The sequence below is a fragment of the Cyclopterus lumpus genome, chromosome 18 (assembly GCF_009769545.1).
Source record: "Cyclopterus lumpus isolate fCycLum1 chromosome 18, fCycLum1.pri, whole genome shotgun sequence".
Lineage (NCBI taxonomy): Eukaryota > Metazoa > Chordata > Actinopteri > Perciformes > Cyclopteridae > Cyclopterus > Cyclopterus lumpus.
In genome coordinates, this window is record NC_046983.1 from 12,165,096 (window position 1) to 12,375,472 (window position 210,377).

Below are 210,377 nucleotides of genomic sequence, written 5' to 3' on the forward strand. Positions count from 1 at the left end.
TGTCACAAACACAAGGAGTGCGCAGGAGTCGGTGCAGAGCTTTCCATTTATTAATTTCCAATTCAGTTCACCTGACGGACTTTATGCCAGTCGCAACAATTTTGTGGATTGAAATTCTCAGTAACAGAGTCAACATGTTCAGAGTTATTTTTTCTCTAAAACAAAATCTTAAAAAGTTATGATGCATAAAACAAAATGGTCAAAGAATAAAAATGGAATGTCTTTCACATATTTGGACAATATACAGATGGTCAACAATAAAAAAGAGCCAATAAACATCTTAATCTAGCACACCAAAACAAAAACTGAATTTATACTGGCCAATTCAGCATGCATTTGTACGGCAGGTTTAATGCGACCCAATTTAGTTATATTATTACTAAATAATCTGAAAAGTCCTTTATTAAAAACAAAAAAATACCAGAATCTTTTGAATATGCCACCTTATCAGGACAAAATTTCAGTTTCTTTTTTTAAAACGAGTCTAATCTGTAGGTAGCTTCTCCTGCACTTTGGCTCCACCTTTAGCCCATATAGGGGAACTGCAGTAGGACGGCTTGTCCGGGTTTTAGGGTGAGTGCGTCCAGGCTGACGCTGGAGTCCACCTCCAGGTCTGCGTCAGTCGACAGCTTCACCATGGCCATCTCTGGCAGCACCACTCCTTCTGCAGGAACAAACAGATCAGTGTGAAAAAACTAAAACACAACCAGCGACCGTTAAAGAGCGCTACTGGGCGGGGACACGCCTCATCGAGAGCCGTCTGTTCAACTTGCCTGTGGGCGCCAGTTTGAGTGCGAGCAACTCGTCCGCCGACCCCCAGTTGACAGCTGTTATGTATCTCTCGCTCTGGTCCCACACGCGGACGAACGAGAGGGACGAGGTGGAGGAGAAGAGCGGGTAGTAGTCTCCGTGGAGGAGGGAGCGCTCCTTTCCTCGCAGGTCGCTAAGAGATTTGAACCACTTCCTTACGGCGATGCGCTCTGTCCGCTCGGCCTGTAAATGAGAGAGGAGTAAATATTTAAAAAAATTCCCAGAATGATTATTTTTATTTGAGTTCTTTATTTCCGCCGTGAATGCACGCTTACCTCTGCAGTGTCATTGACAGCAGCTCCTTCAACAGATTCTTTCTCTATGTCCCAAACCATCTTCGGAGATTCGGCACCCTGACGAGGAACCAAAAGGAGGGGTGAGACAAAAAAGGACACTCACTCTCACACTCAGTGGGGAAACCAGCTGTGTAGCTTACCACTGCCCGAAGGCCGATCTCGTCTCCGTAGGTAAACACTGGGGTTCCAGGCATAGTGAACAGCAGGAGCTGGTAGAGGCGGATCAGGCCCGGAGCCATTGCCTGTTTAGACAGCTGGTCGCGTTGGGCGGCGCCCAGACCCCAGCCGATGTTTCTCTGCTGAGAGTTAAGGGTGTCCATGGCCATGATGCGTTCCACACCTGCACATAGAGAAGTAAAATCATCTCATGCAATGCACCGCTTTGGACCAACCGGTTGCTTTTCACACAACGGACAATTGTTGGCACAGATGTAGACCGAGAGAATAATAATGAAAAACACAGAATGAAGTAGAAATTAAACATAATGGGTGTATTCTGTCCAAACTATGATGCTACCGTGTTCAAAGTAATAGAAGCCAGCCAAAAACGCAAACGCAAGTATGGTTAAATAATGACACTTCAGCCTACCTCCTTTTTTGCTGACGAGAAGGTCAGACAGGACCAGATCGACGCCTGTGGTGTTGACGAGCTGAGAAACATCCTCAGCCGAAATACCTTTAACCACACCCATCAGAAGCCTGAGGAAAAAAAGAAAAAAAGAAACGGTGGTATTATTACAAGTCAATTGAGTAATTTCTTAAACCCTCCACAAGGTGTCGCTTCACCAGGAGACCATTGATGTGGGAGCCTGTCTTGTTGATCTCCCGACCCCACCCACAGTCCCCTGCAGATCTGGAATGCTTTTCATCTTTCTTAAAATGTTGTTGGCCGATTCTACTCATGCAGAACAAAAGCAAGTGAGAAACCGTCCGCCATAGTTACCTCTTTTTGGCGTCGTCAGTGCCGTTGCTCTGGAGAGCGGCCTGCAGCTTGGACCAATCAACAGAGTTGGTGGCAACAGTGAGGTCAGACACCTTGATGCCATCAACGTTTAAATTCAGCCAATACTCCGCCGCAGCCTGGAAAGAAGAGAAGCAAGAATGGTTCGATGACGTGGATCTAACCATTTAACACATTTAAAAGTGAGTGAATGAATCAAGAACATAAGCACGCTTGTGTGTGTCCTACCATGACTTTCTCCATCAAAACACCAACATCAGCAGCATTGAACCAAGGAACAGCTCCATTGTAGTTTGGAGTCAGGTCAAGCACAACAGAAATGCCTAAGAGGAGAAGTAAACGAAAAAAAAAGTGTAAGAAAACATCTGGGCTTTAGCAGTCCAAAATACCACCATCAAACATTACATCCTACTCTCTTACTACTAATTGAGAATCTCTCCCAACATTGGGGATTCCTTAAAAACACTGGTTTTAGCCTTTACACACCAAAACAAAAACAGGCATCAGTTGTGTGGTGGCCTACCCTTCTTGTGGGCCTTTTCCAGCACAGCGGTCAGGGCCTTCTCGGTTCCCTTGGTCGGGTCAATTGCTTGAAGATTCAGGGTGTTGGGTTGGTCGGCCTGGACGGTGTGAAGGGGGCCGAGGACCAGGCCTTTCACCTTCAACTTGTTGATTTCGTCCAGCTTTGCCTCGACGCCTAGAGACAAACAGAGGGTTGATTTGTGAAAGGCAGCAGGGTCTCGGGGGGGGGGGGGGGCAAATGGCTGGGGAAATCTTGTAATAGTTTAAAGACAGTTTAGTTAAAAATGCTATTCTTTAAGCTTGGCATTGACTGGAGGCAGGAGCACATGAGTGACTCCCCACTCCCCCTCTGCTTGCCATGTCGAGTCTGAGCACAAGGAGGTCCTTTATGTGAACACACCACCGAGTCACGTGTGGTTGTTGGAATTCTGCCTAAGGCCTGTTGGAAACCAGAGCGCTCCCAAGTAATTCACTTTAACAACCCGTCCTTCCTGTCTGCCTTTTTTCTTTTCTTTTAAAACTAAGTTGGAAAATTAAGGCTTACAATTGAAAAAAATGTTTACGTGATTGCGCAAACCACTGGGAAAGAAATGTACCGGGTTGCTCAATCTTGACCTCAAACCGCAGCAGGAGAGATATGAAAGAAATGACTCGTAGACTTTTTAGGTCCTTTAGACCTTGAGTCACTGGTTGTCAGCCTAGTCAGCAGTTTGGCATCTGGCCAGCCGAAAAAGGCAACGCAGAACTAAAGAATCCTAAGGCCTTTGTCACAAGACGTCTCCCATGGAAATAAGCGTGGGTCACAGACCACGTAGTGAAGATATTCTCAGATCCTTATTTTGGGAGTAATGACATCACGAGCAGAAAGAACCGCAGCCAGAAAGGGGCGTCACCATTTACATTAAAAGTCCAAGATTAACCCTGGAAATGCATTTACTCAGAAGGTATTCTACCTTCAAGTCCTTCAGAGAAAGCGTCAAGATCAGAGATCTGGTAGAGAGGTCCTTCGTTCCACCAGTTCATCTTAGGGATGGGTTTGCAGCGAGGGGCCTGGACTATGATCGCTATGGCTCCAGCCAGCATGCCCAACCAGCCCAGCCAGAACAGGACCAGAAGCGCCCAGCGGGTTCGCACCCATCTACACACAAAAGGGAAAAGGTGGAGAGTTAAGATGACCCCAATGGATTTATTGTTTTAATATTAAAAAAGGGTGTTTACAGCAACTCTTCTCTCGTGGCTCTTACCCCGGAGTGCCAGCCACCTTCATCAGCTCCTCCTTGGACAGGCCGGTGAATTTAACCTCCTCCTCTGGGACCTTCAGCTTGATGGTGCCATTTTTCTCCCCCCCTGCGGCCTGGACATCGCCCGTCATGGGCTGCTTCTCCGGGTCCATCTCGTTGAGCTCCACATCCTTCATGTCGATCTCCGCTTCTTTGCTCATGGTCAAATCAAGATGATTTCTGTGAGGTGCAGCAGGGTAGATAACATAAGGGCGGGGTGAGGCACATTAATAGATTGACCTCTTGTCTTTCTGTCATTATGGGTTATACGTTTGGACACACAGTATGTTCTGCACTGGGGGAGAGACGCATTCACTTGAATGTTAGTGGAACACCTGTTACGTACACCCCAGTTAAATTGTACAAAACTAACTAACGCTACATTGTTGCAATGTTTGACGAAAATGTTTCATTTACACTTTTTAAAAGTGCAAAACAGGCTCCAAAGACGACTATGTGTATTTAATATTGTCATTATAAAACTAACACAAAAGAGGAACTTCCTGTTTCAACACAAACAACAAGCGACGTATGAAAGGAGAGTGGACTTGTTTACTTTAAACAAAACATCAAAAAAAGAGCGTTCAGGGTCGAAACCGGTATGTTTTTGGCTGGAACGACAAGACGCAGCTAACCGGGTCGCTTGATAAACCGAAACACCGGACAGGCCGCCGGTTTTTTTTCCGGGACGTGAACGTATACGCTGGTTGCACAAAAAAAACAAAAAACTCTTCCAACTAAAATGTCTGCTTAATTTGTGTGTCGAAGTTATTAACGAGTCCAAAATGGACCTCCCCATACAAAAAAAACCGCTTAGCTCTCGGGCCATTAGTCTTCTCCAGATATGATGAAATCGAGCCCCATCGCGACGTCATCCGCTGCTGCACGCGGCTCTTCGCTTTTAACTCAGTTACACCGCGTTTGAGTTTGTTCTGCGGCCGCGAGACACGAGGAAGTTACGAAAGATTCAACATTACCTGTTTTAAAGAAAAGACAGGAGCAACGTAGAGTCCGTGTTCTTCTGTTCCCCCTTTTCTCGGTCGGTAATCCTCTGGTCTGTGATAATCTTGTCTCAGCAGGCAGTCGGTCTGTATTTGTAGCTGCTCGGGTTTCCCCGCCTACCGAGGGACGACCCAATAATCTGTCTCTCTCTCTCTCTCTCTCTCTCTCTCTCTCTCTCTCTCTCTCTCGTTCTCTCTCTCTCTCTCTCTCTCTCTCTCTCTCTCTATCTCTCTCTCTCTCTCTCTCGCGCGCGCTCTCTCTCATTTGACCACTTATTTGGACCGCGTTTCTGTCAAATGTGCCTGCGTTATTCTATAAACCCACTTACATGTCTTGGGTCCTAATAATAATAATAATAATAATAATGCATTTAATTTGTAAAGCGCTTTTCATTCAAAAATAATCTCACATGTCCTAATCTACACAATTTGAAACCTAAACAAAAGCATCGTAATGATTGAGTGTGGTTATGCAAACGTGTCCTGCAGGGTAATATAATCAGTTGCATAAGCCATGCTGATGACCAGCTGATTAATGGTTCACTCTGAGGTCTTTCATCTTGTGATGAGTGGAGATTGCCCTTCTGTTCTTCCATCTCCTGCAACCCCTCCCTTCCCTCCCCCATTCCCCCCTCACAGACTTCATCCGCTCACTCACTGAGTAATCTCCGATATGATCGTGCTCTCACTATAGTGCAATACAACAATAAAGTAATAATCGTCTACATTGGATATTTGCATATTGTTACATGTGCGTTAGGTCTTCATAAGTAGACATGAGCAAGCCTTATCTGTGTCCTAACCCAGGTCCGGATACAACCATCTCCCTTACAATAAATGAATAAAAGTAGATCCGCAACAACATTATTTTCTGTGAGTGGCTCTAAAAATAGCTCATTTCAAACTGTCATGTTGTTGTTGTTGTTGACATTGCTGATGCCTTCAATTTGTGTTTGTGCTCTGAGGGTCTTTCCCAGCTGCTGCTGCTGCTGACCTTCTAGGAAATGTTGTGGACATGAAGCACGATGATATGTTCCATACCATATTTGTCCAGGTGACAGTCTGCAACCTGAGAGCCAACCGAATGCCAACGTCCACAATTAATTAATTATATTATGAGAAAGCTCACATGCACCACACAGGAAAGCTCACATTCCTGTGTGTTCCATCTGCTGTGAAGGTTCAGAGGGTCATGTTTTCAAACTCTTGTGAGTAAACATCTTTATGTGACGTGTTACTTCAGGAGCACTCTCCACCACTTTGCTCTGGTGTAACTGTATACGCTTGCATGTGTGTGCTTGTTTCGTGCACCCCTATGTCTGTGTTCTGTCCCCATCCCATTTGCCCTGAAGGGTTTCATATGAAAATGTTGTGTACGACAAAAATACTTGCAATCAAAATCCACAGAAATCCACAATTTCCCTTTTCTTTTTTTTCTTTTTTCTTATTTGAGAAATGTATCAGACTGTTTTGTAAGAATATGCCATTCTTTGCAAATAAGTAAATAAGTATTGTATAAAGTTGTCCCTGCAGATACTTCCTCCTGCAAATCAAAGGATATTCTAATGACCTATTATTAGTTTCACATGGAATAATGCAGGTTTATTCTCAAACATCTTGCAGACAGTTCAATACAAACACATTCACAACCTTTCTAAATGCAGGCCTTTCTAGATTTGGGCCTGGGAGAAAATCTCATTCAGTGGGTGTTTATGGGCTGCTGTGTGTCTCTTTGTAGACCTGTGACAATATAATCGTCCGTAACCCATCATTTGACCTCTGTTATTGCATCAAGTTTTGAAAAATTGCATAACAACATGATGCGACCGGCAGTTCTTCAAAAATGGAAACTTATGACAAAACTTTATGTTATGACCATTTGAACATAGAAGCTCCTCCGTCTTATGGTTTTGTACCCAACTGATCCTCTCGTTTCCCCAATCCGAAACAAAGGTAGCAGCACGAATCTCTGCCTGTTTGACCGACATCTCTCAGTGGATGTCCGCTCACCACCTGAAAATTAACCCGGACAAGACTGAACTTCTCCTCCTTCCAGGAAAAGGCTCTCCCACCCACGACCTGACTATTAACTTCAACAACTCAGTGCTAGCTCCGACTCTGACTGCCAGGAACCTCGGAGTGACGCTCGACAGTCAACTCTCCCTGACTGCCAACATTACCACAATAACACGCTCCTGTAGGTACACGCTGTACAACATCAGGAGAATACGACCCCTTCTCACTCAGAAGGCGGCACATGTTCTGGTCCAGGCTCTGGTCATCTCACGGCTAGACTATTGCAACTCCCTCCTGGCAGGTCTACCTGCTAATGCCGTACTTGCTTGATTCTTGTTGTTCTGAGTTTGGACTCATGGTTTAATGCACTTATTGTAAGTCGCTTTGGATAAAAGCGTCAGCTAAATGACATGTAATGTAAATGTAATGTACAGCAGCCCTCTCCTCAAAACAAACTCAAACACACACCACCTGTGTCCGTTTTTAGCTCGGCCTGTAGAGCAGGTATGTTTGGCAGCGTCGGGTCGTAACACAGCTGTTGACTGCCGGCCGATGTGAACACACTGCTGTTGATCCGGAAGCTGGTGGACAGACATGAGGGTAAATACAGTGAAGGGACACGCTCCGTTTCTATGGCCTTCGTCATCCCTTCTATTTTCCCCTAACTTTTCATAGACTAAAGAAGATCAAGGGAGCAATGTTTAGGGAGACATCTGTGTAAGATAGTTGGAGATTTTTTGGGGGGGGGGATAACAAAGGAAAGAGGAAGATACAGAGCAGTGACTACATGGCTCAGCAAACAAGAGTAAGGAGGTGTGGCCAGGAGAGGAGGATGAGCCAGAAGAAAATGGAAGAAATGGCAGACAGAGAGAGAGAGAGAGAGGACTAGGAGGTGAAAACATTTTTATGAGTTGGGGGCAGGAACAAAATTTGGAACAGAACATGCGGCCACGTTTATTTAAGGAAACATCGCCAACAACCAGAACTAACAGGATAGCACTTCAGTCACATGTTTCTATGGCAGCCACCAACGATGGAAATAAGTTCACGGAGGACACTGACAATAAGTCACTCCGAGACTTGTTCCATTGCAACGCTTTTGTGCCTTTGGCGGTAGAGGAGGGGACAGTATCCCTAAATCCACAGAGAGAGAGAGAGAGGATGGGGGAGGGGGTAAAGGAGGGCATAGTTTCTGCATAGTTTTGGAGGCAGAAGGGGATTACTGTGCATTACATTACACCACACTGGTAGTTCAGGGTTCGCAGTTTCAGAAAGACAGTTTATTGCAGATATCAGTGAAGCTATTTTCTTTTGTTATATTGTTAGATTAGAAGAAGTAAGATTATTTGTAAGTATTAAATGTGGAATTTGACCAAATTTGGGGCTTAACACACGGTTTTGGATTTCACTTTAAATATAGGCCTATAGATTGTCAACCGAGACAAATACAACAATGTTTTGGGATGATTAACATAATGGAAAATATGAATAAACTACTCGTCTTTTTGTGTTCTAGAACCCCTAAAAGTTTTACTTTTATAGCAGCCTGCTCCCTGTATTTGTTCTGCAACAAATGTACAGTCTGCAGTGCTGGAGGGACACACACACACATACACGCACACACACACACACACACACACACACACACACACACACACACACACACACACACACATTCACATGGATACACACACAGGGCCTCACTATAAATCCCTGTCTGATCCCTCTGAGAGAGTTTATTTTGCTAGACAGCGTGAGCTTGAGAAAGAAAGAAAAAAGCAGACCTGGACCAGTTTAGACCAGTTGGGCTGAAGTCCTGTACTTTCATCTCATTGTCTCCGGCTCACAGCAACGCTCGGCCCTAAACCGTTCAAGAGAGAAATCTATAGATCATTGTTGCATTAATATTCAGTGAATCGTGTACGGAGAAAGTTGCGGGTTGAAACGCACACACATTCAGTCATGTTGGATTCTATTGATATCATAATACAGTCGGTGTACATTGTAACAATCATACACACACAATCCTTGCTTGTACATTTAAATAACTTTCCTGCCTCCAGCCTCAAGTCTCTCTGTCGGTCTTCCTCTCTGTGATATGTTGTTCTTTTCTTTGTGTGGCCTAGTTTTCTCTCACAGACAAAGGGGAGACTGTTTACGGTGGAAAGCCTTTACTGGCATGAATTTAGAGATAATATGAACCAAGCAGACACTAATTGGTTCATCACATGTTTACATTCCCCGGAGACATGTGTCTAAAAGTATATAAAAGAAGGAATCAGCATGCTACGATAAATAACACTATTCTCTATCTCTACTATTTCTCCCAGTCCACATCTTCTCATTCACAAACTCCCCCCTTTCCCTTGTCCTTTACACCGGCCTGCTTTGTCACAGCGTTTCCTCTCAGCCCCGCCCCCCCACCCCCCCCAGCTCTTTCAGTCAGCAGGAAACAATGGTTGCACGTTATGTAAGAATACACCTCGATGTGAGGAGAATGCTGAGCAGTTCAACTCAGTGATCGACTCTTTCTGCTCCGTTCTCCGTGACAGCAGAGTGGCGCAGCGGAAGCGTGCTGGGCCCATAACCCAGAGGTCGATGGATCGAAACCATTCTCTGCTATTTTAATAATAATTTACTTTCATTGTTGCACCCAAAGCAGTCTTCACATATACATATGTATATATATACACCCCGATATCACCTTTTATCAGGGGATGGCACACTTTTTCGGCTCGGGGGCTACAAAGAGTTTTTTAATTCGACTGATCAGACAGACGGAGAGTGTTTGTGTGAACTAATATAAATGACAAGTAGAAGCATTAACTACAAAGTTAAGAACATCTACACGTATCATTTCAGGGTGAACGATGTTGTTGGTGAGCCTTTTGTTGCCAGCGCATCAACGTTTGGTGTCAGTTTGGTTGTTGTCGCAATTCTCAGGTGTTCCTCATGGGATCTGTGGCGTGTTGACGTTCATCACGCCGCAACGGAGGTCGAGCCACACAACGACAGCATCCCCCTGATGCTCAGCGAAGCGTAAAACTCATCCACTTTGAGAGAGATACACTTCTCCTTTAAGACATTGAAGATCGACCAGTTCCAAGCGCAGCTCCTGCGGCGCTGTTTAATAGTCTTGTGGCACCAGCTGAAGTGACGTGTCCATATTTTTCGAAATCATAGAGCCGACGGCATAATTCTCCGAGCAGGTCGCTGTATTTGTTCAACATGTCGAGGGGTCGCAGCATGATCGCCTATTCACCGCGGTCTTGTTACGTTGGAAGTCCTGCATGCACAATGTTACTTGCTGAAAATACAAAGTACAACATTATTAAGTTATTATTAATAATTAATGAAGTTATCTAAAATTATCCAAACGTGTAGTGTAAAAAGAACAATATTTCCCCTCTGAAATATAGTGGATTGAAGGCACACATTAATGTACTCACTGAGTACTTCAGTATTGTACTTTAATACACCACTTGAGTAAACATGATAAATAAACAATAAACTTAGCCTAAACACAACCGGTTTTGAATCTGCAAATGAGCCTGTCAGTTTTTTTTTGCCTGTCAGGCCAAACCAGCCCTTTAGGTTATCTCAGATTAAACATTTACATCATTTGTGTGTGTGTTACACGTGTTCCGTTCAATTTAACAGGCAATCACTGGAAAAGGAAAGCAGCTGCCAGTGACCTTTGAGCTCCAGCTGTTGGGTATATAAACTTACTATATATCTTGCTCAAGGCCTCAAGGAGGATTGGACAACATAATATAAAACACGGATAAGAGGATCTTCTGAATAATTTAATCATTTCCTGTGCCCTTATTGCGCTTGGGAAAAAAGTTAATGAATTAAAGTACAAAATAAATAGTAGAATGTCCTCTGATCTCAAAACGATTGTGTAATAGGAGGAAAGGGCTGGGACATATATAACAGCGTGGGAAAGGTTTGTTGAATGCACAGCTGGAAGTTCCTCAGCGTTACAGTGATGCCCTGGTTGCTCTCTTTGTTGCATTGTCTCAAACAGGGGAAGGCCTAGACCTTTTTTATGTTTCTTAATTTTGCATATTTGACACAGAGACGATATGAATGCAGACTTACATCAGAAAGTATATCATCAAACAAAAGTCATACCAAATATGTTTGAATGACTTTTGTTTGATATGACCCCTTTATGACTATTTTAATTTACCCAGTAAAATCCAGACTTTACTGGGTAAATTATATGACCCTTTAGTGCCCCCTGCAGTATAGAAATGGTTCTTACATTGATAATAAAAGTGGGGCAAAGACAACACTGATGATGGCACATTGGGGTGCATTTGACACATTTTTATTACTTAGATTTTTTATTCTAATCAACCATCGTTTTTATTCCACATACATTCAGGAGGTAATTCGTGGTTTTACATTAATTCTTTGTACTTGAGAAAATAGACCTCCAATTTCATTTGGCATTTTACAACTATTTTGAAGTTATATCCGTCTACTTCTGAGATATTTAAATATGGTTCTCACAACTCTTATTTGATTACCACAGCAAATGCAATATGGCAGGCTCCAATTCTTTGTCTCGATGTGCCACTATTAGTACATACAATGTAAATAATGGCTATTGTTTGCAAAGAGATTATCCTAATTTCAGAATTGAATTGAATTGCAGACACACCGACTGTATTGCAAGTTACAATACAACAGAACAATGTACAAGTCTTAAGCTACTTAAAAGAAAACTGCATTAATTTAAAACAATAAAATAGTGTTCTGAAATAACATTGCAACATCAGACAACAGAGATAATATTAAAAAAAAAATATTTTTTAAATAAATGAAATAAAATAATAATGAAATAGTACACATATGTATATATATATATATATATATATATATATACACAAACAATTTACTGATACATATAATGTGAATGATACTATGAGAAATAAAGGGAGAAAATATTTTTTTAATTGGACAAAAATGTAATGTAAGAACACCACAAAACGTAATGACGCATTCGTAAACGTCAGCAACCCGGAAGTGAGCGGAGAGGAGGGACCGAAGAATCACAACAGAGCGGCTCACTTGTGTTTTTGTGCCGCCGAAACACGCTGTTTGGTTTTTTTATATTTCTTTCCCCCTCGAAAAGCGAGACCGGACATGTCACGAAAACCCAAAGATGAATACTACCGTTTCTTTACCGTCACCGACCCACGCGCACACGAGAAGGGACACACCGAGTACAAAGTGACAGCGAGGGTTGGTGTCCACTCTTTACCTCTCTTTAGCTAACGTCACAGTGCCAGGCAGCGGCCCGTGTTGTCACCATACTCCATAACTAGCTTATTAAGCTACTCTTCTTTGTTGTCCACGCGAGTTGTTTCGTCTGTTGTGCTCTTTGAACAGAAGCCGTTGTGTTGTTATTCTTTTATAACTCAATGAAGTCCAGTCGGTAACGTTACTACTCGTGAAGGAACAAAGGCTCCATCGCAGGCAGACATACACAACGAGCCTTTTCTTTGGGTACAATGGCGCACACTGAGCTCTCCAGTGGAGCGAACTTGTGATTTGCTTCATGTGTTCCCCTCATGACCACTAATGCCCTGTGGTCTGCACAGGCATGCACACACAATCAATATAAAGGTCACATCTTCATAGACCTTAGCCGTGATCACCCTCCCCCTTATATCTATACACACACCTACTGACACGGAACAACCGAACCGATCCACGACTTGTTGAAAATGTGTGAGATCAAATATTGTGCTTTTGACATCCTATTTAAAAACACGTTATCGCCCATAAGTTCAACAGACTATTAAAAAGCGTGTGCCTTGTCTCCCCCTCTGTGCTTTTTTTTTTTTTTTTTCAGTTTGTGTCCAAGCGTCATCCGGAAGACGTGAAGGAGGTGGTCGTGTGGAGGAGGTTCTCGGAGCTGAAGAAGCTCCACGGGGAGTTGGCCTACACTCACAGGAACCTGTTTCGCAGACAGGAGGAGTTTCCGTCTTTTCCCCGCGCACAACTGTTTGGTAAGGGGCAGAGGATGGTGACACACTGTGTGATGCACCCAATTCCAGCATGGTGGCCAAGTTCTACGACTAACTGGGTGGTTTGGTTTGCTGCGGGGGCTACTAGATACAGTACATCGCAGAAATAACTCAGTCTACACTACACATGGTTTCACACTGTCATAAGTCAACTCCATCCATCCATTTTCATCTGCTATCCTATCCATGAAAATCACAAACAGCACCGCTGATGAAAGGGCAGCACTGGTAGGAATACGAACACAGCTCCTACTGCAGTTGTACAGATACCAGTTGGCCCGTTGCAACATGTCCGGCACCCCATACTCCCACAGCACCCCCCACAAAATAATTCAACTCGACTGTCTTATTTCTTCTTCTTTTTATTGGGCTGCATTTGTAGCTTTTCTAAGCAATGCCTTTGTTTAGTGTTCTTCAGTCATTTCTGGTGAGGACTTACTTTGGCAGTTTTTTTTTTTAGCTCTTGTGACATTTCCCCTCGACATATTACCTCACTTTTCGTCGGTTACCGATTCACAACTGCAAAGGCAGCAAGACAGTGGAGTTAAATGCCGAGGGGTAGTCGCCATTTATTGTGACTTTCAAGCTGCTGTGCTGCATTGGATGAAAGCGCGAGGGCAAACTGGTTCAAAACCCTTGTAAATTCTCCCTTGATGGCGTATTTCCTCAACAACTACAGCCTGACTAATGGCAAATAATTTGAATAAACGCATCTAACGGTCTCCCCAAAAAACCTACAGTTTATCTTCCATCTGTTGTGTTTGTTTCTGTTGTGTTTTCCACGTGACTTAAAGTCCCGGCATTCTCATCCACATTGTCGTTTTCTACATTTTTCTACATTTTCCAGGCAGGTTTGATGAGACCGTGATTGAAGAGAGGAGGAATGCCACCGAAGCCATGCTTCTGTTTACTACCAGCATACCTGCACTCTACAATAGTCCACAGCTCAAGGACTTCTTCAGAGTAAGACACACGCGCATACACGCATGGTGAAAGTAAAACAGATATAAAGTAGCACACAAAACATATGCCACGCCAAGATCCCCAGTGATTTCCTCCTGGTTCTTCATCCCCTTTCTTAGGGTGGCGAAGTCACAAGGCCTCTGGATGCCACTCCTCTGTCCTCTGCCGGGCCTCTGCCTTCCCCTCTCATCCCCCTCCCAAGGCGGAGGGACTCGGACTGTGAACCAGCAGAGGAGGAGGAGGGAAGGGAGGCTCCCACCTTACCTCAGGACCTGGGCACCAACCTGGGCATAGAAGTGGGAGAACCGGAGGTGGCGGCTGAAGCTTACAGCGAGATGGGAGGCTCTCCAAGAGAAGAGCCAGAAGAAGAAGAAGAAGAGATTAGCGATACAGAGCTGGATGACAGAGGTACGGAGGAGACACATAAATAAACAACGGTGTGTACGTTTCTTTCCTTATTAATCATGTTATTAACTTTTGGTCCATGTTTCCAACTCCAGTTCCAACTCCTGACCAATGCCCAGCCAGAAACCACCAATCACAGGAGTCCCAGGAAGAATTTGATTCGCTGTTTGACTCAATGGCAGAAGAGCAAGTCCCATCCCCAAAAGAGGAAGGTCCGCCTCCTCTGACTGATAATGACTTGGCTGTCTTTGATCCCTGCTATAAACAAGGTGAAAACACATGTAAATGGATACACATAAAACAATACCACTGCTCTAATTACCTTATATTTCAGTCTTTGGTGGTTTTGTCTCGACAGATTTTACTACTTCTAATTTCTTTTTAATTAGTTGATACTGTCCCACTATTTATTTACCGGACGTCCTGCCAGAGTACCTGGAAGAGTCTAAATGGGATAAGAAAATGTAAAATTGATCATGTTAAGGCTTCCTGATACGACCTCCTCTTGTACTGATCTGGTTCCAGTTGGTGAAAATAGGTCGATATGGGCTCTGTGGTATAAATATTATTACTACAAGCCTAAAAACTGTCTGGTAGGTCAGCAGTTGTGGCTCTGCCGTTGTAATTGTTCTCACTTCTGTACTAGTGAATAACTTCTTCTGCTCTCTTTCTCTCCATTTCAGATAAATCCAATTCCTCCAGTGACCACTCAGAGTTGTTCTCACTGCCGCCGACCAGTCTGGACGGAGTGGACGTGGGTTACTTAAACCAGGCGGCCACTGAGCTAACAGCTGCAATGGCGAGGGAGAAGGAGGGAGAGATTAGTTCTGCCATTCGTGGATACAGGACAGCGGTGGATATCCTGATCACTGGAGTACAGGGTGAGGAGAGAGGTTCAGTTCAACTATAGTCCAGTATGTTTCCATGTATTGAGCGAAGACACACTTGCTAACGGAAAGGAAAAAGGTAAACGTGTGCTTTGGTGATACGACGGTGTCGCACGATCAGTGTATTTCTTCAATCTTGCACAGGATTCCAACTCTCCCATTTCAATATGGTTCTTTACCCAGAAAGCACTCAGTCATGCCCATTCCTAAAAGTTACGTGACAACTCTCCATGTGCAAATAAGTTAATTACATAGTGCATTTAACTGTTAAATCTTGGATACAATATTTATTCTGCGCTACGTACTCTGATGTGCGGCTGACACGCTACCGCACTGACAAATGCAATGTACACAGCTGAGACACACGCACACACACACGCACACACACACACACACACACACACACACACACACACACACACGCGTGCGCGCACACACAAAGGCACGCAGGCAAATGGACACTGCTCAGCAGAGCATGTGTAGCAGATGACCTCATCGTAAAATCAACACTGCTATTTTGTCTGAGTATTTACTGTCCTGTTTAAGCAAAGTTCGTTGCTCTGCCATAAATATATATATGGCTATAATTTGTCACTAATAGATAACTTATTCTTCATTAGCGGAGCTGTGAGTCCAGGGGTAGCGTGGCCGAGCGGTCTAAGGCGCTGGATTAAGGCTCCAGTCTCTTTGGAGGCGTGGGTTCAAATCCCACCGCTGCCAGCAATGTTTTTCTGAGGAGCTGTCTAAACTAAAGCTGAAAGGTTAATCCTGATTATGCTAAAGTGTAACATTTAATGTTCAAACTTCTTATTAAAAGCTCCAGGGCATGTAGGTCATGGTGTGTCAAAGGCTGTAGATTCTTGCTGCTCTTTCAAACAAAGTGCATCTGTCCTGCACATGATGAGAGACACAGTAGAGGTTATGATTTGAGGTTATGGGGACGAGGGATCAAATTTCACCGCTGCACAGCATTGACCTTATTCTATTCTGTCTCTGAAGACACAAAAGCAAAACATCATGTGCAGTTAAATAATCTAGAACTGTATCGCCAGCCCCAGATTCTCAGGTTATTTGCCTTTCTACTTTTATCAAATACAAGATAGATATACTATTTATTAAATAGTTGAAGATCCATTTTAGGCTTTCCAGTTTTGTTTAGTTTTTTACCAAGACCCAAAGATGAGAACGACATTGGACATCAGCGCTAATAACATGTGACACCTAACTACCTTGATAATGCACAGTGAGGGGGGAGAGAGGTCCGGAGGGACGCAGTGCAATTAAAAAGTAAAGCCAAAAATAATATTATATTTCATTATGATATTTGATACTAATGATAATTAAATACAAAGGGACTTTGTATTTAAAGTTCTTTGCACTTTATTTCTTTTCTAAATGACGTATTTGAAAAATAAGCACAATATTAAAAGGGCCATCGCTATATTATATTATGCTGAACTAACTTCTGTTGATTTCTCAGTTTGTGAGTAAAAAGAAGCACTTGATGGACGTATCAAGTGAACCAAAAGATAACTCTGGACCTTCTGGTGTGCTGTCGACAACCGAGTCCGTCATGCACAGATCTATATTAGCTTCACGGCTAACATAAGTATGTGTGTACTGTGCTAACATGTGACAACCCTCTAATGGGTCATCTATGGCTACTTTGGGCCTTCCCAGTGTCCCAGATCTATTTTCAGCCGGTGGAAACATTGACCCACCTTCCCCCATTAGTTGTATGACAGCAAATGTGTCAATGCAATGAGGTAGCGTGACCAAGGCGCTGGATTAAGGCTCCAGTCCCTTCGGGAGCGTGGGTTTGAATCCCACTGCTCCCAACGAACCTTTTCAGTGCAAATATCTTTGATGGGTTTGGTTGCTTTGTTTATTTTAGCACTGCCGTTTAAATTGTTAGATAACCAAGTTTTTCAAGATTTTGACATACCCTTTGCTTTTTCCTTCCTTCTCTACTTTGCCCTCTTTTGTCGGTCTTCTTTACCTTTCAGCAGCACCGGCCGTGACTCTAATGCCATTACCGGACAATAATAATGAAAATAACCACCTTCGTCTTCCTGTCTATGTGTCTGTCTGTCCAGGAGACCAAGATCCGATGCGCAGGGAATCCGTGATGAGAAGGACGGCCCAGTATTTAAAGCACACGGAGATGCTGGTCGACAGGCACTCCTCACCCACACACACTCACACACCTACACACACACAGGACCTATAGATGCACCCGCACGTTTTTATATCCACTGTCCACACAGACAGCTCAAAGACAACGAAGCTCAGGGTTGTGACACACAAACACACACACACACACACTCTCTTTCACGTTCTCTCTCTATAGAACACTCTAGAACACTTACTGATTCAGAAATACATTCAGGTGCAAAACTACCAACACACACACACACACACACACACACACACACACAAACACACAAACACACTCCTGAGGTACACACTACACAGCAGACTGCTACTTTAGCAGTCTTTGCGTAGTGAAAAAAATGTGTCTAAATATACTAAAATATCTAAATATACAGCAATTGTAGACTTAAATGGATAAATAATCCTTGATCTCTTTCTCTTACCCTCCTTTTTATAAGGTGTTCTTGTTAAATACAGTTTGCATTTTGCACAAACAATGTTATGATTAATAAATGTGATTTTAATTTAACTCTGTAAGATATCCATTTTCTTCGGGGGGGGGGGGGGGGGGGGGGGGGGGGGGGGTCAAAGTCCAGATCACTCAATCAACGACTGATTTGTTTTATGACCGACGGTGCTTCATAACACGGGAATTGCAGATACATTTCTGTACATATTCCACACACTTCATAGCAGTGTGTCCTATACTATTACTGTAGGTCACAGTGGCTGCTCAACAGTGTCACAGAGTTGCAGGTTTGAAGGCTTGCAGTAGCAAGGCAGCACCTCCGAGAGGCGCCGTTGGATATTTCATCCGGTCAATTGCACTCCGGTGCACGGACTCCCGGTGTTCTCCACCCATGGAGCAGCTAAATCTCACATTTGATTTTCTCATCTGAGCAATTTTTCGACAGCAAAGCAGCTGTTAAGCTTAAGCACTCACTAAAAATAAGCTGTTGCACTGGTGAGCAAGCTAGAACTCTGTAATCAGCGACAGATATCAGCTTCAACTAATTGTGTTTTTTAATTTGTTTTCATGATGTTGCACAACACCGAATGTGCTGTAGCAAAGAGCTGAAAGAAAGCCCTGCAGTGCTGTTAAGTGGACGTGTTGAAGAGGTGATGACTCTCTTTGTCAGGAAGAGAGCATCACAAACATCTGCAGCTGTATATCGTGCCATTACTGATGTTAGTTGTGTTGTTTATTGTTGCACTTTGTGCTTTATTTCCCTCAAATCCCTGTCACTATACACATGTCCTCCCTCCATGCCCAATGCTGTACCTCTTTAATGAATAGTTACAAGATACATTTATATTTTCATATGTTTGGTATACTTTGGACTATCGAAGCAAAAGAGCAGAAGGGGGGCGATTAAGAGAGGGGAGGAAGTGGGAAGCAAAAGAGAGGGAAAAGCAGAAAGAGATCAGTGCCATGCAGCAGAATCCCTTCTCTGGAGAGGAGAGAGGGATGGAGGGAGGACAGGAAGGACAAACAGATGGAGAGGCGGCGAAAAAAAAAAAGAAAAAAAGGGAGGCCGCGTGTGAGGAAAAGGCTACCCTTTCTCTCACCAGATGAGAAAAAGAGGGGTTGCGGCGAGCGAGAGATAACAGAGAGGATGGAGGAGAGGAAAAAAAGAAGGGACGTGATTAGAGGATAAGCAGGAGATCATCCCTCCATTGTTAAAGGGGATGGAAAAACTGACCCTCCCTCTTCCTCTATTTTCATCCTGCCGTACCTCTTTTTGTTGCATGCTTTGTTTTGAGCATTGTGGGGAGCTTGAAGAGGATGGAGGGATGGCAGAGAAAAGAGAGCGATAACATTGCTCCATCCTGTTATATATCCCTCTTTTTCCTCTCATCTCTCCCCCTCTCTACCTTTCTGTCCATCTCTCCCGCTTTCTAGTGCTGCACCTGTGAAATGCAGAGGATGTGAGATAGAGAGGAAGATGGAGAGACAAAGAGATGGAGGGAGGGATGAAATCAGGGGGCGGGGGGGGGGGGGGGGTAGTGCCTCGCAACATTAGCATGCTGAGAGTGTCAGCACTCTCTTCTTTTTTCTCTCCCTCCATCCCCATCCCTCTTTCCATCCCTCCCTCTGTCTCTTTCTCCTCACTGGTCACTGCAATTATACCATCAAAACACTCCAGCCTGAGAGCATAATAGCTTCCCCCTGTGTGTGTGTGTGTGTGTGTGTGTGTGTGTGTGTGTGTGTGTGTGTGTGTGTGTGTGTGTGTGTGTGTGTGTGTGTGTGTGTGTGTGTGTGTGTGTGTGTGTGTGTGTGTGAGTGTGAGTGTGTGAGAGCGAGCGAGCGAGCGAGCGAATGTGTGTGTTGTCATCAGAGATCAAAAGAAAGAGATGTGTGTGAGTGTGTGTGTGTGTGTGTGTATTTGTGCATAATTTAGTGCCATACATGGTGCATTACATGTGCATGTATGACATGAAGGGCAGCTGTTGGTGTGTGTATGCCAAAAACGGGCTTGTGTGTGTGTGTGTGGTAAGTATCTATTGAGTCCTATCGGCTAGAAAAACTGCTTCTCCAACCTCTGACCAAACACACTCTTAAAACGCATGCTAAGAGACCCACTTTACATGCGTGTGTTTCTATTTGCACACGGACAAAAAACACACGCACACAAACGTACACACATTCACACACTAATGGATGCACACAGGCATACAGTCATGGCTTTGAGACACAAACCGTTATGACCTACATGCCCAGTGGGTCATCATTAAGCCAAACAGCACACTCTGACACCTTCGGCTGTCCACACACACGCACGCACACACACACACACACACACACACACACACACACACACACACACACACACATTTCCACTCTCGCCCTGTTTTTGTTTTTGTTCCCTCAACTTCCTCTATTCCTCTACCGTTCCGCCCCCTCTGTCTCTTCCTTTTTCTCTCATTCTCTAACTATAACACACACACACACGCACACACACACACACACACACACACAATCCCCCCCTCTATGAGCTTGTTATCCCTCTCTGTCTGTTCGTTTCTCTGTGTCACCTTGCCCTGAGCTATTTGAGTACACTTCTGTCTATCTCTCTCGCACTCCCATCTCCCTCACACACACACACACACACGCACGCACACACACACACTCTCGTTTTGCCCGTCTGTCAGTCTGTCTCACCCCCGTGCTCTGTTCCATCCTGTCTCTCTCTCTGTTACCGTCAGTCTTGACACATGTCGTCTGTCTCTCGTGTCGTTCACTTAACGCTCGGCCTTATTCTTCGGTGGACAGCATCACCGAAATCATCCTAATTTAAATGAATACAAGGGAGTCGTCGCCCAGTGCGGTTTAATAAATAAAGGGAGATCCACCTGTTTTACAAAATTACACATTTGAATTACTTGTCCCACATTACTACACAGCCTATAAAGAGTTATATAGTGTATGTCATCTGTGGCTCAGGAGGGAGCTTTCCAACGTGATGTCATCAGGTTATTTTGACTGACTTACTTACAGAAAACATGTATTGCAAACTTTGGCTGAGATGTTTGAAATACGAAGGCTTTTGTGGGGTAAGAAGTGTGTGTGTCGAGTTGCATTGTGGGAAATGTAGGCTCCAATGGGTTTGTCGCTGCTGCATGGGCGTTTTGAGGGCCCCGTATGAGCTTCAACCCAGGACACTAAACTGCTGTTTGTGTATCGTGTGGATACATTTTAAGTAGTTTTGCAGTGTGTGTGTGTGTGTGTATGTTTTTGTTTTTTTAACATGTGTGTTGTTGTTTCAGTTTCAGAAAATGATTTTCCTTGAAATACACGCGAGAACGTCATTCTGTAGGAGACAGTTGAGAGCTGGGGGGAACTGCATGGTGGTAACTGTGTGTGTGTGTGTGTCACAACAACAAGTGACCCATTTCACACTACACGCTGACCCAGTGTTCATATGAATATATTGATTGATGCGGCTTTAATTAGGCCTCTATACCTCACGTAGTCCCCCGCTTTATGGTATTGCTCTGACTTGTTTGCTGCTTCCTCTTTATCGTGGCTTACGCTCTCTCCCTTCCTCCCACTCTCTTCCCGTTTCTCTCTGCTCCCCGCTCTTTCTATCCTCTCACTCCCCCTCCCTCTCATTCCCCCCCTCTCTCTCTCTCTCACCCCATCCCTCTCTCCCTGTACGTAAATCAATGAACATACACTTTATGCCGTCTATTGATCCTTTCATATCTATCTGTCCTCGCCCCCTCCTGTTCTTGCCCTCTCTATTTCTCTCAGTTTTTCACTCTGCTCTTCCCCCATCCCTTTTCTCACCCCTTGCTGTCTCCCCTTTGAATGTCTAATCCCCCCCCCCCCCCCCCCCCCCCCCCCCCCCCCCTCCCCTTCTCTCTGTCAGTCCCTTTCTCTTTATATTTCTCGCTCTGGGACGTCCTATTTATATGGCTGGCACCTTCATGCTTGCACTGAAGTGTGTGTGTGTGTGAGTTAGAGAGTGTTTGATGTTGGTCTAAGTGGTTAACATAATATGAGCCCTCAGAGAGATGACGTTACCGCACACGCACTCTCACGCACAATTTCAGGCTTTTTGGGAGGCTTTTCTCTGAACAATTTGTGCTTTTTAGTATTCTCTATGTGCAGCAGATCCATGTATTATCTATCAATTGCATTGTCCCAGTCTGCCACTCTGTCCAACACACACACACACACACACACATACACACACACACACACACACACACCTCTGCTTCCCAGAATGACAAAAACCTGGTAATATCTTTTGTTATTTATTATTGCAGGTGGAGCCATCATTCCATGAACCCCCCTCCCCCCTTTCCCTCTGCATATGTTTTTATTTATTCAGTCCGTATACTCACTTTCCTACCCTCTCCTCTTCTCTGAATGTTTATTCAGACACATCTCCCTCTATTTCTCTCCGTACCTACCTAGCCCACACCCCCCTCCCTCTGTACCCGTGGGTCCAGCTTTTGTTACCAGCCTCGTTTCCATAACAACTGCGACCTTTCAGTCAGCGCCTAACCAAATTTATAATCAGAAGTAGGAAAAGACAGAAATTAGACGAGACAGAGAGCGCGAGAGGGAGCAAATAGGGGATGAAGAAATCAATCATTCTCAGAAAGAGATAATAAGGTAAAGCTGAGCAACACAAAGTTAGAAACTGGACCTGGTCTGCCTTAGACGGGGAACATTCCCAGCAACAGGTAACAGATTGCTGCCCAAGGCCGGGCATCATCATCATCTACTTTAATGTTTTTTTTGGAAACTGAATATCTCTGCAAGATCAAAGCAACAAGGCTGAGGTAAATCATTGCAGGTATTTCAGATGAAACTTCAATAAAACATTTTTTAAATGTGTGGTGCACCTGACCGGCTGTGACAAACAGGTTATTTCCCCGTTACCTCTCTGGCCCATTTACTCTCACAATGTAATAGGCCATATTGCTGTTTACTGTCAGTGATCAAGAGCTCAACGAAATGACATTATCCAATTTGATGGAACATCATACACAACATCATCTTTGGCACTTCTGAATTAACCAAATGTTAATTTTCCATCAGTTCAAAAAAAAAAAAAAAAAAAGTCAATACAATTAGATATTTTTGTTTACATATAGCTTTTTTTTGTATCAGAAGTTGTCTACCGTGTAGGCAACATCTGATTTCCTCTCTTCCAGAACTGAGGTGACAGGTCACCTCAGTTCTGGAAAAAAAACTGATACCGTTCTGTGTCGTTTTCAAAGAAAATTCCTGTGATGAGATAAAACTGTTAATGAATGACCTGACTGTAGCATGAGAATATGTTGAAAAAACAAAGAAATCAGTGACTCCTCTGTGGTACCTGGTTTCAGCATTCCAGACTCTGTTCGGCCTTCAGAAATGCTCTTCAGCTCTCTGTGGATGTTTCATCTGCAACAAGCTGTTGCTGTCATATATATATATATATATATATATATATATATATATATATATATATATATATATATATATATATATATATATATATATATATATGTAAAGTTAATGCAATTTATTTGAAATCAGTTAGCGTTACTTGTGACCATTTAAACCAGCCTCGTGAGTGCGTGCGTGTGCGTATATGTGTGTGTGCGTGCACGTACTGGGGGTCATGCCAACATGGGAGGGACCGGACCGTCAAGTGGCCAGCTCTCGAGCCCGGCCGCCCGCCCACCGCGCGCCACTCCACACCGGGAGCGGCGCGTGAGGATGATGCCAGCCAGAGATAGATGGATCGGCGAGGGAGGACACACACACACACACACACACACACACACACACACACACACACACACACACACACTAAAACCTGCACAGTGACACAACTGTAGAGTAAAGAGGAGGCGGCTGGTGAGTGAGAGTAGAGCTGAGAGAGTTGCGGAACAAAGGACAAATAAAGAGCAGAGGGGAAACAGGAAAAAGACGGAAACTCGCTGGTTAATTTCTGCCCGCACCGATGTCCGAGGCCCGCCGGGTGCCAGCGGGAGACAGTCGACCGAGGCAGAGCGCTTAGGACCGGCCGCTGGAGTGGAAAGCTTCGGGGGAGGGGGGTGTGTGTTGGGGAACGGACACCGCTGGAGCTCTTCTCCGTGACTGCAAAAGTGAGTCCATTTTTAAAAAATTTTGTTTAACTTCAAACGCAACACATTGTTTGACATTTTACACGCTGAATGTAAGCGACGAGGGTTCTGCTCTGCTGGTCCCTCTGCGTGTTTATTGTTTAGTTTTTTTTCCCTTTCATACTGCGACATTAGTCCATCGCTGCCAATTAGTCACAGGACGCAATACGGGCGCGCGCGAGCGCACGTACACGCGGATGAACTGACAGCTCGTGCGTCCGAATGGTCAAAGCGGATTCCTCTCGCGTGGCAGAACCGGCAGATGTTGCCACGCGGAGGCTTCAAACAGTATATTAATTATTCAAAGTAACGTTATTTCCCCCAGCTTATATGATATATATATATATATATATATATATATATATATATATATATATATATATATATATATATATATATATATATATATATATGATTAAGACCTGGCAACATATGTGGGGAAAATAATTATAATTTAGAACAAAGTCATATAACCTGTGTAAGCCCAGACAAATAAAAACAAAAACAACTGACACAAATAATGTTAATGCTACTATTTAAATTGATTGAACACTGTACATATTTCAACACAAAGACCCTACTTACTGACGGTGTGCTATATAAAGTGATAGTTTCACCACGGAATTATAATTTATAATTAATGTCAACCGCTTGAATGCAGTAGACCGGTTAGGCTAATATTTGAGACACAGGCGGATAACCTGTTGGACTATGTGATATTTTCCTATGTGCTATCAACATATACACCCATATTTGAATGTACAAATGTACACTATTTACAGTAATGGACTACTGTGAGATGTGTGCGCTTTATTCAGCGTGAGTTCCCTCTCTTGTCCGTTTTCCCAGTGCTACAGCAGTCCAACAGAACCATTCCTAAGTCTAATCTAGTGGTTAATAGCTTTCATTTTCATTGCTCAGTGTTCATATTTTATGCAGCTTTCCGCTGGCTTTGAAAAGCTAATCTGTCCCTGATATAAGCGCATTGGCTGGTTTGCCATCTGGGCTGTATTATAGTAGGGAGGACAGGGCATTTGAATAATTGATATTTAGCTATTTATAGTAGGATTATTCTCTTCATGTAGCACCAGGACCTATGCCCCTATCTATCTATCTATCTATCTATCTATCTATCTATCTATCTATCTATCTATCTATCTATCTATCGATCTATCTATCTATCTATCTATCTATCTATCTATCTATCTATCTATCTATCTATCTATCTATCTATCTATCTATCTATATATATATTACCTATCTGTCTATATGTCTATCCATCTATCTATCCATTTATCCATCCACTCATCCATCCATCCTCTCATCCATCCATCCATCCATCCATCCATCCATCCATCCATCCATCCATCCATCCATGGTGTAATCAGCTTTAATTCTAACCATTGACAATCAAGTAAAGCCTAAAACGCTAAATACGGTCTGTGTTCACATTTTGTCTGCCTACTCTACCTCTTTTAGTCTGTCCTTACATCTGTCCATTTATCATCCATCCATCTTTCTGTTCAGTGAGCAGTAGTGTATCCATCTGAAGTGGATTAGCGGTGTTATCAATGCTAAGTAGGACTGCTGTTCACACACACTCTTGCGTGTGCACACACACACACACACACACACACACACACACACACACACACACACACACACACACATATATACATGCTACTCTCACTCTATTTCACTCCCCAAGGACCATTGACCATTGTCAGCCCGCTCTCAAGCCTCTTTTGTGTGCGTGTGTGTGTGTGTGTGTGTGTGTGTGTGTGTGTGTGTGAGTGTTTGACGGTAAACACTCTGATCAAACAGTACTTAACAAGCTGCCTGCACTGATAACAGAGAGGAGAGGAAGAGCGGACGAGAGAGGAATAGAGAGGAAGGAAAAAGGGGAAAGGGGCTTTGGGACAGAGAGGAGGTTACGTACTGGGAAAAAAAGGAATGTAGATGTGTGTTTTTGATCTGGATGAAATAGTGAGATGTACTGTTATTCATAAGCCCCGCGTTCTTTATTCTGTGTTGCAAGCGTTTTAGGGAGGCCATGCAGAAGTACCTACTCAGGTCATTGTTTTCCAGCTATTTGAAAAAATACATTTTCCGAGCAAAAACGATCAGTAATATTTTCGCTTCATTTTGTTATTGTGCTCCTCTGCAAGGTCCTTATCTCACACCGCCGTGCCCCTCCATTTTGTCATTTTTTTTATGAGGTTTGCGCTCTCACACATTTGAGAAAAACGGGATAGATAGTTAGAAGAGAGGTGGGTGATATGTAACAAAGATCGTGATCCGGACGTTAACCTATACTGCGGCACCAGCACGTAGCCCGGCCCACAGTCGGTTGAGTTGCATTGCACCCTTTTCCTCTCTGTCTTCCGCGGTCAATTCTGGAGTGCATTGTTTCCTCCTCTGACATGTTAGGACGTCACAGAGGGGGAATATCAACCCTTTGAATAACTGTTTGGACCATTTGGAAAGCTAAACTCACTTAAAACGGCCCCAATGTTTATATCTCGCAGCTCTATGGAAGGACGTCGCAGCTCATTGCTATGACAAGTGGAGGTGGCTGTGGCCTGCGAAAGGCCGCTGACCTGTTTTGCAGTCCAGATTAGCGGAAGTCATGTGCCAGACGCCTCGTGATTGGCATCCATTTATTTGTCAAGATGGTGTCATCACAAGTGCCAAACAGAAACAGGATTTGGCATTATTTCTAAGTGACAGATAACATAGCCCTTAAGTGCACTTAGGTGTTAAATCCCAGTTCAATGGACCATTCACTGACATTACAAAAGTGGTGAAAAAGGTATTCAGCATCTTTACAAATTCCCCCCTGGCGATGAATAAAGTATCTATCTATCTATCTATATATCTATCTATCTATCTATCTATCTTACTGAACTGAAAGTAAGAATACTATAATAGTCCTGTATTTAATTGTACTCAGGAAACTGCACCTAAAGTATTCAAAACAAAACAACTTAATACAGAAACAATGGCCCCTGTGATCGTCATATTATTATATTATATCATTAGGTTATCATGCACTAATATAGAGGCAGGATATTACTGTTGTTTAGGTGGAGCTCATGTTCAAGACTGCAGATACTGATACATTTGATTCTAGATTAATGATGTAGATTAACAATGATGATTTTTTCTTTTAGGATTCATAGATGGATTTTTTAATTTTAATATTAACCCAAAAGGAGCCCCAACTAAATCAATGTATTGGTATTTTGCAGCTAAAATCTACTTATGCAAAATCTGTAATTCTGTCCGTCTCTGTCCTTCTCCGTCTCTCCAGTGATGGATTCCCCCACGGATCTTTTCGATGACTCTGCTCCCCAGATGCACGCATTTGCTCCGACTCACAGCTCCACAGATCTCCCTGGAGTTCATCCTCAGCCCAGTGCCGGGCGCCCTCCTCCAGCCTTCAGACCGCCCGGATTCCCCCTCATCCACCACCTCCTCCAGCCCAGTGGAGCCCCCAGGAGGATTGGAGGGCAGCTCAACACACACCTGAGCACACACAGACACCTGGAAGATAGAGATTCGGAGGAAGAGAGAGGAGAGAGGGACGGACAGGTGGAGCATAGGATGGAGGGAGGAGAGGACGGAGTGATGAAGGGAGAGGACAGCATGCTGGGGGTGAAGAAAAGGCTCAGCGATGCCGCCCTCGCGGCCGAGTGGAGCCAGGACGTCTTGAAAGTGAAAAGGATGAAGCTGGAGAGCCGACCCAGAGATGGAGAGACCGAGGTGGGAGGCAGGAGGCGCGAGGGAGGGAGGGAGGGGAAGAGAAGAGAGAGGGAGGAGTTGAAAGAACAACTGGAGGAGGCCAGAGAGAGACTGCAGGCCCTGCAGGAGAAGGTGTGGAGGGCTTTTGGGGAAAAGCACATGGCAGTGGAGGAGAAGGAGATGAGGTGCAGAAACGGAGGAGGGGGAGAAGATGAAGGAGAAGGAGACGCTGGAATGATGATGGAGGAGGAGGACATCACAGAAGGGTTGTATGATGAAGAGGACATAGATGGTGGAGAGATAGAAAAGGAAACATTCTCCCTTCTTTCTGTTTCCCCTTTTGACAACTTCCACAAACAGAGGGAGGAGAGGCAAAAAGACGGGGGAGGGAGGATAGAGAGAGGAAGAGGAGGAGGAGGGTTGCACTTGGAGGGCTTGATGGAAGGAGCGGGGTTGTGGTTGGATTGTGGCGGGCTGGTAAGGGGTGATTGGCATGGGGGGATAGAAGACGAGGGCGAGGAGGGAGGGCAGAAGTTTGCTCAGGCGCTGAAGGTGGAGCTGGGCAGCGCCGTGGCTCGAGTCATAGACCGAGTTCTCCGCCTCTACACCGAGGTTGCCGATGTCACGCCCTCCTCTCCTCCCGCCGCCATCGCCTTCCTGCCGCCTGACGCGGGGAACGATGGCGGGAGGGAGAGGGGAGTGTGGATGGGACTATTGACGAGAGGAAGAGGGGAGGATAAACCGCGAGGTAAGGAAGAAAAGACGGGACGGCAGGATGGAGAGAGGGAGAAGCCGATGCAAAAAAGGAGCAACGGGAGCGTCCCGCCTCTGGGGCAGCCCCATCTCACCGAACCGTCGGACCTGGCAATGCCATTGGCCGTCCCAAGGTCACCTGACATCCGAAAAGCCCACCCACTCCTCGGCCCACCTCTCTCTGCTCACCTAAATCCCTCTCACCCGAACCTCTCCCTTCATCAACCGACCCTCCCTCGCCCTCCTCCTCTTTCTCACCCCAACCTCCTGGCTCCAGCGTCGCAACCCAAGGACCTCTCCTCCTCCTCCTTCCACCTGTCCTCCTCCTCCTCCTCCTCTTCCTCCTCGTCCTTCCCCGCGCCTCCCCCTCCACCCCCTCCGCCCCCTCCCCCGCTCCCTCTCCCCCTTCTCCACTACTCCATGCAGCAGCTCTTCTCTCGCTCTCTTCACCACCCTCAGCTGCCCCACCTTCATCCGTCCCGCAAGGACTATTTGAACTCGGACCCCTTCCTGGAGTTCTCGACTCACCCCTCGTCTCACCCCTCTTTCCCACCGCTCCCCTTGCTCGGCCACCTCGACCCCTCCCTTGCGCGCCACGCTCACGGAGGCAGAGAGAGAGGGATGAGGGGAGACGGGGGGATGAGAGGAGGAGGAGGGATGGACGGAGGAGAGCTCTACCTGAGTGCCGGGGGAATATCCTTTTGTCACCAAGGGGGAAGGGGGGGGGGGGAGGGAGGGATGCGTGTTTGTTTACGGGTGTGTGTGGGGAAGGACATATGTATCTCCTTAACTGGCCTCATGTATACACCCAGGAGGGCTTGTCTCCCTGCCACCTGAAGAAAGCCAAGCTCATGTTCTTCTACGCACGCTATCCCAGCTCCAATACGCTCAAGACGTACTTCCCTGATGTCAAGGTGTGTGTTTCCATCACCGGCTGCATGCAGAACCTTTCATACTGACATATCAAGTGATATTCACGTTTTAACACAAGTGACATTAACTTTGAAATTCAATTATTTACTGGCAAGTATCACTTAAGTTTAACAAAAATATACTGAGGGAGAATATTTTATATTGAACCTACATTGGTGAGTGGTTTAAAAAAAAAAGTTTTTTTATAAGATATTGTTTTTATAATCATCGTCTGCAAAGTAACAAATAACTACAGCGAAATAAGTGAAGTAAAAATACTATTTAAAAAAATAGTATTTCCACCCAGAAATGTAGTGAAGTAAAAGTATAAAGTACGATTTGGAAACAGGTTGTGTATGCAACCTACACAGGTCTATATATTTATATTTGCTTTGAAGGACAATAACCTCCATAACCAGTATTGATACTCTCAATAAGCAATGGATCAAAGTGAAGGCAGTTTTTTAGTCAGAAAAAATTCACCTTGAAGTGAAAAGCGTTTGGATGAAATTATTTCACGGAAAAGGATCACTCACATTTCATGAAAGAAGTACACTGATTAATTTGCAGTGTAGCAGTGACCTTTATTATTATTAATATATAATATTAATAACAGCGGGTGTAGACATGTTTTAACAGAACTTTACTCTAAATGTAATCAGTATAAATATTAAAAGACAATTGACAACAACAATACTTTAAATTTGGAAAAGAAAAGTTAAAGGTCAAACGTACACACAATAAATTAAAAAAACTTTGCTTTAAATAATATATATTTACCGTATTTTCTGTTTTAATGTCTGCTGAGATATAGATATTTCTATATAATAAGTCAATTATTGGTAAAAAAAAACAAAAGTGGTATTGTTGTGAAAGAACAATGCTAACTGTGTTTTTATTCCTGAATACAGTGCAATCCAAAGAAAGAAAAGTTGTTCTCATATATTAACACGCTCCTTTTATGAAGCACCAAAACAATTGTCTCTCTCTTTCTTTGAGCGACCGACTAAAGCTGTCTTTGAACTCCATTTGCAATACGATTATTAGTGTTACATGCACTCATCTAATAAGCACCCCTTGCCTGCTGTCCACACTTGCTCACATCCTGTCCTGCTGTCTTCCTGTCCGCTGTCTAGTTTAACCGCTGCGTGACCTCCCAGATGATTAAATGGTTCAGTAACTTCAGAGAGTTCTTCTACATCCAGATGGAGCGCTTCGCACGTCAGGCTGTCCGCGAGGCTCTCACCCGGTTGGTTGGACTTGGCACCGCTTCACGTTTGAACTCCTTTGTGCTGCAGAGCTTTGGTTTCACTGGGGGGTTTATAGGAGCTCGCATGTGGCCACTGCATTTTTGACATCACCTGACACTGATTCGTGCACTGCACAACCTCAGGACTGTTAGGAAATAGGAAACAGCACTTTGGATTGTCAAAAATATTACTATTAATACTAATAAGAGTTGAATATAGATAGCACAAGTACATGTCTCATAGCGTTTGTCTGTCTGTGTGATCCAGGGAGGGTGCACCTCGTCTGGGCAGAGAGAATCAACTGCGAGTGGGCCGTGATACAGAGCTGTACCGCATACTGAACATGCACTACAATAAAAGTAACGTCTACCAGGTAAGGAGAGTGTGTCAGTATGCAGCATGTTTATGTCCTTTGGTGGATGCTTTAATACCTCATAGTGCTGTCGGTGTAGTGAAAGCATGGTGCTTTTTTTTTTCTTCTATCTAATTATTTTTTATACCTTGAGTCTGATTGCCTCTGAGTTTTCTTCAACTGCAATACGTTTGAGTATTTTTTTTTGTAAACATAAGAGCGCCCCAAGGTTACACTTGTGTTATGTCATCACTGTTGCCAAATGTATAATGTAATATACAAATTGGATGCACATCTCAAACTCTTACTGCTGTCTATGATGGCATAGCCTTGGATTGTCCAATGCAGGGGATGACTTGTGCTCTTCTCTGTCAGATAAGAGCTGTGTGAAATAGTTGGTGACAGGGAATGCCTTGCTAAAGATTGTAATACCAACAAGATGAAAATAGTGGGAATCAGATTATTGCACTTGAATTATTATTTTTGTTTTTATTAACTAACTACTGTGAACTACATTGAATGAAAAGGAAACGGAAGTTGTGTTTTAATCATTCTCCCACGCCTTGGTTGTCATTAGTCTTAAATAATCACAACAATAAGAGCTTAACTTTGTTTAAATCGGTTGAAATATGTATGTCTTTCAACTACCGGCAATTCTTGGTAAACTGTGTGCATGCATGTGTTAGAATGGAGTTGCTGTTGCATGCGCCTGTTAATGTTAGGGTGTACCCTATGTGCAAAAGGAGAAGCAGGAATGGCATGTTCTTCTTATTTCTGTTCCCCAGTCTTCTCAGATGTTTCATACAGTATGCATGATTTTTTTACATGGTGAATACACACTGGCATGTTTGCTCGCTACCATGTGACACATTTCTGGGAAATTCTGGATGATGAAGTACTGCATTAGCAGCTCTTATCAACTGAGCTATTTGGCCATATTGTGATGTAAGATTGCGATTCAGTGGGGAATCATTATGGTACGGGAATAAATACAATGTAGGAATGCAATAATAATAATAGTAAAATAATTATAATATCATTAATAACATTTCCACAATAGTTAGAAATATTCCTTTGAGGATATTCTCTTAACCTCAGTTTGTCAAAAATAGTATTTTCCAAAATAGACTTATTATCATTAGAGAATTAAGAGGCTAACGACAAGTCTGCTTTTCTGTAATTATTGACTTTAACTTTAATCTTATTTAAGGATTTTAAAAAATCATTGGCCAGTACGGGTATCGAACCCGCGACCTTCGCGTTATTAGCACGACGCTCTAACCAACTGAGCTAACCGGCCATGTTGCTCAAGCAGTTGGATGACGTCTCATTACCTTATGATTGATGACAGATTACATAATAGAGGAATAGATACCATTAATGCGCACTCTATGTCTCTGTCTTAGAAGTCTTAGGTTTTCTTTTTTTTATTAATGATAATAAATGAAACACTTGTGAAAAAATAAATAAATGGGTGTACCACATCTTGATGTCGAGGCTATGCCAAAACTGAAACCCTAAACCCCCTTGGTATTGCTAGCAACCGAGTTTAATCAGCTCATTATGAATCTGAAAAGGTGCAGCTGTGACATCCCCCGCTCACTTCACTACACAGGTGTTTTGAGTTGACTGGCTGATTAGTCTTCTGGTCGCGCACAAACCGGGCGCCACGCCGCAGACACGTTGGCGGCTCGTACAGCAGGACGAGCACAGGCGTAATTAATAACCCTAATTATGCCCGCGCGCCATCAACACTAGAGCCCAGGTATTGTGCATGCTTTTCGCACAGGCATGGCTGACTGTGACGCTTCGTGGAACAGAGGCATCGTACACGCTAGTCTGCACACGGTGTGAATGAATGTCATGTTTAAAAGAATACCACGAGGTAACGTCCCCAAACTCCATGTACTGATAAGAAGCGAAAGGGGTGTCTCTAACAGGAGAATCCGGGAAATATCGAGGCATATTCTGTAGTGTTATTATCCCTTGACATTCACACTTCTGTCTGCAGGTACCAGAGAGATTCATCGAGGTATCAGACATGGCCCTGAGGGAGTTTTACTCAGCCATTTGGACTGGGAGAGACAGCGACCCCTGCTGGAAGAAAGGGATATATAAGATCATCTGTAAACTCGACAGTCCTGTTCCAGATGCCTTCAGGCTGCCCGGTTGTCCCGTTGGCTGAGAGACGAAGTCCCTTTTCCATCTGGTACATGTACACACATGCATGCATGACACACAACGAGGGGATTACACTGTGCAAATCCACACCGTGAGAACTGGTGTGAGGAAATCTGCTCGATTCTACTATTTGGTTTATTCATAATTCATTAATTTCTTTTTTTCTTTTTTAAAGAAGAGAATTTTAAATGTGTTTAGTTTTGCACACACCGTGTGCAGGGGAAGACATGCATGCTCTAATGGACGCATAGCAGTGCAGTGGTAAGAGTCTTGTGACTGCACTTATCGAGGAACGTGACCGTGCTATTGAATTAAAACAGGACGGAGCAGGAATCCCCTCTCCAAACATTCTTCACCGGCCGACTGTGCTGCCACACGGGTTTGATGAAGCGGCCGGAAGGTCGCTGCAGCCACAGAATGGACTGGTGTTTAGTCACGATGTCGTGGAAATATGCTTGCTGTGCATGGTGTGTATGCATCCGCTCAGTAATCAAATGTACTGCTGACCACTGTTTACCAAGCATGGGCACTGCACACGTACATCAATTACATTATAATACGATGTATAACATGTTTTCAGATACTATCAGATAAAGAGCCCATCACCTGATCACATAAATATATATATATACACGTTTCTCAGATTAGTCGCCTCATTTTCCTCATCATCCCTTTTCACATGTGAGCAGAGAGCAGTGTTGCTTACACAGCTTCCTGGTTCTTTTATTTATTTTTTTCAGAGAAAGCTGTAATATTGCAGTCTAATTAATCATGAGTCATTTTTGCACAAATAGCTCCCAGCTACCGCACCCCAAAAACATTTCAAGGCCGCTCTCCCCCGGGGTGTGTTCACGGTTTTACATCAGAGACTTTTTAAAACATTAAATGCGATTGTTTGCTAGGAATGGTTGTTTTCGTGTGTGTGTGTTTGGGCTTTTTCTTCTCTGGAGTGTCAGAAGTATCTTTTTTTGGTTAGCTTTTACATTTTAAATATGTTTTCCCCGGCTCTGAGGAGGCTTCTCTTCTTCTTTTTTTTTCTTCCACCAACAGAAAGCTTGTCATGTTTGAATTCATTCAAAGGTTGCAAAAAAATAATAAAATATATATCCACTTAATAAATCAGGCTTGGACATCTTTAAAGAAAACGTGAGGACCAATCACAGTTAATGTTAAAAAGCAGATATTGTAACTCTTTGGTTAATTGTAAGGTTTGAAAACATGAAGTTTCCCTTGTTTTAAACTACCAGGGCAATGGTTTCAGTCAGTGGATTATGTTTGCTTGTATATCCATCTCTTTGTTCAATATTTAATTATATGACTTTTTGTACATGATGGCACAATGTAATCAAAGTGTAATTAAAATTATGCCAAGAGGGACAATATATTGAATTCAAACTAGTAAAATGAATGTTTTGTCATTTCCTTGCCGTACTGTTATCGTTGAAATATTCACTTCTGTTTTTGTATTCCTTTAATGTGATGCTAAACTAAATAAGCCGGTTGTACAGTTAGTAAATATCGACATTAGTTTCCAAAAGGTATTGCAGTAACTTTGACTCCATCTTCTGTATATCAAGGCTCTTATATCGGGAGGAAACTTGGGTTTCTGTCCCTAAAAAATGTTGATCGACGGCTCCAGAGAAAGTCCTCCTCTGGCTGTGAGACCGAGGCCGTGTATGTAAACTCTTCGTGGCGTGTTTTCAACTGCATGTTTCCTATATTTGCATTACATTTTGTATCGTAATCCCTTTTTTCTCTCGTTGCTTTCATTGGTTTCTCTTTTATATTGTACATATTTAGGTCTGTGCCTCAGACAGACTTTGGTGAATTTGGTGTGTTTAAACTTATCAGTGAAATTAAAGTGATACCAGGCTTGTGTTGTGATGTCTGCATACACACACACACACACACACACACACACACACACACACACACACACACACACACACACACACACACACACACACACAAGCTCTCTCTCTCTCCCTCTCTTTGGTGTTCAGGGCCTGTTAGCCAACACTAATACCATCATACTTTAATCCTTTAATCTAACAACACTACCACACTAAAACGCACACATACACACATTCTCGCTGACACTAATATTTGGATGATGGCTTTGTAAGAGGCTCAGCCCTGAACTAAGTCTAGCCACCTGAGACCACACACACACACACACACACACACTTTCACTGGTATGCAATGCATCCAAACCACAGACATCTTGCAGAAAAAGCTCCTGTGTTTTGACGAACCAGCTGGACACAATGGGTCTTGTCCCGGTGGACCTGGTTGAGCCTACAGATGCTCCACATACTGTTTCAGTTTGGCAGAGAGGTTGCATTTGGTCACAATAGACACGGAACACATGAATGCAAATGTTCCCTAACTAAGTTAATTTGTGGATTTTTTTAAACTATCAACTTGCTTTTGTTCGCTGGTATATAATTATGAGCTATATTCAGATCTGTAGTGGATTTGTGACGCCAGTCAGCATGCTGTGTGCTGATGCTGTCAAATAAAATGGCCTTTGTGGATATTAGTGTGGCTTTCAAACGTAGACAAATCGATCATGGCCGTGGAATTGGGAATGCACCACAACGAGAATGCTCGTCACACTTTTATTAGAAAGCCCAACAACCTCTGCATGTGGGCCTGACACAGAACTGACATGCAACTTAAAGCATGTAACGACAGGAGATTTGTGTAAATCACATTAGCTCTGAAGGGAAAACTCCATCTAGCTCCATTCGACTTGGAGAACCTTTTCTTCTCTCCATTGTATGACGAGTCTCTCTTGACTATAAGAAGAAAAACCCACGTCAAAATGTCTTGTTTTATTTGAGCAGTCTAAGGTTTCACATATTACTTGGGAAAAGCTGGACTATTGGGACACGTTCCCTGCGGGTTTGGATGTGTGTCAGGGATTAGTATTTCTACTGCAGAAGGGAATTGAACAGAAACGGTTCAATAGATCAGAAGTGCATAGCCACATGACACAAGTCACAAGGTTTGATTAAGCAATTGGGGATGAAGTGCTACTTGCAGCCCCACCTAAATCCTGAAGTATAGCTCCAACTTTGACTAAGTCCAGCCATCTGATACAATGAAACACAAAGTACATGTACATCTGCCACTATTATCATCATATAGGATTTACAGTGGGAGCCTTTCTTTTTTCTTTTCTTTTTTACATTGACATCCATTCACCAGCCCTTGTTTCTGCTTCCCACGGCCATACGTGTATGGTTCTGGGGTTTGACGGTTGAAAGCTGCACCCTGACCCGGAGAAAATTGATCTGTATGACAACCAGTGTTGAAGTCCCACAACCCATCAGTGTGACGAATACACGATTCGTACGCGTTCGTGAGCGGACACGTCTCTCAGGTGGAGCTCAAGAGCAGCGGCAGCGGATGGAGAGAAACACCAGAAGCGGAGCAACGAGGGATCGGTCGCTTCTGCACCGGAGAACGGAGAGAGGAGAAGTGAGTGGAGCCGAATGAAAAGAGACGAAATAACGCCGGAAATCAAACAGTCTTGGGCTTCACGATTTGAGCGTGGCATTTTGTTACGTTGCACGGAGACCAGACGGGTGAGTTGTCTGTTTGCGTCTTTTTTTTCCTTCTTTTTTTATCTCACATTTGCCAATTTCATTTGATCTGGGATTTTATTTTGAAACTCTCTCTACCGGAAGTTCGCTGTATTTCAACCGCGGCTGCCTCAATGCTGGTATCTTCCCAGACAGGAACCGGGCCCGCAGGACGATGGCGTTACCGGGGCTGCTGCTGCTGGAGTTGGCGCTGTACATCAGCTGTTTCGTCTGTGGGATCGTTACCGCCGCGGCCATCACCATCGTCCAGGTGACTTCACCCAGAAACATAATCCATGTGCTTCTTTGATCTCAATCCTTTTCCGGATGCGCTCACTTTTTCTTTCTTTTTTTCAGTGCGTGTTGGTGCTAGAAAGTTTTTCAGTTCACCAAAAACGAAACATCTCTTAAGGGGTGCTATTTTTTTAAAATTAGTATTTATTTTTCTGGCACGTTCTGTCTATTTCATTCTATACTTAAAAACATTTGCGATTCATTTGCGTTATCTGTATCTTAAATGAAAAAAAAAAAGCCTCGCTGGCCACTTTTTTTCTTTTGACTTTTTTTTTTTAATCCAAACTATTTTTTACAGCTTTTTTTCCTTTTCTTTTACACGGCATAATGATGTTTCACTTTTCACAATTACGTATCCGTAATAATTCGACTGCGAGCAAGTAAAAAAAACAAAAAAAACGCGCACTTTCATTTCCTCCTGATTTCCTGCGTATGGTGGGTGTTGTTGTTTATCGGGCTAAACATCCCAAAGTGTTGTCCCGTGTATTAAACCCACTGTGTAGCCCCCTCCCCCCGGGAACTGACGGTACATCCTCAGCGCACACAGTCACTCATTCCGTTCCGCTTCGTTTCATCAGCTAAATGTGAAAAAAAACTACGCATCACGTTGACCCTTAAAGGCAACACTTTCTCTTGTCGAATAACCAGGTGACGCGTGCGCGTCACCGTCGATGTGCACTGCTCTCATCATGTGATCTGTGTGTGTGTGTGTGTTGCAAATCCACTAGTGACAATATGAAGTTTTTGAAACAATGTAATAGAAAAGAGCCCATCAGCCTACATGTAAGTGGAGCTACATTCAAATATAAAGCCAACCTCTTGTCTGTCAGGGTAACTTCGGAGGCCGCTGCATGCTGTACGGAGTCGTCAACTACAACTCTACGGCCGGCCTGATCGGGATCCAGTCGTCCAGCTCCTCGTCCCTGTGCTACTTCGTGTCGGCCATATCGGTCACGGTGGCCGTGGTGTGTTTCTCCCTGTCTCTGTACGGCGTCTACATGTTCTGCGTCGACGGGGAAATCGCAAGGTATGAGCGACTCTGTGATCAAGTTGTAGAGGTGTGATGACGCGGGAATATCTGAGCTGATACGACCTTTACAATGTGATCACAAACATGTATCTAGAAAAGACCTGCAGCCGCACTAAAACCCTCTGTAGATTGATAACAAACGAAAACAGGAAATGATGACGCTGGACTTATCGTAGTGTCGCTCGTTAAAATCTCATCATGGCCGGTGCATTGTGGGTCACAGGTGCGTGACATGAGGTCATTTCCTCGTCTGTTCAGAGGTTGAAATGACCCTTTGGTTCAACCTCACGCTCCTCCTGCCCCTTCTGGTGCCCACAGGGAGCGCACGTGGATGAGCCTCATCATCGCGCTGAGCGCCGTCTTCCTGTTCTTCCTGCTCATCACGGGGTGCGTGGCGAAGATCGGACGGGACTCGCTCTGCAACTCGGTCATCCAGAACGTTCCCAACGTCACCAGGTGGCACACTCACACACACACACACACACACACACACACACACACACACACACACACACACACACACACACACACTCTCTCTCTTCGCTATGGCATATAAAAGAATATACCAATGGCTAAATATCTCTTCTCGGCTGCTGTTGACAGTGATTAAACAGGAAACTAAAGATCTGTGACTATCTGTAACTTTTCTAACATGTAATCTATTTCTGTCTCTCAAGCTGTGAAGAGGCCCAGACCAGAAACTGGGTCAGTCCACTTAAAGGGGGAAGATTCTACAACAGTCTGTACAAAGCCGAGGTCAGTAGGCCTCATTCAGTCTGCATTATATTGACAAAGGGACCAACTAAATATATATATATATATATATATATATATATATATATATATATATATATAAGAAAGAATAAGCTTGCTGGCATCATGGCTGCTATAAAGAGCTTCACGTGTGTGTCTCCTCCCCGGCTCCCTCTCAGACGGCGGTGTGGGTCAACTTCTTCCTTTGGCTCATCATCGGGGTGCTGGTGGTCCTCCAGAGGTGTCAGGCTTCAGGGTCAACGATTATTGCCGGAGGGCTTGGCGGGCCGGCCGGAGCGCTTTTCGGCGATGCCGGGGTGACAGCTGCAGAGACGGAGCCATTTTTTAACCATTCCTAAAGGCCGAGGAGGAGGAGGAGGAGGAGGAGGAGGAGGAGGAGCTTAGTTTGCTTTTAGGATGTTGCGGCCCTTAAGTTCAATAGAACCGCTGCGCCTCGATGAGGACGGGATTGGAAACCCCCGCCTGCAGGGTTAACCACCAACGCTGTTCCAAGCTTGCTGAGATGTACATTGACCTCTGGGTCACATTCAAACAGTGTTTCTGTTCACGCCACAGGAAACAGGAGTGTTTTTTGCAAGCTTTAAAATGTTTTAATTTTCAAATTTTATTTGATAAATGTGCTCAGATTTTTTTATTTTTGATGCGACTGGCAGATGTGTCCTTTGTAAACAGACAAAGTATATAAAAGCTTATTTTTATTTGGTACTTTTGTGTTTCTCCGATGTGCCCAGCCGTTTTACTTCTGTATCTTTATTTTATATTTATAATGAATGGTTTCATTGGACATTGAGTCATTTCTCTTCCTTTCGTCTCAAAGTGTTTGTCATGTGATCTCGGATGGTTCAGTCCAACTATGTGAACAAAAGAAACGCTATCTTATTATAATAATGCTAAACTTTTGAGTATGACTTACGCTCCCGGCCTAACTCTTACATCCGATGCCTAGTTTGAGTTCTTCTCTTCAAATACTTCTCCCAGTTTCCGTGTTCAGGGTTCAAATGCTGATTGAACCACTTGGCGTGCAGTGATGCTGCTAGACGCTCGGCGCTCTACTTTTTAAACCAAATAAACCAAAGAGTTCAAACACGATGACCCGAATGTGCTTTCTGTTGCTGCATTAGTGTTGAACTGTGTCTCCCTCTGCTGGTCAGTCACAGGTACCTCACTTGTACCTTTTGTAATGTCCTGTTTCGAGTTTCATGATAGCAAAGGCAATCCTTCCTGAGAATCTGGATACCGTTGTGTGCTGAGATTCAACTTTATTATTGTGGCATTGAAGGACTATATAGAACCATTATTTGGCCACCAGACTCAAAATATTATAAATAAAACAACAGAATTTCCTATTTTGAAACGGGTAAGAAACACCAGTGTTACCAGCAGTTAGTTAGTTACCAGTCAGGTCAAAATAAACCGCTTACTCCTGCTATGACAACATGACTCCTCTTTCCTGAACCGTCTAATCTCTGTGGATTAACTGACCTGTCTTGAGCCCTGGAGGTAGAAGACAAAGTTCACTAGAGAGAGAGACGAGGAAGAGGGAAAGAACTTCACCGGTTCTGTGAGTCAATTTCCAGCCGACAGTTCCAGCTGGAGTTCCTGTTGGAGTCTGGGGAGGACGACCGAGAGAGAGAGAGAAAGAGAGCTCTGGAGGACGGCGAGGACTTTCTCACACTCTAGTCTCAGAAGAAAACCCCAAAGCTCGTGATCACGTTGACTTTGGAGTTTGTTTGGTAAGACCTCCCCCCCCCCCCCCCCCCCCCCCCCCCCCCCCCCCCCTCCTATTTGGCTGTTATTGGGTTACCGATTTTGGAGTCAAATAAGCTGTGTGGATACTAAAGTGTCAGAGCCTGATGGTAGCAGAGGGATAAAAGAGCAGCAGACTAGAGCAGTGGCCACTGTAGACCGAGCTAAGCCGTGATAAGCCTCTTTAAGCTACTTCACTCTACAGATGAAATGTTCTGTTTAAAACCTGGTGATCTGTGCTGGACTTCTGACCAGCTGACGGCTACCGATTCACGTCATCAGATTTGAGTTGTTTTTGGTTCAAATCAGAGAACAGAAATCATAGAGAAGCCTGTTTGTTTATCACCATCTGACTAGTTAAAAGTCCTTGAGCTAATCCTTGTGCAATGTCCAGCTCCCCGCGTTGACCCCCCCCCGACCTCTGCCCTCCCCCCCTGACCTCTGCCCTCTCTGTCCAGAACATGTCCCGCAATCAGTGCGAATCGGTGGCGGTGAGCGTGGAGTCCCTCCTGAACGACGCCAAGAGGATGCAGACGCAGTGCCGCGACCGCAGCGAGCAGCTCTCCATGGCCGCCACGCAGCTGAGGGTGGAGTCGTCCGCCCTGAGGGAGCAGTGCGAGTCCGCACAGCTCGACATGGCGCAAATCCGCCGGCAGCTGGACGACCTGATGGATACCAAGTCGGCCTTCGAAGCCAGGGAGAGGCAGGCGCGTAAACTCAGCAGGCACCTGTGAGGACAAGAAGGGGGGGGGGGGGGGTAGTGACACTATGCGGGCTCCCATTGAAACCACTGGATGATGGGAGAAAGAGAGAGTCAAGGGAGAACGGAATAAGATGCAATTTGCACCCGGCGGCAACTTAAAATGTGTCCGTCGAAACTAAATAGTTCCCAGAATGCAGTTCGAGGCAGAATATTGTTTAGGGTAAGCTCTCTGACTGTTTCCTCTGGCTTTGTCCCCGAGCAATGGAAGGAACGAGCACGTTGTCGATGACAGTCCTTCTTAGCGTTTTGCTGCACGTGAAACAGATACACTATGCATAATGTAACCCCTCCCCCCATTCATGTCAAATAAACCACGTCCAAATACACGCTCGTCTCTTGCTATTCTGCAGCATGAATTCTCTTCATTGGGCTTGTATCCCCCCCCCCCCCCCTCACACACACACACACACACACACACACACACACACACACACACACACACACACACACACACACACACATAATGTTAACTCAACCACATCCCAGTGCACGTGAGGTGAGCGACCAACGTCTAGCAGAGAGAATGTATCCATGTGTACTTAAAAGAACAAAACAACTTGCATTATGCATTGTGTGGGATGAAAGGAGGCCTCGGCACATTCTGTAAGGAGGTGATGTATCCTAACGGCACCCTAGGGTGAAGGAAAGGAATGGTAATAGGACCCAGTCACTTTGCACATCTTTTGACTGTTTGTGAGCCAGTGCAGCCTGGAACCGTCCTGCAGTTTGTTAGTATTTTGTGTTGACATGGTATGAATAAAGGTTAGTCTGATTTTGTAAAAATATGTATTTCCTCCCTACATGTGTCATTTTGATGAGGTAAGTATACTACAGAAATATAAAAACCTTGCTAGTCATCATTGCAGCTTTATTATATAACAGACCAGTATATGTAAAGCTCATTTCACTTCACCAATTTGGCTATTTTGCGTAGGTCCATTCCATAAAAATCCATATTGAAATCTATTTTAATTCAGACTGTGCCAGCTCTATAATTCATTACATTGCTTTGTCCGTGGAGCACTTGCTATATGTTGATGCGTCAGATAGGCGACATAATTCCAACCCTTCAAGATATACACCATACTATTGATGTTGGGCTTAAACTGGTAGTTGAATGTGAGATGAATGTACAAAGCTTCCAATGTGACCAATGGGGGAACAGTCTTAGCAGAGTACTGCAGCAGAGGACACGCCAGCATCCACCAGGGGGAGAAACCCTACGACTGCAGCGTCTGGAAGAAGAGCTCCAGCCAGTTCTCTCAGAAAGGAGAGAAACCGTACCAATGCAACCGGCGCGAGGAAGGCCTTCCGGTCTTGGCACCTGGTTCAACAACAGCACACTCACTATTAAGAAGGAGGATCATTACTTTATTAATCACCTCAGGGGAAATGAAGACATACCTCACCTGTATGGCCAGCGTGGGAGGTGCTGCTGTAGTAGAGCTGACTGTCTCGCAAGCGACCGGACCAACGGAAGTCATTTCACAGGAGTCACAGCGGGGGAGAACCGCCGCTGAAGCGTCCCTTTGCAGGCAGAGTCAAAATCCCACTGATGTGTCGGTGTGCGGCAGAGAAACCGTACAGATGTGATCGCGCTGGCTACAAAAACTGTAACACTGCGAGCTCCGCTGGAAGAGCTTTACCACGGATGTCTCAGGACGCATCAACTAATTCACACGGGAGAGAAACCATACCGCTGAGAACACATGTGGGAGATGCTTCAGCCAGCCCGGGGGAGGGATGAAGAACCATCTCTACACACTCACTGGAGAGAAAACCCTGCAGCAACTCGATGGGCCTGAAGAGCTTCAAGTGTTCAGGAGTGAAAAGACATGAATGTTCTGCTCAGAGAAAAGATCAATGATGTATTTTTTTCCCATATATACTATTCGACTGCATGATGTATAAGTTAAATTCTCAAGGGACTTTGGCTCATTTGTATTTTTCCAACTTCATGTCAGGAGTTGAGATTCTGGGCTGCCTGTCACTTCACAGCAAGAGGGGCCGGAGTTCGATTCCCCGGTGGTCCTTCGGTGTGTTTGCATGTTATTGTTGAAGGTGAGCGAGAACGGTTGTCTGTGTCTATATAATAATAATAAACCCTGTTCAGGGTGTACCCTGTCTTGGATAATGGAAAAGAATGGTGCTGAGGCATAGTGTGCCTGTTAAAAACCTACAATACAACAATTGTGGCAAGCAGAAATAAGTTGTGAACACACTTCTCTATTGTCTTGTTACACATCTGACAGACATGGAGCAACAGTGGAAATTTTACTTAGGTACTTGTATGATACTTAAGAACATTACAAGTTGCAGAGTAAAAACAGAAGTCGAAGGAAATAGTCGCGTACTGCAGGAGAGAAAAAGCTGCTGGTGAGTGTGCAGCCGCGAGAGGGCGGAGCTTCCATGAAGGTGAAACTATGCACTCGGCTGACGCAGCGGAAATGATCCACGTTCTAATGTTCTGTGGATGTTCCCTGTTGCCGTGTCAGGGGGTGAAGGAGAGTTTATTTACATCAACACACAACATCCGCCAGTCTAGAGGTACAACACATGAGCGGTGAGATCTGGTCTGATTCATAGGACGGGGGCTACACGCTACAACCAAATAACACAAGGATCTGAATTCCCCCCTTGACTCTTGGGATCATCACTTTACAACTATTTATACCTCCAGTGTGTGTGTTTGTGTGTGTGTGTTGCAGGTGTTTTTTGTGCCCGGCGAGTGATGACGTCAGTAATTGTAAAATCCTGGCATTGTGCGGTCATAAAACACGGAGCAGGAATCGATGGCAAGAACACGCAAAACCTTGTGTCACAAAAGATTACAATTTTAATTACTGTTATATAAATCATTCTATAAATACATGGTTGTCGCATCATTAGGAACTTATTTTAAATAGCAAGAGAACAAACAAGCAGCCGGGTGGTTGGTTGGTTGCCGAGGGTCAAAAGTGCGGAAAATGACATCACAACAATCTTCTGGGTCTCGAGACAAAACAGTTAGTGGAAGTAGCTGGGAATGTGGTGTGTGTGTGTGTGTAGTTTGGTTTTTGCCATTAGTCTTCAGTCAGCTCCTCCTATTATCACCGTTCTGAAAGACACAATGAGGATGGATTACAGGAAGTAAAATCTCCCAACAGCATGGGGTTTGAATATTTATGGTTTAATAGTAGACAGACACTCACTTTCAACTCTCTTCTTTGATGGTGGCAGTGCTGCTTTGGCCTGAAAAGCAAACGGAGACCAATTTACCAACATACATCTGTAACTTTGACGACCACTTGTTGTGTATGAGTGTATTTCGCGTTGGCATTGTGGAATTTGGTCACCTTAATTTAGCGTAATGACTGAAATGACATTTTAAAATGTGGCAGCTGAAATAGCTACTCAGTTTGTTTGACCTTCTTGATAGCAGTCCAGTCTTCAAGGATGTCGATGTCTCTCAACATGTAGACGATGAAAGGCCCTGTGAGACAGAGAGGGAAATACACGTCAACACGCTGCTCGTGTCACAATTTAAAGCTTAATAGGAGAACGATGAGGTCCACAGGTGACAAATAAATGAAGTTTTACCTGAAACCAGAGCTACTTTCTTTCTCCTCTCCGACCCACCCAGCAGGTTCTTTCGTTTACACTTCTTGCCCCTCATCTCATCGCTCCACTCTGGAATGAGAAAATATTACATCTTTCATTGCACAACTCGTCCGCCGCTTTTTATTTATTAATTTATTTCTGCTGAGAAGACGAGTCTTAGAGCGTGGCGATTGTTGCCTCGTAACTTCGCAGAATTGTATGAAACCACAGTTCTAATTTTTTCGAAAGATATTAACAGTGTTTTGGTCCAAACATTGATAGTAGCAGTTAAAGTACAGTCGATTTTGTTACCGATGGTCATTTCTGCTGTACCTGAGGTGAGGTCTGTACTCTGTCTGTCCTCCTCCAGTCTTCTCATCTTCTCCAGCAGTTCAGTCTTCATGGCGTCAACCAGCAACGTCCGCTCACTCTGTCACCCACAGACAGGAACCCACACAGTTTGGGGTTTGCAGGGATTCTCTCCAACAGCATTGTGCGAGTATACAATGCATCAGTGTTTGTTTGTGTGTGTGTGTGTGTGTGTGTGTTACCTCCAGGTGCTGCTTTGCTCCTTGTTGTTCACACTCGTACTTGTGTTGAATCACCTGTAGACACAGCTCTCTGTACACTCCTGGAGGTAAAGACAGTGTGTGTCGACTATGAGATTATTTGGTGTCGTAGCAGCGACGCCATACATCTTATTATTCTACGGCAACGCGTTTCACCTTTTCAAGGCCATTCTCTGAAAACAAACTTTATATTACTGGCTGTAATTGTCCGATTGAAAGCAGCTAAAGGAACTGTAAATGGGCAGAATAGGAAACATAACAGGAAGACGTTTTAGGTGTAGAAGTAAGACATAAGAGAGCTAAATTAATCAATTCATAGTGTATGCCACAATCACACCCGAAAGAGAGTGGGTCATCCAAACTCTCTTCACTCTGCTAGAGATTAATGTTTGATGAACAGCACCACCCAGTGGTCAGATGTTGTATCATGCTATTTTTCTTTTCTTTTCTTTTTACCAGTCATACAAATACTAGTGTGTTCTTTTGTATAGTTATGCTTTGGCAACATGGTTTTATTACATTTTAAAAATGTAAATTGAAGCCACATTGAATTAAAAGTGAGAAAACGCATATCGAGCTTGAGCGTCATTCCTCTAGCACAAGCCGATTCAAATCCAAAGCGCCTCATATTCCGTTTTCCTCGTGCGTTTTACTCACCAGCCACTTGTGTTTGTATCTGCATGCTTTCCTGTAGTGAAACCAGTGGTTCTCTGTATTCTCCAGCCTTCCCCGTCAGCACCTCGTCCAGCTTCACTTTCACCTGGTTCTGCCGCTCCCGAAACAACCTGCAAAGCACAGTGAAGTCAGTCCTCCCTTCTTCTTCTTCCATTCTTATGAAAAAGAGGATTCCAAAATCACACCAGGGGGACACGATGTACACTTTGTTCACCCCTTCGGTTTCCACTTACTTCTCTTTTAGTTCCTGAAATTGTTTTTCCAGATCCAGCATCTCGTCTAGACATTCCCCTCTCCTCCGCTCACAGTCTTCATCGTCCATTTCTTCAGAGGACAGGAAGAGACAGAAACGATGAAATATATATATATATATATATATATATATATATATTTTTTTTTTTTAAACAACATTGAAGTCAATCAGACTACAACATAGCCGAGCACTTCACTTCACCTGAACTCTCCTCCTCATCTTCACTATCGTCCAGGTCGCTATCCCGCTCCTCTGCGCTGTCCTCCATGGCCTCCTCTCCCCTCTCATCCCCTCGCAGCTGCGCCACCTCTCCGTTGGCCTCAGGGAGTTGTGACTCTCCTTCTGCCTCCATCTCCTCCTCCGGCTCCCTCACATGGGGTTGGGCGGGCATGGCTGGCTGGCTCACACACAGCGTCTGGGTAAAGGTTTAAAAGTCAACCGAATCGTGGCTCTCCTTCTCTTGTTGAGCAGTTTTATTGATTATCATTTGGTACACTTTATTCATTTTTACACATTGTTGATTTTTTTGAATGATGGTGTGGTCCCACCAATATTGGGTATAAATAAAACATATTATACATCCACTACTAAAGTAAATGTACTCATATTTAAAAATCGGAAGATCTAAATTTGAAAATATTGCGGGCAATAGGTGTAAAACAGCCATTATAGCTTCTCTTCTACTGATATTATTCACTTTTGTTATTCTGCTCAATATTGTGGACGACTGACGACACTGCAGATCGGTTGAGAGTATAGTAAACCAAAAAGAGGAAAACAGAAAGGAGACAAAGGGGATCAATCATACAACTCTGTTGGCAACACACACTCGTCCGTGGTTTAATTGTGGCTCGTAGCTCACCCGGTGGCTTTTGGACGTCTGTCAAGCACGCGACAGAAACACCGCACACGACGGGAAACTGCACGATTATGTTCGAGGAAGGCAAAGAAAAGACACAATTCAAATAATTTGCCTCACACTGTAGTCAGAGTAGCGTTATGGAAAAATAACTTCGAATGGAGCCTAAACTGTTTATATCCTCCAAACTTTTTCTACGTTCGTCAACGAGACTTTTATTGTGTAGCCTGGCCGGAAGTGCCGTTCCCGTTGAACCCAACTTGACCACTGGTAGCTTCCGTGACGTCATACAGTAAAACAGTAAACGTTATGAACTCGACGGCGGTGTTTCGACTCAAATAACGAGCCGAACTGAGCCTCAAGCTGTTGAACTTCCGGTGTTCTTTTCACCCACAAAACCCACAATTTAATTTAACGACACTCGTTGTTGCATATTCACGTCACATTACCGGCATACACACGCGCAGACAAGTCAAGTGCATCACTAGCTAACAATTGAACCCGCACAGGGAGGAAATGACTGCCCGCTGCTCACAGTGTCAACACCGTGCAACTTGATTCATTCACGGACACGCGCTCGAGGCTGTTTGATAGTTAACGACGTAACGCGCGTTTGAACGCCATGAAGTCCGCGGAAGCACCGGTCTCTTTCATTCTGACCGTATCCTCCAACTGTACACGGATTAACAAGTAACGTTATCCGTCCCGGGGTCCCGCGAGGCTGTCTGTAAACATCCCCTTCGCTGCACCGGGACCAGACGGCGACGAGACTGCTCACCTTCTCCCTCCGCTCGGCAGTAGAAAGTTAAAGTAGCATTTTCTATATTTCCATTTAAAAAAAAGTACTTCCTCTTCACTTCGGTCTTCAGTTCGACACTTTGCCGGACTCAACAAGCCGGGAATATAAACCAATCAGCGCCGAGCAGTAACACAGGAGCGACGACCTCGAACCAATCAAAATGCTAAAACTGGTTTAGTGAACCAATCAAAATCCAGTTAGTGCTGCTAACTATCAGAATGAGCCAATAGGCTCGACCGATACAAAATACCGCGCAGCTCCTTTTATTTCAATCTCAACATTCTTAATGTTTTATAATACAGCAAATTATAATCTAGTTTTATCATATAATCTAGTATAATATATTATAACACAATATAATGATGCTGCCCAGACTTCTCAGGTGATATTACAATAAATACAATGATTACAGGCTTAAATAAAAACATAAATGAATACAAAATATTTATATAAAAATTAAAACAATACACCTTTTTAATGTGTATTCAAAACACAATACTGCATATATATCTATATATGTATATATATAGATATATCTATATATATATATATATATATACACATATATATATACATATATATGAATATACTGTATATTCATGTATATGTATATATGTTTACCTATATAAGGACAAATATCAACACAAGGATCAGAATTTTCCCCTTTTTGGGAGCATCATTAGCTCATGGGACTCAGCCACCATGCTACTGGTGTGAAGCATCATTCTTAGGTTTACATTAACCATCCAGCAATTAGAAGAGAATATACAGACCCACTCTTACTTGAGGCTATACACACATAGCAGCGAAACACAAGGAAACACAATCAACCACAAGATGGCACCAACGTAATACAAAATATCCAGAGACGTTCAAATGATAATGGTGGAACTATATTTGGACTAAAGGAAGACATTTTGGCATGTCAAAGCAGTACAACTGCAGGTGGACCTAATAACATTAATTATGTCTGCACTCCATTTCTTCATAGTGTGTATGCTAGAGTTTCAGATACATTTAATGGAACACAGACAATGTTAAAGTTATTAATTGCATCTATGATTGAACTGTTATGCTAAAATGTCTTCCAACAACAATGGAAGACATTGTATGTGGCTGGGTTGAAAAAATGTCTCCCATGAAAAAGGTCTGGAAATGGTTCAATTCAAAATAAATCTTTACATAAGAATACATCACACACTCAGAAACATCCTATTTAGATGCTTGATCGAACAAAATACAAGCCATCATAAATAATGTGCCGTTTTATAATCATATACCGTATAAGGCTCTTCTGAGGCAGATAATTGACAAACACAATAAACAAAGACAAGCAATTCCATTTTACATGTTTTTATTAAAGTTGCATAAAAGTGTAACAAAATTGGGCAAAAACAAGACCTGTTGTTGATATTGCTACATTTGTTTGTTGGTTTAATCGAATCATTGTCCAAAAAACATCTCCGTTCCTTCAATGCGCATGGCTCTTGTATTTAGCCTTGATTATGATAAATCAGTATATATATATGTTTTGCAATTTTTTCGCCAACAGTAAAAAAACAGACTTCTCAATAACAGTCTAAGAAGATATAATCCAAACCCGGATTTAGGAATTAAAATCCACTCAAATTCACCTATTGATTGAGCTTGCCTGGTACAATCCGATGCCTCCAAAAAAGCAGACATGATCCACCAGGAAGGCAAAAGCAATCGCACCACAGTGATTCTGAATGGATTTATGGTTCTACTACGTGGTAATCCAAGGCCGAGCATCAAGAAGTGTCAAGAGCACAATAAAAACAGACCGGTATTCAAATAGTAAATGTAAAGAACATTATTTCATCTAATTAAAATCACTGTATCAAGTATTAAACACTCACTTCTAAAAAAAACAACAAAAAAACTACAGAATCTCATTTTGTTTTTCCAAAAAAAAAGAAAGAAAAGGAGCGACAGAAGATCCAAGGTTCTCCACACAATGCAGTTCTGCTCCGTAACACGCGTGCGTGTTCAGCAGTTTGCGTAACCTTTTAAAAAAAATGAATGTCTCCCGTTTATTTGGTTTGTGTAACATAAATAATACCTAAGGCAACATCTGTTTTTAAAAAAAAAGAAGAAGGAAACTGAAGAAAGGAGGGAGGGAGGGAGGAGGAGAGAGGGGATGCCGGGTTGAAAAGACAGAGCAGCAAGATAGAAATGGGCCAGTGTGTGTGTGTGTGCGTGTGTGTGTGTGTGTGTGTGTGTTGGCAGTGACAGAGCAAGAGACAGACAGGTCTGCTTTCACAATTGGTCACAGGAATCACAGCAAACGCTGCTGCTCCTCCAATAGGCCTGTTGGCTTCAGTCTCCGATCCGATTGGCTCAGAATGAGACACAGCTGTCTTATTCTCAGAGATGATTGGCAGCTGCAGCGGGGGAAACACAGATCTCGTGACACCTGTCTGTCTCTCTCTCTCTGTCCCCTTTTCTCTCTAAGCACTTGGTGTGTGTGTGTGTGTGTGTGTGTGTGTGTGCGCACATCTGCGTGAGAGGCAGCTGTGTTTGCTAATACGTTTCCGTTTTCTCCGCCCCAGGGCTGGCCTGCCTGTGTGTGTGTGTGTGTGTGTGTGTGTGTGTGTGTGTGTGTGTGTGTGTGTGTGTGTGTGTGTGTGTGTGTGTGTGATTGAGAGAGAGAGAGAGAAAGAAGAAAAGGAGCTTTTTTGACAGCTTCAGTGTAAAACAGTGGCCTCCATCCCTCCCATTCAGACGTCTCATTGGTGGGTCTATCGACAGGCAGAGGACGTTACAAAGTCTCGCCACCAACACGGAGCTCCAGTTCCCATGTGTGACTGCTCTGAGCTGACGTCTCACTAAACTATGTGGTGGACCGAATCATTCCTAACATAAAAGGAGAGAAGTGTGAAAAGGACACAAAAGGGGCTATGAAACAAAAAAAAATAATTAAAAAAAACAAGGCAGCTTTGTTCTGGGTCCCCTTGTCGACCTGTCAGCGCGCATGTGTGTGTGTGTGTGTGTGTGTGTGTGTGTGTGTGTGTGTGTGTGTGACAAAATGCATTCAGAAAAACCAAACAGGAACCAGTCCTATACTAAAAAATCGAATTTGTCCACCAGAACAGCAGAATATACAGGCCAGGAAAACCCCTCCTATCATGAATGTTGCTGTACATTATGTAGCAACACGCACACGTAGCATTTAGCAACACGCACACGTACACATGCGTGTGCAGGCTGGACAGCACAGGCTTCTAAAGAACCACTCTTACGACTGCACTATGCATTTGAGGAAAGAAAAAACACACAAGTTTCCCCCAATAATTGGATTTCTATACAAGCACACCCGACCTAACATGACCTACTTCTACTCTAGCCTCACGGGGAGAATGTTAGTCTATTGGTTGGACCGTACGACCACAACAGGCAGCCAGCGACCTTTTTTTAAGGTTCAACCACTATTTCCAGGGATCAAATGTTCCCTTTTTGTTGGACTAAAGATATAGCGCACAAGATTCTCCGTGGTCAGGGGTTAAGATTTTCTTCCCAAAATGACATAGTGCAGATTTGTCCACAGATCCACACACACACACACACACACAAAAAAGAAGAAAGACAGTCTTTAACTGCACCACTGTAGCAAATGTCTAACTCTACTGACTAAAAAAGTTACAAAGAAAACTAAAGTCAAGTGAATGTCCCCATGCCCTCAAACTGAACTAGAAAGTATCCAAAAAAGGTTGGCTGCTGGATCGTTTTACAGGTTTAAACCCCTCGCAAATAACTAAATAAGGTATCTCATCGGGAGGGACAAAAAAAACGCAATGATTAGGCCCTGCTTCAAGCTGATTGGCTGTTCCGTCTTCGTCGTTCGCCCTCCCACTCTTCTCTTGGCGGTTGCGGACTCTCGTTGCTCTTCGCAGCCGCCCCGCTCTCGAGTAATTATGGGCCTCGTCTCGTCTCTGCTCCTCTTCCTCTTCCTCACAAGACAGATGGAGGGTGGGATGAGGGAGGGATGAGGAAGAGGAGTGAAGCCAAACAAAGGGCGAAGGAGGAGCAGGAGTGAAAGAGAGACGGAAGGAGATTGCCTGGATAAAGACCAATGAATCCCTTGTTGTTGTTTCCCCCCCCCCTGCTCACTATTATGCGTCGTTTACTTTCTCTTCTTCGCGGAAGGTCGAGAGCAAATTATGGAGACTGGATCCAGGAGGATAACAGGAAGAGGGTTCGGAGGCGGAGGGTGTGATGAAAAGAGGAAACGCGGTTTAGTCAAAGTATTTCAAGAAAATACTCAACGGAAGAAGACCGACATCAAAATGGAAAGATGGAAAGCACGGCAGGAAGACGAGAGGTGAGGGCTGAGGTGGGAGGACGTAGGGATGAGGTTGGCGGGGGGGGAGGGTGGAGGAGGAAGAGGAAGGACGCCATCATTTCTTCTGAGGCGTAGAGAGCTTCTGCATGCCTCGGATCTTGTCGAGTAGCTCTGAGACGAAGACCTACGGGGAGACAGGAGGGACAAAACACACATATAGGGAATTCAGAAGGAAAAAAAAAGTGATCTGGGGCTAACGTGTCAGGGGGTAGGAGGATGGGAGAGAGATTACAACTACATGTAAATACTTCTTACCTCAGTCGGTTTAAAACAGTCAACCACTAAGTCCTGTAAAACAATAAAAGACAGTCTGAATATCTGAATATATATCGTGTCTTGTGCACTGTGTGTGTGTGTGTGTGTGTGTCCCTGCTGGATCCGTTTCCTACCTTGACCCTCGCTCCTCGCTCAACGTCACTGGGCATATCCAGCAGCTCGTCCACATCTATCTCAAGCTCTGGGATGGCCTCCTCCTGTAGCACGTGGCATAAAGTGAAAAAGAAAAGGTTAACACACACACACACACACACACACACACACAGACACGTCAACCTCTTTTCATTGGACACATGGACTAAGGATAGCAGGGTGGGTGAGGGTTTCTTCCCCCTGTGTTTATGTTCTGTGGCTTGTCTGCAAATAGGCCGGCGCTGCTGGCCCGTCTGTGACTGACGTGGTGCTAAGTGGCCGATGAGTGTCCACGTCTGAACACTAGAGGGCGACGTCCCTCCATGACCATCGCCGCGTTGCACACGACAGAGAGGAGAGACAAAGAAACGGAGATAGTCCAATACTGACACACATTCGACTCATTTACACACCCGTACGAGGAACATAAATCAAAGTAGAAAAAAAAAATCAATGGCAAATGTCAGCCGGCGATTGGAATCTATTGAAAACTATGAAACTATTGCGTGGACACCATATCCGCAGCACGTGTGTGACAGAGCTGGCCCGTGAGCTGCCACGTCCTGGAAGCCAAAATGGGCTCTTTTGAGTCATCGTTGATGTTTAGAAACTTTAGAGAATAACTTTATCCGCTCCGAATTTGGCTTGTAAACCACCTTGAAACAGAAATATAGCTGCAATAAGAAAATGAGCGCCTGACACCGATAAGCTGACCTCCAATGTGGAGGCCGAGAGCACCTTGGCCTCTTGCTTAGAGATGTTTGGCTCAGTAAATGAGTCAAAGTAGAAGCTGAGTTCGCTGTGAGTTCATCTTTGTTCCTTTCTCTCTCCATTTCTCGCGCCTCCTCCCTGAAGCCAATCAATACTTTTTCTTCGGATTCATCATGTCGCTCTGTGGAAAGTGCTTCGCTAGTCTGCCTCTCTTTCTCTCTTTCTCCATCTGTCTCACTCAAGCACACTAGCTCAGTGTGTGCTATCAAAGCGGTTCAACCACTGGCAGCAACGCACACACACACACACACACACACTCTGAAACAAACACTCGTTTCCCCCTCTTTTGCTTCTCAATTGCCACCCTACATTCATGTCATTCTCTAGGAGTCTCTCCCTCACTCTCGTCCTCCCCCTCGGTTAGAGTTGCCCACACCAGCTGTCTCTGCACCTGCCCAACTGTCCCCTACTCCAACACACACACACACACACACACACACACACACACACACACACACACACACACACACACACACACACACCAAATGCTGTGTGTGCACATTTGTGTGTCATATTATTAACCGAATGGCACTTTTTTTTTCCAAGTGACAAGTCCTCAACATCACACACATCCTTTCTGTTACACACCACACACTCTCTCTCTCTCTCTCTCTCTCTCTCTCTCTCTCTCTCTCTCTCTCTCTCTCTCTCTCTCTCTCTCTCTCTCTCTCTCTCTCTCTCTCTCTCTCTCTCTCTCTCTCTCTCTCTCTCTCTCTCTCTCTCTCTCTCTCTCTCTCTCTCTCTCTCTCTCTCTCTCTCTCTCTCTCTCTCTCTCTCTCTCTCTCTCTCTCTCTCTCTCTCTCTCTCTCTCTCTCTCTCTCTCTCTCTCTCTCTCTCTCTCTCTCTCTCTCTCTCTCTCTCTCTCTCTCTCTCTCTCTCTCTCTCTCTCTCTCTCTCTCTCTCTCTCTCTCTCTCTCTCTCTCTCTCTCTCTCTCTCTCACACACACACACACACACACTTTATCCAGCGTATTAATGCTCATTTTATAATTCTTTAATCCATGTGTGTGTGTGTGTGTGTGTGAGAAAGGCGGGGTACTAGGATTTAGTTCTGAGCAGGACAGCCTGTGTGTCTGAGATAGAGACTGGAGGTGACAGCCAGACTTACTGTCAGCAGGGTAAAAAACACACACACACACACACACACACACGCACACATAGACTCACAAGCAAGTTGCCACAACACACATGTGAAAAAGTGCAAAAACACCGACATACACACACATTACACTATTAACGCACTTCTTCACACACAGACACATAAGCTGGTCTCTTAAAGAATTTCCAAATTTAAGCTCTGAAAGACGGACACAAAGGTGCACACATGCTTACACTGCAGACATATTGACACTGTCTGTTACACACACACACACAGACACACACAGGGAGTGAAGTCTGACACAAAGACTGATCTGCACAACATGTGGGCTCCATGTGCTGCTACTCCAGGCAGTAAAGAAAGCTAGGACAGAAAACCTGAGCGAGGCGAGGACACAAAGGAGACAAAGGAGACGAAGGAGACGACGAGATAAGGAACCGCTCGCTCAAGATTAAAAGAGAAAATCATTTCTTAACTTCCTAACCATTCTTTATTTTCTAATTACGAACAGCATTTCATTTCTTTTCCGTGTCTCGTACGTGGCGTATACTCACACGGTGACTGTAACGCACCGATTGATCCTGAAAGGCGTGAGCGACACATTTAATACAGCTCACTTGAAAAATGATTTGAGAGACAGACTTTGTTAAATCTGAAAGAGGGGGGAGGGGAACGGGAAAGAGGAAGGAAGGTAAGAGGTTAGGGAGCAGATCGAGAAGAGGGAGCAGCTGAGGAGTGTGTGGGGGGGGAGAGCAGGGAGGGAGGGATGTTGAAAAAGGCCCGGAAGACAGGCTTCAGAGAGGAGACACAAAGAAAGCAGGGAATCACGAGGGAGGATTTCCACAACAATCCTCCAGACGGACTTACTGAACTAGTCTGGAGGCCCGAGGGGGTTTTTACTGTTGGCTGCAGATGTGATCTGGACTGAAAGGTGCCTACAAGGTATTGGCACACGCCTCGGGCGGGGGGCCGGTAAAATACAGCGGTGCATCAACCAGGAACCAGTTGGTGAAACTGGAGGAATGAGCAACACTCATTTAAAAAAGAAAGAGATGTCTCCAAATCTTCCACAGGAAACGACGAAGTGCGAAGGCTCGAGGTCGCTAACCACCAAAGACGTAGCGAGTTAGCGAGTGGGGTCGAGGACATCAGCGAGTGGCCCAGTATGTAGTGGCCATATATGCACATGGATTTGGTGGGGGGGGGGGGGGGGGTTACGCTAGCGATAACTCACGAGCAAACAAGTCGCTCGATGCTTCAAATTACGCCACGCATTCAATGTTTAACGCTCGCCGTCTCGTCTGGACGGACGCTACGTCCGTTGGCCAGCGTGCGTTTTGGTGAGGTCGGCTGTAAAAGGGTTTATTCATAACGGAGCCATCATATGAGCAGCAAAGGGATGGATAATCCATTTATGTTATTGATATACTTACTCTAGACTACCAAACAAAAGGCCAACAGTATTGGAAGAACCAAAAAAAGGTCCATGCAATAATTCCCACACTTATTTAAAATCTTGACTGTCATTTCTGTGCATCATTCCTGATATTTCAACAACTTCTGATTCTATCACGGACGTGAATGTGACTGTACCGTGTGTGTATTTCCCCTCGCTGTAAATACCTTTTCACAGTTTCATCTTGTCGTATTGAACACCAGCGTCCTCTGGGAAACAAACTGCTACTATAAACTGGCATGTAGACCCATTTGTATTTGTGCTCTTTGAATTTAATTTGACTCTTTCCCCGACAAGCTTTGCGAATATGATTCACGTGCCAACACGTGTCTGTCTGGAGGCTGCCTGCAGGACGGAGCAGGATGAGATGTGACAGTATGAGAGCGTATATGTGGGCATAGAACTACTCCTCTCACATGGGGGGGGGGGCAACATCCAGATACAGCTTCCTCACAGGACAAAACTTAAGCTACACACACACACAAGTAGGTCAGCGCCCTCGTATCACAGCAAAAAGGCCCATCGTGGCTTCTGTAAAATATCTCTGGAAAGGAGAAATGAAGATAGAGAACAATGACTTGATTTCACAGCACTCCGACTTCCAATCAGATGTTTTAAAAACTGCGATTTAAATGCGAGACACACATAATGCGGTTACAGGCTACACACAGTGAAAGATGAACTATGCTGATATAAAAAAAAAAAAATGGGATGTGAGCTGAGAAACAGCCACTAGAGAAATAGCAGATAGGACGGTGTGAATATCAGAGCAATGAGCGCAATAGACACACGGCTAATAAAAAGAAGATACAGGGACGTATTAAGTGTATTAGGGCGGATATAAGCCAATGGCGTTAAAGTGTAAGAAGCATCGTGTGTAAGTAGGTCACACAGGCCACCTGCAAGGATTACACTGCAGGTCTTCCAGTGATAACGCACTACATAGCTGTTTCCTGTGATGGGATCTGTGGAGACGGTGTAAGATTCAGAGAGCCAGAGGGAGACCACGTAGAAGAAAGGGATTCAAATGTGAGGAGGCTCATCTTTACCAAAAGCTGGATGACGAGTGATAAACGGACACTTTTGCTTTTCCTGCTGCAGGAGCAGACCAGGTTAAAAATAGTCAGACTTCAGGATGGCCAAAACAACAATGTTTGTTTTGGCTTGATACAATGCAGGGATGAAGGGGGGGGGGCTCCAGCCAGCCATCACAGACTAAAGTGATGGCTGGCTGGAGCAAGCAGGATGGAGGAAGGAGTAGCAAAAGTAGGGCGCGTGGCGCTGAACAATGTCGCCACTCACTCCAAGTTCCTTGTTTTGACTGAATCAACCAGACTCCTTTTATGCAACATTTCACTGCCTATCTTGTATGTTCTTTGCCTGTAAACACGTTTCATCGAATCGCTGTGGAGAAACAAAACACGGATTGGAGACGCGAGCGGTCGACGTGTGATCTACATGGAACCAATTTGCGCTAATAAACTGCATGCTGCACCAACACGACTGTGCCTTTTCCTTTACAATTCCATCTGCACTGTCTGAACCGCATTGAGGTCAGTCCAAGCGCGGAAAGTGCTTTTGCAGAGTGTTTAGACGTGTTTGCATAACCGAGTGGGGGAGTATGTGTGAGTGTGAGTGTGTGTGTGTGTGTGTGTGTGTGTGTGTGTGTGTGCGTGTGCGTGTGTGTGCTCCATTAAAACGATTACCCCCGTGCCGGTCGACTTGGCACCCTGACACAGGTAGAAAATAAGTGTGAAAGCCGACAACGACAAGTTGCAGACAACACAACCGCCCTCAAAAAGGCAGCATGCCGATGGACAAAACGGAAAAAAAAGCCAGAGCTATAAATCTATCGAGGTCTTTCTCGACACTTACAAATCTTAGCTATGGTAATTAGTAGTAGCGATTGTGAAAAGGGGGAATTATCGGTGAGAGGCGTCACAAGTGGCGCGCTGAAGGACGGACAAAGACGAGGAGGGCGAGAGAAGAGGTGCAGAGGACGGAAAACATGTCCGTGCATTGCTCAAGTTCAACACCATTGGCTTACGGATGAAACGTGCGCCTGCAAAGATTCACATCATTATATTTGACTAAGGGGTTGCAGGGGCACTTTAAAAAAATTTAAAAAAAGGCAACTGTAGCTCACAAAGGCTCGCAGATGAGCACACCTTCAAATTCCCACGCCTTATGCATGCGCAGGCCTGTTTGTTAAATAAACAGACGGATTGAGACATCAATTATTAGACTAAACCATTAAAACTATACAGGAACCTAAAACTATGGAGAAGTTGAGGATGTGCGGAACGATGATGTAAAAATACCTGCAGGCAACACCTGTGCACGGTCATGGGCGTGCTATTGTCGGAGGTATGTTACCTAATAATATGACTAAGTGGCCGAAGCCCTTTATTGTCAAAATAACTGATATTCAAAGTCGAAACTGAGCTGCAAATTTGCCCGCAAGCCATCTCAAGGCGCACACACACACACACACACTCACACAATAAATGCATGTCATGAACCCACTTCCTGCCATGCTCCCGCCCCCTGTCTTTATCTTTAGGTCTCTTTTGATGCCCTTCCTGTCTGGTTGGCATTACCCCTCACCGCTGCTCTCCCATAAATCACAGAGCAGTTCATAGCGTTTGGGCCACCGCTGTGGGGGACTTGGGGGTGGGGTGGGGGGGGGGACACAAGGGGATCGACGAGGGTGCATCGTGTCAGTCATCGCCTGCTGCTGCTTTCCGTCTTCTTTCTGTCCCCCTCACCCGATAGCTTATCAGGGATCTGCAGCTCTTTGAATAACAGACATTGTTGTCCTCCCCTTTCCTTCCTCCCAGAACCAGGCGGGCTCACGAAGCGTCGTGACCCCAGAGAATAAAGATATAGGATCGGTTCTTCTCTTATTGCGAAGAAGGGGTTAAAACACCAGAGCACCCAGCTACTTCCTGTCAGGCCGCGCGAACATGGTGAGATAGCGAGGGGGAGGGGAGGTCGAGCGATATCTGTGGGAAACTGTTGAGGAGGACAGAGTTGACGGGAAGTGTGTGTGTGTGTGTGTGTACACAATTAATGTAAGTGGTGCTTAAATGAATATGTGGCCTTACACACAGCCATAAACTATAAACCGCTGCAAAACAATCCATAATCAATACAATGCAATGTACTTAATCCAGTCTGCAGTGGGCATGTAACATCACATGGGTGTGTTATTGTGTGTGTGTGTGTGTGTGTGTGTGTGTGTGTGTGTGTGTGTGTGTGGCTGATTATCATCTCTATTGCACGTCTAATCAGTTGAATGTACTTCCTCCCAGGAAGAATTTCATGTCCTGTTTTGAATCTTGTGAAAAACAGAGAGACAGAGCCGCAGGCAAAACAGTTGAACTGAACCGACCTCTTTTCAGCCTGCCTGCAGCCAGGAAGGAGACGGGACTAAACCGTTTCATCATCAGTCATACATGCACCTACATGCACCTCTGTGGAAGGAGAGCCAAGCACACGCAGCTCCTACGTGTTTTTTGTTCTATTAAAAACCCCATCTGAACCACACGTTGAGCACACCCTACCAGAGCCTCCGTGTGTTTGGACTCTGCAGCCTTCATGCTGTCTAAAACAGCTCTGTCACGTAAAGTAAAAGGAACCAGAGCCTCCAGAGGCACACTGGGACGTGAGCATGCCATCGTGTCCCAGTGTGTGTGTGTGTGTGTGTGTGTGTATGTGTGTGGGTGGGTTGCTTCAGATAGTAGAGAGCCAAACCAAACAGGCTCCCAGAACACAGAACGCAAATTTATATGATGCCAGGAAACATTAATCACTATAATTAAGACGAAAGCACAGTAGTTTTAGTAGTTCTTACACAAGAAACACTGTATACAGCACTCGTAGAGTTGAAATATATATATATATATATTGTAAAGAAGGAAAATGGTAAGGTGAGCACCCAGAACACACACACATGCGCACACACGTATTTGCTAGAAATCTATTCGGAGAGGCTAAGTGCTGATGGTCACCCGACCTCGGGCCCTCCAAAAGATGCCCAAAGTCCTCTCTGCTCGCAGTGCGGCTGAATGCATCTCACACGGGCTCGTCTGGCTCGACTGAGCGGTTCAGTGGTTCCTGCGTGTTGACCGGACCCGTCTGTGCTGCAGCCTCTCGGGGGGGGGAAACACTCCGGCTGGTCCCTCGGGGTCACGACCAGCCTCGGGGAGACTTGTACTGGCAACCGAGCGGTGACGGCTAACGACGACACGAGGGCAACAGATTGTCACTGGGGGGGGGGCATCTTTCACCAAGCGGACAAAAGTCCAATTTAAAGCAACATATTGTTGTCCATTTGCTACAGCGGCACGTTTTGGACAACCTTTGGCTGCTAACTTTTCATCTTTTAATTTAAAATTCCATGCCGCTTTTAATTATTTGTAGAAACAAATGCAGCTTCTCTCTCTCTCTCTCTCTCTCTCTCTCTCTCTCTCTCTCTCTCTCTCCCTCTATCCCTCTCTCTCTCCCTCTTCAGCCCACTCAAATTACAAAATGCCTCGTGCATTCATCTGAGATACGCGACGCAGGCCGCATCTCGAGTGCCCACTTTCACCCTCCACCTCCACTCTGCGTCCAGATCGTGGCGCTCCACAGATTCACACGCAGGCCGATATCGACGCGTGTGCGTCTCGGGAATGCCGGGAAAAAGTAGGCCCGAGGTGCACTAAATTGATTTTTTTCCCGTTCTACCACCGATCGCTAAATGGGAACAAACAAAAAGAGTAAGAGGAAGGCCACACACACACACACACTAACCCTAACCTCCTCTACATTACCACTACAATTGGATTGAAACATGAGATTACGTGCAGATTAAATTAAGAATGCATGCAAAGGATTACAGCCGATTATCATTAAGTCACTATTGGCATCCATTTGTTCTTTTCCCACGAATGACTTACGCTGTCGTTCTGGCAGTTTCAGGCAGGAGTGTTTAGGCGGTCCTACACACTGGTTTGAGTTCTAGCAAAATATTCATTTTTACCCACTTTGCTGACATTTTTATTTGCGGAAGCTTTTAATTCATTCTGCCACTATTGAGACGTAATCCCTGTGGATTTCTAAAGGGATTAGAGAACATTATAGTTTTTTTAATAAAGATCAATCGTCAACACAACCGCCGACTTCTTGAACACTGGCGACACTTTAGGAGGTAAAGGCTTCGGTTCAATTCCATATTGGGTCAGTTACAGATTATCGCCTCGAAACCAAAAGCAGACAACGAAACAAGACAAACAACAACAACGCTGATGAGAAAGTGGACGTCCCAACATCATAATTCATCATTCACTAACTGGTTTATTCTTTTAGCAGCCGGTTAATTCATTTACTCTCCTCTGAAGTGTGTGCAGTCGCAGGATTAAATGTTGTTTTAGGGGTTTTAATCGCATTTACAGAATCCGACTGTCAATGGATTGCAGTGATAATCCACACAAAATATTATAAAGATTTTATAATCAGAAAGAAAAGAGACGAATGACTCAGTAAAAGCCAGAGTCCCTTCCTGAGGAGTCAGTCATTTCTTAAATCAGACTATTTGCCCAAATATGGTTGTTCCTTCCTTAAAAATAAACTTGTGTCTCAAAACTAACTTTGAGACACAAGTTTATTACTTGTTGTTGTTACTACAATTAGTATGAAAAGCTGAAACAATCGTATTGATACTAAACAATATCAAACTACATAAATCATTATTTTGATATATTATAGTAAACAACAGAAGGGACTGTTAACATTATTCCTCTGCCTCATTTATCACTTTGACTATCATCTCTACGGCCCATCTATTAAAAAGATTATTCAAATTGAATTATTTGTCTATGTGCCGACCAGCTGTCTGCCCATCTGTCCACACATCTTTCATCCATCTTCCCGAAGCCATTTTCGACCAGAGCGGTTTCATCAGTCGTACCAGAATCCGCGCTGCGATACCGAGTTCGGTTCCACACAGCGGCGACGTCACGGGAGGACATGCGGGGGGGCCAACATGGCACCGGGGCTCGAACCCAATAATCGGTGTCTGAGTGCCGTAAACCCCTCCGTCTGCCCACCGCACAGCTACGAGAGCGACAATAACATCAAAAAGTCCCTCTCAACTTCTCTAAAATACACAGCATCAAAACGGGACACGCGTCTCGCACAGCTCCGGTACAGTCGTACAAAAAGCTGCAATAAATAAAATACATATGCACAATTAGAGAAAGTGAATGAAGCCATATGATGGGACTAAAATACCCTCCTGAGTGGCTCTGTGCTACCTCACTCAACCTGCAGGCGGTTGGCTTTACTTACAAAGAGACCTCATGATGAAAGTGGAACTACTCCCCACCGAGGCTGCTGCCAACTCTTGTTGCTTACATATTGGGACAACGGCTTGTTTCATTATTTCGACATGGAAGCCAATCAAAAGAAAAATCACAAAAATCTCATATTCCTATCATTTAAAAAGTATCATTACAGCTACGACACCCTGGAGCCACGTATAGGTCATAACACTGGCCTGCGTACCAAAACGATGTCACTATTATACCCGTTATCACTTTTAAAAGAAACGTCCTCAGGCTGCTGGAGCTTTCAGCTGTCTTAAAATGCATCAAAGGACAGTGAATAGGACTTTGAAGAGTGCTCGTCTTTTGAAAAGAAGAAGCAGGACGGCGACGGGGCATACATAATACATCACAGTCGTCATATTTATGGAAGCGAAGATCTAGACGGCACACACAATATACACAGCTGTTCGGCTGGGAAGATGCGTACGAACAACTGGCTCTCGAGTCTGTAAACTGTCCCACAACATTAAACAAGTAACGGCCTGCAATTAGATCTGGGTTTCCTAATGGTCTCCAAATGCGGCCCTCTTGCCATGTGATCATTACAGGGGGGGGGGTTGGAATGACAGGCTCATCAGAAACATGACAGTGAAGGGTTGTACATGGTGGAGAGGTTTGAGACAGTCAGGCCACGGGGCCCGGCTGACATGTGACCGCAGCGCGGGCCCAAGGGTGGTGACAAACAACAGGGAGGCTGACGCCAACAGGAAAGGAATCCGCACTACGATGTGCTACTGGGTGCTGTGGATTACTGTTTACAGTCCCGCGTGCTTACGCATTAGAATAAATCACGATATGGCGACTCGCGCGGTCTGATGCATTCTTGAAATTGAAGCAGACTACTTTGTTTAAAAGGATGCTTCAACACAAATGACCCACAAGGGGGCATTTTGATTAACTGGAGTTCGTGTCAGCTCAAACCGATCAATTGTCTGACCGGCCACAAATGTGTTGATTACATTCCTTTATCTCTTATACTAACATTAAGCAAACCGTACTTTAAAAAAAAAAAATGGTGCGGCCAAATTTGGTGAAATTCGAGTGTGTGTGTGTGTGAGAATCAACAGGTGTCTGCATCGATTGTACTTTTTGGGGAAAGTTGAGTGCTGATGTAGTCTTTTATTGTCCTCTGAACCGTATTGTGTGTGACTCCTTTGATAACACGCATTAAACATTCCCCTGGATGACTCACGCCCCTTGTTCTCTCCCCCTCGTTCTCTTTCTTCACCCCGGCCTCCGCTCGCCTCCCGTTTCTTTACTTCCTTCCGGTCTTACTCGCACTCTCACAAAAAAAGACTAAAACACACACGCCTGCTCTCCCCCACCCGCAATATCCTCTCCAGCTTGGTCGGCTTTCTTTCCACTCTGCATCTTAGAAAAAGGCTCACATGGTCAGTCAGTGGGTCAGGCTACAGTGCATGCTGACTCACCCCCCAATCAAACAGGAAAAGGACTGTTCCACATAGAACCGTAGAACCACATGTGAGCTATTGACACAATGTGTGCATGCCCATGTCTGTGTGCGAGCGTGTGTGCTGTTGTGTGTGTGTGTGTGTGGGGTGTTTACAAAGACACACTGGAGTCTTTCACTCCCGCTGTGTAACAACCACTCTTTGTAGTCATCCTCTTACACACCGAGTGAAATATACTGATTGGTATGCAGACCTTGAAGTGTGAGGTTTAAGCAAATGTCCTGTGTGTGTGTGTGTGTGTGCACGTGTGTGTCCGTCGACCGGAATGACTCACTTGAACAGACATCCCAGGATGCGTGTTGTGTTTTTTGGGGAGTTTCTTTGCCCCGAATGACCTTTTTAACTGGCTGTTGTTGCAGACTGAAAATAATCTGTTCACACACACACACACACACACACTCCCTTTACTGTACGGCCGTCTATGAGTGCTCCTATCATATCATAGCAAAAGCAGAGGGCGCATGTTAGAAGAGCACGTTCTCCCCCTCTGACATCCCTGCCTCCTCCTCCTCCTACTGTTTCCTTCTTCTCTTGCCATCCCCTCCAGTTGTTTTCCCTTCTCTTCCCCCGTTCATTGCATTCCTGCTCGCCAATCCTGCCTCTGTTCTCACTCGTATCCCTGTCTGTGTTTATGTGTGTGTGTGTGTGTGTGTGGCCACATAGGGCCCTGGAGTTTGGGGATTGGACCGCCCATTCGGCCCACTGTTAACTGTGTAGCTACTGGTCAGCTCTGGCATAGTAGCGGGAGAAAACATAAGCATAGTGTGGCAGAACAAGCCTTTTTTGACAAATGTGCATGTTTAACAGCACAGTTGCCATGGAAATGATACGGAGGCTGGTGTGAAATTGAGTTGAGTCTAACCTCCAATTTCTCTTTCCCCAGAGTGTGCCCGAACTCACTTAGCACTTTATATACACAGCCAGTAATAGAGTGGCGGCGCAATGACAACAAAGACAAAGGCATCTAAACAGCCAGTAACCCCCTGAAATAATCGAAACGCTCCCGTGTTTATGTTTTCAACCTAATGCCCGCTTACAGTTTATTACATAAACTGTGAGGTGAGAGGGAATTGGAGGATTTGGAGGTTGTGTTGCAGTGCGGTTCTCGCCCTTTGTCTTCTAATGTACCCCCAGAGCCCTATCAGATGAACTCAAGCAACCCCTTCACGAGCCCTGGGAATCACCGCTCTATTGGGCACCCTGGCACAACCAAGGAGCGTTCCTCCGACAAAGCGAATGCCACATTAACACGCGACTGCATGGGTATAAGAAAGCCCGGCTCAGATCATTATTACAATCCTGCATTGAAAGCAAAAAACAGTAACAAAACAATAGCTCATTATGAATTCCCTGTTGCACAAACTCCATGCCGGTTTTATATTGAGCAGAAATATGCCACCAAGACAGGAGCGAAATAAAAAAGGGAGATGGGAATTAATAAAGGGGGGAGGGAGGGAAAATGTGGATCACGGCATGAATCAGAACAAAAAACCACGACCCGGCAGGAAAAGGAGTGAAAGATTAGGAGGGACACAGGGAGGTGGAGGAGTAGCGTGCTCTGTGTCTTTTGTCAGGGAACAGGGTTCTCCCACTCTGCTCCCTGACCGGCTGAAGCTGCCTCTCCAGTTACACGGTGGAGCAGCACGTGCTCCTCCATCTCCCCGTCTAAACGAGCCCAATGTGTCTCCATCAGTGAAGCGGCTGTAAATTAATCTCTTTGTTGTCTAACAGCCGAGGCAGAGACGGGATCAGCACAGTGAAAAGCAAGGGGGGGGGGGGGGGGTGCACTGTGGATGGAGAGCAAAAAAAAATGGGCATCGTCATTAAAGACGAACGAGGGACGTGAAATAAATCAATGCATCCCGTCTCGTGGGTATCTGCTGTATCGGTGATCTGACAATAGTAAATCATTGCATTGATTCTCGCTGTCACTGCGACAACCATTTGTGAGGCTTTTTTTTTCTCTTCTCTTTCTTGGACTCTTTGTGACCCCCGTCTGCGCAAAGTGGAGTGGAGTGGTCAACGAGAGATGGATGCGAGACGGCTGAACGAATAAATGAATCTACTCCGAGGAAGAGAAATACGCGTCTCTCTCTCTTTTTTTTTTGTATTACTAGGTTTTAATCCATAGCGTATACGAATCCATCATTGGCACACAATCACAGCACATTGATTTTAAAATCCTCTCCAGGCCATTTAATCGCCTCTGCTGGCATGTGAGCCTCCGTAGTATCCCTGCTATACTTTATTATTATGATCCTCGTGTCACGGGATATCCCTGTAACCGCCGGTAAAATCTCAATGAAAGTACAATGCAATCTGGTTTTCCCATAAGGGAGGTATCCGTTTCCAAACCCTCCTCGGCTCTCGAGCAGGGGGTTTGGAAACTTTACACTCATGTTTAACGTCGGTTTGGAATAACATAGTTACGATTAGGTATAGTTTGTCAGTGGATTGGATTGTTGGACTTCCAGGCGTAAAATGTGGAGACCGCCAGACCTCCCGAAGAGGCTGTTTACCAACCGGTCTGCCACAAGTTGACTTGTTGTATCCCCCAAAGACCGGCCTGACCTTGGGCTAACACGTGTGAGTGGTTTCACAGCCTCTTTGCCATTTTGTCTCAGCTGCAGCCAACTAGGAAGTGTCCAATCCTGTTAAGTCGTTCTATTCCTCGCGCTCCTCGTAATAGAATGTGGGTTAAGACCAGCTCAGTGGAGTTGACATGAGCTTACCAACTACTGACGCCAGCAGCCGCCCATCAGGTTACATTAGAGCCGCGTGTCACCACCACCAACGGTCTGATGTGTGATGGTGTGATTGTGCTCGGTCATGACTGCAGCTCCCCCCCGTGACAGGACGCATGACTGTACCCCTCCACCCAGACGCACCCGTATTGCCTCATGCCTTCCTGAAGAAGGTATCCCCCCCCTCCCTGTCGCTTTACAAGACATGAGGGAGGGGGCATGCACACCAGTGGGTCACACAAAGAGTTATTTTCTTAATTTCCATGTTGACACATCCCCAGTCAATGTATTTAACGACTCAGGTATGATTTCCAGTGAGCTATTAAGACTTTATTAAATGAACTCATAGGTGTGCTTCAAAAACAGCTCCAGCCAATCAGAGGAGAGAACTATTCCACGGTAAGGTAATAAAGCGGTGTCAGCTACATTTAGCCTACCTGTGGATCTGACATTTACAAAACAGCTGAAATGCATTCTTTGTTTCTTGCAGCTCATGATCAGCTTCCTCACACTCATCTTCATTACCTCATCCTCCCACTTGCATATGGCCCAGATACTATAGGTTATTGAACACGCGAGGCTAGGCCAAAAGCAGCGACAAAGGGCCCCATTAAGTGTCTTGATCAACAGTTCGCTCTCGGACAGACAATCCCCGGAGCCCTGTCACTCAGCAGAGCCGCCTGATCGATACGTTCGATCGGTTTGTTGAGATCGGGTTTATAGGGTTCGGGTCTTTACCTCACAGTCGTATAGGTCCGTTAGCTGGTTGATAATCCACTCCTCCAGGTTCAGCCTCTTCCTCAGCTCCTTGCGATCGTATTTAACGGTCACGCGCCCCTGCTTCCGAACGGGTGTCTCCGGCTCCTCCGTGGTGCCGCCCGGCGTCTGGAAATATACCCGGGGTTGAGGGCTCGTCTCCGGGCTTGTTACAGCAGCCATGGTCGATGAATTTTTTTTTTTTTTTTTTTTTTTTAAATAAAAAAAATTAAAAAACCGTAAATCTGGAAGTGTGAAAGGGGCGACGGCAAAAAGGAGTCGAAGCGGCTCGACTGGTAAACGTGTGACTTGGAATCCCCCGGAGAAGAAGCAGCGTTGGACCTGAAGCTTTTGTTGTCCACAGATCGCTTAAAGGGACATCGGCTGAGTCCACACAACAAACAGGAGCGACGGCGAAGAGGAACCGGCTTAATGGGCTATTTACAGCATGCAAACTCTGCTTATATAAAAAAAAGAGAGAGGTGAGCAGAAGCAGAGCCGGTCTCAACTCTTACTTCAGTACAAAGAGAAATCACACGCCTCTCTCTCTCTCTCTCTCTCTCTCTCTCTCTCTCTCTCTCTCTCTCTCTCTCTCTCTCTCTCTCTCTCTCTCTCTCTCTCTCTCTCTCTCTCCACGAGAGGTGCGTGCGCGCTCTCCGACTGGACTCAGGCGCATCCGAGGTAGCGCTACTGGGGGGAAAAAAATGAAAAAGAAGGAGGAAACAAAAAAAGGCAAATGTTGTCTTCTTTTCCCCCAACTTTGAAAACCAGTTCACTCCCCCCCTTTTTTTCTCGTTTCCTTTCTCACATACCCCTCCCCCTTATCTGTCCCATGTGACCCCCCCTTGGAGCCCACTTCCCTCATTTGAACACAGTTCAATTCACTTGGCAGGAGAGGAGGAATATGCTCCGCTGTTATGATCATATATGCACGTCAAAGACAGACTTTAAAAAAAAGAATATTCACCGTTAGAGGCAAACCAGCATAAAGAAGACACATTGAGCTGCAGTGCATTGTGCAGTATTTGCGCTAATTGCTAGTTTCCTTTTAGGAACCTTGACGTCTTCAAACACTGTGCTTGTCTCCTCTGGAATGTGTGAAATGTATACAGACAAAATTACACAGCTACATTTCACAGTGTATGCAAAAAGATAAGCCTACAATTCAGTGTACAATAAATTGTCATTGTATGTATTCCATGTTTGATAAATGTTTGTTTTTCTTCTTCCAAGGTCACACCCTGGATGTGGAAAGCAGCTGGATTTTCTAGTTGGGGGTTCAGTTTTGGGACTTCATTTTTACATTTCATCCTAAAGCTTCAACAGATACATATACATATATATATATATATATATATATATATATATATATATATATATATATATATCCTTTTTTTTAGACGACTGGAAGTGTTCCATTAACAGGAAAGAAGTCCCAGTTTTTCACAGTCTGTCCATTGTGTTGTCACAGCAGGGAACCCCACACCCCGGCTAGGCTGGATAATAATACGAGTTTTAATAATAATAATATAGGAGATTGAAGTGTAGGGGGAGATAAAGAGAATTCACAATGTCTGTCTGTCTCTCTCGCTCCTTTGTCGTGTGTATGGGTGTTCACATCTGTCAACATGCTCATATTGGTGTGTGTGTGTGAGAGTGTGTGTGTGTGTGTGTGTGTGTGTGTGTGTGTGTGTGTGTGTGTCCTAACCGTTTCAGACAACCATGGTAACTAGACTTTAAAAAAAACAACTGAATTATTCAGTGAGCATGTCTGAAACTTACAGTTGAGTAAGCACAGACAGGCCAACACACACTCGTACACACACGGTAACTCCAACGTGCACTTCACGCACATACACAGCAAAATCAAAAGTGTTGGATTTTCAGTGTTAGGGTTGAGTGTTACAATATAGAGTTATTTCAACTCAGCTTTAGTGTTAATCAACCCCAAGAGAGTTATTCTTCAAAAAGAGTTGGTGTTAATACAGGGAGTCAAATGTCATATTCTGCAAACAACTCTACAGTGTTGATTTTACACTACAGCTAGTGTTACCCATTCCCCCAGAAGTCTGCATGTTTGAAAGAGGCGGGATCAAGGAGAGGGATGATTCATTTTCTGTTATTTCTATTGATGAGTTGGTTTATTATAAACCCTATGATAAACAGTTATCTAATGAGATGGATGACAAAAATATATATTGTGCCACATTGCCATGTTGTGTGACCCGTGCTATTGTTTTGTGTGACCTGTGCTATTGAGGCGGCCACTTAAGAAATGTTATTGTAATGCAAATGCTATGTTTGTGGTGGGCTTGAAAATAACTTTTGTATTGATGATTTTCTTCTTTGTAATTAAGTACTAGGAATATACTGAATTCAAAAGTAAAATTGTATCATGTATATAGCATTAGGGATTATAAATCCCTACAGTGTTTACAAAAATATATAAATCAACTCTACAAGAGTAAAATACAGAGTTTCATTTTAAATCCTCTATAGTGTTACATAGCTCAGCAACTCTAGTCGGTGTTAAAACAGAATATACAGATAGTCAACTATTGAGAGAGTTGCTTCAACTCTATCACAGTGTTGAACATTTAACACTTTTAAAAGTGTAGTTTTAACTCAAAATAGGGTGGACCAATATAGACACTTTCAAAGTGTTGAATTTAACTCTATTGGTGTTGAATTAACACTGCTGATTTTGCTGTGTATGCATGCAGTGCACTATTGTGGAAAAAAACCACACAATGGGTCACCAGGTAAACGAAGAAAAGGCATACGCAAAATAGTTGTGGTGACCTAAGCGGTTTATGATATTTGTGTCTTTCCACTTCCTGTAAAACATACACAGACCTCCAGAGAGGAAGTCAGTATAATGTTTGCATGCCACATTGAAACTGCTGCGGCCTTGGGGGGAGAGTGACAAGGTACAAGGCTCGTACCCGATATTATAAGATAAGATATTACTTTATTTATCCCCAGGGAGAAATTTCGTGGAGCAGCAGCAAACATGTTTACAATTATAAACAAAATAAAATAAAATAAAATATAATGCACAGGTGGGAGAAAATGCCAAATAAAGCTCAAATAAATTTAAAAAAGTTTTTTATTATTAAACTGCAATCTGATGAGTACATTTACAATGGTGAATTTAAAACTTTTGTTCTTTTTAATCTTTTTATTTATTATTTACTTTTATTTACTTTTTACTTAAATTACTTTATTAAATTCTTGAATGTAATATGCCCTGCTATTTTATCTTATTGTATTGCATATATTGTAAACATGTTTGCTGCTGCTTCCAACAAATTACCCCCTGGGGATGAATAAAGTATCTATCTATCTATCTATCTATCTATCTATCTATCTATCTATCTATCTATCTATCTATCTATCTATCTATCTATCTATCTATCTATCTATCTATCTATATATCTATCTATCTATCTATCTATCTATCTATCTATATCTATCTATCTATCTATCTATCTATCTATCTATCTATCTATCTATCTATCTATCTATCTATCTATCTATCTATCTATCTATCTATCTATCTATCTATCTATCTATCTATCTATCTATCTATCTATCTATCTATCTATCTATCTATCTATCTATCTATCAGCCCATACAGCCCATGGCATGTCACTGCAAACCAGACGTTCCCCTGCTATTGATTGATTTTATTTATATGGACTCCTGGGGCTTCAATTGGAGGACTGCTCTCAGGAAGGCAGGAGCCAGGAGTCTAGGAAGTCATCCACCCACAGGGGGGGACTGTTGAGCCGTCTCCTCCCAGTACATTCATGGGAGGATCATGTGACAAAGGGCCCCTGGGCACAGACATGCGTCTCCTGTCGTTTTATGATTCTCTGTAGTCAATTTGAGATCTCTTCCTGATTGTTAATGTGTGTCATTGAGTGACATTTTGTAGCTGAAGGTCGGGGGGGGGGGGGGGGGGGGGGGGGGGCTTACACTTTTAGCCCCTGGGCCTGGGAGGCCCATTCAGTAATCCATACGTGAGTTAATTTGTATTCACTGTGTTTCTGGCCATTCATTGCAGCTACTCAGGAATAACAAGGCTACACTTGGTTTATTCTAAACACATTATATTATTTTAAGCCTTCTTCCACAAGGAGGTCAGGGGTCAACTACTCCCCAGGAGACCTATACCAAGTCACATCAACTCACCTAGAGTTGGGAGGAATTTTCGACATCAAGTGGAATTTTCTTTTCAATAATTGATTGACATATATCACATGATGATGATAACACCAATACACAAGCATACGACGACACTGTGGAATTGTACTGCGAAATAATTTTAATCCAACAATCCAACATGGTATATTGACTTTCATGCACCGATTCTCCTTTTTTGGAATCCCAATCAGTGTTCTTGCTGCAGCATATTTTCTTTATAAAGTGCTATTGTAAACACAATGGTTTTAGGCGGATTGAGCAAAACTTCACACGCATCGCTGTGATTGTCAGCTGTGCATACACACAGACAGGTAGGCTACACCCCCTGTGATTCTCACAGCTCAGGAGATCAGAGCTGAGACTTGTGCGTCCACATTCTTAACTGTTGCACAATGCAGCCAGCGCTGCACAGACGGTAGTGTTGCCACGCAGCCACTGGATGGTAGCACAGGATTATATTGCAGACAGTGACAGCGGCGAAGGAGTAGGAGTTCAGGGTGCAATGAGTAATGGAACCATCATGAAAGATAGTTTGGTTCCCCAGCTGTCATATCCATCTGCATTGTCTCTGAACGCCTCCTCGGGGGGGGGGGGGGGGGGGGGGGGGAACTGTAATCAGCACTTTGCCCACAAGCCCACATGATGGCTTCTCGAGACAATAACCGTGCAGCGTTATGGAGACGGATGGGTCCGGCCTCGAGTGAACTGTCAGTGACTTCAGGCCAACAATCTCAGCTGCGCAGTGGACAGTAATCTGATCAAGTTTTTCTTGCTACTGTTGACTGAGTCAGGCCTTTTTTATTAAAGCTAGTGTGTGTACTGTACATGCTTGTGTGTGTGTGTGTGTGTGTGTGTGTGTGTGTGTGGGGGGGGGGGGGGGTTTAAGGAGCGCAAGACAGTGAATATGCCTGTGTGTCTTAATACAATGTGTCTTTGTGAGCAGCTTTGCGTTGGAGAGAAAGATCTGTCTGTTCCTCAAAAAGGAGAGAGAGAGAGAGAGAGAGAGAGAGAGAGAGAGAGAAGAGTGGTTGTGACTCTTCCTTTTCTCTGTAAACTCTTTTCCACGTGTCTCTGGCCCTCACTTTGTTCCATTTTTAACCTCTGATGTACCCCTGTTATTCTCTTTTCATAACCCTCTTTATTAACAGGCCATTAGGACGTTCCTGACAGCCTACCCTTATTCCGAACTCAACCCTGTTCTTCCTTCCCTCCTTTCATGCTTTCCATCTTTCTTGCTGACATTCTTCCTTTCTAATACTTGTGATTTCCTTAATGTGACACAGAAAATAGGACAGACCTTGTTAAACTGACACAAAACAGCAAACACAGTAAATACCGAAACATGATTAGATCTTAGTGATGGGGATCTAGTATTTCATCAAATAAAACAGGAATATTCTCATGCCTTTCATCATCTTGTGCGGTGTTGCCAATATGTGGATGTATTCTGTTACAATAAACACCGATTTATATTATTTAGACTTGTGTGGCACTCGATACACTTGAGTTGTATATGTCTACTGCTGAAGATCTTGAGTTTGTTCAACCTGCTGGTGGTGCTAGAGGATCAGAGAATTGTCAAAGTCACAAGGGTTCATCCTCTGGGGATCTCGAGTAAACCAAATGTCACGCCGCTAAACCTTAACAAATCTGGGTGGCGCGACAGCAGTCGATACCATCATCTTGAGATGGGTCTAGAGAGCAGGACCGAAGCACCCTCATCAGAAGTTGGTCACCCTAATCAATAAGTAGAAAGATGAAGTAGAGCCCCGTGTGCACCGTGTCCTGTTGATGTCCACCTGTTGGAATGAGTGAGCAGGAGGCAGAGGAAATGGAGGGAGGATGCTGTCTATTGACACCACAGGTGCCTGCACTTCAAATGCAGCGTTCAGCATAACATCGTCTGGCTAAGAAGGATAGAGAGGAACGATAGCGTGCATTTTTGTTATGCGCCAGAGAAACACAATATCCCTGCTTATGCATGTCTGCTGCCCTGTTGGAAGAACGCATATCCATGTGTCCATGATTTATTTGTTGTCATATGAGAGGTCATGTGTGAATGTGGCTATCCCTTTATTGTCGGTGCTGTAATGACTAGGACAGTTGAGCAATGACGTTTGGTGAGACGTTTAATAGGTACAATTAGCGCAGGAACACACACACACACACACACACACACACACACACACACACACACACACACATACACACACACCACCTCAATGCTATTCAGTCCAGCTCCTGAATTGTTAAACAATGTATGTCCTACTGGATGTGTCCAACACTGACACCAGGCGTTTTTAATTTTTTGTTCATGACAGATTATTTCTGATCGATTCCTTTGGATTTCCTCTTTCTCGCGATGGTTTTGTTCAGGAAACAACACACCACCAGGTTTTCACCAAGTCAGTCAGTCAGCGGTCTGCAGCATAGCACACATTCCTGCCGGTGTAGTTAGGGAGTTGAAGAATGGCAACAATTGCCAAAAAATCAGTTGCTCTGTAGGGTGTTTGAAAAAAATAATAATTATGAAAAGTCCAATGTTGCTTGGCAGCGGGATTTGGAACGGGATTGAACTGCGCAGCCTGCTTTGCTCTCACGCTTCTTAAAACATGACACCAAGACGAGGCAGGGGAAAGTCATCCAATGGCTTCAATTACCTTTCCTCCAAAGCCTCTAAATTATTTGCTGTTTATAGGTTGCAGATTTAACATCATTTACAAAATGTATCCCTAATCTCACAACCTGACTGCATGAGTAGCGCCCCTGTTGCTCCGGAATGACCTCTAAACTGATTACTGTGCATTTCCAAGAGCTGCCACTATGTTTTTAATAACATTACTGGCACACGTAGTCGTCGCTGTCAACACAAAGGAAAATAATTGGAAGTAATTAAAGGCAAAAGCAGCCTTTAATTATGCCTTTGCTTCCTGCAGACTGCAGTTAAATGCCATGTGTGCCTGTGATATTAAATAGAGATGGACCTTGAACATGTTCATTATTCATGCTATGTCAGTGAGGTCGCCAACATTTTTTGGGTGTGTGGCCCGTCTAAATAAGAGTTTGACATTTGGGGAAATCCACTTATTTGCTTTCTTGCCAAGAGATGGCATATAGATGGCTAAATCCAAAAAGTAATACTGAAAGTACTTGACTATTTTCATGTTATGCTTCCTTATAGTTGTACTCCACTACGTTTCAGAGAGAAATGGCTACTTTTTACTCCACTACATCTACAGATTAAGACATGCAAAACATATGAGGAGCTATGGAGCGCTTTACCTTTAAACAAGCCTAGGCCAGCTGGTTTACTGTCCCCTAGCCCCAGTCTTGTTGCAATGCTAAGCTAACCAGCTGCTGTTTTCAGCTTCACATTTAGCACACAGACATAAGAGTGCTATTCAATCCATCGTCTATCGTCATAGAAGCGACTGCATTTTCCCCCAAAATGTTCTCCGATCCCTTTGAATGGACCTCAGCTCAGAGAAACCAACGAGTTGCTCACAGTTTCTTTTAAATGATGGGTGTTTAGATGCCTGAAGAGGTGAAGGGATCTAGCATTTCATCAAATAAAGCAGGAATATTGAACTCCCCCACCCCATATTTATTAAGCCTTTTATCATCTTGTGCCTCCTTAGATTAGTCCTGGCTGCCGTGTGGTCTTGCCAATATTTGGATGTATAAACCTAGGTTTATATTATTTAGCACGGTGGTAGACTTGGGTGGTACTCATACACTTGAGCTGTATATGTGTACTGCTGAACTAAAGGGATCATTAAGAGGGACAGCTCACACATCAAGGTCAACTAGTCAGAATGAAAGAAATGTATTGTCTGTGAAAACTGTCGTATTTGTCCTCTTTGGCTCCAGAAAAGAAAAGAAGAAGAAAACAAGTAGTGATGTCATCAGGGTTATCTGCGCCATGGTTTGGAAGACTACACGTGTCCAACTAAACCCGTATTACAAATGAAATGCACGTTATCGTTGCATCATGGGAAGTGTGTGACGTTTGGAGCTTGATTTGAGAGGTTCAAAAAGTCCGGATATCTCAGCCTCGGCGGCCTCTTTCAAGTCACCAAACTTTTATTAACAATGCGCATACTAAATCACTGCGCACCTTTAAGTTCCGGCCGACAGTTTTTACAACATTCGGAGCAGCGGTGAAGTAAACATATAAAGTGCGGGTAGAGTTTTGAGCAAATATTATGTCAGATAAAGAAAACACACAGACGGAGATCGTGTTCACGACAATATATGCACACTGCATATTTAATGAGGACCCATGCGAGAGGGATTGAATTAAAACACCCCCCCTTTTTTACACAATATGTGACTCCTCTCGGAATCTTCTCTCCCCCCTTCACAGAAAAAAAACATGCAGGGAGGAGAGGAGTAGAAAAGAAGAAACGCGACAGGAGAGAGAGAGAGAGAGAGAGAGAGAGAGAGAGAGAGAGAGAGAGAGAGAGAGAGAGAGAGAGAGAGAGAGAGAGAGAGAGAGAGAGAGAGTTTGTAAGGGGAGAGGAGAGGGGTCGACCAGATGGAAGGAAGGAAGGAAAGGATCTCTCTGCGGGCTCGAGTGCGCGATTAAAGGATTGGGCACAAATAAACAAATATATGAATCAAAGCTCATAATAAAAAGAGGGGGTTGAAGGCGCGCCGCCGCGTTGCGTGGACGCGGACACGGACAAGACACAGCGGCGGTGCGCGCTCAGACAGCCTCGGCTCGTGTCTCTCCCTCTCTGGATTTGAGTCCTCATGTTCTTCAAACTCTCGGTGACGGTTTTTACCAACTTTTTGAGGTCAGGGTCTGAACAAGCTCCCCTCCCCTCGGAGTTGTAATTCACTCTCTCCCCCGGAAAAGAAGAAGAAGCTCCGGGGTGGAAGAGGAGGAAGGAAAAGGCGTTTAAAATTTATTTATTTTTGGTATTGTTGTTCCTTCCGAGGAGTCCAGCTCGCCGTAGCTGGGGTTTAGGCGTTGGCACCCGGGCGGGGAGTCCCTCGCCATGGCCGGGGCCAAGCCGGGAGTCCACGCGCTGCAGCTCAAACCCGTGTCCGTCCACGAAGCGCTGAAGAAGGGGGGCAAGTTCATCAAATGGGACGAGGTGAGCACCAAACTTGTCCCGGGCTCGGAGGGCTCATACACGCATGTGTCGCTGTTACAGCCTCGAAGTGAAACGGAATCTTCTCATTTCTTGTCTCTCTCTCCCCCCCCCCCCCCCCCCCCCCCCCTCCCCTCCTCCCGGTACCCCCGGTAATATAATGTGATCCGCTTTGGACTGAAAGAGACGGGCGACGTGAGACGTGACAGCCTGTTTATGACAGTAGGCCTACTTGTTGTGAAGTGACACACGAGACGTGTGCGTGTGCGTGTGCGTGTGTGTGTGTGTGTGTGTGTGTGTGTGTGTGTGTGTGTGATCCGGATCAATGTGTGCAGGTGTGTGCACAGCCTCACATAACTGCTCTGGACCCAGCAGACCCACTATGTCTGTGAGTGAACGTTAATCAGATACCTCCCAGTAGAAAACTCCCCTGTAGAGAGAGTGTGTGTGCGTGTTGAACTCTTGTCGAGCCGGTTTTCTTCGGGCTCAGGTTCAGTTCAGACCTGAACCCTCCCGTTTCTCTCTCTTCCTGTACTTCTCCCCCCGCCGGTGGAGAAAGCACCTGTCTGAGTGGGGATCCTACAGAAGCTGCCTCCGTTTGAGGGGGTTTGAGAGCACTTTGAGCTGAAAGAACAACACATTTTACTTTGTATGCGTTTGTTCAAAGTTGCCAAAAGTTTATATTGTTTTTGTTTTGTTTAATTATTTCCCCTGTTCTATTTGTCCTTCTCTGTGTGTGTGTGTGTGTGTGTTTTCTGAGGCAGAGTGCAGGGCTGTTCTGCAATCTTCTCTCTAGAGAAAGTAGGTGTGTGTGTCCATGTGTCTGAGCAGCCATATCAATGATTAACCGAGTTGCTGACTGATCTGGCACTGACTGGAGGCCTGTGTCTTCCAACAATTGCATGCATGCGTTTGTGTGTTTGTGTGTCTGTGTGGATCATCAAAATATTGCAGGTAAAAAAGGTCCATAGTTCCAATACGGCTTTCATCATCAGCGTACTTGGCAGATATGTGGTCGGGCTTAGTGTTACTTGCACATGCGCAAACAAAAAAGGAAACCACACGTTTTTAATGTAAAACCACTTATCAGCAACAGAGCTTCACATTGCAATGGTGACGTGATCCATGTTTGTGTGTGTGTGTGTGTGCGTGTGGCCTCGGAAGAAGGGTCTTGTCACGCAAACAGTGCATACCATGTCCTTTTTGATTCTTTCTCTCCCTGTCTCACACACACTGTCTCCCCCTCTCAAAGGGAATTCCCAGGAAATGGTAATGCTGGCGATGAAGTGTGTGAACACTCAAAAACATATGCTTTCTCCTTGTGTATATTTCATCCCCCTCTATTTGCTTTTGCCCACTCAAGTCAACGATGTGAATTATGGAGGGTGACTGGAGAGAGAGAGAGAGAACACATCTGGGAGAGGAAGGGATGTGGAAGAGGAATTATTGTAGCAATGCTTTTTTTGTATTTGGGGACAAGATGTCAAAGATGCTGAACATCATTATAATAAAACGAGTCCATGGTTGCGATTGCACAAATTCCATCTTCAATCAGTTAGTGTTTATATTCCCGTAAGGCGATCTTGGGGATCCAAATCCATCATGTTAGTGATTCCTCGTTTACTCCCTTTTACCGTCAACAGATCCCAAATGTCTCTCAATAATGAGTTGTGACTAAAACAAAGTCATACTATTTAAAAAAATAAAAGCTACGCATTAGTATGTGGTTATCTGAGTTATTTGGGCTCAGGCTTCTTCTTCAAGGTAGTGCTGACTCATGAATCAGTCATTTGATTGCAGATCCACAGAAAATTAGCTGGACGTTTTTTAGTTGAGGTAAAATGTTAAATGGTTCCAACTTGCTGCGTTTCTCTGTGTGCCATCATTGCAAATGGAATATCTTGACGAGGACACCGTGACCTTTGGGAAATAGCTTGCATTGCATCTTTCACTGTTGTCTTAGGTCGTGTGGACTAAATGAATTAATGGATTAATCAGTGCTAATAGACAATTATTAATTGTAGCCCCCCACGGTGCAGTTATCCCACCGGCACCGCTCTGTGAGACAGGCTTCACATCTTCTATTGTTATGAGCCCTCCACTTATCCCCAGCTGGTCAGAAAGTCAGTGAAGAGACGGCATATCTTCCTGTTTTCTTCCAATAAAGCAAAGCAAGGTCTGCAAGTCTTCCTGATCACCTTATTTATTGACTTGTGTCACATTGACAATTGATAACTTGCATAGCCGAATAACTTGGTACTTTAATGCAGACCATCACTAACGTAACACTTTTGCACGCCGATGTCTCGAACACGGGAAAATAGGAAGTTGTTGCAGCTGTTCAGATACATTTGGTTAAACCCTTTGTTCACCAGATTGTCTCTTGATATGCACGTTCTCTTTTACAAGGGATCAACCTGGCCAAAATAGATTTACATAAAAAATACATTTACAACTGTCTCACAAAGCTTATATGGCATAATTGCGTCGGGGCCAGAGAGACGTATAGGAGAGAGGTTGAATTACTCACGCAACCTTTTTCTTAATAGGGCCTTTGAATGCCTGGTTTGAAGGCAGCGCTTCCAAATCTTGTAAATTACTCTTACGTGAGAACAGACTCTGGGGACTCCTGAAGGTAATCCATATCAAATAAGCAGGAATTCAATTTGGCTCAGTTGCATGGGAAATATGTATTGGTTAGCTGGACATATGATGAATCCAAAAGAGCTGCTCATCTCAAAGTCGTGGTATTAAAGTAAAAAAAAAAAGTGAAGTCATAGTTGACCAGGGACACATGGATTATCTAAGAGTCAGTCCGTATTTGTGGTGTACTGCTTTAAGGATTTGGCAAAGTAGGAAAAGTATAAGGACACACACACACACACACACACACACACACACACAAAGTGCCCGAGGGCAGTGTGGTTTGTTTACATGAAAACCCCACTTTTGACCTCACCCCCTTCCTCATCACCATGCCCTCCCTCCACATGGCTGCTCTTCATCTCCCGTCTCCTCTCCTCACATCCCTTCATCCTTTAGCCTCTCTTTTTCTTTCTTTTTCTCTCCTTTTACTTTTTAACCCGATACTTATCTGTCGCTGAGATGGCGCTGCAGAAGGCCCATCAAATGACACACACACACACACACACACACACACACACACACACTCTGACTCATGCAGGGGGAGGAGGAGTGCATTCCAAATTGTCCGTCTCTCTTTTGTGTTTTGGCTTGTATACACACACGTGTGCTCCTCAATGTGTGTGTGTGTGTGTGTGTGGTTGTTTTGTTCTGGGTGTGCGTTCTCCCGTTGAATGACTTCCTGTTGGAGCTTGTTGTAAGGCTCCAGAGCCAAACCATTCCCCCCCCCCCCCCCCCCCCCCCCCTCTCTCCTTCCCACCCTCCCCCTCCCTCTCCCTCTGCTGCTGCTGCCCCGCCCTCTGAAGCCCGGCCACAATTCAATTGAGATGAATCCCAACTGGAATTCAGTTAAAATTCCTACCAATTAAACACAGAGACAGACAGCGCGTCTGCAGAGCAGCTCGGCTCTCGTCGGAGTGCACACAAGTAGAACTCCTAAATCATCTTCACACCTAATGTTTACATCTGCAGACCGTTGCATTCGTCCGTTATTAAAGTGCTGTTCCCCTGTGCCACTTTCCTGTAAATGATGTGCCTTGGCATGAATATACTTTTGAAACGGTTTCATCTCGGGGGTAAAAACTCTCTGGCATGTTTTCTTTTGCTCCGAACCATACGGGGTGGAAAGTGCAATTTCTTGGGTTTGGTTATGTTTATGTTCACGTTGCACAATTACGAGCAGAACAGGGCTTATAAACAAAGTCACGTGGAATCGCGATCGGACCATTAATTGGACGTTTTTTGGGAATGCGACGGTTTCGGCTCCAGCTCACAGATGTCTGTAACTTGAGTGAAGCATAATGTACCATTTAAAAATGTGGTATTTTGAGGTTGTCTTCTTGCATTTCGGTCAGGATTTTATAGCCAGACCGTACAAAACTGAGGAGCTCCAAACTATAATCTTGGCAAAAGTTGAGGACACTAAACACACTTTATTGCAGCTGTTGTCCTCTGTGTTTATCAGTACTTTGTTGCCAAACCAAACAAGACACTTTTGAGATGCTTAGTTTTCACCACTCTTATCTAATTTGAAGAGACTCTTAAGTACCAACATGCTGCATTTTGAGTGATCCATGCGCGAACCGTCATATCATTCATATGGTTTGTTGGACTCGGCATAATATCAGTTTCTCAACCACCTTGGAATATGGTTTGGCTGACTGTCAGTGCATCACGATGGTCCATCAGGCTCTCCTGCACATCTTGTTGAAAAGGAACGGCACTGATGACTAAATCCACCGTCGCAGCCTTTGGAACGATTGTTGCTCACTTTTGAAATATGATATTTGAACAACTGCCAACGCAGTTTGTGTTACGGACACAAAGTGCATTAAAATGGATACACGCTGTTGAAAGTCTGAGGTTGCTTCGTTACTGCTCGGACTTTATACCTGAGCTTTTTGCAGCCGATGTACCGAAATCAAAACGTTTCCATCTTTTAGAAGTGGATCTTTTCCATAATCGGCGGTGCTGTGTCATTGTGACCGTTTGGGAGGGGGGGGGGGACAACATAATGGGTCCGCTGTCTTTTTTGCCAACTATTCCTGTGTGCCTGCATCATGAAAGTGGAGGCCTCGGTTTAGCACTAGATGGACGCGAGGAAGCAACGAGAGCCACAAGTTGTCATTATCGGTCAGGGAAAGGGTAAATGTTTAGGAGGAGGAGGAGGAGGAAACGCAGGCTTGTGCGAAGGTCTGACGCCATGCCGAGGAACACTGCTGACATCCTGACAGAGCGGTGAGAAACGAGGGATGGATGGCTGGATAGAGGGAGGGGGGAGGTGGAAGGTCAACCACAGCCACATGTGAAGTGTGGGGCTGACATCTGGACTCTACTCCATCTCGCTTCCATCCGCTACACATGTGTCCTTGTTGTGTGTCTGTATCTCACATGTGTGATCTCTTCCCCATTCTTTCTGCGGCCATATCGCTATCACTCTCTCTTCCTCCTTCTTCCAGTCTCTCTCTGCTTCCTGTCTTTTTAGTTTTGTTTCCCCTCTTTCTGTCCCGTCTTCAGTTTGGATCTCTGTCTGGTCTTTTTCTACTACTAGGTTTAAGGGTCCTCCACTCTTCACAGCCCATAATATTGGGTTATATATATATATATATATTTCAAGGCCTTTTAAAAAGTGTCACACACTGACCTGCTCTTCATGAGAAAACTAACCTAATTTTCATCTTTGTGATAATGCTTCTTTAAATGTTTATTATTACAATTATTTACACGTCTATTTCTCTCACTTGTTGTACTTATAGCTGAGTACGACACTAAATACTTCCTGAAGACTTCCAGGAGAGGCGGTCTGAACATGTCTGTCCATTTCCTGAGTGGATGTCGGCTTGGATGAAGGTTGAATGACCCCTACGGAGAAATTAGTCCCAGAGTGCCCTCTAATTCCGGATATGGGTACACCTACAGTATGCAATGGCGTTCTGATAAACACATCTACCACACGTCATTCACCACTTCACTAAATAAGAACTGCGCTGACCTTCTTTTCTGTTTTATATTCTATAGCTTATTTTCCCTCTCTGGCCTCCTCTCTCTCTCTTTCTCTTTCTCTCTCTCTCACTCCCTTTCTCTCTCTATCGAGTCCAAAGGTTACCTACTGTCATCAACTTTTACCATGTTGCCAAAGCAGCAGCTCAAACACACTCACTCTAAGTGCACACTGGCCCTCCTATTCACACCACTCCCACAAGCTGCCCCTGAACATGTACACGTTATGGCAGACCAAAGGTGCCGTCGCTTTTTCTTTTCTTTTTTATCAGTTGCTCTCTACTCGCGCTCATTAACACTCATTAATTTGTGGCGGAGGCAGTATCTAGGAAGAGAGGCCGAAGCCACGTGCGTCTCTCTGCACGTGCACGCCCTTATGGATTGTGGGTTTTCAAGAGGGACTCATTAGCTGGTGTCAGTCCATGTAAGGCCTCGGCCTCAGAGGGTGGTCCATCCCACTTTGTGTGCGTGTTTGACATTACGTCCAGGTAATGAAGGGGTTTGTCAGAGGGTCACGGCATCTGGAGGGGGTCTGGAGAAGGAGACCTGGTCTTTAATCAATTAAAGAGGGGAACGCAGGACTCAAAGTGGTGGGGGTGGAAAGTGAATTGAAGGGATGATTGACAGGGAGAGAAAGACATTAAAAGAAAGGAGGGAAGGAAGCGAGGCGAGACTTCAGAAGGCCTCTACATATGGCAGTTACTTATGGAGTGGGGTGAGGTCCAATTATTGACGTACCACCCACTCTCACACCGAAAACGCACCATATGGTATATGTTTATGGCAAACAAGTTGTCTGTGGGGAGGGCATGAGGTAATGATTTCATGGTTAGTTTTCTAACCATGAGCCTTAATTTCAGCTGGAAACTATATAGACCTTTGTGGGATAAAGCTTTCTTTCACAGAGCAGTTACAGTGTCGCTTAGCAAGAAAAAGTGTGTAATAAAAAAATGAATGACTACATTCATTATTATTAGCCTGTTGACTATTTATTCATTGATCTGTAAGATGTTGGAACGAAGTGGAAAAGTGTCCATGACTATTTTAGTGACGTCTTCAGATTGTCCAGCCAACCGTCTAAACCCCAACACATTAAAGTTTTTGATGCTGGAATTGGAGAATATTTGACATTTTGCCTGATTTTTAAACGACTAGTTGATCGTAAAAAAAAACCCCATAAAATAATTGAAGTGAGTACACATGGAAAGATTAATTATGGAAAGATGCAAGAGGGAAAGACGGACAGACGGGAGTGTAACAGACGTGTGCGTCATGGTGAAGGGCGGCACGAGAAAGCAACTGTTGGGTATGTAAAACTCAGCGGTCACGACATGCAAATATATATCCGACCCAAATGTTGTGTGAGTGTGTGTGTGTGTGTGTGCTCAGCTTCCTGTCTGCGTGGCTTGAAGACGACGTGGGCGATGCTGTATCACCGGTCACATGAGCCTATAGATCACATTCCTCTGGGAAAATGTACATGTGTATCCGATCCCAGTGCAATTCCTCAACTGGTTACATAAACCGAGCCCCGTTGTGAATCGGTTTAGATGCACCGTTTATGGTTTCAACCAATAAATACACTTGAGAGAGGGAGATATTAAAGGGTGAAGACGGGTTTCTGTTCCACCGGCAGCAGCATCACTCCAGCTCTTGAGCTATCAAAGTAATACCATCACACTATGACACGAGAGGTACGAGAAGACTTCTATCACTCTTTTGTCTCAATCAAATAAACAAGTCTTAAATATTGATTTGTAATCCGGTTCTGAGATTTGTTTTCGAAACACATTATACGTGTTTTTCAAGTTCTTTTCTTTTGTGTTGTGTCAAAGCTGGATGACGCATGAGAGCCATCCTTAGCCTAACCCCTCCCATAACAATATACAATAACTAGAGCACGAAGCATCAGGGTTTCAGCTGCTCAGTCTGAATACAGTTTGCTAGTCTGGCAAACCGGGACAGATCCTGGTGGGCCGCCATATCGTTGTGACTGTAGAGCATGAACTCAGTTTTTACCGACCGCCGGGCCCTCTCCTCTCCGTCATTCAGGATGCGCATAAGAGCATGCTTGTTCCTGTCAAACCTGTGTTTGCGTCACATGCTCCGCCGTAGCCTACTCCGTTGCAGGCGTCCCCTGGCAAAATGACTCGTCTCAGTGTATGGTTAAACCGGCCCGATAATATTTGGAAATTCTGGAGCCGCACGATTTATTTCTTCTGTTTTTTTTCCCCCCCCCCACATCAAGTTAGCATCGGGCTAAAACCGTGTGCGCATGCTCGGCCTATAGAGCGCGAGTAGTGTGCAGCAGTGAGAAGGCCGACATGTAGTATATACTGTAACTGTACATATGTCATCAATTCACCCAAGAGTGGGCGTGGTTTTCAGAGCCTTCTGTAGACACGCCCCCAGAGCAGAGAATATCGCTTATTTTCTTTAACGATCTGAAAACCATATTTTATGATTTTTCTTTTGTCTTTTTTTTTTATTTAGCTGGGTTGACGACACATTTGTATGTGGTGTGACTAACGGAACATATACATTTTTGCTTTATCCAGAGGGTATTAACATAGCAGCTTTAACCCCACAGCTTAACAGCGGAAGTGATATTTCTGTCTCCTGTTTACTTCTGCTGAACATGACCTCATGACCTTGATGGATTCTCTACTCCATCGCAGTACATAGTAAGGAAACCATACACTTAAAGGTCCAGTGTGTAGGACAGAAATTGAATATAATGTAATAATGTATAATGTTCATAACTATATATAATCACCTGAAACTAAGAGTCGTTGTTCCTTCAGTGCCTTAGAATGAACCCTTCACACCTACATTGGGAGCGGGTCCTCTTCACAGAGTCCACCATGTTGCACTGCCGTGTTTCTGGACCAGGGGAGGGAGAGAGAGAGAGAGAGAGAGAGAGAGACTATTTTTTTTGCATGTTGACCAACTGCAGCAAAGAATTCCTGGAATATGTAACGACTGTATCATTTGCCTTTTACCGACCAAGACGGGGCCTTCTGATTTGCAAACGATTTGCATTTCATGCATGTCATAGAACGCACAGCGGCCCCTGCTGATAACGACGGACGTTGCTCTGTTCTCAGCACATCGGGAACATCTGGGCCTTCCAACGTTTCCACTTTGTATTGTGGTCATTGTCCGTCGACTCTGGGAGTCGAACCCAGCAAGACAAAAAGATGAACGAGCTTGAGCCGCTATGGCTGCAGATATTCAAGCTCAGGCTTCGACTCGAAGTCGGATGCCCACTTTAAAACCACTGAATTCACAGTTAAGGTCTCATGATGTGGTTTGGCTTTTGATCTCGTGTTCTCTTCATTCTCCTCCTGACCTGATTTTGTTTCTTCCTCCCTTTTCAACCTTCACTCTTTCCTTCCAATCCTTCTCCACCTCCATCCCATCGTTCTCTTTCTGCCCGTGTATTCCTTCTGTCCTTCTCCCGATCCACCACTCCTGCTATCTCCTTCTCCGTTAGCCGACTGTGGAGCCTAAACTCAAGGTACGTTCAGCTTGAAATGCACTCAAAACGTGCATTTCCTTGGGAATGGGCCTCAAGTTAAACCTGAGGAGACTCCTTTAAGGAATAGTTCAACGTTTATTCACTTCCTTGTGTAGCGATGGATGAGAAGCATGATTAGATTAATGTGAGCCTGGAAGACGGGTAAACAGATAGCCGGGCTCTGCCTGAAGGTAACGAAATCTGCTCGTAAGATTATATGAAAATAATTTGCATCGTCTCTCCAAAATGCATGTTTTTAATTGAGGGATGCAGTTTTGTTTTTTTCAATCCGTTTTACAATGTGTATCCATTTAAGGCGATTATTGAATTATAATCGCTTTTGATTATTAAAACCAAAATAAAATCACAATTAGTATCACGCTTCGTTAAGGCAATTGATTCGTAGATTGTGTTTGTTATGCAGAACGTTGAAGTCATTCAGTCTGAAATGATTATTCAAATGGTCCACATTTGCACATTTCTGTGTTAAACATGAAACGGTGATAATGTCTGTCCTCGTGCCGGTTCGACCCCACTTCACGACGCACCGTTTGTTTGTGGCGACTTGTTTGTGTGCTGCGTGTTTGTAAAACTTATCGCACGTCGGTGGGAAAAGTTTTGCCTGGCAAACGTTTCTCTGTCTTCCCATCTGATGATGATGATGATGATGATAATGGTGGCGATGATGCTGACATTGATGCTCATGATGACGTGAACGTGAGTCATCTGTCACTGTAATAACCACCAATCTGGATTCCCCAGGATATCTGGACGGTACGTTTGTCTGCTGGACTGACGTATGACCGCTTACCACTGTAATTACAGAGTCTGTGTGTCTGTGCGTGTGCGTGTGCGTGTGCGTGTGTGTGTGTGTGTGTGTGTGTGTGTGTGTGTGTCATGGGATCTTGCGTATGACCCCATAATGACGATGCTAATGACATGTTGATGCAGGCTCCTGCCGTCATTATGCCGCACATGAATGACAAGCTGCGGCTTCCAGCATCAAAACAGCTGTTGCGCGACAGATGCACAGAAACGCACGATATCCCCGTCTGTCCTCTATCCCATAATGTCGAGGCCATGGTAGAGCCCGCTGCTTATGTCATGTCACTCTGTGAAGCTGCCATAATGTTGTCTTTCACCCCAGAAGTTTGTTTCTTTGGCTGCGTAATGGATTTCACGCCTGTGCGTTTTTATGGCCCCTCAAGGAGCCTGCTGCACGCACCAAGAAGACTCCACTTCATGGGGAGTGTCCTGGTATTCAAGGCGACCAGGCAGACACTGCCACTCGTTTAGGAGTCCAATCTGTAGTTTTCATACAACCTGGGTCTCATTTTCAAAACGTTGGCCATATCGGAATTAAAAAAAAAAAAAGAATAAAAGTTCATTTTATTTCAACCAGCTCAAAGTGACACGTCATTTTTTTTAAATTAGTTTAAATGCATCCCACGTAGCCCTATTTAATATTATACTGTAAGATTTTTCTCTCAATTTAACAAAAGAACAAAAATGGCCTATTTTACTTTATTTCAACAGGTTTGAGCCCAACTTGAAGCATGAAAATGAAATAGTGTTTATTTGTACTCCAACACGCGCTCGTAAACACCCCTCACAACGTACACGGCGACTTCCTGTTTAGATTTTGCCGTTGCGCAACGTGATGAGGATTGTAGTGACATGTCAGGTGGGCTCACTTATTCCTCTAAATAAGGTGGTTTAGGCTGAACGAGTACGAATCAACGTGCACAGCGGCTGATGGAAATGAATGTTCGTCCCTCTAACGTCTCTATTTCTGTTGTCGTCTAGGAGCCTAACAGCGGGCCCCCCACCCTGGTAACCCTGAAAGTCGACCCTGATGGATTCTTCCTCTACTGGACTGGAGGATCCAACCTGGTGAGACACACACACACACACACACACACTCAAGTCTCAAAGTATGCCAATGTGGACTCACAAAACATCATGAAATACAAAGGGGCCACTCCATAGCAGACCACAATGTTTTTTTTGTTTTAATGCACCAACGGGAGTGCCAACATGGCTCTTACAATTATTATTTGTTTACTTGAGCTCATCCTTACTTTACGGCTGTCTTTCCAAATGTTCCTCTCTTGTTGTCGCTTATCGTGGTTTGATCCAGTCCATTAGTTCACCCAGAACAAGTTCCATCAATTTGTTCCGGCCATGTTTGCCCCCTCTTTCCCCTGTTCCCCCGTCTCGCTGATGTTTTTGTGGTCTCCATCCTTTTAGTCCTCCATCTATCTGTGCTTTCCAACAACCCCCTCCCCCCTCCCCTCCATGTCTTTGGTGGCTGCGCTAAAGCCATTAGTTTAGTAATATTGCATTTGAGGCATTTAGCTGACATGATTAGGCGGACGCAGTCGGCAGTGAGTCTGCAGGATGCCGGGTTTTGAGGTTCTGATGAGTGCCGATGTATTAAATCTGTTTGATTTGAATCCCGTATTCACAGCAGCCTCGCTGTGTTTTTGTCTTCCTTCGTCTACCTCTACCTTTTGATCTACATCTATCACCTCCCATTCATCTCTCTATATATATATATGTGTGTGTGTGTGTGTGTGTGTGTCAGACATTTTTGGGAGACCTCCTGGATCAAACGAAATTTCAAGGCAGCTCAATTAACTTATCCCACCTGCACCATCCTAATCGGTCTCCGTTTTTCTCCTGCTCACACACACACACACACACACACACACTGGCTGTCTATTTATCCAAAAGGCATATATGGAATGACCTGTTGATAGCCAATAGTATCGCTGTGTTGTGTCTGCATCCCTTAGACTGTGTGTGTGCGTGTGTTTGTGCGTGTGCAAATCTATCTGGGCCAGAGCACTAGTCCTGTTGTCTGTGTGCACATGTGTCGCCATGTGTTCGCGCATTCACATAACAGACAGAAGCTTTAAATACTCTTTTTATCCTGATCCTGATGTGTGTGTGTGTGCGTGCGTGCGTGCGTGCGCGGCTTTGCGATATTAGGCCATTTGTCGCCCGAGGTGCAGCTGTGACACTGTTTAGTGACGAGCCAGTCCGTCAGTCATTGGATCTCTAACAATGAAGTCGCATTACAAACGGCTCAATAAAGACACACAACTTGAAATTCCAGGTTGTTTAGACGTCACATCATTAGACAAATAAAAGACAACAGCAGCTCGAGAGAGTGAACCTGGTGGACTAGAAGGCCGATCTGCCTTTCCTGAACTCCTGTGAGCCTGATCACAGAACCTTCGGTTATGTATCTCTAACATACTGCCACGTCCGGTTTTATCTTAAAACTACAACAATTCCAAAGCCAAGTCCCAGGAAATGCTAAATTGATGCTAGTATTGCCTCATTGGGTGTATGTGCTCGCGCATTTGGCTTTTCCTCCTTTACTTATTGGGTGCTTTTCATCTTTGTTAATGTTGCCGTGACTGAGCTGGATCGTGGCCTTCTTACTTCAGAAGCTGCAGTGCAGCTCGCTGTTGGCCGCCGAATATGAAATAAGCCACAAAATATTCACACTACCAAGGCTAATGGCCAATAAATGTGGGCATGTAGACATGAAGTCTCGTTAGGCCGTGACTAATAATGGTGGTTATTTCTTTGTTTGTGTTTTGACAACAACTCAATGTCTAAGAAGCTGTATTTTGCAGCTTTTAAAGGATTTTTCATATAGATTTTTTTGCTGTGTTTTTTCGGCCCTTCCCAGAGATCACTCGTCAGTTAAACTGTGTGTCCGGTGCCGACACGTCCATTTTTACATCTTATTTCATGCATTAAGTTTCTAAGATTGACGCAGGTTTCAATCTGGCTCATTAAATCCGGACAGTAGAAAGGACAAAACTCTCCTCCACCGTCCACAAAACCTCCATCTAACGCACAGCTTCTCTGCAATATTCTACGGTGAGAATAAACGCTCTTGAATCTATAGATATGGACTCTCTGAAGTCCTGTTTCAGTGATCCCAGAGTGAAGCTTTAAAATCAGCGCCGTTGCTCCCCAGGCGATTTTGAACCAGAGCTGGAAAGAAAAAGAGGACACACGGCAACACAGATATCCAGCTATTATTAATGAGATCATTTAATACGCATTTACACCGATGACAAGGGCGTTCTGGATGGAACCCATTTCTCTGAATAGAGCACCCAAAATATTTGATCTCCGGTGCAGTTTTTAACATTGTTGCTGCTCTGCTCTCCTCTTCTTGCTTTTGGTGTCAAACGATTCAGTGTTCAACGAAAGATGCCCTGCTGTTAACTCAGGACTCGGATGATAAAGACGGTACTGTGTCTTTTTATGTGAAATTCAGGGTACTTGTGGCCGGTGAGGGGAACTGGATCACACACTAGAGTCATTTTTGGATCCTCAGCAAAGGCATGCGAGGACGTCCAAAAGTCCATAACCCCAACAAATGGAAGACTTTCTTTATCAAGGTGACATTTTATTTAGGACGGGCACAAAACTGCATAAAAGCTCGGCCTGATTAAAGAACAGACGCTCTCCCAGTATCATTTTGACTATAGTGGAAACCAGTCCACGCTCCACAAATGGAATTAAATATCGTTTTAGAAATCCCACTTGCGCCCGGGAGAGGCACTTCTGCCTCCTTCTTCTCGCCTTTTTCTTCCAGACGTGGTTTGTAAAATGTCCAATTTAACTCTGGTTTACCTCAGTCCATTTCTTCCTCCTTTTGTATATCCATCTAGTCCTTCCACCTTTTCTCCAGGTGTTCCTCCTCTTCCCATCCTCCATCCATCCTCCTTTCTGTTTACTTATGTCCATCTGTTTCGTGTCACCTTCTTCTCAGGACTCACTTTGTTTAACACTTTCCTTTTAAATAACTATCTATATATCTCTCTCTCTTTTTTCCAATTCATCACTTGTTTCCGTCTCTTTCGTCACAACTTTTCTTTGGAACAGCGTTCACACCTCTTTTCTCGAGAATAATGTTCTTCCTGCTCCGTGGTTCAGTCCGCTGTGCCTAGTGTACATCATTTGTTCCATCCTTTTCTAATAATCTTTGACATCTCTTCCCCTCCCCCCCTTCCTCCCACATTTTCTCTCGGTTATCTCCCTCTCTCCATCTTCTCGTGCTGTTCGGCTTACAAGACCTCTGACGTCTGCATGTACTCGGGGCCCAGAATGTCCCATAATGTTTGAGTCAGTGGCGATAACACACGACCACGCAGTGGCTGGGCCGTGAACCGATGGCGACACACCCCACTCACGGCCCTCTGTCTCCTCCGCTTCTGACTCTTTAAATCTGTCTTTGAGATGAAGTTGTTACTAACGTGATCAGTGAAGGATGAGTAATGCATTTGTAGTTGACAGAGTTCAGCTGCTTCACTCTTGATGATTCATATGACTTATTATCCGGGAAGGCATAAATTGAGTAGGCTACGCAGGGGTTGAAATTTATGAGAAAGTTACAAACGAATTACAGCAGGGCTCCGTAAAAATTATCATCCAGGCCGCAACATTCCACGCCGCTAATTTACGCCGTCCAAAGGCCGCTTCAATTCTACATATTTCATCAGTTTCTCAAACTTTGAAACGGTTCCAGGGAAAAAACTCATGAACATTCTCCTTTTTAACTTCAAAAACGGTAAGAATGTGTTCCTCCATCTGGTTGTCACCCGTCCAACGAGTGGTGTCCGGTCTGGAAACCAATATTCCCCAATCCTGAACGCAGAGTGCATGCCGGTGGCATGAGTGGTTACACAAAATCCACACATCTGTTCCAGCGTATGCTCGCACCCTCCTGCTGACCCCTCTGTGCGTGTCCTTTTTCTGTCCTCTCGGCGAAACCCCTGCCACCGCCTCTTTACATTCGCTACCTAAATAGATGCTTCAAGTATTTTGGCCGACGAACAGACTGTTGGAGGTGAAATAACAGCAGGGCAGATGGAGGAGAGGGGACACAGGGTGCTCTGAAGATGTGTGAGATGGATCTTAATCTAGATTGCATGTTGTAAAAGGTCAAAAATATAAAATCTTGAAGAATTAGGCCCGTACCCTTTTTTTTTTGCTTTTTGGAGAAAGATCTTCCCATTTTCTGCCCATTTTTAACAGTCCCTCTATTGTAACTTACAATGCTTTTTAACATCCTTGCACTGGATATGTTTCTTGTTAACTAGATATGAATCTTACCCTCCCAAATATACTGTTTACAGAGAATAGCCCCAGGGTGGTGACATTTTTTGATCACCCGCGTGCGTGGCTTTAAAGAACAACACCATGTAAAGCCCGTTCTCCACTCCAGGGCTGACCAGGTGAGATATTATTTATGGCAGCATTGCTGCAATCAGTTTCCACACCGCCGTTGCCAGCGCAGGTGATTTTGTCACCTAAACTGACGTTTCCAATAAACAGACGGGGACCTTTTTGATGTAGTGTCGTCCTGGCGGAGGGCAGCCTCACCTGCCACGGCGGGATGAGGTGAATTGCACCCGGCACCGCGGCTAATCCTCCCCGTCGCTCAATTCTACTTTGGCCGTCCGTTATTCCCTTTTGCGGTTGGCTCTGGCCCTGTTTCTACACGGCTAATCCACCTTCGATTTGTCCCCCTTTACTTCCCTCTGTGTATCTGTCCTGGGGGGCAGCTGTTAGCCATCAGAGAGAGAGAGAGAAGGCAAAAGTTGTTCCTCTAATATAAACTGAAGGATGACATTTCCTCCCCGCTGCTCTCCATCTTTCTAGCTCTTTGTCTCACTATCTCAATTTTCTTGTTCTTGCTCTTCCTCTTGTTCTTGTACTTTCTTCTTCTTGTTCTTCTTCCTTGTTGTTGTTGTTGTTGTTCTTCTTCTTCTTCTTTCCGTTCTTGTTCTTCTTCTTGTTCATGTCATCAATGCATTTTCTCACGTGGTCCCTTCCCACCAGAGTATATTGCTCTTTAATTTCTTGGAACAACACTTCTAATCTCCCGTCATTCTCTCTCTTGGCGTGGGAAAGTGTGCAGGAAGTTACTCAGACAGGGACAAGGGGGTTCTGGGGAATTGCGTTGCCCCTCATCGACCCTCCTCCCACTTCTTAACATGTCCCCTTTTCTCTGAATTCTCTCTGAATTCCCTCTCTCCTTCTTTACTTCCTACCATCTTTCATTCATTTCCTCCCTCCTTCTTTAAGGTGTACAGGTCATGTCAATAGCACCTATAGGCTTTAAGACATTTGCCCCCAGGGATGTAAGTGAGTTACCACAGAAGTCCAATTTAGCCTCCTTATGGCGTGGAGTTGATTTTACATACCGTGACCAGATTGAGGGGCCACACACACACACACACACACACACACACACACACACACACACACACACACACACACACACACACACACACACACACACACACCTGGGATGTGACTGAAACAAACACCCAAGGGGACTGCTCCACATGCTGTCCCCACACACTTACTGGAAGGAGTTGCTGGTGGTATTAAAGTTATTTGAACCGTGTCACTGTGAGAATAAGCGGTGCGTTTGGGTTTAAAATTGTACGTATATCTGGTGTTTTTAATCCGTACAAAAACCGAGGTTTAAAAGTGTGGTTTTATGGGGGGTTATATGCCGGACAGTTACTGGGCACAATGTCATTCCTGGGCTGATTTTATTACCGCTGTTTCCCGTTTACAGTCTTCAAGAAGTACTTTATTAACTCCTCATTGGGGATAATCAATTTCCCCAATGAGGAGTTAATAAAATGAGCGAAGCTAAGCTAATCGTCTGCTTGCTGTAGCTTCATATCTAGTGTATGGACATGAGAGTTGCATCAAACTTTACAAACGTCACAAATCAATCTTTCCCAAATGCCAGCGATTCCTTCAATGGATGAAACTGTCAGCTGACATCCTCAAAATTGCTTATTTTGTCCAACCAACTCAAACTAATTAAATATGTAATGATGTAAAACAGAGAAGCAGCACAGCATTTTGAGCTTTTTCCCTGAATGACTGCCTCAAACGTCTTTAAAAATCGATTGATCATGAAAAGGGATTGATTCATTTGCCACACACACACACACACACACACACACACACACACACGGCATTATGAGCCAGCCGAATTGTAAGTAGAACGAAAGTTGGCAGATATAAGTAGAGATTATATCCCTGGCTCAAATCAAACATCCTCAAGGAATTAACTTGGAACAAGGGGTTTATCACGCACACGCACACACACGCACACACACACACACACACACACACCCAGTGAGCGGTTCGTAGGGGAAGTTGAGTGTGTCCGTAGATAATATGACAGCTTCCTCCCTCTCTCTCCTTTCTTCTGGTTACTTTCGCCCGGTCACACGTTTCATTTTCTGTTGACGTTATCTGTTCGTGCACATGGCACAGCAGTTGTCACTTTCTCTCCCTGTCTCACACACACACACTCACACACACACGCACACACGCACACACCCAGTAGACAGTCAGTTAGTTCTTCGCTGTATGAAGAACTGAGACACCGCACGGTATCAAATCTATTGTCTAAGCAGATGCTTCCTCCAAAATGAGTGTGTGTGTGTGTCTGTGTGTCTGTGTGAGTGTGTGTTCACTACACAGTGCTCCGACACTCTCTCTGCTTAGCGGGCAAAACTTTGTGTGGAGGAGCAGCTAAGAGATAATACCATTTTAAAAAGATAATTCTGGGTCATCAAAACTTTAATCCTATTTAATAAAAAAATAGTTTTAGACATCATTTCTACCGTTAATAACATTTTAAATTCATAAAAGTGTCTCTTTAAACACACCCATTGCAGATCACAGAGGACATGGAGGGATTATGTACAACATTCATGTTCACTCTCTAAACGCTTTCCTGTTCTCGCTCCATGTTTCGTGGACAGATATGGATATCCCTAATTCCTTTAAACTAACACACTCGCATACTGTGTGTGTGGCGTGTATGTGTGTGTGTGTGTGTGTGTGTGGCGTGCTGCAAATGCTAGCTTGTGTTTCAAGTTCGCCCTCGCTGATCTATGTGTGTTTGTGTTTTGTGGGAGATTTATGATTACTGCAATTATTTTTGTTTTGTATGTCTTTTGGCCCAGCTTTGCCTTTTTTATTTATTTGCGCTTTGAGACACTTGGGTGTTTTTTCATTTTATTGATGTTCTTCTTCGTTTTTGCATTCCCGTTCATAAAATGTTTTTCTTTTCTGGTACATTTCAATGGGACATTTCTCCTTCATGCTTTATTGTTTGTTTTTCTGTTCTCCTTCTTTCTTTTTTCTTCTTTCTTCTTTCTTCCTTTTCCTCCTCCTTCACTCTGCTCTTCACCCTGCTCTTCTTCTTCTTGTAGATTCTAATATTTCACCGATTACAAATCCCTCAGGATCAGTCTGTCGGCAAAGTGGCTAAAACGTTTCACTCTTCATTTTTGCCCTCCCCATACCTCTGAAATATGAAACAACTAAGTGACGAGGAAAGACAAAGAACGAGAGAGAGAGAGAAACGGATACAGGATGGAGTGATAGTGGAGGAGAGGTAGAAAAGGAAGAGTGTTATCTCATTGATTTACGCAGACGAAATATTACAAGTCGACATAGACAGGGTTATAGGGCTGTCCCATGTTTCACAGGGGTATTAAGTGTCCCCCTCTTTCTCTTTCTCTAAACACATTGCCAACTCTCACATCGCGGCCATAAAACACTTTGAAGGTCTCTTTGTTCTACTTCTCCGATGTTTCTGTGTCCTTTAAAGTCTTCTTCTCCCCTGCTCGCCTGCCCTCCACACCGATTGGCCGGTTGCGTCACAGCCAAGCGGCAGAGGGGCGGGGATTAGTATGCTGTCACTCGCACCGGTGCGTGTGAATGTGTGCACGTTGGTGTGGGTTCAGGAGGATCGGTTTCCCATACGCCGTCTTCATGTGCCATTGGATTGGCCGCGTTGAGCCGGGCTGATCTTTCCAACGCACGGCCACAGGAAAGGAGTGGCGCTCTCGTGATTGTTCAGTTGCCCTTTCATATTTTTATAATCTTAAGAAAACGAATGGAGGCGAGTGGCAGGGGAGGAGGAGAGTGAATCAAAAAAATGAAGGAAGGAAATGAGGAAGTGAACAAGGGCCCAATCGAAGTACATTAACCTTTTATTGTACTTGTCTTTAGTGTCTAACTATAGACTGGCCCAATAGCCATTGTTGGGTAAAATAAGCACCTATGTACGTGACTGCATATTACGCATAGGATAATGTGGAAGACAATAATTTTTTTTTGGGAGATGCAGAGTTGGATGGCCAGATTAATACTGCTGTCACATCTCTCTGGTGCGAGCTCCAGCAGAAGAAAATGTTGTACATTTGAAAGATAAATGCATCAATCGGGTGCCCTTTGAGAGCAAAATGAAGCGGCTCGATCTATAAAGAACGTTGTGCTCTTGCTCCAGCAGTGTACATTTAGGCTACTCGAGGACTTTAATTGAGTATTTCCATTTTCTGTAACTTCCAGTCCACTACATCTCAGACGGAAAGTAGCTACTAGTTAGGCCTAATCACTAAGTGTGTGTATATATAGAGTAGTTCAAATAAACCCTACCTTTTACCGGTTGCAACACTGAAGTGGTTCCACATCAACTGACCAGAAATGATTATCCAAAGAGACACAAACTGGTTGCTGTGAGGAACAAGGCCGGCCAGCCACGAGAGAAGTGAAGAGCATCTTTGTTTCATTATGAGGCTGTGGCGGGCCACCACAGCCTTGGCTGTATTAATGGGAAACAACTGCTATATGATGCACTGCATTTGACAGCAATAGCTTAGTTCAGTGCTTCTGTGGTCGGCAGGAAACAGAAACATCCACCGTAATGTTGGTATCGCTTCCTGAGCACCCGAGAGGGGCGGACGCACTCCTTCTGGACTCAACGGGACCCACTGCATCGCATGCAGCACGGGCATTGTTTTGAACACGGGGGTGCAATACACACTCCTCTCCCCATGTCATCAACAGCTTAGTGCCACTAAGTTTACAACATTCTTTCAAACTGGTAAGGAAGTGCATTCTGCAAGATGTCAGAAATCACTATCGGAGGCAGCAGTACATGAGGCGGGTGGAGGGGTGGGGTGTGGGGTGTGTGTGTGTGTGGGGGGGGCAGCTCAGCTCTTCGGTCCACCAGAAAGGGCAAATTAAAGTAAATGATTGCACTTCATCACAACACGACTCCTGGAAAACTCTCACCTGGACTCATTTGGAGCAATAATGGGCCTGCAGCCGAGTCGATGAATGGAGTGAGCCGTGTTTTGAGCTTAGCGGCACGGGGAGATGAATGGAGCGCTCCAGCTGCCCTGACTGGCTAAATATTACACACACACACACACACATACACACACACACACACACACACACAGTGCACTGAGCAGAAGGCAGGAATAACTCAGGAATGTGCTCTCGGAGATGACCGACCTTCACGCGGACACACGCACCACGTCGAGTGCTCGCGTGGACACACACCGACGTGCCCAAAGCGCACACATTTGACTTTTCTGATCGCACGCTCACACATTTGAACCGAAGTGAAGATTGCCCCGGTGAAGAATTGCTCACGCTTTCTGTGTCGCATGCTGTGTCACATGCATTTTAATGTGCGCTTACTTGTGCGCCTTCTCCACACTCACACGCCTACACACTTCTCACACACATACACACACACACACACACACACACACACACACACACACACACACACACACACACACACACACACACACACACACACACACACACACACTCACTCACAGACACCCACCCTGTCTTGCTCAACAGGTCAGGATGTTTCACAAGTCGGGACCTGCGTGTCGAGGATATGCCTGCCTGTATAGTGCTGCATCTGTGGCATAGTGTGTTTTACATTACTAGCCAGTGAGACAATGTGAACTGTTAAAGACACACACACACACACACACACATGGCAGACACAGTTGTAGTCTCATTACCGCGGTCTCCAAGGAGTCGCATTGGCAGAATGAAACCAAGGCCTGTGGGAGAGGAGGTGTGTGTGTGTGTGTGTGTGTGTGTGTGTGTGTGTGTGTGTGTGTGTGTGTGTGTGTGTGTGTGTGTGTGTGTGTGTGTGCGCGCGCGTGTGTGCGTGCGTAGGTCTATGCATGCGTGTTCTACAGATCCAGAAGTGGTTTATTCCCCCAGGAAGTAAGTTACTCTCCACAGGCCAATCAGAGGACAAAGTTTGACACAGAGTTTAATCCGATTGGTCTAACACGTCTGACCTTTTCTTACTCGTGGCCGGTCCCAGGGGGTGTGGACAGCCAACAGGGGGATGACCTCACAGCCCGACTGAACTAACAAAAGAAGGAATGGAGAAGACGCGAGTTTCAAGACTTGAGTCTCAGGATGGTGACTTCATGAGTTTGTCTTTGCTGTTGTTTTTGGAAAGGAAGTATGGGGGCGAGTGTGGATGAAATGAGGCCGAGGAGAAGAGAGACCTAAACATTTGTTGTTTATTTTGTCACTAGTGAAACATCTTGAGACGGAGGAAAAATGCAAATAGTGTCCTAAATGCACTCAAAGCCTCGATGGGGACAAAGATGAGTAGAAAACACCAGAGGAGTGACATGGATGCAGTAAGAACGCTCGGGGAACGAGTGCAGGGCTAAACAAATATTTACAGTGCGTCCTCTGTGTTTATGGCTGGGTTTACGACCACACTACCCCTCTTTTTCGTCTCTCGCCTCGTCTCCCCTCGCAGACCACGCTATCCTATAGGCCGAGAGCACCGTGAGGTCATTCCTGGCTTTCATGCAGTACGACTATTGTCCTGTCCGCTCTGTGCAGTGCATCCACACAGATGTTTTTTGTGTTGCAGCATCAGTCATGCGAGTCTATTCCAAAGATTGGTCTCGGATATGTGTGTGTTTGTGTGCGTGTGCGTGTGTGTGTGTGTGTGTAGAGTTCTCCAAAAGTTTTGTCTCTCTGTTTTCCACAGTCTCAAACACACACACACACACACACACAGTTTATATGTTACCGGTCGTGTTTCATGAATAGAGAAGCAGGGGAATCTGATAAAAGGGGATTCGTTGGACTGAGCGTAAACACACGTTTTAATCCATCAGCGTTTCTGCCTGCTGCTTCTCCCATTAATTGCCAAACTTGTTTAGATATGTTGATCTAAACGTGGCCCGTCACGCCATCACGGTGCATAAACACACTCGCAGCACATTTATCGTTGACTTTCTTTTGTGAGCGTGAAAAAATTGATTGTTTGAAGTTTGAGCTGTCGGAAACCGCCGGCAACTCGATCCATCTCTCAACACGATAGAGACGGAGTCTCCGACGACGCCGGGGGCTCCGCATGACGACGCCGTGGCGATTTTGAGCTAAATGCTGACGACATGTCTTTCCATGTTCACCATCTTCATTAATGGGATGGCATGCTAATATTTTCTACTTAGTAGATTAGTAAAGTAAAGCTCGGCCAGACGGGATTGTCTATACGCCGCCGTTTTGTTAGCGTCGTTCAGAATCGTCTGCATGGGAAGAGCCTTTTTGGAAGAATTCAGCCAACAACTTCTCTCGTTCTGGTAGATTTATTTCTCTTATCACAAGCGAAGTAAAGCGCTGATATTGCAATACCAGGGGAGTCGCAACAACTCTGCCCTAGAACCGGAAAACCCTGCCTTTACATACACCGATTTCGTCACACAGGTTTGTATGCAACTTCTAATTAGTGCTGAACTATCGAGGAGGGGGATAATTCCATCTCCTCCTCTCTCTCTCTCTCTCTCCACAGAACTGAGCCCTGCAAGGCCAGTCCACGTCTTGGATAGACTATTCGATGACATATGGGTGTGTTGCGATAAGGCGCTATGTATTCTCAAGAAGCCATTCCCAGAGACAAATCTCATCTTCTATTTGTTATTCTGAACTGGAGTAGCCTGACAAAAGCATAACATTTATAACAATATATAAGAATTTATATCATCAGTTTACTTGAAGGTTTGACCAAAGGGACCGAACGTCATCGCCATTCAGTCAATTGTTCACTTAAAACCTCCTAAAAGGATCACCGATGCACATTGTCTAGGAACAGTTACCGTCTGAGAGAGTTTGTGGCTAATCATCCTATGTATGGTTAGTGAGATATATTTCAGTCCGGCCCAAAGTGATGGACAGACCGAACAATCAACACGGCCATTCGTAGAACAACACAAAATACGATGGTGTGAATGTATAAAAGGAGAAGAGCCCCTAATCTCCATTAATCTCACAGTGTGTCCCCTTCTCCCTCATTCGCTAACGTTGACGCTCTGCGACTCCTCAAGTGATTGACTGACACCTGTCTGTCATTTAGGAGGTGGAGATTCTGGACGTCAACACCATCCGGGACACCAGAACAGGGAAATACGCCAAACAACCAAAGGTCAGTTATGTGTTTACGCGTTTGTCTGTGTGTGTGTGTGTGTGTGTGTGTGAGAGAAAAAGAAGCTGTCACCTCCTGCTGTTGCTAACTTTGTTCTCTGACTAGAAGTGTGTGTGTGTTGTGTTGTGTTGTGTTGTGTGTGTGCGCGTGCTTCCGCAAAGGTGAGAGCGAGCTAATGAGCCTGCTGACAGATGGGCCGTCAGACAGGAAGTGATATAAGCAGTGACTGTTGGTGAGGAAGTCGTTGTGTAAGATGGTAGATCTGGCCGAGCGATGAAGCTGCGTGTTAGTGGTGTAATCCTATGGACTTCTTGAAATAGTGCAGGCCTGTGGGTCAAAATGTAATAAATATAGATATATAGTAAATGAATTTAAAAAAGCAGCATTATACATGATTACCCGACCTACAATCTGTAATCACAGCCAAAGTCCTACTTTTAATCTGTATGGAGTAGATACCCATTCTGCTCTAATTGAAATAAAACCGTTGCCATTATGTAAGAAAAACTGCATTATCAGCAATATTTAAAGGGTGGTATTTAGTTTTGTGTTGTGTAAAAAGTGAATTTGATGTATTTTATGGTTATTTGGTCATGAAATGTGGTGTTCGGGGGAAAAAAGGAATGGCGAAAAACCAAATCATGCCAGTGCTTTAAATGCTTAAAGGGCCAGTGCACCCACATTACAAAAATACTCATCTTCTCCCTTTTCACGAATGGCATCTGGCTGTGCAGGTTTGGCTCGGTTGGCCCGGGTCACGTCACGATGGAGGTTACCGTAAACTAACTGTACACTTTCTGCACAGCAGCAAACGGCAGACACACAATGCAAGCGCATCTGAAGAGTGAGACACTTCCCTCCGGAGTTGATGCATATTAGTTCATATATGTATCAGGTGGCCAGAATTGATTACATTAATGCTTCTGTAGCTCCATATGAGCTGAATATGTAAATAAGCAAACTGTTTGTTATGGAGATTGCCATATCAACTTGATGAGATGATAATATTTAGATGTTCTATTGTTGGCCAAAACATCTGTTAACGCTTTAAAACATTTAAACATGTTCACAATATTTGCATCCAGAAGTAATGTTCCTATTGATGGTCTGGAAGATCCACAGAACACACTGTCAACAGTTTTACGAGGACCATTTCTTTGGTCCATCTGGGGTTCCAAAGAAAATCCTTTTATCGTGAGGTCTGCGTATCATCTTTAGTCACAATTTTAGTGTACTGATCCGTCAAAGTCTCGCTCGCTGCTTCATGGCAATGCACATTTTGTTCTCTGTATTTTTCTAGATAAACAGTCTTCTAAGTTAATTAATTTAATTGAAATGAAAGAGAGAGGGAGGGAGGGAGTGATTGAGAGAATGCTTAATTGATGGAGAGACATTGAGCGTTCGAGAGAGTTGGTGGGGGAGAACGAGTGGTCTAAAAAGGAGGAAAGAGTCGATTGGTTAATTAGATCAGAGCGCTCCGCCACATGCATCACATTTACTGTTCTCCAGGAGGCAGAGAGCCGGGGAGGATGGAAAGATCTTCTGCACCAGTCAAAGCTGTGTGTGTGTGTGTGTGTGTGTGTGTGTGATGTTCACTTTCAATGTCTTAAAGAATATGACGGTATTAACGTGTGTGTGTGTGTGTGTGTGTCAGGACCCAAAGCTGCGGGACGTGCTGGGCTTCGGTAAAGGGGACAACGTTGAAGGGAAGCTGGTAACCGTTGTCCATGGCAACGATCTTGTCAACATCTCCTTCCTCAACTTCCAGGCCATGCAGAAAGATACAGCGAAGGTAACCGTGGAAACCGGCGCCACTACCATCGTCCCATCGCCTCCTCACTTACTTTTTTACTTGCCCTTTTGAATATTTCTTCCATCCTTCTTTCCCCTTCTGTCATGTCTGCGTCCTTCCTCCTTACCCCCCCCCCCCCTGCTTGTTCCAGGCCATATGCTGATTGCTCCCTTTACGATGTTGACATACAGGCATGTGCGTTTGTTTAGGAGTCGTAAAGAGGGATTATGTTCCCTCTCTGTGCGTTAGTCTGTGTGTTGTATATGGAAACGATTTCCCTTAGTTTTGACATCCGACGAACCGTCAAACAACCCCGTTTTGTTTTATCATCTCGTGCCTGTGTGTTTCCAGATTTGGACAGATGAGCTGTTCACTTTGGCCACAAACATACTTTCCCAGAATGCATCACGGCACACTTTCCTCCTCAAAGCGTAAGAAGCCGCCTGCGTCTTATCTTAACATTAGCGAACTGATTTTAGATCATTGTTGTTGTTTTTTTTTTTAAAGCCTCTCTCTCTCTCTGTTTCAGGTACACTAAGTTAAAGCTGCAGGTGAATCAGGATGGAAAAATTCCTGTGAAGAAGTGAGAAAGCACTTTTTACACTCTATACATAACTGTGCAGTCCACTTCTTCTTTCCTTTCCTCTTCTCTGTCTCTCTTCCACTTTCTCTCCCGTCGAGTTAAACTCTTCTCTCATTGTTTTTTTTTTGGTCAGCCCTGTCATTCATATCAATGTAATCCTTTTCAAAACTGCTGTTTTTCTGTTTCACGTGAAAGGTTTGACTCACAAAGCACCGCAAAAAGAAAACATTGAGCAGTGACTGTTATCTCTCCAAACTCTCTTGTGTTTCTTTTAGCATTCTCAAGATGTTTTCAGATAAAAAGCGAGTGGAGACGGCTCTGGAGCAGTGCGGCCTCGTCAATAACCGGGTAATCCTCCACAGCGATCGCTGACCACAGGGCTGTTCGCATATCTGCGAGTGTTTTGTGTGTCGGTTCCAATCGCTGCAGCTCAGTCGCTCACCCTGTGGTGCTGCACAGCATTCTTTGGATGCCTTTGCAATGCAAAGAAGGCTGCATGCTTTGAATGAACTGTCAACAGAGTTGTACGTTTTTTTTAAGATAGTTTTTAAGATACAGCACGTTGATTTGTGAGCTCTAATAATGCCGGTAGGTGGAAAGATAAGCTAACCAGCTGCTGGCAGGTACCCTCATATTTACCACAGTCATGAGAGTGGTGTCAGTCAGTCTTGTCGTCTCACTTTCGACAAGAAAGCAAATAAGCCGACCCCCGACATGTTAAACCATTCATTTTAAATCTGCCTGTTTCATAACAACTAGATGTCATATAGTTGGAGCAACGGTAGAGCGGTTTAAATATTAAACATCCTGTCTTCCAAACCCGAGAGTCCGATGTTGTCGAATGCTTTTGTAAAATCAGTGTGAAGGTAAAAGTAGGATTCTTGTGTGTTATTAGTCTGGGCAATCTATCCCAAAAATCAGTATGGAGTCACAAGACATTTCTTTCTTTGAATAAGGGGCCGCTGCACTGTCAGGGTCTCTCTCTCTCTGTATTGTTGTACTCTGGTGCCTCCTGCTGGTTGAATAGGGGATCACACAAAGTGGGTGAAGCCGGAGGAGAACCTGATACACAGCTGACAGTGTCATCAGTGTTATATGGTGCTTTTAAAGAAAAAGCATATTTATCTTTCGGCCTACAGAATTCACAATACTTCATAGTTTTGAATAAGTGTGTTGGAAATTCAACAATAAAGCAAGGGCTTCAATATTTTGGATATCAGTCGTGGAGACCAGGATGCATTTGACTGAAACAGTGGCATGTGTTGATCCTGCATTGTCAAACTTTGCATTTCATGCAAATTCCATTATCTCCCTTTCCCTTCCATATCTTTCCACACAATCCTCTCTGTTCTCGTCCAGTCTGAGGGAATAAAGCCAGATGATTTCACGTGGGACGCCTTCCAGAAGTTTTTCGACAGCCTCTGTCTCCGGCCCGAGATACAAAGCATCTTTGAGGAGAGGTTTGTGACGCCTGAGAACACAAACTGTGATTTTCTACGACGTTAATTAACCTTTTTGCCAGACCAACATTACACCCCCACCCTAAAACCTTCAAGAATTATGCTCAAGTTATTTCTTTGGGGCTCCCAGTAATGCTCACAGCCTGCACCTTTTCAGTAAATGTGTCTCTTTTACTCCAGTGGCTCCAAGAGGAAGCCATTCATCTCTTTGGACCAGTTGATAGACTTCATTAACCACAGACAGCGAGACTCCAGACTGAACGAGGTGCTGTACCCCCCGCTGAAAAGAGAACAGGTCCGTCAGATCATGGAGAAATATGAGACCAACGTCAGCCAGCTGGAGAGAGGTTAGTAACTTTGAGTGTGCTTTTTTCCCCTTCTTTTTTTCCCCCTTCTCTTCACATTCCCGACATTTAGACGTTTGTATCCTAAGCGGCTTAAAATCTCATATTGTGCATCATCGCTGCTGATATAAATCAGTTTGTGGCTCCTTTGCCTGTTGATGTGCTCCCTAATGATCACCCAAGGAAGTGACCACGATACACTGATGTGTTTGAGCTGCTGAATCAAAAAAAGTGAGTCGCATAAAATATATACCATACTTGGCTCGATAACAAAAGAGGTCAGTGCACTTGCAGCTGCATCCTCTTGTAGATCCGTTTGTCCCATCAGCTGCAGCAGTACTGTGACAATTATAGTTTTATAGGTATGATGGATTGGATCTGGTGTTTTATTGCAGCTGGATGTCCATTTCCAAACGGCCCATATCTCTTTCCATTCAGTGAAACACCCCCGAGAGTGGGAATTATTTCTGAATTTGATGCAATGTCCTGTTTTGTTGTGGAAAAACCTGGAAAACCGCGAGCTGCTCTGCTAGGACATCGTTAAGCCAAAATATGTAAGATGATCCACCATCCAGCCCACGGTGTTCGGACGGTTGACGTTCGAAAAACAGCCTTTTGCTCTTTTGGCCGGTTTACTGCTGGAGCACATGACGTAAATGTAGAGTAGTATCTTCCAGGCCTCGCCGTGAGCAGATGGAGGCTGGTCTCACTGTCAAAAACAAGTTTGACCTTTTTTACGGTCTGTAAACACGTTGCATCTCTCTCTCTCTCTCTCTCTGTCGCTCTCTCTCTCTCTCTCCTCTCTCCTGTCTCTGTATCTCCTCTCTCTCTCTCTCTCCTCTCTCCCCTCTCCTTTCTCCTCTCTCTCGCTGTCTCTCTCTCCTCTCTCTCCTCTCTCCTCTCTCTCTCTCTCTCTCTCTCTTTCTCATGCAGACCAGATCAGTTTGCAGGCTTTCAGTCGGTACCTGGAAGGAGAGGAGAACAGCATCGTGCCTCCAGAGAGGCTGGATATCATCGACGACATGAACCAACCACTGTCTCACTACTTTATCAATTCCTCGCACAACACGTACCTCACAGGTGAAAGTGCACTCTTCAGATAGAACACGTACAGCTTGAGCGTTAATCTGTTGGATCTAAAACCATCTGTCCCTCCCTCAGTGGGTCAGCTGACTGGTCTGTCATCAGTGGAGATATACCGGCAGGTGCTGCTGACTGGCTGCCGCTGTGTGGAGCTGGACTGCTGGAAGGGCCGGCCTCAAGACGAGGAGCCCTACATCACCCACGGGTTCACCATGACCACTGAGATCCCCTTTAAGGTGGCATTCAAATTACCCAACATTATTTTCAGATAAAGATTTTGTGTAGTTTATTTGCGTCACCTTGCTTCGGTTATTGCTCATATCACATTTACCGTGCCGCATTTTCACAGAGTTTGTCCCTTTTTTACATAAATGACTTTTTTTTTTTTTCTCCCCCCCATGACTTTTTTCAGATTTTTATATGACGCCTATAAAAGTGATCCAATACACTGTGCAGTATTTTCAGGTTTATGGAAGCATTAAGATTAAGAGGTCCACTGTGTAAATTTACTTTTATGTACACGTTAGGCTATAAAGCTGTGACAAGCTGAGACGCTGTTCCTCCTCTTTCTGCTGTTAAAAATATAGAAAAATCATCGGGCTCTTGGTGTGTGGACCTCTCAACCTCGGTGCATGTGTGCGGTTTCATCAGCAACTTCTTTGTGCAGTGGATTCAGAAATGCTGAATATAGCAGAAATAGCAGAAATATAAGTCTAGACAGTGCCATAAACGCAATAATATTCAAGCCTCTATCAGAAGCTCATCTTTGCTTCATAACTGTATGATGAAGGCAACGTTGTGCTTTTAGAAAGAACAACTGTGCATATTGTACTCGTAAGCCATCATTACAACCAGAGGAAATGTTCATTCTACCGTGAGAGATTTTATTCAATACATCGTTTAATCGTTCTCGTTCCTTCCCTGACTGTAGGAGGTGATTGAGGCGATAGCAGAAAGTGCCTTCAAGACCTCGCCGTACCCCCTCATCCTGTCCTTTGAAAACCACGTAGATTCGTAAGTGTTATCAGTCTGTATGTGTTTGTCAGCACATGGTCAGATCATCCGCTTTGTCTCGGCTCTATGTATTTTGGTATTTATTACCAACCCGAACTAAATGTTTTAACTTAAAGGTCCAGTGTGATTTAGTAGCGCTGAGGTTGCAGATTGCAACCAACGGACTAATCCCCGAGTGCACAACCAGGGTTACGCCTCGTTATCTTTTAGGACCTTTGCCACGCCTTCTTAAGGAGCAGCGGAATACATTCAGATGGCGGCTGGCAGAGCCACGGTTTTGCACTGTTTTGCACTTTACTTCAGGTTCACAAGCGTGTCGTAGAACTACGGTGGCCTTCGGGTAACACAAGTGGTTAGGTTTGTCCTTTCTGGGCTGCTGTGGAAACAATGGTGGTGCGACACGGCCGACGTGGCTGCTGTATGTAGATATTAAGGGTTCATTCTAAAAATCCTACACAATGGACCTTGAGGGCCCCAGTGTGGTGGACCAAAGTTGAGCAGGAACTAACCTGTGTCTCTTGATCTGTCAGAGCCAAGCAGCAGGCCAAAATGGCCGAGTACTGCAGGACCATCTTTGGAGACGCCCTGCTCATTGAGCCACTAGAGAAATATCCGGTAAGACTGATCTTCAGACGCACACCTTTTTGATACTCATTTATATTATTATTTTTTTACGGTCTGTTTCAGTCTGAAATCTATTGCGAGTGATGTCTCACGGGGAAAAAATGACCAATATCCTATGGTCTTAATCAACTTGTAAACCATCAAAAAGGATCAAACGGCTTGTGATACACAGATCAGCCCATGATCTTGACCATTCTGTACTAAAACATACCTTCTGATGCACTGCTTGTGACCTCATGAACCTCTCTGTGTTCACAACTTTCAGTGCATTCACGCGATTCTTAAAAAAATAGTTGATCACATTTTGTGTGATTACTCATCATATTTCTGCTTATGAACGAGGCACACAATGTTTTTTGCAAAACCATAACATTTTAACTGAATTTACTAGCATGTCTGTCATATGTCTTCAGCTGGTCCCCGGTCAGGCCCTCCCTTCGCCGCAGGAGATGCTGGGTAAGATTCTCATCAAAAACAAGAAGAAGCACCAACACCACCGGCCCTCGAGTAGCGGCAGCATAAGACGCAGAGAGCTGGAGGAGCAGCTTTCGCCCACCAATGGTGAGTTCAGGCGTCTAGTGAGAATCTGTAGGTTTACATCTAAGCACTATGAGGAATGGAACCTGGACTATCTTGGGACTATAACGTGGTTAATATATGCCACTAACGTAGATGTTAACACTATGATTTTGTGTAGACTGCCCTCTGACGGACGGCGAGGGAAGCCAGCTCCTTTCTAACGGGGAGGAAAAGCTGGCTGAGAGGATGGTCAAGGACTTTGAGCCTCGCAAATCCCTCGGTGAGTTGAAGAAGAAAAGATCTGACGGACATGTGGATTATAAAGTCGGCCGTCGTGGCGCATAATGTATATTTCAAACATCGCTCAGGAGGCGATGGGGAAAGCGAGGACGACGAGGACGACGAACCGGCGACTGAGCTGAAAAAGCCAAACTCTGACGAGGTAAGAGCCACCGGGAACAGGGCTGGCGGGCGTGTCTGACCGTCTGATAGGCTGATTGATGGAGTAGTGTCATCTGCCTCCTGCAGGGAACAGCCAGCAGTGAGGTGAACGCCACAGAGGAGATGTCGACCCTCGTCAACTACATCGAGCCTGTCAAATTCAAGAGCTTCGAGGTGGCGAACAGTAAGTAGAGGACGAGACAGGAAGATGTCCTGACTCTGTGTCCTGGGGAAGATGCGAAGTGAAAGGAAGAGTGTGTGTGTGTGTGTGTGTGTGTGTGAGGGGGGTGGTTAGCAAGCCTCGTTAGTTCTAAGCACCTCTCCCATGTAGCTCATTAAGCAGGCAAGTCCGATGTGTGTACTCTCTTGTGGTTAATGACCAGTCTTATCGTACGGACATGCCGCGCGTAGTTTATCTAAATCAATGTCTTTCTCTCATTTTGCTCTCCATCTGTCCACCAGAGAGGAGGAAGTTCTTTGAAATGTCGTCGCTGGTGGAAACAAAAGGCATGGACACCCTGAAGAGCTCCCCCATCGAGTTTGTCGAGTATCCCTGGAATTTGTCAATGTGTACACGCATCATCTTTGTGTGTGTGTGTGTGTGTGTGTGTGTGTGTGTGTGTGTGTTCAAATGCGTCTTTTGTGCTGATGGTCAGCGCACACAGTGGCCACATATCCAGTGTTTGACTCTTAACAGCACTCCTCCAGGTACAATAAGAACCAGCTGAGCAGAATCTACCCTAAAGGAACAAGGGTGGACAGCTCTAACTACATGCCTCAGCTCTTCTGGAACGTCGGCTGCCAGATGGTGGCGCTAAACTTCCAGACCCTCGGTGAGTGCGGTCATTTCAGATGGCCTAAAGTGGCCTATTCCAATGTCCGGGGCATCACGTTAAAGCATCGCAACCGTTATCCCTGCAAATACCAATCTTCCTCTTTATCATCCCTCTATCCCCCTTCCTCATCTCTTCATTCCTCTCTACCAGACCTCCCCATGCAGCTGAACATGGGGGTGTTTGAGTACAACGGCCACAGCGGCTACCTGCTGAAACCCGAGTTCATGAGGAGAACGGACAAGCACTTTGACCCTTTCACAGAAAACATAGTGGACGGTATCGTCGCCAATACGGTCAAAATTAGGGTAAGGGCAAATAAAAAGTGTCACCTTTCAGATGTCAAAGTTCTTTGGTACGAGTTGTTGTTGTTGTTGTTGTTGTTATTATTATTATTATTATTATTATTATTATTATAAACATGTCTAATTTACCATCCGCCAGGTGATCTCAGGCCAGTTTTTGTCCGATAAAAAGGTGGGCGTGTACGTGGAAGTGGACATATTTGGACTTCCTGCTGATACAAAGAGGAAGTACAGGACCAAAACATCCAATGGGAACTCGCTTGACCCCGTGTGGGACGATGAGATGTTTGTGTTTAATAAGGTGCACATCCCAGGATTTTAAATGCCTTTCAAATGTTTCTCTCACTCTTCATTGTAAATGCTCTCTAAACTCCTCCCCCCCCCCCCCCCCCCCCCCCCCCTCTCTCTCTCTCTCTCCAGGTGGTCCTCCCCACACTGGCGTCTCTGAGGATAGCGGTGTTTGAAGAAAACGGCAAGTTTATTGGACACCGGATCCTCCCTGTGTCGGCCATTAGACCTGGTCAGTACACATGCACAAACCCCCATAAACACACTCTGGCACTGTCAAGTGTCTGGTTGTAACCAAACATCTGCATCCAGTGGATACGTCATTCCTTAAGTCTGCTGTGCCTTTTACTGCCCAACACCAATGCAAAGTCGTCATTTATGTATCTGTGTGTCTCTCTTCCCTTCTAGGGTACCACTACATCAACCTCAAGAATGAGCTGAACCAGCCCCTCCTGTTGCCCTCTCTGCTGGTTTACGCTGAAGCCCAGGACTACATCCCAAATGAACACCAGGGTGAGAACACACTGGAAATCAAATTCAATTAGCGATCTCAAGGATTGTCGAGCACCTTGACTTTGAATTTGCTCCAAGACTTGTGACTTGACTTGGACTTACACAAAAGACCATCATACAACTTTGCCACTGGTCCAGAATATGTGATCTTACGGCTCTCTAAGGCATGTCAAATCTTGTTTGTGTGTGTGTGTGTGTGTGTGTGTGTGTGTGTGTGTGTGTGTGTGTGTGTGTGTGTGTGTGTGTGTGTGTGTGTGTGTGTGTGTGTGTGTGTGTGTTCGTGTTCTCAGAGTACGCAGAGGCTCTGACCAACCCCATCAAGCACATCAGTCAGTTACATAAGAGAGAGACGCAGCTGGCTGCTCTCATAGAGGACAACAGTGAGGTAAGACACATCTGTGTGTTGAACAGTAACAACCCCCCCCCCCCCCCCCCCCCACTGTGTGATAGGCCCTCAACTCATCATCCTGTTACTTTCCCCCAGCATGTCCCCAACCAGCTCAAAGAGGGAGAGACCAAGAGGGAGAGTGATGTCATTCCAGGAGGTCGACTCCCCTCCCCCTTCGACACTCTCCCCTCGTGGTCATTGGAGGAAGCCCCTGACATCATCAAATTACCTGCACCGGGTAGAGACCTCTCTCTAAATCCTCACAAACATGCCGTCTCAATGTCTACGTGTAACACATGCAAAATACACTCGCCTGTCGCGTGTCGTGTGCACACGTCGACGTCACGGCCAATGACGGATGCCTTAAATTCACCGCCGTGATTTTCTTTTCCTGTTATTTTTTGCATAAGATTCTCTGTATGTAATCCGTTATGCCAGTCCATTTACTCCGAGGGTCCCCTGCACCTGCATTAGGTTGCCAGTGACGTGGGGGTTGTCAGTTTGGTTATGGAGCAAGTTTATCAGTCTATAGGTTGATGCGGTCTCAGTCTGCCTACCTCCCATGTGTATTTGCATCGGCCTGCTGGAAGGAGCTGTATTAGTGCGTATTGTAACGTTAATATGTCCACGTGTCTTCGCTGCACAAATATTCATTGTTGTCTATTTACAAGATCTTATTACTCGACCGGGGAAACTTCAACAAGTGAAACATTGTTTTCCACCGCGTCGTGAAAACCATGCATCTCTCACGAGATATCTCAACTCAACTTGCCATGAATTCAAATGTGAAGCATTTTTAGAACTAAACAATTTCTTCCATTTATGAGAACTATCGTTCTTTTCAACGTAGGATTCATTTAAATACCGAGGCCATGCACACTGTTTTTTTTTGTTTTTGTGCCCATCATCCCATTTCACACATTGTGTCTGTGTGCTTCTCCTCCTTTTGTGTTTTGGGATGGCGTAACGTGCGTTTGTGTGTGTGTGTGTGTAGCTCAAAGTCCAAAGGAAGACCTCATTGCCACTGTTCTGGCAGGTAAGGTCACTCCAGCACATTCATTCTCACACAGGAACTAGTGAAGTCATGTGTCAGGCTAGGAGCTGGCTAGTGGCTGGCAAGATTTACACTGACTGATGTCTCGATGTCATGATGGCCATTATTCCGTTTGCTTCTCAGACGTTCAGGCCCAGTCCATCGAGGAGTTGAGGGAGCAGAAGAGCTTTCTGAAGCTGCTAAAGAAACAGAGCAAAGAAGTCAAAGAGCTGCGTAAGAAACACCTGAAGAAGGTACGCTCACAGACTGACGTTTTCACCCATAAATATTTAATTCTTCACGCCAACGTGTGGGAGTTTTTCAGCTCCGCATAGAAACTGGAGGTCCACTATGTTGGTAACCATCACTTCTTTTCAGCTCATCTCTATTGTGTGTGTGTGCGTGTGTGTGTGTGTGTGTGTGTGTGTGTTCTGTAGGTGTGGAATCTGAGCAAGGAGCAGAAGAGTCGGAGTTGCCAGCTTCAATCTGACACCCAGAGGAGACGCAGCCAGATGGAGAAGCACCTCAAACGGAGCATCAAGAGAAAGTAAGGATGGGTTCATGGGGCGTACAAAGGGAGAACAGTGGGAGAGGGGAGGGGAGCATACGATGACATTTCTCCACTGATTGATGATGTAAAGATAGATGGAAGTTCACTGGGAGCGACTTGACCTGAGCTCCTTGTGTATGTTCAGCGAGCCCCAAGAGCCGGTGCAGCGCGAGCTGACGGCCCTGGATCAGGAGCTCGAGCAGCAGACGGTCCAGCTGAGGGAGTGGCAGATGAAAGAGCTGCTGAAGCTCCGACAACAGCTCCACGCACTGGAGAGAGAGACGCAACACACACACCTGCCCGAGGTAGGATTGTGCACGGTCTGCTTTTTTTCTTTTTTAAAGTTTCGAAAGAATGGAAGAAGCTCCCCCCGTCCATCTTAAAACCTGCGCGGGGATCCGTGTTTTTTTTTAACTTTGTTTCACGCTTATTCACATGAAGGTTGTGTGTGCCTCAATAAGTTGTTGGTACATTTGTTGTGGAGATGCCAGGGACTCCAGACGGACATTAGCTTGTAGCTAAATCTCGTAAAAAGCATCTCATTTCTTTCTGAAGATTAACGTATTTTTGTATATGGTCCCCGATGTAAATATATTTGATAAACTAAAACTTAACTTGACTTAAACGTACTAAGCGGCACATGCACACACCTGTGTATGAAAAGTGTCAATTCACTCCTCCAAACTTCGCACACTTCTGCATAGCCAAGGTGACACTCGTGGAATAACACCGTGTCTCCCCCCCATCCCCCTGAGTTCTTAAACATGGCGTTCATCATCGGCTGACCTGGATGAAACGTGGCGCTTCAGTACGTCTGCACAGTTCCTCGCTGACAGGTCGGCGTCTGGTGCCGTGTCTTTTCAGGCCTTGCAGAAGTTAAAGGAGACGAGCCAGGAATGCCAAGCAGCTCAGCTGAAGAAGCTCAAGGAGGCGTGCGAAAGGTTTGAAACCAATGCTAGAGTGACTTTCTTCTGTCCGTTATCATTATGGTCTTTTTAGGTCTTTATTTTATTTTTTACACTACGTGATTCGGACTTCTGGATGTTGAACTTACCACAATCGTCTAGTTTTTTTTTTTAATAACATTCACAATAATGTAAAAAAAAAAAAAAAAAAGTTCTGTTTTAATTGTGCTTGCAGGGAGAAGAAAGAGCTCCAGAAGATCCTGGACAGGAAGCGACAAAACAGCATCTGCGAAGCCAAGATTCGCGACAAAGACAAGGCTGAAACGTAATCGGCCCGTCTGAAATTCAAGATGTTTGTGGGGATATTTTGGCAGTTGGACCTCATTTGGGTTCACACTCCCCACGTCTTTAATCCCTTTTTTTTTTTAAATCTTTAATATTCCTCGCTATTTCCTCTTCATCTTCCTATCTCTCGCTGTAGGGAACTGAATGAGATCAACAGAAAGCACATTCAAGATTCAGTCTCCCTCATCCGCGGGGTAAGTACCCACACGAACACACTCGCACACACATTGTTATCACGACAGTCCTTAAGGGCGGTCGTTTATAGTTTATAGTACAAGAGTGGAGTAAAGTTGATGACAACGCCAGAAAAAAAACATTGTCATCAACTTTACTCCGACTCTTTCCACACATTATCTTCTTTTGCCTTCCTCCCTCACGCCTCTATCTTTTTTGTCGTCCTTCCTTCCCTCATATTTTTTTTTTTTGGTACTGGTTTCTCCTAAAAATCCCCTCTAACACGCTACTTTTCCTTTGTCCTACTTCCCCCTGCTTTTCTCCTCTTGCTCTTTTTTTCCTCACACCCCAGCTGGAGGAGGCTCAGACCAGGAGACAGGACAAGCTGATGCTGAAGCAGCGGGAGGTACTGCAACAAATAGATGATGAACTTCCACAGGTGAGCAGGAGCACGCGGACTCGCGCGCGTACATCGGAGTTGCTTGAATATGGGTTGTTTCATATTTGCCTGGCGTTTCTCCTGCAGCTCCAGTCTAAGTTGGAAAGGGAACTCGAGCTGGAGTATCAGCGACTACCGGAGGAAATCTGCCAGCACCTTCATTTGGAGCTCAAGAGCAAAGGCCTGCGAAAAGACGCCCTGTTCTCGCCTCTGTCCAATCACAGCAGCCCGAGCCCCAGCTCCGGCTCTGGCCCGCCCTCCAACTGCTCCACGCCCTCTTACCCGTCAACGCCCAATCAGAGCACCTGGAACAGGAGCATGGACAATAGCACTGCGTCATTGGCCGATTCCACTTCCTCGTCCACCACTCCCGTCCTGTCGGAGGCGGAGATGTCCTTCAGTTAAAATGATTACTTGTAAAAAGGAAAACACAATATGTTCAATCGGGGTCTATGAGGATTATAATGTGGGATAGTAATGATCATAATTATTGACTAATTTTATTCTTTCTTTTTTTATTATTCGACAGAGCTATATTATTTTTTATTTTGCTGTTTTTGTCGGATGCACATAATGACTTTTGTTTGACGATTTCATAAGAATCATAACCAAATTTTGAATTTTTTACATTTTCTTGTCTGTCTTGCTTTTAACGTCATATCCTTTTTGATACTTTTTTCTTAGCGTCATGGATTTTTGTCTGGTCAGTAAGCGATCGCCACGCAATACGCTTCATGCTCACATGTTTCAGCTTTCAGTTGGTAGCGACTTGAACCCTCTTCAGTGACACTTTTTGAAAGCGTTTAACTCTAGAGCCAGGTTAGAAAACCATTGTTCAGGAAAACATTGTAACATGCATACAGTTGGCCAACGCGATTTATTATTCATCTTTTGAGATTTTGTTTGTCGCAACATTAGATCAATGTGCTTCGTAATGCCTCATGTCCAACAAATGCATGAAGCACTATTGAGAATGCAGCCTCTGGAGTGCCTCAAAACACATACACATCTTTTCCAAGTAAAATAATTAATGGTTAGAGCAGTAATTTCCAGAATTGAGTATCAATAGAGAACACGAGAGAACAATATTTCAAAAAGGTTTTAGATGCAATGGCAGAAGCGACCAGCATGCGGTGCTGAAGCTTCAGCTGTTTATTTTAAACTGGGGGTTTAAGCCTTTTATTAATTTAAGCTGATTATCTGATCATACTGTATGACACACACTCACCTGCCTCAGCAGGAGCTGCAGCGTCATTGTGTGAATATGGTCTCTGGCCTTTAACCCCAAATCAAAGTCCAGCCAAGGTTGCATGGGGGAGGGGGGCTCCAGCTGGCTAGAAACGTGTGTGTGTGTCTGTGTGTGTGTGTTAGTGATGTAACACCCTCTTTCTCACACACACACACACACACCTGCCTGACACTGTATTTTACTGAGGCATTTTAACCATGCATAATGATATGTGTGTGCATGCAAGCACACACACACACACACACACACACACACACACACACACACACGCACAGTGTAATGGTTCAGTGGCTAAAAGACTTAAAAATCCTCATCCCATGTAATCCATCCTGTTTTAAAAACAAGACGCGCACACACACGCACACACATACATTTTATGACTATCTGATTACTAAACTCAACAAGGGTATTTGTGTGTGTGTGTGTGGAGAAGTTAATCTCTTGGTGAGACATCTGATTATTCCTGCTAAATGGAAATAGTGTGTGTGTGTGTGTCTTTCCATGTTTGCTGGTGGAATTACTTTGACACTTTTGCAGCCTAGATATGGACATTATGCTTAAATAGCAACGCCACTGTAGGAGACGGTCCTCAGATGATGGTTTAAGGCTGCACTATGACATTTTAATATAAAAATGCAATCTTATTTGGAGTCTGAATCCCCATGTGAGGCAAACGCATGAGGGTATTCCTTTGCATTCTAGTTGCTACACTGTAGATCTGCTCAATTTGGCAAATTCTTTTTGTTTTAATGTTTAGATTATGTGGAAAGAATTCCTGTCACAACTCATTTGACAGCTTGATGCTTAATTTCACTGAAGCCTCAAAATTCAATTCAAATTCAAACTTCTTATTGCTGTTAGGTGCGACCACGTGTAGTTCAGTTCTCAGTGGACATAGGAACATTTTTATTTTAGGGGGAATATTCCACTCAGTTTGTAAGATACTCCATTGAAGCCAAACATTGAATGTGGCATTGTAGTGCACAAACGGTACTTTGTTTAAAAAAAATCTGTGTTTTCTTTTTTTTGTCCCTATCAAAGTTTCCTCACTTTTTAATTTCATCCATTACTGGAGACCTTGTTTTTTTTTTTTTCTTTCTTTCTTTTTTTATAAGACAAAACAATGTTTTTGTCTTTCTTGTGGTTTCCACTTTGAGTGGTAAAATGATGGCACTCTGTGTATATGAATTCTGTGTACATGTTTAGCTTTATGTGAATTTTACTACTGACTACAAGTGCTAAAGAGGGATGGAGGTCAGCAGAGGACAATGAAGGTTGATGAACGAAAAGAGTTAGTATAAAATCTACTTTTTTTCAAAAGAAAAGATTATTAGTGAAGACATTTCTGCCTTGTCCTCTTCCACCTCCCTCCTTCAATGAGCACTGGCTGCCTGACTGTCTGATTACCCCCCTCACACAAACTCTTTGTAAACTAATCTATTTAAATGGAATTTTAACAACTTTTTCTTTTGTGGTTATTTAAGTTTTTTTATAGGTGGAAGAAATAAGCCACTAGTTCATTTGAACAATTTGCAGAGTGTATCAATCATGTATCAAGCCCCCCCCCCATTCCAGACACAATATGTGCATCTCTTCAAAGCGTTTTAAAATCTGCTTTTTCAGGTTTGACACCGTGAAGAAAGCAACTCGAAGCCAGAAGCCAGCGGTTGGTTTGTCCTACAGGTCATTAGTGGGACTGCAACCACACCTTCTGGGGTCAGGACTGTCTGAAATGAGGATGCTGAGCTTTAGTTTAAGAAGACAGCCAGCCTGTTCCTGCACTCGGCGTGCTGCACGTACATGTCAATGTTTTTTAATCAGCAATTTCGCTTTAGACACGACCGTATGCTGTGTGTGTGTTTTTTTTTTTAATGTGTTATAATTGTTTTACTTTATGCAGTGAAGACGGTGGTAAAACAGTTACCCATCTTCTCAAATCAAATGGTTTATTTAAAAAAAAAAAAACGTTTCGAGGTGGTCCAAGCCATTCCAAATCCAGTGGCAAGTATTCAGATATATTTGTACATTATTACTAAAATACACAGAAGATTGTTATTAATTCTTATGTTTGATATTTTACTCCAACCCCATTTCAGCTGAAATTGTTCTCATGTTTAGATGCACTTTTAACATTCTGTGCTTTTGTTGCTAGTAAAAAAAAAAAAAAAAGTCTTCAATCAATACAACAATTTTCCAGTGGTTTTCACTTTTTGTGCTAGAGTCGTTTATTATTATTTTTACGAGGTTTTGCGGACATTGGCAAAAAAGAGCCGTAAAGTACATTTTGAAAGCTACAAAGGTTTCTTTGTTTGTTTTTGAGCTGTTTTGTTATTTGGTACTATTCCCTCAAATCTCAAATGCCATATGTGTGAGGAAAAGAGTGGAAAAAAAGACAAATATGAGAATAAAATGTCTAAAAGATTGCAAGAAAAATACCACAGAAGTACTTCAGTAATCTTAAGCTTTTTGACCTGTAGACTTACTCTACTTTACAAATACATGTTGGTTTTTAGATAGCAACCAGATCATAAGCCAGTTTACAGGGACGATGGATTAATTGACGTGAAGTGTATGGACTGTATACTTTGTGCTGAGAGCAAATGATGGAATCTTTCTAGTTAGTAATCAGTCCAATGCAGGTTTACGGAGTACAAACAAGAACGTCCATGAATTACCTGTTGGCTCCGAGACTGGAAGCTAATACGATTTGAGTGAGATGCTTTAATACTGTATTGTTAGTAAAATACCCCAAAACACCTTGAAATGATGATTGATATCAGACTTAAAGCTGCACTAATTAATATTTTTATTTTGACCTTTTACCAAATGATTATGTAATGAGTGAAAGGGGTCATGCATAGCGAGGAACCCAAAGAGAACTACTGAGCATTTCAGTGTCTTCAGCGTTCAACGGCAGGTGTTTTCTTATTCCTGATTGGCCCATAGCGTTGCTTCACATGCTACATGCTAAATCATTAGCATGTGCACAGTACACATCGTCACAAAGATAATCCTGCAGTCGGTACACTTTGTCAGTGGGCAAAAGGGGTCAAAGAAGCCAGTGTAATCCCTTCAGGCATACGATGCAGGATGCAAGATATTTGGATATCGGCGTCTTTGATGACTTCCAGTGTAAACCGTGACACTAAAAAGGCCAACTGAAGTATTCAGTAGATTCAGTATTTGACACACACAGAGAGAGAGAGATGTCTATGGTGCCGTTGGCCCGCTTTCCTTCTCAACAGAATGGTGTTGTTTCTTGCAGCCATGATTGTTAACCTCTGTTATTTCTGTCCTGTTTATGTTAAAAAACATAGACATGGATATAGTCACGATGCTCGCTTCAGCATCACAAACACTCCTTGACATTTCTCTTATTGGACATATGGTGTGACTGGTCTCCCTCAGGCCCACCCCGAGGCCTCTGGCTGTCAGGTCTCCTCTCCATCTCTTTTTCTTCTCTACGCCTCTGTTCCCTTTGCTTCTCTGTTCCCTTTCCCTCTCTTCAGTTTCACTCCATCATGAGACCGTCTTCTGCTCGACAATTGATTAAACGGCAGCCATGTTTCTACTCTTCAGATAGTGACGAGAGCATTTACATTAGACGAGATATGTAGTCAGCTTTGTTTACACTGTATATGTAGGATATAAGGGAATACTATACAATGATCCACATGTAATATTTCATTCAATAATGTAAAGTATATGAGTAATAAACGTACAACTTCCTGTCACGGAGCTGAACCGCCTGTGTTTTTTTGTGTGATTTTCCCCCTCAAGTTTTTCTGGCACGTCCTACCCAATTTTAATGACAAATTTAAAGAATGTCCATGTAATGTGCAATATGTGTAATATGTTGCATCAAGTCGTATCTGTTCCTTAGCATATCATAAACAAATGCCATGGTATAGTGCGTCATTGAAAACAATCATGTTGATGATTTTATGGAATGCAATAAACAATAACAAGGTATTGTTAAGTATGCCATCAACATTTCACAGTGTACTATGTCATAAAAATGTCATATTTCATGAAAAATATCTCTAAAGAAATCATATTAATATATATATATTACATCGCAAGGAGCTGCTCGGTAAGCACAGAGCCAGACTGACAACATGAAGAACATTTTATGGCTATGTATAAATCACTTTTTATGACATACTGCACTGTGTCATTTTAATGCATAGTTCTTGTGAAATGTCGCTGACTTTTTAATGCCGGTAACGTACACATATAAAACAATACATCTTTTTCATCTGGCGTCCACGTTAAACTGCTAAGTTGTGACTTTCGCACTAAGGACCCAACACGAGGTGCCGGTTGTGACGCCTGCAAGCTGCATGTTGGCCTTCCTAACCCGACACACTCGTTACGGGGCTTGATGCAGGCGTGTATTAGTAGTGTATTAAATCTAAGCTATTTAAAGTGAACGCATTTCCCAGTCGTGGGATTTACACACGCACACACACACGCACGCACACACGCACACACGCTCACGCGCTGGAGAAGTGACTCTTTGTGTGATGGTGTACACGGCTCACGTAAACACACCCTTACTCAGCAAAGACATGAATTGACACATTAGCTTCCAAACTGGCATCTTATAGACCAGACGGCAGCTTTATCCCCCCCCCCCCCCAACAAACACAATCTTCTCCCTCTTATTTTCTCCCTCACTTCCTCTCATCCCTCTCTCATGCCTTGCTGTGTCGCAGAGTTTGAGATTATAATCCCTCACGGATCACTCATTACCTTCTGCATAATCCCCAGTCATCAGCGACACAATAGGACCTCGGAGGAGGCAATTGGTTTGGGATATTATGGACATTTTATTCAGGCTCAGTATTACATTCAGATAATCGCCGGTGTCATTTAAACTGGCCGATAACGCCAGTAAACAAATTGCTGTGTCACCTCTGAAATCTGTTCCGACCTAAATCCCCTTTTCTATTTCACCAAATCATTGTTCTGGCTTTAAAATCATGTAACTGCTTCACTTTAAATCCCAGCGAGAAAAACTTAATTTCACTCTCATCGTCTCTTTTTTTTAACCCTGTCCATCACATTTTCTCCCTCGCCCGCCCCTTCATCCCTTATGTTGTTTTTTGTCCCCCTCTTCCTCTTCCTCTTCCTCCAGTCGGTCTGTTTCTCTTTCCTCTTCCTCCGTCCTCGCCGTTGGTCTTTTCCTTTCACAATTCTCTGAACTGTTCTGTACGTCCCCTTTCCCTCTCTAAACACAAGTGCCTCCTCCCATTGCATTTATTGGATTGTATATACAGGATTTATTGGATTGTATATATACATTTACACAAATTAACCAACTGTGTCAAAATCAGTCTATGCGTGGAGGCAACCATTTGGACCAGGGAGACGATCAATGTGGCTTCCTGTCTGCTTCCTCGTCCCACAGGACACATCTGTGTCAGCACCGACTTCAATTTGTTTATCGCTTTCTCTTCTGTGTCTGTTTGCCTCAAATTCTGGTCACATTCACACTGCGACCGGTCTGCCTGCCTTTCTTTCTCACACACTTTGTAGCTTTCCATCTTTTTTTTTTTTTTTTTTATCCTCCTGTCTCCGTCTGCCATCTTGTCGTTTCCTCCTCCGCTTCTCCATCTCTCCCTCAGGACTGTTGTGTTTACTCTTTGTCTCTCCGTCCTGTTCTCCTCCAGCGGAGGATGGAGACTTGACTCGCTGCCGTGGTTACCGCGGGGTCGCTTTGGGAATAACAGCTGCCACTTTGTTGTTTGGAAACTGGCAGAGAAGAACGAGGAAAAAGGAAGGGGAAAAAAAATCAAAAAAAAAATATCTAGCAACAGAGTGAAAACATGCAAAACATGTCGAGTCAAGTTTTGGACTTTTTACTTAATTAGGTCAGAAAGTGAGTGAAATGGCCACACACACACACACACACACACCTGGAATGTAATGCAGAGCAAGTGAACACACTCACCCTCCCGACTGTGTGCGCTGTTCTCTCAGAACATATGAAGGAACCACAGTGGAGCTGCATGTTGGCCCTGGGGTTGTGCTGGTCAGGTCATCCCAGGTGTGTGTGTGTGTGTGTGTGTGTGTGTGTGTGTGTGTGTGTGTGTGTGTGTGTGTGTGTGTGCGCGTGTGTTTAATCTCCAACAACCACTCCCCTCTGGCCAGTGCTATATGAATATGATTGTGTACTTTTTCATGTTGCCAGGATAGATAACAGCTAAACAGCGTAGGTGAATACTGATGAGATGACTGACTGTGAGGCTGTTTGGTGGACTGTTTCACCATTAAACAGCGTAGGTGAATACTGATGAGATGACTAACTGTGAGGCTGTTTGGTGGACTGTTTCACCATTAAACAGCGTAGGTGAATACTGATGAGATGACTAACTGTGAGGCTGTTTGGTGGACTGTTTCACCATTAAACAACATAGGTGAATGCTGATGAGATGACTAACTGAGGCTGTTTGGTGGACTGAATGCAGAAAGTAATGCACAAACAAGGAGAGTTTGCGCAGGTTGACCTCCAACAAGCAGTTCATTGAGGCTAAGCCCTCGGAGTTGAATGTTAACCTCAATGAACATAATACTGCATTTAAGAGGGATATGATGTGACATTTTATATAAACCAGTATGTCCTCAAGCATTTAGCAAATAGCAGTTCTGAATCACAACAGACACAGCCAGATTCTGTCATCATTTCAACATAGTTCCTGGAAATGGGCAAAGAAGCATCTTGCTTTTAAAAAACAAATACTTTGCACTTTCCGAACAGCGCTGCTGTGAAACCATCATCTAGTATATGTCCACTTCTATACACGATATGTAGACATGTATGTCAGTCCTTTGCAGATGTGTTGAAAATACACCTTCTGTATAAGACCCTATTTTTACTATAGCAGACCAGAATATAGATTTAGTGTTTTTTATATTTGTTTCTTCAAACCTGCATTAATTCATCTTCTTTTTTTTGTTGCCACTTGGGGCAAGCTGGAACCACAACAGTGGCACACCTCCTTAAACAGGTGTTTTGGCAATAACATGTGAGCATAAACTTATGCTAACCTATTTACAAGGTTGATGCGAGTGGTAAGAGCCAATCAAAAGAGTAATGTTACGGGCTGGAAAACCAAAGCAATGAGCTCAAGAGGCTCCACGGAGAGTGACGGTGGAGTTGGGAGGTCATCCTCTGTGGGTGTGTCCCTACTAGACGCCCATTTCACATCACATAGTCATTTTCACCCGTTGTTCATTGAGAAATGGATGTGGATGAATTGCTGTATTGGACTATGAAATACTTCACATGCTTCTATGAGGATCTAGAAGCCATTCAAATCGAGAGTTGTCCGTGGCGTCTTGCTCAAAGACTGATCGCCACCATGTAGGCTTAAACCTGCGATCTTGTGATTGGTCGGTCAGGTCAGAACCACTCCCACCACAATCGGCGACCAGCTTATTGAATTGCACTTTTGTTTGTTTGATTCCGACAAATGTGAGTACCTTTCAAACATTGCAAATGCAAATATAAAGCGGGGCCATGGCTAATTTAGTAAGCAGCTAATCAGTTCAATCCAAATATGATTACATGCTGCAGTCCTTTTGTTGATTGCTAAGCATTAAGTGAGATTAGCATCTTCATTTTGAGAACGTCAAAACCTCAGTTAGTTATCCAGTTAGGACTTCTTCTCCATCCGTAGAAAAAGATACAGACGCTCTTCTGAGCATTTGCCAGTCAAGTTTTATTTCATCTTTGAAAAAGAAAAAAGAAAAAGAGAGAAAAGAAAAGTGTGGTCTTTGTAAACATCTATATCGTATTTCATGTCATGTCATTGTCAGCGTTTAAAAATACTTTACTCTTTACTACGACATTTCCAACATCAACACTGTATTCAGAATGAGTTTAATTCATGCATCGACACACTCATGGGCGGAGTCATATGAAGAAATGCACACATGCACACACCCTCTCTCTCTCGCACACACACACACACACACACACACACAGACACACATAAAAAAGGGATTAGAGCACTCATTGTAAATTGTTACTATGCTAATTTGCTGTTCTACTCTCTGAGGGCATTTCTACAACAAATCACCAAAACAACACAAAAAAATGGAGACAAATTGAACGTTGTACATTAATAAAGCAATTCCAAAATATAAGAAGACATTTAAACACATACATAATTATATCTAAAGCACTTTGTGACCTCATAAATAGGATGCATGGTATATTAAGTGGCTAGTAATAAAGAGAAAGGGAGAAAAGACATATAAAATACAAATAAAATACTGATAAATAATGCCTGATAAATAAACTATTTCTACACACACACACACCCACACACACACACACACACACACACACACACACACACACACACACACACACAAACTCATACTGACTAGGGATGTTTCCATATGTGAAATGTGGCAAAGCACAAATAGTGTTGATGGAAATATCAGTTATTTACAAGCGCGGGCATTACAAAAAAACGAAATCCTTCACATTATATCTTAATCTCAATTTAAGGTTTCACAAAGCTTACAACAGCATTGAAGAAGTCAGCTCATCATCGTGTGGCACTGCAGCTGAAGGTTCAGACACTGAGGTCATGCTCTTGGTGTCGTTTCTCGAAATTTGGGGTTCAAGCTAATTGAGAGGGCTGACATTCAACAATTAAATTTATACACATGGCACGTACTATTTGATATATTTAAATGTGAGGACTTGAGCTGAGAGTAGATATTAGTGTCAATAAGATACCTTTGGGGTAATTATAAAGTGAATCTGACATAACAGTTTGATCAGAACACAGGTATATATATATTTTGTACAAATAATGTTCATATCTCAAACTTAGATACGTGTAGTGATGTCTGTTAATATACACACATGCACAGCAAATCAACCACATTTCAGTTCTCATCGCAGGCCACCACTTCAGTCCTTTTCCAACCAAGTTTGTGGAGTTTAACATTAATAGGAATATTTGAATAGACTAGAGATTAAAAAAGGACGAAGCAAGTACTGCCAGCAGTGTGTCTGTGTGTGTGTGTGTGTGTGTGTGTGTGTCTGTGCATTGCTTGATATATTCCCATATTGATCGTCTGTGTTTTTGCATGTACATTTATGTGTGTATAAAATATAATGAGTGAAAATTACTCTGTGAGTGAGTTACTCACATACTGTATACAACACATACACACACACACACACTTATTCAAGCAACTACTATCTGCCACTATTTATTTGTCTATTTGCAGTCTTGATTGACAGCAAGATCGATTATATATCTAATGTGAGTCGACAGATAAACACACACACACACACACCTGGCGAGGGACACTACCAGGTACAATCTCCCTGCCTCTCTCTTACCGTCACACACACACACACACGCACACACACACACACACACACACATCTGAGGGAATCCAATTGCCAGGTATTTTTTCCTGTGGGTCAGGCTGGCGTCTAACTCATTAATCTAGCATATGGGACTCAACCGGGGACACACAGGGCAAGCCTTTATAAGGAGATTACAACACCAACAACACAAACAAACACACTCACACAAAGGCACAAATACACATGTAGATCGAAGGACAACGGATACACGTGCAAACAAGGGGAGGCACGAGGAACCCAAAGTGAAAGAAGCACGTGAGAAAAGGATAAACATATACATAATATATCATGTTGGAATTTGCCCGCAGAGAGAGAGAGAGAGAGAAAAGAAATGAATGAGAATTGTCACATTCACTCAAAGAAGGGCAAGCAGATAAAATGAGAAACATCAAAAGAGAATGACACACACACACACACACACACACACACACACACACACACACACGTCTCACACACACCCGCAACAGTCAAGAAGACAACGGCTTGCAGATAGATGGTCGCTAAGCAACAGGCAAGAGACTAAAAATATGGTTGCATTTCTTCACTCACCTAAAAAGCATGTGCAGACAAACACACACACACACACACACACTCCAGCGAGGCTTATCAACCTTTAAAAAGCCGTCATTTCTAAATCCGTCCCAGTACTCTTGTGTTCCTGTGGCGTCGGCAGCTCTAATAACCGGCCCACTCGTTCTGAAACTGGAGAGTGTTACGGAAGCTGAAGTCATTGAGAAACATGGTTTTGGCACCGCAGACGTCCCGGCTCATCAGAGGCCAGGAGCCATGTCGACACGCCAGTCATGTCGGAGCAGGCGACTGACTGGTGACCTTTTACTCCTACATGCGCACGCCTGGTCGACGACGACAGGACCTGGTTAGTCAGACAGTTTCAGCCGGTTGGCGTACCGGGCGGTTCAAACGCCACGTCAACAAGCTCCCCGGGGGGACTGTACGCTAACGACGATCGAGGACACGGCGCTCACGTCTTTTGTGTGTCTGAACTTTTGTATTCCACGGTCGACACTCACGAGAGGGATGACAACGTAGTCTGGTTGTGACATCGTACAACAGTCATGTTGCCAGGAGGAGGACTTTGTTGATGTCCAACCACGAGGTTCACATTAGAGGTTCTGAGTGAAATGTCTGGAGTTATTTTTGAATGGATTTGAATGAAATTTGGTTCAGGCATTCGTGTTGCACTTGAACTGTCATCGTCAAGTGAACATGTTAATGTGTCCAACACTTTGGTTTACGACCAAAATACCTGATGACATTCCCATCAGCCTCAGATGTAGTGCTAATAACTAGGATAATGACCGTGGTTCATAACGGCCTGAAGATTATACCTTCTGGACAATAAAGAGGAAACGAATGATTCAGCAGTTTGACACAATGTGTCTTTGAAGCAACATTTAGATCTGCATGTGGGGAAATAAAATTGCCTGGAAATATAATTGAACGGCTAACCAAATAATAAATAAAATAATTCAACAAAATACTTACAACAATTTAGTAATTTTCCTTTGGGGGGGGGGTGCATTAGGGCAGCTCCTCTGTGAGCAGGAAACTTGAGTCAGATCTTCATACAGCAATGTTAAAAAGCTAAGTAATATTCCTTTAAAGTAAAGAAAGAGCATCAGAGCAGGTGGCCGGCTCATACAGTAACTCCAAGCTGGAAAACAGTTCATACAGTTCAACAGGAATCAGTCATTTTTACGACTGCTTTTGCAGATTTTCTGCAATTAAAGATTATAATATTTCTTATGTATCTGACAGAAAGCACTGGCTTCAACTGGGCTGCGGACAAGCTTGTGTTGTGTTTAGGCCGGTTTGAGCTGGTTTTCTAAAGCCTGCATTGTCCATATTTAACAAGGCGGGTGGTGGGCAGGTAAATTGTTGTTTTCAGTCCCATTTTTGTCTTAGTAATTAAGGGTATAACAAATAGCTAAATTATTGTTTTCTCTCAGGTTTTTCCTTGAAGTTTACAACGGGCTTTGTGGGCAGTTGAGGCGAAAATGGTTTCATTTTTCTTCTTCTATTATTGTTGTTTAATAATGATCTGCACTGTCAAGCCATATGCCATCCCTTCTGTCCCGCTTCAGTCCAGCCCCCTGGACCAGGGAGGGGTATCCAACATAGACATAATATGAATCTGGATTCGACACAAACAATAACCAATTCTGGTATCTTACTTTCACATTCACACACCCAAATGCAAAAACAAAACAATTTGCACAGCTTTTAACACAGGCTCATACCCATAACAAATACCAATGCTTCAGCACAATTATCCATAGAGTGAACACCTTGATGAATTTAGATTTGCCAGTTTCATATATATATATTTTTTTACTACAATAAGCAGCTTATGGGACTTGTAAAAACGCCTGCGAGGTAAAACTGCACACTGGAAAAGGAATGGTGGTCTGTGACAGTGTTCTTCTGATAGATCTTTGGATAACAGAGGACTTGTGACACAAAGAAACGTCCCAACATTACAGCTGCTGCAGAACAGTCATGCGATATTTCAGAGCATTCGATTCTCCTCTGTGTCTGTGAAACTCTGGTTTCATGTTCACCATCTTACAGCCTTTTCCCTCGTGATGGATCTTCTTTAAATGTCTTCTTGAACAGTTTTCTACAAGAAAAAGCGCCCATGGATTTCTCCTTTTCATCCTCTGGGGTTTTCCTTACAAAGAGTGTCTGGGGGGGGGGGGGGGACTTCACATAAATTAAATATCAGTGTTTTCTCACACACATCAATAGAAGTTTCTTATATTATCATGAACAACTAGAAACACTGGACATGGTCATAGTTTGTCATCAACACTGCGGTCGCCTTCGTCTTCTTTGTCGTCGTCAAGGTCACAACCAGTGAGATCCTTCGTTCCGATTGGTCCAGATTGTGTCGTGTTCGTTGACGTCTCTTGACGTTACATCGTTTCTTGACTTTGTTTCCTCGCCATTTAATGCAACGTTAGACTGTAAACAGGGTACCTCACAAAGTGTAGTGCACAACGCTTCTTCATTGCAAGAAAGACAACTATTACTCGGTGGACTGCTCGCTCCTTGGTTCTCCCGACTTTGTACTCTACGCCGAGAGTTCTTTATCTCCGGCTCTCCATACTACAGTATAGTTATGTCTTTTTATATTTTTACAATTGCACGGTAACAACATCAACACTTGACGCCACTGAAGTTTAGGAAAAGAAAAAAGGAGGGGGGGCTCAGGGGGTGGGGGGGGGGGGGGGCTCGGGTTCTTTGTAGGATAAATGAGGCTGTTAATTGGCATAAAAGGAGAGGGACTTGGGATTGGCTCAATTAAAAAGAGGGTTGGTTGGTGGTGACTACAGCATTTCATAATCACAACTTTAAGACAATTCCTACAGGGGAGATAAGAGTAAGGCAAGAGGGAGGGACGGAGGAGTGTTTACGGTCTGTAGAGTTTGTGGGAAAAGGAGAGTACAGTATGCAAGTGTGTGTGTGTGTGCGTGTGTGTGCGTGTTGCCAGGTGGAAGGACTACTTCGCACAGTGTATTCAAGAAGAGAAGGAAAAAAGACCAATTGTCAGTTTTTATCTTCAAGGTAGTGAGTGGTCCTCCACAGCACCTGAGGGCCCCAAAGTGTGTGTGTCTTAGTGTGTGTGTGTGTGTGTGTGTGTGTGTGTGTGTGTGTGTGTGTGTGTGTGTGTGTGTGGACAGTTGGGGGGAAGAGGGCTTAAAAGTAATAAGTCATTGGTCGTATAAGATAGAGGAGTTCACTGGGTGTAATGGGAGGATCCACCAATCCCGTGACGACGAGACAGTAAAGATGGAAAGAGAGAGTGAGAGAGAGAGTGAGGAGGGGGTGTAGAATCGTTTGCCATCTGTTCTTTTTATTGTATTATTTCTCTGGTCCCTTCATGGACTTCATCCAGACCTCTCTCTAGTGTTGTTGCCTCCAGCCGGCTCTCTCACCTTTACACTTTTATATCTTCCACCTTTATCCTTCTTCCTCTTCGTTGTTCCCTTCAGAGGCCGGCTAACAGCTCTGCTTGCTGTCTATCTCATCTGCTGGAACTATATCAGCCTTTTTTATAATATTAACCAGCGTTGTCCACCAACGATCACGGATGATTGAGGTGACAGCATTAAAGAGCTCTTTAAAACCTGCGTTGCCATTTTGCTCATGAATTCTTTCTGTTCAATAATCTCAATTTTTTGGGTTCATGCATTCTCAAAGTTTTTCCATCACTGGACATATGATCCAGAGCTGCTAATGCAAAACATGATTGGAAATAGTTTGAGAGCTTTAGTGTTTCGTGTTACCTTTTCACAAAATAAATAAAGGGAAAGAACAAATCTAATCTGAAACACTGAAAAATTGTTTCGGACCAAATCTGCCCATATTGATCCACCTCTACTACTCATCTGTTTTTTATAGACTCCTCCATCCCGCACTCTCTCTCTCTCTCTCTTCGTATTGACAGCGGGTCTCTCTCCCTCCCCTCTCCTCTCCATTTAAATTGGTAAATGGCAGTAGGCACCCAGGGAAGCCAGCATGATGTAAATCAGCCACATGGAGACGAACAGCAGCGACGTTATCATCTTGCATGTCCGCGGTCCGCCCAGCTCGCCGCCGGCCACCGACGCCCGCCGCCGGTACAGAAGTATGAACACACACAACACCGCCATGATGGTGAAGAGGGTGACGGAGAAGGCCAGGTTTCCCGGGTCCACCTTGAACACCTTGCCCTTGGAGCGCCAGAAGACAGCGGCGATGGTCCACGCCACGCCTATCCCGAGGAAGACGTTGACGGCGTTGGAGCCGGTGACATTGCCAATGGAGGCGTCGGCGTACTGGTCCTGGATGGCGGCGACCTTGCTGGCGAATGTGTCTGGATGAGAAGGACAACCCGTGTACAGTTTAGGGTTTCGTCATCTTAGAAACAGTTGTTGTTTATGCAATATGCAAACAAAAGTCAGCTAATGCAAAGCAACACTATTGAAATAAGTCTCTTTTTACTAATTGTAAATGTCTTTCTCACGAGCCACTGAGGAAGCGACCTCAAAGGTAACATTGAATATGAAACAATGCACATATAAGCAGCTCAATCGACGTGGCACACATGCACTGTTTGCCAAGAGAAACACAAAAGACAAGCAAAAGGGTGCACATGGATGTCAGTATTTATAGAACTAATTACACATTTAATGGATGAAAAGACAAGGAAAGAGGCAGGGATAAATAATACATACAGAGAATTGAGAAAAGCTGCTTGTCAGTATGAATCAGTCAAACTGCAGAGGTGCTTTATCTTCTGCATTTATCACACGGGACATTTCATTGTTTTACTGTTTGCCTTATAAGTATTAAGGAGACAGATGTAGGCCTAATTAATGGCGTAAATTGCTGTGGTTGCATATTTGTGGAGCTCTGTGGTGCTGAACATTTGAGCAGATATTGGGAACAAACACCAGGGAACCAGCTGCCAGTTATTCTATGCCGTTCTCAGCTTATTTCTATTCATAGACGGGCCTGTGAGATGAGTCTCAATTATTTTTGAATGTCACTGAAATGAGTTGAAATGCATATCCCAACATTAAAATATATCTTCTTGGGGAGTATGAATTATAATATCGCTGGTAGCAGGCCGCAAAAAAAGAACGGAAAAGTGTGTGTGTGTGTGTGCGTGTGTGTGTGTATGTGTGTGTGAGTGTTGACACACAGGCACAGGAGATTGTGGGTTTGAATCTGAGACCTGAAACTGCACATTATTGCTCCACAAACAAATAGACACAATTTACTACTGCTGGCAACACAGAAGAAGATTATACCCCATTTAGAAAGCCATTGTACCGTGAACTGTATATTCACCAGGGCGTCGTGAATTACCTTCCCCGAAGACCCAAATCAAAAAAACAATACGTGGTCATTTCAGAAACAGTATTACCTGATTCCAGACCTCTGTTGGTAACTGTAGTGTAAATTCTGAATTCCCCATTCTAATCCCTCATCGCTGACTGAACAATTTGCTCACATAATGTGTAACCCTCTAGGTGGCGTAGGACAGTGATGCATTACTTTGAATGTGTTTTGGATTTAGGGGGGGGGGGCCCTGACCCTTTACTAATCATGCCCGAGTACAAAGTAGCACTGTGCCAATATGAAGACAATCTGTCATATCTCTACAGGATTTATTCACCACCAACGCAAACTCTCCTCAACAGCCAGAAACACGAGGCAGTTCACGGCGTTCAAGCCTCTGATCAGCACTCGTCCACTAATTGCCTGAATCTGCAAATCTGGTGTAAATTGTCTGGATAATCCCTGAGTGTCTCCTTTGCAATAATGCAGAAAAGCATTTATGACTCAAAGGGGGGAGGAAACAAGGAGAGGAGAGGAATGCTCCTGACTTTAAGGAGATCACAATGACACACATATACTGTACACGCATACACACATGGGAGCACACACTCCCGCTGGAAGTTACAATGACCTAGGGGACCTGCCACACACAAACTTGCATCACGTCGACAGAGCAGACACATTTTCACCCTGGGACACCTGGGTACCACAACACACAAGTCAGGATGGACACATAACTGTGAAAGCACAACATCCAATCAGAGGAGGGGAGCGAGGGAGGGGCGAGAGAGATGAAGTGAGGAGACTCTCGCAGTGAACTTGTGTGGGAAAAGACAAAACAAAGTGAAAGAGATTCAGAGGCAGGTAAAGCAACAAAAAGCCCCACCTCCACAAAAAAAATGTTTACATCGACATGTGACATCTGACAAACACCATTAATAAACACCGTTAATAAATGATGTCAAAGCTGTCTTTACAGCCTTAGAAATCCGACACGCAACATAATATGGCTGCTGAAGGAATTGATTCAGACCTCGCCTCAAGCCTTCAAGGAGCATGGAGGAGTAGCAAAGGAGGTGGGGGGGGGGGGAATAAAACGGCTGACGAGAGGAATGAGGAAGGGAATTGAATTAAAGCCCTGAGACAACGCGTCCCCTCCGGCTGAAGGATCGGTGATGGAGCCGGCGTTTCACAATTCAATTTCCAGCGAGCTTACTGAGGGAGGCCGCTATTGAAATCTATCTATCATGGAGGAAGAGTCGTCATCTATTATGGCTTTGTTTGTTTGTTTGTTTGTTTGTCTGTCACATTTGGACATTTGTGAAAAACATGCATCACATTTCACTACTGCCTTTGTGTGTGTGTGGGGGGGCATTCTTATGCTTGAATGTTACGTCAGTCAGGAAGTCTGTCCCGTGAACAAAATGTGAACTGATTGGCCTCCATCGCTCCGCACCCTTATGAAGCCACACCCACGACTCACCTGGCACCGATGTTCCGAGCGCCACGAACACCACGGCGGTCACCGAGTCCTTCAGTCCTATCGTGCAGCCGAAGTGTGACGCCAGGTCGCCGGTGACCGCCGTCAGGACGCCGATGAGCGATATGGAGACGATGAAGCAGGCCCAGCCGTTCCAGTACTCCGTGGGCGGGACGAAGGCGAACAGAACCTTCCAGAAGACGGTGAGGAAGTGCATGATGTAGTCGAAGCAGGACGGCAGCCGCTCTTCGCCGCTCTCCTCGTCGTCGTCGTCTCCTTTGGGTGGTTCGAAGCGTTGAGGGGCGAGAGATCATCGAAAGAGAGACGTGAATGGACACAAACTAATGCGAGGTTTAAAGTCAAAGGCAGGAGACAGATGGAGCTTCAGCGAGAACGTATGCTAACGCAATAGCATGGAAAGCTATCAGATTAAATAAAAGGTTACACGGAGCTAGTATTCTTCTTTGGGACTGTGTGTCAGATGGTTGCATTTAGCTTTGACAATCCACACACACTGTTCCAAGGAGGAATAGGACCGTGTCCAACCGTTTCAGTTACTTTCATACGCACGGTGTGCAGTGGGCTGAAGAAAGTAACCTCCGACATTTATATCTGATTTAAATACATCTGACGTGCTTTCTTGGCGGACTGCGGTCAACTTCGTGGAGCTAGTAATAACCTGCACATCTAAAACCAGCAGGACTAAAGAGTACTACTCTGTCTAGTCTTAACAACGAAGAAAATAGCCTATATTGGGTATTTAGGATCAGCAAGGAGTCTAGTAGACCATACATAGATTGATATAAATGCAGGAAAAGGCAGGTTTAAAAGGAAATGCTGCTGTAAACCTTAAAGAAATGAACTATTTTTATCACTCATCATCTTTTCAAAATGAAAAGACAGGCTAGTGTGTGTGTGTGTGTGTGTGTGTGTTACCTGCACTGACTGTTACAGCATTGACAAACTGCTCCCTCCAGCTGCTGCTTCCCACCACCAAGGCCAGGTTTGTCTTCTTGATCAACTTATCTACTGTATTCTACACACACACACACACACACACACACACAAACACACACACACACACGCACACACACACACACACACGCACACACACACACACACACAAAGCAAATATGCAAGTGCATACATACCAGGCAGAACAGGAAAGACACAACCCTCAAGTTGTTACTTCACTCGCAGCCACACAGAACAGGGAAAGCTTTTAATCTGCATTATTATCATAACTGACAGGGCTTTGTGAGGAGGAAACCCTGCATGGTTTATTATCTAATAATTGAGAGACTACGTTTACTGTGTATTAGTAATCTCAACAAGAGATTTAAAATTAATTCCAGTGTGTGGTCACAATTAAGGATTTATATATTGGAACGTGATACTGCACCCAGACACCATGAGAACATTCACTATTGCATCGTAGCAGATGGAAGAACGAGCATTGCATGCACAAGCAAACTAAAGAGGGACAAAGATAGATAGATAACCTTTTCAGCCCGCCAAAGAAGCGTATTTACTGCTCTCTGCACACGCACACACACACATACACAAATGACACAAATGGACAAATAAGCAAATGAAATGTGCAACAGAAATATGATTGGTTACATTTTCAAGACAAAGACTGAACCACAGATTAGAGACAAACTCATGTGGAAATGAACAGAATGGAAATAAACCAAGACACATGGCATGACCATGTACAGTGGAATGAATGCTGACGCCTTTATGTCAAGTTGTCTGTGATGATCCATGGCTGAATTACAAACTGAACACATTTGAAAATGCATTCCGTCTAATATACAATATTTATGACACGACAGAGCCCATGTATTTTTCTAATTTTCTGGACGATTGGTCTACCAACAACTTTCCTTCTTCTGCGGCCTAACTGATGGTTATTGTTATTTAAATGTGACTGGTGAAGTATTCTGCAGAGTTTTTAAAATACAAAATGGAAGGGAACACTTACATGGACATCGAGTGTGCACACCTCTTTTAATATAAATGTTAATATAGAATGTGCAGGAACAAACACACTTACCTTAAACTCGTAGGACTCTTCTATGATCACTTCTACTTGGGTGTGTTCGCCCAGGCTGGGACAGCCCATCTTGGCCACTTCCTCCTCCTCTGCTCCCACCAACGGCTTGTTCTCATTGGAGTCACCTAGGCGACCACAGAGATGAACGGGTCAGTGTTGCCAGTAGGGTCGGTGTAACTACGCAGTACATTGAGTACCCAATTATAAGTCTTCTTTTTTTTTTAAACACCGTTTTTGTAATCATTATTGTCGAGGATACTGTGGTCATGAATACATTCACTTTTATTTAAATGTAGGCTTCACCGTCAGTATGTCATTTCCTGGGATGAATAAGGCGTTATGCAACTAACTTTAAGTAATGTGTCCAGAACAGTGAATTCTCTGCATGCTGGAAGATGTCAAATAATTTAGCAAATTACTCGCAACGCATCAAGAAAATGTATGCAAAAATATGGAAAGAAAGTTGAATCACATCTCTTAAATCCTCCCGAGACAACACTGCCTGTTTAATGGACTGAGAAGTCATCAGATGGTTGATGCTTCAAAGTGAGGAAGAGCAACAGAATTCAAACTAACATCCGTCATGTCACCCGCTAAGACTTTCACACTTGAAGACATCGAGATCTTTTCTGCATCGAACAAGATTGGGAGCATTTTTTCGATTGCATCTCAAAGGCTCTCAACATGGCGACGCCAGAAATAGTTTTCATGTGTCATGGGGTTATCATTTGTAGACATCCCATGTCATTACAAATATGAATAACCTCGTGGAGCTTAGATTTTCACCCATGAAACACACTTTCTATCTCCCCATTAGCACATGTTCCCCCATCCATCCGTACATCTCCTCCCCTCCCGCGTCACACTCAGTGACAGTCATTGGATGTGTGTGTGTGTGTGTGTGTGTGTGTGTGTGTGTGTGTGTGGCTCGGCGTGTTTACTATGCGTCAGTCCACTTGCTACGGGACGGTCGTTATTAATCCAATTACATATTTCCTCTGTAATGAAACCTGCCACAGGCTGTTGGCTCTCCATGACTGACTTTGAGAGTGGAGACCTTTGGTCCACGAGGTCTACAGCACGTTAGCAGAGCAGCAGCGTCTCGGTCTGCAAAAAGGAGCGTTCAGGCACATGTATTGAGTGTTGGTCATCTGTGTTTTGGCAGAACCTAAGGCGTGAGTGAAGCTAGGTTTATTGCATTCTCACCATGATTTTTATCCCTGGAAAACACATTAAGTTATGCATGAAATGTTCAGAATACAACGTGCTGTGCCACGTGCTTCAGTGAACCCAAACTCTTACACAATCCTACAGTATCTTGCATAATGTCTGCACAGAGGATGAACACTTTTCACAATCTAATTCAGAAACTACAATATTGTCATGAGAAATACTCATTTAAAAGTAAGAATATATTGATATACTGTATATGTTTCTCTTGTATGGGCCAATGAACCAGTCCATTAAAGGTTATGTATGCGAATGATTTCGTTAATGACACAAATTGTTTAATAAATAATAAAAGAAAGAAAGAAAAGGGCTGAAATGAGACAATGTCTTCGTAAAGTGAAAGCACTCAACCAAAGTTACTCCAGATACCTTTTTGTCTTTTCTGTCATCATGTACATTTTTAATCTTGTGGAAATTCAAAGCAGAACAAGCTGCGGAAATTACTTATTGACTCTCAGCGCTGGTTCTCTTTAGCCTTAAGTCACCTGCTAAAGATTAGCTGTCTGCCTTGAAGTAATGAGCCGTTTAAAACTTCAACTAAAGCTTCCTATGGTCTTAAAAAGTTGAAGGGATGAGATGTGAAGGGCTCTGAAAGTGAGGAGGAGGAACCTAATCAAAACAGTTCATTAGGCAGGAATGACCTGCACATTGTATATTCAATTTAGTCTCTTACTTTACTGAATTATGACCAGAGGGCAATAGTGCAGTGGTTTAGAGGATTCCTGGCTAATAGATAAACAAATGTATTTATGTATATGGTAATTAATTGGCCCAAACACTGATTGTGATTACTATTCTTGTTTTCCTGCTATGTGGGGTCCGACATGATGTGACAAGGAAGCTGTTATTTTAAAGACACCACCCAGCTTAAGCCCCCCAGGGTTCTTTAAATCTGTTCACATCCAAAGTGACATGTTTCCCAAGTGAATCTAACTCCACACACACACACACACACACACACACACACACACAGAGACACCCACCGTGTTTCTGCCCTATGTCCAACAGAACAGGCTCTCCCAGCTCGACGATGAAGTTCTTGTTCTTCTCATACTCCTCATCATCAATTATCTTCACCTCGATGATCTTCCTGTTAACAAGCGAAGAGAAGGATGAGACTCGGCGGGTGTATCCCAGATAATTAACCTTTCAGTTTCACGCTCTTCCTCATAATAAGTAACAATAATGTGTTCAAAAGGGGTCCATTAAAACTGGGAAAGTCTCATCCGTCACAATATAATCAGACAGGAGGTTAGCTAACCATAACAACTGGGATACAGCACAATTAGATCCGTCCACGTATTTACAGACAGAAAATCCTTTCATGTGAACTTTTATTGGAAGGTTTTAAACAACGCTTCATGGGACAGAAAAGTCAAGGATATTTAACGTGCTGTTGCAAAAAGTGGAGAGATGGATGTCTGTGAGTCCCATGCTTTAAGGACACAAGAGTTGGCAGCATTTACGAATTAGTAATATATAAACGTAGTAAAGGAGGCTGACAGTTAAGAAAGTATTTCGCTGCTTTCTAATTGGTGCTGGTATGCAACTATTAGCTGATAATGGCTTCAGTATAAATGGAAAGAGCCCTCATATAACCTTCCAAACATCCCTCCTAATTCCAAAACGTTGCCGCCATGTGTTAGTTTTGGTCCTTTTATGTGGAAATCCCATCTGTTTGGCCTCCTTCTGCTCTGTTTCACCCAGAGTATACAATCTTCATCTCAAAAATCAGACAGACAAAGAGGGGGAGCGCGTTCATCTCCACCTGGTTGTGTCATCACATGCTTCACCGTCCGCCATGTTGGCTCCGACAACCACAAATACTCTTCGGGGTCACCAGAGAAAGGAGGGGAATGTGGCGGTGGTGTGGAGAGAGTGGAAGCGCATTGTTGTCATAGGTGAGCGTAACTGGCTGGACTTGCTAATTCCAGCCTTGCATCGGGTCAACTCTCAGCAATGGAAGAGATGTGAACGTTGTTTTTTTCATCAGATGTGAAACAAGAGAGGGGGAAAAAAAAGAAAATACATCCAGAACTATTTAGTGGAGGGCACGTGGGGAAGGACGATGTATTTTCTCTAATCATTCCCAGTCATCTGTCTGCAGTAACGTGTTCACTGGAAGGGAAAGATTGACAGGTGTAGCAACGGTAACTACGGCGCGCCGGGCCTAACGGGCTGTCAGCTGACAGGGAGCTGCAAGAGGAGGAGACGGGAGCAAGAGAATAGGGACTGAGAGAGGAGTATGAGTAATGCATGGACTCCACTGAGATGTGGCGGGTTACGACTCAATACACATTGAGTTCTCTCAGGGGAACAAGAGCACGCACGCACACACACACACACACACACACACACACACACACACACACAACTCATAATACCTCCAACGGAATATCAGGAATATGCACACAGTAGATATGTACACTTGTGTTTTTCATGCCGCACATCATACACATTACGCAGTCTGCGGTTTGTATGAACAAACCCCCCCCCCCGCCCCCCGTATGCCCACGCTTCACTAGTAACACACAAACTCACTCACACACGCACAAACAATACAGTACAAAAACATGATACCTGTGAAAACATGTTCCTGTTAAACGCTTGGGGGATTCATAAACATATGTATTCATTAATTCAGCCAATTTACACATGCAGACGACACACACGCACACACACGCACACACACACACACACTCACTGCAGTGCTTTCATTATTCATAGTTGGGGCTGGCTGTTGTAGCGCTTCCTTCTGTGCCCTCCTCTCTCCATCTCAGCCCTCTTCCCTTCTCCCTTAGCCCCCTCAACTTCCTATTATCACATAAACACGGTGTTTTCTTTTATTTCCATGCGTCATGTTTTTTTCTTTTATTTCCATGCGTTTTCTTATTTTATAAACAACTCGTTGTGCTAATGGTCACTGGAGGCCAGAGTCTATATCCGGCTTGAGATACCAAGCATTTTAGTTTGGTTACTTTTACAGTTTATTTCACACTGGGGAAAAAGGACCGTTAATCCAGTCGAGAGCACTGGGTGACATCAACACAGTGTATACTTCCACAGTAGAAACAATACTCCGACTTGACCTTCTTTTCTGTGAGAGCAGTGTGGCTCTAGAGATGGCAATGTAATAACTCTTGGATGGATTGCCATTAAATTCGGCTCAGCTAGTCATGGCTCCCAAAGGCTGAATCCTAAAGACTCGGGTGATCTCCTGGCTCTTTCCTATTATGAGGCATTAAAAAAAAAATGTTTTGAGTGAAATGTTTTAAAAACTGTTGGAAATTGAAAATTGTGACATACGTTCACAATCCCCCTCCCCCCTTACCTGCAACACTAAGGACACCCCCCTTGATGTCTTCCAACACGAGTGTGCAAAGCCCTGACTAACTTCTACATGCACTCCTGCCTCCATGAAAAACACCATTCATTATTTATCTCATTACATTTCTCCCTCCGTCTCACGGTGTCGCCTTCTCTCTCTATTTCTACCTTGTTACTTTTCGACACCTGCTCCCCAGAAGGTTCCTCTGTCAGACAGCCTCAATGCCTGTCAACAGACGTACACAAACCCAGACACACACATGCCAAGTTCACCCCGCACACAACTTGCTCGGCCCGGGAAAAGGAGACGGGGGGGGGGGGGGGGGGGGGGGGGGGCAGCGTGTCAGAGTGAGAAAAGAGTCAACAAAAGGTATTGTTGATTAAAAAGCCCGAACCAGAATCAAGTCGGCTATAAATCAATTTAATGGCTTTGTTTCATATTGCTGCAGAGTGTGTGTGCGCGTGTGTGTGTTTGTTTGCATGTGGTCCTGAAGTTCTTACGGAAGTGAATGATTGAGCGACAGTTTGATTTGATTAGCTGAGACCTCATCGCATTACTTAATGGACACATGGCTCTCTTCATATCTCTGTCTCCATCTCTCACATTTTCTTCTGGCTCCAGTTCTACTTTTGATTTACAACCACTGGAAGCTGCGTGCGTGCGTGCGTGCGTGCGTGCGTGCGTGCGTGCGTGCGTGCGTGCGTGCGTGCGTGCGTGCGTGCGTGTGTGTGTGAGTGTGTGAGTGTGTGTGTGAGTAGCAAACAACTCATTTTATTTAGTGAGGTTGATTTATAAACACACTCCAGTTTTACCGTTTCTGTTTCTGACGGAACCTTTTAAATCTCTCTCTCACACACACACACACACACAGTGAGAGAATTCCCGCTACATAGGAAAATGGAGATCATAAAAATGTTATTGATGAAAGTGTCAAATTTGAAAAGCCAGGCAGGCCACTCGTTGTTTTCCTTCAGCAAAGCCCCTCTGAGTGGCTCTTTAGAAGGTGATGAAGATGAAGAGGACCTGCATCTTCTTCTTCAGCTGAACACAAGGATTGTGATGGTCAACAAAATGATAACATTTGCTTCGGTGATACCTGACGATACTGGATGGATATGGCGTTAATGCACAGTGAACTGCTCCCCCCCCCCCCCCCCTACATTCACTTGTTTGGTAAAAGCTGCACTAACCACAGAGTGTGATGTCACTCGTTTGTTCGTGAGCCGCGGTTCTGAAGCCTTGCGTCTGGCGTTTGACTTTTTTTTGGAACCAAAAGAGGTGACCACAAGTACAATGGAAAACCGAATAGGACATTTTTAGGCGCACCAAAAAAGTTACAATGAACGTCAGTTAAGTTAAAGTTGCAAGGCGAATAACATCGACCAGACCTGAGAACGCTGTGTCCATTATAAGGTTCTTTATCCTCTATTAAACTCTAAGTGAAACATGAATTTGCCAAATGAAGACCATTGAATTATTATTGAATTCTACTGAGGTAATAAATGCGTCCAATGCGTTATTCCCACATCTAACACTACCGAATATGACAGCTCGTTTGACTTCTCCCTGCAGAAGGACCTGCAGTTCACGACCATTGAAGTTTGGGTTTCGTTTGGCCATTCTCGACTTGATATTCTCAACTTTTCTTTTTAACTTATATGTGTGTGGATCGGGGGGGAGGGGGGGGGTTAGCAACGCCAACAAAACAATTTGAGGGAGTCCAACTGAGAGAGTAGGAGAGAGGAGAAGAAGCTCTAAGGGGAACGCTATTATCCCACTTAATGATATTATGGAACGCTTAATGAGAAACAACACAAAACACACACAAACTGTATCCCACATAAACACTCATGCTAAGTGGTCTCCAGCTGTGGTGAGTAATAACGTTGCTTCTCTGGTGTGTGTGTGTGTGTGTGTGTGTGTGTGTGTGTGGGAGGACAGAGATAGATAGGTGCATGAGATGACTTGAGGTTTGAAGAGAGGGACAGAGGAAGGAAGCCAGAGTAGGCTGTGATAGAGAGACGGTAAGAGGAGAAGGACACTAAGGTAGAAGGGTGTGAGAGGTTCCCCTTGAGTCAGGGCACACGTGACCCTCAGACGGTCAAACTCATGGTTGACAGGGATTCATAAGAGGGGGATTTATTTCCAGGGCATTGTGAGCTCTCCATTCTCATGCTGCATTCAGGGTATTTTAGGAACTAATAATTCATAGTTGTTGGCACAGCTGTTGCTACAGATGCTACTTTTGGGTACACTTACATTAGAAACCTTTAAGAAATATACACAGACAATCAAAATTCAGGAGGTAAGATTCTTTTGAGAAATAACTGAAACATTTTTTTTTTCAGAATTGACAAGAAGATGCAGATTACAATATTGTCGTTGTTTCATAAGCCATATAATGTTTAACTCAAAATACAAAATGTCCTGATTTTTCAGAGGAGTTTTATTACATTTTACCTGCATAATAAAGGGACATACTGTAAACAGGGTCACTCTTTTATTGTAAATTAGCTTTCAAAAGACCGATGACAAAATATCGTTCGGGGTCTGTTTTTAGATTTCTGTTTTGCGATCTCTTTGGCAAAGCCCCTGAATGCACCTTCGAATGCCCAACATGGCCCGATTACGGATGACACATCATGCCGTTGATGCGTGAAGCCCTAAACTTAACGACAATCCAATTGCTGCAGAAGGGGCATTGTGGAACATATATATATATATATATATATATATATATATATATATATATATATATATATATATATATATTAAAATTCCACCCCGGTAGTGGATATCAGCCCTTAAACCCAGGAGGCTAGAGAGACCTTCCATTTCACCAGCTACCAGGAGGCAGAGGAAGAAGAGTTAGAAGAGAGGGATGGGATGAAGAAATGTGGGCGGTATGGAGGATGTATGGTTGGCGTGGAAACCATGTAGTGGAATTACACACAAATCACAGTCGCTTATACACCATATATATTACACATGCCTGAGTCTGTCCTCTGATCCGAGATAGCACGCATGCACGCTAATGCCTTCCCATCTGCATTACGTTGTGTAGGATTAAGTTATGACACAAATCGCATCATGCATATAACCACACACACAAACACACACACACATGCATGCATGCATGCATTTGATGTATTGTAATCTACTGTACTGCTATCCACTGGGAGCAGAAGAGAGAGAGAGAGAGAGAGAGAAAAGTGTAAAAGAAGGAAGAGAGAACAAATAAGAGACGCATTGAAATGTAGGGCAGAGGATGAGGGGATGATATATACAAAAAGAAAGAGAAGGGAGAAGAGAAGGGGGGAGCATGCACCATGACAGAAGAATGAGGGGGGAAAGGAAAGAGTAAGGAAGTAGAGAGAAGAAGAAGAAGGAGGACGTAGAGGGAGGTGTGGAAAGATAAGACGGGGAAGGAACAGGAGAATAAGGACAAAAGAGGAAAGGAAGATAAGAAAGGGGAAGCTGAGGAGGTTTGATCTCGTCGCACACTGAACGTTAGCTGAGAAAGCACGAAAGCGCCACTGCTCCTCCACTTCCTGTTTGAGAAGAACGACATGTTGGACAGAGGGGATACGCAGCTTTAATGGCGGCAGAAAGGATGAGGGACGAGGTTTCTGAACTGAATGATCCAGTAGCCGACACTGCACGGACCCGTCTTTGAAAATGAGTCCTAATTGGTCAAAATACTCCTTTGTTGCCTGAGGCGAAAAACTCGCTTAAAATATAATTTGGTTTCATTCGGAGAAACTTTATATATACAAGAGACAAATTATTTTACCTACATCACTTCGTTCATCTCTTTAAGCACACGTCAGGGGGAATTCCACAAAGGCCCCCTAGTGGTTGAGCCCACAACAACTCTCTGTTAATTAAAATGCAAATGAACCCAAGCGCCCCCTGTTGGAACCCCAGAGATGACGCGGCATGGCTGTTACTCATCCTGGGGCACAGTGGCGAAAAGGCAACTTTAATCTGCAGATATGTGTATTATTTCAAGTGTCATATTTGGAGAATATATATATATATATATATATATATATATATATATATATATATATATATATATAACTCTGGTATGTTTATGCCAAGTGCTTCTTGTCTCTGCTGATTTATGTGATGCGCTCTCTCATTCTCAGCCCTGTGCGTGCGTTACTCAGAGAGGATCTCAAGAGGACAACAACGCACATAACAATTTTCAAGAGGGAGCAACAGAAGAAGAAGAAAAAGAGAGAGAAAAAAGAAAACCGAGGGAGGAAAGAAGCGGGGAGTGTGTGGGCAATAAAAACTAAAGGAAACATGCAAATTGGTATTTTTTTGAACAGTGTGAATCAACTGTGTATCTAACCTAAACACATTCACAGCGATGCACACATCGTTAACAACTTTTCCTCTTTTGCATATTAAATACTTTGAATGTGGTTCACGCTGGCCAGTATGGAGGGTTTGGATTGAAGGCTTAGCTGAAGATTTGAGGCTTATGACTTAACAATAATATGAGACAGACTGACAGCCATGGCATCAACCCAGACACCCTCAGCTAATTTTACACAGCACTTTTCCCTCCCTGTGTAATTTCTCTCCATTTAAAAAAGTAACGAGTAGAGTGGGATTCGGATCCAACAGCATGAAAGGGGTTTCGGGTAAAGAAGAATCAAGTTTTGCCTCCGAAGGGAATAGCCCGACCTCACGGAGGCGCATGAATCTGTGAGTCAGCTGACAGTTTTTTGATGTGGCTCGTTCATCATGGGTCAGGGGTCTGAGCAAACACTATGACTTTATGTAATGGTTTATGTAACAGCTTGTTTTAGATTGTATTGTATAGATGTCACTGCCGTGCTCTGAAGGAAACAGTGTTAAACTTGTTAGGATAATATAATAATAATTATTCCTCCACAAGGCAGCGATTCATTGTGTGCTTTCGGCACGAGACACAGGCTGTTACTCTGTGAGAAGGCGAGCTAAAAATGAAGGCACTTCTTCACAGGTACTGTATCACCTCACCTGCGCTTGTCAAATCGGATGTTAATTGGCTTCGTCAGCTGCCGTGCATTTTATTTCCCCCCATTTTGTTGGGAAAAAAAGAGTGCACGGTACATTTACAACAGACACATTTGACTTTTCCACGCAATATTAATCCCCTTTCGACCAACCTCTTGGCCTTCTTTTTTTTTTTAAACGTGAAATGCGTGCACGCGGCAGCACGCAGAACGTAACATTAATCTCAGACTCTTTCAGCCTGACAGCGTTAAAAAGCCGTGGTTTCGGCGGTTGCAGAGGAATGACCAAAGTACGTAATGGCCACTCTGCTTTCCCGATGTTGTTGTTGTGTTTCACAAGAAGTTGTTTAAATGTTACGGGTGCCAGTTCAACCCCCTCCCCCCTCTATCCGCAAACCCTTTTAGCAGCTTTTAATTATACATCCAAAAAAGCTTATGCAGTTTTTTACACCGGAGAGACGCACAGAGAGATGGCGAGATGGTAATGAGGAATTATGAGAAGAGGATGGTCTGCGAGAGAAGGAGAAAAAGAGATATTGAAAATGAAGAACAGGGGAATACTATATCAAGAAACAAGCTAATATAATTGCACGGATGATGGATGAATTGGTCTAGAGGGACGAACAGATGGAGAGATTAAAGCCAAAGATGCAGGGAGTAAAATGAAAAGGGAGACTTTTGGAGAAAAAGAGGGGTGAAGAGAGTTGAAATAGAGGGAGAACAAGTAAAAACACACAGATAAAATAGCCAGAAAGAGAGACATCACTTAATTTTAACTAATGCTTGTCCATTCTCCATCTTTATCTCGGGTGAAATGATTAAAAAGCAGCAGTGTTGAAGACAAACACACAAAGAGAGATGAATGAGCAATGGGCAATCGTCCTTCCCCCTCTTTTGTTGTCATCCCCTGTTCTTTCATCCCCCTCACCTCTCTCTTTCCCTCTCATCTCGTCTGTTCTCATGTATGTTTGAACACTTCCCATCATATATTTATGATCTGGTCAAATGGGGAGCTGCCATGGAGAACCAAGCTGTTTGAGGAATGTCACATATAGAGAGCATCTGTTTCACTTACTTGTTTCAACGGACATTAGGGGCAGTTTAACTAGTTAAAAGGTTCAATTAATTTCACTCAATAAATACATTCTTCATCAGCGTGTCACAAATCCTCATTGAAACTATGTAATGTTTGCGTGAAATATGCGAAACCCATTTTTATGTCTGCATGCAAACACAAAACGAGTCTCGGTGTCGCTTCCTTAAACCACGGAGAATCTGATGCATCACAAGTAGCTTAGAAGGCCAATATCCGTGGTGCATATTCATTGAGCAATGTTTCAAATAGATGATCGCACACCACTTGACACACAGTAAGCCTGAAGCATTTAATGGCCCCTGCAGTGTGAGGGGCCACTGGGCACTCTGCCCAGTTGGTAATCCGGCCTTGATCTCCACAAGAAGTTCCAATAAAGTGCAGTGTGAGTGTGTAATGGCCACTGTGTGATGAAGGGTTAAAGGTTAGTAGTGCAGAAAATGAATGTAGTCAGCGGTGCACCTCACAAAGACAATCTGTTGTGTGTGTGTGTGTGTGTACTGACATCTCGGTTTGATTGACTGCCGTTAGCGGCTCAAGGTGAGGGCGGTGGGATGGATATATCGCCATGCCAACCGCTGCCAAGTTCGCATGTGGCGGCTTGCCAAAGGCTTTCACTCACTCCACCCAATTCTAATTCTCTCCCTGCCCCGAGCACAGGATAAATGACCACTCCTCTCTTTTCCTCCTTCACCCTGTTTCCCTCCTTCTCCGGCCAGGGTACCAACAGTTGGCCGTTCTCTTCATCCATCGCTCCTTCCTTCTCTTCCTTCTGTCCTATGTGTTCTGCTTTCCGCCCTCTAGCCATCATTTGCTCTCATTCTCTCTGTTCCCACCTCCACCTGCACTTTCTCCTCCCTTTTGTTTTTTTTCTCCAAGCAATTCATCTGTCTCTCCCCCCACCCACACACACACAAATCTGTCCGTCTTTATGTCTGGCTAACCCGCCTCCTTTGGTCCATTTAACTTTCTCTCTCTCTCTCTCTCTCTCTCTCTCTCTCTCTCTCTTCGATATCACTCACCATACACACACAACTGTATTTAATCCGAGAGAGGCTTTTGTCATCGACCATCAGGGGAAATTAGTGTAATGTGGATGAGCCACAAAAAAATATTACTGTGCAACAAGTGGTACTGTAATAGAGCAGAATCATAAAAAAAAGTTAATATACCTGAGAATATGATTTCCCAGCTGCATTCTGTACCTTTATTAATTACGATTAAAGATGAGTTTTGTTTGTTTAACAGAAAGGAAAAACGTTTTGTGATTTTAAGAGGAGTAACAGAGGCTATGTCTTGATAAACAACAACAGGACTTTAAGAATAAGCAAAGTGACACAATAGTACAGGCCTGGGTCTTCTCTCAGGCCACAATCGGTTCGATGAGACCAGCAATTTCCATCCAAATTCAGAACAAATTTAGTGCAGATTTATCACAAATAGTTGGTAAATAAAGCTTTATTGGCAATGCATATATGGCATGCTGAAGAAATCCATAATAGCCATGGAGTATACACTGATTACTCCGTACGCTCCATAAGAGCAGAGAGGTGTGTGTGTGTGTACAGTATGTGTAAGTGTGTGTGTGTGTGTTTGTTTAAAGTCTGGCCTGTGCTGACCTTTTAAAAGTGTGGACCAGACTTTCTTAAGCCCTATTTTTCTCCTGCAAATACATATTGTTCAAACTTCACCTGCTATTAATGTTAAACATACACACACACAACAGGGTAAAAAAACAGAGTTTATAGGAAAGGATGAGGATAATGATAAAGTGAACAGTGATAAAGATAGAGGGCAAACGATGAAGTGGTAAGAAGAAGCGATGCAGGTGAGAGAGCGGATGAGTGAACGACAAGACGGCGAGGGATGATATATCATCCTCTAAAATGAAGAGGAAGATGGAGAAGATATCTGCAAAGGGAAGAATAAAATTGAGGCGACGAGGAAAGATAGATGGAGCTGAGAGAGATTAATAAAGGAGAGGAAGGATACGCGAGAGAGACAGATGGATGTTGAGGAAAGAGAGGCAGATCAGGGCAGAATATGACGGTGGAGATGAGGAGGGTTAAAGGAAGATAGAAAGATGATTGAGGGGACGGATGAGGCGAAAGGGGGGACAGCGAGATGAAAGAGACAAAGAGCTAAATGAAGTCAGATGGAGAGAAGAAGAACTGTATTGGAAAGAGTACTGAGAGGGAGGGTGAGGGATGGGAGTTGCGATGGAGAGCTTGTGTGAGTCACATAGTCTCCTCCGCAAGCTATTAGTGATTTAATCACTCTGACAACACTGAGTGTGTGTGTGTGTGTGTGTGTGAGTGTGTGTGTGTGTGTGTGTGTGTGTGTGTGTGTGTGTGTGTGTGTGTGTGTGTGTGTGTAGATTACCCTGAGCTAGTGCAGTCAGGAACTGGCTCATCACTCGTCTGCTGCAGGGTGCATTCATTATGTCGGAGTCGAGTTTCTCAATCTATGGGCTGAGACCCAAAGCCGGTCGCGGTTTATCACTGGTGGGACTCTAGTGGACTGATTTATTTCACGTCTCATAGGGTCCATTGGACCTGGAGGTGTCTGATGCCTGGTGAGCCGGCCTCCCGCGTTGGCCCTGCTGATGCTCCCCGCCCCCCCCCTCCTCTCTACCTCCTTCTGTTTCATGGATTGGAGTTCCATTCATACATTGTCATATTCATGTAATGTGTTTATGTAACTCTGTAATGCTGTTCATTCTGTACACATGACATCTATTGCTTCTGTCCATCGAGGGAGAGGGATCCTCCTCTGTTGCTCTCCTGAAGGTTTCTTCCCTTTTTTCCCTGTCAAAGGTTATTTTTGGGGAGTTTTTCCTGATCCGATGTGAGGTCAAAAGTCAGGGATGTCGTATGTGTACAGATTGTAAAGCCCTCCGAGGCAAATTTGTAATTTGTGATATTGGGTTATATAAAATAAACTGAATTGAATTGAATGTCTGCCGTAAGTCTGGGAAACTAAATAACCGACCTAATATGACAGAAGGTAGGTGATATTGTGTTGACAGAGTAACACGCCACATTTGAGACTTGAAGACTGAGAAGAAAGAATGCAGTGTCTCAAGGCCTGGTCTTGTGGCAAACTCTGTTCATTTAAAGAGAATAGTTGCTTATCCTGAATATCGCTTAAAGTCAATTTAATCGTATGAAGTGAATTTTAAATTAAACGTTGGTGAACTTTGACCTTTCAGGGAACAGAGAGTTATTGTGGATGTCATGGCTAAATAGCATGTTAGAAGTAAGATACATAATTCCCCAACTAGTCAGCCCTGCAAGTACTTTGTCTCTAAACCTTTAGGCACAAACATTGATGTTTCTAGTCCTTAAGTGTGAATTATAGAATCATAACCAGATGTTAAAGGTTGCTTTCAGTTATTTTAGAGCCAAAGTATAGCTATGGAATAAGCTATACTGTAAATTACATGATTGAATACTGTTATTATCATCACCTACAAGCATGAAAAATGCCTTTAGAGACAAAGAAAGAAGAAAGAAATGTTAAACGAGCACTTATCATTTGATTGCACCTGATTGCTACACCTACTGCCAGTTTTAACAATCAGAATACTTCTCTTTTTTATGTGCAAAATATGAGTATAAATATATAAGTGTGTATACTGGACCAGAGTTTGATGAACCCGGCCAACTCCAGGCAGTCTGAGGATGCGTTCTCATATTTCACTTCATTAGTATGATACTGCCATCCGAACAGTATCCAATCATGCACTGGTCACTGCTCTAATTTAATGCAACTAAGCCCTCAAACCAATCTAAGGATATGTGGTTATAATTGTTGTGCCCTGCATACAGTACATCAGCAAAAAGAGGAAAAGAGAGGGTAGAAAAACACTTTTAACTCTCCAAGAATTATCCACGTTGTGAATGGACAGAAGAACAAAAGTCAATAACTTGTTGTTGGTCGACACAGAAGACGTCACCTTCAAAGCTGTGATGGGGATTTTTACAATTTACTGACCTTTTATACACCAATTAATGAGGCGCAGAGAAGAAAGGGGGCACTATTCTCCCAGAACAAATATAACTTAACCTTCCAGCCTCTTTCAATGGCACATGGTGGAAAGAGTGAAGCACTAATTCAGAAGGAATTGTTTATAGGAGTAATCTCTCTCTACGCTTTGTATAATTAATTTGATGGATTATATAGTGAGGCATGCCATGCACCAAGGCCATCCCATAACATACAGGCAGGCAGAATGTGCAGTCAAACTAAATAAATGGAAAAGTGGCATCCCACCACCCTGCATCGTCTAGCCCACAGTTGTTGGTCAGTGAACCCAGCACTGAGGCCTTTAATGTGGTCACGGCGAGGCAGGGTGGAGGCCATCGGCAGATGGGGAGCAGGGAGAGGAAGGGTGTGTAGTTGGATGTCTCATTCCCCCTTTTGAGGCTCTAATCATGGGCATGGAAGGGCAGCCTGTTGCCAAAGCTCACGGTAGGTCTCTGAGCCGTGATTGCAGGGTGGGTGCAGGGCACAGGGGGTTGATCACAGGGATGTGCTGGCAAGAGTCCATGTGTGCATCTCTGTGTGTGTGTGTGTGTGTGTGTGGGGGGGGGGGGGGGGGGGGGGGGGGGGGGGCGGCGCTGGACTCTGACCATAGGGTGTGTGTAGGCTCGCCAGAGAAAATTGTTTGAACTGCAATGCTTAAAAAATCAAACCCCAGGGGAAGATGCAGGCCGGAGAAGGGCCAAAAGAGAGACACCGAGAGGAACAGAAACAGGGACTGACAGGGATGCTAAATGGCAGAATTGTATAACAAAGAGACAGAGGCATGGAAGGGGGAAAAAGAAAGAACAACAACAGAGGAGACAGCCAGACACAGACAAAGGCTGCAGGTTAAGCATTTTAATGTCAGAGCTGCCTCAACTGAAAGCTGCTTTGTATTTCAGCATCGCAGCATCCTTTCCTTCTATGTAAATACCTGTCTCCACCACGACTGTAAAATCCTTAACTGCAATTTTAACTGTCAGGTTTGTTGGCTTTTGTCTTAGACCCACAAATCTATAGACTCATATGGCAGCGCCGTAAGACAGAAACACAGAGAGAGGAGCCAGGGGCGCGTTTAAAAAAACATGTTTGAGGAAGCTGAAGGTGCTCTACGGTTGTGAGTTAGAGGCACTGTCAGCCCAAATGCTGTCATACAGCGGAAAAAACATCAACGGGCAAACAACAGACGGCCGTTGCCACATCGATTGCAACACACAGCTGGAACACAATACACACATGTCTCGCACACGTGAAGAGAAACGCATGCACACACGCACGCACGCACACACACACACACACACACACACACACACACACACACACACACACGGAGAAAAGCTTCTGAGGTTGTTAAAGATGTTGACTTAAGCTACTTATGTTTGACTGCTCTGACATTAGAGAGGATGGGGAGAAAGAGAGGGGTAGAGGAGGGAGGGCACAGGGAGAAAATAGGTTAAGAAGCGTGGAGAAGGAGGAGAAACAGGAAAGAGAAGAGGGAAAGGGAGGATCAAAGCATGTGCGCTCTCTATCTCGCCTCTATTCTTCTTTTTCCCTTCTTCTCGTCTTTATTTTTTGCTCTCAGACCTTTTTTATCTCTTCAGTTTTTCTCCCCGTCAGGCAGACCATGACTATGCCACAAATGGGATTTAACTCTCCAGTCTTTATTTTCCATCTGGCCAAAGGATGTTTCTTTAAATTAAAGAATAAACAATGGATATGTATCTCACACATGAACGCGCACACACTTACAGTGGCCGTTGCTTTGGAACCTGACGACGAATGTTAGAGATGGACACTGACAAGGAAAATGGAAAAGAAAATATTGGGGAGAGTAATCACACAGTGCTTCGTATTTAAACGCTCGGAGCAGAAAAACAAATTCAAAAGCTCCCTATTCTACTCCCATAATTTCTGCCTTTCGATGTTTCTGTCATTTTCCGTCGTCTCCTCTTTGTTGCGCTGACAATGGAAGGGATCATAAGTTGCTACGGCAACAAATAGAGGAGAAAAAAAAAAGAAAAACTGTCAACTGAGGAATTCTGAGGGGAAAAGTGGAAATGGAGGGAGTCATAGAAAAGGAGGGCGGGGGGGGGGGGGGGGGGGGGGTGGGGGGCGTGTTTATCTGCCCATTAGCAGATGTTCTTTGAACCTGGAGGGATGTTGGGTGTGTAGAAGAGAAGAGAAGACGTAAGATGCAAATGCAACTGTTGGGAAGTGAAAGCTGTCCTGGGATGCACAACAACCAGGATACGTGCCTCGTATGAAATAAATAAATAGTCCTTTTTGTTCTGCACCGTAGTGATAGGTTTAATAGTAGGTGGAATAGATGGAATTTTCCATGTGATTGATAAAAAGGATTAATTGATGTCTACGATAGTTAAAGAAATTGAACCTAAGCTACAAATTAGATGGATCAGTAATAATAATAATAATACCGTATGTCGTTTAGTGTCATTCAAACAAAAACAGCACGAGACGCTCAATTGAAACTAAACTAAATGGATAATGTATTATTTATATAACGTATGACGGGTCTGGGTTTTCAAAAGGATTACAAACATGCTCACTAAAGTCTCAAATGTTAACACATTGAAGATAATTCAATCAACCATATAAATATCTACATAATTGAGGAAATGTCCACTGTCGTTAGGATTCATCCTCTGGGGAACATTAATGTCAGAACAACGCTTTATGACAATCCATCCAATAGTGGTTGGCCGACCCGCCGACATTGCTGCTAGCGTTGCTAACTATGCTGCAATCATATCTGTTCCAGTTATCTTTGCGAAATAAAAACGCAGGCACAACAAACAACAACAGATTTGCCGGATTTCTTACCAGAGGCGTTTTTAAACCGTGTTAAAGGGGTTTAGGCTGGATACTTTCTAGCATCAGCTCTGCTGCATAAATAGTGCGAGCAAGAAGCCGTCAGACCAGACGGCACGCTGTGTTCGACCGTTTGAACGTGTGATGTGGGAGTCACGCAAAAACAATATGATTGGTTTAAATTGTTTTTGTTCTGATGTCTGCTCAGTTATGTCTGTCAGACAAAACATGCTTTGACTTTGTGAGGCGATGACATTGAAAAAAGAAAATCCAAACGGCCGTCTGAAACCAGTGTAATCCCAATGTGGTGATAACGAGTTTATTTAGTACTGAGATGATAAGCAGGAAGGGCACAATGTGCAGACAGGCTGATCGTCTGAAGAATGCTAAAGTGTGTGTGTGTGTGTGTGTGTGTGTGTGTGTGTGTGTGTGTGTGTGTATGCCCGTGTGTGAGGGTTTGAGAAGGGGATAATATGAGACTCACTAGATGAGCAACAAACATGACTGTGAGGAAATACAGGGAACTGCTCACACACACACACACACACACACACACACACACACAGACAGACACACACACACACGCAGCTGCAGCAGCAAGCGTAAACACTCAACACAAGTGCATCTGTATGGATTTGGGCAGAAATGACACACACTTAGATGCGCACACACACACACACACACACACACACACACACACACTTTACACACACACTGGGCGCACGTTTAAAGCGTGCAGCTCTTGGGGATTTGGAGTTCAAAGGATGTTTTATTTTGGGAACAGCTTTAGGTTAGTCACCCTGCTTTGGTGACAGACGGAGAAACAGGTTGCAAAAATCAAACACGTTACAAGTGCTGTAACACAAGCAAATATCCACCCGCCCACCCACACACACGCACACACACACACTCTCACTTCCCTTCTATTTCTCTTAATTCCAAGAAGCATCTCGCCAAAGGGAGAATGTGTTGTTTGAAACTTACAAGCTGACTTCTCCTTCACCAGCAGCTAAATACATGATCACAGCTCTTCTGACAGCTTTGTGGAAACACTAAGAAGTGGTATTCTGGATTCATTAACACATAACGCAGCATGGCAGGATGCGGGGGTAACTGTAAAACTCAATATTGTTAAGTGGTAATTCGGCTGGTGCACTTCAGGGGGTTCTATGATCCCATTGGAAACAACAACAACAACAGATTCGGTCACCTTTAAGTGATGAGTGGAGTTGAATCGTGTTGTTGTGACATTTCTCCAAATCACCCCCCAAAAAAAAAAAAAAAAAATCACAATTGTCCAATCGTACCTCGGATGGGCAGGTCTGTCGAGCATTGGGTTCCTCCACGTTGTACATGGGTCTCTAAAAGAGCAACGCCACTACTGTCACACAACGAGCGACAGTCCTTTTCAATGGAAGCCGGTGACGTGAAGATACAAACTGACGGCCAACGTTTTTTTCTCACATATTTTTCTCACATATTTTTGTTTCACCCTGTTCCGTTCCATGAAAAAAGCCGGTTCACAGTGCTCTTTAACGACAGAACTACGTCATCGAGTGCTTAAATGGACATGGCTTGTATTAATAATAATAGGTGTCGCAGCGGTAACTAAAGAGGGTTTGGAGCTCAGGGAACGTTCAATTGCTGACATTGCAGTTTCCCGAAGGGCAATTTTTAGGAACATAGTCACGTTTTAATACAGCTTTGTTTGCAAGGTGACACAGTTTCAGAGCTCAAAAATGTTGGAGGTGGTTTGCCTTGTCAAGTGAGGCCACGCGAGCTCGCACACAAAACGCACACACACACACACACACACACACAAAAGGGCAAAGCAGTAATTGAACAGGCGTCGGCACAGTGTGGTGGCGACACCTGTTTGAAATTTATAATGAGCAGCCAGAGGAGACGACCCCACACAGTCAAACACACACACAGTTGTCTGGGTCTTGGCTGTGACTCTGTGCTCAGTTGCAGCTCAGAGGAAGGCTAAGAATAAACTGGCCCTGCTGAGCATGTATCTCTCTATCTCACACACACACACACACACACACACACACACACAGACACACACACACGCACAGTTAACTTTGCCTTTGACTTCTCACACACATGCCCTCTTAACAAAAAGAACAAGACAGAGAGAAAGAAGGCAGAGAGAGCCACAGACAACCAGGGGAGATTATTGGAGGAACAAGACGGGGATAAATAAAAGAAGCATCGGCGGATAACAGAGGGAGAATTCATTCATTCTTGCGTGTGCATATTCATTTAGATTTACTGTGCCGTATATATCTGGGTTTGTGTGAGCGACACTGAACAAATTCCACTCAAGTAAGAGAATATTCTGACATATTACATATTCACGTCATTCTTTCAGTCCCTTTCCCCATCACTTCTGTCCTTGGTTCATTATTAAGTCATGAAACGAAGACATCCCTCTTCCTTTTCTCCTCCTTCCATCTTTTACTCTACGTCCCTTTCCTTTTCCCCTGCATGACAGCATATGAAAACACATTTCCACAGCTATTCATGCCTTATCCATCAATGCTATTTCCTCCATGATTTGGATGGCAGGGTGGCCTCTTGATTGGCAAGAAGGCGGAAATTTACCCTTTGAAACCCAAAAGAGTCTTCTTCTTCAAAGATGCAAAGTCAATGCAGCAACGAAGGAAATATCCTGACTTTCAGTCACAAGTCAAGCTCCAAAAAACGCTGGTTCCTGCATTTTTTATAATTCAAGAGGATGGCCTCTTTAGTAACGTCTTCCCAGGCAAATGGCCGCATCTTTCAAATGGCATGAAAGCTGGCTTTCTGCATTTGTAGTCTCTAAGCGGACATGACCCCCGATGACATCATTATGACATCATCGGGGGTCATGCACTCGTTTTCACTCGAGATGTCCCATTACCATTTGTTGGTTTTGTTATTCCTGACACTGATTTTGATAGTTGAACTTGCGTATCGGCTGACCCACGAGAACAGATGGGATTCCAGAGTCGGAATTCTCTCTCCTAAATCTATTTCATATTCGCGTTCAGTTTCTCACCAAAAACAAAATGTTACAAGATTATATTTCAACACACCGTGTTAATGTGATTATCCACCTTCGCCCAGTACTCAGGAGGGAAACATACTTAGCTCAGATGAACGCATACTGCTAGAGACTTTGACCTATTTAAACTTACAGTATGATTCTCAGATGCTTTGTGAATATAAAGCTGGCACTATTAATCCACACTCATGGACGATGGACATGGACAGGTGTGTAGTACTAGTTTGACAATGTGCGGTACCGACCAGGCAGGATATAGGGATGTGGGAGAAAAGGTCATTTTCTTTGTGGAATCACATTAGTTTGCATAAATTAGAGCTCATTAAATTGAGCTGAAGCCCCCTTCTCCTTCTCTTCCGTCTTGGTGTTCTTTTCCCATCTTCTCCTCTTGTCAGTTCAGCTCCAATGCCTTTTGGATTTACCCTGAGAATGTTAAGCAGCACCTGGCTCCCCCCATCCCCCCCCCCCCCCTCATATGACCCAACTACCGACTTTTATCACTTTACTCTTTTCTCAAACTTTTCAGAAAGCTCCTTCCAACAGACGGTAAAAAACATGAAAAGTGACAGATTAATGTCTGGTTGCTTGAATGCAGAAAACAAAAATGGGTAAACAAAACTATTACGTAGCTTGAAAGGAGACACAGTGTAAGAGGGACACGAGAGACTGGAGGGATGGACGGAGAGGATGAGGAGAAGGAGGTGGAGAGAAGAGAAGAGCTGAGAAAGAGTCAGCGGAGCAAGATAAGGGTGTCAGGTCACGTAAAACAAGGAGTAAGGTCACGCAGGGAGAAGAATTGTGGAAGGACAGTGTAAATAAAAACGGTGAGAGGCGGAGGGGTGGAAGATGCAAATGAAGAGGAATCGAGGGTGAACAGGAGTGGGTGAAAGGGGATGTAGGAGAAACATGAGATGACAGGGAGGTGTGGGTAGAGGAGAAGGTGAAGAAGGGAGGAAACGAGGGAGCAGGAGAGGAGGGGGGGGGGGATGACAAAATTCATGCAGCGTGGAAGAAAATCTAATAATATAGCAGACAGAATATGGGGGCTGGAGGGAGAAACCTTAAAGAAGGTCTCACTGACACGGGAAGAAGAAAAGAAAAGAAGAAATAATGATACGGAGCAAATCCAAGGTCAATCATGAGTAGACATTTAGGCAAAGACAGAAAGGAGAGAGAAAGGGCAGATGGAGGGAAGGAAGACACGAACGAGTGCAGCGGATAAAAGCAGGTTTACTTTAGTGGGACGTTTTTGACAAGGGGCTCAAAGGCACAGTGTTGAAAAGAGGAGAGAAAACCCACAGAGAGTGGGATAGCGAGAGAAGACATGACACAATAAAGACGGGGAGGAATATGATGGGGGGGGGGGGGGGGGAGGGGCAACCTGTTTGCACGAGTGCTTTCTCTTTTTTTTGGGTTCTGTTTGTATATGTTCTCTAAAAGCCTTTTAAAAAGAGCAAGACACATAACCATAATGCCAAATTAATCTCTGACAAGGCGCAATGTGCCACTGGAGTTACTATTCAAAAGAGCATTACATTGTGTATTGGTCATCGTGGTATTGTTTTACATGAAGAATTGAATTATGTTATAACAAGATAAATGGATTCTTTTGGGAAACATACTTAGCTCAGATGAACGCATACTGCTAGAGACTTTGACCTATTTAAACTTACAGTATGATTCTCAGATGCTTTGTGAATATAAAGCTGGCCCTGTTAATCCACACTCATGGACGATGCTTGTTGCTTATTGTTTACTCTTGACCCACAAAGTTACAATCTCTTAGGGGTGGACAAAAAAAATACAATAATACTTCTCTAAATAGATCTCTCTAATCCTCTTGTAGCATACACACCAACAGTATCTTAACTCCATTGAGATCAGCCTTCTCTCTAGTTTCTGTACTGACACAGCAGCAACAGAGGACATGAAGTCTATCTCTCTTATCCCTCCATCTCTCCCCTGGCCCTCTTTATCGCTCCCTAACTCCTCTCTCACCCTTTCCTAACCTCACAGCTCACTTGCTACAGAGCTTTATAAGTAGTGATTGCGTCATTGATGGTACATCATCTCACAGAAGCACACGCGCGCGCACACACACACAGACGCACATACACACACACACACACACACACACACACACACACACACACATTCTGCCCTTATGCAAAGGCCGGCTAGTGTCAGCTGGCAAGCCTCTTGTTAATTTTTAAATCTGTTTTGATACACACACGCGCGCGCGCGTTTGTACTCCTATACTTGTGAGGACCCCCGTTGACACCGTGCACTCCCTAGCACTAAAGCCCTGATCACAACGACAGTACATGTCTAACCCCAGCCCTTAACCCGGACCCACATGTAATTGTAATCCTGACCTTGAAAGCCAAACGTATTAAAGCTCAAACAGCTCTTTGAAGACTAACATGTCCTCACTCATGGGACAACTTTGGGCTCATCCAGTAGAGTGTGTGCCCTGTGTAGGCCTCGGCGGTGGCCCGGGTTCAATTCTGACCTGTGTCCCTTTGTCATCCCCTCGATGTCCCCATCTTCTGTCATTCTCTAGCTGCAGTAATAAAGGCAATACAAACCCTACAAAATGATATCAAAATAAATAAATGCCCGTAAAAACCTAAAATTGTCCAAGAGCACAAACACACACACACACACGCACACATAGGTAGACACACTCCATCTTCTCAGTCTTTCTCTGAGGGCAGGCCACGGATGAACAGCTTTTGAGCGGCCCTTGTCAAAATGTTTGCCCTCTCGACGGACCACACACATTTGCATCATTACACTTGAGTGAGTGAGGATACTAATTGACATAACAACGTAGACCATGTTCTAACACTTAGGCACTCAAAGCCTAACCCTGACCTATGTTCAACCCTGTCACTCAAACAGCACCTTGAGGAAGTGGCAACCAGTGGAAATGTCCTTGTTCTTTAAAATGGTCCTCGTACAGGTACAAGAACAAAACCACACACACACACACACACACACACAGAGTACTTGCTTCATAGGCCCCAGGAGGCGCTGAGGAAACTGCATTCCCAACTGCTTTATGTATTGGTCAATTTAACACAGCTCACGTCAGCATATTAAAAATGTATGTGCCCAAGGACACAAGAGCAATTTTGTGTGTGTGTGTATGTGCGTGCATGTGTGAGGAAGCATTTTAATGCAGAGTTGCCTACCTTGAAGAGTGGCATTATAACGCTGTTATCTGCCTTCGAGAGCTATTTATACTACGAATGCATATTTAACACTCAATTAACCTAAACAGCTATTTCTGAACGGGAGTCAATCTCACAGAAAGGAAGCAGGGAAAGAGCAATGGGTCGTCCTTTTAATGCAACAAAACACATTTAATGGTGAATAAAAAGAGTATTCTGTGTTTTTCTTTTAGATATTGGGCCATTTGTCAAGTCCCCCTAGTAAGTGGAGAGAACTTGTGACTGGGTTAAATAACTAATATTAACAAAATGTCTCTACTTACATGGTTTCGTCATTCTGAAACTCCAGCTTGCCAGCGGCCAGCTCGTAGTCCTCCCCTGCTCTAGCGCTGGCATCCACGGTTCGGTAGGGGACGGCCACCAGGCCTCGGGCCCCCGAAGTCCTGAGTACTTTCAACTCCATCACACCCACGCTCTCGCTCACCTTCTGACTGGCGGTCTCAAAAGTAAAGATGCCTGCGAAAGAAAAAGAAAGTACGTTGTTTCGCAGGGGAGAAACAGCAGGAAGGCATGAACGATGAGGTTAATGAACACCTACGCTCTCACTCGCTAGCTTGCTCTCCAATGTGCACCATATATATGGTGTAATGGGGAATAGAGTGCCACCCACTCCCACTTTAATTCTCTTTGGATGTTAACAAACTCCAGTGCCTGACAAAGTGTTGACTGAGGGGCTGGAACTCTTTGTGAGACCTTCTTGAAGATATCCTGGGACTATGTAGCAAAGCAATATATACTTCTTTGTCCATTTTTCATCTTTAATCTTGCCCAGAATTTTAATTACGAACAGAAATCACCATGAATTCTTCCTTAGAAAGAAAGTGAGTATAATTCGAAAATGTTATGTTTGGCTTTAATAGAGACAGAGCATTTAGTGTTCGTAGTTACATCCAGATAGTCAACTTCTGTTCGATTATTTAGGGGTCGCTGTCACCTGCGTGATCGTCATCGTAGATGGTCACTGTTGCTGTGTGGTTGTCACCCAGCACGGCTTTGGGGGTGGCACTGTTATCCAGCGGGGCGGTGCCAATCTCGGGATAACCAACCAGTCGAGGGTTGCTGAGGTGGACGTAGAAATACTCATCCTCCTCGAAGATGTCGTCGTCAATCACTCCGACTGTAATCTCTGGTAAAAGAATTCTCTTTTTAGGATGTTGATTTGAGTAATTATTCCAATAATACACTTTAAAATCATATTCTTTCCAAAGCCAGTGGAAAAGGTTGCCTAAGGTGCTGCAGATGACCTCTGCTACTTGAGCCTAAGTCTCAGGGAAGTCTCTTTTTTAAATATGCCATAAAGTATTGCTGTATTTTTTACCTTTCAAGGTCTCTCCTGGTTTAAAAAGCAGCGTTCCCTCGGCAAACTCATAATCTGAACCTGCGTTTGCTGTACCGTCCTCCGTGCGATAATCCACCTGGGGAGATAAGAACACAGAGAGATGGGAAGCGGGTTGACACGAGGGTGAGCGGAAAGAGACGTCGAAACATGAAACAGAAGGGAAATGATATACGAAAAGGGCAGATAAACACAAAGGGAGAGGGAGGACACAGAGAACAGAGAAGAAGAGAGAGAGAGAGAAAGAGAGAGAGAGAGAGGGGAGGACGGCAAAGAAAGTGTGAGGGAAAACAAGATGAACTGCTTCATTAAACTGGGCCCTCTGGTCAGATACAGCATGGTAATAAAGACTTTGAAGATGGTACAACAAAACTTTCCCTGTATCCTCTCCATTCTCTCCATCTGGCCTGTTTATTAACCCTCTTCATACCATACACAGCCTTAGACATTTGCCCTCATTGTCTATTGTCATTATATGAATATAGTAAAGATTCAGACTACTTTAAATTGTCTAAGAAGGTCTGTAGGAAAGGCCGAATCAGTCACTTTCTCTCGGCACTGCTCTATTTCACACAATTTGTCTTTATTTTTCTCTTTATGAATTGTGTATGAATTGGGTGACTCAGTGCTAAACCTTTTTTCGATGTACCCATTACACAAGCTGTGAATGCTGGAACTGCTGTATACTGAGGATTCATATTTTTCAGAAATTATGTTGATGTGTTTGTAAAAACAGGAAAGTCAGGCAATGATATAAGAATATGTTTTCTTATGGTATGGATGGGATATAATGTTTTGGTGGCCCTGTCTTGCCATCTACTAACTATTCTAGCAAACCTAAAGCTCACTAAACCTTTTAAGAGGATAAAGGACATTGTAGATGTCTTTGAACTTTTCTTGTATATTCAACGAGACTTAGATTGCAGCCTGTGAAGTGTGTGTGAAGAATAGACTCTTGGAACTGTTGACCGTTTCAACAAGTGCGCCATCAACCACAAGTAGCCTCACTGAGAAAGCCTGTGTGGGCTCAAGAGGCTACTTCACTTAACAACATCAGGCCTCGGTAGACGGCAGACTGAGGCCATGCCATAAGACTCCCCGTAGAGACAGCACTGATATTGCATCATAGTTTCATTTGTATACAGGAAGAAGATCAGAAGAGACACAGTCAAGCAAAGCCCCTGAAGTAATAGGAAGCAGATCAGGTGCCATTTCACTGACACAGACACCCTGTGAGAGACTTTAAAGGAAATCTCTTAATCAGAGTATGAGGCCAGCATTAAGCCCAGAATCCATGAGCCTTTGCCAGAGGATATGTTTTGAACTGAAGTCTGAAAATCTGGAGAATGAAGTGTTTTGTATTTTTGTCTCTCAGCTCTCCTGTATCACCCACTTCTAAAGCTGTACCAGCATGTGACCAAAGAAAAGAACAAGGAAGCTCTCTAGAGGTGACAACATGCTCCGATTGAGATCAGATCAAGACCAGGAAAACTGCCAAAGATGTGAGTGAAATCAGTTCAGAGTGGATGTTTGTGTTTTCCATGCTGTTTGCTTTTCTCTGGAGTTGTTTGGCTCCTCTCCCTCCCTCACACACATACACAAACATGTGTATATACACAGTTTGATTCCTAACTCCACCGTCTTGCCTGAATGCCACACATACCTTGACAGTAACTCCAGAGTCTCCTCCGCGTCTGGCAACCGTCAGTTTCAGGGAGCCACAGTTTTCAAAGCACTGGTACAAAGCGGGTTCAAACTCCATCCGGATGGTGTGCGGGTCGTCCTCCTGTGCCTGGGTCTCATTGCTGCTCACCACCTGGGAAGAAGAAAAAGAAGTCAGGTCGGAGTTTCCTAATTTTGAATAACGGATGATGAGTGGAGATTAAGTGTGAGTCACCTTGCGAGCCTGGTCGGCAGCATGCTTCTTGAGGATGTTGCCGGCTCCGATCATCATCCTGGTTGCCTGGATACGGTAGAACGCTCTGCTCTTCTGCTGCTGCATCAGGACCTGATCAACAAAACCAATCCATTGACAAATTGATCTATCGTATCTCTCTTGGGGAACTTTTCTAAGGCCAAAGGTCAGCTACAGAGTTACTTGAGAACACTTAAATAGACTGGATGCGTGAGGTTTCTCTGTGGTTTTTGACACAGATATCACTTAAAATAAATGGAATGAAGGAAAGATTTGACATCATGCAGTTCCCTGAAGTATTAACCTTTGAACCTCTGAAATGAACAACCTGCACAAACTTAAAAAAAAATAAGCAGCTGATCCCAATGAGAATGAATGTCCGAATAGCAATTTAGGATCCCAACGATCCAACAAATAGGACATTCACAAATGTGAAGCAGCAGTTTTACTCCAGAATCCTTATAAAATCAGAATCTCTTTGCAGGAATTGAAGCCGTAGTTGTTAGTTTAGTTAAAAGTTGATCTGGTTTTGCCGAGCAAACTGGCCTCACTCGATGGAAGTTCCATTCCGCCACGGGGAACTCCCATCTTATTTAATTTAATTCTTCATAATGACCACTAAAAGCGTTGATCTATTTGGCTGAGATACATTTCCAAGGCAGCTGCCATTTCTATTTACAGCACAAGGCTGAGGGAGTAGCTGCAGGGGGCGGGAGGCTTGGATGCGATCAAACATCTGGAAGTTGCCCAGTGCACCTTGGGGTGCCTGCCAAACTTCCTTCTCTCACCACCAAAAAAACAACGGCCAAAACCAAGAAATGACTTAGAGAGGAGGCAAGGGAAGGAAGAGGAGAAAGCAGAGAAAGGGAGACCAGCAGAAACCTGGACAGCTTCTACAGTCCAGCATTAAAGGAGGGAACAGGAATCCTTAATGTGCTAGTTTGATGATTAGTATTCATAAACATGAATACATACAAATTATTCATGTGAGTATAACTTGCTACTTGCTAAAGAGGTGTGTGTGTGTGAGTCATCTATTAGAACCCAGGGATGAGAACAAATTAACCTGGTGGTTGATTATTAAGACATTAACAACAACAACATTAACAACTAATGCCAAATTTAACCAAAAGTTAAATTTAAGACCAAGCAATACGTTTTAATAACTAATAAATTTAAATTCACAAATTGTAAATCTAAATCAAGGTCCCCTTGGTGGCTTATCTTTTCAAGTTTTTGACTCACAGTCTTCCTCATGAGCTCAGTGTGTGCGATGTGGCTGTAAACTCAGAAAGAAAGCTAACAAGTGGACCTTGTGTTACAAGTCCAAGGATGAACCTTCACACTAACAAACCTAATGTTCATACAACTTACCGGGCAAAAAATCACCTGGATGTCAGAGGGGCTGCACGTTACAGTGCTGTCAATCAAACCAACCGGCACCTTCCTTTCTGCCCACTAGTGGTTTCATCAGCACATAACACAAAATGTTTATGTTTTATGTTTATGAGACTGTGTAGGTACCTGATGCTCAGACGACTATTTCACTTCCTTATAACTTTGTTTATATTTGGTGTGTACACATAATTATGTCTCCATGGTCTATAATAAATAAACTAAGGCAGTTATGTAATTTGTGAAACAGAGCATAAGTTGCCCTGGAATTTTTTTTTTAATGTTCTCTGTATAATAGCCGTGTGCTGTCGCCTAATCACCATGTTCACAACCGAATGTGTCACAGCGTCATCTCCAGCACAAAGTCACCTTCAGAGGAGTCACATATGAAATGTGATGCATGACTTTATGTTTCAATTTATTGCTAGATGTAAAAAGATCTTGAGCTCAGAAACTGAATAAAGACGGAACAGATTTGAGATGGAGAGAAGATAGAGCAATCAAGTCAGAAGGGCCTTAATAATTATTAGCAGCTGACTAGTAACATCCAATCATATTTCTACAGGTGGACACAACATTCATGTCTAGCTTGACATTGTGTCCAATAAGAAGATTGACAGAAGTATAGAGATAGAGCCAGAAAGCATTTAGCTTAGCTTTGCATAAAAACTGGACGCACTGAGGAAACAGTTCGCTCGGATGCCTACAAATGCCACAAAATATACCTGCCGGCACCTCTGAAGCTCAGTTATGAACACATATCCTGCTCCATTTGAATCAACATCAATAACCCTTGCACCGCTTCACTTTATATACTTTATACTAACTTATATACACTGTATATACTTTTTATTTTTTATTTTCTTTATTATTTAATTATTTAATTTTCTTAAATTTAATATGTCCTACTCTGCTATTTTATTTTATTTTAGTGTATTGAATATATTGTAACCTTGATTGCTGCTGCTACAAAGTTAATTTTCCCCTGGGGATGAATAAAGTATATCTATCTATCTATCTATCTATCTATCTATCTATCTATCTATCTATCTATCTATCTATCTATATTGCATTTGAATAATCCATAGAAACAGACCAAGAGATATTTTGTGGCTTTAGAGTGATTTTTTTCGCGGGAAATGGCAACTACAGGAAGTCACTGTGCCTGTTTGTTAGCATGCAATCCACACATTTTCATAAACGTTGTATAAAAAACCACAAGGTTTCTGTTTGCACACAGTCATGTTAATTATTCAGCGTTGAATGTTGGACAGAGCCAGGCTAGCTGCTTCCAGTCTTTATGCTAAGCTAAGCTAAACGACGCCCAGTTCTAACGTCATACTTGATCCACAAACATGAGAGTGGTATCGATAAGTTCAACAACTCTTGACAAAAAACAAACAATAAACATATTTCCCAAAATGCCTACTTATGCCTTTAAAATATATACCCCTTATCAAGCGATTGACGTGCACATACAAGCACACTCCTCCTGACCTGATAATTTGCCATCTCAATCAGCTGCTCCATGTCTTTATCCGGGTGCCTTTGCTTCAGATCCTTCAGTGTCCTCGCCATGTCCCGTCTGGCCTCGTCGTCCTCGTCTTTCGCTCCTCCCTCCTCCGTCATCCCTCCATCGCTGTGACAGTTCAACGCCATCTGTCCGTCCAGCTCCAGCATGTCCATCTTGGTGAACCCCCCCGGGCCCAGTGCTCCTCCTCCAGCCATACCCACTCCTCCGTCCGCGACTCCCTCGGTCTCAATGATGATGCCGTGGCGCTTGTCAGCGCGGTAACGCTTGCGGACGTACTTGTAGAAGAGGAGGCGGCGGTCGGCCACCCAGGCCTGGACCACGCAGAGCGGGAAGAAGAGGAAGGTCAGCACAGCCTCCCATACCTAGAGGAGGGAAGACACCGAGTTAACAACGTTCTCTTTTTTATCCCTGAACCTTCCTCTCTAAACAGCTTTCATTTCTGTCTATTCTCACCTCCACCTCTCCAGGGGAGAAGACACTCAGAATCAGGTAAAGCCAGATGTAGGCGAAGATACTCCAGGCCGCCGTGACGAAGAACACCCGGAGGTGCTTGATTTTGCGCGTCTCTCCATCAGGAACCACGTACACACACAGGGCGATGATTACAAACATGTTGAAGGCAGCGCTGCCCACGATGGTGCTGGGACCCAGAGAGCCAGCCTCAAAACCGTGACCGCACACCTATAGGTGGGGAGAAAATCAGATTACTGTGTTCCCAATACATTCTGTATCTGCTAATCTAATGTGTAGCCCAACCATCTGGCTCATATTGTGCTCACCTCAATGACCGACAGCAGTATCTCTGGAGCACTAGAACCCAAGGCCATTAAAGTGAGATTAGAAACGGTCTCGTTCCAGATCCTGACCGTGGCGGTAGTGGTCTCACCATTTGGCCTCTTTATAGTGATTTCCTTCTCCTGAGAGGTAATGACCTTGAGAGGAGACGAGAGGAGAGGAGACAATAGGAGAGGAGAGGAGGAGTATATGGAACAAAAGAAGAGGGTGCATCAAATGGAATAGAGAGTTAAGGCAAAAAGAAAAGCAACAAAAAACAAGGAAAGGGAAGAAGAGTAGAAGAGCGAAATTAAAGGAAAGAGGAAAAGCAGAGAAACAAGGAAAGAAAAGTTGGGGATGCAACAAAAGGAAAGGAGCAAAAAGTGATGAGGAAAAGCAAGGAAAGGAATAATAAGCAATTTAAGTATTTAACCAAGATGCCACAGAGCATATTAAATGATATCCATTGTTTTTCTCCAAACTAACAGTGACAGGTGATAACTGACATGATATAGAACTGCATTAATCCACTATGAAATCACGAGGAGAAATAATGGGACCTGTCAACTGTAAAATAAGTGTGTGGTTATTCATCTCTTGCCTACCTCTATAGAAGACATGAATCGGTCCGCTACTATGCTCATGCCCAGGAACATATAGATCAGTGCTACGAAGTAAACAATGGCCCGTGCCACTTTGTCGCCGACAGAGGGGTTCTGAGGGTTCCATATGGGCAGTACCACTCCTGAAATGTAAAAGAAAAAAAAAATAAATAAGTCAAACTGAGTTTTTAATCAATTTTGCAGCAAAGGATCGCAGAAGATATTTGGCTCACCTAAATGATCTCTCCCCCTCTAATATATTACAGCCTGTCGTTGTGAGAATTTTGTAAAAGGATCAGTGGCAGCACAACCTGATTACGGATTAGAATAAGTGGGAGATTTTCCATCTGGTCTCATTTGTCTTCATTAAAAGTATCGAAATGAATCAATGCGCTCTAGTTTCCAGGCAGTAAATTGGCCGAATCAGCTGCTCGGGAGGCAATGAAACACTGTCACTTTTGTATGGTGAAGAGTTCCTTGTGTGGGTGCGTTATGAATATTCTGTTGACATTGTTCACCTTTGAATATGCATTAGCACCTGGCAAATACACCTCTTTCCTGTTAGTTGCAGAGCCTGTTGACAGGTCGCACAGAATGAACTGGCAAAATGCTTGGAGGTTATTTATACGCTATTTTAGAAATGAAGGATTCCTTCAACCAATAAACTGGTACCACATGAGAAATATATACACTATGAAGTAAATACACTATGAAGTAAAGCTGCACTGTAGATTCAAAACTATATATGATAAAGAACAAAATGTATATTTCAAATTGTTATAGTAATAGGGGATTTAGTGCTCTTTGGCTGGATATGGAGTAAGCATGGTCTATTTTTAACTGTAAAATCTGTTATATACATTCTGTAAGGAAGACAAATTGGCTTTGAAATCTGTACTAAAACCTAATTATAAATGCATTAATGCAGACAAGCCATATAATGTAATGCATCCACTGCCCCCATTAAAACATAGGCATACAATTGGTCATGGATTTCATGCTTTACTGTTGTTTTGTGCAAATGAAGGAATTTAATTAATTGAAAAAGCCACCTTATGAACAAAATACTATAAATGAGCCAATTTAAAAGGAAGAAAGATGGTACTGGATGCAGTGTTTCCCTCAAGTAGGCCATGTGGTGTTGTGTTTTGTTGACTTTACTGATCCATCATTATGTTCATCTCTAACAAAGGCTGGCGACTCGTCTTTCCCCCGTTTAACCCTTTCAATAAACTGCACTTGCTGTAAGAGTTAAGGTAAGACACCTTTCATCATGTGAATCTCTCCTCACATTAGACTGCAGCTTTCTCACGGATGAGACCAACTCACCTTCCTGACAGGGGTCTCCACTAGCCGAGCAGTTCTTCTCAGATGAACCTGCGTGGACCGATCCAGGACATGACAGGAGGAGGAAGGCGGAGAGGAGGAAGAGGAGGAGGGGCGAGGAGAGGCGGGAGGGGAGAGAGGATGGATGCACAGACACGGCTGCCGGAGCCATTTTCTGCTGAAGCAGTCGGGCCTTCACTGGACTCTACTGACTTCTACTGACGGGGCAGAGCCGAGTGATGTCCAAATCCTTGAGATGGACAGAGAAAAGAGAGAGTCGGTATTCAACCTTTCAACCGCGCTGCCGAGTGAACTCGCGCATGAATTTTTTCTTGTTGGTTTCGTTGAATTCACAATAAAAACACCTTCTGCAGCTTTTAAATCAACTCAAGTGCCTTTAATTAATGCCTATAGAACGTGGTTAAAGTGAGGTTAATAGCACAGGGGGAGGAAAAGTGTCTGCATCTTAGCTGGGCCTTTCAGCAAGACCCTGTATTTAATGTGATTTAAAATTTTAAAAAAGCATTTTCATTTTTAATAGAATTCAATAAGAGGTGTTTGCAAAGTGCTTTAAGGTGGATTACGAACAGATAGGATGAAACGAAGAAGCAATAAAAGCAATGATGAAAGGTCATTACAGGGCATAAAAACAAGGCTGGGAAGAAGCTGTAAATGACAATACATTTGTAGCTAGCATCTGTAATAAAGTTACAATAATAAAGTAAAGCCTGAGCTCTTCATCCATCACGTCTTGTTTTTAATCTGGACTGCATGGACACCTCTTTTAGCTGCACCAGAGCACACGGTACTATATTAGAAATGTGGACTTTAGAACTATAAACTTGTTTTTAGTCTTAAATGGGAACACTGAACTCTAAAAATCAATTGTGATTGCAGATAACCAAGGTAAAGATGTAAGTGGGCTGATATCATCGAGGCAAAGCCAAAGGTTTGGTTTCATAATTCAGTGGAGAGGCTCCCACCACGACACCATTCTCTATAATAGTCCACTATATAGTACGTTTGCGAATGCATACAATTATTATACTCTATAAAGTGGATTAAAAGTATCCCACAATGCACGGTGAAAAGTAGTTTACATATATGGTCACTAACCAAGCACAATATCTGCTGGACACTGATGCCGACAGCTTTGTTGTAACAACTTTATGAAGTCATAATGTGTCATTGTGGTGTTTACTGCATACAGAAAAAAATGTGTGAATGCTTTCAATCTTAAAGCAATGAAGGGAGTGCAGCCTGAAAGGTTGAACTCAGGGCAAACAGTACCCCACTCCCTGTGCTACTGCTTATAAATCTTTTGGTGTGAGTGCACGGTGAAGGGCAACATGTTGAAACTTTGATGACTTTTACCCCAAGGCATTCTCTCATGTGAACATTACGAACATGTTATTTTGCATAGTAACGTGGTCGGGCAAATCAAATTTCCCTGGCGGAACTAGTGGCCTCGAATCAATTTTTCAATTCAATTCAGTTTATTTTGTATAGCCCAATATCACAAATTACAAATTTGCCTCGGAGGGCTTTACAATCTGTACACATACGACATCCCTGTCCCAGGACCTCACAACGAATCAGGAAAAACTCCCCAAAAATAACCTTTGACAAGGAAAAAAGGGAAGAAACCTTCAGGAGAGCAACAGAGGAGGATCCCTCTCCCCGGATGGACAGATGCAATAGATGTCATGTGTACAGAATGAACAGCATTTACAAAGTTACATAAACACATTACATGAATATGACAATGTATGAATGGAACTCCAATCCATGAAACAGAAGGAGGTAGAGAGGAGGGGGCGGGGCATCAGCAGGGCCAAGGTGGGAGGCCGGCTCACCAGGCATCAGACACCTCCAGGTCCAATGGACCCTGGAAAGTCTGTCATGTGCGAATCTTTACACAACAAGACACCATACGACGAGCTGTCCGGTGTTTGTGAACATTAGCCGAGCTGAGAACAAGCAGTCGGCGGCAGAGAGGCGACAGCAGCACGCTCTGCCGTGACGAGAGGAAGCCGGGTGGCTTGTCAAGCCGGGCCGGAGTTCATATGCTGTGAGTGTAAACAGACCACCAGACATGAGAGCAACCGTTTGAACTGCTGGGTCACATCAGGGAGAACCGATACAGAGAGAGGACTGAAACATGCAAACACAAACCGCGTCACACATAAAGTGAAGTTGCTGACCTTGTACTCGTATACGCTCTCTCTCTCACACACACACACAGACACACACACACACACACACACACATGTATATACTCCACACTCACGGTTAGTCAGCCTCGGGGAAAGAATTGCTGACCCCGTCTTCACACACACACACACACACACACACACACACGGCCACAGTTAGTCATCTGTGGTGACATTAGTGGGGAGTTGCTGACCCTGTCTTCATCCATCTTCCAGGGTCTCGCTGCTCTGACAACAACCCGTCACTTTAATACTCGACTCCCTTCTCTCCTCCGCCGTCTAACCCCCGCTACAGCAGCCCCCCCTCCCTCCCCCCATTTCATTTCCATGCATTATTCTTCGTAAGCTGACATTACGCACAATATAACTCGTCTGCCATAAGTTGAGGTGCATCATCACTCCACTGTACAAACTCAACTTGATGGTGCTCACAACGCCCCCAAACTGACTGCGCTCTCTCTCTCTCTTTTTCCTCCAGACTTAATTCCCCAGCATCACTCAGCCTTCTTTCTCTCCCGTCTTTGCCTTTTACCTGCTTCACTGAATATCCTATTCTCTTCCCCCTCACTCTTTCCCATCTTGTCCATCTCCACCTCCCTCTCAGCCTCCCTCAACTCCTTTCTGTGTATCTGTAAGTTAATGTCCTGCCGTCCTCCATCTCTCTCTCCGCCTACACGCACACACACACACACATACACACACACACACGCACACACCACTTCACGTCTCAAGCACCTCTCCATATCTCATGCTGCTGCTCGCTCTCTCCTTCACACCTCCTCTCCTTCCAACCTCATCATGTCTGTCCTGTCGTCCCCATCCATAAACAAATCGGTTACATTTTTTGTCCACAATATGTACATTTGACTTTTTTTAATAGAATTTAACTTAAACACACAAGTGATTAGATGAGAGGATGACTGTTAATATGCATGATGCAAAGAGGCTTCATACAGAATGTAAATGTTCTGGTTCAACGTGCAGCCGTGGCTTCATTTCAGATTTAAAAAGCTCTGTTTTGTATCATTTTCATAGATGCATTTGTGCTAAAAAAAAAAAAAAAGGCTGTTCTCTTTTCTTGAGTCAGTTCAGTCTTTCATTTCTAGTGCCGCCCTATAATATAAATGTGCAAGGCTACATGACTAAAAGAGCAAATCAATACGAGTTGCAGAATATTACCTGAAAAAGTGCCAGCTTTACTGGAAAGAAATGTGATTAAAAGGAGCTATGCAGAAGCTACAATGATTCATTGTCATCAAGTTAAGTGGGACCTTTTTAACACTTGAACAAATGGATTTTATTAATCTATACAATCTTAGGAAGTTGCACACTTTGATGTTTTGGTTTCAGGGACTTCAGGATTTTCTGTCACACGTATCAACGGTTTGAATTTGTGCCAAAAAAATATGCACAGACGATTAAATCTCGTCTCGCTTTGAATAAACCCAAACGATGACACAGCGTACACTGTGAACATGTTCTGCTTTCGATCGAGCCAACGGGGTGTTCAGATCATTTGATGATTTGATGATGCATGTTTACAACGTCTTCGTATCGGCGAAAGGCTGGAATACGTTGACGTAACAAGATGAAGAGAAGAGACTGGCATAATGTCTGAAGATGAAAAATGTATATCATTTATGGCCAGCGTTTTTTTCAGCAATAGCATACAATGTATTATCATTCTGTAAATGACCTCTCTACGTAGTAGTTTTCATCGTTAGTGGCAGAGTCAACCGTTGCTGCACTGGATTCCAATTACTGTGACACTCTCATAACGCCATGTGGGCTGCTAATGTTAGTTACTGCTAATGCGGACCCGACAATATCTGATGTTTCACATTAAAGCCATCCAACTAATCACAAGAAAACAAGAAAACAGTCATTCTGGGCATTTTTGAAAGGAGCATATTGGAAGGAGTTTTTTTCTTATCCTCCCCTCCCCTCATTTTGGAGAGCAAAAACACGTAAAATGACGTACCGAAATTAAAAAGGCTGTAGTTTCTGAACCACTCTGACTATATGCATCAATGAGGTCTTTCCAGAAAGAAAACCCCCTAGATGACTTGTGAAAGTGTCAGAAATCCTTCAGGTCATACAGAAACAGAGCAGTGGGCCTTTGAAGTCAGTAAAAATAAAAAAGTATCTTTCAGTATAAATACCTGCCTGTGTCTGTATCTGTACATGTATAGGTGTGTAACTAAATTTGAAGAAGACAGGACAAAGTATGACCCTCCTACATTGTTTTTCATGAAAAGATCCAGGCGGATATGGTTCAATTAAGCTACATTTAGTTTTTGGTATTATCACAAACATATACCAGTGTGTATAACTGTGTAATAACCACTAAAAACACTGCCAAATATAACTTTGACTCCAAGTGGAGCAGATTTATTGAGAAATAATATATACATATATATATACCTCCATGCTAACATCCGCTAGTACATCCGGTAGTACATCCACTTGCAAAGTGTATTCTGTATGTTTTCGCCGTCAAAATGCTGCAAGACACGACTTGCAGCATTTATCGCGACTTTAGACATTGTGTGTTTGGGCTCCTCTTGTGAAAAAATCATGAGAAATAAAAGAAAATCAATACTTTCTTTGCAAAGATGAGGATTTCTTGAATGCTGGGATACCAAACATGGCCATGTTTATTGACGTGGCTGCGTGAGCAAGCCGTACAAATGGAAACGGAGTGTATTATGGATGCAGGCATCCTAGCGGAGTAGAAGAGGTTTCAAACAAAGTTGCTGTTACCTCCAGTAACCACAGGTGTCGCCAAATCAACCAGGGATGAGATCTTAAGGATTAGAACTCTACAGCCCTGGGCATTAGGCAGCAATAATGAGAGAGAATGAAAATGTCTTATCATAAAGCAATATAAAAGAAAGGATACCACAACAATAAACAGTACTGACTTAGAGAAATGATCTGCCTGGAGAAGCAGCAGCTGAATAAACCGGAACAACAATGTTCGTATCAAAAGCAAATTTGGAAAATGTTAAGTATACCGTGGGCCAAAGGGCCTGGAGGATGAAATGAAGGCAGACAACGCACATATTCACACCCACTGTAAAGCACATTGCTCACACACACGCACACACACGCACACACGCCGATTCGTTTATTGAAAGCAGTAAGAGCATTGACCATGTTGATTCATATCACATCAGCTGTGTTTTGCTGCTCTGCCTTTCTTTCGCACCATGAATCACCTATGTCTCTCTCTCTCTCTCTTTTTCTCTCTCTTTCTCGTTCTCTCTCTCTCAAACACACACACACACACAGTGCAGAAGAAGGCTAATTTGTGAGCGTTAAATGACATTTGATTCATCGCATCTTCACAGGCTCTGCTAACATTCCTCCTTGCATTAGCCCACCCCGCTTTTTTCTCTCCATCTAGCCACCCCTTCCCACTGCTAGCACAGCCATAACAAGTCATATGACCTCATATTGAGAATAACTGAATTGAAATCCTATCACTGTTTTTAGTGTGAATCACCTGTGGCTCGATGAGTAGTGTGAGCTACAAAGGCGGGTAGTGTTTTGTTTGTTTGTGTAATATCTCTCCAGCTGAAGACATATTTATGTAACTACGATATATATATATATATATATATATATATATATATATATATATATATATATATACTCTCTGAAGACAACACGTATATTTTTTAATTGCCTTGGTTTTAGAGCACTGTCACTTTCCTTCTACTCTTTTGTAGGTACTAATCTCTCAGTTGCATTCCCAACTATTGGGAGTTATAGGGAAAGCAAAAAAAACGATAAGATAAGATAGAACTTTATCCCGACGGAAGTTGTTGGTTCTGTGTTTCAGACCAAAATGAGTGCTACCTGAGAACCTGGTCGATGTTTGTCAGTGAGACCAGGACTTTGCGATCAGGGCCCTTCAACGCTGAAGTGAGGAGGAGATCAAGGGAGCAGTCTCTTTATCGCCATCACAATCTCCCCTCCATCTTCCCTGTCCCCATTCGTCCCTCTATCTTCTAACCCCTCCGTCTCCTTATCCCTAACTTCTATGACTCCTCCTATTCCTCGCTTCACTATCCATCTCTCCGTCCCTCTTTCCCTCCATCTCGAACAAACTTATTATCTCTCCTCCAGAGAGTGAAGGGGAACAAGATGAAGCCAGCGTGACTGATCTTGGTCATATCTCCAGTGTGTGTGTGCGCGCATGTGTGTGTTTGTGTGTGTGTGTGTGTGTGTGTGTTTGTGTGTGTGTGTGTGTTTGTGTGCAGACTGTTCCCTGCAACTTTACTGATGTTGAGCTGTGTGTGACAATTTGCTGGATGTGAGCGTGTACATGGTGTGTGTGTGTGTGTGTGTGTGTGTGTGTGTGTGTGTGTGTGTGTGTGTGTGTGTGTGTGCGTGTACTTGTGTGTGCATGCGTGACTGATCTTTGGCTGTAGCCGTGGGGGCTCCAGGCTGGGAGGGAGAGGGGGGGTTTGGTGGTGGAAGTGGAAGTGGAAGTGGAGGGGGGGCAATGGCAATGAGGCGGTGAGGCAAACCCGGGGGGTAGCAGTTATAGCGGGGGGAGGGGGGGGGGGGGGGGGAGAGGGAGCAGTGGCATTGGCTGCAGAGAACTTGGTTACTTGGTATAGGACAAGATTAGAGGAGAGAGGAAGAGAGAAGGATGACGCCACAGAGAGAGGGGCGGGGTGGGGGGGGGGGAGTTAGTGAGAAAAATAAATGAAAGGCTGAGACAGGCTGAGATAAAACCCAAGAAAGGCAGGGAGTAGATGCACAGAGATAAAGAAAGAGGTGGAGAAAGAGAGGCAGAGCGTGAGTGTGTGTGGCTCTGGGATTACAGCTATCGAGCGGCTGAAGAGCTGATGAGATTCGTAATTAGGCAGATTTAAGGGCGATAGCAAACGCGCCCCACTGGGCCGTGGATACAGCTGTCCAAGCACGTTAGAGAGTGCTGAGAAGTGCTGCCCATATACTTCGGAGCACAATGCAGATTATTTAAGGCGATGGCAAACGAAACCCAGGGGAACGGAAAAGAAAGACATCCGGGATGCAGCCTGCCTGACTGCCTGACTGCCTGACTGCCTGACTGCCTGACTGCCTGACTGCCTGTCTGCGCTTCACACACGTCTGGAAGCGTTCAGTTGTTGACGGGTCTGAAGAGGATCGGGGGGATGCAATCTGCAGACTGACTGGCAGCTGTCGACCAGCTTCGCAGCATCTTTACTCTGAGATGTTATACAGAAATCCGATTGCCTCTTCAGACAGGTCTAAATATGTATAGGTATCAGTAAATGCACCCTGCTGAGTCTAGACTTTTCTCGCACAGTCACAGATCTGCAGCGCTTGCAAACGCATCGCGCTGGAGCTTAGAGGCCACTGACGCACCTCCTCTCCTTTTGTTCGACCAGAGAAGCCCGATGTAGTATATGTCTTTAAAGTAAAGTTTATTGAAAGTATAACAAACTTTCTGTGTGTTTGTGTGGGTGGGGCGTGTGTGTGTGTGCGTGTGTGTGTGTGTGTGTGTGTGTGTTTGTGTGTGTCTGTGTGTGTGTGGTAAGTACTCTGATGGTCACTCAATGTTTCTCCCTACAGGACTGCGCTCGACATTGATCTGCCACCGAGCTCATCCATCACTCGGAGGGCAAACACACACTCCCACACACACTGCCACAAGGTGCATGCATATCGACATTGGCAGAGCACACACACACATGTATACACAGAGATATACAATCATGCATTTTGACAAAATCCACATAGTAAATACTGTGTTGTGTTGGTGGCACACACACACACACACACACACACGCACACACACACACACACACGCACACACACACACACACTTCATCAACAACTACTTCTTTGAAAACACTTGTTTTTGTCGTGTGGCTGCACGGAAGACAATTTATCTGCCTTCTAAAAAATGTAAAGAACCAGAAAAGTTTATGAGTATAGAATAAAGGAGTCTTGCTGCTCTCTGTCCCCAGAAGAGGCATCTTCAATTGTAGCACACACATGCCACCACAGGAAGTCAGTCAGGGTTCATGTTTTCCTGCCTGAAGCAATACAACTTCTCCAGTCCCTTCATTCCCCTTTATGTCTATCATTTAATTCAATTTTGTCATCTTTTTTTAGGAAATCTAACCCTTTTTAAAACACCGTTATGTGTCCTTCTATCAAATGAAACCCTATGAGGCTATGGGCTCCCAGCCAAAGTCCTCACTTTTCTCTCCTTCCGTCCCTTCATCGGCATGCTGCACAAACATGTGAAAGTTTGTGTGGGCGAGGACATCAGCTAAATGGGGTTAAAAGGGTTTTAATGGGCTGTGACATCAAAACAAGAGAAGATGAAGCATGGTACGAGGAGGCTGTGCGTGTGTGTGTGTGTCTGTGTGTGTGTGTGTGTGTGTGTGTGTGTGTGTGTGTGCGTGTGTGTGTTATGTGAATGTAGGCTAGGGTACTTTTTGAAAATCAGAGATCTCTGGAGGTGGAAATTCATTTGTTTGAGTACTTATCTGAGGAAGAGTGCATAAACAGGGCTGATTTGAGCCAGTAGCCATGCATACATACATGTGTGGGAATGTGAGGAAACGTGTGTGTCACTAATCAAGCGGCATAAAAAATTACAATTTGCAAACTGTGTGTTTGGACTGAAATGCATTGTGTGTATTTCTTGAAGACTTAAGAGCTACTACTCCCCACGGTTCCTTTCACTGTCTCTGGAGCTGCATGTTGAGGACCAGCACGATTGAAAGCGGCCCAGTTATTTAACTGTCCAATCAAGAGCCGCTGAAAAGCGAGTTAACCAATACAAAGCCGTGTTCATCAGCAGGGCACCGGCGTGGAGACGGGCAGCGACCAAACTGGACCGGACTCAAAGGCTGGCCCACAAGAGGCAAAGGGAATCATGTGAGCCTGCGAGGTTGAAGAGTTTATCATCACATCACATCCCGCTCGTCCTCCCCCCGGGCTTGTTTCACATGGATGATGCAAGTTTCTCTTGCTTCCCTTCCCCGTTCTTTCCGCTCGCCCTCACCCATTTCTCGCCCATTCCGATTTTCCTCCTCCTCGCTCTCTTTCCCCGCAATCCTTCGTTGTGTTTACACAATCATCCTTCATTCTACCTTCTCCTGTAAACTCAAATCTCTCTGTGTCAAAACCTCTTTCATCCCCCCTTCCTCTGCCTGTCTTTCTGCCTTTCATCCAATCCTCACTCTCCTCATCCCTGCCCCCTCTATATTGCCCTCGCTCTTGTGTGACATATAACAGCAATCTTAATAAAAAGGCGGAGAAAAAAAACCTTGTCACTGAGAGCTTTGAGGAAAGAGAGAGAGAGAGAGAGAGGGAGGGAAAGGGACAGAGGCCATTTGCTCATACATGGGAGGAGGAGAATGGAGGGAGAAAACGGGGAGAGGAAAAAAACACAAAAATAATAATTGGAAGCAGCATTAATCCCTCCTGATCTCTCTCTCTCATATCCCTGACTACTGAAGTGAGCACATACACACACACACACACACACACACACACACACACACACACCACACACAGAGCACCTGTCAATACGCACACACTTCATTTCTTCATGTCACACACACTCACCAACCAGTGTCCCTCTCTGTCTGAACAAGTACTCTCTGTCCTTTAAATGCACACCCTTATCTTTATCTTTTCACACACTCACAGCGTCACCCACGCTCGTCATGCTATACAATGATAAGAACTTTGGTATCCCATTAGTCACCGTGGTAACAGCATAGGGCCAATCAGCCATTGTCCACACTCTCATGCTTCTTGTTGCCACCTTTTTAGTTTCTATATAAATGGAGTATATCTACTGTCTCTCTCTTTTCTTCTCTCTGTCCATCTATTGTTTCTCTCTTTGCCACCCATGGATGGATTGAGCAGGCCCAGCAGGCACAGAGGCCAAAGGTGTTAGGGGGGCCCTGAAGGCATCACCTGCAAAAACCACCACAAGGAGATGCAAAATTACCACAAACACACACATAATGACAATGAGGAGATGCAAAAAGATCCTACTAAAATGAAAAACGACCACACAAAAAGTACAACATTACTATAATGGGACGTAAAACAACCGCAATAAGACAAATGATGAACTGAAGTTATGGAAAATAACCGCAAAGAGACTCAAAGCAGCAAAATGACCACGACAACATACAAAATGACTACGAAGAGACGCAAAACAACAAGAAAGATCATTTTTAAAAAAGGCCAATATTACTGCCATAATACTGCTGGGAATTCATTCAGCGATTTTTCTTTTAAGAAGAAATTCTTCTGACACAAGTTCCTTTGTGTCAGTGATATGTTATTCAACAAAACTGGGGCCGTAAAAGTTTTTGTCATAAAAAACAAGCTGAAACTATTTGCAGATGAATTGATCGACAAGAAATGAGTCTGCAATTATTCTGATAATTGAAAGGTTTATAGATATCTGATATATGAAACTAACTTACTAATGAAGTACATTTTCAGCTACAGTGTGATACAGTGATATACAATATTGTGGCACTAATGCTGAACAATGAGTCGAATAGCACTTATTTTGAGTGCAGTGTGAAAGGAGCAAACCCGTCAGTGTTGTATTCAAATGAAAGAAACCATCCAGAAAAAAAACAGCATGGGAGAAGAGAGCAGAGCCTGTGCTGCTGCGGCGTTACCACAGTGATTAATGGGATGGGAAAGTTATCATTATCATTATCATTATGAGTATGAAATGAGTGGGTGATGCACTCAGTGCGTGTGTGTGTGTATGTGTGTGTGTCCGCCAGATCAGAGAGTAATGTTCGCAGTATATTGATAGGGATTATGTATTCTCTAAATCAATTAGATAAGAGGGGTTTCCTAATAAATTAGACCGTTAAATTGAGATTAAGATAATAAGCTGAAGCAAACAGCCACACACACACACACACACTGGATTTTGATCCTTTTTGGTCTCATAAAGGACCAAAAGAGCTTTAAGACGTACAATTCACATTTTCAATTTGACTTGTGGTGTAAAGATCAGTGGTTCAAGTCACGGAAAAATAATGGATCAGGGATTCTAATGAAATTTGAACCGTTTTTATTGTATTTGTGTCTCTCTATTTCCCCCCAAAAGACCCTCCCCCCTGCACCGAGATCCAAAAGAGGCATCTGCGCTCGCAATCCGCCCGAAACCTGCTAATAAAACCAGCGAAAGCGCCGCCGCTGTAACTGCATGTGTGAGAGCATAGCTCTGTTCATGTGTGTGGGTGTGTGTGAGTGGGTGGGCAGTGGGGGGTATCACAGTGAGAGGAGAGGGAGCTTGACAGTTAAACACACACACACACACACACAGGTTGTACTCTGTGTGATAAGTGGTTGGAATGAACCTTTTCTGCCATTATGAGGAAGAGAATAGTCACCGTTCCTGCCAGGCTGAAGAGCTGCCGGTTGGCTCGGGCTGTAACACACACACACATCAGTTTGTATCCTCCTCACAGGCACAGGCCCAAACGATGACTATTAAATGTGGATAGCCCTTTACCGACAGTGCTGTAATGACTAGGACAGTTGAGCAATGAGTTGGCGAGACATTTAACAGGTACAATTAGCGCAGGAACACACACACACACACACACACACGTTCACTGCGCCACAGATGAGCAAGGTTGGCGGTTTAATCCAGTTGGAGGACAGACCGCAAGGCCAGAAAAACAAGGACAAAGATGGCGAGAGGGGGAGAAAAGAAAGAAAGAGGGAGATAGATTTAGATTAGGAGGGGCACATTTTTGGGACTTGGCAGCGAATCAATTCACAGCATTACCAGCAGCGACACCAGAGAGGCCTGTTAATCACCAGTTAAATAGACCTTGTTAACTCAAGGTCACACATAGGAATGAAACGAGTGGAAGATCGTAGACATAGCACTGCGTCAAATGAATTCACGCTCTTCAGATTCATCCTTGAATGTTTATCTTTTAAAACGATGTCAACAACCTCACACAGTCTCCTCTTTGGCATCACCACAGTTTGAGTCGTATACCGTGCACTTTGTCTTTATTGACATTCTTTTTAGAGCTCAGTGGATTAGTTGGCAAATTGTGTGGGTATTTGATGATTTCATTTCCATTGGATCAAAATGTGCAATGCTCTGAAACAAAATCTTAATTTTCCAGGCAAAATGTTGACACCCAGGAAAACTAAAGAATTATCACTGGATAAACAGCAGAAAGGTTGCTGTTCTGACACCAACACACACACACACACACACACACACACACTGACACGTATCCTCGCTCCTTTAAAAAAAACTCTTCTCTGAAAGACATTTCTGAAACACAAGCCCCATATACTCAACTACAACAACTCACCCTTTGATAATCTTTTGTCTGTGAGGTAAATATTGGCAGCAGAACCTGTCATTTTCATTGGACGTTGGTGCAAAACCTCTCTGGGCTATAGGATACAGCTGCAATTTAGCTCAAATCAACCGTAGTGCAATGGCACTGTGGTCTGAACTCAGTCTGATTAGTTTGACCTCATGTTTGAAGGTCTGTCTGAAGCGTCGCATAGGACTTGTTTCTACAACTGGAACAAGCTAATCAGTGTTTGTCTCATTAGAAATAAATTCTCTTAATTAACGTGAGTAATAATCAATAGAGGACAAGGCTGAGGAGGAGAGGAGAGGAGAGGAGTTTATATTTACGATGTAGATGACAACAAAAGAGCATCAAATGGAGCAGGGAATGAGGGAATGCTATGAAAAGGTAGAAGTCCGGAGCTAAAGTAGATATATAGCCTGACTAATATGTATGGTGTGGATTTACATTTTAACCTTGAGGAGGAATAACAATCATATAAACACACACAGCCAGAGACATTCACACACACACACACACACACACACACACACACACACACACACCCCGAAGCGTGATTTATATATAAGTCTGTGGTAAGATGCTACATCCTGCACGAAATCCTTAAAACCCCTCCAATCATCTGGGGAGTGACAAACACAGCACGCAATGCACCACATTATACTCCAATTGTTCTCTAATTTACTCTGATCTTGTCTGAAATGTCTTATATAAAACAAAAAACAAGCTGGAGGACAGAATGTTTTGTAGCGAGTATTATCTGGGAAGTGGCCGGGATCAATTTCAGCAGCAGCCATGCAAGGCGGTTTGGTCGTGTCCTTCATAGTGCCTCCATTAGTCCAGACCGGAGTAGTGGGGGGACCATTTCCCCCAATTTGTCTGGCCACTAATGCATTCATCTCTGGACAGCAGACGCACTCTGGATGTTTAATTTTAAAATGCACTCCATCTAAGATTACCCATTACACAGTGACAGAGTGGAATCAATCCTGTTACCACAAGAGAGGAGCAGCGAAAGTAAATCAGGTAAAAAGTCAAATCTGATCCCCTCAAATTACTTTTGGAATACTTTGCTTACATCCCTTTTTTTTAGACCGTCACCTGACTGTTTACACACCAGTGCTTGTGAAAATACGTGTGGGTATCTGGAGTGTCCATCAACCCACAAACTGTGTAATGAGGCCCACCCCTCCCGAACTTCGACATTCAGCTTATTTCTTCTGACAACTGATTTTATTTGTTTTATACAAAGAAAGCTTTTCCCGACTCCGGGGACTAGCCGGACCATCGATAATGTCTTGTGAAATGCTGCGCCAAGCGTTTGGAAGAAGAAGAAAAAAGAAATACCGTCGGAGTGAAATCTATTTTGTACGACAAAATATAACAATTATTCCCAACCCCCCCCCCAAAAAAAAGCCAATGCTGTCTCCAGTATGAGGGGGGAAAAAAACGTCAGTAAATCCCGTGAGAAATACACGGCCAGTATGCCAGTGCAGAAGTCGTCGATGTTGCCTCCATTCCTGAAAAGAGCCAAGACCTTTCTGCTGGACGCGTGACGATGCTGAGCTAATTGTCCATTATGTAGGTGTGAGCGTCTGAGCCCACCTCATTCCTGTAATGATAATGGCTTCTAAGGAGCTGTTCATTACTGTTGCTGCCCGTGTGTGGTGTGTGTGCGTGTGTGTGCGTGTGTGTGCGTGTGTGTGCGTGTGTGTGTTCGTTCATTATGCTGAGCACGCTCAACGAGTACGTGTGTGCAGCCATGAGTGAAACAAGGCAGCGCTCTGCTGCAGAGAGACAAAGAAAGAGAAAGAGGAAAGGAGAGAGACAAAGTTAGACGGAGACTCTAACACACATGTGAGTCCCTGAGTCACCTTTACCCACCTGCACACACACTCATGACCACTCACATCCTTATGCACACGCACTTCCTGTGTGGCGAGGTGATGTGAGAGCAGTTGATTTCAGTGGCCTGTACTTTACACCCCCATTTGGCTTAGCATCAGATTAACACATCAGATCATTAATACTATTAATGTTAAGATTACGAATGAAACCTCTTAAACACAGTTTCTGATCCCCCACAGAGTGAGAAAACGCACTGAAACGCGCCCACCGTTTCTATGGAAACCCAACATAATTACGATAATAACATGTACAAAATCATCGACGACTAATACACACACATATTCCTACGCAAGAATAATGTATTTGTGTTCACATAGAAGAAAAAAATATCCTGCCTGGAATCAATTAAGATGCAGATTTCTCACACACACACACACACGCACGCACACACACACACACACACACCGCACCGAACAAATCTCCTCTGCCTCCTCGTGCCTTCGCCTCAACAGTAAGATATATGAGTCCCCGGAACTCTCGGCCAAGCCCGGCATTAAATTGCTAGCACTGAAATATGAAATGCAAACATCAAAATATGAGGCTGCGGTGACGGAAGGTCCCGTTGTTGAGCACTTCACTTCCAAAAATCCACTTGTCAATTAATTAACCAGAGTGGGAGGGAGTCTGACACCCTTTTGAAAATGAGACTGTATGTCTCAATTAGATTACCTGTCTAAATAAAAAAATAAAATAAATGACTATATGTTTTTTTATTCTGTTCATAATAATAATAATAGAATAAAAGTTGCAGAACTTCTCTTCCTGTTCAGGAGTTTTCCCAAGAGAAACCAAATCTGTGTCCCAATTTCCCCCTAATTCAAAGTGACAAAGTGACTGCATACTAAAACTAATAAATCTGCATGGTTTTTGAAAGTGCCATCGATGTAGACTTCTATCCCACACTCGAATGTATTCATCAAATAGGTGATCGACTCACAGCCCTATTTTTAAATTAAAATAAGTAGTGAATGGTGGTGAGACGGCTCAGCGACGATCTTGGAAAAACAAAAGAAATCTTTGAAAAACATTTTTGCTTGCTCAGTCCCACCAGAAAGCTGGCATCCCACCCACTGTTTGTGTGAGGATTACAGCATGCACGAACCAACTGCTGTATCTCACTGACAACCAACCTATCAATAGTTCTGAGCAAAAAATGAGCCATCATTTTTGGCTGCAACCACCTCCCTGTGTGTTGCTATGGTGACCTAAGAAGCCTGGTTGTGGTGCCACTCTCATGAAATTCTGAATTTGGAACAAAGTAAAGCAGAAAATGTAAAAACCTTAAAAAATGGATATTGGTTTCTTCTCTCTCATTCGGCATCATTTACTCAAGTTGCCTCACCTGGCCAAGGTTTCTTAGGATTTTACTATGGTTAGAATCAGTGTTATTCTTCTTATAAGAGCTGCCCGGCTCAATATTTTATCTCCAACATAACGGATTCCATCGCCTGGCAAAGTCATTATAATGTTCTAATTAGGTTTAATCTTGTCCCCCGCTCCATCTCCTTAGAAGTCATCCATTCGTTCCCCGCCACCTGCAGCTTGCCTCTCGTCTCTGTTAACCCTCCACTGCTTTTTGCACCTGCTTTACCTCTCCCTCCACCTCTTCACCTCTATCTGTCATCTGTATTTTCTTCTCTACACGCTCACTCCCTCAGTCACATCCTGCCTGCAGTCAGTTGCAACGTGTTCCTCACCTCATCACTCTCTTCCTTTATTTTCCTCCATCTTTGTGTCTCCATTTCATCAGATTCTTTTCGCCATCCGTCCTTCCATCCATCACTCATACATTTTCCAATTTCTGTCTCTTTCGGTAATGACAATGTTGCCTTGCAACCTCTCCGTCATTTTCAACTGCTCTCTCATCCCATCGTCTTTTATTTCCATTTCCCTCTTTCTGGATCTATTGATTTATTCATAAAACAGCACCGTCTGCACACTTCAGCATCTTTGAAACATGGCTACAAATTAGAACAGCTAAACTAATTATGTTAACACTGGAAATAGTTGCCATGCAAAATGATTTAGAACCAAAGACGTTCTTGCTAATTAAATCTAAGGTGCCAAAGGAAGAACCAGAAAAACTAAAAATGTCTAAAAGAACCACAGAACGAGCAAAAGAAACGAAGAGAAAATGAACAAACTGAAGGACCAAAGAATGAACACAAAAAACAAAAAGGAAAAGAAAGCAGTAATTAAAAATTAAAGATCCAAAGACAGAAACCAGGCTTAGGAGGCCAATGAAATTACAATTTTAATCATTCTAACCCAATCGTGATCGAAAGACTTCATTTGGATCCAACCCTGAGGGAATGTATTTCAATTACCTACTCACGTATTCATTATTGATCCTGCGGTAAACCCGTGAAAGGATACAGATAATAATCAGAGCTATGATCCTATGAACAATGAACCTGAATGTAATAAAACTACGCACATTCAACTGCTATTAGAAAGCAGTTAAATGGTTATTTCATTAAACCTGGGAGTGTTTACATGACCTTTGACCTGCCAACAATGAGCTGGCCAGCTGGACAGACATCTCTATCTCTGCTACTCTTTCTGTTTTTGCATATGTCTCTTGTATCTTTGTCCCTTTGACTCGCTTGCTTAATTCAGTTCATGACATTGGTATAAATGATGCATGAACAACATCAAATTTGCACAAATTCAACTCTGAAATTAAACATTAATGTTTTTTCTTCCTTTTTCTCTCTTTTTTCTCCAGTCCATCTCTCTCTCTCTCTCTCAGTGCACACACACACACACACACACACACACACACACGCACACACACACGCACTCAAAAGAACAGTGTGTATGTGGCTCTAGAGAGAAGCAGCGGTGCACAGCGGACCAAGACAATTGCAAAGGTCAAACAGAAACATGGAATTCACTTTCATAAACAGTCACACACCAGTGCGCGCACACACACACACACACACACACACACACGCACACAGACACACACACACACACACACATGCAACGCAATGTTGACAACACGGAGATACATAGCTTACGCCACAAAAGCACAAAAGAAACATAAGAAAAAAAGACACAAACATATACAGGACAAGTGTGCACACTCACACCTCCGAGTCTCGTCTAAGTGGCGCTGAATTGAGTGAAAGGTGACTGAGTGGCTCACTGCTGCAGCCGACTGCTTATTTGGCTGTCTGAATTGCCAACAGACACACAAACACAAACAGTCAATAACCTGTGCACGCTCACAAACTCTCACACACACACACACACACACACACACACACACACACACACACACACACACACAAGCAGACTGAATGACTGGGCATGTTGCTAATGTTTTCAAAGGTGTGCCAGTCGGCTGAGGGGATGACTCATACCTGTCTTCAGAGGGGGTGGGGTTTGACTTTGCATTGACCCGTCTGTCTGACTGCGTGCTCCCTGGAGGAGAACATCTCCCACTGACTCAAAGAACTCAACGCATGCTACATGCGGAAAGGGTCGATCGGGTAAAGAAAAGAACACTCTTGAATGCTCTTAAGATATAGCTTAGTGGTGCGCCTATACCTTAACCTTCTCTCCCTGTGCACATAAAGGAATAATTCCACATTTTGGGAATTACCCTTATTTCCTTTCTTGCTAAGGCTTAGTTAAAGCAATGTGTTTAGCTTAGCATAAAGCATCGTCTGCTACATGCTACACTCTAGCTACATACTTAGAGTAAAAACTGGAACCATTCAGCATTCCTCCTGCTCCTATTTGGCCTCTTGTGCCCGCAGCCGCGCTCAATATCAGCAGCCAGGCGGGTCGGCGGATGACTGGTTGCTTTCAAGATAAATAGTGTGTAACATTTGGGGGGATTATTTGGAAGAAATGGAATATAATATTCGTCACATGAAACTACGTGTTTTCGTTAGCTCAGAAAAAAGCCCTTTCATATCTTTGTGGGGAGCCTTTCGCGTTTTCACGTCATCTGAAGGTAGAGATGCATATCAAAACTCATTAAACGGGCCCCAGTGCGAAATTATTAAAGACCGGAGTATTGATAAGCCCCGACATTACCGGTGCTTTTTATTAGTACTTTTATATTAGTAGTTTTATTGTAATTCGATATCGCGCTGCAACGCACATCCAGTGACCCAGATGAAGTGAAGATTATCGGAGTTGACGACAACCACGCTCGTTAATGTTTTGCAGTAAAGAATTTGGTTAAAAAAAGAATCAATATTTTGCGTGAACATGTAAACGAAAGCAAAACCTGCTGATTTTGTCTCAACGTTATAGAAAAAGCAATACATATTTAAAGAGGGGCTCAGAGTGCTGTGAAATGTATTTATTTTTTCCCCTCTTACGTTAACACAAAAGAGGAAACTCAAAGGGGTAAGTGAGGTTAACGGTCAAACTTTAATAAGTCTCTGAGGGGATACTCAAAGGTGATTATGTTTTAAGCAAACTAACTTTTTTATTTCTATCAAATCATACTCTGAGGTCAGCGTAATTGGTTTGGAAGCTGCCCTTTCCATCTGTGGATACAAAAGAACAAGAGTAATTCTTCAAATGGCGACGTAGCGTTGTGCACATCTCACCTCCCTCGCTAAGTTGCACCTTGGCTGCTTTGAGATTGTGTTTATATAACCTCCCTCAGGGTGACAACTGTACGTATATAGACAATGAGCCGCAGGGGCCCACACACACCATAAATTAATCATGTCGCGTACGCTCCAATAACATTTGAGTTCCCATCTGCTCGCACCTAAAGACATCTTGAGCTGTTCTCACCTGCTTTACAGTACAGATAGACACACACACAAACTTTAACTCTGCATTTGTTTAACCTACACAACCAATCTATATTACCTAGTGATGTGGATGCCCCGGGACCACGACCAAAGATGTAGCACCACTCTGTTAACAATGTAATTCTGCCCTAAGGGGCGTACACACCTGCCACAGCTTCCAGCAGACAGTCACTCCCTCACTGTGTCAGACACACACTCACTAGCTCGTATTCTTACACACAATCGCACACAAAATGACACGCAAAACGCGCTTACGCTAACTCAACAATTCAGCAGCACATCCTGCAGCAACCAAATCGAAAGCAGCAGTGAGTGTGCGGCAGCAGTCATATCCAATAGACGACTGGATGTAGATGGCTGGATAGTGGAAGAGAATGGAAACATGATCTCCCAGAGTGAGAGTTAAAGCGAGAGAGAGAGAGAGAGAGAGAGAGAGAGATTAGAAAGTAGGCCCAATACTGTTGCCATGGAAATTAATGAGATACAAAAGTCTTTAACGTTATCATTAGGGGTACGAGAGGAGTGTGTGTGTGACTGAGAGAGATAGAGAGGGAGAGAGAGAGAGAGAGAAAACCAGAGCTAGAGAGAGAGCGACCCCCCCCCCCCCCCCCCCCCCGACTGCTTTCTTTTCTGTCTTTGGATCGATAATGTTTTCTCGCAGCCAACTGGGACGGCATTTGACAGGCAGGGTGAAGGAGGCCAATACACACACACACACACACCGTGAACACAGCAGACTTCGGAGTGAAGCTGAGTGAAAGCAGCTTTCTGCCTGTCGTTTCTTGCTTTGAGATGTGAATTAAACCACTGCTTCTGACCAACGGCTGCAGGCAGCACACCTGGGAGAGCAGGAGGGCACCAGGACACAGAGGGAGCAGGGAGGCCGGAGGGGAACGTGTGGGCTTGTGAATGGAGGGTTGCCAGTTGGGATCTAATGACCGGCTTTTTCTTCATTTGTTAGAAATCAATACATGTGATCCTTTGGGTGCGAGCCAGGACATTATTCAGAGATATCCTTTTTGTGTCGGATTCAAGTGATGTTCAACTTTTCAGAGTTGAGAGGAAGTTGCTCTTTTTCGTAGTATCAAAAAGTGAGTCCTTGAGCACACTAACGAGTTATCGTCAAAGCACTCGCTGTTCACGATTGCATTTGTCAATAATGAAAAGAAAAGCATAAAGCTGCCAAAACGTTTACCTGAAGAGATTATGGCGAGCAAATTGTATTCACAATTGTATTTCCATACCACACTAAACGGAACTATAAATAGTTGCACCCTAAAAGCTATCAATCTAAAACCTTAAAGCTGAACTACTTCATATTGTAATATCAGCAATAGGTCAAACCGCTGAATGTAGCATCATTAGAAAAAAAATGATGTGGTTGAGACCAAAACTGAGCTAAAAGAAGAGTGTCCTCTGGCTTTACAATAAGGGGCGACTGTGGCTCCCCTTGTGGTTGAAGTGTGGAACATTAAAAAATAATAATACATAAAGACCTAAATTGTTGGTAAAGTAAGACTAAAGTGAAAATAAATAAAAAGATTTTAAAATAGTATAAATGTTGATGATTGCTCCACCATTCACATTGGTAAAGTGTGTGTGTGTGCGTGTGTGTGTGTGTGTGTGTGTGAGTGTGTGTGTGCGTGTCTGTGTGTGCGTGTGTGTGTACGTGTGTGTGTGTGTGTGTGTGTGTGTGTGTGTGTACGTGTCTGTGTGTGTGTGTGTGTGTGTGTGTACGTATCTGTGTGTGTGTGGGCGCGTGTCTGTGTGTGTGTGTGTGTGTGTGTACGTGTCTGTGTGTGTGTGGGCGCGTGTCTGTGTGTGTGTGTGTGTGTGTGTGTGTGCGTGTCGGTGTGTGTGTGCGCGTGTGTGCGCGCGTGTGTGTGTGTGCGTGTCTGTGTGTGTGTTCATTTCAAGGTGAAATTAGGGATTTCTTGCCTCCACAGATGAGTCAAATTGAGGCCGGTCAATCGATCTGCAGATGCGGCGGTCGGTGTGACCGAACTGAGGCCGGCATGAAAGAGCTTTTGAAGCATTCACCCGACATCCTTCTCAACCATGCAGATCTGAGAACGACGAGCATTCATAATGAAAAATTATAGATTTAAATTATCGATTTTCACACAGGCATCCATTGTTTTCCATTAATTAAAGTCCGAGCAATAAAAGACTGCGCAAAGAAACTTGATTTAGATAGGTAATTCATTAGGGAACATTTTATATCCTTTTTCTTCATTTGTTAGAAATCAATACATGTGATCCTTTGGGTGCGAGCCAGGACATTATTCAGAGATATCCTTTTTGTGTCGGATTCAAGTGATGTTCAACTTTTCAGAGTTGAGAGGAAGTTGCTCTTTTTCGTAGTATCAAAAAGTGAGTCCTTGAGCACACTAACGAGTTATCGTCAAAGCACTCGCTGTTCACGATTGCATTTGTCAATAATGAAAAGAAAAGCATAAAGCTGCCAAAACGTTTACCTGAAGAGATTATGGCGAGCAAATTGTATTCACAATTGTATTTCCATACCACACTAAACGGAACTATAAATAGTTGCACCCTAAAAGCTATCAATCTAAAACCTTAAAGCTGAACTACTTCATATTGTAATATCAGCAATAGGTCAAACCGCTGAATGTAGCATCATTAGAAAAAAAATGATGTGGTTGAGACCAAAACTGAGCTAAAAGAAGAGTGTCCTCTGGCTTTACAATAAGGGGCGACTGTGGCTCCCCTTGTGGTTGAAGTGTGGAACATTAAAAAATAATAATACATAAAGACCTAAATTGTTGGTAAAGTAAGACTAAAGTGAAAATAAATAAAAAGATTTTAAAAAAGTACAAATGTTCATGATTGCGCCACCATTCACATTGGTAAAGTGTGTGTGCGTGTGTGTGTGTGTGTGTGTGTGTGGGTGTCTGTGTGTGTGTGTGTGTGTGTGTGTGTGTGTCTGTGTGTGTGTTCATTTCAAGGTTCAATTAGGGATTTCTTGCCTCCACAGATGAGTCAAATTGAGGCCGGTCAATCGATCTGCAGATGCCGCGGTCGGTGTGACCGAACTGAGGCCGGCATGAAAGAGCTTTTGAAGCATTCACCCGACATCCTTCTCAACCATGCAGATCTGAGAACGACGAGCATTCATTACGGACGCAATCACACACTGAACTGCACAGACACCCATGAATGTTCTCCCACACACGGGTCCGTTTTAATGTTCCTACTTTCTGGCTCGTACATATTTTACGTGTCGGCCTGTGCATGTTATGTCCTCATATCGTAAACAGTATACGGGGGCCATTTTAATCTGTGGGGCTGTGCATGGGAAATTTCAGCGATAACACACAGAATTTCCTAGTCGTCTTTGAAGCCAATAATTGGCCACATGCTCATTGTGAGAGTGTGAAGATGCACGTGATGCCCGCTTGTGTGTGTGTGTGTGTGCGCGCGCCTGCATATGTGTGCGCATTAGAGCTTGATATCGACTTTGATCCGCCTGAAAGCAGGTTTGAAGCTGCGATTGAGAGCCGAGCAAGCAACAGATTGACACGTTGGTAACGGCAGAGGAGCAGAGCCATGTCGAGGGAGAGGAGGACGTTAGGAGAGATGAAGGAAAGGAAAGGAGCAGACGATAAGAGGAAAGAGTAATAGGAAAACAATACAGAGGAGGAAATGAGAAAAGTGTCAGCGGGCCCTTTAGGCTGTAAAGGCCGGAGAGGTTTGTTGGAGTATCGAGAGACAGATGAATGGTGAAGTGTGTATGAATGTTTCATCTACCTCTAGATTAGGCATATATTAGAGAATGAACTAAATGAACATGGCCCTGGGGCTGGGGGTTAATAACTGTTCTGGTTTTAGAAAGACATCATCAGAGAGAGGGGGGAATAAAGTGAATGGACCCGGCCAGTGGAAAACGAGTATTAATGATCATCCCGGAGCAGTTTCTAACTATAAAGCATAAACTATATAGACATACAGTACATATGCTCAGTTTTATAGAGAGGTGTTTGAACTATTGATATTAATGGGTTGACAATGTATCAAATACTCTAATCAGTATTTAAAGCTTTATTTAGTAGCAGAATTTCTGGGATTTCTATGTTTGTGATTTATTCCACTGGTTTAAATGATGTCACATACTTTTGTACGCCATCATACCTAATAAATGATAACTTTAGATGTTTTATCTGAACTTAAACTTTTTAATTGTTGCTTAATTGTTTGACTATTTAATTATATATAATTATAATTTTTGTATTAAGTTGTAATAAACTGCATTCACTTGGTGTCTCAAAATTTCACATATTATAGGTTAATAATGAATTAGGTTTTTGACATGGTGTCGTAATGTTTTAATGAAAGGTCTGCTCTTTTTGTTGCTTTGGTGTTGCCACCTCGCCCCAGTCTTTATTTGATATATATCCAGCATCAGTTGCTACTGTATGTCATTTATCACAAGTCATTCCATGACACGATGGCGTGATTCTCAATTCTGATTGGCTGGTGGGTGTCTGCTAATAATTTCTAATAGCAGAAGGCGTGTAATCACTTGTCTTAATAAACGCTCTATTTATTTAATCATGAATGTGATATTGTGTGCGCTGTCCATGCCTAATGTAATATATCTACTGTAAAGCAGTGGCCAGGTGTTTTGTGATTCCTGATTAGCCTCAAACTAAATGGAAACTGTACAAAAGCCTCCGTGCAGCTGTGGACCTCAAGCTGTGATAGTGTAAGCCAGGCTTTAACTGGGGCTGGCAGTTTGACAGGTCTCCAACAGTGGCTTTAGATAAGAGCCCTTAATGTAATGTATGCAATCTCATAATGCATATTATACGTATGGTATTATGCAAGACACAATCAGCATGATTGTCCCCCGGCTTTCTATGGATAGGCAGTCATGGTTTAGTTTGAACACACACACACTCTGCTCTCCCCGAGCGCAAGTCAAATTGCAGATGTTCATATCCAGTGTCTGCCAGCCTCCGTTTGTTTGTTTTTGATTCTCTGTGTGTGTGCGTGTCTGTGTGTGTGTGTGTGTGCTGTGTGATGTTGAGCGGTACTGGCAGCACGGTGCTTAGACTTCCGTTCCTTGCAAATGTCACACACAGAGGGGATAGCAGAGAGCCTGAGGGAGCTAGCTAGCTAAAGTACACACACACGCGCGCGCGCGCGCACGTGCGCACACACACGCGGTTATCACGCATAAATAAATGAATCTGAGAATGAACAGTTAAACTCAAAATACTCACAACAGCGCACCATGCTTCCACGCAGGCTGTTCTATAGTGTTCCTTCACTCGTATGGATTTCTTTTTGCTACAGTGACTGGGTGACACACACACACACACACACACCACACGCACACACACACACACACACAGCGTGCAGGCTGTTCATTTAAGTGTGCTTTTTCTGCTGCTGGGCCCTGAAGACACATGCACTCACATGTGTTCAGTTTCCAACAAAAAGTCGTCACACAGTTGGAACACACGTGTAACTTTCCATCACAGACCTAGAAGCACTATCTGTAACACTCGTAGTGAGCAGCGGCCAAGCTGAGGGAGTGTGTGCACTGTGCACTCACCCTGGTCGTACGCACCCCTGCACTCATGTCAGTAGCTGAGGCTTTTACTCCGAGTGACTTGCAGTTGTAAGTACCGAACATCAAAGAAATCCAGATTTGAGGGGACCAGCTATCACTTTATGAATAAAGCTTCGCAAGCCGAGGATTAAGTCAAGCTGACTTGTTTATGAATCAGTCTTGGGACAAAAGAAAAAGGGAAAGGAGAAGGAATGGACTATGGATGACACGAGAACCGAAGAAGAAGAGAAGCCAAAATTCTGATAACGTGACGATGCTTGTTTTTCTACTACTACTTGTTTCTTTTTTTTATCGTGGTATCAAATTGGGTACCAGGAATGGTGGAATTTCACTGGTATGGGTATCCTGACATCCCTAATATGGACAAAATGCTACTTGTATACTACAAGGGGAAGGATGTGTTCAATTAATCTCCTCCAGCCATAATTCATAAGGGGTTACTCTTTAATATTCTTCTGTAATATAAAAAGTAAATACCCCTGTAGTGATGATAAATCACTGCTTATTCAAATGAATGGCAAAAAGAGGTGTGTGTGGATGCGTGCGTGTGTGCGTGCATGTGTGTGTGTGTGTGTGTGTGTGTGTGTGTGTGTGTGTGTGTGTGCCAGTGAGCTTGCCAAGAAGCAATACAGTTTGATACCGGAACAGATGGATAACACACACATGCTTCATTTGTTTGAAACAGAGCAGTCGTAAAACTTATGAGGTTAAATGGAAGTCTTTCATTAGCACAAAGCTTTCCCGTATGATTAAAAATAAAAAAAATCACATGTTGCCCTTTCTTTTCTTTTTTTCACAGGAGCAGTTCATATTAACAAAAAGGGGCATTATTATTAATATTATTATTATTATTGTTATTACCGTGCCCTTTTGAGATTGGTTGCACTGAAGTCTGAGGGGCTTGGAGAGAGGACATTTTAAAAAACGTCCACAAACAAAATTTAAACTTGAACTGGGAAGTATGAAGAGACATGGAGCTGGTGTGCGAGTGTTTAAAAAAAGATGGAGATGTGCATTGTGTGTGCAAGAGAATAATAGGTAAGCCGAGACGCTGCAATAGCATGACAACAGAGTGGATTACGGTTATTTAGGAGCGCCGGACGTCCGCTCCTGCATCATTACATTTTGTATTGTTTCCCCATTCATGTCTCTATCACTTTTAATCCTCATCCCTTCTTCAAACCAATAAGACAACCCTTCCTCCACACACACAATCATACACACAAACAGACTCAGCATCTGCTCCAATGAATCCGACACTTGCAAGATTTCACAATCACACATGCATGCACTCTTGAACATGCTGTCTCTCTCTCTCACACACACACACACACACACACACAAACACACACACACACACACACACATTGCATGCAAAAACACCCCGCAGCCATGCATGCGATGTGGCTGGACAGCTTGTATGTGTGTGTGTGGACTCTTATCAGATTATATAAACTAGGTTTGGGTTAATGCTGCTGTGACAGATTACAGGGAAAGGGGAGGATATAACAACCAGGACGAGAACACAACACATAAGTAAATTAGGAAATATAATGCAAGAGTATGGATAACAACTGAATGGGTGTTGAGCTGGTCAGGAAGAGACAGTAATAGGGACATAACATGGAATCATGGACAGTATACAGAAGAGGGGTAAAAGAGAGGGGATAAAGATAGTAAACAACCCAGGAGTGGAGTGCCAGTTAGAGACGAGGGTACCAGGTGAGGAGGCTAGAGAGTAATGGTGAAAGTGAGGAGAGGAAGCAAGACAGAGAGGGGGATTGTGGGACGTTGAGTGGACAGAACGAGAAAGAGACTGATGGAGAAGGACAGAAAGGAGTGGTCCTGATGAGATAAAAGACAAGAATGGAGGTAATCTGAGAAAAGACGTGGGAGTGGGAGCGACAATATATGAGGGCAACAAAAGAGCAAAGAGGAAAGAGGTGGAAGGGAAAGTGACAAGGAAACAGGGAAATACAAAAATATATAGCTATTCCTTTTCCAGTGTCACAATTAATCACAGAACAATGCTGGGGGGTGGGAGATGTTTTATTGTAACGTTGGGGACGTTACAGGTTTTGCCCTCAATTTATTCTAAAAGGTATTTCGTTACACTGCTAGACAGTAGGTTGCCGTTTTAGCATGAAAACTAATTGGAGGGAAGTGCTGTTTCTGAGAAGTTGAAAAGTATCAACTAACCAACTATTGCGGTTGACGGCAATCTGTGTCTTTGTTTCAGTAACAGACACACACATACACACACACATAGTAGTGTGTATGTGTGTGAGAGAGCGAGAGAGAGAGAGAGAGTTACACTAGAGGGAGGACAGACATGGAGACGGGAGAGATGGAGAAAATTAAAGAGTAAAAGCTGTACAAACAGGGTGGAGATGGAAATAGGAGGGGAAATAACAGGGCAGAGAAGAAGGAAAAGAGAAACAAACCTACGCTTCATCTGTTCGACCGTGGCCACCGAGGACATCGCGAGGGCCAATACTTTGGTACCAAGTCGATGACAAAATATGAAAACGGTACTCAAAAAACGGTAATAAAGGAGTGTGTGTTGAAGATTGTGGAATTTCACTGACAATGCTAACTACATTTCTGGTATTGTGACATCCTTGGCAGCCACTCCAAAGAGGCTCATGCGCTCCTCAAGTTAACCTCAATTTAACGCTCCAGAATCCTCGTGAGGAAAAGAACACTTCTCTGCAAACTGTTCCCTTCGCATGACACCTTGTTCAAGCCTGCCCATTCAGAAAAGCATGAAAGGTCGATGTATTCTTCATCAGTGCCCATTTTCACAGTTGATTGGGTAAGTCTGTGATTGTCCATTTCACACCATGCATCCCATTCATGAATTGAAAAGAGCAGATTGTGCTGAATCTGGCCTCCGACGGCGACCGAGGAAAAGGACAAAGGCGATGTTTTTTCTTCTTCTTTTTTTTCTTCCTGCGTCTTTCAGAAATTAGTCAATTTTCTCCACTTCGTGCACTCTCATGCTGCCAAGCATCAAGCCAACCCTGAGAAATCATTCCAATGTAATAAAATGCCATAACAGTAACAACAGACAACAAAACAGACAGACACAGACACAGAGAAAGTGCGTGCGTGCGTGCGTGCGTGCGTGCGTGCGTGCGTGCGTGCGTGCGTGCGTGCGTGCGTGCGTGCGTGCGTGCGTGCGTGCGTGCGTGCGTGCGTGCGTGCGTGCGTGCGGGCGTGCGGGCGTGCGGGCGTGCGGGCGTGCGGGCGTGGAGGATGTTCGAGGATGTCTGTCTTTGCGTGCAGATTGTAACTTTGTAACTACATGTAGAGCACTCAAGTACTCAAGTACTCAAGGACACGGAGGCCACGTCCACACTACTACATTTCTATTTCAAAACGCATATCTTCTGCTACGTTTACACCGAGCGTCCACACTTCGCCGGGGTTTTAGAGCACTGAAAACGTTCCTTGTGTGGACGAAGAACAACAAAGTTTGGAAATGATGACGTAGACACCCGCGTTCACTACTCTCGTGCTGCGTGGACAGAGATCACTTGGAAAAGGCTGCTGAAACACCCTATGGACGTATTAGTACGGATGTAGCCTGAGATGACCGAGTGCGGCAGCAGCCATGTGGGATTAATCTTTAAAGATGGATGAGATAAACTGGTCATGAGTTCGTGACAATTGGTTTTTCATGCCTGATGCCGCAGACAAATCCTCAGCCTGTCATGCATCTTAACATTTCTTTTGAAGTATTCGCTAACATGTGTTTATCAGTTTGAATACTGTTTGGAAAAATAAGATTACTGCTTAAAATAGTTTCATATATTTTCAAATTAGGCATCAGGATTGAGAGTGTATTCTTTAAACCGAGACATGAGCTATTGGATTCTTACAATTTAAAAGTCTAATATACAAGTTATAAAACGCGCCATTGCTCAACTCACTTCATTGAGGGATTTGCTACTTGGTCTGGTACAACTAATAGCTTGAGGGAGCTTATGGAAGCCAACTTCATGCTGAATAAATGACATTTGCTGACTGAAGGACTTTTCCTCATGCTAAGTTTTGGCCTATTATTCTACAATCGAAGCGACAGACGCTGGTCTTAAAAAAATAAAAGAAGTTACATAGGCCAAAAAAAATCCACATTCATAACAGTACAGAACCCCTGTACTAGTAGTGTGCCCCTTTCTTATTTTCTATAGGACACGAGCAGTTTGCTAATAGGAATTTACGCTCGACTTTTCTTTTGGTGCACTTACCTATTCTCCACCTACATCATATCCCACAGTTATTGATGACTGCTTCAAAAAAAGTCCCTTTAAACCCACACAGGCCTCGCTGCGGAATTGCATTCTAATCTATTGAGGAGACTGTACATGGAGGAGCTGCTATCTCTGACTGTGATGGATAGTTCCTCGTTTGATTGATGAGCACTGGTGGAAACCGATGCATCTGGAAACAATGTTATCTACATTCGCCACTTGCCAGGGGGATAAGTCAAATACGGAAAAAATGCATCTGCAATGAAGATATTGAAGAGGATTTATCCTTTAGCGCTGCTCTCTCAGCAACCACAGTCAGCCCTGCCCTCTCATTCATAAACATATATACATAAGTTCTGGACCGTTACTGTGTTTAATGAATCCAAAAAGGGGGTAGGAACAAATTATTGCTTCATGTCTATGATGTATAGAGAAAATAACTTCACCCTGTGGTGAACATAAATATACTTTGCAAGAGACTTGGAGGACGAGGACATGTGATAAATGGAGCGAGTTCAGACTATACATTTACCACTTCTATGTGGAGGAGACTAAAACTGCAAGATCCCACTGTCCTCTCTGGTTTGGTTCATGTGAGGACTAAACAGAAACGGTGCATGCAGCAGTCAGTGCTTCAAGCTAAAAGAAAAAAACGGCTAATTTCATCATTTGCAGCTTCACCTCTGAAGGACTAAGAGAGGTACACAAGTGTGAGGGCCAAATCAGTCCGCCGTGCAAGTGGGATCACTGGTGGTGCATCGGGAACTGCCACCCAGCTTGGAAATTACACCATTTTGCAATAAAGCTGTCAATTGAATCGCTGAAGTGATGCTTTGGGAGTGATTGGAAACTGAGTTGAATGAATGATGTGAGAGGCTCGGCCATCCTGTTTGGCCCCACGAGAGAAATCAGGATGATATTGGATTAGCACTACTCATCTTTATTGGTATAGGATAAATCTGAAGCCCATATTGTTCCTGCCCTCTGGGTATGTGATTATTGATTTTTCTTTTTTTAAGGCCCTACTTCACATTGTGTTAAATACTTTTTAACTCTTCTCTTAGATCAAGTGTTTCCCAACAATATCAGCCGTTAGGGTCATCTTTTCTAATTTTATGGCTGGCTGTGACAAACGCCTGCACGGACTGTAACGGTTTGGGTTTGTCAGACTATAGTTTCAGAGGATAAGCACAACCCGTAGCTTTCATTCACAGTAGACTCTCGTCCAGCGACTGTTCAGCCAATATGTGACGTGGCGTTCGGGCAGAGCGGGCAGAGCGGGCAGCATATTGGCCACTTTCCATGAATGTCAAATAAAACAAATAAAACAAAAGCAGGATAGGCCAACGGATTTGTGCCACAGCCGGAGAAGAGATGAGCACTGTGATATATCACTGTCCCCACATTCGTCTGTTACAGCCACTTAATTAATCAACCTGTAGGCCCCCGAGGGGGAACTCCCAGTAAGATTAAAATGCCTCTTCAAATCATCCATATAAGAGTGGGAGTCCAAACACATGAAGGAGATGGAGTGGACTTTTAAAATGTTGATCCAGGTCACAATTCAAACACAAGAAAAAACTCAATTAAAATGTAGTTGGCGAGCCAGAAAGCCTGAGATGAGAACTGAAGGTTTAATGCATGGGAAGCCAGGCTGTATTGCATTGTACTTATTACTAAATGAATAATAAGTTATTATGATATCAGTTATAACAATGATACATTGTGTAAACATATAAAGAAACCAATATTTCATAAAGCGTTTTCTAAATTAGTTTTAGTAAATCTTTATTTTATTATCATTTTTTTATTTTGTTTGTATTTTCATAACGGAATTTCTCTCCCGATTACACTTTTATATAATGTTGGATTTTATTTCATAATGACATATGAGACTTTTCAGCCAATCGCATGATCTTCATTTCAAATGTCTTTTTAAATGTATTTATTATTGAACACCCTGGGGCCCCATGCTGGCAATGGACAATATCTGATGAATGTGAACACTTTTGGAAATCAATAACGGCACCGCCATCAGGAACTGTTTCAGGCCTGGAGGCCATAAGGGGGACTTTAATACAAAATTGGTTTGTTTTTAAGCCTTAAACGATCACATAGATTATAACATATGTTATTTCTCCTCTAGTAACCTTTATAGAGGCTGTATCACTCGTTCTTCTTCCTCTTCTTCATTTCTTCTTTTTCTACTTCCCAGTCATTGTTAACATCATGTTCCTCCTGACACCATTCAGAACACAAGGCATCTCTCTCCCCACTAACAGCATTAACAGTGTAACACACACACACACACACACACAGGAGCGAAGAGGATTATGACCGTGGGGACTTTCCTGTCTCGTCCCAGCCAGACGAGCTACTCTGACAGTCCCGGGATCCCAGGGGTCAGTGTTGGTAACAACACAAGTAACCACCGAGCAGTGCCAGCGATTCGCATAACCAGATTAGCGTGGACAAGAATAGAGGCCGAGATGTGGGTTACCACCTTCTCCAGCGGGCAAGCCGGTGTGTTGTTCAAGTCATTAATGGATTAGAGCAGGATACAGTCACAGCAAAGGAAGTGACGGACATAAACAGAGTAAGTCCGGGATATTTTTGGCACCAGCGCGCGCGCGCACACACACACACACACACACACCTAGGCGTAAACTAGAAATGTGACAACCTGATCAAATCAATGTTGACATTTCTAGGATTAGGAGTCTGACATAATAATGAATAAATGCATGTGGTTTTATTTCCAAACACCTGGTTTCTCTGGACCCACGATAAACAACTGGATGGATGGAACAAAATCAACACGTGTGGCAGGGAAGCCCAACACACACTGCTGCTGCGTCTCAGTTGAGAGCACTTTCATTAATTCAAACTCGGAGGCTAATGGAAATGTCCTCAGAATCTTAAACACAACTTCATCTTGTCTGGAGAAGTTGTTTCTGTGTCATGGCCTAGAAAACCAAGACTTAACTTATTTTCCTTTAATCATTAAATCATGGAATCTTGCTGCCAGGACACATTGAAATACATTTGCTCAAAACAGCGTTGCACGTCTGGATTGTCCAAAATATTCTATCACCACCCGGCAGACCTGGCCCACACTGCTCAGTAAAAGCCCACTGGGTAGTAGCAGAGAGCTCGACGGCATCAAAGCTGCTTAACACAAAGAATTATTGTTGCTGATGGAAGCTGAAAAATTGTTTGAGATATGCAAATAAATCTATGGCCACTTCCTTGGGTGTTTTTAATTATTGATAGGACGACATATCTTTATGTTAATTATGTATCCGTGTTGGGAAAAGTCCTCATCCCGATCATCATGCTGCCATAGGTAAAACTACCACCGTCACCATTATCATCATGATCATCATCAAAACGTCCGCCACTATTGTGAATTTCTATTGGCACCATCTTCTTCGTCATCATCATCATCATCATTGTCATCATGCTGCCCTTAGCTCAGCCATAACCATCATCATCAAAACTCCCATCACAACCGTTTTAATTATCATCGCCAGCAGCATCATCATCATCATCATCATCCCTCTGCTCCTCCTTCTCATCATCACCATCATCATCATCATCATCATCATCATCATCACCAGCATACCACCATTATCAATCAACCAGTACAACTTGCCTACAGGCACAGAGTGCTTTACATTTCGAGTAATGCTAAATGATGAAAATGTAGTATTAATAAAACCATTAAAATCAACCAATAACACACTACCATCATCACCACAAGTCTACCATCATCACCACGAAAACTCTCCCAACATCATCATCGTCATGACCAGCACAACCATCACCACCACCAGCACGAATACATTTCTCAAACGAGTATGTCAACATAATGATCCAATATATTCTCTAATCTGTATATGAAATGAAGAAAACTGCGATTGTGCATTTCAATTTAGTCAATGTCATCATCATCGTTAATCCCGACCAGCCGTCTTTATCATAACACATGCCGCTGTTTGGCTACAATTCCCCTCTCGTGCCTATCCATTCCTCTCGTGCACCCTGACCCGTCCCAGTCCCTCCAGACCCGGATGCGTTCACTACCCCTGACCTTAATCTCCTTCCCCGGCCACCGGCATCACAGCCTGCGCTGTCCACAGCCCCGCTCACCCGGGTAATACCCGTGCAGCTTTGGGGGAAAATGTAACTCGCCGTCCTCCAGCGAGGCTCTCTGATGGAGACGGTGCGCGGGGTAAACGCTTAATTGGAGCGGTACCGAAGGCGCGTCTCCCGGACAGCTCGGGGCTCTGCGGCATCACACTACTGAGAGAAACCCCCGGATCACGTCCCGTAGATTCTTCCGCGACCTCTCCCTGAGCTGTGCGGTCACCCGCCGCTTGATCTCACCCTGACAGGTTCCGTGCTCCTTGTTTACGCATGAATGCACCGATCCGCCGCAATTAACTGGGCTGTCTAAGGCACTGCGCCTCGCGCTTCACATGTGTGCACTCCTTACACACTCCGACTGTCTCCTCTCCTCACAACATGCCACTAAGAGAATACAGCAAACGTGATAAATGCATAATGAACACATTCATAACAATAGTAATACGCACGTCGTCTGCGTCTTCTCACCGGTGCGGTAGTGTGGAAGAAGCCCAGGTCGGGATACGTTCATTCACTCATCCCTGTGTCTGTTCATTGTTCCCTCCGTTCAGTCCCTCATCCAGCAGCTGAATAAGCGGCTCCTCTCCTCGGAAACGGCGGCGACAGAGGGAGCACGCGCATTTCACCCGTTGGCTCGCTCGTGCGCTCTTGCGCTCTTGCGCCCTCCCAAGTCTCTCTCTCTCTCTCTCTCTCTCTCTCTCGCTCTCTCTCTCTCGCTCTCTCACGGTCTCTCTCTCTCTATAGTGGGATAAGGCAGAGCGCTATTTCTTTGTGTGTTTGTGCCTGTGTGTAAGTGTGTGTGTTTTGGGGGGATGCAGGGGGAATGTGAACCAAAGGAGCATGCACTCCCAGAAGCATCAGCCCGTTCACTGACCAACACAGATTATTGGACAGCAGAGCCGAACAGACATATAATGCAGGGCTGCAACCACAGATTATTTACATGTTCAATAAGTTGAGGTGCCGAGCATCCTGTGTTTCTTTCGATTGATCGATTATTGAATTTGTCACGTTCTGCCACTTTCTCAGAGAGCGTTGCCATTTTCCATCTGACACCATGAATTTTCCATCTTATCCCCTGATTCACCTTGCCAATCACCTGACTGCCACACCCATCTACACACTGTGTACCCACACCTGATTTACCTGGACCTCCCTGTCTACCTCCTCACATGCATCATTATGCCTAATTAGTCATAATGTCTGTCATATTAATTGAATGTGTTTATGTAACTCTGTAACGCTGTTCATTCTGTACACATGACATCTATTGCTTCTGTCCATCCGGGGAGAGGGATCCTCCTCTGTTGCTTTCCTGAAGGTTTCTTTTCTTCCCTTTTTGGGGTGTTTTTCCTGATCCGATGTGAGGTCCTGGGACAGGGATGTCGTATGTAGATTGTAAAGCCCTCTGAGACACATTTGTAATTTGTGATTTTGGGCTATACAAAATAAACTGAATTGAATCACCCAATCACCCAGCTTTCTGAATATCGACTAATCGTTATTATAAATGTATAGTATTTTGAAAAAGTTGACCATCACCAGAAAAAAAAAGGTAAATAAATTGTGCGAAGGAGTCAAAATGCTGAGCATAATTAAATTAATTATATCATAGTACATATGACTTGAATTGGGAATTAGTTTCACCAAAAACCTAAAGGTATTTTAGTTTGAATGGGAATTTGTTGACAGACTGGATACGTGCTGATCCGCATCACCTCTCTACAGAGGAGGTTGCAAAGAAGGATAGCATACGATGAGATGAGACGGGAGGGGGTGAGCGGGAGAGAGATGGATGAGGGGGAAAAAAAGGCTCTTCGAAAGTTGAAAAGGAAAGACTAAAGAACAGAGGAGGAGAGGAAAAGAAGTGAAATGAGGGAAACAGAATGGCGAGGAGGCGGGAGAGGGTGGGAGGGATGGCCGCCGAGAAGATGGGAAAAGTATAGCGGGAGATGTAAATAATGAGAGGGGGAAGAGGAGTACACATTATCCATCTTTTCGCCACAGTTGATCAGAGTTCTGTTTCAGCGTGAAGCATGGTCTTTACACCGCAAGCTAATTCACACCCTGAGGGGACATCACACACACACACTGAACAATTCCAGCAAAACTCTTACTTGGCCGAGAGAACACACACACACACACACACACACACACACACACACAACCATCCACGTCCAAATGCATTTCAGTGAAATGCATAAATGTATGACTGGACAAACAAGCTCATTTGCACACAGTAAAAGAACCAGGACAAAATATGCATGAAAGAACAATACACAGAAGCACACGTGCAGACGCAACACATCCACCGGGCCCACACACAGTTCTATTAAAGCCCCTACTGATATTAAAGCGTGGCATTAACGAAGAACATGGAGATACGTGTTGGAAAATAGGGAAATATTGTTCCTCAGAATAATTGGAAAAGGCAAAGATGCATTCCCTTTCATCCCTGTTTTTAATCCTCTATTTTTCATTATTGTCAAGAAATCCCATGAAATGACCAGTCGGTCAGTTTTTGTCTCAACAATTTCAAACTCTCTGCGCCCCAAATGCAGCACAACAAGCATGCCCCCTTAATGTGCTTTTAATAGTTGTTTGACAAGTACTTATATGTGTTGTTATGGGGGGTCCCCCCCCCCAGAGAGGAGCCTTCACTCTAAGAAAAGTTGCTCCAGAACTTGTGTCCGACAATTAAATACAGGATTAAATTGCAAGGGTTTGAACTGCCCTTCTTGCCAGAGAAGCAAATACATACAGTATATGTATACAGTATATGTATATATATATATATATAGCATTGAGAGGGGTCGATGTTTCCTTTTAACATTTAACGCTACAAGTCATTAATTAACTGCCCGAAAAATTACCCCTGAGACAACTCATGTCAATACAACTGGAAATGCCAATTTGCTCACTGCAAGGTGAGTGCCAATTGATTGGAAAGTAAAGTGGATGCACAAAAAACAGCTTCTCATACTCACAATGCAGACATGCGGGTCTCAAGCCCTCCTGTCTGTTTCTGGTGAAGTTAATAAATCCAACTCATTGTCATTCATACAAAATAAATGAACACAATCCAAATACTTTCAAAGTAAAAATTATAGAGTAACTATGATTACACAACAACATTATCCACCACATAGCGTTCCTAACGGCGCTGTGTGCATCAGATCATTACCGATTCAGAGCCTCTTAACCCTCCCCCATCGCATCAAAGTGTGTATCTGCCTGCCTCACTACTACATTGCCAAACAAACCACAATGATATCTTCAGAGAAAGCTACATTTTTACCCAGTTTCTATGGCAATGAGGGCAAAAGCAGAGCCTTCCGTCTTACTACTGTAACATATCTGAAAACGTTGACTATAGCACGGCACATATTTGAAAGCAGCAGTGTGAACCGTTTCTGCCTTGAGGATAATTGCTGTTTTTCCATGAAATATTAAATTGGTTCTTTAGCTTGAGACTCTTCAAAATGGTGGCCCATCTGTTATATCACATGATGATTCGAGCTTGGGTGTCATGTAATCTCATTATGGTTTATTAGGACGAGATTAGTCCAAAAGATATGTAAATAGTTTGGTTCTGCAGTAACCCACACACACTTTGTTACTTTGCTAGCAAACTAGCTGCAATTAGAGATGCATTCAACGTGAACAATATAACACTCACACTTTTGCCCTTTATGCTCTCTTGCTGTTAATGCTGACAGCTCAGCTTAGAGTAAAAACAGCCTTTTATATTACATACATGCAATAGCCAATTAGTATATGGGACTGTTGCTCTTGGCCTCAGGTCCATTTGTTTAATGTGTATGAGGAAATGTATGTGTCTTTTCCAACTTACGCGAACATGTTATCATGACGTTAAGGTATGTTGATCAATTCCTTTTTTCTCGAGAAGTAATGAGAATTTCCACAGGACAATATCCGCAATACCTACATAACTGCAGAAATACCACATTCTGATTAGCCGCGGTCAAGCAAATGTTGAGGCGATGCCTATTAGTGCGGGGCTACTTGTGGTTCCTAGAGTCCTAAAAAGTAGGATGGGAGCAAGAGCCTTCAGTTATCAAGCTCCTCTTTTATGGAACCAGCTTCTACTTTCAGTCCGGGAGGCAGACACAGTCACCTCATTCAAGAATAGACTTAAGACTTTCCTGTTTGATAGTGCTTATAGTTAGGGCTGAATCAGGTTTGCCCTGGTCGAGCCCCTTGATATGCTGCTATAGGCTTATAGGCTGCTGGGGGATGTTTTAGGATACACTGAGCACCTATCTCCTCTTCTCTCTCTCCTTATGGATGAATTTACATCTCTCCATTGCACCTTACTAACTCTGCTTCCTCCCCGGAGTCGTTGTGACTTCACGTCTCATAGGGTCCATTGGACCTGGAGGTGTCTGATGCCTGGTGAGCCGGCCTCCCGCGTTGGCCCTGCTGATGCTCCCCGCCCCCCCTCCTCTCTATCTCCTTCTGTTTCATGGATTGGAGTTCCATTCATACATTGTCATATTCATGTAATGTGTTTATGTAACTTTGTAAATGCTGTTCATTCTGTACACATGACATCTATTGCTTCTGTCCATCCGGGGAGAGGGATCCTCCTCTGTTGCTCTCCTGAAGGTTTCTTCCCTTTTTTCCCTGTCAACGGTTATTTTTGGGGAGTTTTTCCTGATCTGATGTGAGGTCCTGGGACAGGGATGTCGTATGTGTACAGATTGTAAAGCCCTCTGAGGCACATTTGTAATTTGTGATATTGGGCTATACAAAATAAACTGAATTGAATTGAATTGAATTAGTCGCTGCCAAAAAGACAGCATGTCTTACGTCCATCCAGATAAATACACACTCAAATCCAAATGATTAATTAAGTTCCCTCTTGCCGCAAGCGGGAAGATGAAAGTAGGAAATGAGGGTTTTTCTGTGGTAGCAAAGCTGCAGGCTGTCACACCTGTAAAAAGACTTCTTAAGAGGCGCAGTTTTCAAACTGCTTTTGGGCTGACTCCCTGGATGAGTGTACATGCTGCTCTCTGTCATGCACTTTTTGGCAGACAAACAGTTGGCGCTGCAAAAAAAAGCCAGTTGAAAACTAGGCTAAGGAAGAATCCTTTACACTGACTTGGCCCTGTTGCTGCTCCTGAGTCTCTTTTGTAATCGAAATACAGCGCCTGTGTTCAATGTGCTTCACAGTAAGCACCAATTCAGCACACTTGCTACTGTGTTGTTTCACAAATCTTACATGTGTTTCGGTTGTGGGGAGGATTATTATCATAATGGCTATGCTGTGCAGCTCCCAGGTGTAAATGTACTTCTAGAATTTGTTATGTAAGGAGATTGCCAGCATTTTTATGTCCGTGCTCTAAATAGAAGCTACTGCTAGCCGTGCGTTCGCTTAGCAAGAGGGCTCTGAAAACCTGGAGGATACTAGCATTGATCCATAGTTAACAAAATCCACCTACAAGCACCTCCAAAGCTCATTAATAAACACATTATATATTCTTTGTTTAATTCATTTTTTTTAAACATAGTGAATAAATGAAAAGCTTTGGTTTTACAGGGATTATGTGCCTGAATATTTATTGGCCAGGCGCTAAGCTAACCAGCTGGCTTTAGCCTTGTATTTAACAGATAGATATAAGAGTGTTATAAATCTTCTCATCTAACCCTCATCAAGAAAGAATATTTCCAGATTTTTTTCTTTTAAAGCTAGGATGAACCTAGACTCTTTGGCCTCGTTTTTTTTCTCCTCCATATCACAGCATGCATCTGTAACAAAATATGTACTTCCAGCTTTATACTGCAATCGCATTACTTTCACTTCTTGAAATGGCATATTCTCGTGCGCTCTCATAATATGTATACTGACAAAACTCAACCGCTGATACCAGCACGGGCTGACATGAGTTTATAGCAGGGTGCTGCTGGAAATGAGCCTGTGATTAGAGAAACTACCTTCAGTAAATAAAGGCTAATAGAGGCCAAACTCCCCAAATCCCATTTGAGAATCCTCTCATGAACGTCTGAAGACAGCTCAAATATTGGACATGATTACACAGTAGCCAAGTAATCAAGCCATTCTGCTTCATCTCTTATCTTATAAAGCATTGTTGGCTACTGATTATTCATGATCCGCCGCCTCAGACTCATTGTGTCAGGCCACGGAAGCAATTGTAAGTCATGCTGAGTACGGTCCATAGGGGAGCGGTGAAACACAACTAAATGACGATGACGAGGATTGCCAGCAAATGAGCCTTGATAATTTGCTTTGCCGCTGCCACACTACACTGTTACTCCCTCGCACCAGCTGAAATATGCACGATAACACATTTATTCCTGCTTGTACATGCACTCACGATCCAAACATGCAACCGCACACGTGGACTCCGAACCACAGAAACACACTGCTGCCACACCCCGCCGCTCGATGGCTTTCTGTCCACGTGAGGTCATTCCAGCGCTAACGGCCGAACTTGAGCACCTGGCGCTGTGGCGCTGTGGCGTCGTAGTGTCGTGGCGTTAGGCGCGTAGTCAATCACAACAAAAGTCATTTGCTAAGTGCTTACATGGCTCTGGGGTCGATTGTTATACGCACAAACACTGGCGCACTGTAGCTCCCGTCGACTGAAACAAGCCGTACTATTTAGGCAGATGAATATACATTAAAAACTGGCATGGCGTGATGCTCCAACATGCACAGGCACACTCAAGATGTATATGACACGAGGACCACCTCCATCTGCCTGCTGAGTTATTGATCAGCGTTGAAATGGAGCTGCTGATCAATCCGGAGGCTGAGACCAATCAGAAATGCAGAATCCCCGCATGTATCCTGCCTGATCTCATTGTAACTCGTGAACACGTGAAGGCACCCTGAAGACCAGAGGGTGTCTGCGTTACCAAAGGTGGCACAGAGTTGTCCACAGCGGAACGAGAAGTAGGTTTCTATTCTTCGTCTGTGACGCTCATCTCGACCGCAGCCATAATGACAACGTTTCTTGTCTGCATCTTGTTGCTGTTGTGTAATTCTATGGGAAAGTTTACAAAGGAGAAGTTGCTGAAAGTGAAACGAGTCACGAGGAAGAGGTAACAGCTACCACTGTGGATGTGAGAATGTGATTGCAACATGCATTTTCGCAACACACGTGTTTTTTTTTAATACTGATGTACAACCTCTAACTTTGCTCATCCACAGACAGACACACAAACATCAAAAGGGACATATTGTGCTCATTTTCAGGCTCATATGTGTATTTTTTGGTTACTACATTTTTACATGCTTTAATGTTAAAAAAAACACAATATCTTTTCTCATACAGTCCGTCTGAATATACCTGGATTCACCCCCGGTCTGAAACGCCTGTCTCTTGAGTTGTAGGCACATCAGATACCCAATAAAAGCACTGAAAAAGTGAGTTGTCTTCTCCTTTAAATAAAAACATGCATACAGGTGTAAAATCTATGATTCACATGCAAATATGCGCACGCACCTGCACTCTTTCTCTGCGTGTCTTCACGCAGTTCAACATAACCTGGGCTGTTGCAAGGAAAATGGTCCCAAAGTGCAATTCATCACTTATGTCTCCTCTGCTTCTTCTCCCCTCAAGCAATACTGACCTTTCCTGATGATTCATAGGACTACACACGAGCCAGCTCACACACACTAACACACACACACAATCAAGTCGACACATTTTGCATTTTATATATATATATACATCTTATATTACCATCGCAATTTGGGGCTTTGCGCTTGAATAAAAATGAGATGTATCTCTCTTTACAGACATTTTGAGTTGATGGAAATGTCCAACAGCCTGCAGCAGGGACTGGACCCACAAGGATATAGTAATATAGTAATATAATGTCCGTTAAGGAGCAGAAGTGGCATGAAAAATACTTTGGGTTATTGGCAAATGCATTCCATTCCTTTCCTTGTAATGAAGGCCATCTATCACCGCCTTTTCATTATTCTTATGCAGATTTGTATTGTTATGCTAATGATACAGTTACTTATCCCATTGCTGTTCTGCTGATTGGGCCAGAGCCAGCAGTCACTGTAAGATTTCATTAGCGTTCGAAGGTTTGTTAATGTAATGGTTTCCTCACCTGTGTTTTATAGCACAGGAAAGTGCGATGCGGGTAAAGGAAAAGTTGAACGCAGCGTGTGCCTGTGAGAGGTCATCGCAAATTAATTGCACCATTTCGTGGCTCCAAACACCTTGCGTGATACAAAGCTTTTATCTCCAAAGAAAAAGCCAGAAAATGTGAAATGACATTCACCCCAAAAAGATTATAGTTGATTTTTTTGATTTTTAGTTTGTTCTTGTTTGTGGTCAGGCTCTTAAGATTGTGTTACCACCTGACTGAGTCCAACGAGCAGCATGTCTCTATCAAAACGCATCAATTAAACAGAGGCGATGACGCCATCAGCTCGCAAGCTTGTCGTGAACTAGTTCAGTCAGCAACCCAGATACACAACGGGGGGAGGGAATTATTTTGGGGGAGGGGCAGGGTTGAAGATGCGAGAAATTGAAGCTAAGGAAGACAGAGCATGGGGGACATTTGAGGAAAGGGGGAGGTAAACCAGAGAAAGGCAGAAATGGACCAAAAAGAGATGGAGGCGCGAGGGCAGAGCAATGGAAGAAGAGACACAATGAATAAAAAGGGAAAATGCTGAGCGTCTGGGGGGAATGACAACGATGGGGGAGAGGATTAAGGCAATGAGGAGGACAGATCTACTAATGCAGATGCCATGTATTCTCATCCGAGCTGAAAATGCTTCTTGTTTTGTACCATGTTGCGCCTCTCCACCCAATTTCCTGCCTCTCATCACTGTCAAAGCAAAACAAATAAAACCTTTAAGGAGGATGGATTACCTGCTCTCCTTGTGAGGGATGGAGAGGAAAACCGAGGCTTGGGGCAGAGCGACTGGAAGTGTCACCTGACCTCACCATTTATTTGATACAATGCCTGTGATTAGCAGGTTGTCAGGCATTTTAAAGGGCAGTCTAAATGTATCATATCAAAATATCATGCGCAAAGAAAGCAGGAGTTGTTTTTGTTTTTTAACTGCAATTTAATTTTCACTCCTGCCGGCTAAAAAAAAGGCAAAACGTGTCTGATGTTGGTATTTGTAAGTTACATAACATATATGGTATATATATATATATATAGGGTTGGAATTTGGTGTGAACTGCATTACTCATTCTGGATAAAACTATTTGTGTTATACACAGTGGAGTGGAGCTCAATGAATGTTGAGCTGATAAACCTGCTACATTTGAATCAAAATGCCATAACAATCTCGGCTGCTCTAATTGCAAATACAGGATCCCCAACAATGCAGTAAATGTGGTCTTCAATACTCATAATATTAAGTAGAAGAAGAACAGAAGTCAATTACGTTAGATTTCTTCAGGGAATAAATAGCACATGATATACAACATGGGGCATATATTATAATCGTATGGCACTTTATTTGATTTAGTCCTTGTCCCTGTTCTCCTTTCCTCCACTTTTCTTATTATCTTCTCTTACTCTCTCACCTCCATTCATGTAACCTACTTCTGAAAAAAAGACAACAAAAAACAAGACAATTTTAGAGCATACCTATAGATTTAGTAATAGAACTTTTGCTTCATTGTTGTTGCCGGTCCAGTCAGAAAAAGCTTCAGTAAAAAGTAATCGGTCTTATGCATTTGGTCTTATACGATTAAATGTGCGCCCCGCTATATATATTACAAGATACTGATACAGCGATGGTGATCAGCGACATACAATTGGCTTTATTGTATGGCCCTGTACTGGATGGAGGCGCTATGATGATTAAGTGAAGCATGACAATATGATTTGCTGCAGGCAGAGCTTTAAAGTGGTATACATAAACTGATTAGCCAACAAAAGCGAAATTAAATGACAATTAAAGCAGCATTGTGATAATGACTAATCATAGCAAATGCTTACTTAATGATCTATAATTTAGTTGCAGTAATTAAAAACCTAAACTTGTGCACATGTTTATCCCATAAGGCATTGAATTGGAAGTTAGGAGTCTGAGGAACAGGACCTCACATCCATAGCGTGATCTGACTTCCACAACCTGAGCAAGTCAACTATCTTTAGACTGCATGATGACTGAGTTCACATATGGAGAACATATGTTTCACACCAGCATGTATGCGTATCCACAGTAGCCTGAGCACACAGACCATTCCCACCACATGAAACCAGCCCAAACATAATTGATGATATTAGAGGGTTAAAAGAGGGGGCCGGACGAGATTGTGTGTGTGTGGCTTGTAAGTGAACAAGATAGCGAACAGGCTCGGGTAGGAGTGTGTGTGTGTGTTTGTTACCACTGAAGTCAAG

General features: G+C 43.9%; 8 protein-coding genes and 2 non-coding genes across 14 annotated transcripts; 5 read left to right on the plus strand and 5 right to left on the minus strand.

Moving 5' to 3' along the window:
- Nucleotides 1-28: 28 nt before the first annotated feature.
- slc3a2a (solute carrier family 3 member 2a) lies at nt 29-4,993 on the minus strand. Its single transcript, XM_034557370.1, has 11 exons — nt 4,847-4,993; nt 3,834-4,049; nt 3,543-3,727; nt 2,591-2,764; nt 2,296-2,390; nt 2,050-2,186; nt 1,696-1,805; nt 1,247-1,446; nt 1,086-1,163; nt 774-993; nt 29-664 (listed from the first exon to the last, which is right to left on the minus strand). Exons 2-11 carry the CDS (start codon nt 4,028-4,030, stop codon nt 525-527), a joined length of 1,536 nt encoding a protein of 511 aa, XP_034413261.1. The 5' UTR covers nt 4,031-4,049; nt 4,847-4,993; the 3' UTR covers nt 29-524.
- A 6,924-nt stretch (nt 4,994-11,917) lies between these two features.
- snx15 (sorting nexin 15) lies at nt 11,918-17,868 on the plus strand. Its single transcript, XM_034557580.1, has 7 exons — nt 11,918-12,142; nt 12,756-12,912; nt 13,778-13,893; nt 14,013-14,301; nt 14,394-14,567; nt 14,982-15,179; nt 17,282-17,868. The coding sequence occupies exons 1-7, from the start codon at nt 12,044-12,046 to the stop codon at nt 17,413-17,415; spliced, it is 1,167 nt and encodes a 388-aa protein (XP_034413471.1). The 5' UTR covers nt 11,918-12,043; the 3' UTR covers nt 17,416-17,868.
- On the plus strand, nt 15,824-15,905 carry trnal-aag. Its single transcript has one exon. It is a non-coding gene; the product is annotated as a tRNA-Leu (tRNA).
- A 5,789-nt stretch (nt 17,869-23,657) lies between the features above and the next one.
- prox3 (prospero homeobox 3) lies at nt 23,658-34,942 on the plus strand. The gene is made up of 6 exons (XM_034557197.1): nt 23,658-23,951; nt 27,283-29,159; nt 29,273-29,380; nt 30,515-30,627; nt 30,896-31,001; nt 32,992-34,942. Coding segments are annotated over exons 1-6 (2,379 nt in total). The 5' UTR covers nt 23,658-23,950; the 3' UTR covers nt 33,166-34,942.
- On the minus strand, nt 32,207-32,280 carry trnai-aau. Its single transcript has one exon. It is a non-coding gene; the product is annotated as a tRNA-Ile (tRNA).
- A 1,928-nt stretch (nt 34,943-36,870) lies between the features above and the next one.
- Nucleotides 36,871-39,939, plus strand: tmem179ba (transmembrane protein 179Ba). The gene is made up of 5 exons (XM_034557847.1): nt 36,871-37,022; nt 37,876-38,072; nt 38,394-38,531; nt 38,753-38,831; nt 39,008-39,939. Exons 1-5 carry the CDS (start codon nt 36,927-36,929, stop codon nt 39,185-39,187), a joined length of 690 nt encoding a protein of 229 aa, XP_034413738.1. The 5' UTR covers nt 36,871-36,926; the 3' UTR covers nt 39,188-39,939.
- A 4,232-nt stretch (nt 39,940-44,171) lies between these two features.
- Nucleotides 44,172-48,204, minus strand: brms1 (BRMS1 transcriptional repressor and anoikis regulator). Of its 2 annotated transcripts, none has more exons than XR_004611467.1 (10): nt 48,072-48,204; nt 46,636-46,849; nt 46,415-46,505; nt 46,164-46,291; nt 45,489-45,568; nt 45,271-45,367; nt 44,938-45,027; nt 44,694-44,830; nt 44,550-44,589; nt 44,172-44,455 (listed from the first exon to the last, which is right to left on the minus strand). XR_004611467.1 is itself a non-coding variant. In XM_034557088.1 (10 exons), exons 2-10 carry the CDS (start codon nt 46,823-46,825, stop codon nt 44,448-44,450), a joined length of 789 nt encoding a protein of 262 aa, XP_034412979.1. In that variant the 5' UTR covers nt 46,826-46,849; nt 48,072-48,204; the 3' UTR covers nt 44,172-44,447. The 2 variants fall into 2 exon arrangements, 1 of the variants encoding a protein (XP_034412979.1); XM_034557088.1 differs by having other exon boundaries at nt 44,766-44,830.
- Nucleotides 48,205-49,429: 1,225 nt separating this feature from the next.
- Nucleotides 49,430-68,289, minus strand: ppp1r14bb (protein phosphatase 1, regulatory (inhibitor) subunit 14Bb). Its single transcript, XM_034556725.1, has 4 exons — nt 67,515-68,289; nt 52,845-52,928; nt 52,711-52,743; nt 49,430-52,579 (listed from the first exon to the last, which is right to left on the minus strand). The coding sequence occupies exons 1-4, from the start codon at nt 67,713-67,715 to the stop codon at nt 52,511-52,513; spliced, it is 387 nt and encodes a 128-aa protein (XP_034412616.1). The 5' UTR covers nt 67,716-68,289; the 3' UTR covers nt 49,430-52,510.
- A 7,928-nt stretch (nt 68,290-76,217) lies between these two features.
- On the plus strand, nt 76,218-117,444 carry plcb3 (phospholipase C, beta 3 (phosphatidylinositol-specific)). Of its 4 annotated transcripts, none has more exons than XM_034557599.1 (35): nt 76,218-76,540; nt 76,685-76,843; nt 87,810-87,896; nt 100,288-100,356; nt 102,011-102,148; nt 102,500-102,579; nt 102,678-102,731; nt 103,007-103,079; nt 104,091-104,191; nt 104,372-104,538; nt 105,469-105,615; nt 105,697-105,854; nt 106,550-106,632; nt 107,163-107,247; nt 107,670-107,817; nt 107,954-108,055; nt 108,144-108,217; nt 108,304-108,400; nt 108,679-108,763; nt 108,925-109,049; nt 109,203-109,357; nt 109,494-109,655; nt 109,775-109,874; nt 110,051-110,155; nt 110,446-110,540; nt 110,640-110,781; nt 111,538-111,579; nt 111,721-111,830; nt 112,014-112,123; nt 112,272-112,431; nt 112,991-113,067; nt 113,267-113,356; nt 113,513-113,570; nt 113,903-113,989; nt 114,077-117,444. In XM_034557599.1, the coding sequence occupies exons 2-35, from the start codon at nt 76,745-76,747 to the stop codon at nt 114,392-114,394; spliced, it is 3,783 nt and encodes a 1,260-aa protein (XP_034413490.1). In that variant the 5' UTR covers nt 76,218-76,540; nt 76,685-76,744; the 3' UTR covers nt 114,395-117,444. The 4 variants fall into 4 exon arrangements, with proteins under 4 accessions (XP_034413490.1, XP_034413489.1, XP_034413491.1 ...); XM_034557598.1 differs by having other exon boundaries at nt 76,688-76,843; XM_034557600.1 differs by having other exon boundaries at nt 76,693-76,843.
- A 10,472-nt stretch (nt 117,445-127,916) lies between these two features.
- slc8a4b (solute carrier family 8 member 4b) lies at nt 127,917-200,619 on the minus strand. Its single transcript, XM_034557564.1, has 17 exons — nt 200,453-200,619; nt 166,722-166,968; nt 165,396-165,535; nt 164,796-164,948; nt 164,470-164,697; nt 163,980-164,378; nt 161,070-161,180; nt 160,836-160,988; nt 159,155-159,251; nt 158,771-158,962; nt 158,100-158,292; nt 136,244-136,350; nt 134,031-134,155; nt 133,474-133,509; nt 132,908-133,007; nt 131,975-132,247; nt 127,917-129,520 (listed from the first exon to the last, which is right to left on the minus strand). The coding sequence occupies exons 2-17, from the start codon at nt 166,888-166,890 to the stop codon at nt 129,144-129,146; spliced, it is 2,853 nt and encodes a 950-aa protein (XP_034413455.1). The 5' UTR covers nt 166,891-166,968; nt 200,453-200,619; the 3' UTR covers nt 127,917-129,143.
- Nucleotides 200,620-210,377: the final 9,758 nt, after the last annotated feature.

Coding starts and splice junctions, on each gene's coding strand:
- slc3a2a (XM_034557370.1), bottom strand. CDS start 4,030: ATGAGCAAAGAAGCGGAGATCGACATGAAGGATGTGGAGCTCAACGAG. Junction 2,765..3,542: donor TTTCTCTGAAGGACTTGAAG/GTAGAATACCTT, acceptor GTTTGTCTCTAG/GCGTCGAGGCAAAGCTGGAC. Junction 1,806..2,049: donor ACTGACGACGCCAAAAAGAG/GTAACTATGGCG, acceptor TTTTTTCCTCAG/GCTTCTGATGGGTGTGGTTA.
- snx15 (XM_034557580.1), top strand. CDS start 12,044: ATGTCACGAAAACCCAAAGATGAATACTACCGTTTCTTTACCGTCACC. Junction 13,894..14,012: donor AGCTCAAGGACTTCTTCAGA/GTAAGACACACG, acceptor CCCCTTTCTTAG/GGTGGCGAAGTCACAAGGCC. Junction 15,180..17,281: donor CCTGATCACTGGAGTACAGG/GTGAGGAGAGAG, acceptor CTGTCTGTCCAG/GAGACCAAGATCCGATGCGC.
- prox3 (XM_034557197.1), top strand. Junction 29,381..30,514: donor CGTACTTCCCTGATGTCAAG/GTGTGTGTTTCC, acceptor TCCGCTGTCTAG/TTTAACCGCTGCGTGACCTC. Junction 30,628..30,895: donor GTCCGCGAGGCTCTCACCCG/GTTGGTTGGACT, acceptor TGTGTGATCCAG/GGAGGGTGCACCTCGTCTGG.
- tmem179ba (XM_034557847.1), top strand. CDS start 36,927: ATGGCGTTACCGGGGCTGCTGCTGCTGGAGTTGGCGCTGTACATCAGC. Junction 37,023..37,875: donor CGGCCATCACCATCGTCCAG/GTGACTTCACCC, acceptor CTTGTCTGTCAG/GGTAACTTCGGAGGCCGCTG. Junction 38,532..38,752: donor AACGTTCCCAACGTCACCAG/GTGGCACACTCA, acceptor CTGTCTCTCAAG/CTGTGAAGAGGCCCAGACCA.
- brms1 (XM_034557088.1), bottom strand. CDS start 46,825: ATGCCCGCCCAACCCCATGTGAGGGAGCCGGAGGAGGAGATGGAGGCA. Junction 46,506..46,635: donor AGATGAGGAGGAGAGTTCAG/GTGAAGTGAAGT, acceptor TGTCCTCTGAAG/AAATGGACGATGAAGACTGT. Junction 46,292..46,414: donor TTTCAGGAACTAAAAGAGAA/GTAAGTGGAAAC, acceptor TGTGCTTTGCAG/GTTGTTTCGGGAGCGGCAGA.
- ppp1r14bb (XM_034556725.1), bottom strand. CDS start 67,715: ATGGCTGCTGTAACAAGCCCGGAGACGAGCCCTCAACCCCGGGTATAT. Junction 52,929..67,514: donor CGGACCTATACGACTGTGAG/GTAAAGACCCGA, acceptor CACGTGCTACAG/GAGGAGGCCATCCCAGAGCT. Junction 52,580..52,710: donor ACTGTTTTAAACCGACTGAG/GTAAGAAGTATT, acceptor GTCTCCCCGTAG/GTCTTCGTCTCAGAGCTACT.
- plcb3 (XM_034557596.1), top strand. CDS start 76,745: ATGGCCGGGGCCAAGCCGGGAGTCCACGCGCTGCAGCTCAAACCCGTG. Junction 102,580..102,677: donor CACACTTTCCTCCTCAAAGC/GTAAGAAGCCGC, acceptor TCTCTGTTTCAG/GTACACTAAGTTAAAGCTGC. Junction 103,080..104,090: donor GCGGCCTCGTCAATAACCGG/GTAATCCTCCAC, acceptor GTTCTCGTCCAG/TCTGAGGGAATAAAGCCAGA.
- slc8a4b (XM_034557564.1), bottom strand. CDS start 166,890: ATGGCTCCGGCAGCCGTGTCTGTGCATCCATCCTCTCTCCCCTCCCGC. Junction 165,536..166,721: donor TGGAGACCCCTGTCAGGAAG/GTGAGTTGGTCT, acceptor TTTACATTTCAG/GAGTGGTACTGCCCATATGG. Junction 136,351..158,099: donor TTTCAGAATGACGAAACCAT/GTAAGTAGAGAC, acceptor GCTTGTTAACAG/GAAGATCATCGAGGTGAAGA.